Raw genomic sequence first — 218,941 nt, forward strand, 5'->3', positions numbered from 1 at the left:
ATAAAAGAAAGAAATAGAAAATGTGGATCCAGACTATTAAGGGGTTAATAGTCACATGCAACAAGGTTTATGTTGTTCATAATATGTTTTGTATGGTAAAATTGAGGACATAAAATGATTTGAAATAGAATATGAAATAGGCTACATATTCACAAAATTGTCAATTCGGCCTTGTTAACAACCGGCATATTGCCGAGCTTAAGCATTACATCGTGAACATCACGCTTGCTTAACGGTTTCGTGACAAAACCTCCTAACCAGCTGAGCAGAACCAAGCAAAACTAACAGAACTTTTTCTTTCTTTCTTTTCAAATCAGCTGCTGGCAGCTAAAAGTCGCAGTGCTAATACTAATTGATTTCTCTCATTATTGGACACGCTGAGAAAACTCCTTTGAGCAGAGAAATGGCTTTCTCTCCTGATACACAAAAATCCTCTCTTTCGCCTGCAACATACGCAGTGTATCTAGAGTACAGTAAATCAGGTGGACTCCAGCCTGCTGGATAATAATATATCTGCAACAGTGGAAACCCTAATTACATATTCCCACACAAATACAATGTGTGCACACAGAAACACATAAAAAGATGCTATATGTGTGTCTGTAATGTAACATACAGCCTGTTAGGAATAGCAGCGCCTCTGCTTTGGCCATATAGACAGTGTGGGGCTCGGTGAGGAATGCTCAGAGAGAGAGGGATAACTTAATCTTTCTCGCAGATAGATATTGCCATGGAAACAGCTGCGTGACTGCTTTCTGCAGCTTTGCATTCAGTACACACAGGCGCAGGGGTTGGGGGTGGTGTTGTTGAGGAATGAAGCAGAGGCAGAACAATAGCGCCCAGAAGTATTTTATGACTTGAGAGCGCTGACGCTCAAAGCGCACTTAGCATCGCATTTAAGAATTAAGAAGGGTGGAGTCGATTAAAAAGGGAAAATGGACATCAAGGTAGCTGCTGGGCCATTACGCCGCCTAACCTCCTCTTCCTATACTCGCTGTATCCATGCAGTGTGAGAGAAACATGCCAAACGGTTCGTGTGACATAGTGCAGTGATGCGGTCTGCTGGCATGCTTTGTGCTTTACACTTCCTGTAGATACTTTAAAATACCAGGCGAAACCATAAATAAATGAATAAATTAATTAGTTTGCCAGAGCGCGAAACCCGAGGCAGTGCGACTTGAGCAAATTGAGAGAGAGAGAGAGAGAGAGGAGCAGGCTATAGAGAAGAAAGCAGCGATGACGTAGAAAAGGGGCACACAGAGAATCCCTACCCTCCTCCTCTGATTTCCCCTCCATCTTATTTCTCTTCCTTCCCTTAGAGTGCTGGGCTGAGCTGTGCTGCGCTTGACTCAATCATTGGAGCGGAGCTCTGGACACATTTAGAATCCCTCTTCACTGCCCTGAGGCGACTGGGAGAGAATGCATTAAAAGACCATGGAAAGGCACACTATTCATTGTAAACACTGTTGGTACGGCACACTCTATGTGTCAGACGCTCCATGTGAAAGACGGGGCTTATCTAGAGAGCTTTTTCAGATGTAGTTCAGAATTCAGCTTGAAGCAACCACCGCTTTTCCAGCTACAATGCTTGTTCTCAATTATTGTCGCAAATTTGGTCAAAATCATGATCTTTCTATGCAAAAACAAATGCATCAGGTTGATCTTTGAACATATTCTAAACATTTTAATGTAAATGGTACAATGCATGAAAGAACAAATTTCAGATCGAACATGATATTAAAAGGCTTTAGTCCAGGACGACTGGACTAGCGCTGCATGGAGTTCCGGGAAATGACAAATGGGGCTGTGTGCATTGACGCCATGCAAAAGTCCTGACCTCACATGAGCCGTATAAGACCAAACATGACCCTTATTTTCTTTCTTTTCCATTTTGGTCTGGCGATTTCGTGAAAGTTATGAACTGTGTTATTTACAAGCCGCCTGTGTCCTGGCATTTGAAGTCATCCTCAGGAAACAATGTGTTCTGTTCGTGACTAATAGAATAAACCGCATACTGAACATGAGGACATATAAAATATTTGTAACAAAACGTTAAATAATTTAAAAAAAGTTTTGAATAATGTCTATATAGTAAACCAATATACATAACGCCCTTATCCCATCACCATTACATTTTATTGTTGTTTGTTATATTTTTAAGCATGCATTTACAATAGTCTCAAAATAGTTTTTTTTAAGTACGCTTTACACTTTCTTCTCATTCTGTGACATTATAACCTTTCTCAAAATGTGCAAAAATTTCAGACAGAAACAGTTCAATCAGAGGTTTCTTTTTATTAAAGTATTCCATTATGTTTGCACTTCTGTTGTTCTGTCGCTAAAGGAACACTGCGCGCTTTTTTAAACAATCTTAATCTCCAACTCCCTAGAGTTAATAAATTGAGTTTTACCATTTTTGAATCCATTCAACCAATCTCTGGGTCTGGCGATAGCACTTTAGCATAGCTTAAAGCACAGATCATTGAATCCAGTTAGACAGCGTTCAAAAATGACCAAAGAGTTTCAATGATACAGCAGCAAACTTCCTTGATTATTACGCCCTAGATGAGAGTATAGTTTTCCGCTGGTCTTATGATTACCGATCAAAAAACATTTAAATAAAAAAACATAAAACTTCTTGGACGTTTTATAAATGTGGAATTTTAATTAATGTGCTGCAGTAGTTTCTGTAATCAAAAATTCTATGTTAACACTTCAACCCTATAACATTCAATTTCATTTTTTAGCTCATGCAAACATATTGTGAGACTATTCAGCAAAATATATAGCTCAACGAGGGCATTTTATCGCAGAGCTCAATGCATTTTCTCATAGCCAACATTACAAGGAACTCACTGTCACATAATGTTGATAGATCTTGATGGGCTGTGTTCCGGCTCTAAACCTGCTGTTCTTGCATCCAGTGGGGGTCTAACAGTTGTTGACTCACTACTGTGTGAAGCCAGTGTGTCCATATCAATCATTCATCAAGCAGTACACCACTTGACAGGGGAAATTGCTCCAATGTGGACTCTGATTCAACATTCACGTGATGTTTAAAAGATGTATTTGGTGCATCCTGGATATGCATCCGTTTGTCGCAGGGTACTTTTTTAACTGTTGAGCATTCTTTTTGCAAGAGGTCATCCATTATTGATTGCAATCAGTCAAGAAATGTCATCCCACTTCACTGGAGATGAGTCCATTCACGAATCCGAGCCAAGGAGCAAGTGGTCCGTGAAATGCCTCCTCCATGTCTATTTTAAGGCCTATCAGCTGAAGTTAATTGGACAGCATGTATGTGTGTGTGTGTGTGTGTGTGTGTACACACTGACTCGATCTATATGCACACTAATGTACAAGGGTACAACTAGTATGACGACAGGCCTGCAGGCACCTCCAAGGGGGTTAATCATTGGCCATGCTCGATGTGTAATTACTATGTTATTGGGCATATTGTTAATTAGTGTGGAGTTAGAAATGTAAGAGTCTGTTTAAGACCTGCTGATCCTGCATCATAACATCACGTAAAAACTAAGGTAACAATGTTTTGGCCATTCAAGGAGAACATGACGCATCCAATTATTTGGCACGCCTTTAGTCTTTTAGGTGCTACGTAAACTGACGTATGGGTTACTGTTATCTTAAATGAATATTTCTGCTGGAAGTCACAGTTGGAGTGACTCTAAGGCTGCGGACTAACAAATGAACGCCTATAACATACATTGTGCGCCCACCTTGGTCAGACTTTGATAACTGCAGCGCCACACAAATCATTCTCAAAAACAATCCTGCTGTAGATTGCTTCTGAGAGTTTCTACATTAGACAGCTGTCATTTGTCTCTCTTTGCTCCAGGATGCAGGGATACGCATATTGCTGACTTCTAGAGGTGATCACAGAGCATCACTCTAATTGTGAACATAAATGATGAGGCCGTAAAGATCACTGTATTGCTCTGTATGGGCCTAATGGCATTGGTAAGGCAGATGGAACATAATGATTATAATTCTCATGAGACACACGTGTCGAAAGACAATGAGATCTGATAACAGAAAGAAAATTTCAGAGATAAAAATTACATTATCAAATCCATTTAAATTTATGCAATTTGTGTTTAGGATGAAGTTAATTAGTTCATGGAAAATCATTTACTCACCTTCTTGTCATTCCAAAATTATACTAAAAGTACATGCCAGAAAACAATGAGTGATTCAAAAGTTCATAAAAGCACAGTAAAAATGAATCCGTAAGAATCGGAGCTATACTTGCTTGATGCGTAAACCTGTTTGGTTCTAGCAGAAGGTCAAAGGTCATGAGAACAAACATCACTGGTTCTTATAGCATGTGTAAGATAAGCATGTTTGAGCTTCTGATTACCAAATTTGATGTGTTTTTTCTGTATGTGGGTAAGTTTTTTTTGTACTATAAAGGCCTGATTTCATTATTTATGTTATAGTGGTTAAGCGCTACTGTACATTCTCAGCAAAGTGTGGCGGATCATGCTAATCTTCTGCATCTAGCATCAGACTAACCTTTCAGTTCCATAAAGGTACTAAGTCAAAGCATCTCTGCGTGGAAGTGCAGTCTGGTTGTGTGTATATTTGCTCTCAGAACAAGGCTACAAATAGTTTCCCCAAGGGACTCATCTTAGGGGGTCACTTGAGGTCACTGCTACAAATCAAAATTACAGATGAAGAGATCTGTAAATGTGTTCTGCCATCTGAACTGGACTGGGAAGCTATAATTAGGACTGGAACAGGATATAAAGGGGCAACTTTCTGCACCATAAATTTAAATGGACTTTAAACGCTCAGTGGTTGCTATTTATGATAACGGTTGAGTTCAGATGATCTCCAGCTGAATTTACCGGACAAGCATGGCCACATCCTTAATAAAACATATAGTACAACACTGAATCAATCCAACAGAGCCAACACTTTCAACTGAGTCTGCACAGCCCTCGTTATCCAGACAGCACAGAGCACTAACGGACATATGGCATCAACCAACAAGATGCTTTTTTTCATAAAGTTTTGATAAACCAAAGAAATGCAGTATTCAACATGCTCTGCAGCATTTGCGGTATCCTATGAGGCTCAGTGTGGATATTACCACCTGAGTTTAATTTTTTATCTGCAAAATCATCTCTTGCATTACGACAGCATCACACGAGGACTCACCCAAGTTAAACAGATGGGCTATAAATAATCTCTGTACACTTTGTGCACAGTCATGCGATTACAATTGCAGTTGTATCCACAGCTGGAGGATATCGCATCATCTGCTGACCGAGGACCCTGGACATCACGGTGGACTGGGAATATGTCACAGAGTGGAAATGTGTTTTTGTTTGTGCATTACGAATCTATGGTCCAGACTTTCTATGAGGTCACACAAATGAGAGTGCAGGCCCTCCCGTATCTGCTGCTGCATCTGTCTGTAGTGTGAGCTTGGTTATATTTGGAGACATTGCTCAGTGATGACATGTTTTCACATTTCTCCGCAGGCGTTATGAAGCGGGGTGGGAGGTGGGGGCAGTGCAAGACAGGAATGGGAGGGCATGGACCCACAGAGACAGACAAAAGCTGGGCAGTGAGGAATTCTGTGGGCATGTGCATAGCAAAGCTAAGAATCACCATTATATGTGTGTGTGTGTGTGTGTGTGTGTGTGTGTGTGTGTATACTAAGTGATCAAACATATGCATTTTGCCAGGATGACAATATGTATCCATATATGTATTTCTATTAAAAGTGCAATGTTCTAGCACTCACCTGAATAACCTACCAAACTACCAAAATTACTGCTCTAAAAGCATCTAAGTGTGTGTTCACACTCATAGTTCGGTTAGTTTGGCTAATTAGGCCTGAACAAAATTATACATTTGGTCTTGGTCCACTCAGCGTTCACAATGGCATTTTTGACCGCAAACCAAAAAAGGCACAATGATACGCTCACAACCTGATTGAGTCACGTTGATTAACGTATTTGTGCAAACACCCCCAAAAAGGCGTATTGGTCTGTGTTGCATTCATGCTTCAGTTCTATTGGAAGTGGACCGAGATCCATGTTTTTGGGCGTCAGCGTTCATGTTTACTCAAATGCACTAACAGAGCAAATGTTCATTCTGTCCGAACCAAACGTGGCAAGTGTAGACACACCCTAAATATTTGCCAGCTAACAACATACTAGCAACCACTCAAAGCAAAGCAATTAGCCATATCTTGCCACATAGAGACTTGTATTCAAGCTATATCTTCCAGTATAAAAACTCACTTCTGGACATGTCTGACAGTTCGAAATGATTCAGTATCCTGTTGTGTGTCCTGGTTTTGGCAAATCCCATTACATGAGCTGGTCAATCAGGCTTACTAATCATGAAACATGAGTCAGGATCGGCACCTATAGGTTTAAATCATCTTCAGTGAGATGCTGTCATCGCCAATGGTGAGCATTGCCATGTCCAGGTCCCACTGATGGCAGGGATGGATGCATTGATGGAGCAGTGAATAAAGGAGGAGGGACAGACACTTGAGGCCTTCTCAATCCTTAATACCTGGTGACTGATGATTCATTAATTTGACAAGCAATGCAGAGCAGGGATGGATTACACAAAGAAGTCAGTGGCCGCCGTCCCCGCAAGCATACAGATGAGGAAAGCAGAAGAGAGTGACAGATAGGAAACACATGGGGAAGACAGAATTGTTTTTCGAACATATCTGAGCTTTTATAAGCCTATGGTGACCGAACAGACCACATGTTTAGTGACATTTAAGCATGGCATGATCGCGAGATAGGAAGGGGAGGGTTTATGAGGCGATGAGATCAAGCAAGACAGATAGAGATTACATGTTGTACTGTATCTGTGTTCAAAAGCCTGCCTACAGCCATTGTGTAGATGCACGTAACACACAAACATTGATTTATTTGAGAATGTTTTCATGCTTTTTGCGCTAGGTATGTACTATAGATTTTGTTAATAACATGTTCATATTTTACATTATATATGCTGAGTTGTAACTAATTGTATTGTATGTTACATTTTAAAATAATAGGGCTACATAATTAGGCTACAATTACTTTATTGTTGATTACATTTACTTGTTATTCACAAGGTCACATGAACCATATACCAGGTAAATCAAGTATCCACCTTTTCTTAAGGCTTCCGATTAATTTTTCCCCATAGGTAAATAAAGGGGATGATAACAAAAGTGCAGTAAACAGTAAAACTGTTTACACTACAAACCAGTGTGTTCATAATTAAGATAATACATTACGATATTATGCTAAGACACACCAATCAATATCAAGTAGTAAAATTAACTGTTTTTGCACAGCTTAAAAATAGCTGGAAGTAGTCTAAACTCACAGAATTTACAAATGGCATACATTGTGTTGCATTTTGATTGTTGTTCATTCAACACTAAACCCTACAATGTAATAAAACATTAAATTAAAACAAAAATTCAACATGCTGTTTAGCATCAGTAAGTGGTGTTCACTTTGAAACTGCCATGCAATGTGGTAAAACAAGCAATGCAATATTATTTTGTATCCATTTTGATTCCACGGTCACAATTTCAACTTCACACATGCTGCTTTTAAATGGCATTCAAACAAAAACGAACAATAACTAAATTATTTAATATATATATTTTAAACAATCTTCTTAGTCAACATGATTACTTGACTACACTGTCGCTGAAGTACTAGTCAGCTATTCTTACCTATCCATATTGTACAAACAGCAGCGAAGAACTATATGTGCACACTTCAGACTCTATCCTGCATTTCTGTCTTGTTGCAACCAGTCTTGATATGGCACATTCTCAGCTTTTAAGGTTAAGGTACCTTATCACATTCTTCCTAGGCAACGAAATGTTAAACTTCAAGTCATAAAAGCATTGTAGCATTGTTATTGTTGTTTCAGACAGCTTAGAAGCTCAATAGTGCTTTTAAAAATGCACTTCCTACTGATTACGATAAAAGCTAATCTGTGCAAGCTTCACAACAACAATGGAGTCCCAAACACTCAGCATGCTCTCCAGACAAAAATACACTGACAGGCTCTTCATCGTCCGACATGTAATTAAAACCAAAACAAAAGGATGGACGAAAGAGGTAATGTCAACACTGACAATGACAAAAGCTGCATGGACTGTCCTCCGATAAGACGCCCGTGCAGTCGGGCAGCTTGGGACACAGGGCCTCCGACCAGAGCAACAGGGGCAGGGACGTCCACCTTCACTAAAGAGCCTGCGAGACAAGTCTTGGCAATGTATAGACTCAGCATCCAGAGTCCTCTGAGAGTCCTCAACGCCAGCCCATTGAACACTCTGCTGCATTAATCTTACTGCCGCTTTGTCCTGGGGTGCCTGCGCCCCCCTGTAAGGTCAATTAAACTCCGCAAGATAAAGTACTTGCCATGATATTAGGATATAAATAGCCAGAGCAGGGGTGGGGGTAGAAACAGTTGTTTAGAGTTATGCTTATGCCACACAGAAATGTCAGGCGTGAATGTTGCCTCAACTACAGTAAGTCATATTTCTTCCGTCATACTAAAGGAAGTGGACGTAAGGGAGGATACAATATAGCAAGGGAATAAAAATACAGAAATACAGAATTGCTTTTTTATGGCAGAGTCACAGTTACTATTTAGTCAGTAGTCCCTAAACTAAAGTGTGAATAAATAAATATTTCTTTATTATTTATTTTATAACATTAAGTTTTGTTTGCAACTGTTGTATCAGTTGTTTTATATGTGTTTATTTTCAGTGAAGTATATTTCCATTATTCTTTCATAATAATATAAAAAAAGATAATTTTATGAAATGGATTTGGTTACATTAACTGGTTTTGTTAGAGTAAAGGTCAAAAGGAAGACTAAGGCAGGAGCACAGGAACACAAAAGTCCATAACAGTGACAGTTTGCTCCCTCCCAGAAAGGCACGTCTTTGTGCCAACAAAAGCAGTCCAACTAAGGAGGGAGGATGGAGGTTTAGGGGATGGGTGTGGGGCAGGTGAGAGGCAGACAAAGAAAAAGGGATATAGTTCATAGGGTCAGGGGCCAGCCAGGATAGCGGACTTGATGTGGACTTGATGTAGGAGGAACCATGGTGGGAATGGAGCAGACAACAACAGGGCACTAACTGAAAGAGATTGAGCCAATAGACAAGGAGCCCAGGATGGAGCCAAGAAGATGAAGAGCCAGGGCGAAACTGAGGATCCGAAGGGCCTATGAGGAACTGGAGGCTCAGGTGACCAATGCAGAGATGAGGGTCCAGAAGACCAGGGTGAAGCCAGTGCAACTGAGGATGAAGGTGAAGCTGAAGTAAGGAGGAGCTTGAAAGAGCAGGAGGGACGGAGTAACGAGGCAAAGCCAGTAGAGAGGAATCCAGAGGTGGTGGATGGTCAAAGACTGATCGAGGTGGAGCCAGAGGGACGAGGAGCAATGTGAAGCTAGTGGGATGACAGGCCATGACGAGGAGCTACGAGTCAATGGCTGAAGGCAGAGACAGGAAATCCTCATGCCTCAGCGATGTTAAAGACTGGTAGGGTTGAGAATAAGGGTGAGCCGAGGGTGACTTGCACCAGCAAAGATGGTGCAGAGGAACTGGCTGGCATAAGACAAGGCAGGCAAACACAGGAGAACAGGAGCTGGGCAGAACCATTGGAGACAAATGAGATTCAGGGCTAGATGGCCTCTAGTTTGTGAGTGGGACTGTAGAGGTCTTCTCGGCAGGAGGATGGAGAAATACAGTTTCTGTATTTCTCTCCAGCACCCACTAGCTCAAAGGAAGTCTAAGGCTACGCCCACGCCCTATCGGATCTTTTTTATCCTCATCTCAAAGACTATCTGTGTACACACAAAACCACCAAACATGTTTGTTCAGGTTTTTGTTGCTGTTATGTAGCAGTGTCTGACTAGGGGCGAGAGACGCGGGCTTAAAATATGTGGATTGGCTGATTACACGAAAACGTGAAGGCAGCATTTATCCACTCTGGGACTTGATTTAAAAAAAATATCGGTTTCACTCTCCCAAAACACAGGATCAGTCTGGAAGAAACACTTATACGATTAAAAATGTATGCATATACAGCTAAACACGTCTTCGTGTGGACAGGGCCTAAGGCAGGAGAACCAGAACACCAGCCCATAAGCATGACAAGCACCTTATTGTACAATTTTACTATAGCACAGACATGTGTATAATGTGCATAAAATGCATTTCAGGTATTATCATTGAATAAGCATGTAATTTTGGTCTATTCTTCACTGTATTACTTGCTGTCTGCATTAGGCTAGCTAGATGAGATCTACTTTAACCACAGATGCTCATTCTAATCCAATAAAACATTTTCCTGGACACTGTAAAATCTGTTTAGCAATATCAGTCCATTTGATTATTGAAAAGGTCCAAAGAGATGAAATCCATAACGGTCTCCGCTTACAGATGCACGCTAATTTCATACTGTACTGCATGATTTGAGTGACCACAGGAGGTTTCGCACTTTGCTATAATAACCAAATGGCAGTCACTCACTGACTGCATTGTCATTACTCAGCAACCTCGTTAAGTGATTATCATAACAAGACAAGACCATGGGGTCCTGGACGATGAATTTGAATGATTTTCTTCAGTGTGAAAACATAAGCTTATTATGTGGTTATATATTGCAAGCAGCATTGTAATAAGCGGTATTGTAAGATACAATAATGCATGTATGTGTAATATAATTCGTTTTGAGCCCTGTCAGGTTTCATGTTGAAAAAATGACCGGCAGGCTGTACAGCATGTGAGCTGAGCTTTTTTATAAAATGCACCAAGCCTGTTACTATATATGGTGCATATCACACAACATCATTGACTGCACATTCTGCTGTAAAAGGGGGTCATTATACTTTTTTATAATTAGGCAGTAAACCTCAGTTGAAGATACACTGTGGCTACTATTAGCGTCTGGCCATTAGAGGGCAAACCGATGATGATGCCATCCGAATGTAAATATTTACCTGTCATGTATGCTTGCCAGAGCAGTTTGCCCATGGGGTGTAGACATTGGCTGCCCATTCCAGTCGTGGAATGTTTTCCCATCAGGAACAGCTGTAGGAGACGCTGTCTAGGGACTGGAGGGACATCACATCCAGGGACTGTTGCATTTGGAGGACAGCTGCTGCTCCTTACTCGTGGAACTGCCTAAACTGAGATTATTCAACAGCACGCAAAAGTTTTGTCTCATATTTCCTATCTATTACTACATATTTTGGTAGCATGGAAATATAGTCATGATTTTTGCATGACTGCATAAATTATTCCTGAAAATGGTGAAGGTCACACATATTTGAATAAAGGACATGCAGGCTTAGATACACTGTTACAGTGATTCTAAACTGGTAGGTTACATACCTCACAGACAGCACCCTACAAAAAATCAATGCTATGATTAATTGCAACCATTTATTTAACTGACAGTCATACATTTTTTAAAAAGAAGGGAAATCTCTAATTCTCTGCATCATATTTTAAGGTCCAACCCTTTGCTTCAATAAACTCCTGTTTTGTTGCTTATTACTAGTTAGTAAGATAGTTGTAAGGTTTAGGTATTGAATGTAGAATATGGTCATGCAGAATACATGCTTTATTAATTGTAAAAAGCAGCTGATATGCATGGTATAATTGGCATGTTTAAAAGCAACTAGTCAATAGTAAGAAATGTTCCCTGTACCAAAGAGTTTCCTGGTATTTTGATTAGATCAAGTGATCTAATTCAAGGAGGTCAAACTACTGTAGGAAGACAACAAACTGTATGGGCTGTATCATCCCAGCCATCCTGAAAAAGGGAAAAAAAAATCATATTATGCAATCATTTAGACTAAGTCATGTTGTATATGATAAACAGTTTTAATATTATGTTAGGTCACCATGAGCAAAGTATAATCAGACTGAGAATCGCTGCTCTTTGCATACGTGTGTGTGTTAGGCTGTATTATTGGTCAGTGTTGCACTAAGCACTCTTGAAGGCTGATTATGCACTCTTCCGTAATGCAGCCTTCAATGGCCGCTAATTTGGGGGTAGAGAACCTCCCTAGGGCTTTCTGTTCTGCCTTGCTTGCTGTATAATGGCACATATAGATTCAGTTCAATATCTCAGCGGATAGACGGAACGCCGAAGCCGGGGCTGGTTCTGTTGGGTCAGGCCCCACACTTGAATCTTGAGTCTTTAGAGACAGAAGCGAACACATGGTGACAAATCCCTCCCCTGGCCGACAGCAGCAGCACTGAATGTTAAGTAAACACATTTGAATGCTCTAGGCTCTTTTCCCTGCGTGTGATGGAAGATGTAGACAAATTAAGCAATAAAGCTTTACATTTGGAAACGTTGTACAGGTAGACTCACTGTTAGACATATGGATCTATACTGTAAATGTAAGCAAAATGTAAATGCAGTATACAATAAATATAGCGAGTTCTGTGGGATTTTTAGAGAACAAAAATTCCAATGCAAGGATTTTGTGATTCAGACAATGTATGATTCCCTGATTGTGCCCTGACTACTGAATTACAGAGCTGATTGAGACACTCCCTGATTTTAGCTCCAACCCCAATTAAGCATGCCTTAACCAGCTATTTAAGGTCTTACGTATTACTAGAAACTTCCAGAAAGGTGTTTTGAAGCAGTTTGGGGTCTACTTTTTTGCATGACAGTAGGCCCCAGGACTGAAGAATATGTAAAATATAACATTTAGCCACGCACCTACAGAAATTAACAATGGTTTTACTTTAAATTAAACCAAAAATCCATGGTTACTATAATTAAATCATGACAACCGCAATTGAATCATGACTTTGCCACGCTAAACATAGTTTAACCCTTTGTATTTGTAGTAAAACTGTGATTTTACAAATGGTAAACAATACGCCAAAAACCTACCAGCATTAGTTCACACACTTCACTGCCATTCACAACTTTCCCGTGACCTTATGGGATTGTAAAGTGTCCACTGGATGCATACTTTGGAATCTGGCTGGAAGCTATAGGCCTTTTCATTGTAAATTCGGACATGTTACTCTCTTTTACATACTGTTCGCCTTCTATAGGGAAGTATGCATATCGGGATGCAGCCTTAGTCTTCTACACAGTGACTGGAGCAGCACATTTACCCACAAGTCCTTGCATGACCTGATGTGCCTGTGGCCCGAGGGCTCTGAACGCTCCCTGCTCTTAACAACTGATTTAGAATCGCCTTTGCGTTCCTGTCTCAACATGTTTCAGCACAGCTATGAACAACAACAGAGCAGTAAGTGCAAAGGTCATTAAATTGTCCATGTCAGGGGACGTCTTGTATGAGCTTAAACAAATGAACTGCAGCAGAAATATGAGGTAACCTCAGAAACACGACTTTTCTTCAGCCGCTCATCTAATTCAGTCTAGCAGAAAGTCTCTCTCTGAGGACACTTGGTTAGCAGCTGGCTAAAGTGCTTTCAGTTCTCACTGGGAACTGGTCGACATTTTTGCCAAGCGCAAGTTCCGTGACATGGCTGAAATGGAGCGTTAAGCTTATCTTGCTTGCTGCTTTAAAAATAAGATTAAATAACTTTCTATCGCGCTATTAATTTATTATCGTGTTGGTACGTCATGTAATTTGCTGAATGGTTATTGCTATGCCATTGTTTATATAATAATGGTAAATGGCTAAGACAAAATCGCATTTGACATTCTAATAATCAAGGTCTTGCATTTACATCATGCCTTTATTTTACACATTAGTTGTTTGCCACATATTTTCCATACTGAAAGTAAACACATTATTTATTTATTTTTTTGCTAGACATAATGTAAGTGCAGTAACATTAAAGTGCATATGTGTAAAGTGTTATTAAAGAGTATAATGTATTATGTATAATTATGCATGATGTATGTTGTAACACATTGTCTTTTGTCATAATTATAATAATTAAAGCATAAATTTAAAATGATAAATATTATAATGTATTACAATCATTTACAATGTTATAAGGTGCGTCATTAGGCATAATTAATGCATTAAAACTGATTTTATAATGCATTATACATAGAGGCTTCAAGTAAAGTGTTACGGATATACCTTATGGTTTGGACATATGTGTTACTTTCCATTTAACTAACTTGGGTGAAAAAAATTGACATGATCATTTATGAGGAGTCCGTCTTGGGGAGTTGTGCATACTGTCTGTCACTCTGCTATATCTCACACAAGCATATGGACACGTGCTTGATTGATTTCCCAGTAGAGGGTACTTTGAAGACCAGAGGTCAGAGTTGTGCCCTTGTCTAAGAACACAGACAGACGCATATAAACATATGTAAGAGCGAGTAAGTAATTCTTAGTACAGTAGCACATCATCTGATTGTGTACTTTCTTTAAACTTGAAATGAAAGAAATGAAATCAGGGTTATGTAACCTTAAAATCGAGTCATAATTATTGCAATTATTACATAAAACTTTAGTATGCATTTTGTTGCTGTTGATAAATAATAAAACCTCATATGGATCATGTCGCAATGGGCTTGTACTACAAACTACATTCACCATCATTAATTATAACCTCAAAATGCTAAAACACATACTATTAATAAAGCACCAATTTCTCAGCTAATACACATCCTTTGGTGTATATTTTGCTACAGTAGCTCTTAAAAGCTTATTGTCTTTGTCAGTTCACTGGTAATCCTTCCCTCCAGTGAGCTGTTAACCACAATTAACCGCTGTGACGGACCATTGAGTCAGTAAGTGCAACTTGAGAACCAGATCGGTTCAGTTCATTAAAAAAGAAATTTTGCTGACTGTCATGAGTCTTTGGACCATCCAAATGGAGCACCGTCATCGACCAAGCCGTGCCGTATTCCATATTTACTCATGCAGGTTGAAAAACAGATACTCTGGGTCTACTCTCTTCAGATAGAGGGCATCAGAAATCAGTAAATCATCTCCGCTTTCTCACACAGCGGACGCGAACTCACCAACCCCAACACCCACCCCCACGTCCCAGCATCCATCATGTTCAAAGATCCGAAGGTTACAACTGTACAGAATCCCAGCTTACAGAGAGGAACTAACTAGGCAATGAAGCATGCACAGCTCTTCCCGGGTAGCGAGCGATGTCTATCGGTCTAGTGATTCTGTCATATGTCTTACATCACCACTTTGGTTTCCAGAGAACAAGAGTTGAAAGTAAACGGGCATGCTAGATGTAAAAGAATGATGCATACGGAGTATAAAACCTGTGTTTCATATTGAGCGACTTTACCCTCTACCGCCTGAGCATGGTGCATTAATGAGTGCACAGTGTTTATAGCTGTTATGAACAATTTTTGTACTATTAGTAACACCAAATGGAATTACAAAAATAACTGAATTTTTTTAGGGCATTGTTTGGTGGTTGCTACAGTCAACAAAAAGCCCACTTCAAGCACATATGATATTCTAGTCACTAGTTTTACACGATCCTCTTTTAACAATTTTCTACCCAGTTTATCTGTCTAAAACCTTGTGATTTCAAGTTATTGAACAAGTTTAATACAAAGGGTTATGGGATTTTTCAAATCAAAGTCGTGCCCTAAATGCGCACCTTTCCACAACCAGACATTTTTCAAACAAGAGAAACGCATCACAGAACCAACATTAAGCCCTTTGTGTACACAACAGGCATTTCTCACTGCGCTTAACCCGGGGTTACCGTCATTCTAAACACAACGTTTTTAACCCAGGGTAAAGACAAGTTTTACATCTGTAATTTGATAGCGGTGTTAGCATTACATTTTACCTGGGGTTATAAAACCCTGCTCCGAGCAGGGTTAGCACTGCATTTGTGGTGCAGTTTGTTCAGTTTTGAAACAGAGGTGGTGTTTTCTTGATACTGCTGGACGCTTGGCAACAAACAGCCAATCAGAAATAGAGCAGCAAGGCTTGTGCCACGTCAGTAACAGAAAACGTGCATCATTTAAACAGCAGACGGTGAGAGAAAAGCAAGAAATAATAACATATTCACAAACATAAGTGAAAAAAAATATTCACATACTTTGCTCCTTGTTTTCTTTCTTTTGTCCTTTTGTCTTTGTTTTCTTGCCTTTTTGTACATGTCATGCCTAAAAGATGCCTAAAAATGCTAGGTGAGCTTTCTTCATTTCCACAGCTTTCTGTCTCCCATGGCATCTGCCGTTGCTAAGCAACCGTGACCCATGAAGACGCAGAAGTTTCAGCAAAGGATTTCTAGCACTAATCAACACAGTAGCTCTGCTACTAAATTTATTTAAAAAAATGAATACATTCATTCATGATCATCTGTTCCTCCATCTTGGCTGACTTACGCTGCAATATTTTTTTTTAAATAACCAGCACATGAAAAGCCATTTAAATAAGTTGCCTGCTGTTTGTCCAATCATTGACATTGCCTGCACAAATGTACAAATATAAACATTAACCTAGGGTTTAAGAATGTACAGTGTGAAACGTCTATTAGTGAATACCCAGGATTAATATTTAACCCCAGTTTTAGTATGAGCAGTGTGAAATGTGATTACAGATAACCCATGATTCCTTTTAGGCATGGTTTAGATTAACCCAGTGTAAACTATTACAAGTGTGAAAAACCCTAATATACCTTAAACGTACAAAAAGAGACAACCGAGCTGTAAACAGGTCAGATAAAAAGCTTGGTTGAACTATTTAGGCACGTGCATGAATATGCACCTCACTGTGTTGACAATCATATGGTGAGGCTTTAACGTCATAAATATGCAATTACAGCAGATATATAATGCATTGGAATTTCCAAGCGTAAGCACTGCACTCCTAGTCATCAGACTCGATGTAGTTCGGCATGATTTCTCTTTCCCCTTCAAGAGGCACTTCCCGGAAGCCTCATCCCACATTGCGCAAACACATCACTCCACCGTGGGGGTGGACAACCCCACCTGCCTCATCTCATCTCCAGATTACCAAAGACTCAGAGAGACAGCCCAACCTGAATGACAAGATTGATTTGTGTGAGTCGTTCCTCTGCCCTCAGCATTGGGAGGCCGTCAAGCCTGCCTATTGATAGCCGCCCCCTCACCGTTACTTCTCATTGCCATTATTGATCAGGCAGTATTTCAATGGCGCGTGACCTGGGACATCTGTTGCAGATTGCCTACTTGTCACTCAGTCTGCGGTGAGGTCATGCCCCCTCTCGCCACTCCGTGCATTAGATCGTCTGTATTATTATTCGCAAGAGAAGCACTCTGGGAGATTGTGTCGATGCATACAGAATCCTCCTGAGCGAGGCATCCGTGGCTGGCTGCTTCGGTGGGGGGCGGCATGGTGTAGAGGTGGGAAGACAGACGGGCAAGTGAGTAGGTGCCAACACGCCGAGTGACTGGCTTATGTCCACAGCATATTACTGTAGTGTAGGGTAAGAGACCGATGCAAGGTCCTGGCCTCTTGTCACTGAACGGATTTACTTAGAAGTGTGAATGTGGCGTACAAATGATAGCTTTGAGGCAGAGGAAGGACAGTATCTTTGGTTTCAGGCAGGACATGAATTCTGACTCGCATATCTTACTTTATGGATTAAAGAAACTCTTGTGGAAACAAAGTAAACTTTAGCATACTTAGAAACAGAACTTATTATGAAAGCAATACACTTCAGATGATTATGCTTACGTGCTTATTTTTCATTTAATGACTTTCCAAATGTTCTCTATAGTTCTAAGATCTGGACTGCAGGCAGGTCAATCCAGCACCTGGACTCTACTACTACAAAGCCATGCTGTTGTAATAGCTGCAATATGTGGTTTTGCATTGTCCTTCTAAAATACACAAGGCCTTCCCAGAAATAGACGTCGTCTGGAAGGAAGCGTATGCTGCTCTCAAACCTTTATATACCTTTCAGCATTCATGGAGGTCCAATGTACTGCGGAGTTTAGCTCCAACCCTGAAAAAACTCACCTACCTGTGATTTTCTAATGATCCCAAAGACACCGATTAGCATGCTCAGGTGTGTTTGATTAGGGTTAGAGCTAAACTCTGCAGGAAAATGGATCTCGAGGTCCAGATTTGAGGATCACTGCCATATGCACTTATGCACCCTCATACCACAGGACACAGTGTCCGTGATTTCCAACAAGAATGTCAAATTTGGATACATCTGACCATAGAACACTTTCCCATTTTGAAATAATCCACTTAAAATTAGCTTTGGCCAACAGGACATGACAGAGCTTCTGGACCATATTCACATATGGCTACCTTTTTGCACGATAGAGTTTAGTTGGCATCTGCAGGAGGCATGGTGGATTGTGTTTACCGACAGTGGTTTCTGGAAGTATTCCTGGGCCCATTTAGTAACGTAAATGACAAAATCTTGCAGATAAATGATGAGGTTTTGTGAGGTCCTTAAAACCAAGTGCATCCAACAAAGTTTTTGGCCTTGTCCCTTACGCGCATAGATTTATATGTATAGATGGTGAGATTTGCAAAGCCTTTGCAATTTGACATTGATGAATTGATGAAGTATTGCACAATTTTTGTATGTAGTCTTTCACAGATTGGAGAGCCTCTGCCCATCTTTACTTCTGGGACACTCTGCCTCTCTAAGACATCCCTTTTATAGCTAGTCATGTTAAAGACCTGATGTCAATTAACTTAATTAGTTGCTAGACATTCTCCCAGCTGAATCTCTTCAAAACTTCTTGCTTTTTCAGCCATTTGTTTCAGCCCTGCCATCTTTTGTGAGATCTTTAACAAATGTTTAAACATTTGTTATGCTCTCAGTGTTCTAAGCGAATAAAATTATTGGCTTGTGTCAAAAATAATAATGATACAATTTACAAACATCCAAACATCTCCAGAATTTGTGTTGTAAGGAGGCCCTAAAAATAAAAGCTGCTGGTAGTGTATATTGTAAAGGTAAATTATTTTGATTGCGTTAAGATATTGATGGCTATTCACTAATTACTTGTGTTTTGCTGTACTGGCCTTCACAAACCCAGAGAGGGCTTCTTCTCTGACCAGCTGGTTCTGCAATAGAGGAAAAGCTGAAATAGATTCAACACAATTGTGATGTGCTAACTGATCAAATTGGGCTGTAATCACTCTAATCAAAGCCTAATCACTGGTTTTTGCTGGAGTGGTTGCTCTGCTGAGAATAGCTTAATAGAGAGCAGCCATCTCTGTGTTTGTGGTGTTGCTTTGAAAGTCAATTTCACCCTAACATTAGTTTCACCATAACAAGACTAAACAAATGAGATTTAGCCTTGTTATACAATGTCAATTGAAGTGTTAATAACAACATGTTAAAGTTTTGTTTTTGCATGCACTGTAGGATTCTATTTGAACAAGGCTATCTTTCCTTGCATGGCCAGGTTTGGTAAATATTTTGTGAGCATATTTTAACATTTTTATCTCAGCCAAAGTCAGTAAAAGTCACAATGCAAATGAACTACAGTTTTTCCTCTAACTCCAATATAATATGGTCCAATTAGGAAAGACAATTATTGCAATACAATACACCTACAACACTCAATTTTAATTTGACCTTCCTTGACTTTTCACAATACAAAAGAATATTAGCAACCGACCTGGAACAACCATCACAAAGCATTAACTTATACAAGTAATGCAAGTTTAGCTTATACAATGCCCAGTCTGCCTAACCAGCCTTTAAACTGGCCCAGTGTAACTAATTTGAGTGCAGCATATGCGTTGAATTCAATTGAGCTGTAGGTCACGTGTGGTGCAATGCACCATGGGAGCGCTGGCGATGCGACAGCTTTAGCAGGTGAAGCTATTACCAGCACAGTTGGCCCCACTGCATACACCTGCCTCCCGCCCAGCAGGTGAAACTGGGAGGAGAAGCTGGACACTGTGGGAACAGGAAGGACATCAGTAGGGGACAACGTTTAGCATCTCAGGAGGAGCAGTAAAGCCGTCCCATTAAACTGCCAACACAGGATCTAACTGTTGATCGCCTCAATTGTGAAGCCTGCTGTAGGGACGCATGACTGCTTTGCACCATTGAGTAAATGGGTTTGTGTGTTTACTTTAGCTTTATAGCCTGCTTTAGTTGTGTATTTGCATCTCTTTATGTGCACATTAAGTAATTTTGATTATAGGCTTGTAGGGGTGGGATATGAGTAAGGTGGAAAAGTGTCAGGATGTTTAAAGTTTGGCACCCATGAGATATCTCCATGGCTGTTTTGTTTTGTTTTGTGTTTGGTTTCAGTGTGTGAATCTAGATTGCCATTACATTATAAGTACATGCTTTTAGCTCCTTTATATTGTGCTTCTAACTTTGGCTTTGATGTCATTTGGAAACCAAGTCTGCACAGCAGTGATTCATTTGGAGCCAGAGACTACGTAGTAGTGATTTGATTGGAGCTTGAGTCAGTACAGTACTGATTCATTTGGAGTCTAAATCTGTGCATTCATTCAGCTTTGGTCTGTGCAGTAGCGATTCTTTTGGAGCCAGAGTCTGCACTGTAGTGATTCGTATAGAGCTTGGTTCTCATGGAGTAGTGTTTCATTTGGAGTCTGAGTCTGCGCTGTAGTAATTCGTATAGAGCTTGGGTCTGCACAATTGTGATTCATTTGAAGCCTGAGTCTGCGCTGTAGTGATTCATATAGAGCTTGGGTCTGTGCAGTAGTGATTCATTTGAGCCTGAGTCTGCGCAGCAGTGATTCATTTGGAGCCTGAGTCTGCACTGTAGTGATTCATATAGAGCTTGGGTCTGTGCAGTAGTGATTCATTTGAAGCCTGAGTCTGCGCAGCAGTGATTCATTTGGAGCCTGAGTCTGCGCAGTAGTGATTCATTTGGAGCCTGAGTCTGCACTGTAGTGATTCATATAGAGCTTGGGTCTGTGCAGTAGTGATTCATTTGAAGCCTGAGTCTATGCAGTTGTATCAAAATCCCACCAAAAGTCCTGCACACCAAATTACAAGCTCCCAATCATGAAAGAACACCCCATTTGTATTACTTTGACTAATTAAAAGAAAAATCATAAGAAAAAAACACAGCAGCTACACTGCAATAGTTTGTCTTCACTTTTTTAAACTGGAACGAAGCAGGGATGTCTCATCCACGTCTCAACTTTAAGGACTCAAAGTATCTGCTGGTAAAGTCTTGATGCTAGAGAACACAGGACTCATTCAGATGTCTGGTGGAGTTCATGCCTCAGTGCATCAGAGCTGTTTTTGCTGCACAAGGGGGGATGTACAAAAGAAGACTTTAATGTTGTGGCTGATCAGTGTATATTCAAGAAGAATGAACTAAATTCATTGTTCAATATTTATTCACTATGTAATATTTTGTATTTTTTAATGTACATAATTTAATATATCGATTGTCAATCATTCGTAATAAAATGTTTTCTTTTTGTAAGAATAATGGCGAGTGACAATGTGACCACTGTCCATGCTGTATTACCTGGCCTCTGGGGAAGCAGTGTTTGCTACAATACATCCAACAGAGCATTCAAAACAAGTGGCTCTAATTCACTCTACAACAGCATGCCAGTCGGTTCAAGGAGGTAAAGACAGCTCAATCCGGTGCAGAAAGGAGGTGGATGAGGGGAATGAAAACAACATGGCTCGATTTGCATGTTTGGGGGGGATGGGTGGTATGGAGTCTTAAGAATTATGCTTATTATAAAATTAATAATAAAAAAAACCATCGCATAGCATCATGACATTATGTAAAATCTAAGTGAATCAAAATGGTGCTGAAGCAGAAGCGGAATAGAGAGAAAAAACAAGGCATGTTCTAGAGAGACAGCAAGCATGAGCCTGTTTGACTCGAGCTTTTGATAGTGTTGCCATGGTGACCAGGAGCAAATCTCCCAAGCGTCGTCATCGGCATGACTCTTCCCGTGGAAACGGTGGGATAAAAATAGACGTAGGACCAGAGAACAAAGGCCTATTTAAGAAGGAAGGAGAAAACGAAAGGAAATGGAAAAACAGGCACTGATGAAAAAGATGTCACACGTCTGACTGGTGCTGGAGCATGGATGTAAAGCAGACAGGCTGGACCAAGTTTTAAAATGGCGGTCCTTTGATTGACAGGAGAAGCTGAGCTGCGGGGGGCAGGAAATCCCGTTGTTAGCGCAGCCCATTTTGAAGCTGTCGGTACTGGCAGGGCCACCTCCTGTGTCTATACTGCTCCCACACAAATGCTCGCTCCGTGCGGAGAAGCTGTGTTTTCCTGTTCAGCGCTTCCGTACAATTCCATATTATGCTTACAGATGATGATGTAGTAGCAGTGAAAAATATTGATTGGGGTACTATGCAGAAAGCTAAAATAAGAGTGCAACCTTTTTTTTTTCCATAGAAACTCCGGGGGCCTTGCCCACCACTGGGGCGGCAAAAAGCACAATCCCAGGTCCTCTCTCCTCGTCAGAAGTTCGGTAATTACACATGTTTGTATTTACTTTAAATTACCATGATTTCCTTAAAGGTGTGTATATGTTTCGGTTTAAGGGTGGAACCGCGCATTCTTGTGTTCTGAAAGTGTTTGATTCCTATACAGCCTTGGATACGACATGCAGAAAATGAATACGAATTGACAATTCATTCCTGCAACTTCCTAATAACCAAAAGCCAGTTGGTAATTTTAACACATCATGTGCACAATTTACTATTTGTTCACTCACTTTAAGTAAATCATGAGCATCTTTTGGGCCTACCGATGTGGTTTCATTTTGTTTATTGAATGATTCATCTTTGGAAAAACAGACTACATCAGTGTTACATTCCTGTCATCATTTATTCATGACAGCAGTAATAGAGGTCTTTTCTCACCAGGCAAAAAAGAATGATGGGTGTATGAAATTGCAGACAGGAATTAGTGAAAAGTGCTCTTGAGTGTAGTTAAAACTAGGCAACGAAGTCGGGCAAATATTGATCACTATTTGCTTAAAACAAAAGGTGATCAATTAGTAAATCGTCAGAGAAAAGAATTGTTAACTTGTGGCACAATATGAGTTGTTTTTCCACAAGTTCCGTCCGGGGCTTCATATATTCCAGGAACAAAAATGGAAGTGAGAACGAGATAAATACAGCATTTATCTTCGAAGATTTTCAGTGAATAATATTACAATCTGCGTCAATAAAGTCTGTGTTTTATGCACAGGCCTTAGCTCACCTCTTGGCTAATGTGTAATAATTGGCTCATTTTCCTTTTAAGTCTGACCTGCTCTCGATTTTAAGGACAGCGAGGATGCTGATGTTGGGGAACTCCTGGGGAAGATTCCCAGGTCTCTCTGCGCCCGGCGTGGCAGCTGGCCTGACTGTCGGCATTCGGCTAATGGAATGCCTAAACCCATCTGGAACTCTCCTCTTCCTCCCTCCCACCCCGGTCCCCATGCCAGCTCAAGCTTCCATACACCCACCTGAGTCTCCCAGGATTGCCCATAACGTGGCGTTGCCCACCGAGGCCCCTGCATCGCGGGAGAGTCTGGCTAAATACGGAAACCGGGCTCTACACCTGAGGAACGACTAAATCGTTATAACTTTATTGTATTGAACAATAATCAGTTTAGTGCGTGGTATTTGTTACTTCTTATTAAATTAATAGCTCCGGTCCTAAACGCAAATCACATGGAGAGAAACAAGCCGATACTTATTTTAACTCTTTGCCTGCCATGGCCGATTTGAGATTTTTTTTCTGACTTTCCACACTATTACATACAGTACTGAACACCCGGATCAAAACACAGCAAGAAGAAGCCAAAACAAGCAATCGCGTATACATACAAATATAATGCATATAAATCAAAACTGCCTAAGGCCACAGCCACATGAAGCCTCGTCTCAAGAAATACCTGCATCCGCACGTATTCTACAAACCAACCCAAAATGATGTACTGCTTTAATTCTGCCACAGAGATGCACTAAAAACAGAGAAGAAGGCTTGGACTTGTCCCAAAACCCTTGAACATGAAACATTACATTTATTAATATGTGTTACTGTAGGTTAATAAAAAGACAATCATTCATGTTTTTTTTGTTGTTCTGTGACGTAGCGGTGTCTGATTAGGGTCAAGACGTTGGCTGATGACATAAAAAAAGCTCGTTGTTTTCAGATTTATCCACTCTGGGACACGGTTTCCATAAACATCAATTTATGCATATATAGCTAAACACCTCTCCGTGCGGTCAGGTCCTAACACAGTGCTTCCCAAACCTGTTCCTGCATTCTTTACTAACTCCTGATGAGTGGAATTAGGTGTGCTAGATAAGAGAGACATACAAAAACAGATTCAGGGTTACAGGATTAGTTTTGAGTCGATAAAACCAAACCAGTCCCTTTCAGTTTGTCGGTACCATAAAGCTCATCATTAACTTTCTGTCGACTCAGGCTTGATCCCTTCAGTAATGAGCCACAAGTGATTCACTGTTAAAGATTAAAAGATTGAAAAATATTAAGGATAATAACAATATTAAGAAGATTAAACTATCAATGAGAGAGGAAACCATCTGACCATATAAGTGTAAGTTAGATACTTTATAGAGTTGATAATACACTGTATGGAAGTATAACACTTAAATATCTAAATTTAAAATAAAACTTGCTTTTGTAATGGATTAAGGAGATAATAATTATATACATAATCTCTAAAAATCGGATGATTTTTTATCTTATTACGTAGCGCTCTTTAATTTAGAGTAAGAGAAGTCGGGGGAGTGGCTTTATTGCATCAGAGATGTGTCACTTTGCTTGAAGCTGATTGGCCAGATTTCAGTTTGAGCTCGCTAAACTAGAACATAACCTGCCCCCCGGAACGGGTTAGCTGTGGAAAAGCCACTAAAAACCTGGCTAACCAGCTAAACCGGCTTCATCGTACAGACCCCAGGGCAGGTTTAGGAACCAACACTACTGAATAAAACTTTGACCACAGAAGTGATAGAAGACTACTTAAGTGTTGACGGAAGCTGTCTCAGTTACTCATTATTCTCAATCTGATCTGGATAGGAAATACGACAATAAGTTTTGGTTTTTTTTGTGAAACAAATCCATATTCGGGTTTTGACAGATATAAAAAAAAAAAGCAAAAACGAGGATCTGTTCTGTCTTTTGCGTTCAAATGTTCATATATGATCAAACGTTTGTGACTGGTGACATTTAGTAAAAAGAAAAACTGGCAGAAAGGGTTAGCCACAAGGCCCTTGCCTTGTCAGATATATTTATCTTTCATTCACTCTGCATTTTAATGACAAAATAGTGGGAACAGTTTCGAATTACGGACTAGAACCCTAGTTATTGAATGCCTTTAGTAGTAAGATTAATTACCTGATGCTCTTTGCTCATAAACTGATAAAGCACTGTGATCCAATTAGAATGCTTAAGGACAGCTGTGCCTCGATTCATGTAAAATGCAGAAGAATTCATCCTCCCATGGGGGTCTGGGTAAGTGCTGGCCCTGTTTCTCTGTCTGATTTATGGTGGGCATCTCTCTGCACGCCAGACGCCTGGAGATATGATGATCGTCCTGATGTGGGTGCTCTACTTTCCCATCTCCCCCCTCAGCACGAACGGACCACAGCGCCTCCTTCTCCTTCTCCTTCTGTGTCTCTGTGTCTCTCTCTCTCTGGCGAGCTTCATCGTGCCTGAACATCGCCACCTGCTGGTCAGATTCCTGTCAGACAGCCGGCGTGTTTACTGTAAATCATGTGGGATTTGTCAGTGCTGTTATGAATCGAAGGCTAATCCCCTGAGCTGGTTCATAACAACTTCATTGTATTGTATTTGATTACTTATTAGTGCATTAAAAAATGCGTTGCTGTTTGTGATTTACTAGTAGTAGTAGTAGTAGTAGTAGTAGTGGCCTAGTAGTATTTTTTTGTTAATTGAAGATTTGGAAGATTTTTGCTAACTGTATCACATTGTTTTATGGTTTGTTATTAAATGCTAAATTTTCCTCTGTTGCACTTGAACAAGAACTTATCTATATGTCTATAAAAACAGGGCCCGCCAACTCTTAATGCAAAAGAATGTTTATATACACACACACACATATATATATATATATATATATATATATATATATATATATATATATATATATATATACATATATATATATATATATGTTTTTATAATTTTTTTACTTTTTTCGTAAATATAATGTACCTCTGGCTAGAGTTGTGTGATTCATTAGAACATTAGTAAATATAAAATATTTCAATTATTATCCTAAGCATCCATCCATTTTCCAGAGCACATGTCCAGTAAGGCCATCTAGCATCTTGAACAGGAAAACTCTTTCTTATGTAAATTTGTATGTATATATATATATATATATATATATATATATATATACACACACACACACACACACACACACACACACACCACATACCCATACCAACTCTTATTTACATGCTATGTTGTGTCTGTCTTTCTATACATGCTGTTTCATTATTCTGTGTCTTGCTGCTTGTCTACTCGGAGCTTCTGCATAATCAAATTCTTTATGTTTTGATAATTACGCTGCTTTTATATTTCATATTTTCACTGGTAAACAAGACCAAATTATTTTTGCAGAGCGCTCGCTACTAAGGCAGTATAGCGACACGTTCTGTAGTTTTTTGTAACAATTAGACCTCAAATAAGGTGAAATATACACATGAGTGGGCCCAATGGGTTAATCAGTGACACATCGGTGAGCAATTCCTCTATGTATAGCAACTGACAAACAACTAATTCAGCTGCAGTACTGCTCATCTCCTCCAGGGTGTCTCAAATATCCGTCCTCTGTAAGACAAGGCATCCATCACTCTGGATTTCCTCCCTGCTCTTCAGTTATTTATTCTAGCCCACATGGTCCTAAAGTCAGTAGGACAATCCGAACGCCCCTTTAACTTGGCTCAAGGGAAAGGCTGAAGCGTGGGGTGAGCCTGAGGGCCAATTTGGACTCTCCGTTATCTTTTAGCCAGCACTTCATACATGGGTGCCAGAAACAGGGGCCATCCGGCCTCAGTATGCTCGATAAGAGGTTATCTGCTTAACCATGCAGAAGGTGCAAGCACTAACAACTCACACAGACATACAGATGTCCACAGACTTGTCAATCCCATCCCAAAATCTTTTTTCACCCATCCTAATCTTCGTGGAAAAAAAAAAGAAAAAGATTTTTCCTAAATTACGCAGATATTGTACTTTCACGGGCATCTCTCATTTATTTTGACCTTTGTTGAATACCATAATGCTAATTTTCTTGCTGCGCACGATTATTCTGACTGCCTGGTGCATCTTCATTATGGATTTAGACCTTTTGTTAACGTTCTGGGTCAAATAACTGTTGGTTGTTCAAATACTGCCTGCTGATGTCTCATAAAAATGAAGTTAATCAATAAGGGAGCCCGATGACAGCCTGCTCAAAAATCAGCGACGTGTAAGATCAAATTAAAAAAAAAGATTTTTCTTAATTATGTATAATACTATATGTGGACATGTGACCTTCCAAAATATATGCAGACATATATATATATCATATAAATAAATATATATATATATATAATATAAAATAATAAAATGCAAAAAAATAATAATAATAATAATATATATATATATATATATATATATATATATATATATATATATATATATATATATATATATATATATATATATATATATATATTTTTTTTTTTTTTTTTTTCCATGAGACAAACACTCAAGTTGCAAGTTATAAAGTCAGATTTGGAAGTTGCAATTATGTTATTTATTATTTTATTTTATTTTATTTTCAGAAACAGGCTTTCATGGGCTACAGCAAAAACAAAAAAGTTCATAAAAAGGTTTCTGAAAATGGCAGCGCACTGCATTTCTCTGACACATAAGGTCTGAAGTATAGTGTAAAGTTACATGCTTTTTAACGTGAGCATGTATTGAATTTGAGCATTTTAGCTGTGCTGCTTTTCAAAAACATTAAATGAAATCCTGCAGGCAATCCTGATAACTTGATAACTGATAAATTGTTTTAAAAAACGAATCCTACACTGGCCTGCAGGAAAGGATTGCAGAAAATGAGCGGGTGAGAAGGGAATAATGTGGGTGGGTTGCTCCTGGTAGGTAGAGTGAATAAAAGGGTAATGGATATAACAAGAGCGGCCCTGTGGGGACATGAGGAAGTGGCTGAGGCAGTAGAAAAAGAGGGGAGACCTTTAAAGGCTGAAGGGATGGAGGCGAGACCTCGGGTGAGACATCCCTGAGGCCCCTAACCCCCGTCGCTCAGATCCTGCGCAATCCCAGAGGGATGATTATTTGACAAAGCAATCTGACCACCAGCTAAATAAGGCCTTTCTCAAATTTATGACAGAGCCGATGCCAAGTGCCAAAGGGGTTGAGCTTCCGGACTCGAGGAGGAGTGCAGAGGGAGAAAAAAAATAAATAGATGTGGGCGATGAAGTCCAAACATTCTCACCGAAGCCTCAGAGGTGTTACTGTAAGTATTTCCTGATGGCTATGCGCATTGTGTAAAGCGCATTCATGGCTCCTCGGCTGCCCCTGCACTGCAGACTATTGAGCTGTGCACAGCTAAGATATGATTTATTTTTTTTTTTAATATCTTCTGTAGCAAGACCTGCGATTACCGGCAACACCTTGCAATTCACTTACAGGTCGCGCTTTGGCATTGGAACGTGTTTATCGTGTTTGCAAAGGAGGAAACTTATAAATGCTTATATTCTTGGACTACCAAGCGAATAATGAGTGGATACGTACATATCCGAGTATGATAAATTACAGAAATGCCGGACTGTCACGTACACTCGCTTTGCACTAAATTAATTACAAATGTTTTTCATGCACCCGTATTTTAAAGCTACATTTGGATGTTTATCTTTTCCACATTTTTTGGATGGTTTTCTCAGCTTTAGCATCGAACATCAATAACCCAGCAGCACAACTTGTCTATATAATAATATTACAGATAGTACGTTTCCACATAATGAACCCTTTCTCCATTCGAAATGCCTCATTGGTTTTTAGTTAGCTATTGTACACGTAGTAACGAAAGCTGAATTTCATAAAACCATGAATATTTTGAAAAAGAAGTGTGTTTGATTGTGCCTCTTCAGGTCACAACCAAAGACTTTTAATCTGTAATATTGTGACTAAATTGTCTGACATCTAACAGGGTATGTACAGAATTGTTCATGGTATGATCTATAACATGCATTTTGAAAAAAAAGTTGGAACAGAAGGCCTGATCATTGAGTTATCACCAGACTGTAGGTGTCACTTTTTGTGTTTGTTCTCATTCCCCAAGTGCTTGTATATGACTCATCCCCATTCTGTGTTAATTGTGTCATTAGGTTCAGGTGTGTGTCGTTAATTATTAAGTTTGATTTTGTTCAGCGTTTGATCGTCTGGTATTGTTTATGTATATGTCTGGTTCTTGTACATCTGCGTTGGATACCCTTTTCGTGGATTGTTATATTCTATAAACTGTTACTATTTATCTTTGTGCCTTTGTTCCCGGACTGCACCGTGACAGAATACCGAATCTAAAAAGTAAGTTGCGTGTTGAGAGAGGGTGGAGAAAACCACAGATAGCGTGAGCGTCCACTCCACTCCATGTCTGAGGGTGAGCTGATTATACATCTGGGGCTTATGGACAAGGAAAAGGATTGAATAGACTGGGAAACCGAGAAGAGGGTTCCCAATCACAAACCCTCTTCACACCCGTTCCCGTCTCCTCCATCACCGGTTGCTGTCAGCCCCGCTGCTCACCCTCGGTCCACCATCTGTGTGCTGGATTCGCCGCGGGTCTGCCAGTCTCCATGGCCGTTGCGGCTGGTAGATCCTTCGTCTCTGCCTCCAGAGTCCTGCATCGGTGGCCGGAGACATCTGCTTCGCCTTGGCCCTCCGGATCCTTGGTATCGCCCTGGCTCATCGGCTCTCAACCTCGTGCTCCTGCTCCGTCGCTGTCGGTCGGCCCCCTGGAGCCATCAGCACTTCCTCCACCATGGGTCACCATCATGGCTGTGGCCTGGGCCCCTGCTGGCTCCTCCTGCTCCAAGTCCCTCCTTTCTCCACGGCTCATTCCTCCATCAGAACCACCATGGACTCGTTCAAATCACTACTACTTGAGTAAGTACTACATTTGAATTTGACCTTACTGCCCGACTGTTAAAACAGTACGTTCTATATAATATGAATGAGGTAGTAATAGAATTTGGATTTACTACATCCACTATGTTAATGTTGTCACGTGTTGTCATGTGAGTACGAAAATTTAGCAAAAAAAAAAAACTTAATGTGCCTAGTAATGATTAAACAACCTTCTACAGTCGATTGTGAAATCATCTCATCGATGTTTATACTTTTAATTCAGAAGTTTACTTTTTACTTTAAACAAGTGCAACTTAATCACAACAAACAACAATTTTCTCGGAGGTAACGTTTCTTACAAAAAACGCATCTCCAGTTTCAGCCAGTTTTTCGAATACGAGTTCCTCTCGAATACAACTCCTCTCCCGTGGCCTCATGGGATAGGAAAGTGCTCATTGTATGCGTACTGAAGATTTCGGCCGGAAGCAGTAGGTCACCCGAGTATTTCTCGCCTACTATTTTCCATACACTATGAATTGGGAGATACTACTCGCCTCGCATACTGTTTTCCACATGCTGTATAGTATGGAAGTATGTGATTTCGCACACAGCGTCTGTCAATCGTCCTCCCAGTCATCCGAGCACCACCTCCTGCCTGTTTGTATAATCTGCTTCCCGTTTTTCAATTGCGTCATTAGGTTCAGGTGTATCGTTAATTATCTTCAATTACCTTCTCCATATATGTTCAGTGAAAAAATTCTGTTCAGCGTTAGATCAATCTTTATTGTCTTTGCACATGTGTGGTTCTTTGTTGGATACACTTTCTGTGGTTTATTAAATTCTATAAACGGTTATTATTCATCTTCGTGGCTTCTCGCACCGCACCGTGACAGCAGGAGTAGTTTAAAGATCGCTTTCACTGACTTATTGACCACATTATCCTTCCTAAGCAATGTATTATTAGTCACACAAAGCGGATGGCTTCATTTTGCTTGAGGTGCCACCCTTCACAGCTTAAATGCAGAGGAAGGGGGTATTTGATTTTTTTTTTTGTGCTCGTCAAAAATTTGCCACAAATTTTTTTACATCTTCCAAGTTGCCCAAGGACATGCCTTGATAAAATTTCAATCCTCAGCCAATTTCACTCAAAAACACAATATGGATGCTTATCCTGTCTGATGTACTTTCTGTTTTTGGTTTTTTTCCTGACAAACAAAACAAAAAGATTTATGATTAACTTGCAAGCTAGGTCTGCCTGCAAGAAAGCTAAATGAGGTCAGGCTTGAAAACAAATCTCAACCGTAGCCTTTGTTTGGGTTTCATTAAAACTCTCTGCCACACTTGGAGAAACGCTATGAAAGATAAGAAACATGCAATGAAAGATTAAGCCTGCCCTCGAGTTTATATATTTTAGAAACAAATGTGTTCACGTGAGAGACCTGCTTGACAAAGCTGGGTGTGTTTCATTTAACTATCTTGTGCACTTTTTACTCACTATTCACACTCTCAGATTGAATCGTCTATAATGTCTAACAATATTCAACAGGGAATATATATGCATCACAGAAGAATTCTGTAATTTTTTTTAAGCGGAGTGGGTCAGTGAGTGAGTGACTGAAATGAAAAAATTAATTGCATAGGTGAAAATTGCATTTAATTATTTCATATAGCATTTTCAGTTTTCAAGAATGTTAGCTTGTAGATATTATAAATGAGGGTCAGAATTGTTGTATATGAAGCAATTTAAACTAAATAGTTTTTATAGCTTTGGGCAAAAAAAAACATTTAATCATTACAGTGCAAGGCATTTTAAAATTTGAAGTTTTAGGGCAGCCTTTGTGTAAAAAATGGAAGATATTACAGTATTTATACAATGTAGTGATTTATTAGACATCCTCGCTTAGATACAAAAACTTGGCTATGTGGCTGCTTTGAATGAGTTTCTTATCAATCTTTTTTATGATCTGTGGGTTTCTCTGAACCTTGTACCTTTTAAATAATTACCTTTCGAAACTCTCTTTACAGGGTCACACCTTTTGAATAAAGTTATGGCTATTGAACACATTCTTTTCATTGCATGGATTTTTCAAGCAATTTTCTAGTAAGCCTTGCGTACGGGATGAATACTGTTTTGGGGGAAGGGCCTCTGGCACTGCAGCTGCCATATCCCATGAGCACCACCGCCTCTGCAAAACAAAACGACGTGTCTTATGGTTTCACATCAAACACACTCAGAATAAACACATCCATTTTTTTTTTTACCACAGTGGATTACACAGAAGTTTTCCTCGTATTGATGTGAAGTGTTTTTCGTGCAGTCTCGCATCTATTCTCATCTCAGATCTCTGAGGGTTCACTGGTGGGCACACCAGGGGATAATGGATTTGATCATTAAGGAAAATGATTGCATATCATGCACAGTCGTTTTAAATATATGGGGAAGTGCAGTATTGTTCAATACAAGACACTTTGAAGGTTAACAATCCCTCTCTAATCTTGTTATGAATCCAAGCTCCTGATTTTCCCTCAATCACAGAGTAATTAATTTAGCTCATCTGAATGTTTTGTAACCGTATGGCTAATGTGTTTCCCTCTGCCTGTTGTGTTGATGTTTATTAGCTTTTATCAGTCAGTGGCGAACTCCATTCACCCAGCACATCCATCACAGAGGTTCACATCTGCAACGCTTACCCCCAATCCAATATAATTGTACCCTGTGGCTGTATATAGTTCCCTTCGGAGCGGCGGAGTTAATAATCAAACCAGATATATGGAACCTACTGTTTATTGTGGTCATTGAGTTGATCAGTTGACCTTTCACCTTGGCTTGTGATTGCCAGAAGAGAAATCTTAAAGAGCAGAAAATTGACCACCTGTAGAAAAATTAATGAGAGCAATCATAACGCTAAACATGCTAGCAGTAGGATTGGAAGTCCCACCTGTCAGTTAAAAGAGATAATTGCCCTAATGATATAATTTGTTCTCCATCTTGTTTATTGCCCAGTGTTGGGCACCAGTGCTTTAGTTGAATACCGAAGCTGTTAGTTTACAGCAGGGTTAATCGTCTCTAGCTCTGGAAGGCCACTGCACTGCGGAGTTTAGCTTAGGAATTCTCAATGCTGGCACTTTCGATGTCCACTTGCATGTAGAGTATAGGTGCTTTCATGTCATGTTTTAATTATTGTAATTACAAGGTTAGGACTTGCGTAGGAAATGCGTTCACATCCTTTAGAATTTGCAGCTACAAGCTGTAAACTGGGAGATAGAAGTTACAACCTATAACGTGTAACCGTTGTAGATTCATAGTGGGATTGATAGTGTTGCCATAGCAATGCATAATTCCCAGTCAGAGGATGTGAACAGCTCCGATTAAAATGTCACGTGTTGTCATCTCGTAATTAAGGTAATTACGCCTTGGCGTGAATGCAGCTTTTAGCTCATACCTTGATAAATTTCACCTGTCTGTAACTTTCCAGTAATTCTGGAGATCTATTAGCTTGGTCATGTGTTTAATTAGGGTTGGAGCTAAGCTCTCCAGGAAAGTGGACATCGAAGGCCAGAACTGAGAACCCCTGGTTTAGCTAAAGTAACTGCAGATGCTACATCCATTGCATTCAATATATTGTTTTCTTGCATCTTCAAAAACCTCTGTTCCAGTACTGCTTTTTGATTAATACATCTTTCTCGTTATTAGCAAAACAGAACCTACAATTGGAAAACAAACCTTTGGTTATGTATGTAACCTTGGTTCCTTTTGTGGGGAATGAGAGCATCGCTTGCTGATGCTATGGAAACCCTGCATATTCCTTTCTCAGCAGAGCAGCTTTTTTTATGGAGGCATAGGTAAACTTGTAGATTTGGAATATAATGAACAAAACCCTTTGTGGTGCTTTGTAAGGTTTCTTCAATGGGACCTTGGTGGTGGGTATCGCCATGCTTAATGGCAAAGGCGCTGGTGGAATTACTTGCATTTTAATAAAATAAAGTAAATAAACAAGATGTGCTTTCAGCCATCTTGTTTCTAAATTGAACTCAAAATCAACAAATACTTGACAGAAATATATCTACGGAAAGTGTCTACTTTTAAATTAAGTCTTATCCAAAACAAATACTGCTGAAGACTACAAATGCTGAGAAAAAAAAAAATCACAAACGTCAGGGCATGTCAAAACTTGTCAAAAACATATTTAATATTTTGTTTGCAAATTAAAAGTTTTGTGAAAATGCTCAAAAGTGCTGGCAAAGGTTGACAATGCTGGTGGGAATATGAGTTAAGTGTAGCTTAAGCTGGAGTAGTGCATGCAGAAAATGCTTAAAGGAATGCAAGCACTGAACCAACCAGTGAACTGGCTCCAGACTGCACTCTGCACCACTGACGCAAATAGTAAAGGGCATTCTTGCATTCAAGTACAGGGGGGTTTTGGATTAAAAATGGTCTTTTTAATCTCTCACCAACAAGAGACACGCTCTATCTTCCCAAACTGTTGTAAGAGCTGCTGGAAGCAGATGTTAGGAAGGCATATAAGCAAGCCGAAGGCCACATATGAGCCAAAACATCTAACCCAGAAGTGATGGAGAAGAAAAAGAGAATCAAAGGGGGAACTGGACTGCCTCTGCCTGGTCGAACCTCTATCAAGTTGGACATATGGTCTCAGCATCCATTCTCTGGGCCTCAGATAATGCTTCCAGAATCAACTTCTGGGATATGCATTTCCCTTAGTGCCAGAAACCTTTTTCTGCACCCAAAGAAGAGCGTTCCGTCCTAACCTCTACACTAGGCTTTATGTACTTGACTATCCTCATGTACCGCCCTGCTGACTACACTACATTTGTGAATGTCCACAAGCAACCAGCTCTAATTCAGAAAACAAGGCAAACATTTAAGTGAAGAGAAGATCACTCTTCCAGTCTTCTCAAACGTATATAGCACCTGTAGGCAATCACGAAAAATGCTGAACAAGTGTAAATACCAAGAGCACTTAGAGAAGGTATAAGATATTAAGTCCAGGCTGAAAAGAAATCTAAATTGTTCAGGTTTGCCCAAAATGCAAGTCTGAGGAACTTCCTATGTTTCAGAGTAAAGTTTAGCTCAAACCGGTTAAACCACCATTGTTCCTATGCTTTGGAAAACACTGGATCTAGAAGCCAGATTCCTTTTGTGAATGAGCCATTTCCTCTAAGGCTCTAAAAGGGAAGGATTTTCATAGCCTAGATACTAGTTTGTTAACTTGTCTCTCAAATATTGTGCTACAAACATCATTTACAGCTTTAACTTTTCATTGTTGCCAACTGACCATGGTATAAGCTAAATAACAGACTATAGATATTTGTGCATTAAATGTTTTTAATGTACTTCGCGTCAGGTGGTTCTTGGCCTCCATGTCATCCATTTATTTTTTTTTTTTAATGCTGTGCATTATTTTTCATGTATTTCACTGCTATGGCCTTTGGGTAGATCTGTAAAGATGGTCATTTTCAAATATGACTGTTGACATGAAATGTAGTAGTAATAAGTCCATTTTTGTAACATTTAAAAAGAAGCAGAATACTCACACTGGACCTTATCGGTGATGCATTGAGAGTAGAAAGTTCCTGTTTACTTGCTTCGCAGCAGCAGCAATAATCTTCAACAACAGCATAACCAGCAGCAATCCAGCAGTGTAGCAGATGCATGCCACCAAGACCAAATACATCAACGTTGTCATATCCATTATCGTGCTAAAATCTTCAGATTATGATAACATGATAACAACTAAGGTCATGTGTCCTGTAGAAGTAATGTTCATTGTTGGAGTGTGTTAATACCGTTAATGATTTATGCATAAATAATAATAATGGTTCAGCACATTTGTCATTGTGCCTCTAACATAAAAGCTCAATTAAACTTCTTTAAATCGATACTAGTCTACATTACAATGTAAATGCACCTCGAAGGTCAGGCAGCTTTTCCATTCAGATTCTGACAGCTGAACGGCTAAACAAAACACAGTGTGTGCCAAAGCAGATGCAGATGTGAGGTACATAAATGTTTTTTAAATAATTGACTAATATGTCCCTGGCAGGTGTAGTCATGTCTCCATACATTCCTTAGTCCAGTGTTTAAATAAAGACAGATGGCTACTGCTGTATATATTAGTGCTTTTGTAACCAAACCCACATTGCTTTTAAGTGATTATGGTCTGATTAAGTTTAAAATTTTGCACATGCATCCCATGAAATCGTAACGATTTTTCGATCACTGGATATCCAAACACTGACAGTAAACCAAACCTCTTACAGCAGTTAATGCAGTATTTTTATATTTTTGTAAACATGTAAAATGCTATTTCTCTTCTAATCTAATTATTTGCTGTTCTTGATAAAGTTGTGAATATTCCTGCGTTTCTCCATTCAAGCTCTCTACCGCAACTAGATGTTTCTCCATACCGCAACTAGACGCCACAGACTGAACCGACTTGCCTTAAAGGAAATTTGTTTCCAGCTTCCATAGTTTGACCTTAGATGGGTCTTACCATTATCTTCAAGTCACGCTAGACTTCTCCCACTGACACGGAGTTCAGAACAGTGGCTCTCATGTGAATAATAAGCTTTGTAAATTTGCGAGACCTGACACATCTAGAGTTTACGACACACTTTTTGTGTAGTTTGTGTAACTGAGTTTTGTCATATTTCTTCCTGAGTATTTTTACAAGGAGTTCTGTGGGGATGCATAAAGGTTTTTGCCTTTCCCAGCTACAGGATATGTGGGCCACGGTTCTGGAAGCAGCACAGCACTTCTGGGACTTCTCATTCGAAAGGATGTCTTGCTGCACACTGACCTGGCCTTTGTGCACGTCCTGGGCTTTGCTTTTTTATTTTTATTTTTATTTTTTCTTCTACAACCCTTGAAATGTTTTGTTCCTACTTTAAGTTCTCAAATATGAGAAAACATCAAAGCGTGTTATAGGAGCAGGGGCAATTCCCAAATCAGGAAGTCTTCGGTTTTTAAAGTTTCCAAGTCGTGTATGAATGCAAGCTTGAACCAGAAATGTACGTTAAAGCAGACCATTAAACAAGACGAACCTGTACACTAGCAGAGGCTATTCTTGAATAACAGCTTTCAGCACCTATACCTCAAAAGAAAATGCTTTTGGAAACGGCTAAAACAAAATGCTTGTAAAGGGTAAAGCACGCAAATGTCAATTTATATGAAACTCAAAAATTGAAGGATAGTTCCACGGTAGATCAATACTGTAATCTTACTCTGCTTTTTATGCAGCCAGATTTTGAAAACATGAAAACATTTCAGTTTTGAGTCTTCATCTGAATAATTAATGTCAATCTTTTTTTTTTTAAAGAGTATACCTTTTGATTAAGAGAGTGCCGCAGCTCAGCAATTTATCAGCAGTTAATTCGACAGTGACCGCTAAGTGTAGGGGTTTTTTTTTTTTTCTGCTAGAATCATGCAGCTACAGTCAAAACACAACTGCGTATCTTGCCTCAGAAGCTCTCTGCAGGGCTTCAGCATGGTGTTTAGTATTCTAGCTGCATAGGTACGCATGATTACATGATCATGTGGGCTGAGCTTCGGCTGGAGGATGGGAGTTGGGAAGAGAAAGAGCGCGAGGTAATGTTGAGTTGTGTGGGAGGGGTAAATAGGCCAGGCTAATCCACAACATTAAAACCAAGAGCAAGATTAGGGGTGCTGGAGAGAAGAAAGCAATAAATAACATTGGCAATCCAATGAGAACACCAATAATGGGACTTTTCTACCGCCTTTGTTAATTGAGAGATATGTAGGGCTATGCATTGGGCAGATTTAAAGGCTGCATGGAACTCTGTGCACAAAGAGTTTGCTGAGAAGGCACACTCCTTTTGTTGTGTGTTTGATGAGTCTATTACTGAGGTAAAGAGTACGGGTTTTATCAAAGGAAAAAGTATACACTTTTAATAAAGGTAATTATTTGGTTGTTATTTGCATCACATAAATGCAAAATGAAACCTATTTATTAACAATAAAAAAAAAAAAATTATATATATATATATATATATATATATGTATATGTATATGTATATATATATATATATATATATATATATATATATATATATATATGTATATGTATATATATATATGTATATGTATATGTGTGTGTATATATATATGTATATGTGTGTGTTTATTTATGTACAAATATAATGAATCAAACAATATACTTATTGTTCTCGTGTTGAAATGCAAAAAAATTCAAATAAATAAAATTATGCTATTGAGGTGTGTACAGTTAGAGTTCTATGTTACAGTGTTAAAGAAGCACTCCACTATTTTTAAAAATAGGCTCATTTATTAAAGTAAATTGTTTCAGATTCATTCAGCCAATCCTGGTCTGGCGGTAGCACTTTTAGTTGCAGCATATCATAGATTACTGAATCAAACAATTATCATCTAGCTAAAAAAAATGAGCAATGAGTTTCTAGATTTTTCCTGTTTAAAACTTCACGCTTCTGTGGTTACATCAAGTACTAAGACAGACGGAAAATGAAAAGTTGCACATTTCTAAGCCGTTATGGCTAGGATCTATACGTGTAATATTCAAGAAACTTTCCTGCCGTACCACAGTGCAGCAGGAGCAATGATATTACACAATATATCAATAATATCTTTGCAGCTAAAGGTGCTACTGCCAGACCAGGAGAGCGGCTGAATTGATTCAAAAATGGTAAAACTGAACTGTTTAAGGAGTTAGAAAATGGGACCATTTTCAAAAATAGTGGAGTGTTCATTTAAGGTGTAGGACTTTAGGGTCAACGGTGTAATTATGGATTGCATATATATCTTTTTTTAAATATAAGCACAATGTAAAACATGCGCTTGTGCACAATAATCTCTCTGTAGCAGATATCAAGTAGTTTAAGAAAATAGTCCTTTATATAGGAATACATGTCTGGTTTTCCATGAAAAACATCATTATTCCAAGATGAGAGTGTAGGGGTTTGATATTCACACATGGTATTGTCTTAATTTGATTTTATTTAGCATTTGGCATCGGTAGCATTTTGGTGATTTTCTGTTATTGTTATCTGGCAAGAATACTAGATTGTTTTTCCACATGGTCGAGCAATTTGGGTACAGCTTTTCTAGCGCATGAAATTGCCCACATGCAATCCAACCAATAAGAACAATGACAAATCCCTTTGTAACTGGAACATATTTCAGAAAAGTACATTTTAAACATTTTACTGTGGACAAGAACGTCATGTTGCAACTCAAATCACAATAAAATTCATATGATAGTAATAAGAATGTAACGACGCATTAATAAGAAAACTCATTGTTTTATATAGTTCGGGTATACAGAGCTTATGTGGACTGCTGTAGATATATATTACAGGAGAAACCACGTACAAGCCTGCTTTCCGAAACACACCACATGTTTGTGTAACATGCTAAGCGGAGAAAAGCAGACAAGCAAACTGCAGCAAAACCCAACGGAAAAAAGCCAAAACCTGGCTATCTTGAAGGGCTGCGGTGCGAAATGATTTGCATAAGCCTCCTCTTTCATCTGGCAAAGCAAAGGAAAAGTTTGCATGTTTATAATTTCAATGTGCAAATGCACATCACTCACTTTTCTTTCTCCTGTCTCCCCCTTGCTCAGAAACAATTGTTTCCCAGGAAATGAATGCAATTTTCTTGTATGGCGCACTGAGGCAAAAGGGAAGTCACGTTTTGACTCAGGGGACTCATTTCTATGAAATTGCAGGTAGTTCTTGTGGCCTTGCTCACTTAGATTAAACGAGGAGACCACAGCCATTTGTCAATGTTCTGTGGCATGGCTAGGGTGCGGCACCTGAGCAAGTCTGCTGAACCGCCTCATTAGAACCAGGTCTGGTGTCAGAGACGCCGCATGCATAAATGTGCGCGAGCACTCAGAAACAAATCTTCCGCAACATAGCCAGGTTCCCATTTACTATCAGATTCACATTTTGCTGCCAAGGCCAGCTTACCCACAGAAAGCCTGCGAAACTGTGATATTTTTTTTTTTTTTTTTTTTTTTTTACCATTGCTAACATATTAATTATTGTCAATTTTTTTTTTTTTTGTCAGTGTTTATTTAACATTATAACATTCCCGTGGTATGTCGTTCATCGCTTTATTACGCGCTTGCAATTGTGAAAAATTCGGAAAGCAGCATTCTTGCTCATGTGGCGTTGTTTAAATATTGTCACGGGCGGATGAAGCACAGCACAAACAGAGGCGTTTGAACCCGGAGGGCGTTTATTTAACAATATATAGGTGATAGGTGAATGGTGAGCCGGTGCACAACCGCTGTCAGTGGCGTTATCTTCTGGGTGCTCGGTGCTCTGGGTGCAGTCGGTGAGTACGGCAACGGTGATTCTTGGGGAATTAGCTCCGTGTCGCGGTTCAAGGACTGGCTTCTAGAAGATACAAAAGAGATAACAGTCAGAGACAGCATGTAGGAGTGTCGTAGCTCACTGGAGTGCGCGAGCCTGGCGTGGCTTATCTGGCCACCGCAAGCGAGCTCCAGGTGCGGCGAGTCCGGTGATTAGTGGCTTTCCCAGGTGATGGTGGTTTATTCCCAGGGCAACGCTGATGGTAGCTCGGGACGCCCGTCACACTCCCAAGCGCTGTCCTGGTCCTGGCGGAGAAAACAGATGAGATCAAGGGGATACTGGGGGTGGGCGGGGTGACCCTGACAGACCTGCAAAAGCTGACCACAGCGGGAGAGTCCGTCGGCGTTCCCGTTGGCGGTTCCAGCGCGGTGTTTCACATCAAAGTGGAAGTCCTGGAGCGCGGAACCAGCGGGTCACCCTGGCATTGGTGTCCTTGGCCGGGACATCCATTGAAGGGGTGCATGGTCGGTCAGCAGGGTGAACCGCCGGCCCAGAAGGTAGTAACGCAGCTCCAGGACTGCCCACCTGATGGCCAGGGCCTCCTTCTCCACCGCTGCGTAGTTCCTCTCGGCTGGGTTCAGCTTCCTGCTGATGAAGAGTACGGGATGCTCCTCACCTGCCTGGACCTGGGACAGGACAGCTCCCAGACCCACGTCGGAAGCATCCGTTTGCAGGAGGAAGGGGCAACCGAAGTCCGGGGCTCGCAGAACCGGGCTTGAAGTCAGGACTTCCTTGATCCGGGTGAAGGCCTCCTCCGCAGCGGGCTCCAGGGTATCCTCTCGGGCTGCCCCTTCCTGGTCAGGTCTGTCAGAGGGGCGGCTATAGAGGAGAAGTTGGGGATAAAACATCGGTAGTATCCGGCCAACCCCAGAAAGCGCGTACCTGGGACTTTGTGGTTGGACGAGAGGAGCCTCGGACGGCCGTGACCTTCTGTTCTTGGGGTTGGATTAGGCCCGGCCAACGCGGTATCCCAGGTACTTGGCCTCGTAGAGCGCCAGGTGACATTTCCTGGGGTTGGCGGTGAGTCCGCCCGTCGGAGATCCCGCAGCACCGCTCCGAGGCGCTCTAGGTGTTCTTCCCAGGTCTCAGAGTGAACCACCACATCATCCAGATAGGCGGCGGCATAGTGTTGGTGAGGCCGGAGTAGAATGTCCATGAGCCGTTGGGCGTGGCGGGTGCCCGTGTAGCCCGGGGAGGGTCCGTACTGCCAGTGGCCACCGGGGGTTGAGAAGGCCGTTTTGGGCTTTGCCGTCGGTTAGGGGACTTGCCAATAGCCTTTGGTGAGGTCCAGTGTTGAGATGTACCGGCCCTCCCCAGGCGATCTAGCAGTTCGTCCACACGGGGCATCGGGTAGCCATCGAACTCAGAGACCTGGTTGAGCCGCCGAAGTCGTTGCAGAAGCGGAGCGAGCCGTCAGGCCAGGGACCAGGACGATCGGGCTGGACCACGGGCTGGTAGATGGCTCAATTACCCCCAACTTCAGCATTTGTTGGATTTCCTCCTCTATAGCCCGCCGACGAGCCTCAGGGATACGGTAGGGCCGCTGTTTTACTATGATGCCGGGAGGAGTTTTGATGTCGTGCTGTAGGATGTGGGTCTGCCCGGCGATGGCGAGAACACATCCGAGAACTGACCGACCAGATGTTTGATGTCTGACTTCTGGGCGGAGACAGCATGACGTTCATGTCGACGACCGGGGCTTCCTGGGTGGTGAGGGCCGCTAGGTTCTCCCTGGTCCCCACCCATTTCTTCAGCAAATTGACATGGTAGATCTGCTCAGGTCGGCGTCGGTCGGGTTGCCTGACTTTATAGTTTACTGGGCCCAGCCGTTCCAGTACGGTGTACGGTCCCTGCCACGTGGCCAGAAACTTGCAGGCCTGGGTGGGGACCAGAACCATGACCGGTCGCCGACTTGGAATTCTCGCGGCTGGGCGGGCGGTTGTAGTGGCGCGTTGCTGAGCTCTCTGGGCCTCCGTCATGTGCTCCGTACCAGGGCATCACCCGTTCGATCCGGTCCGCATGGCCTGGGCGTGTTCGGCGGCCGACCTCTGGGTCGCCGGCTGCTGCTGCTGTTCCCAGGCCTCCCTGGCGACATCCAGCAGGCCTCGGGGCTGACGGCCAAACAGCAGTTCAAATGGTGTGAACCCAGTGGAGGCCTGGGGCACCTCTCGAATCCCGAAGAGGACGTATGGGAGAAGTAAGTCCCAGTCTCTGCGATCCTCGGCCGTCACCCGCCGAAGCATCCGTTTGAGGGTCTGATTGAATCTTTCGACCAGGCCGTCGGTCTGGGGATGGTAGACAGAGGTGCGCAGCTGATGAATCTTCAGCAGCCGGCAGAGGTCGGCCATCACACGGGACATGAACGGGGTGCCTTGGTCGGTCAGAATCTCGCTGGGGATGCCGACACGGGTGGAGAGGAGGAAGAGTTCTTGGGCGATGGCCTTGGCGGTAGCCCTTCGGAGAGGGATAGCTTCTGGATACCGGGTGGCGTAATCGACAATCACCAGAATATGTTCGTGGCCCCGGGCAGACTTTGGCAGCGGCCCTACCAGATCCATCCCGATGCGCTCGAAGGGCACCTCGATGATAGGAAGTGGTATAAGCGGACTGGGGGGAGGAGGCCGGGGCGACGTACGCTGGCATTCAGGGCAAGCCTGGCAAAAGTTTCAGACGTCTCCATCCAGCCCGGCCAGTGGAAACGGTCCCGGATCCTTTGGGTGGTGTTGGCGACCCCTAAGTGTCCCGCCAATGGATGGGCGTGGGCCAGTTCCAATATTGTGTCCACCTTTGACTTTGGGACCACCAACAGACGCTTTTCCTCCCCCCTTCGCTGGGCAACACAGTAGAGCAAACCGTTCTCCACGATGAAGTGCGGGAGAGGATGGGGGCTGGGCGGACTTCCTCTCCCTCGAGGAAGCGCACTTGATCCCAGCAGTGTTTTAGCCTATCGTCGTCCCGTTGAGCCCGACCCGAATGAGCCCCCTCCAGTAACCTGCTGAAACACATCAAAGAATACGTTAGCGTTAGGAGGGGACTCACCATCTCTCCCGCTGTCGGAGGTCATGAGTGCAGTCTGGCGGGCGGGCCCTCTCTTCTTCTCCGGCGGCTTTGGTGGGCTGTCGGCCCGGGCAGCGTTCTTGAGAGCCTCCGGGAAGCCCGGCCAGTCCCGCCCGAGGATCACCGGCACCGGTAGGTCTTGGACGAGGCCTACCTCCAGGTTCCAGCTTCCACCTGCTGTGGTTATTTTGACCCAGCGGGTCGAGACTTTCTTGGTGTCCCCATGGACACAGGTTATCGGCAGGCGTTTTTGGGCGTGGAACGGGAGGTAGCAGGCGGGACTGGACCAGGCTGACAACGCTGCCAGAGTCCAGGACGGCGTTAACTTGCGCCCGTTTAAGGCGATGGGGACGGCCGGCGCTTCGTGGGGCACCTCCTGGTGTAACCCACAGCCCGCTAGCCAGGCCTGGGTTCCCCGAGCTGGGGTGGTAGAAGCTTCCGTGGGCATGGGTTCGTCCTTTACTGCAGGGCCCGCCGCCCGCCTACTGGCCGCCAGGTGCCCTCCGCGCGCGCTGCTCCTGGGGTGCCCTCCGGGAAAAGGTGGCGCTTCGCCTCGGCTTCCCTCTTGAGTGCCGCTTCAGCCAGCTCGACCGCTTCCACTAACTCCGAGGACGTCCGGGGATTGCGCATGCCGACCGCCTGGCGGTAGGATCGGGGAAGAGCCCGCAAGAGCGGTCGATGACCACCTCTCGACGATCTGGCCGGGGGTCGGGTCCTGATCCAGTAGCCAATGTTGGGCTAGACGGGTGAGCTCGGCGACTTGAGCCCGGGCCGGTCGGCGTGGTTGGAACGCCCAGTCAAAGAACCCCTGGGCTGCGCAGATCGGAGATAGACCGACCCTTCCGAGGATCTCCCGTTTCAGGTCGTCATAGTTGGCAGCCAGGTCAGCCGGCATGGCATAGAAGCTGCGCTGCGCTTCTCCAGTTAGCAGCGGGGCCAGCGCGCGTGCCCACTCTTGGCGATCCCATCCTTCCGTGACGGCGACATTCTCGAACATCTGTAAAAAAATCTCTGGGTCGTCATAGCTGGTCATTTTTGGAAGGAGTTGCGCTGCTTGAATGCGGGGATCGGGCACGGCGGGGCGCGGTCGAGCGGCGGCACCCTGGGCAGCGAGCTCCTGCTCGAGCTGCCCTTGTCGGTTCGCCAGGTGTTCTACGATCTGCTGCTGTCGAAGGGACACCTCTGTGAGTTGCTGTAGCAGCTCCTCCATCTCCTGGCCGGGTCGCGAGCGCTTAGCTGGAGGGGGACAAAGAGAAGAAAAAAAAGATGAGTCGGGGTAGGTGCCCTTTAAACAAAATGGCGTCCGCGGCGTAATGTTTCGTTTTCTTCTTCTCTTTGTTTCAAGCGTGTTTGTGAGTGCTTCAACATGGCGCATTCTCCACCACTTGTCACGGGCGGATGAAGCACAGCACAAACAGAGGCGTTTGAACCCCGGAGGGCGCGTTTATTTAACAATATATAGGTGATAGGTGAATGGTGAGCCGGTGCACAACCGCTGTCAGTGGCGTTATCTTCTGGGTGCTCGGTGCTCTGGGTGCAGTCGGTGAGCACGGCAACGGTGATTCTTGGGAATTAGCTCCGTGTCGCGGTTCAAGGACTGGCTTCTAGAAGATACAAAAGAGATAACAGTCAGAGACAGCATGTAGGAGTGTCGTAGCTCACTGGAGTGCGAGCCTGGCGTGGCTTATCTGGCCACCGGCAAACGAGCTCCAGGTGCGGCGCGAGTCCGGTGATTAGTGGCTTTCCCAGGTGATGGTGGTTTATTCCCAGGGCAACGCTGATGGTAGCTCGGGACGCCCGTCACAATATAAAGCACTTCCGGTGTCTGTTTTGCTAATTTAAAAGTGCACTGCGCAAATTTTAGCGCCATCTAGCTGTGAGATTGTGTTCTCCCGCTCACGCCTGGCCTTAGAGAAGCTACGATGGCTGATATGCAGAGAAGAAATACGAATGAGATAAATTAAGGAATAATATTTACAGATAATATAAATATAAACCGATACGTTATTGCAAATAATATTGTCAGTGTTTTATTCGCAAGAACAACATTTGACAAAACGCGATCTGTGATACAAATAGCTCTTTCTAAGTTAATAGAAGCATAACTGTTCATTGTGTACGGTCTTTACACCTTTGAAAATATAATAATATATTATATTGCATTTTGAACAATCAATTTTCCTATATATTACACACCGCACCTTTAAATTAATTAGATAGCTAGGTATATCATATGCAGTGTCATTAGCTTGATTACTCAATATTAAAACACTTCCTTCTCAGTACATTTGTTTACTTTTTACTGTCCCAATTTAACCAGAAATGCAAACGGTCCAGTGCTTCTCGCAGTCAAATGGCAGTCATAAATTGCTCATCAAAAATAAAAAGGAAGCAATATTTTGACGTATTACCAATTTGTGCAGTGGAGGGGACTTTATTATTTCTGTTTTATTATGACAAACTTACATTCAATGTGAATCAAGAAAAAGTTATGAAATAAACATTTACAAATAAAAAGTGGGCATGGTTTGATCATACCATGAGTAACTGGAAAAAACAAAACATGTAGTTGTCATGTGCTCGTGGTATGCTCAAACCATGCCCATGATATTTAATAACTTCAACTGTAGACATGGTATCAGTGAATTGCAAAGGTGAAGCACATTCGCATTGCTAAGATCGGGCGCTTTCTTAGCGCTGTTTTTGCACCGCTGACATTCTCATTTTGTCATTGACAGGAAAATGTGCAGTACATGTTTGCATCTTCATCTCAGTGTCTCTCTCAGCACTGCAGATTGTGTTTGGATGTTCGTTAACATTATAATAAGGCGTTTCTGACTTTATTTTACTTCTGAGCAAAGAATGAAAACGACCTTTGCCATGAGTATATCAGAGAACACAATCATGTTCAGGTTCTTGTACATTACATGTTCATGAGCGCAAGAATGAGCAAATAAGTTGCTGGCTGCAGTTCACATAATGGCTACTAATAACAAGAATCCTCCGAATCCTATTAGCTAAGTCGTCTAACTCACATTTTCACCAAGTCATAAAATAATACGGTGCATTTAGGTAAGGCCTTACAAAAAGATGGTGTAACTTTCCTGGGATTTAAAATATAACGGCTACCAATTATGCATTTATTCAGCAGGCGCGATATATACAGTACTCGTACAGTATCTCAGTCGCTTGTGCAGACAGTCACTTCAAACATTTACTTCACAATCTTGATCCATTAAATCGGTGTTGTGTAGAGCTGTCGCATGTGTAGGTGTATTTGTGTGCGAGGATGCCCCTGAGAGATGCACGAGTGATGGAGCCTAAACACATTTGCCCGCAGGCTGACAGAAATGCAGTAAATGGTGTATGCATGTGAGCGAAGCACATTAAACAATTCCTGATTTTCTGGGTCAGCACAGGTAAAGATTATGTCAATGGGAAAGGCAATTCCTGAACAACAGATTGTAATTCTGACATTGATTTTTATATGTATTGACATGTGCAAACTGTCTAACTGACTGCCCTGGGTTCCTAAAGCGATACTCTGGGACACAACAATAGCATGATACTTCTAAAAGCATGCTTTCTTGTTTGTGCAAATCCTGAACGTGCTAACCCATAACACATTTTATACTTTATGGTTATGCAGTAGACTATATGCAAAGTGATTTATTTTCGACACGGCCACCGCACACGGTGTTGTCACCAGAGTATATGTTGGACATGTGTATGGATGTGTAGCTTGTCATTGATAAATGAAGGCTTTTAAAGACTCAAAATAAATGCTGGATCCGGTAAAAAGCTTTGTCTCTATCCTTGTCTAATCCTTTGTCTTCGCTAAACAAGAACATTCTCTATGCTGCTGCCAGTGCAAAAACCTCTGTACTTATTTGCAGACAGCATGGAACTTCTTATTTACCATTTGACAAAGTAATAGCTCAGTGAACCAACTAACGAACAAATACATCTCATTCAGTCGCCATCATGTCATTCCAAATCTCTGTGACTGACGGCCTTTTATGAAACACAAAATAAAGGATTTTGAAGAATCCCCAAGCTGCTCTTTTCCATGTCATAAAATCAGAGGCTTAGGCGTCATTTTAAAGCTTTCTTCTGCAAGTATCATTCACACGCTCATGTTGGTATTCGTGACTTATGAGGATGTTTTTTTATACTGTAAAAACTGCATGTGCTATTGCCTTACACTCAAATCTACCCCTTACAGGAAACCTTATGCAGTTTTAGATTTTCAAAAAAGCCTTTTGAATTATGGGGACATTGGCAGCGTCTTCATGAACCACCTTCAAATTTAAATACCTCTGTCATACCCAAATTTGTGTCCCCGTAAACCACAAAAACCAGCACACACACAGTTTTCATGTTTTATGGGGACATACTTGTACTTAACAAGCTATATTTTCAATCTCCCTACACATTTTAGGGAACTTTCTGCATTCATAAAATCAAAAAAAAACTTAATTCTGTATGATTTATAAGTTTGTCTCCTCAAGGGGGCCTTAAAAATGTCCCCACAAGGCCCCACAACATGATGAACAGACACCTCGCCGCCTCAAGAATACAGATATCGTTATAAAATGCATTTATGCCACCTCTAAATAAAAATAGTCTGTGCCACTTTTGCAGTAAAAATTTGATTTTACAGTCAGTTAATGTCTATTTTTGTATTTTAACATTTTATTACTATTCTTTAGAATGTGGAACAGATAGGATGTACAACATGAAAGACGTTTGGAATTACACGAGACATTGGTAAGTAAATGGTGTCAAAATTGTACATTTTGGGTGAGTTATTCCTTCAGGAAGCAGGGACAAAAGAACTCAATATAACTATGCAAATCCACAGCTGTCTCTGGTAGAATTTAATGGTTAAACGTGCCAAATTCCCTTTGGCTCTACTAAAAGCAAAAATCAGCCACTGTCTAAGTGACCAATGAGCTATTAGAGCTATAGTCTATTTTTCTTATGCTTTCCATTCCTGGCTTTCCCTTTTCCTTTCGTCCATCCATCCACTCCACTGTCGCCAAAGCTTACTGGTTCATGGACAAGGGCCTTATTGCCTCCATGGCCTGCTGTGAAAGCCTCAGGCTCAGGCGTTAATTTGATGAACATTCCTGGCCTTGCATGCCAGCTTTTTAATGATTTCTGGAAGGGGGGTCTTCACCCTGCAAGCCATTTCCTGTGACCCAGTGAAACCCAATTCATTTGACTCGACTGGTTAAAAACACACACACGGACTCTTCTCGGTGTGCATGAATCTTATTAGCAGGATTACTGTAATTGGACGAGCCACTGCGATGTGATTGTTCGCATGGCAGGTGGACACAATGTGTCACTATGTCCAAATGCTGCAGCTTGGCGCGTGGAAGTGGTGATTGTACAGTTTCACCACTCAACACACAGGCAGATGTAAGAGTGTGACAGACTGAGAGAGAGAGAGAGAGAGAGAGAGAGAGAGAGAGTAAATATGTAAAGGCCTTAGGCTAGAGGAAGAGAGATCACACTGTTACCAGTTCTCCACCACCCACACTGCAGACAGTAAGTCAGTTGTCTAAAGAAATCTCCACTGACTGCACTGATACATACATTAAGCCATCTTACTTTTACACATGCTGTCATAAACAACAACATATAACATATCCCAGATACAGCACATCCCAGGTAGTGGCATCATTATGTCACACTATGTAGCAAATTATACATGATGATACTAGATTTTGACATTTCTGAGGCAAATGTGAGTCAACGTGGGTGTCAAGGCATTACTATACAGTTATGGGTGTTTGTTAGGGAATTATTTTGCTGCTAAGGCATTCTGAGTGGGTTTTGGGGTGTTGGGTCAATGAAATGATGTCTGGATATATTCATTTATTCAAAAATATAAAAAAATGTAATTCATAGGTACAGTAGGTAGTAGTTTCCATAGGTACTTCAATACAAGATGTGTCTATAAAGTTAACATTTCTTAATTTAAAATCTTATAAATGTAACAAAGACTCCTTGTCATGTCTCAACAATTGACGGCACATTTATGTCTCTCTTTTTTATAATAAAATAATATACCACGCTGCATTTGCATGTGCAGTTTGCACAGCGAACATCACCTGGTGATGACTGACAGGACAGAAATTTTTAGTTTTGTGTGAAGTTATGAAAATAAAGTTAGAATAATGACATCGACATAGCTTGACAAAATCTGACCGCAGGTACTGAATCATCACCTTTTTCTCTGGCTCTCTTTAACTATCCCTCACGTCTTTCAAAATAAAAGTCTTGGATCAGAAAAACATAGAATTATGTTTGTTGTTGTTGTTTCTTTGTCTGCACACTCCACGACCCACCAGCGAAAAAAACACTGTATATTTTTATCCTGTCATTAGTGCAGGTGGACATAGATCTGATCACAATTCATCAATCTATTTTTTTCTCTTGTTATAAGCAAAGGGAGATTTTACGAGTGAAGAAAAGTCAACAAGTGAAATGATTTTATGACTAATTGGATATTGTTGATGCGTGCATCTAAACCATGGCTCTATGGTCACCTTTTCTACCATTTCCTGTACAGTATGGACAAACGGAATGCGATAACTAAAAAAATCATGCGGCGTTACTGTGTAGAGTTTAAAACTGCAGACTTTTCCCCCGGTGGGATTTAGATGACACGGTTTTCCATTTTATGAGAGCCATCAATCTAAGTCAATCTCCAGCCATTCAAGTCTATTAAATAAGGCGTAAAATAGGCTGGCTCAGTTTTGACCCAGTGTCAAATTGGCACCTGAAATTTACTTCGACTCAGCCAAAGGGAAAAGGAAGCAAGCGCTAAAATATTATTCATGTCAAGTTGCTTGCCAGGCGAGACAGAGAACGATAGGTGGGGAAGTCTGTTCAATACAAATCCATGGCATGGTGTTGCATCACGCACTTTGGGGAAGTTTAAACTCAGTCATCGTCTCTGACAGCGCCACGATGATATTACTGCAGCATCATATCTGGAGATTTATGTTTTTATGAAAACCTTCCAGTGGCAGAAATGAGTTGTTCCATCTTTATTTCCTCCATGGAGACAATTTGATAAAATACCTCTGCTTCCCCAAAATCTGGAAAAATGTTTCGCTCGTGAAAATGTAAAAACGCGCATTCATTTGAAAATGAATGGATGGACAGGATTTGCATGCACCTCTAAATACTGTTATCTCTGAGGTTTAATGTGTGTTTTGATTTAAGGAAAGGAGAAGCTTATTAGAGAATACGGTCATGAGATGAATAAATGTGCTGTCGTCATAATTTTAAAGTGATTTAGCTGAGCTAAGTTTCTTTTGTCTGTTCTGCTGAATTGTCAGTTCGATGCTTAATGTGACAAGGCGGGTTTATTGTGGAGGTGTAAAATTTATTGCGCAATGGAAAATATTTAAAAGAAATGCAATCATTTATAATTTTACTCTAAAATACTGTTTTGGAAAAGTCATGAAATAATATAACAATCTATGCACTTTCAGCTCCGTAAAAAAAACCCTTGAAAAGCCGACGCTGTCGTAATTGTATGTTTATTAATTTCATATTTCAGATGTTTCAATGTTTTTTTTTCACAGTGTATATGGGAGCAGAATGCAATGGAACTGTAAATGATGTTTCTGCATCAAAACATATCTTTTTCTAAGGCATAACAGTGGCTGCCAAATAGAAAAACAATAGAAATGATATGATTCTGTCTAAAGAAATGTTAAGTAAAATGTGTAAATATACATATAGGTACACATAAGAAGAAATGCCAATTTTGTGGCGTGAAAACAGAAACCGAAAAGTAATGAACTACTTCTGACAGAGAGTAATAAACTAAATAATAGCATTATATATAAAAGAGCAATAAGCAATGAATGACTTTTTTTAGTAACAAGCCAAATAACGATCATAGGTAAACAAGTAACAGCGTTCGTTGTTTAATAACCGTATTCAGTCCCCGTTAAATTCCCGGCTTGAATCTCATAAATCTGACTATGACAGGATGTTGTTAACAGTGCTGTCTTAAAGGTTTGTGTTCTCACTCGGCTCAGTGATAGTACACACATGTGCGAGTTAACATACCTCCCGTGGGTTCTGCACTTTAATTGCATCTCAGAATATCCTCAGTGAATACATTTATCATATTGAGCTATTGTGTAAAAAGGATCTCAGCTTTCCCCAGCACTGCCAGTGCATGATTAGTGGCTAACCCCAAGGCACGTGTCAACTCGCTGTCGAGCGTTTGGCATTAGGCTGAGCTGTCGATCAATGCAAAGCCTTCTTAAGCCAAAATGACAATTTTGTAGTAGTTTAGTGAGTTTCAGGGATCCATCTATTGACGGTGTACCACGGAAAAAATACCACCCACAGACAATGAGGTCTTCAGCAGTGAAAATGTCATTAAACAGAGCGACACTACCTCAGCAAACGGAGAACGCTCTCAAAACATAGCCTAACATTCTGCCTGGTTCTCTTTAAATATATTTGATCTCATGGCTCTAAACACACCCGGCCTAGCCTAAAACAAAATGCGTACTAACAAGTGCATATCACTGCAGTTTCTAAAACAAGCGCATACACTAGAGACACAATACGACTCATCAACGGTAGGTCACGGAGTACAGAGATGTTCTTGACATGCGACGAGCCCGGTTCAAATTTGACATCAGTTCAGCGGGCGAGTGAAGAAAATTAGCGATGTCTCCTCTGCATGCCTCTGATTGGTCATTCCATTCATAAGCGCAACAATATCTTTCGTGATTGGTTATAAAGCGAAGTGCTGTAATAACGCGTCTGTCTTTGGCTCTGCATCAGCCAACTAACACAGATTTGAATAGATCTGAATCGGCTGATGACGCACTGAATGTTTAAATCATGCAGGTACGATCGTGTTAAATATAGAAAATATTAATTGGATGAATTGGAAGTTGTACAGTACAAGTACGGCGTTGCACAAAAAGTGCACAGAGGTACCTATTTTATTTAGACCGGGCTGTTCAAAATGTATTTCTTTTAAGAGAACCTTGAGAATTTTGAGGAAAGAATTTTATTCAAGTGTTTAAAATCGACATTTTTAGCTTGAACATTTTACACGTAATCTAAAGAACCATTTAAAACGGTTACTTTTGAGTTTTTAAGATCTGACTCTTGTTTCGGAACATTTTAACAGTTTATTTAACATCTACAACATCAACATTTGCAAATGGATGAAATATAATGTTTCATATTGAATTGAAATTTAATCGAATGATCCATAGAGAATGATGTCACTGTACTACACAGTACACAAGAAATTTCTTCCCTAGCTGTTTAAGTAAAAAACGGACATAACCTTGTATGTATTTGACAGCGTAAATGCAATAAGATGTGAAAGATACTCATGTGATTTGCTGTGCTTCGGATGTGTACACTCAAAAAAAAAAAAAAAAATCACATCATTAGATCAGATCTTTTGGTCTTTGGGCTCTAATGCTCTTGTTCTCTTGGTGGAGTCAAGATGATGATGTGGACTTTCTCCGGGATGACCGAGGTCTCTTTATATGGTAATTTTTAAAAGACAAATTACTGTTAAAAGCTGTTTATTGATTATGTAAGCAACCTTTCAATAAAGAAAATGGAGTGTCTATTTACAATAAGTGCAAGCTTGTTGGCAAGGGCTATTTACACTAACTCCGCCCACCAACAGGTGATTGGGCTAATCAACACTACAAAAGATGATTATCTAACAATGGGCCCAATGGCATAGGTAGATTTAAATCCAACTTTTGCCTCCCTTTTCAAATCTCATACCACTTCAGAAAGATACTTCATTTTCAACTTTTCAATTATTTCCTTCATAAAAATAAGGAACATCTCAATAAGGTGGCGTCCATTTTATAATTTGAATTAAAATGATAATTTACACCCAATACACAATTAATGCATGATGTTTTATAATATACTACAATACTGAGGTGTGGATAATTGGCATTTTTTGCAACATACATTTGCCATTTCAATTATTGTGATGAGTATCTATCGGAAAGAAGGTTTGTTAACGGTAATGAAATTTAAGCAAGCATTTGACCTCTGATTTTACCAAATGTGTTATAGTTATTAATATTTGTAACAAGCCAAGATGATCCTTTTATATTAAGAGCATATGATTGTAAATAAATAGATTAAGGGTATTAATATATATACCAAAAAAATGTTATCACTATTTTATTTGTATTTACAAAACTGTAAATTAAATTTTGAATACATTTAACAAGACACCACAATGTGCATACGATCTGTTTACGTCTCGGTATGCGATGCAAACTAATTAGTATGGATATGGCGCATTGGACTCTTCTGAAAAAGTTTCAATCAAAGGTTTAGAAAGAAAGATAAGATCCATAGACACTGCCCTGTGCTATATAACATCTGGGAAATCAAACAGTTTCACAGTCTTACAGCTTTTTCTTGATCAATAGAAACAATCCCCACTTTAAGACCAAACAGCTTAGAGATTTCTAAGTCAATATTATCAGAAATCAACCTGCCATGGAGGCCGTAGGTCTAGCCAGCATGAAGAACTTCTTCATAACTTTACTAGTGTACTTGCCAATACTTTTGAGAAGGAGCTTTGAATCAGTGCAAAGTGGGGCACAGGTCTCCAGTTTTTATTTTATGAGCTGCACATCACCTTTTTTTTTAAAATGAGACAATCAAACATCAGAACCACAGAGGGTGCAGTGAGTTTTGATGGTGAAACCACCAAATACACAGCAAAAAAATAGAAGAGAGTGGTGGGGTGAGCAATAGCTCATTATCATTTAAAGAGACATGCACAGAAACAGGTCACTCTGAACAGACCATTGGGGAATTTCAGCATTTTTAGTATTCAGCAGACATTTTATGAAGACCCTAAAGAATCGTAACTTAAGCATATGATATCTGGCAACTTAAAGGCAAGCTCTCTTCGTTCAGGCAGTTGTTTAAAAAGATCTTGTTCAATTACAGGCCCACCCAATCAATCAATCAACCAATCAATCAACTGAGAACCTTCAGAGAGTTGTAATGACCGAACTGTGAACTGCTCTCTCTTTTGTCCATTTTTATGCACAAGAGATATATATCAGAAAAAAACAACAAGAATAATGTGTACATGTTCATATATTGCTGTGATTTTTAACAGCCGTCCTTTAATGACCTCTGCAAACTCAACAGACAAAGGAGAGAAATATTTGGAAAATGTATTCCCACTCTAAACTTTAACTAATTTATTGACTCAAAAAAAAACTTCACCATCCCATTCTCTCTTCCAGTCGACTTTATCAGCAGTACTATGTGTAAGGGAGCACAGTCTGCAAAATAAATCCCCTTTTTCTTTGTCTCTACATCCATTTAAATTCAGGCTGCCTATTCTTAACCCACTCTTAAAACAAAAGAAAAATGGAAACAAAAGAAAACTAAATAAAAACAAAATGGGGAAAAGTACTAAACATTTTCGCTATCTTTTATAGCTTTCAAAGCAAGTTTTTTCAATGATAAATCTCTGATCAATGAAGACTTTCTCCTCTGCGTTTTCAGAACTTTTTATAAGTGTACGTTTTTTGACTGAATCCATTAAGGGTTGTTACACACACTCTCCACTCTTCATTCCTGACTCCTCTGGTGCTCTTAAAAAACTTCTTAAAATTCGACATGAATTGACCACATTTTCAGGGACCAGGACTCTGAGGAACGTAAAGAATCAGAGACCTCTACAATATCTGACAGTTCATCAACCAATCATAAGCAAGTAAAAAAATTATAAATTTACTGTAATAATAATGTTACTGTAAACACTAACAACATCTTACACATTTTTTTAGGTTTTGCCAAATCTCATTCTTTCTAGGTTTGTTTGTTTTTACGAGACAACATGGTATGAACTCTAACGTGAATGCAATGGAAGTAATAATTATTTTCTTATGGTTCCTTATGGATCTTTTCTAATCAGCTGTTGTTCCTTAGCAGTGTGCGGGGAAGGCGTCTGATTAGTTACCTCATTCTCCATGTGGACTGCAAACCTAATTATATTGGTGATTTAGGGAGAGTTGAAGCCTGTGGAAATAATGCTAATTCTGCTCATCTGAATAAGCTCCCTCGCAGTATGTTTCAACCTAAAAGGAAAATATTTTGATTTCTTTGGGGTTATTCTGCGAGTGCTGAAGCCTTTTCAGAAATACATGACTGGACCAAGGGCACCTTGTGGGGATGTGTGCCAAAGCAGAAGTTCCTTCACATCAGGAGCATTTGAGTACAGTGTTTAAATGCAATATTGTTGTGAGCCAGCTTTCATGAGATGGGTAAAGATTAGGCCATCTGTGAAAAAAATTGTTGTATATTTTCTACATTCTACTAACACTAAGTTACTTCGCAACTTCATGTCAACTAGCAGTCATTAGAGTATGCTTAATATCTTCTAACATTTTGTTTTGATGGTCCACAACATACTACACTGACTATCAGAAACTTTGTATATGTCAACTTATTCTATCAACCATAACCTACCCTAACAGTCTACTCTGAGAGTTAGTAGACATGTAGTTACAAATTAATGACAACTAGTTGACAAGTAGTAGAAGTGGACTATTTTTATTATTTATTTTATAGGGATACCGTTTATTGTGAAGTCATAGCACACAGTTCCTAGTCAATTTTAAAACACAGTATAACTGCTACGTAAAAAAAAAATGAACAGCTACTAGCCAGCAATATACTATAAATTTAGTTGGTATCTGACAGGTAAATATTACACAGAGGTGCCCTGATCCTTCACTATAAGTGCGGTGATGCTCAATTTTGGATGAAATTCTCTTGATATTTAGGTTTAACTGTAGTGGGTTTTTTTACTGTAATGTTTTATTGGCTTTGGCAAGAAAATATCCTTTTTTTTCCTCCAGTTGGCCAAAAACTTCAATATAACATAGTCTAAATCAAATCTTACGAAAGAGAGAAAGAGAGAGAGAGAGAGAGAGAGAGATTTCATGTGGTGATGCATATGTTAAATAATCAAATTAAGCACCAAAGTAAATATATATGAGGAACAGAATCACAATATGTCTTAATGGCTTTAAACAGGTGCAGTTTTACCGAGGAAGGGAGGGAGGGAGCATGCAATTATTCTGCAAATGACATAAGCTTCAGTTTTTTACTGCGCTTCCCATTCCTAAACAAGATTTTAGGTTTAATACAGCAGCATAGTTTTATTCATATACATTGACTGGATTGGTAATCTTTATATCTACAATATATAGCATAACTAAAATGTCTTGCGCTTGTTCAAATAGCTAATGAAATGATCACTACTGATTCATTCACTGTGGCAGCTCTAGTGTTTCACATACAGTACATACGCACATTTTCCTCAAGCAGATGTACATGTAAAATGTATACCTTTGAATTCCAGTAAACCAAAACAAATGCATTGCTGACTCATTTTGCACTCAAGGACAAATATTTCTGTCTAATAAAATCTTCACATTTTTGAAATGACGCAACATAAAGTTTTTGTTTTAGCGAGTGGGAGTATTATAATCAATTTTATTCATGAGAAATGTATAAGAAAACGTATTATTCTTGCAGCAGATAACCTTGAATGAAAAATCGAAGACTACATCTTAGAATTCGTCAAGATTATTTCTATACAAAAGTCAAATGTGTCGATATTCAGAACTTAAATGTTCCAAAATATTTAGTCTAATACCGTAAAGGTAGTGGGCCTGCAATTTGTAGGCTACTTTTTGTGAAATATAAATCGTCAATCAGTGACGAGACTTGCCTCCACTTTGGACTTTTGGCACTTTTGTGTGTTTTAATCAAGGATTTTGTGAATGGAAAAGAGCTGCGTGAAGACCTTCGAAGGAACCCGGGCTTTTAACGTTTTGGAACGACGCCATGAGTTGTAAAAATGAATAGCTTAACTCGTACGTTAATTGGCGATTCCCCGCCAAGGGGTCACGGTAGCCTTCGTTTAAGCGCTTGGAAACGATCCGCGGCGATGTATTCGAACCCTCCTCCGAGCGGGAAATTTGTCGCCATCCAGCACCAATCTGCGAGTGAGGGAAGGAGGGGGCGGGAAGGTTCGTTTGAGGAGGGCAGGCTTTCCAACGTTACTAGCGCTCCCCCACTACCCTCATTTCAGCATCTGAAGCAAATACTTCAAAATTCACCCATTGGACATGAAAGAATTCACTGGAAAATAAGTGGAAAGACAGAGGGGGAAATCAGCTGCCAGAGCTCAGAAAGTGTCTGAAGTCCGTCGGAAGAAAAAAAAGGATTTATCTCTGGTGAGGTACATTTCATGTTATAATGACTGAATGATGCGTAAAATGCGTGTCATGTAGATGCAAAGACGGGGAAACGCCGCTAAAGACACGTCTTGGTAAAATCCCGCAGTGTTTTATTCACGAGTAAGTGTGTTTTGGAGAGGAACACGTCATTTGTTTTAAGGTTTAACAGGTCTCCTCTCGCCACAGCAGACTAGAGATACACTGAGGTGAACCTGACAAGGAGCGAGAGCTTATCACGGGCAAGACTGACGACTGTTACTTTCAGATGATACCACTTAAATATTTTTGCAGACATTCATTTTTTCCCCATTTATTAAGATCAGCTTTAGTCACGCTGTCGACCGGTAGCCGTTTTATTCACACTGTTGAAATACAACTGACGATGCGACACAAAGCTTTTGTTTTACTGAGGTAAAAGTCGACGTGCAACTACGAATCGCGCGTTTTGCAGTCTTCTGTTTTTATTAATGGAAAACGCGAGAGAAATTTGTTCACTCTTGTAGTAGCGCGTAACCTTGAATGAAAACTTACTACGTCTGTTCGAGATTATTACCATACGAAATTTCTGTCTGAGAAGGAACGCGCTCCTGTCTTCGTATTCGGAACTTAAATATTCCCGGATATTCTTGCGGGGGGAAAAAAACAGTGTTCGAAATAAATATATAATAAAAGAAAACCCAGCTTGGCGTTGGGAATTCGATCGATGGGATCCCAGTGTGTCAGAGATAACACTTGGGATTGCGCGTGCGTTTTCTGTAGTTTGTTCCGTCTGCTGGTTTTCGTATCGTGACAAATCATTCCAGTCAATAGATAGCCTATTATGGTCTTCATGGAGTTACTTTATTTATGAGCTCAACAGTAAAGCGCTTATGCAACCGGTTTCTAGCAAGTGAGCTTGCTTTCAAATGGGTGGAAGACGTCTGACTGTTTATTAAAAGAGAGCGAGGGAGAGAAAAGGGGGGTTTAGTGCGCAAACAAGCGCCTTGGGTATGTATGAATACACTTTTATCATGTAGCTACTGGAGGTCCTGCGTTTACACGGCGTTTACGAGAAATTGTTGCTGCTTGCATCAAAATGTTAAAGGAATATTCATACCAAAATACAAATTCTGTCATTATTTAATCATAATGGCCATACACCCATCACAGGACAAGTGGTTTGGAAAATGGATGGATGTTTTTCTTTCTGATGTCCATGCAGCATATTCCACATTATCTAACGTCATACCATAGGATTTTGCGAGGAACAGAATGGAAACGTAATTTTTTTTTAAACACTTGCTTGGCTGTGTTTCATTGTGGACGATTGTTAGACATGTTAAAAACAATTATTCGGCGTGTTTACTGCGGTGGATGTGTTCGGAGACGCCGTGTTTGACAAAACTGAGTTTGATTTTCATTTATTGGCCCTTTGGCTTTTAATAGGAAAGTGTAAAATGGACAGAGATTGGAAAAAGTTAAAGCTCAGGTCCACATCATTCAATGACATCTCAGTGCACGTGAAATAAATGAGAGTTTGGTGGGGAATTGAAAAAATGTATTTGTTTTTTTTCTCCACAAAACTGTAGGACTTGGAATACAGACTACATATAGACCTTTAAATTGGTGGTAATTAAATGTAGTTTTTGCATGATTGTTTTTTTGTGTGACAACTGTATTTTTCAGAATAAAGACAACAATATGGATTTGGAACTGGAAGTTTTTATTGGGAATCGTAATTTGACAACAACAGGATGTTGAAAAAAGAGAATGAAATTAAGCTAGACAGACACATGTTTATAGAAGAAAGACCTGTGTCTCTGCAAAATGATTATAATTTCACGTTACCGAGAGCAACAGATGTCCTGCATTTTATTTATTGTCGGCTAATTTCGAGATCAAAGGCTGCAATAAGAAAGCAACATCAGCACCGGTGACAGAATTTGGTCTTCACCATTTTCAACAGTACTAACTGTGTGTTGAGCTCCAGGATGTGATGCAGAACACTGACTTTCATTTGCAACAGTTTTCACATCTGCTTGCAGAGGAGAGATGCTCATCTCCGGCAGGCATTACCTGTGGAAATGTTTGCTCCAGCAGCACTGTGGCAATCGAGTCGACTTTGCCTTTGTTTAATTTCATTTACATAAACTACGCCTTTAGAAGAACGGAATACATCCTTAGACTTTCTTATATTAATAGTTTATGCAAAATTTTGAACAGTGGAAGAAATTAACTCCCATAGCTTTGCTTTTGGTGTAGATCCCAACCCTTGAGAGACGAGACTTACAGCTGTGAAATAGCCTGGAACAGATTGAAAACCACATTAAAGATGTGAAGAACATAGCCCAGATATCTTGGCAAGGCCATGGTAATGAGGGCAGTGGTAGATAAGAAACATGGCAGGTTAAGTGCTGAAAGCTGAAGGTCTGTGAGCTCCAGAAGACTCCTCCTCAAGGGAGCCATTTTCAGCTAGCCTGTGAGCTCGGCTCAGGCCAGAGTTACAATTATAGCTCCAAATGCAGTGCTCAAAGCAAGAAAATAAACCCACTTTCAGCACTTCAGCGAAACTGAGAGGAGTGGGCAACAGTTTATGTCTGCGCTCTCTCTCTCTCTCTCTCTCTCTCTCTCTCTCTCTCTCTCTCTCTCTCTCTCTCTCTCTCTAGCTTTGGTTCCACTAACTTCAAGGAAAGATTAATGCTGTACATTAGCATTTCACTTTAAAGGAACAGTGCCAAAGTGATTAAAGTTACTGCAAGGAATTATTAGTTTGTACCGTTGTTTGTCACAACCATCCATTATTTCTAACTTTTAAAACTGGCTTATGTCCCCAAGATATCAAAGCTGCTTGTCCTTTTTCAGGCAACTGAAATTTGCATGTTAAAATTGAATTAATTTTTATATATTTATTTATTCATAAGGTTGGAGGAAGGCGATGTTATTCTAGAATTTTATACCCTCTTCAACTCTCTGACATTTGACCACCTGTTTTAATCTAAATGAGCCATGACTCATCTACCGTGGAGTTGCAGGGTTTTGCTATTAACCTTGCCCTACCCTTTACACCTTGTTTTCAATATCACATAGGCAGAGCGAGGCATATAACAAGATGACTCCTTAACTGTGACTGTCTCTAAACAGACTTTTCACCGTTACTTCAACCTTTCAAGTGCTCGGAGCTCAGAGCCTCTTTTTATGGGGCGGCTATGCTGGAAAGAAGTGAAAATCCAGATTTACACGTCAAACTGGGATGGCTGAAGAAAAGCACTGCCTTTTTTCTAATGCAGAAAAATGTGTCTGAGCTCTCCAAATCCTTAGTATTTGGTATTCCTAGATGACTCAGCGGTTTTTACACCTCTGAAGTAGGATTATTTGACAATCCCCAATGAAATTTGCATGTGGTCAGCATGTAGGAGGAAAACACAAAGGAGAACGTGCCAGCTAGACAGTCAAAAGTATGCATTGTCTCATGTCAGACCTGGCCTGGTTGTGTCTGACTGAAATAAAAGCAAGGGTCAGAATGGTCATATGATGTGTTTTTTTGGGGTTTTTTTTTTCCAAATTTTAATCCAAACTATTAGCATACAGTAAAATAGTTTTGTTTTTTTTCGTGTGTGTGATTGTGTTAGAGATGCCAGCTTGAGCTTAAATCACTGTCCCTTCAGCCGCATAACCAGAAAGGAAAAGAAGAGCTGGGGTTCATCAGTTCTGACAGGAGGTAAACTAGGTGAGCCTTTTTAATGGCAAGAAGACTCTACCGGGGTCAGTCAAGAGCTTGTCACTCACTAGTACAAGCAGTGAGTAGACAGGGATATGTGAAAGGAGAAATGAGAGTTAGCCTAGAGCACTCATGACTCACCGATTCAGCTCATACACCTAAAGAGCTTTGGTAGCCAATGACAATCTTATTTAATACATCTGAGAAATTCAGAAAGACGACTTAACCACAAATATTTACATAAGAAAATTTAGTTCACCTGTGAATGATAAGAAGACAAATTTATTTGATTTCCAAAAGAAATACAATATGGTAATTCGTTCCCTGCCACTACATACGATTTACACTTCAGTGGCCAACACTTCTCATTTTCGAAAGGTAGCTGTCACGCATTTTAGCATGCACATAGCATTTATTAAGTAGCTTCAAGGGTACTTGGACTTCATTTGATTCTTAGTCAAAACTGGCTCAAATAAATATCGATAAGCTGTGTTTGATAAGACCGGTTTGAAGGGAACATGCTCTCATTAAGCAAGTCCGTTTTTTCTTTGTTCAATTTTTTATTGACAGCTGAACTTGGAAGTTGAAGAGACAAAAGGGAAAACCGAAGACTCGCAAAGTCAAAGATAAGGACGGAATTAATTTTAGGTCAAAAAAATCCAGGTCACAGCCTCGCATTCTCCCCATAGCTTAACTGCTTATCTTCTTCACAGACTTTTTGGTGGCTGCCTGCTCACAAGCATATAATGACCTGGACTCGTCCATAAAAATTCAACCCGTTAGCCATATTGGGCTTCAGGCACAGATTGGGACAATTACTCAAACCTTGGACATTTCTCTACTTTTTCATTTGTCTGGTCCTGTGGCTGCACTAGCCTCGTTAACTATGTGTTGACTGCACCACACTAATTTTCTCCTGCCTGCCAGAACCCAGTCAACTTTCTACTTTCCATCTCTTCCCTATTAATCATTTCCACACTCATTATTCCATGTAGAGTCAGTTGGGATTGGTGGTGAGGCAGATAACGTACAATAATGGTATTATGATTTCAGTTGGCATTAATCAGTATGATGGATGGAGTTTCAGATTGCATTAGCTATTGATCAAACCTGAGGCATCAAATGCGTTCGGTCAATGGGAGGGCGGCACGTTATCAAACTGAGGTATCCGGAAATGACATGATATCACTAAACTGTTGGCTAACATATGTGTTGTTTACATAATGCATGCAAGTGAGGGCTTTAAAGCTGTCACATCTGTTGGGCAAAAGTGCTTTGGTAGGTGAGATAATGTACAGTGACGCACATGGCACTTGACTGATGGTATTGATAAGTCACAAGTCCCAGAGTGCAGGCATCTTGCGTTTTGTTTACCCTTTAGGTGACAGTCATCTCTGAGGCAAAACGTTAGAGCAGCTTTCTTCCTCTGTGGCGTTTACACCTGACGGATTCCACAAAATGTTCCTCCTCCAGGAGGATTTACGAGAGGGAACACTCAAGTCTTGATAATCTAGGAGGAGAAAGTCAAGCTCCAGATTGACTAGGAATGTGCAAAACTATCTGTTTTCAAAATCGGCTAGACCAGAAGTAGTGACATTGTTTTGTCTGAGCCCACTTTTAGAAAATGTGATGTAATAAAATTATTTTGATACTTAAATTATGCATCAGTTTGTTCAGTTTTCAGTATTTTTACAGTAATATTATTTCAAACTTGTAAAGCATATTTATTCACAACTAATTGTAAAACTCCAGTAGATTCATTTAAAAGGGGCGTGTCTTTAGGTAGTCTGATTGAAATGGAAATATGCGACTGATTTTACTTACTTTTTGTGCCGTACTTCAGAGAGAAACTTTTTTTTTTTTGTACTGCAAATCAGATGTAGTAAAGTAGGTGTTTCGTTCAGAAATGAAACGTGGACGTGGTTACAGGAACGCTCCACTTTGTTTGGAAATGGGCTCAAATGAACTCCCCAGAGTTAATAAGTTAAGTTTTACCGCGTTTTTGAATCCATGTAGCGATCTCGGGTCTGCCGATAGCACTTTTTTAGCATAGCTTAGCATAGATCATTAAATCCAATTAGACCAGTAGCAGCACATTCAAAAAATAAAAGTGTATAGTTCCTAATCATACGGGCCTAGAAAATAGAAACTTTGTACACTGTCTTTGTACACATTTACCAAGTTTTAAATGGGAAATATATCAAAAAAACATTGGTCATTTTTGAACGTGATGCTACTGGTCTGATTGGATTCATTGATATATGCTAAGCTATGCTAAAAGTGTTATCGGCAGACCCAGAGATGGGCTGAATGAACTCAAAAGCAGTAAAACTCAACTTATTAACTCTGGAGGAGTTGGAGAATTTGCCTATTTTCCCAAAAAATTGAAGTGTTCCTTTAATGATGTCATAATCAGAGAACGCTAACAAAATAAATATAGTGAATTCTGATTTCACGCGGACCTTAAGGCTCCTCAGCGATCGGCCACTGTTATGATTGCTAACTAATCACTGCACAGGAACAGAATCAACACCCCCTCACTATTGCATGTGAGTGTTTTGAAAGCGTAATCGAAATATAATGGAATCATTTTCAGACAAAATGTTATGAAATCATTTACTTGTAGTTTGTGACGCAGCTGCAGTCAGATATAGTACCGTTTCATCATTCAACAAAGCAAAACACATCAGACATTCTTATACGCGAAAAGATCAAGGCAAATTTGATTTCTCATCGTCATGACACCTTGAAATCATCAATATTTTGTTGTTGTACTTTTTGATTCATTCTCGTGTATTTCATGCTCTAACTGATGTTAAAGCAGAGTGCCACTGCTACTTCTCTTGAAGTGAGGAGGGACGGCAATCTGTCACTACACTGTGATGAAATGGTATTTCCTTTTTGAATGTTGCAAAAAAAGACAATTTCATATAAAAAGTAACAGAGCGCAACATTTCATCCCCCAATTTATTGGATTCGAGGTGTTCCATTTATTAACTGAAAACAGGCTGGACTAATCAATTTTTGGGATTTAAGAACTAACAACGTTTCACAAAAGTGGGAATCAGTTTGAAATAGAGAAATTAGTATTTTTACCCAGGCTCTCAAATGCCCATCTAGTGCATGTGTTCATAGACTAACATCAGAGCTTTAGAGGCAAACGAATGCAATAATGTGCCCCGTAAGAATGGCCTTCTCACATTATTATTATAAAGCCAGCAGTGTAGATCTTTTATTTCATTATAATGGTATTCATTATATGCATCATTATATGTTTAATTGCTATGCAGAGAAAGCAGCACAATACTAATTCTCAAAAAATTCTAACTGTAGCAGTGGATCTCTGATGACCTTGTGACATCTATGCATTTGACCCCCGAGGACTGTGATTATCCCTCGGCTAGTCAGTGGTTGTCTGAAAAACTAGCTGCCCTTGAAGAAGCCCTGTGTGATAATGCTAGTTTAGGATTCCAAGAGCTAGATGGAACACCAAAAGAATAAAAACCTACTCCAGTCTCCAGATGTTTTTTAAAAAACCCTCTTACAGAGCACAGTCTTAACAATCACACCGTCAGCATACTAAAGCCCTTTCTAAGAAATTGCTGTAAAATGCATCCCCTTTAAAGCTCTGCTGCTAAAAAAATTGCACAAAAAAATAGGTTATGCCCTAGTGAGCCTCTTTAAACTGTCTGAACATTTCAGGTAGCTTTTCAGTATTTACATGCATTGGCAGCCATTTTAAAATGGATCATCAAGAACGCATTTCACTAGTTGTATATTGCTTAATTAAAAAAGCATCATAAAATGATGCATTTTTTTGGTATCGGATCGTTGGTTTTACAGAAAGCCTTTGGCAGCGTGCCATGGATATATAAATAAGACAGGATGCGCAGGTGTGACTAAAACATTTGTTGGGAGTCTCTGGACCGTGTGGATGAGTATATTTACCCAATCGGAGTGCCAAGAAGGGAGGGTCAACAGTTTGCACAAAAGACTTGGGCACCATTTTTCTGCAGAACATTAAGAATGAAATCCTGTTTTTCTCTCAGAAACTAATCCTTGTTGTTGCTGCCTAAGAGATATAGCTTACTTTACCGTGTCCTCCGCACATATATTAAGTTCATCTTCATTTATTTAAAGACACACTGTTGTTAAACCTTAGGATCCACTTCTGTGTATATGTCTCTTCTTTACCTCATTACCACTCTAGATGTTTCTGCAGAGTTGCGTTCAAGCCATCACTTCATTCGGAGTTGTCACATGGATGGAAGGGCTTCTCATTATCCATCTTATTGGAACCTCTTTTGTGTTCCACCAGCCTTGCCTGAGCACTGATATCTCTTGCCTTCGTTCCTTGGAGAGAGCTTTACTGGAGCGAGTGTATCATAAATGTGCTTTTTGACATTTGAGGCGAGAAGCCTTAAAACCCCATTCGCCCTCAATCCGTCCGCCTGTCATCCCTTGCATGCGACACACATGAAGCGGTGCTGATGCAGCAGGGTTGAAAGGTTGTTTAATGCAGACATGTTCAGAGGGGTGTAAATTTATCTTGACACTGTACAAGTTTGGGTTCGTTTTAAAATTAAAGCACTGCACTCTGGAGAACTTCTTTCCTCTTTACAGTGAAATTGCTTTTGCCCTTTTTGCCATCTCCATTTATTAAACTGTCTTTGTACCCTGGAAAAAGATTTGTTTTGTTTGTGTGTGTGTGTGTGTGTGTGTGTGTGTGTGTGTGTCAGCGCTTGTGTGAATGTATTAGTAAGAGCGAAGAATCTTGACATTCTGTCAACCGGAACAGTTCAGTTGTAAGAAGTGCAAGCAAACAAGTGACGATACTTGATGTTACAGTACAAGATTGTACTGCAGAGATATCGCAAGTAGTAATTTTGTATTATGGCAGAATAGAGCATGCTATGAGTTTGCTATGTTTCATTTCGTTTTATGCAGTTTGTTCTGTATTCCCTTTATATTTATACAAAAATATATAGATTTCAAATGTCTCTTTTTTAACTGTACATCAGGTTTGTTTAAGCATCATTGTCTAAATAGCTACATAGAAGGCGAGATGCTATTCAAAGCTAACAAGCATAGTTGCCAACTTCTGGTAACAGCTTGACCGTTTATATCAGAGGTAATTAAACAAACAAAATCATCAGATAATATCCTTTTGGGTGTATAACGCCAAGGCATGAAGTCACTTCATAATTTGTAATGATCAATTTTTGCAAAATTTTAATGGTGTGCCATAATTAATCAGTTTTCATGAGCTACTGTGCATGTGATTTTTTTTTCTTTTTTGGCTAATGGCTCCTTGCCAGTGCACTCCATGCTCTCAGGAAGCATTGCTTAAACCTCAACATGATGTATGAAGCGACGGTTTTATTAAGTTTTGAGGCGTACCTAATGATACGCCAGAAGAGAGGATAATCAGCGTTGAGAGACATTAATGTTAAACAGTGTTGTGGTAAGACACTCTTTCTTGTGGTGTTGTCAGAAGTACTGATAATTCTATTCCATGTTTGTACTAAGATTTTAAAAATGCAACAGTTCTGAGTTGATTGAGTTGATCAGGTCGGCTCGGTTGCACTAATAGGTGGTTGCTTTCAAATGCTCCTCTGTGCAGAACAGAAAGGGTTTCTATATACAAAGCTTTTTTTGAAGCGTTCAGAATTGTAGCCAATCACAAACATGAATGATGAGCATGTGAACACAATGGCAAATCATAGGCTTTTACGTCCACTCAATATCCACTATATGTCAGAGTTTGTTCATAGTGAGCTCTTTTTTTAGTAATACTTTAAGTAAATATTTACTGAAAGTAAGTAATTTCGCAACTATATGTCAAAGTCATTAAAGTATTAGCAGACTGTCTGCTTAATACCTTCTAACACTTTATTTGGATGGGTCCACAACATACTACACACTGGCTATCAGAAATTTTGCAAGTATATATGAACCTACCCTAACAGTCTACTCTGAGATTTAGCAGACAGGTAGCTACAAATGAATGAGAATTAGCTGACATGTCAAATAGTAGAATGTCTAAAGTTCAAAAGAAGGTGTTATATACACACACACACACACATACAGTGGATATAGGAAGTCTTCACACCTCTGTTATAAAGCCAGGCTTCTGTGATGTTTGAAAATGAGACCAAGATAAATATTTTGTCTACCTTTAATGCAAACTGTGCAACTCAATTAAATACATTCTGAAATCTGTTGTGGGTCTTTTTGGGGATGAGTCCATCAGCATTACACATCTTTATATCAATATTTGCCCACTCTTCTTTGCAAAAACACTTAAAATCTGTCCGATTGCGAGGACATCTCCCCACAGATTTACAATCAGATTCAGGTCTGGGCTCTGGCTGAGCCATTCCAAAACTTGAATTTTCTTTTGCTTTCCCTTTGTTGATTTGGATGTATGTTTTGGCTCGTTGTCATGCTAAAAGAATTTCCTTTTCACCTTTAGCTTTATAGCAGATGCCTGAAGGTTTTATGCCAGTATTAACTGGTATTTAGAACTGTTCATAATTGCCTCCTCCTTGACTAGGACTCAGCCGAAGAAAAACAAGCCCAAAGCATCATGCTCCCACCACCAAGCTTCATTGTGGATATGGTGTTCTTTGAGTGATGAGCAGCGTTGTTTTTGCACCAAACATACCTTTTGAATTTATAACCAAAGAGTTCGACCTTGGTCATTAGACCATAACACATTTTCCCACATGCTTTTGGGAGACTTAAATTGTTTTGGCTAAATTTAACTGGGCTGGATGTTTTTCTTGTCACCCTACCCTATAGCCCAGACATATGACGAGAACGTTGCTGTAGGCCTCCCTAACCAGAGGGACATCCAGTGTATGGTAATATGACTGTTGCTCCATATTTCCTGCGCTTGATGATGACCGTGTTTCATAGTATATCTAATGCCTTGGACATTCTTTTGTACACCTATACCTTCTAACAATATGATCCCTCTGATGCTTTGGAAACTCTTGGCAGACCATGGCTTTTACTGACTAACAGCCGAGCTTCATTTGGGTTCAATAAGAGCCACATGATGCTAGGTCTATGCTGACATCTATTTAGCTCGAGTTAGAATGTGATTACCTAATTCTAAACACAGCCATATCTCCAGTTATAAGAGGCTTATGCAATATTTTAGTTTCTTATTTTTACTCCACCTTTCCTAAAATATTTCAGTTTGTTTTCAGTCGTACAGATTATAGTTGACATTAAAGGTAAAAAAAAAAATCTTGATCTAGCTTCTTTACATCACAAAAACCTGCCATTTTAACAGGTATTATGTATTATTCACTTAATAGCATTGATAGTTAACTCATTTTATTTGTTTAACATGTGTGTAATAATAAAAATTAAATAAATACTTAAACATTTTGCTATGATACCAAAATTGGTACAAAACCGGTACTGTTAAAATACGGTACTGTTATGACCGGTAAAATTTTAGTGCCATGACAGGGCAAAAGTAGACTTTTTTTTTCATCCATTCATTTATTCTCCAAATGGCTTGTCCTATATAGAGTCACAGGATGCTGGAGTAGTTCATATATAAAGACTGTATCAGTGTCTCTTGTTTGCTGAAAAAGGAGAGCTACATGTGTAAGCACTATACAAATTCTGCCGTAAAAAGCAGTGGCACATAATCAGAAGGTAGACCTGAGTTCATGTTGTCGTTTCAGACATGAATGGACTTCTGTGGTGACAAATATTATTCCTAAACACTAGCAAAACGCACACAACAAGGCCTGGATTTCCCAGTGTTATTCCCAGCCATCCTGATAAAGAGTGTGCTCAGAGTAAACAGCATTAGCATCAGCCGGCAGCGCTGCTCCTGTATAGAGATGGAGTGATGAAGTGTGAGCCATTCTGAACTAACGCACAGAAAACACAATTTATAATGAGATTCCTTCCCTCCCCTTTTGTCTGCAGTGATCAGTAGAGATGCCTTGTTTGTGTTCAGCTCCAGTAGGCACTTCTTATGTTTTTCAGTCTGGAGACCAAAAACAAACCACATAAAGTGTTGTTGTTGTTTTTTTTTTGTTTTTCTTTGTTTTTCAAATAACAAAAGATAGCAAACCGAACTTGAGGTGTATTGGTTTCAGTACAAGTTCATATCTTTCTTTTTGTTGACCCTTAGTCTATAAATGCTTCCCAAAACACCACAATACTGCATATCGCACATCTACAATACGTACAATTCGCAAAAAGAAACTGTGCTTTTCAGAAATACGTTCTGATGATGCCATGTCTAAGCTACAGCTAAAAGAGGATGGGAGACCCCAAAGCTTGATTAGTGTTACATTTCATGTGTATGGAGGTTTGTTTCCCACAAATCAATATAGCTTTGAGCCGTTTTAGACTCATCTCCAGATTAATATTAACAGTTATCCATAGCAACAGTGATTTTATGTTGCTTTCACGGTACTATATAGTCATTTTTGTAGCTTGACGATACGAATCGCCAAACACATTTACAAGAGCATCTTTTTTTCTGCACACAATGCAGAATCCACGTGATCGGTTTGAAAGTAAATGAGCAAAATATTCATTTTTGGCAGAGCCTTTATTTATTCTGCCGAGCCTGCGATAATTGGTGGTCTACATCCAGTTATCTCCATTCAACCCAGCATCATTTATTGACAAAGCAATCACTTGTCTCCGATGAGGATTTGCTACCTAGACAACCACCACTAGATATGCAGGCACCCATAAAGGCCTATTGATAATTGTCATTATTAGAACCTTCAGAGAGCTCTCGTGTGCTTTCAGTGGACCGCAGCCGGTACAACACCAGCTCTGGTGCATGTTGTGTGTGTGGGGGTGATAAATGTGTGGTAACCGAGCATATAACTAGATAAGAGTGCTTCGCGACAAGCACAGGTGGCGGTGGTGTAGCGTAGCATTTTATCTTCAGAACAGAGCAGTAATGCATTAGGACAGGTTTCACCCACTAGGCGTGCTGGCACCGCACTTGCAGCTGGTCTCAGTTGTAATGACGAACGCTATCATCGTTATCATCTATGTGTGACCAGTCATAGCAGCATGCTCTCGTGATCCTAATTGCCACATACTTTAGCATAATTAGTGGTGCTTGCCGAGGCAGGCATCACTGTTAATATTGCTCACAGTAATGGTAATTAATTTGAATAGACCCCTTACGTTAAATGCGAAACTTCGGCGCTAAAGTTTAATACTGTAAAATTACATATCAAAGCACTTTCTAGGCTAGTGCTAATGCTTTTTTAAAATGATTGCATTTAGTCCCTGACACGTGGTTAAATGCGTAAAAAAGACTCTTGATTAAGATTTTGGTGGAGCGCCTGAATATTATATACTGTATTAGATTACCGTGTAGTAACTGGGTTCTAATTGATGATCACATTATAGGTGAGATCAGACTGGAAAGGCTGGATTATTTTATCAAAGAATATTGATATATAAATAAAGGATATTGAGCTTCTTTTAATAATAGACACTTCAAACTTTCTTTAGATATAGGCTACTGTATTTCTCATATCATTTTTGTTCATTTTAATGACTCGTTTCAGGAAGATATTGGCCGAGACTGAGAATGCAGAGCACAAAACAAACATTTGTATTCATGCTGTCTGCATTATTATTATTTTTCTATATCAATGTGAAAATCAGTGCTGTCAAGTTTAATATAGGTTCTAAAAATCTAAACAATTTAGATAACATGGTATCTCAAATTATTCAGGTATTCCAAATAAAAATGACAAAACTCAATGAAGAACTAACCATTTCATAAATTTCATTACTTACTCTTACCTTTGCTCACTTTCTTTCCTATTCCTATTGAAAGTGCCACGCCACTTTGACATGATGAAGGTGGGGCCTTGTGTAATTTATATGGAAGGATAAATATATATGCAGTACTATAACTGTTTTTGTTTTGTTATTCTATCCGTATACATACTTATGTGTATATAATTGCACATTTCAGGAGATTTAAAACCAAACTGTGCTATAATGAACATTTCGATAAATTACGTACACAAGTATGTACAAAAGTAGCTTTCCTCCTTAGCCAAAAATTCAGAAAGTCAAACAACAGATTGAATATCTTGACAATATCTAGACCGTATTTAAAGCCGAATGCTATCTATATAGCTGCTCTGTATGTGTCAGTCTTTTCAGTAATGATTAATGGATCCCTTATTTCAGCGAAATGAAAAAAAGAACCTATAATCCCAATTGTTTACCGCACTGATTATTTTTTCCAGTGTTGGAAAATAACAAATTATGAAGAAAAAGAGAAATGTTGGAGACAGGAAAAAAAACGAAAACAAATATACGCTCCTGCGTTTCTCGCAACTCTAGACCTCAACTCTATTTCCTGGCCTCCTGGTCACGCATACTCTGTTTTGACATATGATGTCTGATGTACTCCAAATGATTAATGGGCAACAGCGGTGGTGGTTGATGTTCATTTATCAATCAGTATGCCAACAAACCCTCCCCATCATTGGTATGACACTACATTCTCCCTCCTCCACGCTACTTCTGGCTGTCAATGCGGTTTTCAGCCAGAGGAGAGGCAGGTACTGCTTTGAAGTGCTTCATATTGCCTCAAGAACATCGACAGTCCACCCTGAAACCTGCTTCAGCTCCCGACATGCAAATGAGTTCTTAAGGGAACCGAGGTCGCCTGCAGGCTCATTATTTGTTGTCAGCTGCCTGCACCTGTTTGGCCCGTGTATGCGTGTGGCTCTTGTCTTATTGTTATCCGGTTATCAGTTCTTTCCTCTTTAGATGCAATGCCAGAGATGACAGCGCTGCGTGTGCTGCCCGATCCCGGGACCTGTCGGTGTGAATAGGAGAAGGGGGCATTTAAGAGGACGCCGCCACCATGCTGCTGCTCTGACAGAGGTGTTGTCTGTGCCAAAATGGTGACTTAGCACTAATGCCAGCTTGAATTACAGTAGCAGGTGTTTTTTTGCTGTGTTTGTACAGTGTCTAAAATGATAGAAGGTTACCTTTACAAACTGAGGTTGGTTTTGGGTTTATCTGACCTTGATCGGATGTGTCGCTTAGGGAGATTTCTTGAGGCGATCAAAATCTGCCGGACTGAATGAGACAATACAGGGATTTCAAGATGGAAAAGGCTGGGCTGTTTTTAATCAATTTGTCACTCTGTCCCAAAAAATGCAGTGCAGGTACACATTGGTACATAGTATTGTATGTTGTGTAACTACACATACGTGACACTGAAGGGTATGTGTGATGACAAGCGTATTAGTAACATTGGTAACAACACTGAAAGTATAAATATGTAACAGGAATAAAAGGCTTTGCATTATAAATTGTGGTTGGTGTCCAGCATGTTACATCATATATTAATTGGACAGCCACTGATGAATTACTCTTTAAGTTACATTCATGCACCAGTTTCACCAGATCCAACACCTCCCGCTTTACTTATCCCTAAAGCTACCCGTTTCCATCCATGGATAACATTTTTCCAGTTATTCTAATACATACCGTTGTTACTAATACAAAACGTAGGTACATATGTCGAGTTACGCAACAGTACTTATGTACTTAGATCTGTAGATGCTATGTGCATACACTGTGGTTACATGTTACATACACATGTAGTTACTATGTAGGTACACAGGTATTATGGACATTGGGACCAGAAAAAAGCTTGCAAGGTATGACCTAAGACATAGCAAAAGGAGATTACTTGAAAATCCTACTTTGAGACTCAATGAGACTGTTAACCAGCTAAAGCAAGTACAGCATTTATAGATTGTTTTATGCGCTCTTGTTGCATAATAAGCGACCGCACGCATTTAACAACACTATAGTGACCAGTTTGACCTCGGCTGAAATGCAGCTGGCCACATGACAGCATTTTTAACGCCGGCTTCAAATATTAACACCTCTATAATTATCCGCTAGGAAAATCCTAGAAATGATCGCTGTTAATAACCTGAAATACGCTGTTTAATAACCCAATTTCCTTCCAGCTTATGTGTACAAGATATTAAGAGCAAAAATAAAACAACACCATAAATCTTTCGTTGGTGATGGCCAGCAAATGCTTACTGCAATCTACAGAGTCATTAGTACATACACTCTTATTAGTACATTATCTCTAAATGTGTTGTTATTATGTGAACTCCTTGTAACTGTTCTAACATCCATTACATCTGTGCAGATTCCACCTCTGTGATGCTTCATCATTGACATTTAGGGCTGTTAAGAGTGAAAGATTCGATGTAATGACCGGCGTATAAAGCTAGACCTTGTTAACTATGAATGTGGAGGAAGACATGACATTAAGGATTGCAATATAGTCTCTCATTACCATCCATGGAAATGTCATTTCTGGCTCTTGAAAAGGCAGGCATCCTACAGCTTTTATTACTCGCATAAAATGTAATGGAGGCTCATTAATAATAACATAAAATAAATGAATAAATAAATGAGTAAATTAATTTCATAATTCATATATATATATATTAATTTTAATTTTTTTATTATGTTTAATTAGTGAACTCAAAAACTAAAGTATTATTCAAGTAACCTTTTTCTATCTAAAAGTTTTATCTCAAGTGCACCTCAGCATGTCACTTAAATATCTTTACAAGAAAAGATGCATGAAAAATGTTACGTTCAGAAATGATATGAAATGAATATAATCTTTCAGTCTCGTCTTGTTTTGTTTAGGCTATTTCATCAATGCAATACCGAATGGCTACCTCAGTGCTTCAAGTTTCTTCAACGTTAAAAAACGTTCACAGGGAACCTTTTGGGATCAAATTAAGCTGCAAGGTTTTGCTTATCGGGTTCATGAAACACTCACAGACAAACAAACAAAACTACTGAACATTTCAGACATTCACCCCGTTTTGTAAACCAGTTTTAAGATTTTTAAATTACGGTGAATTCGTTTTTATTTTTTGAAACAATGTAATAATAGGGCGCTGACACTAACACAGCATTGTTGATTATGTTATTAAAACAGCAGCCTTCAGAATTTCCCATTTAGATGAACTGCTTTTAAATTATTCAGTATCCACCATGCTAGCAATGCTCCTGAGGCCATGTGTATTTAATGGTCTTCAATTAGCCAGGCACACACCAGACTAGTGTGTGTGTGTGTGATCTGAGTCTTTGGAGGACAGTGACAGACAGGCAAACTAACAGCACAGAATTACTGACACAGCTTGGCATGTACTTTAAGTTGGTCAAGGTCTTTTGACCTTTCGCTGATGCTTTGACAGTTCTCAGCAGCTACACATAACTTTCTTTTGACTGCTTGTTTTTCCCAGATTTGTGAGTAGCTGCATCAGCCAGTCTTCGGCACAGAATGTTTTTTACTGATTTTGTCAGTAGTGTCATGAAGCGTGGCAGCTATGGAATTGTGGATTTCTTTAGAAGAGACCCATGATGACAGGAAGTAAGTTTGCAGTTTACTGATTTACTTTCACTTATGGTTTTTTTTTGTTGTTTTTTCTGATGAATTGTTTAGAAAAATGCCTTGAATTTCATGGCCTGATACTCCTGTGAAAATATTGTGAATTGTACGTGTAGGTTATTTTTCAGATGTTTCCAAAAATGTAGATATAGGTATGTTTTCCTAATGAGCATAGACTGACTCTATCGAACACAGATAAATGACTTGTGAAAGGCAATCTGATTTGAACGCCTCGAATCTGTGAATAATTTAATAATAATAAAAAAAAGCGCTGGCACAATGGTTTAATTGATTCAAAATTTCAAAAAGCTCAGATGTGATCTTACTTATTTACTTATTTGTTGTTTGAGTAACCGTGGAGATGAAATTATTACAATTAATAGGCCTTACTAGGCTTATTAAACTGTTATCACAATAAATACAGTTGCAGAAAAACATTTCATAAAAATGTTCAGAAGCACTCAGTTTTCTTCAGAAATTGCATATATTTATATGTGTGTGTATATGTATATGTGTATATATATGTATATATACATATATATGTATAAATATGTATATATACAAATGTTATCAAAATATATACTGCATGTGTGTATTTAGATGCAAAAATATTACAATTACTCTATGCATTCAAATGCATACATCACCTGAAACGAGGTGTGTAGCAATCAGGGACAAAGCGGGTAAATGTGAAAATGTGAAACTTTTGTCATAACTCTTCTCGAAGGTAGCAAATCTTTAATTTTTAATGAGTGGCACAGGGTGTTATCTACAACCCACTGCACTGTAGAGAAAGGTCTGGTTCAGAGCTACGTGCTCTTCTACGCAATTCAAAATCTTCCTAATCAAACACACCTGATTCATTTCGTCAGTTCTTTAGTAGGAGACCTGTTTGAGACCAGAAATGTTTGGGTCAGGAGACATTGATAATGTGCGTGCCGATATACCAGCAGTGCGTGGGGTGGAAATAATGGAATAGACAGAGTATTAGCGACGATTTCTGCGTACCTGTGCTGTAGATGAAATATAACGTGTAAAGGTGCTACAGCTTTGAGAAACGAAAGCCAGATCAATAGGGAGATGAAGGACTTATTTGCCATGCTGCCCTTGTGCTTCTACTGTTCTACTGTGTATGTCTGGCAGCAGACTATAAAATCAAGGGTAGCACTGCTGCAAAGCCTACAAGCACCTTGGAACTTAATGTATTTTCACCTTTTAATTTAAGATAAGCCACAGCAGCGGGCCGGCGTGGGATGCCGGCGTGGGCAATATCTCATTTCGCCCTCGTTGTTGATCGTGGATCAGTCAAAGGTGCTGAGACTTCAATTCAGCTCTTTCTTTTTCTCGAATCAAAGTATGCAAGGTTGCGTATATGCTTGTGTGAGAGAGTTTTTATTAATCCTTTGAAATGTATTCAGCATATACACAGAACTTGCCACTAGGAACATAGCAATAATGGCTTTGCAAATACTAGCAGAAAAAAAAAATATAGCCTACTCTGAATGCAATTGCCTACTGCAGATTACTTTTGTTAAAGAAATTACTTTGTGTTTGTTGAGTTCAAGTGCTGCTTTGCAAAGGGATTGCATTTCTGTTTTGGCTCTTTGCAATTAGATTGAAGTCCACTCCTAATTCTCTGTGCACTAGAGGAACTCTAATGCAGCTTGCATATAAATGTTCGTATTAATCTCCCTCTCAATATTTTACAAGTGAAAACGCTTTCAAGCCTCCTATCAGAGGCATGTTTGCCCCTAGCAGCTGTAGATACAGATACATATCCATAACAATTTTGCAGAAGTTAACAGAGAAAATGTGACTGCAGGCTGCCATTTGGCAGGCTATCAGAGCAAAGAATCTCCAGACAGTTTAATCAAATTCTTGCAGCACTGCTCTGCACAGTAGGTTCCAGCAAACACTTGTCACAAACAGGTTGCATTCTCATACATTGACAAGTCTAGGATGTATCCGATACAGTTTCATACATTCTCACGCCGGACAGTTCTTACCAAATATATTGTTAGACATAGAAATGGCACGCAATACATTGCTTTTCAAACAAACTAATAAACACATGTTGGTGATTAGCTATAGCGTCCTGTATTTGAATGCAGTGAGGTTACCAGGTCAGGTTTTAAAAATAATGTTGTTTTTTAGCGTTGAATTAAGGGTATTAAGGGTATGGGTGTTACATTATAGATTATGTATATAATCCTATTTGTCACTGAATGAGCGGTCTGAGGCGTGCGGATCCATGTGCAGGCTTTTATTAAACAAAGGCATGGTCATAACAGGCAGGCGTCAAACAGGGCTAACAGATATATAGGAGGCGAGGCAATAACGAAATCCAGAGACAGGCAGAAGGTCAGGTCAGGCGACAAGCGATCAGAGAATCAGAGAACAGACAGGGTCAAAACCAGAAACTATAATCCACGAGCGATCTAACTATGAGACAGGCGAAACAATGCAACCTGCAGGTGAGTGGCTTGCTGCAGTCTTTATAGTCCAGGAACAGGAAGTTAACGCAGAGGAGTGGATGCAGATCACCCAGAGGTCAGGGCTCCCTCTGCTGGCTTGGTGACATAGCCCCCCTCCTAGGAGCGACTCCTGGCGCTCCACAAAACAAAACATAACTGTGAGCTTGGGAGGGGTTCGGGAGGGAGTCAGCAAACTGAGACCAGGGAGGAAGAGGCGGTGGGAGAGCCAGGGTGAAGGCGGGAGGAGTCCGGAGGCGGGAGGCGATCCAGAACCAAGCCATGATGGTCAGTGGTGGAGCCGGCGGAGGAGGAGCCATGGAGAGGTAGCGGTCATCAACCCCATGGAGCCGACCGGCGGCGGCGGAGCAGGTGGTCGAGGAGACTGAGCGGAGAGCGAAGAGCCAGGGTGACACAGCGGCGCTGGAGGTCTAAGCAATACCGCGAGGCTTCGCGACTGATGCGGAGGCGGGAATGAGAAGGACGCGGCGGAGCCAGGCGACAGAGGACTGATGTGGGCCGGGGAAGGAGGAGCCTGACAGAGCCGGAGGAATGGAGGGACGAGGCGAAGCTGGAGAGTGGAATCCTGAGGCGACGGATGGTCGGCGACCGACCAAGGCGTAGCCGGAGAGATGATGGAGCCTGGTGAAGCTGGTGGAATGACAGAGCACGGTAGAGAGGAGGAGCTAGGAGCCTAAGGAAGCCGGCGGGTCTACAAGCCGGGGTGGAGTCTGGGACTCAGAGGCGGGGCGGTGAAGCGAGGGATCCTTCACCCACGGCGGCGATGGAGACTGGCAGACCCGTGGCAAGCTCCAGGTGGAGGTGGAGGATGAGTGCAGGGGCTGCTGGGATCCATTGTTGACGTGTAGCAAGGGTGGGAGGGTGGGATAACTTGAGGCTTTGCACGAGGCGCGGGCACTGGAGGCTTTGCACGCAGGCGCGGGCACTGGAGGCTTTGCAGGCGCGGGCACTGGAGGCTTTTGCAGGCGCGGGCACTGGAGGCTTTGCACGAGGCGCGGGCACTGGAGGCTTTACCGCAGCGCGCGGGCACTGGAGGCTTTGCTGCGGGCGCGAGCACTGGAGGCTTTACGCGGCGCAGGCACTGGAGGCTTTGCAGGCGCGGGCACTGGAGGCTTTGCACAAAGCGCGGGCACTGGAGGCTTTGCTGGGCAGGCGGCAGCCATCTTGGGAAGCGGCGCTGGGCAGGCGGCAGCCATCTTGGGAAGCGGCGCTGGGCAGCGGCAGCCATCTTGGGAAGCGGCGCTGGGCAGGCGGCAGCCATCTTGGGAAGCGGCTCTGGGCAGGCGGCATCCATCTTGGGAAGCGGCTCTGGGCAGGCGGCATCCATCTTGGGAAGCGGCTCTGGGCGGCGGCATCCATCTTGGGAAGCGGCTCTGGGCAGGCGGCATCCATCTTGGGAAGCGGCTCTGGGCAGGCGGCATCCATCTTGAGAAGCGGCTCTGGGCAGGCGGCATCCATCTTGGGAAGCGGCTCTGGGCAGGCGGCATCCATCTTGGGAAGCGGCTCTGGGCAGGCGGCATCCATCTTGGGAAGCGGCTCTGGGCAGGCGGCATCCATCTTGGGAAGCGGCTCTGGGCAGGCGCGACCATCTTGAGGAAGCGACTCTGGGCAGGCGGCGACCATCTTGGGAAGCGGCTCTGGGCAGGCGGCGACCATCTTGGGAAGCGGCTCTGGGCAGGCGGCGACCATCTTGGGAAGCGGCTCTGGGCAGGCGGCGACCATCTTGGGAAGCGGCTCTGGGCAGGCGGCGACCATCTTGGGAAGCGGCTCTGGGCAGGCGGCGACCATCTTGGGAAGCGGCTCTGGGCAGGCGGCGACCATCTTGGGAAGCGGCTCTGGGCAGGCGGCGACCATCTTGGGAAGCGGCTCTGGGCAGGCGGCGACCATCTTGGGAAGCGGCTCTGGGCAGGCGGCGACCATCTTGGGAAGCGGCTCTGGGCAGGCGGCGACCATCTTGGGAAGCGGCTCTGGGCAGCGGCGACCATCTTGGGAAGCGGCTCTGGGCAGCGGCGACCATCTTGGGAAGCGGCTCTGGGCAGGCGGCGACCATCTTGAAGCGGCTCTGGGCAGGCGGCGACCATCTTGGGCAGCGGCTCGGGGAAGGCGGCCATCTTGGGCAGCGGCTCGGGGAAGGCGGCCATCTTGGGCAGCGGCTCGGGAAGGCGGCCATCTTGGGCAGCGGCTCGGGAAAGCGGCCATCTTGGGCAGCGGCTCGGGGAAGGCGGCCATCTTGGGCAGCGGCTCTGGGAAAGCGGCCATCTTGGGCAGCGGCTCTGGGCAGCGGCGGCCATCTTGAGCAGCGGCTCGGGGAAAGCGGCCATCTTGGGCAGCGGCTCGGGAAAGCGGCCATCTTGGGCAGCGGCTCGGGGAAGGCGGCCATCTTGGGCAGCGGCTCGGGGAAGGCAGCCATCTTGGGAATAAATGCAGTGTCTTCTTCCTCCATAATACCCAACGTGAGAGCTGACCCCACAGTCACTAAACCAAACTCAATAAAGTGTGCAAGTGATTCACGTGGACCCTCTTGAACAAGTTGTGTTTTGAGTGGCTGATTTATTCCCTCGTGAAAAATTCAATTAGCAAACAGTCCGGTAAATCAGAGAAGTAAGCCAGGTCCAGAAATTCCTGAGTATAATCCTCAAGTGATCGGGTGCCCTGCTTGAGGTTAGCAAAGACATTGCAAGGTGCATACCTGGCCATGGTTGGAGTGAAAAGCCGCTGGATCCTGGTGTGAGGTTGCATTCTGTCACGAATGAGCGGTCTGAGGCGTGCGGATCCATGTGCAGGCTTTTATTAAACAAAGGCATGGTCATAACAGGCAGGCGTCAAACAGGGCTAACAGATATATAGGAGGCGAGGCAATAACGAAATCCAGAGACAGGCAGAAGGTCAGGTCAGGCGGCAAGCGATCAGAGAATCAGAGAACAGACAGGGTCAAAACCAGAAACTATAATCCACGAGGCGATCTAACTATGAGACAGCGAAACAATGCAACCTGCAGGTGAGTGGCTTGCTGCAGTCTTTATAGTCCAGGAACAGGAAGTTAACGCAGAGAGGAGTGGATGCAGATCACCCAGAGGTCAGGGCTCCTCTGCTGGCTTGGTGACACTATTATTAAATAATCATTTAACTTCAAAGTGGCCTCCTATGATATAAATAACTCAGAATGTTTCAGGAATGTTTTAGCAATTCAAATACTATTTCTGAATTTGAATGAAGGTACCAAACAAGCATATTTTTACCTAGAAAAGACATGTTTGACAGACAGAAAAAAAACAATATATTGTATTGTTTTGAATATAAGATGAAGGCCAAATTTCGTCTTGACCTGAGTATTTCTGAAATAAATAAATAAAACCTCATCACCCCTGTGTGCAAATCTTTCCTACCTAGTATCAGTTCTGTAATTTATTGGTAATGTAATCATTTACCAACATAACGATGACATTGCATGCTTGTACTATCCTGTAAGCTTTATTTTGAGATCGTACATACTACAAAAACAAGTGCACTTCAATCTTTAGGAATGTCAATTTTTGTGGTAGATCTATAGCAGGGATGGACAACTTTGCCATATGAATCAATGACAATGAATGAATGACTAAAAAGGGGCGGAGCTACATAAGGTCTTTATTAAAGTGATGTACAGCCTCATTAGCGTATGGAGTTGTAGTGAACGCAACAAGCACAGTATAGCAGCTGACAAGACACGAAAGTTAATTATTCAGAGGGGAAAGAGACTTTATTTCATACCAAGTTGTGAAATTTACATTTGATTAATGACACTGGCATATAATCTGACAAATCTTATCCGACTGCAGATACCAAATCAGGATAGCTCGTTTTTCTCTGAAACGTCTGACAGAAGTTTGACTTTGTCTTTCTTACGTCTTTTAAAATTAAAGTCTCGCATCAGAAAGAAAAAACTAAAACAACAATGTTTTTTGTTGTTTCTTTGACTGCACACTCAACCCACTTATCATGTATTCAGATCAATATAGTATTAGAAATGCCACACTGTATAAATTGGTACTTAATTTGTATTTTTATCTATTAAATTAACTTTATTCTATGGAACAGGAATTCAGATCTCTTACCTGCTGTATCCTCATTTATAGACCTTTAATTACCCATAATGTCAACAAGCAATGGCAACAATAGTTCGCTGTATCAATGTGATCAAGACTGTTTAACAAAGACTGTAAGTTCCTCACCCGATGAAGTTGAGCAGCGCCACCTCCTGGACTGGTGATATTAAACAATGGGCGGCAGTGACATATGTTGACATGTTTTCAATTATCTTGTTTTGTTTGAGGGTGTAGATGGCGAGGAGCTTATAAATTATAAAAGCACGAAAGCATACAGTTATCTGCGCAGTAATAAAATTAGATGAATTCTTTGCCATAAACGTCAGCATTACTGAAAGCGGAGGTAGAGCCGAATAGGGCTATAAATAAATCCAGTCACATTGTGTGCATTGTGTTACAAAAAATGGAGTAGTGGAAACAGCTGGATTCTCCTGCTGGAATTCAAAAGGTCTTTGGCATTTACGTTCTGCTCTTATTGTTGGCTTGTGTTCATGACACTCTTGATCGAGAAACTTCTTGAGCTTTCTCTAGCTGTTGTGACAGCCTTCAAGAGCACAAAATATCCCAGAACTTCCTCAATCGCTCACGCCGAGGAAACCCTAAATTTGCTTACAACGTGCCCACATGTAATGTATCCATCTGCAAATCAACAGAAAAACAGAGGGAATTGGAGGTAAAGATGCGGAGGGTATAAAAACTGCTCACTAAAAATATCAGTACTTGTACCGAGTCTGTAAGAATTAGTTTTTTCCTGCACACATTTATTTTGATGTTTCAAATCAACAGATCAAACGTCTACTTCAGTTGCAGGCATGTTGACTTTCAGAAACGGCGCAAGCTACAGAGCTTGTATTCTTACGAAGTTCTCCACTTTGCTAATTTGCTCGTACTCACCCTCCTTTCCCTTTTCTTTCTCCAGGCGTTCAGAAATCAGAGTGATATGGCTGGCGTTCTTCGCAAGCTCGGAACATGCATCCCCTGCGTGTGGATCTTCCTCATGCTTTTCGACCCCAGCTTGCAAACCGGGTAGGATGACTCATCAACCCTCCCCATCTAGTCAAACTCTCTACCTTTCTCTTTTCCCCATGTTGCAGGCTCTAGGGATGCATTGCAGCTAATACATTCATTAATAAGGTTGTATTACCGTGCAGGGGGTTTTACGATCAGCAAAATGCCATTGGAGCCAACCGTAGCTGGCTGTAAATCGCTTTCGCACAAACTGCCATGAATTGGATTTTCGGTGGTGGAGCGGGCTTGGTTACAAGTGTGACTCAATAAACATGGAAAGAAACTCACGCTGGAGGAACCTGAGGGATTCCGAGACGCGTTTAGCCTAGATTGCGTTGCAGTGATGCCAGTTGGTTTTCACTGCTCATTAGCCCACTCGTACACGTCAGAGTTGTGAATGTACATACAGATGGAGATTTTGGGGAAAAAGGGATTATGAGTTTGAAATCAAGTGCCAGAGCTAGTGGTCTTCAAAAAAAAAACCTAAACACAGCATTAAATCATAAAATAGGATGCCTCTCATGACACGTGTCTTCCTGAACCACTCCAAGTGTGTCTCAAGCTTCTATTCATAAAGGCCCCAAGCAAAATCAAAGAGAAAACTTGTGTGACGTCATTTCGAAGAAAATCTGGGCAAAGTCATTGGATCTGAGTCCATTTACAGTTGGCAGTTTCAACCACAATATCCTTCCCCCCTTGGTCAAGATGATTGTGAAAAGGGATTTTAATGATTAAAAAGATCATCACTGTTTTGGCTTTCTAGCATTAAGTTAGGGCAGGTGATTTAAGAGAGGCTGGCAATAAAAAAAGCATAAGATCCCACCCTCCCTGCAAATCACTTTCCATAAGACACACCTCCTCCGAAACCCAGGAATGTGCATAGGCAGACCAGAGGCAAACTAGCAACACTATAAGAGATGGTGATGGTTGAATGCAACCGTTAGATTACCTCATTCACTGGTGAAAAAACATTATAATAAAGCTCATTATATTACAATAATATCGGCTTCCATCCTTGCTCAGTGTACAGTATCGAAAATGGTCTCATAAAAATATGTACCTCTATGCACATTTTTACGTGCCTTACTGCGCATTTCACCACAATTTCAAAGAGAAATGTCCAAGAAGTGTTGCTAAAACGGGTTCAAGCCCACATTTTATGACCCTAATATATGTATGTATTGCTGTGTTTTTATTACGTTAAATATCCAGGGACTGCCAATTAAAGTTAATGCTCTATCATGTTGGAAATATGCCTTGCACCACATCCAGCCATAAACCTGCCTGATAGCATTACTTGAATGCAATACAGATATAAAAATGTATACGTTGATGCAACCGTGCCATTTCGACTTCCTTTTACACAGATTTGAACTGTTTTGTTGAACTGTAGTCACATAGGATTTAAACCAGAGCTCCTCGCCTCTCAAGAACATCTCTGTACTTTGTGAGCTACGAACAAACCAGCAGTCTATGAAAACATATAGATATGAAGCTGGATATGTTTGATAAGAAATCTCCCAGCATATTGTTTTGAAGTCACATGATATTCTTAAGTTACTCTGCGAAAATTAGGCTTTATTAATCAAAACTGAAAAGGATTAAAAGGTGTCAGAGCTTCACTGCCTTCTAGTGTACATTTATGCCATGAGACCATAACAGAATGATAACGTATTATGTTTGCGTGAACAGGGTGTGAAGAGGTATGCAAATACCTACATTGACAGATCTGGCTATCGTTGCCCTCGGACCAAGGGATGTGATTGAACAAACAGTTTATAGCCTATATCTTCCACAGGCAATATAATACATATAAATGCGTTTAGAGAACTTTACTTTGTTGTTGCTATCAGGATGTGAAGTGATTTTCAACCTGCATAAAAAAATGGTTTTAAAACAAATTGCCTCCTCTGCTTGTAATATTAGGTTACTATATCAGAATTTTTACACATTAGAGAGCTAGATAATTGGTTGTAGTAGTCGATTATTTCACTTAATTGTTTTGTCACCAGTTGCAGTTCAGGCTGTTGTAACTTGCTATAAAATTATGCATCTGTGTTTTATAGTAAAGTTGTGATGGTATCATGATAACATGCTTGTCTCTAATTTTACATCTAAGACATATAATATCTGGTACTCTAAATAACGGATGTAGAGTCAAATTTTTAAATAAATTTAGCCTACGCAATTTAAATAAGTAATATTATTCAGTACTTATTCGGTAGATTTTAATTACATAGTTGACAATATATGTGGGTTATTTCATATATGGCTGAAGATACTTTCTTTCTTTACTTCAACGCCTGTTTAGTGATGTTTGCTAACGTGGTACACCAGTAACAACATGAACACCCTGGAGAGCTACTTTATAGTTCTAATTTCAGTCATAATATTGTACTTATGATATAACATTGTGACACTGTTTTTTCTGTATAATACATAAGCCGCTTCAAAAAGTAAAACACTCTATAAATAAGAGTTGCAAACATATCCACATTACTTTGTTCAGATGCTTTCTTCTATCACAGTTGTCATTGTTTGTTGTGCTTTTGTTATCTTATTAAGAGGATAGCGCAATGGCACATATTAAAATATTATTAGCATATTATCGTTATTAGCATATGGGTACGCAGCCATGAGGTGTTGGAATATATGCAAACATTATAACATTGTTCAGCCATTTGAAACTTATTTTTTTTTCCTCCTCAAACTAATGCAATGAGCATATTAGGACTTAACAGCGGCCTAAATCCAAAGCCATCATACACCATTATCTTTTGGTAAGTGTTTAATATAGAATCATTATATTGCAGATTTCTAGCTGCTTAGGAAGATATATTTGGCCTGTTTCTTGATACAGCGTCTGCGTGTGTGTTGCCAGGCATGCTCAGCAGGCATCTATTCATCTGGATCCTCACCATCTTTGTCAGAGTAATTAGTCAAAGAAGAACATTGATTGGAATCTACCAATTCCATCTGGCAGTAACATAAGCAAAAAGAGAGACACATGCACAAGAGAGATAGAGAGAGATAATAAGAGAGGGAAGAAAGAAACATCTGAGATGAAAGAGGAAGGATAGCAGTCATTAATTTCTGTGCGCCCCCCCCACACACGATATCCAGTGGGGGTCACTGAATGTGAGGTCCAGAAATTCATTTTCCGTTATGTCAGCAGATAGAAAATGTACCGAACTTGATTCAGTGTGACATCACAGCATCAGTCTCCTGGGAAATCTGTCACCCCCACCATCACCACCATTAAAAATAACACCACCTTTTTACAGAAGATAAGCTAGGCAAGTTTTACTGCTCACTTTGGAAATGATGATGGAATCGGCATTAATGCTGTCAAGTGTTTTTATTTAATTTTTTGTATTTTATTTTACTTTTATTCATTTAAAGGGTTAGTTCACCCAAAAATGAAAATTAGCCCTTGTTTTACTCTCCCTTGGAGGCATCCTAAATATATAAGGCTTTCTTCTTTTTCAGATGAATCATATCAGATGTTTAGAAAAAAGGTTCCCCTCTATTCCAAGCTCTCGTTGCGGTCAGCGGGTGTTTCTGTTCAACTGTCCACAAGTTGTCAAGTAAAGTGTGTGCATCCATACCAAAAAGCGCATTTTCATAAGTAAAATATCCATATTTCAAATGTAATAAACACTCTTCTCTCATTACTGGTATCTCATTAACGGTTTTTGATGTAAAATTCCTGCAGCTCAGGAAAAAGCAATGCATGAAAACTAATTCCTTCTCAGATTTTTGTCCTAATAAAGACCTTGTAACTGCATCTTCTAAATAAGATCTCAAACAGTCCTCAAAGTCAAATATATTAATATAAAAATGGACAGGGATGATGCAGATTTTGCCATAGACTTAATGGCCGACACCAATACTAATTATTATTAGATCACCCCTACATTTGCTTTTGAATGAGCAGAAACAAAACAATGCAAAATCAAATGACTGAAAATTCGAAATATCCCTGGCATTTAGTTGGGTTGCAAGGTGCAGGTTTTTCTTTACAAAGGAAGCTTTGTTGCTTCTCACAGTCTGATTGTTTTATTATCAATGGCACGAGGTGCACCTAGGGGAAAAAATTACATTCAGGTGAACTGAAAGCGTTGCTATGCTTGAAAAAGCATTTCACACACATTTTAAAGTTTTAATTAATTTGGGTTGGTAATTATAAAATCCTACGAGCAGAAGCTGACTGTGGACCATACACAACACATCCTACCGCTCAGTGTAATACAGAATTGTCCTGTTATTAGGATATCAAAGAAACGTTCTGTGTTAAAGCCATTCGGAACACAGTTTGTCTAATATTCCGCATATGACCACATAGAACATAAGAATGATTCCAAACTTAAACCTCATTATTGAGCAACAAAAGAAATTTGCATTTTAATTGCATTTATAGGCTTACATTTTTTATTAACATTTTATTGCAACCATGTTGTTAATTATTACATGGTTGCAATAACATTTACATTTTTACATTTATGTATTTATGTTTTTTTAAATCTCAAATAGTTTTCTTTTTCTGCAGTTGGTAACCTAATTTATTGAAAAATATCGTCTTACTGAAAATAATTCTGTGTCTGCTTGTAGGTAATCCAACTTCAGTGGTGGTTGATGCAATGATGGATCTCTAATTTTAATATAAATACCAAGATAATTCCAATATAAAGACCAAATTATACCAAGCTGTTCCATCATTGTTGATCTTGAGCAATAGTGCTATTCACAGATGTATGACCCCCCTGAGCACCCTCTGCAGTACAGTTCTCTAGGACATTTCAAGTTGTTTCATCAAGAATTGTGTCTGCTTGTAGGTCTGTCCTAGAAACAGGCTCATTATTTGGTTGTAAATAATTGATATATATTAAAAAAACCAAACAGAATAAACAAGACTATTAAATGGACAAACCAGGGCCTTGTTACAGCATGTTTCATGGTGCTATCTACTTTGTTGTTTGTTGAATACATTTTCGGAGTGTGAAAGAGACTTAAATAGTGCTGTTTATTCAGCTGACCCATTTCCCTTACAGTCAGAGAGGGTCCTTTGGTTTTGATAAGCTTTTATTGTGATCCATAGTCCTTTGTTGCTTAGCCTCTTCCCAAGTAAATTTAATTTCAGCCCTCCCAGGCATGTACAAATAAAACCCTTTTTTTTCCCCCAAATGCAGAAAAGTATCCCAGAAATGATGCATAGCGAGCCACCGGAGCAAGGTTGAATGTTAGCATTAAATTTGGTCTTCTATCAGGAAAAAAAAAGAAAGTCCAACGTGTCTTAGCACAGATTAAATGTGCTTAGCATTATTTAGGCGTGTTTCTGAAAATTGGATCATGCAATTCCACGTATTAATAAGCATCAAGAATGGCACGAGCTCTCTTCCAGCAACCCACTGTCTCCATCATCAAACTCACTCTGCCATACCAGAGGCACTGTTGGAGACAACATAATAATAACACAGGGCTCTTCATCTTGTGTCCTTGCTCCCCCAAGCTTCAAAGATACTTGCCTGTAAAGCTTTTAAAGATTCACTGAGCTACAAATATTTTGTTAAACAAGTCTAAATGACTACTGACACTGACTGCCAGGTCCTTATATTAGTCTATTGTGGATGGCAGATCAAACTAGCTCAAACCCTCAATGCATACTAACAAGGCGACCTCAATCACATGAATGGCAAGAGCGTAGCTCTTTGACGTTGACCTCATCGCATGATTCCGGCTTCAAGTAGCTGCTCTCCTCTTTCCCTCCCACCCATGCCGCAGTGAGGAGCAATCCACGCGAATGACTCGTATCCGAGGATATTTCGCGTGCCTTCTCGAAAATGCAGCGAGCCCGGGAGAGCCATGACCAAGTTTAGGCATAATCCCTTTAGACTTCAGAGCAGCAGAGTGCTTATACCTCGCGAGTATCTCTCCGAATCAGCACAGCTGTCGCTCCACGAGTCCTGCAGGCTCGCTGATGCCCAACGATACTATCACACGACTCCAAATCGGCTTTGCGACAAAGCACAGGCCAGAGACTTCGCTAATGGATAAAGTTGTCACAGACAAATCTCTCATATTAGCTAATGTCGCTCCACGCATCACGGCCATTGCTCGCTGCGCACTGCGTGCACCGATAGGCAGGGCTTGATTAAACTATTATTCACAACAATCCATCTTTTACATGAGCCGCCCGTGCTTAGCATCTGCAGAGTCACGCACACACACAAACAAACACCCCAACCCCCGCGTGGTGCAATCTGGAGTTAACGATTGCGGATAGCTCAAACCTCTTTTGTTGTCTGTTTTGTTTGGAATCAGTATCAACGCAACTGTCCGAAGTGACGTGAAATCAATAGCCGACAAGGAAAGGAGAGCGCCACTCCTGCACTCCTTCCATATGGATGGCTTGAAACTTCTGGCCGCTCTCCCTCCGGCTCATTGCGCATGCATTATTCACAAGCTTTGAAGGATAGGGTGGGACTCAGAGATGTGACCTAGCCGACAAATAACATGCTGTCAATGGCTGGCATGACTGTGTCAAGGTTAATGTGTTTCAGGGTTGCGGGGAAAGGCTAGTTGAGGAGCAGCAGTCCATTTAGTCATTCTCGGCGTGCATCACTTACGAAGAGTTTCAACGCTCGCAAACCTCCAGCAGGGTAATTTATCAGTTGCATCGCTACAGTGAACATTGCGCTACGTAAAGCTATTGTGCTTCATCTCAGTGCAGGTTCGTTTTGTCTTTGTCTATTACAAGTGGCGCGTTCAGTACGCTTTCAGTGTTGTGATACTCATGCTAATTAACTAGTTTATTCTTTCCCATCTCACTGTTGCATTTCTGCACTTGTTGATAAACTGAGTAATAGCGTTGTCAACATCAGAAACGTTAAGTGGCTGATGGTCTCAGCTGGCTTCGTGGGAATCTGATTACACTCCCCGTTGGCCCAGCAGAGGGTTTTTCTGAAGGGCTGCAGGCCAAACGGAGGAAATCAATGTCACCATCCCACCGCGTGGAGCAAACGGCATCTCATTTCAGCCGCAACATGAGCTTTTATTTTGAGGAAGGATATCATACGTCGCATGTTCGGGTTCACGCAAGAAGAGAAAGGACAGAAAGGGATACATGTTTCAACATAAATCCTACTCTGTCAGTGGCTCAGAATATATTTAAAGACCTTTCAAGTGCTCTTTAATACATTTTGAGTAGCAAGCTTTGTTTTTTAGGGACATTATTAAAATGTCCTCGATTTGTGGTGCGTTTTCTCCAGGGTGCTCTGCAGGACTTTATAAATGTGCAGCGGAGCTCGGGAAGGCCTGTCAAGATTGGGACATCAGGCGTGGATGTTTTAATCCTCCCCGCTGATTTGCTTCTTAATTGCTCTGAGGAAAAATCACAGGTTTAGTACGGCAGTGCTGTTTTGAGCGAATTTCCATTTTTGTTGCATCTGGCTTTCGTTTGATCGCTGACATAAACTTTCATGTATTTTTGAGGAGTTTTTTTTTTTTCTGGTTTTGTTTATTTTTGCATCTTGAAATCCACAAGCGGTCTTAGTGGACTGAGGAGAGAACTTCAAATAGTGCATTTTGGAGTGTGCCTTAGTATAAAAATAGCAAGAAAATAACAGATTTCTAAGGCTTCAAAATGATCAACATGATCAAAACCTGTTCTATACAATCTACTGCACGCCTTCTGTCATCTAATCGCTAATTTTAATGTACAAACATCCATTTTTAAAATATAGCTTGCATTTTTGGCAAGTAAAGGCTTCTAGAATAATTCTGAAAAACATTCACCTTACGGTCATGGTACACAAGTCTGTGTTTCATGATGTATGCTGATGTGAAAATTTGAGTATTAAATATGATACAACCAGCTTTTGAGAATGTGCATCACTCATAAATCTTTTAAAAAAATCAATTTTTAAATAAATTGCTTGCATAATGTTGATGCTATATGCTGAAGGCCAAGTTCATTTTCAGAGCACTTCAACATATCATAATAGTGTTGCTTCTTCATGTTTTCTTAATTTCAGTCATTTATTTTTAATGTATTGATATACTTTATGCTATTATGACCATGACCTGTTGCACAGACTTCAATTATTGATTTACTGCTGGCAAGATATTACCAAAACTAAAGTTAGCTCTTTAGCTAACGCTTAACATTAATCAATAGCCAATGCAGCATAGGTTACATCTACCTTACACTTCATAAATAAAATAAATGCACAATAGGTTTAGGAATGTGCTTTTAGAAAGAAAACAAAGAAAACGAGTTCACGTTGATAGTAAAATGCTACAGTACCTACCAGTATCCATTAGACATATTATTGCCTTTTGTTTTTAGACTTTTGTCCTTGCCATTTTGATTATTTTGTTATCCAGTTGATGGAACTGTGGAGCTAATAAAAAGATTTTATGTAATAATCTAAAATGCCACCATTTATCAAACCAGTATAAATCTCATGATATTATTTCGCTTGGTCTAAAATCAATCACATTAATTTCCATATGTAACACAAACCTGAGTAAACAAGCGATACATGACAAACCTTAAGACCAAGATAACAGGAAAGGGAATAAAATTTGATACTCCAATAAAATATTACACTGCATTTGTGACCTGTCTGCGGCTGGACGGAAAATCAATGAGCTCTCAGAGTATCTTGGGCTATCTAATGAAAGCTACAAACTGTCTGTAAAAGAATACAGCTGAAATAGGAGGAGGCTGGGACACACAAAGTATAAAATAATCATTTAGACTACAAGCACCGTTATGGTCTTTCTGAGTTTATGTATTTTGAGGATTTATAATTCGTTGGTGGCCTACAGAATACGGAAGTTTTTAATGAACGGTTTTGAAAAAATAGTAACCTTAAGAAAAATAAGTGTCATTTCAGAGCAACTTCTTCTAACTTACTTCAGAGATTATCCTAAAACAAAAGAGGACTAAATGTAGAGACTAAAGAGGGCCTTGAATGCATTTGGCTTCCATAAGTGCTTGTCCTTGTTTCATTAAACGTTTTGCATTTATAGATGTGGTGCGCTGAGCTAACTATCGCTGACAGAATGTAAAAGTGGAAAATGAAAAATTTACTTAACAAGAGCTTAACAAGAATGACTTAATATATTTCTAAACACCCCGTGCCAATGGATGAACGAAGTGCCACCCATAGGGGTATTCACTCTGACAGCAGTTTGTAAGAAAAAGAAAAAACGCTTTCAGCAAATGAACTACCAATGGTAATGGAGACATAGAAGGTATTCAGTATACAGATGGTTCTTCTCCATGAAGCCATTTTTATATATATATATATATATATATATATAGAGAGAGAGAGAGAGAGAGAGAGAGAGAGAGAGAGAGATAGATAGATAGATAGATTTATTGCAGTAAGAAATCAAATTTGTTTTCAAAATCTCTCTTTTTTTCCATTAGTACATTCCATTTCTTACCATTGATCCAATGTTTAATAGCTATGTCTGTAGTTGTAGCATTATGATGGTCAGCATTTGGATTGCTTACTACGTCTATAATCCACAATACAACTGCTTACGGCAAACTCCAGTGATGAAATTGCTGTCGGTGTATGCGCGCACCTTTAAATGGGAGAGATCCGGCCAGTGTGGCATTTTCTTAAAGGTTTCCAAAAGGTTTTCGTCTGTTGCTCTTTACTGAAAGTTTAGAAGCCACGGATATGAAGATGCTCTATGAAAAAAGGAAGGTCACTGGATGGACGAGTACATGCTAATGGCATTTTTGCCAAAATGTGAATTACTTTATAACGGGGATGTGCTCTAGTTAGCGCTAGTCATTGATTAGGAAGTAATAAGTTTGAAAATGGACATAAAATGCCATACAAGTATCATTAATGCGCTGTGTGAAGTGTATAAAGTGTCTGAAGCCAAACTGCTGTTGTTAAAGCGTTCAGTGTAATTACTCTTCTTCCCCATCTGGAGTCTACATACAGTGCGTACAGTGACTGCATGATCATGTTTGGAGACCGATAACACACCAGAAATTTTCTCAAATACCCCGCGGTGGTGCACAGGCTTCCCCAGTGTCTGCGCACGACCACAGTACAGATCATTGAGTAGAATTACTGGACTGAAATGAGCCTGACACAGATATCTAAAGAGCAAGTGGCTTATGGCTATAAAATTATGACTCGGCAGTTTAAAATAACAATGATTCTTTAGTGTTTAATATGGTAGCACTTTATTTCAGTAGTCCACTTGGGACAGTCTGACATTAAGCAACTTTGCAACTACATGTCAACTAGCAGCCATTAGAGAATTAGTAGACTGTCTGCTAATATCATTATTATGACGTGTTATTATACTTATTTTTACAATATACAACATACTGTTTATCAGAGACTTTGAAAGTATATGTCAACTTATTCTAGTAATGCTAAACCTACAGTCTACAGTCTACCAGTCAATGTAGTTGCCAGTTCGCCATTTCAATCTTCGGCCGATATGTAATGCGCATTTTGCCAGTAGAGCAAAGAGTAGAGTTTTGTAGTCAGCAGGTAAATGCCACCACGTTGACGATTTCACATTGAGCAGGATTTACTACACAGAGCAGTTGTTCACTGAAAAGCTTCATTAACAGCGCGGTTTCGCGCAGCTTCTCAGCCCCTAGCGGAAAAGAATGATTTGGCATTTTCATTGAGACCAACCTGAAAAGACAAGAACGTAAGTGCGTTGCAGTCATTTTAAAAACAACATATTTTAATTATTCACAGTCGACTCTTTCTTTTGAATTTTCTAGCAAATCTTGCCTTGTCACACCTTTTGAAGTGTAATGAAAAATTAATTGAAAATGGTGTAAACAATACTATTAATATCTGTTCAACTTGAGAAGATGGTTGTATTCAGACACAAATCCTTCCGTTACAAACCCCCCCTCCATTCTCCGAGCCGTGTGTGCGAACACATTATACAATATTCAGGAGTTCATTTCAATGCTGTCTATTTGCCGCACTCCACTCTATTGAAATATTACGCGTATGTATACATACGGTATACTGGCAGCTCTGTGAAATGAATCACATTTGCTACTATCTGGACCTCCTCAATATTTTTCTTTCTCATTTACTCTACGAGAAAGAGGCAGAGGGTGAAGAGAGACGAATAAGGGATACGATTAAAAAAAAAAGAAGTCGAGAGATTGAGAGAGCTTCAAGCATACCAATACAGAGAACTTGATAGGGGAGGTTTGGGATGGGGGTGGAGGAAGGGTGTTACGAGGAAAAGTCAATTTTTTATTTGCAGGGATGATGTGGTGGTAATGAAGAGGGATGAAGCAGCTGCCGCCAGGGCCCATGATCCTCCAGCGCTCCAGCCTGACATCTGAGAGAGAAAGCTCACACACCTCACATAACACCAGATGGGGACACGTATGTCTTGCGTTTGGCTGCACACAGATGATGCATGTTTCCTGTCCAGTCTGACTGACCGTGTCACCTCAAATCAAGCGACATTTGGCACATCTACTAATCGGGTTTGTTTGCCTTCTTGGCAGCATTTGTGTCCCAAAATGTTTAGCGGTCCCCGCTTAAGAGGCACTGTCTTGAAGAAGAATCTCCTGTGGCCTGTTTACAAATGGCCATTTCATGCATTGTCTCTGATCTGATTAGTTACAGTGGTTTCATTTACACGTGAAAACATAAATGTGTCTCCACAAAACTGATATTGATTCAAACGTTAACTCCTGTGCTATATGCTAATTTAACCGAGCTCACATCAATGAAACACTCTTTAAAACATTTAGGAGAAAATGCATGTATTGACCAGGTGTAAACAGACCCTTAGAGAGCTGGAGGGCTCAGTGTCTGTATCCAGTGAATTACCTAGAAACCACTTAGCAGTGCCTTTGGAACCATTCAGAACCCCTTAGCAACCATATTGGTAACGTCTCGGTTACGTATGTAACCCTCGTTCCCTGAAGAGGAACGGAGACGTCACGTCGGATGACCGACGAATTGGGATCTCGCGAGAGACCAATCTACTTCAGTGTATCTAAACAAGCCAATTGAAGATTGGCATGCGCTAATCGCATCCAGCTGCCGCTGATCACAGCGCGTGTATAAATAAGCAGCGGGTGCAGCGCATATTCAGGTTTTCGCTGAGGAGCCGAGCTAGTGACCCGGCCCCTTCAGCAGAGGTGCAGCACCGTGGCGACGGGCGTGGCGTCTCCGTTCCTTCTTCAGGGAGCGAGGGTTACATACGTAACCGAGGCGTTCCCCTTTCAGTCGGTCACTCCGAGTCACGCCGGATGACCGACAATTGGGATCCCTACCAAAACGCCATGGACGCTGCCTCTTCCAGTGTCCTGTGGGAGCCCACAAGCCCCCTCAGTCTATCGGCGTAGGCCGGGGCTCAACCACAAGAAGCCAGCTACTTTTGTAACACTACCCATTCGTAAGACTGGAACACTGGGAAGCGTCCACGTTCTAGTGAACAGGGACGTGCGGAAGTCCAGCCTTCCCGTAGGAGGTCTCGGAGCGAATACGCATATGGACAGTATTTCAGTTTGCATATGGAAAATTGGAGGTGATTGAACCCTCTTAGACGGGCAGAAGGTCTGCCGGGAAACACGGGCTCTAAGGCTATGCCGTGGAAATACACACATAAAGTCCTCTTGGGGTACTTTACATGGCTCCCAGCCCTCACCGGTTCTCACGGATTCATCGAGAGGGCCTGGCGCCAGATGCTCCGCAACATCTGGCTGCCGAGGGGAATGGAGGAGCTCGACAGGGTCTACTGTATGGGCGCTCTGGAGCGGTTAACAAGCCGACCGAAACCGGGCCTCTCAGTGCTTCTACCAGTTTGAGGTGAGAACACAGGAGGATACCGGTTCCACACGTAGGCTATAGAATCTAGCAATCATGTTGGGGGTCGCCCAGCCCGCAGCTCTACAATCTGTCAGCGAGGTGCCACGAGCCACCGCCCAGGACGATGCAACACTTGCTGAGTGTGCCCGCAACCTGAAGGGGGCAGGGCATACCCTGTGCTTAGTACGCTAGGGTAATGGCGTCCACTATCCAGTGAGCCATCCTCTGCTTGGAGGCGGCACTCCCCTTCTGCCGGCCTCTGTGACAAACGAGAGCTGGACTGAGGTCCTGAAGCTTTGTGTCCGGTCAACGTAGCATCGGAGTGCTCGGACGGGACAAGCAACGTCAGGGCTGGGTCTGCCTCCTCCAGGGCAGCGCTTGAAGGTTCACCACCTGGTCTCTGAAGGGGGTAGTGGGAACCTTGGGCACGTAGCCGGGCCGTGGCCTCAGTGGTACCTGGGAATCCGCGAGCCCAAACTGTAGGCACGAATCGTCGACCGAAAAAGCCTGCAGGTTCCCTACCCTCTTGATGGAGGCCAATGCGAGCAGGAGCAATGTCTTCATAGATAAAAGAACTTTAGCACAACTGCTGGCAAGGGTTCAACGGAGCCTACTGCAGTGCTGTCAGCACTACAGACAGGTCCCAAGAGGGTACTGTTGGGAGCCGTGGAGGATTCAACCTCCTGGCTTCCCTCAGGAACCTGATAATCCGGCCATGCTTACCCACAAACCTCCCATCTATGAGGTCATGATTTGCAGCGATTGCAGCCATGTAGACTTTAAGGGTGGAGGGAGACAGCCTTCGCTCCAACCCTTGCTGCAAGAAGATAAGCACGACTGATAGGGCAATTCCGGGGTCTTCACCTGAGAAGAACACCACTCGACGAACAGGCTCTACTTCAAGGCATAGGCCTGTCTCGTGGGACTGCACTCTAGCCGAAGAAATGGTGTCGACTACCTCTTGAGGTAGGTCACCTAGAGCCTCCGCATCCCATCCAGGGACCAGACATGGAGTTTCCAGAGGTCTGGACGCGGGTGCCAAAGGAGTGCCCCATCTCTGAGTCAGAAGATCCTTCCTCAGAGGATCGGCCAAGGAGGGGCTGTCGCGAGGAGCACAAGTTCTGGGAACCAAGTCTTCACCAGTAGGGTGCTACTAGCAAGACCTGCTCCTAGTCCTCCTGACCTTGCACAGTGTCTGTGCAAGAAGGCTCACTGGGGAAATACATACTTGCAAAGGCCCCGCAGCCAGCTGTGTGCCAGTGGGCAATGGGAAGTCTCTGGAGAGGCAAACAGGTCTACCTGAGTGGCTCGAAACGTTCCCAATCAGCTGAACCGCCGGGGATGGAGTCTCCATTCTCCGGGTAGTGCAGCTCGCGACAGCTCGTCGGCTGCCTGGTTGCACACTCCTGGAATGTGAATGGCGAGAAGCGACCTCAGAACTTCCGACTCCATAGGAGGAGGAGGTGGTGGGCTAGTTGCGACATACGACGGGAGCGTAGACCACCTTGTTGGTTGATGTACGCAACGGTCAGTATGTTGTCTGTGCGGACTAGTACATGCTGGCCTCGAAGGCAGTTCTCGAGACTGCCTAGGGCGAGATGTACTGCCAGCAACTTTAGGCAGTTGATGTGCCATTGCAGTTGAGGGCCCGTCCAAACCCCTGACACTGCATGCCCGTTGTCACGTGGCCCCTCAGCCGGTGGTGGAGGCATCCGTGAAACCACAGCATACCTGGAGACCTTCTCCAGGGGCACCGCCCGGCCCGAAGGAACGAGAGGTCTGACCCACGGGTGAAGGTTTGGCGGCAGGCGGTGTTATTTGAACCCGGTGAGTGCCACTTTGCCACGCCCACCTCGGGACTCGATCGTGTAGCCAATGTTGAAGCGGTCTCATATGGATTAGTCCCAGCGGCATCACTGTGGCGCGGCTGCCATATGCCCCAGGAGCCTCTGAAAATATTTCAGTGGGACCGCCATCCTGCTCTTGAACATATTGAAGCAGTTCAACACCGGTGCACGCTCCTCTGTGAGGTGTGCCATCTGATCGATCGAATCCAGCTCCATCCCAAGAAAAGAGATCCTCTGCGTTGGACAGAGTTTGCTCTTCTCCTGGTTGACCTGAAACCCCAACTGGCTGAGGTGCTGTAGCACCAGATCCCTGTGTTCGCACAACTGAGCCGGGACTGAGCCAGTCATCCAGTTGGTTGAGAATGCGAACGCCTTACTCTCTCAGTGGAGCAAGGGCTGCTTCGCGACTTGCATGAAGGCGCGTGGCGACAGGGAGAGCCGAAGGGTAGGACTTGTACTGATATGCTCGACCTTCGAGCGCCAACCTCAGGAATGGCCTGTGGCATGGAAGAATCGACACATGAAATCACGTGTCCTTCAGGTCGATCGCTGCAACCAATCCTGGGGACGGACGCACTGAATAGGCGTTTCTGTGTCAACATCCTGAACGGAGTGCTCGATTCAGGACTCACAGATCCAAGATTGGTCATAACCCACCGCCTTTCTTGGGCACTATGAAGTATGGGCTGTAAGCCCCGACCTCATATCGGCTGGAGGAAGCGGCTTTATCGTGCCTTCACTAGAAGGACAGCAATCTCCGCCCACAAGACAGGGGCACACGCATTGTTCACTGACATATAGCGGATCCCACTGAACTTGGGGGCGCGGATGAACTGAATCATATAGCCGAAGTCGAAGGGTTCGCAGGAGCCACCGGGATAGCCTGGGAAGATTCAACCAGGCATCCAGAGACCGAACTAGCGGCTCGAGCGGAACCACCGACGTGCAGGCGATGGGGCAGCGAGGGGGAGTGCAGGGACCCGGCTCGGGCGTCTCGTGGCCGGTCCGAAGCGGGGTCTGAGTGTGTGCAACTCTTACCTGCATCCCCGCAGAAGTGAGGCGGGTAGGCTGTTGGTTCGTCCTCCCAGTCTTCCCACTGCTGCATATTAGCCCAAGGAGGCGTGAGTGGCGCGGAACTGGCCCGCTCAACTCCTCGCTCTCCTGGGGACCCAGAGACAGAGGAAACCGCCCTTGTCGAGGTTTTAGGTAGCGGCAACATTCTCTGCCCGGCAGAGCAGCTCCCTCCATCCCTGGATCTGAGGGCCTCTTGCACCTGCGCTTTCCTCCAGGTTTGGCAGGAGCCTGGACAGGCTGGGTGGCTGCCCTGCTGCCAGCTCCACGGTGCTGCCTAGATGGGGGCTGCTGCGTTGACTGCACGGGAGCGGTGGCGGCAGCAGGGGCACCCTCGGCGACGAGCTGGCTGAGGTGGGCCGTCGGCGGCTGGGTGAAGGCAGCAGCTGCACGCCGAGGCAGGATGTTTCTTACCTCAGTCTGCTTCTGGGCAGCGGAGAACTGCTGGGCAAAGTTCTCCACTGCGTCGCCGAAGTGGCGGTCTGGGACATGGGGGCATTCAAGGCGTGTCTTGTCTACCTCGCGCATGTCGACCAGACACAGCCACAGATGGCGTTTCTGGACCACCGTAGTGGCCATCGCACAACCCAGAGACGCGTTGTGACCTTCGTGTCGCTCGTGGCGCGAGGTCCATCACGATACAGAGTTCTTTCAGAACTTCCGGTCATGACCACCCCTGTGCAGATCCTTCAGTGCCTTGGCCTGATGAACCTGCAACAACGCCAAAGCGTGTACTGCAGACGCAGCTTGTCCACAGGCCGCACAAGGCACTGCCGTTCAGAGCCGACGAGTACCTGCAGGCCCGGAGGGGAGCACAGGATCACCGCACTAAGCGGAAACGGCATTGGGACACAGCTGCATCCCAACTGACCGCTCCACTGGGGCGATCACCGTAACTCCTGGCTGTGCCACTGTCAAGGGTGGTGAAGGAGGAGGAGCCACTGGGGCAGTTTCTGGCAGTGAAAGGTGCTTTCCACATCCCAGTAAGCTCCTCATGCACTTCCGGGAAGAAAGGTACCAGGGTGGGGCCCTGAGAACCAGCGCAAGCCACCCTTAAATACCAATCGTCCAGCCTCGAGGCCCGGGAAGCAGTGGAGGTTTCCACTTGATCCCGATCACCTCGACGGCCTGGGCAAGCATAGCCACCATTTCTAGATCTGTATCCAGTACATTCAACGCCTGGTAGGCGCAGAGCAACCGGATCTTCACTTCCAGAAATGTCTGGCTCACCTTCCGATGCAGCGATTGACTTCTGATCATCAGGGGAGCCCAAGAGGGTACAGCTGATACCCCACGTGAGGTCCAGACTGCCCCTTTTGCAGCTCCACTGGTTGCAGAGTTTAAGCTTTGTGTCACAACGAAATGGAGCCCACCTGTCTGCAGCCAGAATGAGAACCAAGTCGAGCAAACACAAGCTCCGCCTCCTTTTTCAAGGCGACAGAGCCCGCCCATCACTCCGAGATGACCATCTCCCCGCGAGAAATGATTCATCCACAACCGCCACCTCAGCGTGCTAAGCCCAGGCACACGAGAGGCAACGATTGTGACCATCACCTAACACCAGGTAACAACCGCATCCAGAAACACACGGGTGTCACGTAGTCTGAAGCAAGACCCACGCTGTCTTCCAAGACGCGTCGAGTTTGCCAGGCGTAACGTCGTCTTTAAAAAGAGCGCACCCGCGAATGCTCTTTAGTGCTGCGGCAGCAGGGGATAGCCGTTTTGCACACAAACAGGGGGTAGTGCAGCCTGATTGTGGCAATCCACTCGACGCAGGAAAGCGACCTCCGCTGAAACGCCGTACTCCAACACTCGTAGATCGTCTTTGGAGCGGAACAGTCACGCTTCGGCTCCAAGCGAAAAGCTGAATATGCGCTGCACCCGCTGCTTATTTATACACGCGCTGTGATCAGCGGCAGCTGGATGCGATAGCGCATGCCAATCTTCAATTGGCTTGTTTAGATACACTCGAAGTAGATTGGTCTCTCGGCGAGATCCCAATTAAATCGGTCATCCGGCGTGACTCGGAGTGACCGACTGAAAAGGAACGGTAATTAATTAATAAGCATTCAGATCCATTCACATTTTCTCAAAAAATATAAAAAATCTATCAATAAATAAAAACAGACAGACAAATACAAAAATACAGTACATTCGAAAAAATATATTTGTATTATTTGAATTGATATTAAAGGGTTACTCAAGTCCATTAAAAATAATGTGCAATAGTTTTGTTGTCTAGATAATTGAGTAAAGTTATTTAAATGACTATTGAAATAATTTATCTAAATAAAATCGTATTTTATTTATTTTTGTTACTTCATTTTTATTTATTTATTTGTATCTAGCTAAGGCCATCTGCACACAGGTGACTGCATATAATAAGCTCATATATGGGAAAGACAGTACCTCCCTTTAGTTTCCTCCGGATTACATTTTTTAAATTTGAATATATTCATTAAAAGGTAGACACTCTTTCAGATATGAGAAAGATTATAGCTACCTTGTTTGCATATGGACTATACAGTCAGATATTGTTAGTTTTCAATTTTAATTCGTACATTTAAAAGTAGACACTTCAAGCTTTATATTGATACATTTCTGATGTTTATATATATTTTTCTAGATTTAGCTATTTTAAAGCTTATGGTCTCCTCTATCCATTGATACCAAAATTTTGAAATTCAGATCACTGTGACTCAATTTGCAGAAGTCGAACCACTGATGACAGACTCGCTATTTTTGTTAATGTCTTTTATACTCTTCTGGGCTTTGACTGTGTTTGACAGTCACAAGCCTCATGGTTTTTATCTAGAATATCTTGAATTGTGTTCTGAAGATGACCAGAGCTTTCATGCATTAGGAACGTCATGGTGGTAGAAAGTGATTTAATGAGGAAATTTTCATTTTGGGGTGGAGTATCTATGTAATAGTTGAGAAAAAACGATATACTTGAGCTCCATGTCTAACTAACCACTAGGTCGCAGTGCCGATGGAAACTCAGTCACTGTATTTTTCCTGTAAGAGCAGCCAATTGTAAATTTTATGTCTGGCTTCCAGTCTATCCACTTTCAGCTGTTTTTAGCTTTACAAAACAGCTCATATTGAAATCAGTGTGTCTTATCTTATTTCATTGTATTATCTTAAGTATGAACAAACTGGTTTGTAGTGCAAACCTCTTAACTCCACTTTGTTATTCTTTGCGCTATTTTCCTTTAGCGGCTAATGAATTAGAATTCTCGCAAATTCACCGAAAACTGCTTACTTAAAAGGTGGATATAGTTAAAAGTACTTGTTTGAGGTCGACAATGAAGGCTAGAGCCCTAGAATGCATTCGAAGGGAAACTTCTCCAAGGTTTTTCGTAAGGACTGTATTGTAAAGATGCGTGGGCAATGAAACTCTGTAGCTTGTATCATGTTTCTTCAGCTGTATTTTTTTAGTTCGGCAATCGCTTCATACTTCGCTTTCACCCTACCGTGCACTCATTCTCATCCTCCTCTGCTTGTTTTAATGGGCTGTAAATTACCTTTAAAGTTTCGCCTTCGCGGGGTTACGTAAACCTGCTGGAGAGGCCGGGACACGAACGCGAAGGAGCCTCATGAATCCCACTAATAAACCTCTAGTTTGAGTTCACTGAATGGCCGTCTTCACAGGATGAGCGTCTCTGGCAAGTAACAGCCATTCATTAGCTTCAATTCAGTAATACAAAAAATTGCAGACGCACCATGAAGAGCCATGATGTTCAGCCCGTCTCCCCAGTTAATCAGGCATTAGCTCATTTTATCTCCTCAACACAGACAACAGAAAGTACGGCCGTAGACAGTTTCCATTGTTCTTTCACTTACCCTGTGAGCTGCTGAATAGAGCAGCCATGTTTCTGTAAACGGAAAGAGGCTGCATGATCTACAGCTGATTAATATCAATGAGCCCGTATTCAAAGGAGCAGCAATGAAAATGACACGAGACAGGATGCAGTTTCCACATAGAGACGGTGCTCTCGAGTGTCACTGCAATTTGTCATCTGGGCGGCTTTCTTGAAATGAATAAATTATCAGAACCCCTTCACCACAACACAATGGGAAGATCATCAGCTTTCAAAATGTCACGTCATTGACAGGTCTGGTTGATCCCTCACCGGCCGTCACACACACACACACACACACACACACATATATATACACTCGGATCGGTCACATGGTTTGCCGTTAAGCTGTGGGAGAAATACAAAGAGCACCTTATCAGTCAGTCATTGCGATGCTTTAGGGCTAAGCCTCTCCACACTCAGGTGAGACAGAGTTTTCCTGCAAGGAGGTATAAAGCCAAAGAAAATAAATTAACATTGGACGGAGACTGGTCTGCCTTTGCTGTCGGCTGAAGGCAGCCGTTCCGCCATGTTTACCTCTCCGTGCTGCTGCATTTTCAGCTCCACAATAAAGTCGACAGCCTCTTGAGATGATTCAGTACAAAATATGCCAGAGTACTCTGATGGAAAAATACAGCGCACAAACACTCTCTTAAACGCACTCTGGCACTACGGAAAGGCTTGTTTTTGCAGCTTCTGTTATTTGCTGCAACACTAAAAGGGATTTTGCTCGTGTTGCTTTGTGATGATCTCTGTAATGGGCTCTTGTGACCGTTTTCAAAAGTTCAAAGAGGAGGATCATTCATTCCAACCTCTTTAACCTCCTCGGTCCGGAGATGGGCAACTTTACAAATGAAAAACGTTTTGTTTATTTAATTGTTACATATTAAATAGCAAAGTGCGTTAATTCTGCTTTTCTGTGCGGGGAAATTAAATAACACTCAGTGTCTGGCATACTGGATTATGCACATGAATTATGAGAGTATTTTTTATTTTTTTTATCTGCAAGATAAAAGCCAGTACAGCACATTTGCTGACTACTGCGTGTAAAAATGTGAACTAATAGGTCTATGAAATAAAATATGAATAAGATAATGATGAATAAAACATGCTCATTCGTACATTCATTTTATTTTGTTATATTCATTTGTTTAGTTTGCATTTAAAGCGACATTACATGAGTAAAACTATTATTTCCTGGAGCAGCTTGTTAATTTTGTCATAGTTATGTGTAGATAGTATGATTATAACACAATGTAAAAAATTATTTACTTAAAGATTTATGGTTGTTTGACATTTATTTGGTACTAATTATTATTGCACTACTTATTTTCACACAGCATCAGTATTTGTTAAATATTTAGGTCAGGTCAATTACAGAATTTCTAGCTTGAATTATTCTAGAAGTTCTAGAAGTTTCTGGAACATTCTTCTGTTTTCTGGGACATTCCAGAGCATTGTGGGATTAGTGAAAAAAAGACAAAAAACTCTTCTGAAGTTTTGGGTGACTAACTTTTAGTAGCTATATTCAACGTCTTCATAAAAAAATAAGTAAAAAAAAAACAACTTTATTTTGATGGTCCCTTATTAACATTCTGTAGACAAGTCAAAGCTTTTATGCAATACCAAGCTAGCAGATAATAGTGTACTCATACTCTAATGAAAGTTAGTTGACATGTAGGTGCAGAGTTACTTATTATAAACAGAATGTTCATAAGGGACCATCAAAATAGTGTTACCATAAAAAAAAAAAAATTTGGTTCATTATAAATTAAATGCTGTTTTTTCCCACGACTGTAACATTCTGTTATAGTAAGTGTGCAAATACATTTCAGCTAAAAATATGGGTTATGTGTTAAAGGTGTTAAGCATCATGCTTTCCACAAATGACTAATCAGTGTTGTGCAGACTGATAAGAATATCTAAAGCGAGTTTGACCAGCAACCTGGTCATGCTTTTGCTGCCACAAGATGCCACAAATGCACGTATTTTGACAATAGTCTTGTTTTGCATGCTATTTTAAGGCCTTTAAAGGTCAGCATGTAATTGGTGCAAGGTCGCTTCCAGCACAGCCCTTGATTGAAGACAGCACTCATTATCTCGTCAACTTTCTGTCTATCACGCCCTCCGTCGTGCCACTGCATTGTTCATCAGGGAATCACAGCCCCAGCAAGACATAATTATTCTGCATATTTCAGGTAATTAAAGAACCAGGGATTGGCTGCATATTCAAGACTGCATTTGCAACTTTTGGGATATAATGCAGCCAAATCCCAGAGCTGGGATTTCCGCGAAGCCATATTCAATTGTATGACAGGTTTCACTAATCCACTTGGAGTTCCATTAGTTCTATCACTCCTCTACTCTGTCGTTCTCTCCGTTTTGTTTAAATTTTTTTTGTCACATTAACTTATTTTCCTATCAAAATAAAGAAAAAAACATGCCACAAAAACTAAGTGTTACATGTAAAAATCTTTTGAAAACATTTACTGCACCTTCCCAGTTGCTGATATTAACCTAATGTGAAAAGTATTGATTATAGAATTATATTTACATCTATTCTCAGCAGCAGGGAGCACGATCACGTCCATGTTTGTCGAGCTCACAAATGCAATTAACATATTGCAACTTGATTTCTGCACTCTCACAAATGCTTTTATCATAAGTAGCACAATGCAAATGAGTAATTAACTGTATACTGTAGACAGTGTCCTTGGGTATAATAGGAGTGTTGCTGACAGTGCTGAACTCGTCACCGATAAACTTTGGCTGAACTGAGGAGATTGACAACTCCAGTCCTGAGGTCCTCTTTTATTCCCAGTTGAAATAACAGAGGATTTTCATGCCATTATGAAGAGAACAATGTGAAGGTACTGTTTAGTCACTAAAACATAAACAGAAATGTCTGACTGTACAGGAGTCCTTACGTATCAGAAATTATTTGTCAAATATCTAAATGGGCTACTGGACAAAATAAGTTTAAGGTGGACCAGGCCTTATTCCAATAGTCAAAAAAAGGGTTTGGGGATTGTGTCAGTTGAGTTAAGAAAAATCAGGAGTTTGGATCTGCGGTAGAAAGAGCTAGGAACGATATGAGTTGTGGTCATTTGTGGTATTTTTTTAATCGTTAGATGAAGAACCTGTCCTGGACTTATCCCTAATGACTGCATCTCCTACCCTTCACAACGCAACACATGTTCAAAGAAGCAAAGATCAAAGATGTGGACCAGATCAGTCTCTCTTCTTCCCTATCCATCCTTCTATTTATGACTCCAGACTCTTATTGCTTAGTGGCCTTCTTTTTTTGTGGCCTATTTGCTTTTTTTTTACTATCTTTAAGTGACCTGAAACTCTGTTTTCTTCTCCACAGGGCTGTAACAGGTCACAGAGAACCCATTCCCGATGACAGCAAAGACAACATCACCATCTTTACCCGAATCTTGGATCGCTTGCTGGACGGTTACGACAACAGATTGCGTCCCGGACTAGGAGGTATGATAAATGCGTGTGCAGATTTCCTTCCTCATTGTCTCCAGCATCCACATGTCGGCCTTACCGTTGGCTTGTAGATGGAGCGTGTTTTTCCTCAGGCTGTCTTTCATATTTACACTTCTTAGCTCAAGTCTCACACCTCTGAGATCCATGACAGATTGTGTTTTGGAACAGTGAAATTACTCATCTTCTCTCAGCACTGTAATGTTTATCAATAGCGAAATCTGTCACAGAACAGTGCTCTCCGAGATCGCTTACGATTTCTAAGCTTAAGGAGCCTGTGTTGAAGAAGGCTGAGAGAAATAAGGAAGGGTCTTGACCGCTGCTGTAATGGTGCACCAACAGATTGTTCATCATGAAGAAGCTGATCGGATTCCCTGGTCATCCTGGATTTATAGCTCATTAAATGCTGAGCATCGATGCACTATAATCTACGTCCCAGTGACATTTATAGAAATGTCCCACATATGTCCATTAGACCACCTCCCTCTGCGTATATCTTCTCTCCTCCACAGAGGTCTCACGGAGTGAATCCTAGTGACCTCTAAAAGTACAGATCCTAAATTGTGAGCCCAGCTGCGGGCAGTCAAAAATCAAGATGTATGCTTTTGATAAATGGGCTAAGTCACATTGGCGCACTGAGAGCTGCGGGCTGATACTGTGGAGCTGGACGGCTTCCATCGCCTCTGCTGCCTGAGTCCCGTTGTCTCCACAATCCTGGCTCCAGTCCAGTCACCCCTCTCAAGCTCCATCAAACCTTTCCATTTCCACCCTGCTTTACATAGTTGCTGATGTGTATTACAGCACTCATCACATCAAAGTTGCTAACTAAAACATGATGACTTACTTCAGATGGTTGAAGACCTAGAGTAAGCAACACACAGGACATTTTTTAAGTGCCCATATTAAAAATTCACAGTTTTATTTTCTGGTTCTGCTGGATTGAAAATGAGAAGGAAATTAAAGCAATGTAAATTATGTTTTCTCATAATATACATTGCTATGGTATCTTTTTTTCACCCTATTCTTGAAACGTTCTGTTTCAGGTCCTGTCTGTTTAAAGCACAAAGCTTAATTAAAAAGCTCAGTCTGCTCTGATTGGTCATCACTCTGAGTCTGTAGTAATTGGTCGACCGCTCAGACTTTGTGTCAAAAACGTAATGCTGCTTACCATTAGTTTTCATCCCCCAAGGCATTGTGAGCAGCTGTAAAAAGCGGTGCTCTATTGGAACTCCATACAATGGTTTTTCTCTCAAAGTGAAAAAATCAGTATGTCATCGACATTGCTAAATCGTTTCCCCAACTGTTATTGAGGTTGTGCAACAGCAGCCAGAATTATACAAATGTGTAGCATGGTGAAATAGACACAGAAATACAGGACTTACGAAAGATTAATGCAGAACAAACAATATATTTTATTTATTTAGCAATGTCACTAATAACTTGGTCCTTTGTTCACTTAATTTTACCACAGATTCGTTTAAATTATATTTAGAAAGATTGAAATTTAAAGATCCGAAAATAATGTCACAACACACAAGTGTGAGTTACTAATTTTATTTTATGGCCACTATTGCTTCATTTGATATGTACAGAATATTTAACCTTTTTTTTTTTTACCTAAATCACAGCAGCCTCTTTCTGTGAAGGATGTGGGCTGTCAAACATACACAACTGATAGCCAATCACAGCAGTTACAATTTGCCACACCTATTCTGATGAGGGGAGTCAATAATAGACAGAAAATAACCTATTACTTCTAAATGATGTTTATTGATAATAAAATTAGAGAACAGTACAAAAACAGAGGCAGTCCTCGGCCCCTTTAATGGAATTTAAACCATAGTATCAAGACTTTGCTGAAGTCTAATTTGAGAGACTTAAGTCCCCTATCTTTCTTTTAACCAACTCCAAAAAATCTGCAAATCTGCTGTCGGCACTCTTAAAATCAGTAATTTTGTGATCTTTTTTAATGCTTTCTGAAACTAGGAGCTGCAGTGAGCCAAGTGGAATTATTTGACTCTAAATCCTCATTAACAACTTTAAAGTTCATTACGTAAAGTATTATCCTTCCCTCTAGTCAGCGGTGAACCCAGTCCTAGACAACAGTGTGTGTCCTGCCCCTCACACATCTGTGGCAGATGATCGCTCAATTCCTCACGCACACAATCTCTGTTCTAGTGAATTCTCTAAACAATGCTACCCAAACGCACCACCACAAAGTGAAATATACATCTACTAAAAAATAGATGCTTTTTAAATGTGCTCAGTAAGGTTAGTCGCTGCAATTGTAGCAGACATTCTGATATTAAAATGAATATAATGGCAACAATAAAAACACCTAGATACGTTATTAAAAGTCATAGATTACCCGCACTAAAACTCAGTTCATGCTGCTGTTAACACTTTCTCTGACAAGTGAACGCAATAAGACCAGTTTTCCGGTTGGCCAGATGATAATCGACATTACGGATTTATAGCTTTAAAATGCAATTAATATTTATTTTATACAGTAGTCATTTCTGCTCTTCTCTGTCTTTTTGTCCAATCAGAAAGTGTGACTGAGGTGAGGACAAACATCTACGTGACAAGCTTCGGGCCAGTATCGGACACCGATATGGTATGTGTATTTTTACTATTGCTTAAAGTTTTTAAACATGGGGATTCTTTTCAGTCCCACTTCATATCAGGTGTCCTTAACTAATATGTACTTACATTTAAATTACTTATTTGGTGCAATGCACTTATTGGGTACATGCATGTTTTTGCATTGTGCTTATATTTGTAAAAATACCTATATGTAGTTGCATCTGTAATTCATTTCTGTAATTACTTTTATAATTACACTGTTGACCCATCCATTACGCTGACCCTTAAACCTACCCATACCAACAAACCTGTCTCTAAACTTACCCGTATCCCACTTCAATAGCAGCAAAATACAATATAAACATAATAAATACATTGTACTTATTTTTTGATGTAAGTACCTAGTTGTTAAGATCACCTAATATAAAGTGTTTTTCTTTCAATTTTCAGTGTATATTTATTTAAATGTTCATATTCGCTTATATTTGTCTGTTCCTCAGATTTAATGGTTTTTTTATATAATGCATTACGCTTCAGCCAGGTATGGTTACACGTAATTGGTGGCAAATTACCGCATGAGAACACTGAGATGTTTTCATTCCTGTTGAACTTAGAAAGACTTGTTTGTCATATGTGCCACAGAGGAAGACGTAGTACCATCCTTTATTTCCCTTTGTCCCAGTGAATGCGTGAAGCCATCTTCCTTTATAGGCTCATTTAAGAGAGAAGATAATTGGTTGTGAGAGTGCATGGAGAAATGCATGCGTCTTAATCATACACACAATTGGCTCTGGTATGCGAGATGAATCACCAGAGCCATGCGGCAGCACTTTGTATTTTGTCTGAGACATAATTTTCTAATAGTGAGAAGAAAACATCACAATCTGTCAAATTATACAGAGCATGAAATGATACTCAAATTACACCGCAATAATCATCAAGGTTAATTTTAACATAATCAACCTATGATGTTTATGCAAAAATACTGCATTTCCAAATATGTCTTATGAATTGCTCCACTTCAAAAAGTTGAACTGCTATTACAAAAGTCCAATTAGTGGGAAATTACACAATATCTGTTACACAGAGGACTGTGGGAAAGTTCATCACAGCATATAAAAGTTTCTGGACCACAACTACAGTTTCAAGTCGTTTGCCACACAAAAATATAAATGTCACATTGCCCTACAAAGGACCTACATACAGTACGTTTCTAAAAGTGTTACCGACCCATAATGTAGCTGCGAAGCACCCAGAAGACTCTACAAATCGCAAGCTTGCTATAATTGGCTTCTGTTGCGATAAGGAAAGACTCATTATCTTTCATCTATGCCTTGAAGTGTGCATATCACATTCTGCATGAGAGCCCTAGTATGTTTTCATGACTTATCTTCAACCTACTCTGCAATGGTGTCAAGACCGAATTAGAAGACAGCGACAAAGCCAAATCAGTCAGTTTAAGGTTGGACAGTAAATTCGTTCGTTAAACCCAGACAGCAGGTTCTGAATTGTTTGGGCCCTGCATCGTCATGCTACAGTATGACAGGAGATGTGGCGTAACGAGCACCGCTGAAGAAATGCTTTCGGAAGGTGATGCACTGTGACCGTCTCGCCTGCTACCTGGAGGATAAAGAAGACCAGGACTTTTGCGCTCCAGCTAATGGGATCAAAAATCTAGCATTGACACATACCAGCTCCTGTCACCTGACAGAACTTGGGTTCTTTACCACTGTCACCTTTGGCTTATGTAGTTGGGGTTTAAAGTTACCCAGGCTCACACCTAACTATGTATCTGCAGACCTCAACAAATGTACCCATACATCTTCATTTGGAATAAACACTAGAGTCAGCGGTACTCCAACAACTTCTATGTACTGTATTTTCACACAAGAGTTTTGTTTAGAAAAGCCTGTTTTTTGCACATTTCCTAATATTGTGTTATGACTTAAATAATTGCTAAGAGATTTGAAAACCAATATTTTTTTTAATGTTATCAACACATATACAGCTATGGGTTATCCCACATGATACATTGTTGCTTTAGAGAGATAAAGCATTCCAACGTGAATCCGGTTAAACTGCAGTTACACAAAACAAGTTAAAATAGTATGGTTGCATAAGTGAATACATTGTTTTTACATTTACATTTAGTCATTTTGCAGACGCTTTTATCCAAAGCGACTACTTACAATTGAGAGTACAATTGAGAGTTTTTAATCACTTTTATGTACATTAATATAAACTGTAGGTTTAGGGTTGGGTTTGGTGTAGGGTATGTTATTTTCCAACACAATATTAACCGTTTAGCAACTCTCCCTGGACGTTTGAATTCTAAACCACTGCAAAAAGTACTTGAAGCAATTTAGTAAACACATGCCACAGTCACATACTGAATCCATGTTTTAGCTCAACTCACTTGTATTTTCAATGAGCCTAGGTTAATTTAAAAACACTTAACATTCAGCATTTTTTGACGTCATTGACACTATCGAGTGTGAATAAAACTGAATTGAGCTGTACAATGGCCCTATTGTCTTCTGTAGAGCTGCTTTATAGCTGAAACTGAAGTCGTTTCATAATTGATGAACTTTGAAACACTGACACTGCTATTGAACTGAATTGAGCTGAATAACGACATGATTGGCTTGTTAGAGCTGCTTAAGAGCAGAATTTGAATTTGTCTCATGAAGTTTGCATTACTGCTTTGAAATAAAGATGACTTGACTTGACACCACTATCTTCTGCTACAGAACTGCTGCCACCACATCGACTCCCTTGACAGAATAAGTGCCCTTAATGGACTTCCCCAAAAAGGCAGTTCTACACAACCTCTATCTCCCCATAATTTGGGGATCCTCTTTTTAGAATTAGAGACAGCTAGTGCCCTCTCGTCTTCAGCAAGGTCAGTATAGCATATCATTAGTAGTTGTGTTGTATTGAGGGTAGAGTTTATGTGAAGATTGGTAACATAGACCTTGTTTGGTGGAAATGTGAAATTCTTTCATGCATACAGAGAATGAGTAAACATTCATCTCAGACTGTTGTTATGCCATCACAAGAGTTATTTTCATTGTGCTGAAAATAACCGTCCATAATAAGTGATCTGCTGTCTCTATGTGACGTCTCATCAACCCCCCATGATTCCAAGTCATTGGGTTTGCATATGGGAACATCAGTGCTGAGTCTAACAACATCACGAGTCTAAAATGAAAGATTCAAAGAAACCGATGGAATATGCAGGCTTTGCAACAAGATTCTGTGGGGAGAGTGATCAGTCAGGTAGCAGAGGATAGTAGATGCATCAAAAAAAAAAAAACTTAAAAGTATAAAGTCAAAGCTTTTGGCTGCTCTGTGACTGTGGTCACGGTCACTGCTGTTTGTGGTGGCCTGACGATGTCACATTATACCTTAACGAAGGCTAATCTCAAGGATAGACACGGTGCTTTGAAAGCTGTAAGAGTTATGTTACTAATGTCTTACCTCGTGCAGTATCGACCATTCATTTACCTTCTAATCCATACTGAACGCAAAACTGGCAAGAACTGCCCGAAAAGGCGAGCTCTGGTCCAATTGGACTGATTCTGTTCATTCTCCCGGAGTTAGAGTGTACAAGCTTTCATCAGTCAACCAGGAAAAAAAGTTACAAAAGTTACAAAAGTGTCAGTTCCAAACAACCAGGTCATTACTTTCACTGGAAGAGTGCCCTCTCAAAGAGCTTGCCAGATCATTATCCTCTTGGTAGAGTGTTCTAGCAGCTATTGGTGTACTTGCCCTGCATTAGTGTCTAGGTTGTAGACACTAGTATATCCATGTGCTGTATTAAAGGACACATGTCCAGTTTGTAGTGTTAGTTTTTTCATCACAGGCCTCGGGAGTAAGCTGAGAGGAATGAACCCATGCTGTCTGCACCTGAGGTCAAAGTACAGGTGGTACCTATAGTCAGCTTCAGCTTCCTATTCAGCTTGCCATCTTTTTATATTCCCGCACTTACTCAGCCTGAAAAGTGGGCCTGTATTTTTGGTCTTTCCATATTGTACATGTCAGGTATAGTTGTAACTTTCTCATTACTTGAAGATCTCTGGGGAAACACTTCCCTGTGATATTTAAAAAATGCACTGCATCAGCATCATCAGCATCTTCTAATGCACAATATGTAGTTCCTTTGACATTGGCATTATTACGAAAATCACATTTGGGCTTTTTTTTTTTTTTTTTACCCTGAGCCTGCATTTTTGGAAACGTCTCAGCCTTTTTGGAGTTCATCTTTTGTCCTTCCTGAAGGGATTGTCAGTGACTTACTTCATTGTGAGCCTTGAAGAATTTTTTCCTAATTCTTTGCAAGATTAAGCTGGATAGTCTCCGTATATCAGATCAAAAGCACTGTAGAATAATCTCTAAAGCTATGCATGAGATACTAGTACAGGTACAGGGTAGAACTAGCCTGCATCAAACAGCATCAAATCTAGCATGATTATATTCGCACTCTATTCTGGTTGTTTTGGTCATGTTCCTTATTTTAATTTTAAAGTAGTTCAAGCCGTGGTCCCCAGTTTGCATACTGAGAGCCGTTTCAACAGCTTGTGCAAATGTCAGATTTGCTTCAGATAACATTATCTGTTGTCAGGCTTTGTAGCAAATCTCTCTTATGATCCTGTTCATGCTTATCCAGATTTGTCGCAGACTCATTGTTCACATCACTTTGTAGGGATTTGGCACCAGAGTGGGTCGCAGGATTTGCACTCTTGTTTTGACTTCTCCTGCTTGGATGTGCTTCTTGCGTTACCTCAAGCTATTATTACATATAACCAAGATTACATTTCATCTCTTGGCAGCGCCCAGTTTATTTTTGTTTGTACGGGTGGTCTTAGACTTTATTCCATCTTGTGGATGCATGCTGCTTTTGTATTTTGTTTAGCCTCATCTATTTGTTCTTTGTCTAATAATAACAACAATAATGATTATTATAATTATTATTATTATCACTGTGTTTAAATCTTGTTCATACTTTCAACAAAAAGGAAAAACAGAAATCAAACTATTTACTTGCCAGTGCTTTAAGGCTAAATTAACAGATTTGATTAAAAACCGCGAATGGATGGCTAATGTTTATAATTGAAAGCAGATTAATTACTGTTAATACAGTATTGTGTGTGTGTGTGTGTGTGTGTGTGTGTGTGTGTGTGTGTGTGTGTAACAACATGAATATGACAGCAATGATATGATTTCATCAGCATGACTAGGTAGTCCAGTCTTGAAACAAGAAGCATTTCTAAATAAATATTGTCAAGTTTTAAAATAATTTCAAATTAATACATTATAAATGTATTTAAATAAATTTAAATAAAGGAAACAAGCAATAGAATAAAGTAAAAACAATAAAACAAAGATTCATGAAATGTGTGTTTTAAATTTTCCAGTTATTTAACAGCAATAATTAGATTAAAACAGTGGCTCCAATTAAACTGCAACGTTTAATGCCTACATCGCCTAAATATTTTAATGCATATCCTTGGAAAGGACATTTTTATTAAGAAGCATATTTGCCAGAAGACTGCAGAAGATTGATATTTTTTACATTTTATTGCTATTATTATTTTCTCGGTATTGATTTGGTAATGCATCCCTAGTCGATGATAGGAATCCTCATCTGATGTGCCGCTTTTTTTACTCCTATTTGTCAAAAGTGCTATTGATCTCATCGTCTGAAACTAATAAGAAAAAAATAATGTTGCAGACATCTTGAAGTTGTGTTCTTGGAATCAAAGAGCTTGACGCATTTGATGCATTCGTTACATCCTGACAAGCCTCAGCGTTAGTTGTCAGTTTATTACCTACTCTGCTCCCATTCCCATTTCACAAGCATTACTGTGGTGTAATGACCGCATAAAAGGACTCTTCTTTCCCCTAATCATCCTCATCAAAAGGTACAAAAATAGCACAGTGTCAAAATTCTTCTAAATATACTACGCCATTGAGCGGATGCGTGGTCTTAAAAGTTCCCAGGGCAAAAACAGCATCTATGCTTCCTACAGGCCTAACATTAGTCCCATTAAATCACCCCGGCCTTGACCGAGTGCCTGAGCTGTCAGTCACGACATTACACTATTATGGAAGAAATGAGGGAAAGACATTAAGCGAAACAAGGTCAAGAAATAGCTTATGAGACCGGTAAAGAGCAGAGCACTTATGTGACGGCCTCGTCTGCAGATTACGACAGACATTTCTTTCACTTAGTAACAGAAGCGTTTTCCTCTTTACGAGGCTATCCGTGCAGTCATTATCTCTAGGTTATTTCTGCAGTTTTAAGTATAGCAGATGTCGTCGTCTTTTTCGCTCGAACCATTTTTCCTTTCACCTCCATCCTAGATCTTCTTCTCCATCATCCTTCATCCAGCCTTCAGATCTCTCCTACTGAGTCTTTTAGCTTCTATTTTTGTTTCTGCCTAATGCTTCTTTTTCCACCTGTCTTGTGAAAGATTGCACTGCTCTGTCACATTTGTTTGCTTGTCCACGCTGTCATTGCCCATTCCTCCCTTTCTCTATCTTGGGCTTCATCTGACAAGTCGTCTGTTTTGAAATTTAGGCCAGGCTAATCCGCCCCAGGTGATGTGTCGAGCCTTGTGCAAACTGAGGATGACATGGTTAGTCGGGGGCTTGTCCTGTAGCGTGAAAAGTCCTCGTCTCATTTCAAGTGGTATCTGCCACATACTAGCTAACTAAATCAGCTCCTACATTACATTTTTCAGGTAAAAGTAGGTCTTTATGCATATATATTTAAACTAATTTAAAGTGATAGTTCACCCAAAAATGATCAAGTTACTGAAATGTAGTAGGGACCTTTGTAAAATAGTCCATGTGACATCAGTGGTTTAACTATAATTTTATGAAGCTACAAACATTTTTTTTTGTGCACAAAGACTTTATTAAACAATTTTTTTTCACTTAGAAACCATTTTGGAGAGTATCACAAGGTACATAATGTGATTAATGACAGAATGTATTTTTTTTAGGAGAACTGTTCCTTTAAGACATTTACATAATTGAACAATATAACCATTACAGCTGATGCAGTTATGTTAATTGAAAAGATTTACTTCCACTTACGTTAAAATACTCTATTTAAAGGGCGTGATGTTTCTCATCTTCAGTAATATCGTAATTGTCGTTTTTATAAAGTGAATTCTGAAATTACTGAGCACACTTTAAAAAAAAAAAATAAAATAAAATAAAACTAACTTCCTGACAACCCAGAAGCACTCGATGCATAATAAAGCCTATAATAAGTGTTTTTTTTTTGTTTTGTTTTAGTTTATCTGTTTAAATATTGTTGTGTGAGCAGATGTTTATTTCATATAGCAGTTCAACAAAAAGTAATTTAATATTAAGGTTCCATTTTAGACACAATATTGTTTTCACTTTTTTGTTGATTTAAAATAGTTCCAAACGATGCAAGAATATTTCCCAGAGATCCCGGAGCAACACTGTATGGTGATTTGTTCCTGAAAGAATCAGATTTTAAACGAATCAGTCATTTATTAAATTTATTCATAAAGAAAGCCACTTAATTTTCAAATGGATCAGAATTGTTGGAACGAATCACTCATCACTCATCACTTGCTGCTACCTATTGGCAGTTTTAGTGTCATACAAATACACATTTAGTAAAATGTTGTTTAATTAACATAACTGATAAACAATCTCCCAAAATAGTTAATTTCTGTCAATATCACTCAACACAACTCTCTTTACAATTTATGTTTGGCAACGATTGCACACTGTAACCAATCACAAACTTAACTGTCAGTATGGGGCCATTTCTAATAAAACCACTTTTCTTTTTGGCTGATGTGATAAGGACCTGTCCACATGAATGTGGTTATTTTCAAAAACCAGTTTTTTTTCTATGCGGTTTGGCCAACTCTGTTTATAAAAATATGTGTGTGCATGTGGACACGGCCTTGACATTATGCTGGCTACTGATTAAAGTTAAGGGCAAAGAAGTCGTCCTCCAGTGACTGCAAACTCACCGTTCTGAGTGAAACATGAAATGCCCACCTTTCCCGTTCAGTTTACAAAGATTGCATCAAGGTCTTTCCATGTTGCTGAAAAAAAAAACTCAAACACATCAACAAGGCTGCAAATGTGGTTTCATATCGAGCACCTCTCATTGTGTGACATTTCTTAATCTGTGCTCGTTCTTGTTGCTACCCAGTAAATATGTGCCACATATTGGTTACACTTATTAGTTGCTTATTACTAGAATATTAGCCATTTATTAGTGCTAATTAAGCATATATTAATGCCTTATTCTACATGACATTATTCTACATCACTATTCCTACCCAATACTTAACGTTTACAACTGCCTTACTATTAACAAGTCGCAAATTAAGAATTTATTGAGGGAAAAGTCATAGTTAATAGTTAACAAGTGTTATCTATTCTAAAGCGTTACCCGTATCTCTACCTGTGTTTCTGCGAAACTCCAAAAACGTAAGAATGATTGCAGTTTTCTGTTGTTGCGCAAATTATGATTTATAGTGTGAGAGTAAAGAAAGCCTGGTTTTCGCTCATTTCCTTGGAGAATATTATGACTTGAAAACAGTTTTAACATGCTGCGAGATTTGAAAACAGATACTTTTGAATGATAGCTTCGCATATACAGCTTCATATGTTCGGCTTTTCTAATGCAGTAGATTTGCTCAGAAGCACACGGGATACAGTGTACTGGTTCGACAAAATAACTTTGTAGAAGGAAGTTTAAATATCACGGTTGCATCGATGTGTTTTTATATCACTTTTGCATTTCTTAACACTATCGGGTGGGTTTAAGGTATGTTATTTTCCAATGCAACGAAACATTAACTATTAATGACATTCCTCTGACATTTGAATTTTGAACCACAATCGAAACAACATAACGTGCAAATTAGGTACATGCTGTAATATCAGTCTCGCAGAAACATTGTAACACACACATATTATCACTGAGACCGGCCCGTACATATAAAGTGCTTTACCTTCGATTATAAATACGTTTTTGGTTAATTATGTATCCAGCAGCACTTCTCTATTGGTTGATAACCTCAACCTACTGAAGATTTGGAAAGGGGTTTTAGTTAAATGGGTTAAAACTATTTTTTACTGAGCCTTGTGTTTGCTACAGCTCCTTTCATAAGATCAGCAGCACAGTGACCCCATCCGTCAGACTCCAAAAGAAGCACAAAAACTAAAAGTCATTATTTAGGGAAAATATTTAAACATTAACACAATGCCGAGTCTTTTATTAATGTGTTGTTCTGCTGAGGTTTCTGTGTGTGGGCTGCCCGTATCAGTCACGGCGTGCCCTTGCTCAAGGGGAAGCAATAACCAAATTAGGACTCCGAGAAAGCTCAGGTAGAAGTTAAGTGAGATGTACAGTTGTGTTTACAAGGTTTCAAAAACCGTGCTTGTTATATAAATATCCCAATGAAACGCTGAGCATATCATTTCAAAGCAACTATAATTTTACTACTAGTGTTTAGTTTTTTTCCCAATATATTGTCAGTGCTAAAGCTGCTGTGTTAAAAGCTTATTGGGCAGTGTCTACAAGAGAACAATTTGCATCCTTAATGGGTGGCACCCATGAGCGCTGGTATTGTGTTTCCATAGCTACAAGTCGTTATGCCGGTTTGCACAAATCCATGCTGTGTAATTGCAAAGCAAGAATCTCAGTTTCCCAAGTCCCAGCCTAGATGTTCTCTCTCAGATTAGTTTATTACCATTACCCAATGTCGGATCTCTAATGAGCTTTCATACGGATGGGTGTGATAACGTTTTTGTTTGATTGCAATCAGGACTTTGAATTATGAGGGCTTCGTGATTTAATAACACGCTCTGACTTTGCAGTGTTGAATGTTCATGAATGAATATAACTTTGTCATTTTCCCTTCGTTTAGGGAAACACAATCGCACAGAACTTTTTTGACCTTGAAAATATGTGCAACGTAACCACCGAAGCACTGGACTTAGGATTCAATCAGACATGTCACGTGATCAATAACGATTTTAAGTGGGGAGAATTTGACAGTTCACTGAAGCTCGTTAAAAGCTGAGGTAATAGGTCTTACTGAGATAGCAAAATGAATTTAACTGGCACCAGTTTGTTCGGATCTGTTTGCGTTAACTTGAATACTAAATTACTTTTAAACATTACTATGATAATGATGATGATCATATGGCAGGCGTTTTGTCGCCTTTTTGGGTTCACAGTCATGTTTGTGTTCCTAAGAGTGCTGTACTCTCAAATATTTAAAATTTATACTGCAGTACTCGTTTCAACCACTAACTTTAATAACATCATTTTTCAATCCTAATCGATATCAACACATTTTTTTTCTCTCCACTGGACAACAGTAATGTCACTATGAATCCCTGCTTTCTTCTCCTGCTTTTGAGCTAATGCTTTCTTGTGGTTTTTCCACTGGAACGCAGTGTAGCCAAATGTGTTTTGCCCAGCAGTCAAATGCTGAAAACCCACAGCGGCAATGGCTGTAGTGGATGAATGACAGCCAATCATGTACTGACCGGTCAGATTGCCAGCAGAGAAGAAAGGGCTTTGAAAAGATGCTTTAGAAGGTTAGGTGGAGAAAAACAGAGAAGAAGAAAGACAAAATCACACAATACAGTAAGTGAGAAACAGAGATGACATTGTATAGGGACCAGACAAAGGAAAATAACAGACAAGCTTATTTGTCCCCATTACTCAGTGGCCCATTTCTCTTTGTCTCCTCTGAATAGAGAGATTTCAGATCTCTCATTGCTTTCAGTGTGCAAATTCTCTTTATTATAGGAGGTGATTGTAACCAGCACCAGGGCTTGGTTGTCTGCAAAACGTGCAGGTAATTCTTCTGAAATAATCAGCAATCAAGCTGATGAGACAGCCTGTTTGAATTTCCCTTTTCTCTGTGTGGTTGCTTTCATTATCATATCTGTTCAATAATCAGAGTGATGCATGAATGTGAAGAACACACAAAAGGCTTTTAAGACAGGAAACAGGTGGAGGGTTTGAAAACGGTCGTATTGTGCATGATTTTATGACATTGTTAAAGTGTCTTTGCTTTTTGGTAGATATCACCTACTTCTCTCTCTTAAAAAGGTGTATTATGTGCTTAGCAATAAGTCAAATGATATATATATATATATATATATATATATATATATATATATATATATATATATATATATATATATATATATATATATATATATATAGTATATTGTAGCAAATCAGTTCATTAAGGGAAATGTATATAACTAATTACAATTGATTATGATTAATTGTAATTATTTATATCAGCTGCCAGGTAATCACATTGCCATCAACGTTTATATATAAACATTTTATAAACATGAATAAAGCATAATATAAAAACAAAAGACACTTACACAAGAACAATACCAACATACACAATGACCTGTGTGTTCATTCAAAGAAAGGATTTCCTGCAAAATCCTTTGTCGAGGACATTATGTGTCTTTCCAAAACAGGAATGGAGTTCTGCACACATTCCTTTAGGCCATAAATGAGTGTTATCATTTGGTTGCCGGGGGAACCAGAGGCCTGTTCTGGCTTTGGAGATGCATTTCGAGAGGAAGGATACACAGACTCATAGTTATAGTTGCACTTTCATTAGCTTCTTGATTTGGTAAAGGGGCATTAGAGATTATATATATATATATTTCTACATGCTCAAAATTGTATATGCATATAGTTCTGAGGCAAATCATTTGAAATGACTTAAGCTTGTTTAATACGTCCTTGATCACAGAGCGTTTCATAGATTAATATACATTCTTGTGATTGACTATACACTGTTCTGTTTGACTCGGGTGGTCGGTTATAGTCTTGGAGCTTTACATCTGCCTGGGATTCAAAGAAATGTTGCAGCCACTTTGATGAAATGCTTTTCACCAGAGCTGCTGGCGTAAGAGCTGCTCCAATCTCATGTAGCAGCAGGGAATTAGAAGACACAGATTGTATTTCAGACCACTCTTTTGTGACATGACCATCTATAAGTAATCCACTGCAGGAGACCCAATGCACCAAACCAGCTCCTTATGAAAAACGAAACCGGTAAAAATGATACATTCTGAGGTACAAGTTAAAGGAAAGCTTATAATGTAATCTCATTCAAAGCTATGCATTTAAATTGTATAATGTTTTATAGATGCTTTAAAGATCTGACCTCTATCTGTTTTATAAAGTTCCGAATGCGTATAAAAATGTCACTATGGTTTTTCAGAATTACAGCAATGCAACCCTTAAATCCTAGATTTCACACCCTTTGATTTCTCTTCACTTTTTCCCTCACAAATAAAATCTCCATTTGATTGCTTAAGTGGATTAAAGAGGTTGGCTGAATTGAAGTGAATTAAACAGATCATTAGATTGATCGCTTCGTTGGACGCTGTTCCACTCAGAAAACAGTACAAAACTCTCAGCTGTCTGCCTGTTGTCTCTGGGCGGTCTCCAAGCAACAGCATGTCTGCTGCTTGCCTTTTGAGCATCTAAGCGCATTTTAGGCGAACAATTTTTTTTTTTTCTTCCAGCACAATTTGCGCAGTAGCTTGCGTCCCGTTAGTTGGCACCACGCTTGCTCATGTCAGACATTCTTGTAGAGCCTGTGCCCTGCAGATAAGCGCTGCGATGTGGATGACTTCACGGTTTGCACAAACTGGCTAGCAGCTCAGTGGCTGGGATCATCCTCTTCTGCTGCTTAGACAAAGATATTCAAAGTAGCTTCAATTAGGAGCCAAACGAAGGTGGCCTGCCCACAATCTTATGGTCTCATGTATACCAGCACTGCATATCTACAGCAAATGCGGCTTGAAAAGAACCGGTATGCCATTCTGTGAGCTTTTCCAATCATCAAAATGATAAAAACAGTATCCACTGAGTATTAAATGGACCTCCTGATTGGTTAAATAGTAAGTTATTAACCAATTAGTGTTCAGTAATGTAAAAAAAATAAAACCTCAGTGTGGATTCATCAGCGATTCATTCACAGCAAGAACTTTCAATCTCATAAGATGCGAGTTACGGTCTTTAAAAATAAGCTTTTCAGTGACCTTAACACACAAACTCTGACCCGCCATGGTGTTCATCTAGGCGAAGTGAGTTGAGTTAGTTTATATTCCATAAAAAAAAGTCCTGAAATGGAATAAAACATTAGAAGCGAACTGCAGCATAAATATTCAGAAATCTTATAAATCTTTCTCAAACATCACCATCTGAGGGTTTATTTTGTTTTTCTGTTAGAAAGTGGGTATTTTTTCCCATCATCCCTCTGAAGAGGAGCTCAAGTGGTTACATTGTCCTCTCGGCCCGCAGTGCTGCAGTAGGGATAAAAACTAAACCCCCATTTTCACTTCTCACTTAGGTTTAGGGTGCTTTTTTCCCCTCCGTTTGAAGTGGCTTAGCATTAACAACACCTTTCATTTGGGGTTGACAAATCCCCACACTCCATCTCACAGCTCATTAGCTCAACATGTTATGCCACAAGCCAGCGGCCAGGGTTTTTGAGTCCGTCAGGCGCTTGTTGCTGGAGTGTCTTCAGTAGCACTGGGTCTAGGTAGAACCCACTTCTCCTGGGGCTTTTCTTCTTTTCATTTATTCTTCTACTGCTGAAATGTAGGTCAAAGCCCAGTGCCCCAGTAGGGCAAGTGTAAGGAAAGCCCATAACGCTCTTTCTTCATCTCTTCTGTGACCTTGCATGGATCAACCAGACCTCTGCACAGGAGTTTTGGTCTTTAAATTAATCATAGTTTGACAATACGCTTCTCTTGGTTTTTCTTTGAAGAACGGCTCTTGTGTGAATTAGAGGAGCATGTTAGCTTGCTCATTCCTAATTGTGTATTATGCAATTAATCCTTTAGAGACAGCGCGTAAATGCGGGAAAAAAGTGATCAGGGCTTATCCATTGTTGATAATGATAATGCCACATCTTACTTTCAAGTTGGAAACTCTCACAAAACGCTGAAGTGTATTAAACAAGCATCGACGTTCTCGCTTATTTTTTGTTCTTTCACTTTTTCTTCTCCGTCTCTTCAGACTTCTCCTGCCATAATTAACACATTCCATGTGCTATAATTAATACAGATGACTTAAAAGGGATAAAGTAAATTCTTAAGAGTGTGGAAAGGGCTGTGGGAACAGCAGAAACAGAACGAGGAGAACTGTAATTAAACGGCAGAAGAAAGCCCACTGAAACAGGGTTTTAAAATTTCACAATTAGTGGAATGGCTGAAAACTTCATTGCAAGTCATGTTTTTGGTAAGTTGTATGCTGTTCGTTGTTTGTGTTCTCAGGGTTGTTGTTCTCCGCTGGGGAGACTTTGGCAATGAAAGAGTACAAATATTGGAAATGAGTGTTTCAGGTTCCAAGTACAAGTCAAACTAAGCATAACATCACAGGCATGCGGATGCTTTCCTCAGAAAATTATTTCTCCTCGTCACTCGGTTTGTAAAATTAGTAGCAGTAACGCGCTTACAATAGAAGAAAATTTGTCAAATGACAGCAGAAATATGAACCTTAAATTGCTTGTATTAATTCCTTTCAAAAGGATCTGTGACATCACAATGGAAATTCATTTTCCTACTGTAGTGCCTCCAGTGCAAGACATCGACAAAGAGTTATACATCATCACAGCATAGGCCCTGTCCACAGTCGTTTGATGTCTGAAATTTGCCTACGCTGGTTGCTCGTGGTGATATAAACTCGCATAAGCATGCACAAGCCTGATTGAACAAGATCAACACATTTTCAAGGACAACACAGCATTTACCCACAAAGGCGAGTGAGACTCTCTCATCCTTATCCTTACAGTATTTGTCTTTTTTTTTTTTATTGCTGAGGCTGACAATGCGTGCCATAGATGACGTCCGCAGAGCCGATCTGAGCTTTCTTTTATTTATGGAGTCAACGAAGTCAAGTTACAGGCAATACCATCTAAAGATGTACAGTTTATACTAGCGGGGTTTCTCCTCCAAAGCTGTGCTCTGTGTGAAGCAAGCATTTGTATGAAACTAAGAGACACTGTAAAGAGGATATTCTCCTACAAGTACATATCAAACTAACGAAGGAACAATTTCTTTGTTTGTGTGAACAAATTGATAGTAATCATATTTGTCGAGCAATAAACAGTGCAGTCAGGGATGAACTGGGAGTAAACAACCGCTCAGTAGTCAGGACCTTAACAAACTACTGCCTGACATACTATCTACTTCATAAATATCCAAAATAGCTTTTTTTAAAAAACATTTCAAAGGCAGTGTGATTAAATGAAACGATAAACAATGAATCCCTTTCCCCTCGGCCCCCATAAAAGCTGTGATTATATGATCTCTCTTAATGTTGACTGAAAATAGCAACTGCATCGTGGGTAATTTCAGGCTATGCATCCTTCCCTTCCCAGTCATTAAAACTTTAAAGTTTACATTAAGTAATAACTTTCAGTACATGTATTAAACATTATTCTTTCCTCTAGTTAGAGGCAGGGCGTACAGAAGTCTAACCACCAATGAGATTTTCTTTTGATTAATTATGTCTTCAAGCAATTCAAAGCATATTTCACACTAAAGTGTTTATAGTTTGCCAAAAGTCAGAACCGTTCTGCAGATTTGGGCCAATCAGAATTGACAGAAAATTATGCAATTTATGATATGATAGCTTCAGGCTATTTTTTCATCCAGTCAGATGATATCAAACCTACTCGATATTTTGAGGTGATTTCAGAACGTGTCGTTTTCATTTTTCATGTGTCTTCCAGATTTATGTATTTATTGATGCCCTGTTTTTCATATATATATATATATATATATATATATATATATATATATATATATATATATATATATATATATATAGAAAAAATGACACACACACAAAATGAAAAAAAGACTCCTGATTCGGAAGAAAAAAAAACACAATTTAAATTATATAATAATTCTTATTATATTCATACATCCATTTTCAAACCGCTTATCACATGTCAACTTGTGGGAATTACTTGACCATTATTATAATTACCGTTTTGATTTCATCAAAAACAAAGCCCAAAAAATGCAGACAATGTGATTATCATGTAATTGTTCACGAACGACCCATCACTAGTGGGAGCTACTAGGCTCTGGAATACCGGGCATGTTAAGACATGTACTTCAGCTTCCCAATTACACTTCTGCTAACAGAGTCTGACAGATGTGCGATTTCTATGTATCTGGAGTAGTACTGCATTACAATCAGGTAATTAAAGCTGAGCGCTGTGACAGTCTCGCAGGCAGTTCACTTCTCATTAGAGACCTTTGCATGGTGCCAGACAGTTAGTCTGACAGTGTTTGCACTCTGTAACTTTAGTCTTCATATCACTACTGATTCCCAGCCACTGTACATACTGTGCGCTCACCCTAATGGGCCTTGTAATTCTTTGCAAGAGTTCTTGCCATGTGCTTTTTTGAAAATGGCAAGTTAGCTGGAGCACATTTTTCAGCTGAATAAAATCAATGTGGTTGGTAGAGCCCATTTTGGTTTCATGACGGATTGAATTTCTGAATGCATTACTATGTTACCTTTTTCACCATCAGTCAAGGCTCGAAAAATATTCTAATACGCCATGCATGTATCAATAATTATTATTTTTATTTTTTTTGTAGACCTAATGTGATGATCCCCTTGCAAATATAATAAAAGTCATGTACATTTTCATAATAAAAACAGTTTATACTGTGTGAGAAAACGAACCATGTTATAAAGTCAACATAATTCTTCTAAAACAAAACAAAAATGCATATTTATTTAAACTTAAAAGATAGTGCCTACTTAAAAAATTAACTTCAATAAATGTTTTTGAAAATGTGAAATCTAGGATGTTAGCTAACATCGGCAACATCTGCAATTTTCATAAGCGATGCTGTCATCGAAAATGTCCCAGGAACCCTTGAAATGCAATTAACCCTCTGGGGTCTGAGGTAATTTTGGGGCCCTTGGGATGTTTTGACATACCCTGATATTTGTGCTTATTTCAGCTACTTATAACACGTTATTAACGGACCCGTTTTTTTATTTCTTAACAATAATATGTGACTAAGATAGATGTACATGTTTGTATTTTTTTATTTAAAAAATGTAGCTAAAATAAAGCCATAAAAATTACTGAATAGTTCCGAATAAGACTTTTATATCATACAGTTTTATATTATATTAAATGTCACCGTGTCTTAAAATTAGGTACAATGAAGTGCCTGTCATATTGAAAATGTTTCGCTTGATTTTAAACATTTTAATCAGGTATTAGTTGAGGAAAAAACAAAGCAATAAATGTGTTTATGCAACAATAGAACATAAACTAATGCGAAAAATAAATATTACTTATTCATTACAAAGATCCGCTCCGTGACTGGGTCAGCTTCAGGCAATTTCATCTGTTATTCTTTTCAGTTGTCTTTTTTTTCTGTTATCTGGTTTAATACTGATAACTTTATCACAGAATATTTGTTTTCAACATGACTTACTGCAATTAAAAAGTAGACACTTCATAGCTTTATAGCTTTATAGACATGAATAGCAAGAATTTCTGCTGCCTACTATTTAAATGCGAGTTTTGAGCATGTTTGGTGTTATGTTTACAAGGCGTAAAAAGACAGTCCTATAATGATTAATTATGTCCCAACTAAATGCAAAAAATGCCTCGTTTGTAAACGCTTGCTTTTTTGTAACAATAAGCTTTGTACAAATTGACCCTTTTCAGAAGGCGCTGCAATAATGTTAATAATTCTTTTTAGCAACATTATATGACCCCTTTAAAAAAATTAAGTGGATAGTGGTTAGTCATTAGCTATATATAATCATTAGCTAAATCTAATCAGCAATCTTTGGTCGCATTAATCTATTATTTGTCCTAGAGAATATTCGTAAATTTAGATTTTTAGATAACTTTAATGCTTAGAGTGCTGCCTTTATATTTTCAACTAAATTTCTTAACAGCTAATAGTAGTATTTTAATAGGAGTATTTGTTATTAAGAAATGATCTTAGTTTGAGCTAGATTGTTACACCAAATGTGGCGACTAGGGACTGTCTTTATAAATGAGTCAGTAGCAAGGACTTTTATTTTGGAAGGGACCAAAACTAAGTTGTAATCAACAACATTATCTTTGCTTTCTTTTAACCGAAATAACAACAAAAAAACAACACCCATCGAAAAATCACCCGTGACAGATGAAAGGATAGTATGACACAGGAATCAATTTCTTCAGCGGATATTCGAACGAATGTTTTATTGCGAATATGAGATGGAGCTGAAAAACGAACGTCGTATCAGATGCAGTTAATCACACTTGCACCGTCCGTCTCTCTTATAATAATCTGCATAATGCAATAAGCTTCTAACTTCAGTAAAGCAACTCTCCATCCCTCTCCATTCTAGTTCTAAAGTGACATTTTGAATTAGTAACAGAGGCTTGGGCTCATCTGTTAAACTGTCAACTTGAGATTTGAATCTGTGGTGGAAAGAAGTAGTTCCACACACTTGCGCCTCAAACTGTTGCTCTATATCAGCACAGCTGTGATTACAGAATATACACATCGGGTCATGTGCACTAACATCTAGTGCTTTATCTCTATCGCACGTATCTGTCCTTGGTCTGACCAAAACAACAGCTCTGTGCAAAGCTCTCTGAAAAAGCTTCAAGCAAATGACCCTTATTGGGTCGTAATGCGGGAACGTCCATGCTTGTCTGATCGCATTTCGATCACACTTCCGTTCTTCACCAACACCTTGTCACAATCATCCTCATTAACGGTAAACTTCTGTTTCTTGTCCCATTCCAATCTGCCTTGAAGCAATGGTGCTGTATTTATTTGTCACTTTATGAAACCATGTTAGTGCTGACACATGAGTTAACGTCTACATGCAGGGAACATCGGTATTATAGGTACTGGCTATGAACAAATATTATTACAAAATATATGCAAATTGGTTGACCTTGAGCAAAAGTGGCCATCTATCAAAGTGTCATTTTTGAGGGATTCATAGCAGAGGCAATTAGCATTTTTTAAAGTGTACAATATGTGCATTTGTTTTGGGGTTTTTTTAGTTCATGATTTGAACTAAAAGAGAGAAAGAATGTTTTTTATGGATAGATCTGTAAGTAGTTTTATGCAGATTACTTACCAGGCTTACAAGGAATTTTTTCCCTGAATAATAGCTTTCTTACACACACACACACACACACACACACACACACACAGACACATTACACTGCACTGCATTACACTTCACTACACTACACACTACTTAATGATTCCACTCAGTTGGCATGTACTAAAGGGGTCATCATTTGACATTCACAATCCAATACATCTCAAAATGCTTTTATTATGTGAAATTAATGTACGCACAATCAGTTATTTCTTAAGGACAGGATGACACATCTGAATTAAGTCATACAGTTTCCACCCCTACAGTTTTTCAGCATGCGGTATTGTTTTGTTGTCGTTGGTGTCGTTTTTTTAACCTCACAAAAATCTAAACCCTGACCCAATATATGTTTTATGCATTTCTAGGCTACAAACACTTCTGCTTTAAGCAGTAGTCAAATATTATACATTTGTTAAAATTTAAGGACTTAAGATGTCTTAAATATGTTTAATTATATGAACTATTTGAAGAGTTTTTTAATTTGAGGACGGAAAGACAGAAGATGATTAAGCTAGGCTTACTCTCCCGAGTTAAAGGGACTCTGAGCAAAGTATGTGTGAGTGTAGCGGAGTGAAGCAACAGTCATTTCCCTTCCTTCCTCAAAGCATTTTGTAATCAGTCCGCTCCAGCTCCACTCCCTGTTTTGCTGATAAGCAGCGTTACGTTCCAAGGCCTTGTCGAATATGTGTCCCAGCCTGTCCTAGTGACGAAAAACAATCTGTGATACATGATGCATTTTGAGATTGCGTGAGTTTATTCTGCCATTAAATGGTGTTGGTTTTATTTCCTCGGCTTTTGTAAGCATTGAATTTGATTGTAAAAACCCTACTTGAACTCATTCCTGCGCTTTCTGATGTAGATGTCATTTGGTGTCAGCTTTCACTTCTGATGGTGCACAGACGATTTCTCGGGAACTGAAGTACCCGCAGAATTTTAATCTGAAACAACTTCAGATTGAAGTCTGGCGCTTACTAAATAAATGATGTACACCGGCATGCACATGACAAGCATACACGCTTTAATGCTGAAAACTCAACCCGTCATTCACTGAGCTCCAGCCACTATGATTCCTGCCATCGAGGCAAAACCTTCTGCTGAAGGCTGGAAGGCATTTGTAATGAGTGGTTTTATCTGACTTGTTTTCCCCCTTTGTGCAAGAGCTTCTTGACATTTCTGATTGACTGAGCAACATAGATTTCCGTCTGTTGCTTCCCAAATATCTTTCCAGCAAATTGGACCTTGTGAAGCGTGACAAAAAGCTTATAGTTCTCGGTTGTAATGCAGAACATAAAACAAAAAAAGAGACATGTCCTGTAATTGTTTGCTGTCACATACTCAGTTACAAGATTCGGTTACAGATCCCGCTCAGTGATTAATGCGGTGTTCCAAAGGTTTCAGCATTCATTTTTAACTCCCAAAGAACTTTTCGCCACTATTTTTGTCCATTGCATTGGATGACTTATTAATTGTAAGCAGATAAGATTTCTTTTGATGTTTGTTCCCATAGAGAACCTGCAGAGGATTGCCTCATCAATAATGGAAGTCTTAAAACATGAGCGATACTCATCACCAGAGAAGACGCTGTGGATTTGAGATGATTCCCATTCCCAGCTCAGCGGAGGTTCACCGAGGACAGTGTCCCCTGTTCCATGTTAGCAATATGGTCAGAGAGATAACTCTTGGAAAAAGCTTGTTTTATCCCTCCAGCGACAGCTGTGAAAACGCAATCATTCGAGTTTGAACTTTTGAAGGAGCCTTAAGGAGCTCACACCAACAAGGCTGCATCTCTCCTTAAAGTGAGATGAATTATTGAAGTGCACAACTGAGAAAAGCATCTCGACCAATCAAGGCCAAGCGAACAGGAAAATGTGTTAAATGTGAAGTCTAAGGAAAAAAGTCTGTGTCTTTTTCCCGTTCTCAAGTCATTTGCCGAGACTGGAGAAAAGCTTCACATGCCAGCGCAGGCTTGCTCACTAAGAGGACATTAGTTCAGAGGAACAGAGAAATCTAGGGGTGAAGTGAAGTTTAAAAAGGGCTGTCAGAAAGTCTTGACTAATTCTTTTTTTTTTCTCCTCCAGGAATACACAATTGATGTGTTCTTCCGGCAAAGTTGGCGGGATGAGAGACTGAAGTTTGATGGGCCTATGCAGGTTCTTCCGCTTAACAACTTGCTCGCCAGCAAGATCTGGACTCCGGATACTTTCTTCCACAATGGCAAGAAGTCAGTTGCCCACAACATGACTACACCAAATAAACTCCTGCGGCTGGTAGACAACGGAACGCTTCTCTACACAATGAGGTATGACTCTATGATAACCTTGATGCATTTCGAGAAAGTTTTGCACAGTTTTTTCTTCCAGTCTACTACGCAAACAAGGGATCTAGTTTTGTCAAACCACTCACCTTCAGACTACGCAACAAAATGGTAAAACTTGTGTGTTATACAAGTATTCTCCTATCTGGCTTCTTGAATCTATCCTTTGGGGTGAGCTTGTCAAACTGAAAACAAATTTCTCCAGCCCTTTCAGATGAACTGGCAGAGGCAGACTAATGCCTTCTTATCGATGGCGGACTCCGGGATGAACGGGACGATTGGGAGCTGGCTCAGCCTGTGACCCAAACACCCCAAGTGCTTGATGAATGAGTCAGGGAATTGAATTGTGACTAGCCTGGCCAGGGGCAGTCCAGAGCAATGTGTTCAGCTGCCATAGACAGAGTAGGCCAATTCCACCAGCCATTTTGACACAGCACCTGGGCTGCTCATGCGCAGTCACTATGAGAGATTGGTCATCTGTATCTCCGAGCTAGGATGGGTTTTATCTTTTCAAATCTTCAGCCTCATCCCGAATGTAATAAATGGCCATCAACCTACAGGAAAAAGGTACTACATCATCATATTACTTCTAATTTGTCTGACCGCCATAACCTTGAGGTTTCCCATAACATAAAAAGGAAAAGCGTTTTTTTTCTGGAAAGTATGAGGAATGGAGATTCTTGAAGCGCTGCAGAAATGGTTTTGAGAAACTGCTATATGCTTGAAAAGATTCCAAGATCTACTGTATGCTAGTTGTTGATCTGTGTCCTACGAAACTGCGTGCAATTGATTAAAACAAGTTCTTGCTGACTCTGCTCTGTTCGGAGTTTAACGGTAACACGCCTCATGTATTAAACATACATGAATTTCACATTTGCAATGTGTACATGGTTTAAAAATATTCATGAAATCCTTTTACCCTGAGGTAAGAGACCGCACTTGCCGGGGAGCCAATAACGTGGCGCAGTAACACTTGGTAATTCATCATAAGGAATAGTCTGGATACATTGCATTTTAACCATGCATGATACAGTACTGTGTTGAAAACACCACTTTTAAAGATTATTTTCTCGTCACAACTTAATACACTGTTTTCTATTAGCACTTTTCCCTCTCGCGTAAGGTGTTAAATCTCAGCAAACATGAATTTAGTCACTTATTTACCCTATCTCGAGTCTGTCAGCTCAAGCATTTGAATTACACTATACGTAAGCTTTAATCGGAACTGCAAATCTAAGCAGTTTCCAATTCATAATAGTGCTTGTCCACAGGGATTATGGCGATAATGAAGGTGGCGCATGAAATAGACCCTGTGTGGTGGCGGGCTAGATATAAAAGGGCGATGCTTCTCCGTTCTCTTCTAGGCCCTGTCTCATATGAATTCATTTAATATGGCTTCAGTGCTCCCCAGGCTAAGAATAACATTTGAATTTGGATGCTTTAATGAAGGCTTGTCACTCTCATTGTGTTTGCCCGCGGGGATAGCGTGTTGCAGAAAAGTTGTTAGCTAGAGCTCCCAGGGACAAGAATGCTGATGTTTCCGGACCATTATGAGCAAGGACATAATTGCATTGTATAAGTGTATGGTTTATTTGGTGATGTCTGTCACGCTTTTTCAGAAATTCACAGAGGCTAATTCACACTAAAAAAAAGTATTTGGTTTGATCTTAAGGGATCGTAATTGTCTCGAATTATCTTTTGCAAGTGAACGTAGCATGTAAATGTCCCAGCCAATTATTGGCCACTTTCTGTAGTTGCTTTTTTCAGCATTCAGTATGTTATCTCCCAAACTTTTATGCGATTTGGCTTGTGAATTAGCCTCTGAAAATGAATGAGAGACATCGCAAAAATAAAGCATACACATTTACATTAATTCTTTTGGCTAACACTTTTATTTAAAGCAATTTACATTGCATTCAAGGTTTATACATTTCGTTATTTCCTGCGTGTCCATGCTATGGCAGGCTCTTTTTGTTTGGGCTACAGGAAGTTGTATGAAAAAATATGGCATATTTTCTCCTTATCATAACATCTCATTACGTACCATGTGCAGCACTTGCTAATTTTGTAGTTTGAAAACTGAAAGTTTTTTTGATGCGGCTTTTAAATTGTCCTATCTTGTCATGTTTAGTGTAGCACACTGTAGCTTTTTTATTTGTGCTGAGTTATGAGAAAAGAAAGAGAAGCTAAATTATTAATCAGGTTTTATTGCTTTCTTACTGCAGCAAGTCCGTTTTGGGCTCTTTGTCGTTGTAGTCTTTTCAAGTGAAGTCAGTGTCAACCCTTTTCTTTTTTTACACAGTCTACAATGTGTTTTCATGCATAAAAAAAAAAAAGAGTCGGTCCAGGGTCATGCTGTAGAAAATGGAAAAGAGAATCTCAGTGACTAAAATAAGAGTCATTATTTAATTATTTTAAAAACTATATATGTAATTAATCATGATTATTCATGATTACTTTCAGAATAAATAATTCTAAAAATATAATAAATACTAATTATAAACACAAAATACTACATAGCAAAAAAATTATTTATATATATATATATATATATATATATATATATATATATATATACACACACACATTTGTGAATAAATAATTATACAAATGTAATAAACATAGTAAATGTTAAAATAATTGAATAAACACAAAATACTACATAACAAAAAATATACAAAATATATATATATATATATATATATATATATATATATATATATATATATATATATATATATATATACGTGTGTGTGTGTGTGTGTGTGTGTGTGTGTGTGTGTGTGTGTGTGTGTGTGTGTGTGTGAAATAGTTTTACATTTTCCGAATCAATTTTAAGTTGTTCTTTTTAATGTAGTGATTTCTTCTGCTGTTCTAGTGTTGCTAAGGTATTATGCATGTTTTTGCGGGTTTTTTTATGTGACATGCACATGTTTTGTATTCTGTTATTTTGTGAGCATGCTTTGTCTGAAAACAATGGCAGCAGTTATATGCACATATTTCAGATGGCCAAGGTGAAAAGGACCGTGAAATCAAAATGACAGTAGTGAAATCATCAGATACCTGGTATTAAAGCATGCCACAATAAACGCTAACGCTGTCATAATGAACTGGGTCTAGGGCAAAGCTGTATGAATGATTTCTAAACATTCAGTGCTGATCTGTATTCAGTAAGTTAAATGTTGCAGAGCTGACTATAAATATATAAGCACAGGAAGCAGACCACGCACAAAGTAATGTGATAACCTGATCAATATTCGCTGTATAAAGTTTCAAAGTGTTTGCACTTTGTGAAGTTTATAAAGAGCGAGTAAAGTTTTCATTTGCAAAAACAGATAACTCACTCAAATATATTGAAATATTCCCTTTAATAGTGTTGCTATGGTAAGACAATTCAGTTTAAAATACAATGGCAGCAGATTTTTTGGTTACACTATATTTCGTGTCTCTGTACTGTAACTACATGTACCTACTGTATACTTAGGGTTAGAATTAGGGTTTGGCTTAGGGTTAATTGCATGAAATTATGCATAATTATTTGTTAATATATAACAATTTTCCTTACTCTTTAAAGAGATTGTAATGTAGAACATTCACAGTTGTAAATTAATCAGAAAAATGTAACAGAAGTCAATGTAATTATAATCGACATTGGCTACAGTATCAGTGTCTATACAAAAAACTATTTTGCATGCAAAACGAATAATGCCACCTGCTAAGTGATGCCAATGATAATAAAGTCATTTATGCAGTAAAAGTTTTAACAGCATAGTGGCAGCGGACATCTGAGAAAAACGAAACGGTTATCCCCCAGCATGGAATTATAGAATTTATCTTCTTTAAATTGCTAATGCGATGATTAATAGAAAATGTAGCCTAAGATTTTTTTTCTTCAAATTATTCTCACCTCTAAAGGTTAATTGCCCGGTATTTTTTTTTTTATAAGGAATAATTTGCAGTGAACGTAACACACATAAAGGTATGTTTTAACTGAGAGAAATCAGCATGTTTTGCGCTAGATGATGCAGGTTTTCGCGCTGAAATACCAAACGCTACGTTTTCGATTTACTCCGGCGGCTTCTACGTGCGGAATAAACAAATCTCACCTCTGCGGAAAAAAAATCTCTGCTCCACTTTAAATCAAGCGCTTTTCCTCTGGCTTTGGAAAGCGTGTATTACTACTGTGACTGTTCCAGTGTCCTGGAGGGATAATGGAATGTTGCATGTCTGTTTGCTTTAGAGTTAGAAACACGGAATGCCAGCAGTGCTCTTTAATCTTTTAATTCCATAAATGAGTTGTTAATTGAAACATGGGGGTTTTGCAGCTGTTTTGGCCCAGAGCATTCTGTTTAAGTGATCATAAACTACTGTGGAGCATGGTGAATGAGAATCAAATAGATATTAAACTGTTAAATTTGTACTAAAACTGCATAACCTTCCTTTCCCACCCAGTGAGCTCCGTGGCCTCCAAAGCGCTGGAATCCTGTTAACACGTCGCAGTCCGGTGCTGTCTTCGTGTTAAAGGGATAGTTCACCTAACGATAATTATCTAATGATTTACTCACCATCAAGCCATCCCAAGATCTCTATGATGTTCACATATTAAGACAAACGCGAAAATATACAGGAAATCTAAATGTATAACAGGCTATATATAGGAAGTGAGTCTATCATACGTGTAACATCAAACTGTTTTATTTCAAAAGCAGTTGTAATGGATGGAGATAATGACGGAGTCCCTTAGGCATAACAGCCTATCAAAAAGATTTGTACTCGTTTTCATTTAATTGCGGTACGTGCAGCTGTAGGCTCTTCACTTGGACAGGAAATAGGAAACGCGTGGCAAGAAAATCAATATGCCAGGACACGCACAAAAAAAAAGAACAAGCGGTTTGATTGTTGTTTTGTTTTCTGAGACAGACAGCGTGCTACAATCTCATTAAATCTGGGGCCAGCATCGCTCTTGTGATGATGCGCCGACCTCCAACACGCCATCGAACGCAGTTACTTCTCCTGGAATGGCAGTGCAAGGTTAAACATTGACTGAAAGACGTCTTGAGGTTGCTCGTTCGTCGTCTGCCCTGTCCGTTCCGAACCTGCGGCAGCAATATTGAATAAAAAGGGAATAAGCCGTCCCGCTCAGCTCTTTTTATGAACACAGCTTGAACGGGTGAATAAAACTGTCAAGATACGGCCAGGTCAAAATAAAAAATGGTATATTTGTCTGCGAAAAAAACTAATTGAAACCTGGTTTGTAGAACACCGTGACGCTATAGTTATGACAATAAAGCAGTGTAATAATAAAGCCCGTATTTATTACTTTAATGCGAAATCTGGATAGAAGAGCTCATTTTTACAGTGAATATAATACACTGGTGACTACTTACACAAAAGGAACATTTCAATTCATGTTCACTTTATTAAAACATACAACTATGTTAAAACTGCAGTCGTATTACAAAATGTCTTAACTTCTTAGAACAAGTGGCAAGTCCATTCGTTGGCATTTACACTCCAAGAACTGGTTACACAGATGTATTCAGGCATACAGTATTGGATTTAGTTTTTTTCCATCCGCGTTGCTGTGGTTATCACCATCATTTATCACATTTTTGCAATTAATCCCGCCTTTTAATTACGGATTTCGATCCCAAAACATTGCAGCGCATCGAAATAGCTTTTCATACAATTAACTGGAGTTTCTAGCGTTTTATTGGCCTCGATCCAGCATGTCCTGAACGCAGTTTCAAGCCGAGTCAATAAACCGTCTAGAGAACTCAAACCAACCTTTATCCGTTTGACACAATTTCTAATTATATGGTCAGACTTTTAATTAATATGGATTAAATTAAATGGATTTTCTTTTCGCAAGGCAATGATGTCACCTCAGAGCACTTTGATGATAGCGGATTATTTATAGACTAATACATTTTGACACAACCGGTTCCATATGCATGAATTTTATTATAATGTAAATTTGTTAGGAAGCTCACCTGGTGCAGAAAGACCTCGAAATGTTGTGGCACAGTTGCATCAGCCAATGCATTTTCTTGCCTCAGTTGCTTTTGTTGAAACTATCGGTAGGTTTGGGGAAGGATTTAGTGTAGGTTGTGCATTCTAAAGCATTAACCTTTGAGCACCACTCACTGGACATTTAAAATAGTAACGCAGCAAAATAAGCTAAATCGAACTTGAGCGGATGACCCTTTTTCACCTTTATTCGTATATCGCTTTTCGCAAAACAGCCGTATCAAAGTAATGTCCATATTGCAGATATGTACAGTACTGAGACGCTGTTCGTGAGAAAAAAAGCATTTTATCTCCGCTGTGTCTTTAACAAAGTGAAGGGATGATAAGGAGGGGGACCAAATACACAAACATACCGCAGCACTGCAGCAAACGCTTTCCTAAAGGCAAATCTGTCCAATGTATCAGCGCCATCGGCATTTACCAGACTTGTGGGCCCGTACGATCTGCATGAGAGGGCTTAATCCATTACAGGTGCGAGCTAAAGTGACAAGGTGAGAAAATACAGGTGGCGGTCCTCCCATCCGCTTTTCTAGCCGGCGATACGTTATCTACTGCGTCCTATCTGCTGTCACCCCCAGCTCCGTTCAAAATTGGACGAGTGACGATTAATTTAAGCTCATGTTTGAATAGTCGGGGCGGTGAAGGGAGACAGTGGTGAGCGTTTGACGAAGGCAGAAGACCATGCTGAAAATGAATGAGGGGAGGGATTCATCGCCGAGCGGAGGGAGGTTGATGTCAGATCGCTTCTTAAGAGAGCTTAAGAGTACTCCCAGTAGCAAACGGCAGAATTAATGAACTTGTAGCTTGCTAATTTTTGACCCTGGACAACAAAAATAGTCATGAGCGCCAATTTTTGAAATTGAGATGAATGCATCTTCTGAAGGCTGAATAAATAAGCTTTCCATTGATGTGTGGTTTGTTAGGATAGGACTTTTGGATATTTGACAGCTATTGCAAAATCTGGAATCTGAGGGTGCAACAAACTAAATCGAAATAGTAAGAAAATCACTTTTGAAGTTCTAAAATTACGTTTTTAGCAAAGCATGTTACTAATCAAAAATGGTGCATTATTTTTACAGTAGGAAATTTACTAAATATCTTTATGGAACATGAGCTTTAATCTTAATGACTTGGTATAAAAGAAAATCAATACTTTTGACCCATACCATGTTTTTTAGCTGTTGCTACAAATATGCCACAGCAACTTAAGACTGGTGTTGCGGTCCAGGGTCACATTTATTAAAAATTTCAGCTGAAGTATTTATGTTATTTATTATTTTTGACCCCAGAAGCAGGTTTAATCATTTCTTTACTCTATCTCTAAACCCATACTATTTTTGTGTATGCAATGAAACATTAACTTATTGTAAAAATAAAAAAAATTGGCTATATTCCAAGCCTCCTGAAATCTTGCATTGCGGTAGAATTCCTGATCAGCCTCCCAATGCAAAATAAAATTGCCGTGCTTAATGTTGTCGGTACCAAAACAAAACAAAAAGATGCTAATTAAAACAAACAATTTTTATTAATAAAGTCAAACAAAAATAAAATGTACAGAAATAAATGCCATTCTGTACTTATTTATACTTATCTATACTTACAATTGTGTTTCACCCAAATTTAATTTGTCTTTTAATTAATAAAATTTAAACACATTTTATTTTTTGGTAAACAAAGGTAATTTTTACTATTAAAATTAAAAGATGTAATAAACGGTGTGTAATTATTTCTTAAAAAAATAACGTTTTATATGTTTTTTTAAACAGTAGTGCTAGTAGAAGCCTATCACATGGATTATTCTAAATAATAGTAAAATATTTCTGGAACAATGTCTAAACGCGTCAAGAACCGGGCAGAACCAGGCTTTAATTGACTGAGCTACATCTGGGAGAATAAATAATACTAATAATGTATGTAAATGTATATGACTTGACACATTTATGGTCTTGTCTGGCGCTCGAACAAAAGGAAAAAAAAAGATTTCAACTTAAGAGTTAAACTGAATCTAATTTTGGGGGCTGCCACCGTTACACCGGGTACTTGGTACCATTGGTACTAAACAAAACCTGATACCGTGAATTTCTAAATTTTTTTTGTACCTACTTTTTTTTGTACCTGGTCTTTTGACAACACTAGTCATGATACGCTGAAAGGGTTTATTTTGCTGTACTGACTGTAGGCTACATTATCCAGTTTATTACGCAGCTACTCACCGAATTATTATGTAGACGTGAAATACTGATCTGAGTATTTGCCACTTTACCTGTTTTTAGATTCTGCCTAGAAAAAAATGGCATGATACAAACACTGACAATATTATCATAATATTAATAAGTCATTTGAGGTCATAAGTTAATAACTTTGTTGCAAAATGATGGCAGCAGAGGTGCAAGATGGCAGCAGATGTCTTTCTATGAAACATGAGTCCATGATTCAAGAGGCATAAAAGTAATGCATGTTCAGTTTACCAGACAAGCCTTGTGATGCACAGCTGCTCAATAGCATGACTGATCAGTCAAGTAATCCAGAAAGTCATGTAATAATCATGGATAATCTTCTCTCCCAGAGAGGGTCTCCTCGGTAGAAATCACATTCCTAGATAGCACACCCAGATAGGACAGAAAGAGCACTTTAGCTTTGGTGATTAAAGAGGAAGGGGCTTTAGTTACTTCTCCTTCTCATTCTCTTTCAGCAGGATGTTGCACAGTGTAAAATTCGTCCATGATTTGAGAAAAATTAATTGCGCCTACTTTACTATAACACATGCTCACTGCATCACATGATATTATAGTGGATTAGAGCAGAATCGCCACTGGTGACAAATAGCAATGACCAATTATCCAGATAGATGGATAGATAGGTTTGTCAACCCTTTTTAGATCCGCCTTTTTGCCCTTGTATTTATTGCAGTAGTCATATAAACTACATTTGCTGGTGTTTCACTATTTATAGAATTGGCATGCTTGAGGATAAGCTTATCAGTAAGTTTCTGGCATGCTAAATGACAAGAAATAATGGGCAGAAGAGTGGAGAATGAAATCTGGAAATAACACAAGCCAGACTTGAATGCAGAGTTAACATTCTGGAGGACATGCGTTAATCGCTTTGCTTATTGTGCCGATTGTTTTTGGTCAGCCCATTTAATCCGTTTCTTCAGTTTCTTTTGTACTCTGCTTGTGTAGAGTATATTTGTGCCCTCACAGTCAATGTCATCAGGGAGACATTTAAGACACACTCTTCCGTATGATCCTGCCCAGAATGAAAGAGAAGATTCTACTTTTCTCCCTGTGGTTGAGTTAACACTCCCTGACCTCACAGTGACATTCACATCTTGCCTGGGAATCCAGCCACGGCAGTTTGTTAGCTTGGGATTAGCCGGCGGATGAGTTCACAGAAAGAAGCCTGCCTCTCCTTCACAGCTTCAGTCCCACCGCTGGCTCCAACCCAACACTCAATACCGAGCTGCTCAGGTTAGGATTTAATTGCATGTTCAGAGCTATAACAGGCGCTCTCTTTGGAGAGTGTTGGCTGACTGCCATCGGAGAGCCAATACTGACGTCTGACCCCTGCATTGGGAGGAAAGTCACTGGGGCAGCGTACTGTGTGTTCAGATTGGGAGCAAAAAGAGCATGAATGGATGTCCCATTACGCTTTAGGTGACTAACAGTTTTACTCTCGGGGTCTCTTGTGTTTCTGGGGTGTTGGGCTGAATAGAGGGCATACCGTGTGCTCGCTCTGTCAGTGTTGTTAGCAAAACCTATTATTTTGTCACCTGTGCCTGACACCATGAAGGGTTACCATTGCCATCAACCACTGGCTTCAAAAAATACCCAACAACATTATTTTGGTGGTTTAATGTTGTTCAAACCACACTGAAAAAAAACACATTAACGGCGCACAACGAAAAATCTATTAGATATCCTGTTCATATTTAAGCAGTCTTCAGCAGTCTTGGTCCAACCCAATGTTTTTGCTTCATACCATGATAGATCTACAGCGCGTAAGCCTTTGAAGAATTTATGCCACCATGATTGTCTCAGGCATCCTTGCTTTCACTTCCCACGGAGTGGTGTCCTTGACATGATAGGTGAAGAATATGGCCTGCAGAGTGATGTTGATATCAGCCAAAGGGCGAGTATTAGTACTTCTGTTTATTTCTTTGTTGCTGTTATGGTCACGATATGAGACCCAGAGAATCTGCTGAAGACGTTGTTGAAAGACATTTAGATTTTTGTTGATGCTTTCCAACAGTTTTCAGGTTTCAAATGGCCATGAAAATGACGGGAAAATGTAAAAGTCTGTTTTTTCCAGGGCGGATTGGCCATCCACCTTTACAATGCTACGAAGATACGTAAACTGATCAACTTCGTCAATAGCCTGAAGGTCAATGTCTACTGGAGTATTTGTGCAGACACAGCCTATACAAAGGATATTGTTCCTAGATGCATTAATCCGGAGTTCAGCTTTTCCCACTTCTCTACCAAACTACACAATATCTGAACAATCTAAATCCATAAGTCATTCTCCATCTTTTCTCTGCAGGCCATGGTCGCCATGGGTAAGTGTACATTCCATGATGATGTTCATAAGAAGAAAAATCGAAATCTGTCATGAAACTCTAGATGGTGCAGGCTGTTATGTTCCAACTCAGCCTGAAATAATGAAGTTGCAATTCACTTTACAAACCCTCCACCTTCCCCAGCTCCACCTGTATAGATCTACTATGAGGTGATTTCATATATGTTAAATGCTACCTGGTCTCATGTACCTTGGTGCACTTTTTAGCGAAATACTAATAATTATATATCAGCAGTTTCTCAAAAATAAACACTAAAGGCAGGTAAACTCTGACACCTTTAGTTTTTATTAATAAAGTGTCATTTTTTCACAATTACTTGAATATCATGTGACTTCAAAACAATATTAATGTGCTGGGAGATCAAAAAAATATATATCGTTTTGAATGTTAGCATCACACATACCCAGCTTCATATCTACGTGTTTTTAAAGATGGTAGGTTTGTTGAAGTACAGAAATGCACTTGAAATGCAATCTGTGTAAAAGGAAGTTGAAATGGCACAGTTGCATGAACAAATGCAAATGTTAGGGTTTTAGGATGTGGCGTAGGGCATATTTCTTATAACTTTTAGCATCAGTCCCCAGATAAAAAATGTGCCAGGGTTCATGTATTGAGCCTGTGTTTGGCAAAACGTGCAGTTAGGCACATAAAAACACACAGTGCACAGATGTGCGTAGACCAGGTTGATTAAAGTTATTTCATATGTTATATGTGCAGCGGCAGTACTTCCTACATTCTTTCAGCGTCACCTCTGTGGATGTATTGATAGTTTTCACATGACGTCACACTCTTATAGGAACGCCCACTTGGCAGGCATAATGCTATGCCGTTGTATTTTTTTTTTCTTAAAAAGCATCAGAGCAGATCCTGACAACTATACAAACATATTCACGTAGTTGTAAGTTAGACATTTAGCAACTATCAAGACAAATGCGTGCTTTCAGCGAGCACTAAAATAGACACAAGCCCTGCAGCCGACCCTGCAAGTCAGCACTTTTTAGCAAAATGCTTTTCTTTCACCCCTCTCTAGAAGTGCAGACACTTAATTGATCTTTAAAGTGCTATTTTACAGACAGAGACTTTATGACAGCCCAATTATACAGCATTCTGGCAGCGTCAGTGCGATCGAGAACTAATAGCTATGCAACCATCAGTAACACTTACTTGCATTAATAAATCGTTAACAAACATTACGTAACACTAAACCCATCAGTAGCTGATGCACGTTCATGTATAAGTACGATAATATATTCATTTGTCATTTTAAACTAATTAAATGTGCAACGACAAATAATCAGTTAAGCATTTTTAGACGTAATGGCGTTAATGTTATTAATTAAACTCTTACCTTGCCTATTTTTATTCCCGGTGTCCATCTCACGAGACAAAACCTCAACCACATTTTAATGAGCTTTCTAGGTATTAGGCATACAAATTCTATTCATGTACTAGATATAAAAGAGGAAAACCTCTAATGCTGCTTTCAAAGGCCATCACACTCTAGCTAGTCTGCTTTTGAATTGAAATAAAAAAGGGCTCAGGGCATCATTTTAATGATGTTTGTACGCTGTAAACCGAACAGCGGGGGCATTTAAATCACATCCCATTATTGCAATTAACAATGCCACAGCTGTTTAGATTGATGTTCTAAACATATATTAAATCTCTGCAGCGTGCCTGATATCATGACTAAACCATAAAGCCATCCAAATTAGATTGTTGCAGCACATGGGGACCCAAGTCAAAGCCAATGTTTAGAGTATCAAAATACTCGGTACTACAGCATCGTTTGTTACAGTATGCACAATATTGAGTGTAAGTATGAAACAGAGCGCATTTCATGGAAATTGTATATGCCACGGTTCTTACTTATTAGCTCAAACATATTTATTGTCACATACTGCATTGTGTTTTACATACTGCATCCAGAACATACTGTAGAGTGAAGTGTTCCAATCCACTGCTTGCTGCAGAAAACCTATCGGAGATGCCTCAGTGCGTTTCTTTCCATAACACCGGCAAAAGCTAATCTGTATCGAGTCTCTCCTGTGTCGACCTGTTCTTTCATTGACGTTCCCGGGAGTGTTTTTGTAAGGTATGGTGTGCTAATGAGGTCTCTGAGTGAGGGGGAGAGCAGAATGGGGAGTCATTATGACGTGGGAGATAAGAGGCAGCGTGGGATTGTACTGTTTCGTCTCACGGGGGTGAATGAATGACTGACATTCATTCAGACAAGAGGTTCTTACATGCCTAATCAACCCTCAATGAACGTGTCAGGCTATTAGATATTCAAAAGATTATGAAAAAAAAACGGCAGAGGGCAAATAACGTTGTCTGTGTTCTTAGCGACCTGTGAGAGATCCAGGGAAGCAGATTTTGCGATGATGGCTCCATCCTTTTAGACCAACTGCATGGAACAATAACAGGAACAGGGTTCAAAACTTTCAAACATTTAATTTACTACGTCTTTAAAAACAAATATGCAGTTCATAAACCCACAGTATTGTTGAATAGATATCGGTATGGTTAATGAAACTTATATTCCCACTCTTTTCAAACACTGTAAAAAATACAAAATATTATTATAGCAAATTTGGGGGGAAAAACATAATATTTAGATATGTATTTTATTATTATTAATTCCTCTTTACCTTTTAAATATTTTTAATACTTTATATTGGCAGTTTGAAAACAAAGTAAATATACATGCTGCTGGTTTTAGGACTGCTGGGTGAAGTGCATCAGTGAATGCCGCAGTTTTGCTTTTTGCTCTGAATCACCAACAGATACAGTATCCTGAATTGCCAGACTGGAATTGTGTGTCCGATAAGGGAGAAGTGCAGTGGTGGGGGTCTCCAGGACAGGTTTGAAAAGCAGTTCCCTACACCAGTGATTCTCTTTTCCAGTCTGTCTTATCTAACATGTCTGATTCAGATAATCAGCATGTTGAGAGAGAGCTCCAACTGACTGACAGTGGCCTCATGCAGTGTGTTCACTGCTTCTTGAGCATGGGATAATATACATAGCAAATGGTCAAACGTAGTGAGCAGGTTTGACTAATTTTTAATGAATGCAAACCTCAGTGTTTAAGTATTGCTTGTTTCTAATTTCACTGTAACAGTTTGGATGTGACCCCTTTTTAAACATGTTTAAGGCAAGGTTCAAAAAGATACGGTTGATTGAGTCATGGATGAACTTGACTGGTGTATGGAAACCTCTGGTGTGATTTTAACAGATCTTGAGCTAAAAAGTCAACCCCATGACATTTTATACACTTCTAAAAATGTTGCAACAGAGATAAAAAATGTAAATACTTGAATTGTGTTTCCATATCTGTTGGCACAATTTTGGAAGTGCCTTTTTTCTGGTCTAAAGATGTGGGTGCCAATACTTTTGTCCATATAGCATGCATACTTATACATATATATATATAATTTATCTATTTACTTATTACTTATTTTTTGCATCAGTTGATTGACAAAACACTTAATATTGCTTTGGCATTTCCGTTCAGAATGAAGTACTGTGTACATTTATGCACACATTATTGCAAAGAAATGGTGAATAACACATTCAATTAAATATGACATTTTAAAGCACGAGGACTACAATTGCATTTTCGTTCTAGTTTCCTTTACAGCTGTGTATCCAGGGTGGTTGCGGTCGTTGCTTAATAGCACCAAACATGTACGATTTTTTTTTTATTTCATTTTTCCTGATTTCCTTATTTATTTTCCCCATCATGAATCAGGAATAAGTAAAAAAAAAAACTTTTGGGTTAGTTCAAAGCTTGGATTGTAAATGACTGACTCATGGATTCATTCGTTGTACATTTCCTTTTAAAAGCATGCCATACACTCTGAACTTTGTGGGGAGCTGCTGAAAGGAAGATTGGCTCCGCATGCCATTTTCTTTTTTTTTTATCATTTTATTTTTAATTTTTTAAATAGACCCCCACTGTAAAAACCATTCATATGGTTTGAGTGGACTAAAAATAAACCTCTTGGCCAGGTTTCTAAGCAACAGGCTTCTGACACAGATAAACACAATGCTCACAACAGCCCTGAACCCCGATGGCCTTGATCTGTTCCTCCACACGTCTGCCACCGCGTGTGCCACCTCCTCAGCCGAGCGCTCGCATGAGATAATGAACATTTTCTGAACGTAAAGGGAAATTAATTGTTTGGTGTGTGGCAGCCTAATACAAAAGCATTCCCACCAGTCACTTCTAATAATGGTAATTACTAAGATCGCTTTGTGCTAATTACCATGCAAGTATTGTAACTACAGAGGGCTTGTTTGTGAGGCCAACCCTCAGCCTTCACTTCAGGAACCAGAGTTTGAAATGTCGCAAGTTGCACTGATGATTTTTTTAACTTTAAAAAGTTTTAGGTATATTTTATTACTTTTTTATAATTGCTTTCTAAAAAGTTCTATTTGACTTGCAGGTGCTTTTTCAAATAGTGCTTTTTAATCTCTCTCTCTCTATATATAAATTCTCAGGTTATGTATTGTATGTATTGTGTTGATTAACAATTTATGGTGAGATGTAAATCATCAATTTTTAGATTTTTTTTTTCAAGTCGCAGCCTGCAGATGAACCATAAAACCTTTTCACAAGGTCTCTGTAATTTATATTGTCATATCACCGTTCATTATAATATTGATGCAAAAAACACTGCCTCACTGGATTTTATTTTTCTGTTTACCAAAAGTGTGTTCCACAGTCCAGAACAGATTGTTGTCAGGAAAGAGAGGACAAGACATGTTTTACAAACAGTTTTAACTCAGGTGTGCATTCTCCAAATTACAGCGAAATATGTGTTAAGTGTTCTGACCATTCTTTTTAACGCTGAGCACATTCAGATTCTTTTCATTTACATTTTTCTTTAAAGTGCAATACAGAAGCAATCTTTCCACAATAATAAATACATTAAATTAAATTAAATAACAGCATCAAATGATAAAACTTTTCTTCAGCATTCTGAAATTTCATTAGGGTGATTGAAAATGTTGAAATGTTGGAGGAACGTGCATGACTCAAGCATGCTGTGCACTGCAATGGTTGTAGTGATAGCATTTAAGTCTTTCTCAAGTTCAAGTAGAAACCAGCTTATTTGAATCAGAGTCCTGGCTGAGTCCAAGTAGTCCTAAAAATATTCAAATATTACAACACTGCTTGTTTATCAAAGATTAGTCTAATACTTATAATTGTATTGTCAAATTTTAAGATTAAAGGTTTGGCTGTGTGAGGTAAAATAAAATAAAATAAAATGAAATAAAATGTAATTTAATTTAATTTAATTTAATTTAATTTAATTTAATTTTTAAAGCAGTTTTGAAGTGATCTTCGTAACAAAAAAAAAAATCTCTCTAAATTCAACCACTGGAACATGAATTTTGAATATTGCTTGAATGTAAAAAAAAAAAAATAATAATAATAATTAATTGCATCTGTATGTTGAATAGAACGGTGCGTCATTTGGATAAAAAGATTGAAACTCTATGTCAAACACTGCTGTATTACCATCACATATTACCAATGACTTGCTCTGACTATATTATAAACCTCAGACAGGACAATGAATCTGCTGTTTTCAGCATATGTAAAGAGGCATCACATAATCACAGATTTTTAACAGTGTTGAAGATTAAAGTCAAGTTTGTAGGAGAGCTGAGATGAAAGGAGGCTAAAGCGCTCTCTAAACAGGGTTTAGTGATGCTTATGGTTTGCAGTCATTATGTAATGACTGTATCCTTGTCATTCCATGCAAAACTACTTTGAAATCCCACAGGGTTTGGAGAAGGGCATATATTTTGTGGTTGTCAAGAGAAGTGACATGACCAAATCCAAGCTAAACTCCTGATTAGCATAATGTAGCGCCCAGATGTCAGGTTCTTAAAAGTCACTTTGGCTCTAATGTGACATCTTGTATTCTGACAAACTGTGGCGATCAGGTTCATAAACTCTGTGTGTGTTCTCATTCGGTGAGTTCTACCTGTTGAGGTGTTGAAGCAGAACTTTTCTTCTGTATCGAATGAGTCAGACGTCGGTGTAATCACGCCGCGAAAGACAGGCAGGCTGGAAATAACGCTTGCCAAGGCGATGCTCGCATTCAACCTTGAGCGCATGATGAGGTATAAAGAAACTCTGTTTTCATTTTCTGGTGTAAGCTATTTGGTGTCATCTGTCAGCTCTGGTAGTCCATCGCTCAGCACTCAAGCATACAGCTTTATTTGTTTGCCATTTCATTTTTTGCTGCCCTTCCTTTAAGGACCCATGGGATGGTCAGTGCTTGTCTCTGAAAGCAGCCAGTCAAAACTGACCTGTATAATTACACTTACTAGACACTTACTGGTTTGAAATGATTTTTAATGTCAAATAGAACTTTAATAGCATTTTCACATTACCTTCAACAGCCCTATATTGAAATATTTGACACTTTTTACATGCTGTTTTGAATGACGGTATGTAATGGACTCTTATCATCCTGAATGTTTGGAAATTGATACTGATTTTTTTTTCATTCGTCTATAATCCATTCATTTAAATGAATGAGGTAACCAGTACCTTATTAATACTGTATACTGCAATCATTTTATTTATTTAAAATGAAAAATTAAAGAATCTGGAAATTCTGATATACTGTGTTGAAAAGAAAAAAATATATAATGGTAACACTTTATTTCAGGGTCTCTTAACTAGTTGCTTATTAGCATGCATAATAATAGAATTGTAGCCATTTATTAATGCTAATTAAGCACATATTGATGCCTTATTCTACATGAGCTCATTCTACATCCCTAATCATACTCAATACCTAAACTTAACAACTAACTTACTATTAATAAGCAACAAATTACCAATTTATTGTTTGAAAAGTCATAACTAATAGCAAATAAGTGTTCCCTATTCGAAAGCGTTAATAATAGTAATACTAACAATTTCCATATTCCATTTCGAAATGACTATTTAGTCAGTATTTGCCATATTCTACTGCAAGACTTACATTAAGAGGCTAAACATATCCAAAACCAAAACACTATTTTCAGTCCACTTGACACAGGTTATTCTTTTCTCTTTATTTGGAATACTTCTACTTTGTGTCATAGTCTCCGAAATTTAATGATGCTTGCTCTCCGTCTGGCTTTTGTTTTTCCCATACGACTATTCTGTGAACGCAGACCGGTTGGCGAGAGCAAGCATCAAAGTCCTCCATCCGGAAACTGTCATCATTAAGTAAAGCAGAACCGGTGCATTGGGAATCTCGCCTCAGCTTCTGCAAACCTTCATTGATCAACTTCCGCGTCCGGGGATATGATGATAAGTGTAATGGGCGACTCTCCGCTGTCCTGACGGAAGATTTGTCACACTTCAAAAACACTTTTCACTGCTCATCAACAGTGTAAAGCTCCCAGGCTAGAGGCCAGGCTAGAGGTCATTGTTGATGTTCTTTTTATGAAGAGCATACCTGGACAACAGTAAACCTCGTGTGACTGCGAAAAAATTGATAGACAGACACTGTGGAAGACTCAGAGGCAGAGAGAAAAGCATGGAGCTCCTCATCGAGTGATTTGGAGCAAAGGTGTAGGTGATGTGATTTCAGTGCCGCTAGTGGCACCAAAATGGAATTACAAAAATAATATAATCATCCTCAATGAAATAAAATGTATTTTCCCTCGCATGGCTTTGGTTTGCTTTCGCCAGACGTCCGACTCACAGCATTGGCTGAACAAAAATGATGCTGGCTGGGAAAACAACAATAACGTTAGGTCACCAACAACCTTTAATGTTTTTCACACAAATGACGATTACAGAGATAGTTAAGGAACACAACATAGTTCACTTCACAAAAATGTGTTACGACCTCAAACTGTAGTGCATTGTTTATGCATCACCTAAACTATATTTGATTTTTCCAATGTGTTAAAAATTTATTGGTAGCTCATCTGTTACAGTGTTTTATTTGCATAGAAAGGAATGAACTAAAAACGTAACTCATGTCACTCAAAAAAAGAGTTAAAAGGAAAAACGTTAAAATTGCATGGTTGCACAGTTTTGTGCAGATTTGGAGCAGTGGTCCGTGCAGCAGTGATTCGTTTGGAGCCTAAGTCTAAGCAGTAGTGATTCATCTGAAGTTAAGTAGTGATTCATTTGAAGCCAGAATCTGTTCAGTAGTGAAGTGGAGCTGCAATATCGAAGTGCTGTCCAAACTCCTACAGGCCCAATCGCAAACTCACAATCATGACTCCACACCATTAAAAAGTTGATGATCTCCATACACTTCCATAGTGTGGATTAAATATAGAGATATATATTAGTGGTGTCGACTGCTCACCTTAAAGAATAAAGAAATTCAGAAAAAGAAAAAGTTTGCAACAGCTTAGTTTGAGTAAATTGGCGTTTTTTATTACCTTTAAACTCTTAAAGGTGCCAAGGATCTTGCAGAAGAAAAGTTCATGAAGAACAAGACAGAAAAAGTGTTAATGCCATGACTGGGCAAATCTGTCAGTGCTACAAACTGTGGTACTCAGCGCATGGTCTGCTGCGTCTTTTGGGAGCTTAGCTTAGCTGAAATATCACCATCAGCTTCTCGTTTTTTTGTTTTTTTTTTGTCTGTTCCTGTACAGCTCACTGCGTCAAACCATATTATGCTGGTGGATTTCAGATATGATAGATCTTGCAAATGTAAAACAGTTTTGTCTGCTCATTTATCACGAACCCAAGCAGCACCAAAGCACAAGGAATAAGCAAGCCTTTAGATCATCTCTTTAAATGAGGAAAAAGCTCCATCACTCTCCATTTTTGTTCCACTGTTTCACGGTGAAAATGACCTGTATAAGAATATCTCACCCCCGGCGAGCCAGGCTTGACATTTGACATGGACCTCAAGGTAGAAGCTGCATTTAATTCAATTGGAATAAAAATGAGATAGACTTCAGAGATAGATAGGCTTTATCATTTGACTTAAAACAGAAAAAAGGAACATAAATTATAGAAAGATAATCAAATAATAATAAAAAATTACACTACAAACGTCCATACGTTAGACATCTTATGAATCCTGACAGAGCCCGCCTGCACTTTTACACAGTTCACCAGCTTTTGGCCTTTTTCAGACAGCTCACTTCTCCAGCCCTGGGGTGCAGTTAGCTAGAGGTGTAGGATGGACAGATGGTTTCACTCGTCCTTACAGGCTTTAGGGACCTCTCACCTTGCCCAGATCAACTCACAGGAATGTAGCTAGAGGAGAGACAGCTGCGTTCTAGCTGCAGTGCGACTTTTACAACCAGCATCCTCTTTGACTCAGAGCTAAAACTGATGAGAGTTTTCAATTCTTATGGTTTTAGGATTAAACTGAGAGGCACAACTTTGATAGGGGATAAAAAGAGCTGTGAGTGCCCGGCGCTAGTAAAAATTTGGTTTGGCTGATTTACTGGTCTTTTGGAGGGCAACCTTTCGTAGGAAATGCAAAACAATAGATTTATGCGAGCCATAAGAGAGTGCCTAAAACCCTTCTAAACCCTGTTAAAATCCTCTACTGAGGGCAGACTGGCAAAGTCAGGTGTAGAAAGTACTCCAAAAATATGTGAAGTGAAAGAAACTGCAATTCAGTTAAAGGTAAGGACATTCAGACATACAAAGGTTTGGCTAAAGGAAGAAAACAAAATGCAGTCACACGGGTCAAAACCCTGGAAGGGATCATCCACGCTTTAGACGCTCACGCCATCCGATGTGTATTCATGTTAACACAAATGTAGATTTATAGAAAACCATATCTCTGCCTGTAACACTTTATAAAAACGTCCAGTTGTAAGGCATTTATCAGTGATTAGTTAATGACGAACTAATCATTTACAAAATATGACTATATGTTCACAAATGATTAAGTAATATGCTAACAATGCACAAATCTGCTATCTTTAAAAATAGCATATCATGAAATAATCATATCCTTGGTAAATGGTTAATGAGTTACTAGTTCATATATTATAATATATTAATATTAATTAATATTAATTAGCATATTACCCAATAAGCATTTATGAGTGTATAGTCATGTTTTGTAAACGATTAGTTCATCATTAACTAATCACTTGCATTAATGAATGAAGTCAAATCAATTAGTCAATGATTAAATTACTTATTAATAAAAACATTCACTTGTTTCCTTCTTATACAGATCAGCCATTTAGAACAAATCGGTTGAATTAATAACTCAGTAAAAAAACTGACTTGCTGCCATCTACTGTGCATTTAGTTTCATATAAAAAATAAATAACTTTAAAAAAATGTTATTAATCTCATAACATTATGTAATTGTTATCACACTGTAAATGCATTCATGTCACCTCTGAGCTGCATTAATGTCGCCACATCTGCAGTGTAGAGATTATTTTATTGATGCAGGTTTATTTTGATTAGTGACTTTGAATTAGAAAGAATTTGATGAATGAATTTGACATTAGACATATTTAATAAGTTTAGCGAAATTGCTCTTCCGAAGGCAAAAACCTGCTTTGTCAATAGATTTTTTGGTTTCCCCCAACAAAACATGTGTAATCAAATAATGCAAAGTACGGTTTTAGAGCTCCTCAATTCAGGCAGCTGTACCAAACGGTATAATGAACCCAGCTTATATGTCTGTACGCCCAGGGTAGAGACTTTTGAAAGCAAATCCCTGCCGTAGGCTGTGTCAGATCTGCCTCTGGAACAGGTAATGTGCCGAGGATCGTTGGGTAAATATGTTACTGAGGAGATGAGAGGCGCAGAAGCCTGGAGAGCCTGAGACATGGCGCAAAGCTGGGGGAAAAACCCAGGGGGACCTGCCTACCCAGGAGGGCCGTGACGTTCACTGACCGTGAAACTGACAAATGGCCAGCAAAAGAAGCCGCAGCGGTTTGCATGCACGCTGACAAGCCAGCTGAGCTACGTGACCATAGGCACACATGTGCACGCTGAACTAAAGCTGCAACGCCAGCTTCCTGTCACACTCTGCAGTGATACGGTATACAAACGCTAGAGGTTCGAGGGCGTAAAAAATAGAAACGAACGGTGAGATTTCCTTGCGCACATTCTCGCTCGTGGGCTGCCATGTTTGAAGCCTGCAATGCTTCTAATGTAGTGACCTTTGCTGTTTTACACACTCATCCCCTCTGGCACTCAGTAGATTACATACAGCAATGCACAGACACATGCTCTTCTTACTGTCCTCTTCTGGAAAAATATGTCACATCCTTTTGAGAGCTGTAGATTGTCCGACATGACGGGCACAAATTCTGCCTCCGGTTTCACAGCCACGGCCTTGGAGAAAGTCAAGGAGGAACGAAGCGAATTCAGACGATGCTACATCAATCTGCGGAGAGAGGAACAGAATGAATTGCACTACCACCTATGATTCTCCACAGACGTGAACAAGAAGCACCTCGCAGCCATTAAACTGTCTGAGAGATGACTTTGACTCACCTTAATGGATCAGGCCTTGATACTCGCTAATTAAAAGCTTCAGGGTTCTATTTATAGGTCAATTTATCCGACGCCATACAAGCTGTCTGCTTGTGACTCAGCTAATTTCAAGCAATGGCACACGATTTGTACAGCACAAGCACAGGACATTTCCTAATAGACTCCGAAGGCTTCTACACAGTTAAAAAAAATCTCTTTCGAGCAGTTATTCTTTATTCTTTCATCTTACTGTGAGATTAACATTCGCGCTCTGTTCGATTTTTCTTCCCTGTCTTCTGTCTTAAGTGTGAATTACGACTAGAGATTCTTCAATGGATTGAATGAAATTGATAATTGAGCGTTTGATGCAGCAGTTCTTTATTATTATCTTCTGTTTTGTCGTCAGGATAACGTCGATAATTTCTTAATGCGTGTTTGTGGTCTTAGTGAGAACCATTTATCAGTTAGCATTTTTTCAAAGAAAAAAAAAATCTTTGTAATGCTTTGTAATTAAATTATAATGCAATAACTTCTTAAAGTCTCAGAGACTTTCCTGTTCGGCTGACATTATCTAGGCCACAGGATTTAGCCATTAGCTGATCAGCTATTTATAGTCAAATACTGTAGCTGCTCTACAGACATCGTTAGGCTTGTTAAACTACTGTTTAGATAATGCAACTATTCTAAAATATCATCAGTAGTTATTTTGCCGCCGTTATTAAAGATTATAGCAGTAGGAATTAATCACTTAAAGGCATAGTCCCTTCTAAAATCCAATCATTTTCTCACTCTTGAATAGTTTGAGCACAGAAGAAGATATTTTGCAAAACGGCCATTGGCTTCCATAGGAGGCAGAAAAAAATGCCACCCAAAATAATTGGGTAAATTATCTTTTTAAGTCAATGAGGTACTGTTTTAGTACCAACATTTTCAAAAGATGCATGAGTATGTTTAGTGTTAGTGGCCTCATTTTCGTGCGTTATTTTATTATATTATATATATATACGCACACATGACTTTCTAGACTTGGAGTTCTGCTTAGAACATGATTGTCTAGCAGAGTCATAACCTTGTGGGCTGAATGCAGACATATGGTGCAGTAGCTCCTCGGGCGACCCGCGTTTCAGTCCCAGCTCCACGGAGAGCCAACATGGACACGGCATGGACAAGAGACTCAATGAAATTCAAGACGATTTTAAGCACAGTGAAACCTATTGCACATATGCAAATGAACTATGTTATATAAGTATGTCCAATTTTATTTGCATACGCAGACTATAATTATGTAAGGCGATACATTATATAGCAAATCTGCCTGATTGCCTGTATCTTTGCAAACCGTAAACCACTGTATATTATCCCCCAGCTGTAATCTGCCTTTTGCAAAGATATCACAAAACATTAATATCGTGATGTTCTGTAAAGCTGCTTAGAAACAATGCGCGACGCGGGAAATAAATACATTTGTATTTCGCATGCATGCAGACTCGCCCACTTTTCACCGTTCAGTCAGTTCTCAAATCATTCCTTGCTGCATATTTTTTTTTACTTTTAAATGCATCAGACTGCAAAAGTTGCAAACATTCTCTCTCTCTCTCTCTCTGTTCTTCTCTACATAGATTAACCATCCATGCTGAGTGTCCTATGCATCTGGAGGATTTTCCTATGGATGCCCATGCCTGCCCGCTCAAGTTCGGAAGCTGTAAGTAATTCTCTGTCGCCGTCGTTTCGTTTTTCTATATTGCGTAATTGACAGCTGCTCAGATCCTCTGGAGTATTTTATGTACATGCTGCCTTGTGCGCATGTACGCCGCGCTCGGTCATGAGCTTGACATTGAAATCCGTGGAACATACTGAACAGGATTAGGCGGGTGCAGGTTGAGCATCCGACCGCCTGTGACTTACAGACAGACTCTTAAAGATAGTCCAGATCGGAAAATTCTCAGCAGCTTATCTTCAAGACACAGCTCGGAGAACCCAATAACACAGTGTCTTTCTCCACAACTCAGAATGGCACATAATGTCACACCTGACGCTTATTACCCATCTGCGTTTGCTCCTTATAATAAACAACATCTATCCAAGTCAGCATTGTTGTTAGAATGAGCCATAAAAACCCAAAGGCAGACTAAAAAATACGGCCCTTGATTTTCCGGTCCTAAAACAAACAAACAAACAAACGTGTTTCGTAATTCCCCTCCTGCGCAGGACCTTAGATTAATATCCCAGCCAATGACACCAAAGGTCACCATGACGCGGCAGTCACACCTTTATGAATAAAACATCCCACTGGGCAATAAAACAAAAGTCCTCTGCTCATACATTTTCAGCAGCGCCTTTCCCCCCGCAATGCCTCTTTCTGACAGGCGCAGAACGGTGACCCCTCATTGGATCCGTGATTCATGCAGCAGAAAAACAGCACAGAATCGTCTCTTTAGCCAGACGTCGTACAGTGGGCTGCATAATTAGCGGCTTTGTTAACAACAGTCGATTATAAGCGCCGTTCCCTCAATCCCCCAATCAACCCGCTCATTTGCTTTTATGTTCGCTAAACGTAAAAGCGAAAGCGCCTTATATTGCAGTTCAAACGTTGCCTGTTCGTTTGTCTCTTTAAATATCTGTCACGTTTCCCACTTCTGTTTAAAGATCTGAGAATTTTTTTGCATTGCTGGAGAAATTTTACGATGAATATTTATAACGGCTTGTTTATTTTCTTTTAAAGCAAGCTGAGCACATCTTCAGCTATAATAAATATATATATATATTTTTTTTTTTGCGTTTTTGTCACATACGCTGTGATTTTCGGTGCCGATTAATTAAATCTGATAACTGTCAAAATCCCACGACTTATATACTACAGCGCTAGATATATAATTATTATGCATCGCTACAGAATACTCGATTGTAATTGATTAGTCGTGCTTCTTATACAACTCCTATTAGAAATGAACCTAAACACACATTATGAGTCTTCCTGTTGAATTCATGAAATGAACACACTCATAAAAGTCATTTGTTCATTAATAAGAGACAGTTTAGATTTATTATGAACTCCTTTCACTTTTTTCTGGTGTTCTGTCCGCGCTGGTAAAAGAACGCAGACGTTCAAGGACCATTAACACGAGCGGCATAAAAAATCATCTTGATTCTCGACTGTACCCTATTTTTCTTCTTCTTATTTCTTTTCCATTATTTGGTCTGGTAAACAGGTAAAGGGTCATTTCACACCAGCACACCGAGTGTCCAGTTTTTATACGTGTGCCAGCCTGATGATTTATAATTGATGCTAATGCATAATAGCCGTTTTACAATGAGTGCAGTAATATGCAAAACTGCCAACTTTCGACTGAGACCTACAAACTATTATTGGACTGTTAATCAAATTATAGCAAGGTCATTCGCGTAAAAACAGTGTTAGAAAGCGATACTCGCTGAAACATTTCCTTCTCCAATCCAATTTGAATGCTTCTAATTCATTCTCTCGTGTTCTTTTCTTTTTCTCATTCCCATCCCCTTATTAATTGAGTTTTAGCACAGGCACTAAATTTAAGACTTTTCTTGTGACGCGCTGAAAGCCTTTGACGCCGTTGACCTTTTCAGCCTTTAGCCATTCCTTGCTGGCCAGACTAAATAAGAACCGATGCCAGTCGTACATTTTAAATATTTATTTAAACATGGAATAATGCGCTTCATTATCAATTACTATTCATAATGGATGAAGTGGCATTGAACTTGACGTGTTTAGCGTTTGATTAATGACCTTCCAACAGAATAAAACAATAACGTTTCTCTGTGGCCATCAAAATTTAATTAGCAAACCTCAGCCTGCTGTGTGAATTATGTTTCCAGCTTTAAGCCTGCCAGCTTTTCTCCGAGTCGTGTGGGCGCACATGTGTCTGTCTGTGTACGCGCGTTGTTTGTACAGCGCACAGACCCCGAGATAATTGTTTTTCATGCTCTTTTGCAAAGTTCGTCCTCGTGTATTCAAACACAATAAGTCTTGTGTTACGTTTCACTGCTAAAAACATAAGATCCAAAGAAGCTGCTAATAGGAGGGAGCAGCTGACCCGTGGTTAGTCGGCTTTTATTAAAGTCGCCTTCCAGTTGCCCTCACTGAGATGCATTTATTCATTTTACTGCCCCCTACTTTATCTCCAGCCCTGTTTTGTTCCGAAGCATGAATTTTCAGTCGCTGTTTTTCCATCCCAGCAACTATATCATTCATGGATTCTTTTAGTAAAATGTCTTTGCACTCGATGTATAAATTATACAAATGAGGAAAGAAACACCAACCGAGGAGAAATACAAATATCGTATTTTGTACAATACTTTTTCCAAAACAAGTACATTATGTTAGTTACATACATACATATATATATATATATACTGTAACACGTGTCCACTTAATCAATAACACATAACAATTAATAAATAACTACTCTCCCTAAAATACACCAGTGATGGGTCATTTGTGAACTACTTATTGATCGCGTCTGTCACTCAGGAGGCAATCGTGTCTTCTCATTAATTATCTTTGAACGCAGCATATTGATTTCCTAATTCGTAATATGATCCAGATGGTGTAGGCGGACGTGTTCCATCACTATCATTGACCTTAGTCAGGTCAGACACCATATAGAATTTCACACAGATTAAAATGCAGTCTGTATTCATGTGTGAAAACTTATCCCAGAGTGCTAATTAATGCTTTCGCTAACAAGCAAGCACTAACATGTAGTCAAGGGGGTCGTTATTCACACATGAACAACACACATATGACTTATGTCATAGTTAAGGTTAGTTCTTGCCTTAACTTATCATTAGTATGTACAGCATTAAAGTCATTTTAATGCAGTCCATGATAAATGGTTGCTAGAACTATTGTTTTAAATACTGCATTAAGAATGCAAAATAAATCTAAATGTAAGGTTGCAAAGGGCAAATCTAATCCGTACTGCTAGCCAGTCAGCCTAGAAGTATTGTTTTATGTGCACTACCGTCATACAAGTAGATACAAAAAAAATACCCATGCAGTAAATGGTAAAAGTGAACAGCATCATAATAGTTTATAGAAGTTTGGTCAGAATAAATCAGCGCTGCTGTGCTTTGTCTTTCTAAGATGCCTACACCAACAACGAGGTTGTCTACATCTGGACAGCAGATGATGAGAAATCTGTGTCTGTGGCTCCTGATGGATCTAGACTCAACCAGTATGACCTGTTGGGCCACGTCATCGGCAAAGAGACCATCAGCTCCAGCACCGGTAGGTACTTTTGACTTCTGATTATATAGTGACGTTCTAATCTAGGCAGATGGTAGTGAACGAAGAAGTGAAAAGCATTATTTACTACTATTCCGCAATCTGGAAAATGCATGTAAATCGCATTATCTTTATTGTGAATGTCAATGAGCAGTGCATAATCAGTTACCGAAACCAAGATTTTCAGAGCTGTTTGTATGACGTGCTGGACCAAGAAACAAGCATTCAGACTGAGAGTTTCAATAATGATGCAGTTATGTGATGAATTGATATATTGATTGCAGTCACAGCACACGTATCACAGTACATATAATAGTAATTGTCATTACCCGGCTTATTTTCCATTTTATACACCACCAAATCCTGTGTATTCACACTGAATGCTGCAGTCTGCCTTTTAAAAGGTATCCTTGAAATACATGAAACATCTGCCTTCCTTTGTTTATCAGTATTTCAGGCGTAGTTACAGATTCATGCTGGATAATGAAAACCTCTCTTGCTCTTTAACACAGTTTATTTATATGCATGAGTCTGTAATACTCTTCTGTACATAACCTTCCCTTTATGAAATCTCTCTTTTGCAGCTGACAACCTGAATTAATTAATTTTGCTTGCTTCCCACATGCTTTTCTCCTTTCTTCCAGCTTCGACATGCGCTTACAAATTCCATTTTGTCTGTTTGTAAAGTAATTTATCTAACCTGCTTTGCAAGCACCTAGCTTATCGATTGCTTTCTGTCACAGTTATTGGGGTCATACAGCCTCTGTGAAGCAGGAAGGAGTGCACAAGAAAAGTGTGTGCGCTCAATAAGACGATGTGCACATGTCAAAATGAGAGATGAAATTGACCTCAAGTCCACATTATTTGTGGTGCACTTCTACAGCCAGTGAAAGAGAAATTGGTCGTAAATGAGTATGCTTTAATTCAAAGGTATTATAAAGTTCATAGAAGTCCAGAATCCAAATTTCCCTTCCAGCAAACGTCTGGGTTTCGCTTTATATTAGGTAGACTTAACTGCTAGGCACTTACGTCGATAATAATGTACTTTTGGAGTTCATATTGTTTTCTTATAACTTTTTTGCCGCTGCTGGGGTAAAGATTGGGTAAGGTTTAGGTTTAAGGGTGGGTTTAGGTGTAAGGAATGTGTCAACATTGTAATTATAAGTTTAATTACAGTTGTAATTACATGCAGGGTTTTTTTTAGTACTGTATAAATACAATGTAATAACATGTACGAACACAATAAGTGGATTGTAACTAATTAATTCAAATTTAAGTACATAGTAGTTAAGACCATCTTATATAAAGCTAGACCAAAGTCTGAATCGTCAGCTAAATCTTCATGTGTGCCCATTTCTAGAAATATGTGATTGCAATATTTGTTGCATGACTGAACCTTTGTTAAAATCGACAGGGAATAATATAAAATACTTTTACACGAGAGCAAGAACTATATAATGTAACTAACAGAATGAAATGCGCATGATTTGTGTTTTTTACACAAACGTAGCTCTCGCAGGGGTTAATTAACATTTAATCAACATTTCAACCCCAGAAGGACCGTTCAATACAACATTAAAAAATAGCAAAAGTGAAAAATAAAAGTCTGAATTTTAGTCAGATAAAACTGACTAAATGAGGTGTAAAGTACATTATCATCCAAAGGCAAAACCTATAAATAAAACAAAAATATTAAAATAATAATGAATATCGGTTGACTGACAGCAACGGTGGATTATTAAAGTAAGAAGTAATGAATTTTAAATAGACCAAACATTTCTTCTAACACTACTGCTTTCTTCAGGATCAGACAAATACTAATAGTAGTAGATAGATAGATAGATAGATAGATAGATAGATAGATAGACAGACCTTGTTCCATCAGATGCAGCTTATGTGATCTTGGTTGTGTAAAGCTTTTAAAAATAGAGCAACGATTTATGAGCATATTTGAGCCGTCTATTTAATTTAGTGTTTAATTCTATATATATAGATATGCATTTGATCATGCTTCCTCGTTCATACGTAAAATTCCTTAATAAGGATTTTCTTTCTCCTGAGCAATTCAAGCTTGAAATTCCACCTAATTGCAATTCCCACAGAATGCATTCTTGCATTCAGAAACAGCTGGATGGAGTGCAGCAGAGTGAAACAGAACGTGTGGTTCTCAAGAGTTTTCAAGGGGACGTTCCATAGGCGTATTTTTCATCCCCTTGCCCTAAACTACAGCCATTGTTAGGCTTTTAAAATGTTCGCAAGTCTTTTTTCCTCATGAGTTGAATAAATAAATAAGATCTAAACTTGTGATTGCTATCCCCGTGGGGACATTTGGTCCCCATAATGTAAGGAATACCAGGACCCCTACACACAAATTGGTGTGTCACTGTTAAGCTCTGGTTGTTTGTCAGAGCCGGAGAAAGGGTTTGTATCATCATGCTTCCAGATGAGACACCTATTTTACTGTCCCCCCTCAGCTGAAATGGAATAGACAAATGTTCCAGTGTTTGTTTTTAAAGCACCAGAAGCATCTGTTTATTTTTCATTTTGTCATTTTAATTGTCCTCTGCTCTGCCTCCCGGTGCAGGGAGAGAATGCTAACTCAGTCGAAAATTGCTTTTCCCACAGAGATTAAAATTTCAACCTCAGGTCTTGTTCAAGGAATATTTTACACACCCAAAAATGAAAAGAATACAGCTTAGAGAATGCCAGCGGTTTTCTTTTCCAGAACGAGGACTGATAATGAACAAATACAGTTCATGTCACTATATATGCTATATTATAAATCTTCTGAAGTCACACTATATCTGGGGTCTCACTGTTCACTTTCGCACATTGCCAAATTTGGTTCTGAAGTGAGTGAATGCAACAACTTGAATAGGTTTGTTTTCGCTTTGGTACTATTTTCACAAGCAAAGTTTTTCTTCTGCCATTCTTTTTATGTTTCGATTCCACGCATGTGATTTTAAACAATGATTATGCGGGGGGAATTAATTAGATGATTGCAACACCAAGCATTTAGTATAATAACCACAACACAACAGTAGGATCTTCTTTCAATACTACATTTGTAGCAAGCGGTGCAAAGATACATATCAGCTTTGTCGCTAAATTTAAAAAAGATAGTAGAGGCTACATTATAGGCTACATTATATTACTGTCACATTATAAACTGCACTTGGTGGTTTTAGCGTGGTTTTAAAAGGTTTAATAGAGATTTAATAATAATTACGTTTAGGTATTGGATAGGATTATGGATGTAGAATATGGCCATGCAGAATATGTGCTTTAACTAACAATATATTATTAATAGGCATGCTAATAAGCAACTAGCTGATTTGAATTGGTTCTTATTCTAAACTGCAATTGACATGGCCACGGGGTTCGTGCCGAAACAGAATTTTGCTGGTCTCCTGATTCTGTGATAGACCGGCCACTGAATAATAAGGTTTCCTTTCTTTGTGGTTTTTATGGAAATGTACAAAATTTTAGCAGCGCTAAAGCAGCGCAAATTGGCCATCTGACCTCCGATTTTAAAGACATAATTGCAGCCCCTCGTTGCTCTGTCAGACCTTCAGAGAGAACAAAATGGTAGGGCTTTCAGATTGAGCAATTGTCTGTCGCTTCCTTCCCACTGTTAAGGTTAGAACATCCAATCTAGCCCAGCCATGCTGGGAAGACACTCGAATCCTCCGCAGCCGGCGCTGTGATCTACAAGAAGCAATCAGTTAAACCTCCTCTCCAACACAAGACCCCCACCTCCTGTATCTCAGTTGCTCTTCCTGCGTGATCATCCATAAATAAAATTCTGAATATTTTAGTCTATGTGTTGTCTCATCAATAATTCATCCTTCTTATGGTCTCTCTTCTCGTTTCTCATATAGGAGAATATGTGGTGATGACGACGTATTTCCATTTGAAAAGGAAAATTGGCTATTTCGTGATCCAGACGTATCTCCCCTGCATAATGACCGTCATTCTGTCCCAGGTCTCCTTCTGGTTGAACCGGGAGTCCGTTCCAGCACGCACCGTCTTCGGTGAGCTTTCCTTTCCGTCTGTTTGCAAATGCACAGATGTGCCGTGCGAGTAATCCGCCAAATAATACGTCCGGCGCAGAGCCGCTGTTTACATTACGAGGCGACATCAAAACACGCCGCGCCTCATATTTGCAGAGGCGCTTTCGTTTTTATCTGCCATTATGAAACAACGGGAAGCATTCGCCAAACAAGAACACAGGGGATTAGTCGAGAAGTTCGTATTCTGTGCGAAAGTTTTCAAAGACCTGAACCTGGATAGTGATGGATTCTGTTTTGAAATGGTGTAATTACCACAGCCACCGCGCAAGCGCCTAATTAATTACAGATTAGATGGACCTAAACCTGGAGTCAAATGGACAGGACAGAAAAGAAAAAGATAAACACAAGAGCATTGCAGCTGTATCTCCTTCAGCAGCCTATTCGCACAGGATCTTTAAGCCAGCTGAAGTTAAGAGATTATAGCTTATTGAGCTCGCATCAACTTTGGCATGGTGTCTGACTTCATCTGCGCTTTGCTTTTTATCGAGGGCCAGAGCATCAGGTGCAAAGCCGGGCTCATTCTGCCGGCGTTACTGTGGAGGATGTTACTGATGAGAAAGTTTCTTCAATCAGCTACAGAATAAATGAATTTCTGACACTTCTCACAAACCCTTCTTGATAGAGTGCAGCAGAATTTCATGCACCACTGTCCCGAATATTATGCAGAACCGCTGCAAAAGATATGGTATTTCAAATCACATTATTTTACAGATTGCAATCTGAATGTGATTCAAAGGCGTTTTAGGGTTGTTTTATTCCCGATTCACTTAAGTTGGGCAAACTGCACGATCAACTTTTCAATAGGAAGAACGGATGACATGTCGACCTTGTTTACAAACTATGTCTTACAATAGAAATGTGAGAACTCGTGCAAAAAATAAAGTACGATTACGTGAAGGTCGGACTTTTCTCCAGCACAATTTGCTTCTGGTCTTGGGCGTTTGGTTTGTTTGACTCAAACATGGCTGTTTCAGAAATAAGGTTGAGTTGGGTCTATATGCAGTAGACACATTTATTAAAACAAACACAACAAAAATGTTATTAGCATGCATATTACTAGAATATTAGCCAATAATTAGTGATAGTTAAGTATGTATCAATGCCTTATTCTAAATGACCCTATTCTACACTGAGCCTACCCAATACCTAAACTTAACAACTACCTTATTAACTATTAATGAGCAGCAAATTACAGTATAGTTTGCTGAGGGAAAGTCTTAGATAATAGTTACCTTTTTTAAAGTGTTACCTGAAGAACATAGGAATTGCTGGAGTTTAAATCCACAATATATTATGGGATGAAAAAAAGAACAGGTGAAAGTGATAAGGCAACTATAGAAACACACTAAGGACTAATGAAGCGAGGAATTCAAAAGAACTACATATAAAAAATTCTACTGGCTCTAGTTATGGATCAATATTGATTGCAGATGTAAATGTGAAATTACAGAAGTATATCATAAGGTACTATTATGTGTAAAGAAGGGGTAAAGCAGCTGCTGTTTATTAGTGCTCGTTTCTCTTAAGATGTCAGTTTAGAAGGCAGCTGCTTATGCAAGCGGTGTAAAGCAAGTCGTTGATACAAACACAGTGTGCTGTAGTGAGCCTGGATCTTTTTTCATCTTCACTTAACACTACTGTAGTTACTGTAGCACAACCCCCAAAGATGAGATGATTGACTGAAACATGGCAGTTAACTCTTCTTTCTCGAGGCACCACATCATCCGTGCAGCGGCCGTGCCAGCGATCCTCCGATTTCTCTTCTTAAGGAAACCAGATCCTAAGAGCCCCCGCTTACGTTTGCATTTGTGTGCTGAGAACCATCGCCCTTCAAAGTGGCACATGATGTTTTAGGATGCATGTTTATTAGGAACAAAGATTCATTTTGAACTGCTTGCAAGGAGTTCAACACAAGGAGAGGTCAAACAATTCCAAACACGGATAATGAAACAAAAGAAATACTTAAAGACTAAAGTAATTAAAAGATAAACAACTAATCAGTAGAATAAAAGCTAGAATGATTCAAAATAAAGCTAAAGCAAAGGACAAGAGTAGCACACTGAAGGAGACTTGGAAAAGAACTCGAAGTAAAAACTAAACAGTGCAACAAAACAGCAATAGCAAGAATGCTGTGAGAAGACAAAAACACGGCTGGAGAAGTGTGTATGTGGCACAAAACAAACCAGTGAAGACAGAAGCCAAGTTTCCATCCAAAGCTGCAAATTGGAGTAACTCGTTATTTGCGAACAAGCATCATTTTCATTCACTGAGCCAAAGAGAACAAAACCCTCTCTTCCCTGATAAACCGGCACTAAATATATAGAGAGAAAAGCAGGAGTAGGCACTAAATATAATAGTTTTCATATATAATAAATGTTTTGCACCTCAGAGCAGACGAAAAACACAATAAAGCCAGTCGTTGCTTTCGTAGGTTCTGTAAGACAGTTCTGGGATGCAGTTCTACAGAAATACTTTGAAGACGGCCTTCATTACAGAATGACCATAACATCATTTCAGATGCTGCGCTACAAGAGCACACAAGGAGCAATTAAGAACAATTAGTTAAGCAAGGACTAGAAAATGACCGAGCGAGAGGATGTGGCGAAGGGAAACGAGGAGAAGGACAAGAGGAGCAAGATGAAGCCGTGTGCTCACACGCAGAAACATTAAATAAACAAGGACGAAACACACAGAGCCCTTTCAGTTACAACCCTGTCATCTTCTAGCTTTCTTCTAGTTGCCTGTTCCTAATGCCTGCACCTAAAGTTAGTATTTCCCTTCGGTGAATATTGAATAATGCTGCTTTGGTTCTTGTACTGCCACCGTTACCATTGAATGCGTTTTATCGTTTGCCTTTCATCTTCTTTGTTCTTCATAAAGCTTCCTTCGCTTTATTCATTGTTGTCTTTTATCTTGCGCTAACTCCATAATTTCCAAGCTAAAACTAATACATGCAGTGCAGTTTGCTCAGGTGTATAGTCATATTTCATCCTCACCATCTTATTCTTTGCGGCCCACCTTCACCATTATCCTTTGCACACCCACAAGCTTCATGACAGACTCCTTAGAATCGGTGTTCAGCCCACACAGGCTTAGATATTCACTCATATTTTAATACTGAGTGGTTTTCTTAAGCATGCATCACTATTTGTACTATTTTTTATAATCTATTCTATTGAAATAATATATTTATTTAAAAAAAGAACATACAACCAATTTGAATGCATTCATGTAGATATTAACTCTTAAATGCATCAATATTTCACCAATTGTTAATACATGTTAGGGTCTTTAGTGACCCTTTAGTGGAGTTAACATAAGTTCAACTTTTTGGATACAAACATTCTTCATAATATCTGCTTTTATATTTAAATGAAATAAGAAAAAGAAAAAAATAATTGAAATAGTAATCCTGATCTGACTATCTGGCAGATTTTGAATAATGTGTTCTGATATACGACTACATTTATTTATTAGTTATGTGGGTAACACTTTGTTAACAAGTAGCTAGTTCAAGTTATAAATATATTATATCCTCCAAAATAAGCAGCTACAGGTTGAAATTGTGACTACTCCTCTTACCATAGGACCATAGCAAGAACATAGAATAATAATAAAAACGATAATTCACTTAAAAGTGATTGAGATGTCTCTGACTCCACAAGACCTACTTTTAGTTTCATATATATATATATATTGAGGTTCTCTTAACAAGTACAATTTACAACCTTATGAAGGCATTGACAGCATTTACAGTATAATGTGTTAAGCACAAAACTGCATATTCCAGATTACAGTGTCTGGTAAAATATCACTAGTGCCTCACACAAATGTATGACTCTTATTAAATGACTTAGTAATTGCTGAGTGGTTAAGGCGTTTTTTTTTACTTTAAAATAATGGTCCGGATCACTAGTAGTTTCTGCAGGCTGACAGAGTAACACTTTTTCACTTTAAAGCTAAATTGCTACTAAGGAACTACTAATGTTAACCTAATGTTAACCTGACATAAAACAAAGTTGAGTATTAAGTTAAGTATTAGAGTAGTACTACCCATTACTTCTTGCATAGCTACTTGTTAACAACGGACTGTTATTGTAATGTAGTGTTACTGTTGTAATGTAATGTAGATAATCTATAACCAGGCCAAACAGAATGGAGCAATTCAGAATGGAACAATGTTTTCAGAATAGAAAATTACATTGAGTTGTATTAAAGCATTTGACTGTTAAGGTAATCAAGAAGAAACAGCTAAGATACAAGCAGAAAAAGCTGTTAATTTCCTTGTGTCAAAAGAATAAAAAGCTGTGAGTGCTCTGAATGCTGCAGTAATTAGTATCCTATCATACATCTTTTCATAAAGACAAGTGGGAGGTTGTATCCGACTGATTTCCCATTACCCAAGTTGAGCCTATAAACGTGACTAATCAGCAATCACGCTCTGGGTAAGAATCGCATCATTAACTGGTCGCCGCACTTCTATGAAGAAGCCCCACCAGGCATGCTCTCCACCTCCATAAAGAAATGCCACTCCATCTTTTGCGACACGTTAACTTCTAGTCTTCTTCTGCTATTAACATTCGCTCCTGCTTATCTTGTCCAGAGGAGAGGTGTTGAAAAGTGTTCAACAGCAACCCCAGGTGTCTCCCACAAGGCGAATGTGCCAAGACTAATCAGCGATCTGGAAGCCTGCTGGTTTTTGGAGTGCAAACACAAGACCATAAGGAGCTATTTAAATGTCCCACCCTGTTTTTTTGTAGCGAACTTTCATGAAGTTGTCTTAGTTGTGCGCAATCATAAAAAAAAATATTCAATGATTCAAAACGTCACAAAATATGTTCCTTTAACAAGGGATATTTAGAGGCTAAACTTTATATACCTTTATATACCCAACACTTACAATGGTGGTCATAAATAGTCGTTTGATCAATTTTGAGGTTTCTAGGGCCAACCGTGTACAGTAGCATCACCATCACTGTTATTATACATATTATGGCTAACATTATAGATATCATCCATGGTGTGAAAGGGCCTAAAGCTATTGCGGTTATGTCCAAATACAATGCGAAAAATCGAATCAGTTCATGTCAAATTTCGAAAAACAGTGCCACCTACAAGTAAATATATTTTGCGTATAACTTTAAAATAATGATCTCATTAGATTCCATGTGTCATGCTGAGTTTATGGTACTAGTATAGGGACTGAACAAACCATTTGCTGTTTTGAAATTTGTCATAAATCATAATAGCTTTTAAACCATTTAACATACCAGCACAAAATTCGTTAGGGATCATCGATGGCATGTTCTGAAAGTACCTGAGAAATTGGAGCACTAAGGTTTCATGATTTCATATATATATATATATATATATATATATATATATATATATATATATATATATATATATATATTCTGTTGAGTAATATATTTAATGAACAACGCTCTTTGAGGTTCTCAGCTTTGTTTGTGCTGAAAAGTACTTTAGTTATGCTGGTAGGCTCCAATCGAGAGGTACTAATGAGGTGTAGAGCAGACCCTTATTGATATTCCACAAGGCTCGCACACCTATGTCTGCAGACGTGATGAAACAGCATGGAATCAGGCTGCTGGCTGGACATTGAAGTAATGGAGCAGCCAGGCTGGTAGGCAGCCAGTGCTAAATGTGGTGTTTTCCAAGGTGCCTGGAGGATGTACTGTTCAGGTCTTCAAAGCCAGCTCCCCCGAGCACTAAACCTCAGCAGCTTTAGCACACCAATCTGCCATCTGACTACTGCCCATAGATTTGGCAGTAATCATAAATGGCTGTCTTCTGTTGTAAAATATTTTGCCACAGGAGTTAGTTCTTGTTGAGATGTTACACACTCTTCCACCAAGGCACTTGCAAATTCTTGAAAATGTCTGCGGGGGACACATGGTTATACATGGCTTGCTACTGCACGAATGAACACCTGTCCTTTCTGTTGTCTCCCTGTAGCATTATCTTGGGCTTATATTGCAGTTTATTTCTCTTGCTACATCTGCAGTCCTCATGCCTCCTGCAGCAGGAGGATGGTATGTTAAAGTAGGTGCAGAGAACCTGGGCAACTTTCTTCTGGCATTTTTTAAGTCAATAAAAAGGCATATTTACTGTCTTCAGTTTTTATAACTGTGACCAGAACTCTGCTGCTGATGGAGTGATTTTCAGGATTGTTTTTAATTGGAATTGCAAATTGTATTTCCAATTGCACTTTCAACATGTGGATGCATAAATTGTGATGTAATCCAAATGCAGTTGCAAATCCTGCATTACCGTTTACGTTTTCACGTTTACGAAGGCGCAGTGACTGCCACATTTCAAATGAAAAAGCAAAGTCCATTTGCACGTCCATTTTCCATGTCTTACGAGTTATGAGCCTGACATTTAAATAGCAAAATTAATTGCCACATTTGCTTTTTCTTTTTCTCTGCATCGTGCGTGTAACCTGCCAAATCTCAAATGGAATTGCAATACATTTTTCTGCCTTTTTTTTAGACCACATGTAGCTAGCTAACAGTGGGAGCAACGGTATCCACAGTAGATCAATATTCACCATATACAATATATACACGTGTATATATATGCATTTTCAAAATATATGTGTATTTATGTATACATAATAGATATACACAGTTCACACACATATTATGTATTATTTTGGGTGTAATTAGTTGTGTCACGCCATCACTTCCACCTTCCACCGAACTCACCACCTGGACACAATCTCAATCACCTGAGTATTAATCACCAACACCTGCAACCACTCGTCTGCCACCCTTTATAACCCACGCTCACCACTTCATCTATGGCTGTTCTCAAGGTTACAAACCCAGAACTCTGGTTGTCTTCTCGTCCGCCTGCCCTGTCTGCTTGCCAGGAGTAGCTTGTCCTGTGATTCCAATCCTGAGAAAGGAAAGAACTGTTGCTTACCTGATTGATATTTGAGTTTTCTCTTATGTTCGTATCTGAGGCTTAACGCCGATATCCACCTAATTTCATTAAACGCCTTATATTGGATCTTACTTTGTTTGCTTCCTTCACGAGAGCGTGACAAGTTGTTTGACTGCTGTTTAAATTTTAAAAAGTGCGATTTTAAAGCAAATTAAGTTTTAAGTTTTGACCCCAGCTTCTTGCTAATTAACATTTTATCAACTGTAAATGATCAAATTCCACATGCGATTGCAAAAGGAATTTATTTTGATTAATTGCAATTATTTATATCAGCCACCAGTAGTAACTGTAACAGAATTTCATTGCCATCAACTTAAATTAACCAACATTCATTCTAAATTTATAACAAAATGGTTGCACTCGGTGAGCTAGACAACTCAGAATACACAACTCGGAAATTGAAATTCTGATATGATGAACAAGGCAAATGAAAGAGCTTGAAGGACACCAAACCAACAAGAAACTCCTCCAGCGGCTGTGGTGTAATAATAAGCGCGGGTACATTTACATCCTAACAGCATTTTTGGCAGCTGTGGTCTACTAAAAGAGTCAAAGGCATCAGAGCTAAAGTGGAGAGGACAAAGAAATGGTTCTTTACGAAGTCTATTCATCTACAGACATCTTCCCATTATTTTGTCCGACTCTTATCACTAGGACAGTCACACATCGCTTCTCTTGTTGCCCTTCGACTATAAATTACAACCAAAAACAACACAATATTGTATCTTATCAGAATTCCATTTTCTAAACTGTTTATTGTGAGTTGTGTTGCAGTAAAAAGCGCTGGTAACTCACTGAGTGCAACCATTTGGTGTCATTTGGCTGAATTTAATGTGCACATAAAATACCCCCATAGTCCGGAATCGGTTGTCCATCGGTTGTCCATTTTTTTAAATAACATACACCTTTCATGGGTTTCTATTACATATTTCAGTAAGAGACATAATTTACATTATATTAAGCTATAAATGTCTTAACACCCCGGCATCCCTTTAAATGTGCAATACTTGCATCGTCTCATTGGTGAGGGTTCAGATGCAGACTCAAATGAAAGTCTTGATGGTTTTGGATTTGCGCTCACATTCCTCTGGGTTTGAAGAGTGATGAATTGCAAAGATGTCCTGCCTCTGATGATTAGGAGTTCCTTTAATTGATTTTTGCTTGAATGGAAAGTCAAAGCAGCAAGGCCTAGAGCTACACTTTTAGTTGCCCTTTTGGTTGAATATAATAAATAACAAAATAGCTGGGTGTCTAATTGGTTCAAATGCTACACTTTCTTTTTTTGATTTCAACAAATTTACAGGTAAACTCTAATATTTTAAACCTGTGATTAATCATGATTAACGCCACTTAATTTTTTGAATCGACTGATAGTATATATTATATTAGATCATATATATATTAGATCATTTACTTTTAGGAAGCAATATTTACAAAACAAGGTTCCAGTAAAATGACCTTGGAATTGGCCATTGTTCAAATTATCCCCTGAAGAAGGCATCTCATTCATCCGACTAAAAAGCCAAGCCTGCGTCAGTATGCCTAGGCTGATGCATCATCTCACAAACATCGCTTTGAGACTGATATTTAATCAATCTCTGGATGGCTGCCAGTTTCTCAGATCTCCTCTGACGGGTCTAACCTGACATCTCACACAGATAATCCTGTTTTGTCATTTTCTTCACAGCTCCACAGTGTAATGTGTAATTTATGGTTTCGACACACACTGCACATAATAGGCAACTGTCTCTGCTGAGACAATAGCAACTTGTGTGACATTCTTTCTAATGTTCCCATTGCTTTTCACTCCATTTCCAGATGGAGATAATGCCTAATGAAAAGTTTAATGAGAATCTTCTTTGCCATTCGACTTTTTGACACTCTACAGATTCTCATCAGCCATAGATTTCAATTTAATTGTCAGCCACTGACATTTATGGGAGCAAACGGCGCTCAGTATTCATTTGAATAGCAGCCTCTTTTCAACAGCACACCATATATTGCACATTATATAGCTATGTTTTATTTATGTAGCACTCTTATGTAGTTTTATTTGCACTGAAGTCAGAATGCCCCCCTGGTATTCATATACCAGTGTGTTCTAAATGCATTCTCTTCTAAGCCAGTGGGCAGTATCAGACAGTGGGACGATTGCATATATTGCATCTAGTGCATTTGTTTTTTTGTTTTGTTTTTTTAATTTTGCAGAAGTCAATGGCCATAGCACAATCTAATCTTGCGGATCACTATATGATCCTAGTTGATGATAGTTTTTTTAGTTAAATTTAAGTGCACCAGATGCCATGGCCAAAAACCGGCCAATTTATGCAGAAAGGTGCATGTATAAAAAGTGTAAGTGTAATTGCATTTACTGCCCTCAGCAGTCTATTACCAAATGACAAATCATTACGAAAGATATCACAAATTTAAAATTATATGCACATTATGGCATCTACTAAGATTGCATATGCACAAAATTGTAACATTTTTATACATAAAATTAAAAATACATTATTATTTACATAAGTTCACATGACAGTGTTTATACATTATACATGTCTTGCAAAGGCTTTCAAACGCTTCCTTTGAAACAATTTTAACTGATAAAAAGGTTTTTTGCATACTAACACACAAACATTAAATGATTATCCATATACAAACCAACTACACACAGATGTGACTAATTTGAAACACTACTATATTGTGTCTTTTGCTTGTTCAGTCTGCAGTGGAAATTTTGTGTGTGTGTGAAACATAAAAAACTGCAATGGTGTTTCTTATTTATCATATCTGACAAATGAATTAGACCGCATACCCGGTTAAAGTCACCACTCCTCACTGATATATGTTGCAAACGAAGGCATTATTGTGGTTTTAGAGAAACACGTTTCCAGTGTTTACTCCCCTTTCCTTTAAAAGCTTCCATCACTTATAAGGATGCTTCTCTTTAGCCTATGACACCTTGCGCATTGGCATGAATCCCAGTGCTGAGAGCTTTCATTTGGAGGTGAAATCAACTAAAACGCTTCACAAAGTGGTATATTTTATAAAAGCACCTGTCCTTGAAACTCTCACAAATGTTCATTTAACTTTGCAATCACAGTTGATTAGATGTTTCAAGACCACAGACCAGAATTTTTTCGAGCTCTCCTCAAGCTATGGCAGAAACCAGGGATAGAGCTATCGTCTCACAGCTTGAATGTTCTGGTCCAAGACCTTTTTGTTTTGAGCTTGCATATTGTCATGGTTTTATTTACTTGATGTTTAATTTTAAGGTGGTAATTTTAAATTTCTGGTTTGATACATTGACTAAACCAACAACAACAGCAACCGACATTGCAAAAAAAATGACTCCACGTTTTCTAACACTTAACTATGCATGTTTTTAGGTGTCACAACTGTCCTGACCATGACGACACTGAGCATTAGTGCCCGGAACTCACTTCCCAAGGTGGCCTACGCAACAGCTATGGACTGGTTTATGGCAGTGTGCTACGCTTTCGTCTTCTCTGCTCTCATTGAGTTTGCTACTGTCAACTACTTCACAAAGCGCAGCTGGGCCTGGGATGGTCAGAAGGAGGCCCAGGAGATGCGGGTAAGATCTGGTTTGATACATTACAAGTAGACTGTAACAATGCTGTGTACAATTGCGCACAGTACACATGATTGCTTATATCCTATAAGACCATGTCGGATGTGTTATCAAAATCTGACAGAAGTTGCTTTTTAGTTCCTTTTGTGTTCCTCGTTGTGATCAATCACCGTTTCATTTTCCAGTATTGATTTTTTTACAAAGTTACTCCCCACAATAAGCAATAAATATTCAGCATATAAATCCTAAACTAATGTGGGCTTTCTTGTTAGCAAGCTTGTCACTGTTGTGGTTGTTCCTGTTCAATAAGTTTGAGGCTGCCAGCCGTCTCTCTCTCGCTCTCCCCACTGCTTTTGCTTGCTCTTGATTATTGCCACCCTCTGTCCTGGCCCTGATAACCTCTGAAAAATGAAGTGCTCAGAGCTAATGGATGGGAATTGCCACAGAAAGCTCGGCGAGGTGCCGTATCGCTCACAGTATGAGGAGATATTGTACCTGTAAACCGGTAATATGCATTCCTGTTTCGTTCTGTTGTTCTTCTTCGAAACTACTTCTTCATTAAACGTTCAATAGAATGGAAATATAGTGTTTCTGAGGAAAGCAGTAAAATGCAAATCTGAAAGCAAATGTAGACTTAAACCTGAGGATGAAGTTGCTTTTATGAAGCGTAATGAAGCGTAAAAGGTCATGATTTCTATTTAGATAAAAGTTCAATGTAATTAACATACTATTGTGTAACATGTACTATAGTCTAATAGACAGGGATGCACACAAGTGGTGACCAAAATAAAAAATGCAGCAGATAAATAAGTTAATTTGCGTATCATTTGAGAGCTGTTAATGCGCTATCCACTGTTTTAGATTGACTAGTTATAATTCTGTGTAAGGTTTCCATTAGAACTGAGGCTACTGTGTTTTACTCAGAGCAAAATGCAAAACTGTGACATTTCATTCACTGACGTGTTTTACTTGGTAGTGCTAAAAGAGCAGTGCATGCATTACACTTATTAATAGCAGCCTGCCGAAATAAAAGCGTGATAATTTTAGGCTTGAAAAAATATAAGCAGCAGTACGAATCAGACAAAGAGCCTGGACATTGTGTTGGTTTCATACTGATAACTTTCTCACAGAATTGTTTTCAACAAGACTAACTTTATTTAAGAGTAGACATATCAAGCTTTCCATAGCTTTATCTCTTATGTCTGTTAGTCACGTTTTTGCTGAGTTACAGTTCATTTTATTTATTGGCACGTTTAATAAGATGAACTGGGGGGGTTCATAATAAAATCCTTCATTTAAAAACTGTTTACTTGTGTTCTCTTTGATTAATATTTACATTTGTTTGATGATGCCAAAAAAAGTGTAAAACCAAAAAGTGGGCCAATGCTTTTTCACACCACTGTATTAAATAAATTATTGAAATAAAATAACATTTGTTTGTTAGTTTTTTTGAAAATAGTATTGTTACAAAGTATTTATTATTATTTTATTATTATTATTTTATTTAAATTTAAATGACTAAATAATGTAATAACGCTATTATTACAATTATTAATTTAAATTTTTTTATAGTACTATTTATAGGTGCTGTATGTAGGAATGACACCGAGTGGTTCAACTAGGGCCAATAGATTCTTTCACAATATTGTGTGGCCTCATACTTCATAAAGCATCTGAAGCTATTAATAATTGGTTATGTGCAACAGGCTTCACTACACTTCAGCAATGATGGGTAGGCCCTTGGCCCTTTGTGCCACTGGTACACCCAAAGGAAAGCTACCGGCTGCTTTGAGACAGTTTCAAATTGCTGGACCTTTGAGATAGAAGAGAACCGAATGGCTATTTATAGCACAAAAGGGAAGCACACAGATGAAAGATAAATTGAAAACAGGTTCACTGAGGTCTTTGACCGAAGAAAAAGCCAAAAGCTGATTTGTTATTGTTAAAAAGAAAGAAAGGAAAGAGGAGCAGCACAAGGAACAGAGACAATCAGGGAGAATGAGAAGACGTTTGTGAGAAAAGGAAAAGAGAATGATTAGAGGAACAAGAAATGGGTTGGAATTGAACACTGATGAGAAATTGAACTGTTGAGATCTCATCTCATTTGCTTTACGTTAAGGTTTGGCAGGGTCACATGGTCACTGCGCCGCAAGTGGTGGAGAACGTGAGAGGTGCCTAACTGCAGACGTTATCTAACAGAACTCGCTCTGCACTGGATTCTGGTTACTGTACTCATTCCTGACTGTAATTCAGATCGAATTGACCTCGGTGCTCTCTGAGGTTCGCTTGTCTTTGGAGCACAGATTGGCATTAGAGACCTGGGTTAGTGTGATTTACCTTAGTGGGGAGAAGGTCCTTCACCGGGGCATTTGCTCTTTTAAAGTCTCACCACTGTAGATGGTCACTTTCAGTTGTTGCTGATAAGAGCATTTGTAACATCTGATCACATGATATGGTACCACTTTATTTGGATAGTCCACTTTAGACATTCTACTAACAGTAAGTAACGTTGCAGCTACATGTCAGCTAGCCGTCATTAGAGTGTTAGTAGTCTGTCTGCTTAATATCTTCCAACAATCTTTTGTTTTTTCTACTAACCCTAAATTATTGCAACTTTTAGTTGCAAAATGAGTTGACATGTAGATACAAAGTTACTTATAGTTAGTATATTGTCTGAAGGACTATCAAAAAACGTGCAACCCATGATACGACTACTATAGCAAACATAATAAAAAGGAACAAGTGCTAATAACACTTTAGTATTGATGGAGATAATTTTATTATAGTATAATCTGCTGATATTTAGTTCTTTGTTTAGTTATTGTTGTTAATTAAACCAGTTGTTATAGGTGTAAAATGGTCACTGAAATGTGGAGCACAATGGTAATTATAATGCGTTGTCACAAAAAATGTTCCAAAATGAGGGGGATGATATGTGGGTTTAGATGATTTTTAAATTATTTTTCATTTTATTAATTGATCTTAGACGGCTGTCGAGTGATAAGCCAAGAATCCTTGTGCCATGGGCAATGCTAATATGAATGTTGCAGCTTTCCTAATGCTTAACCTAATTTCGGAGTATATTTGTACGAGTATATGTGCGCAGGGAACTATGCAGAACAACTGTGTAGCTGCTAACACAGAGGCCCATAATGGCAAAAAATGTCTCAGGGTTACGTATGTTAGATGCGTCATAATACTTTTGCTATTAAATCACCTTGAGTGTGTGCTAGTGTCTGAATCATATGTAAAAACACAGGTTTCTGTGCAATGTGTCTCCCTGCATCGGCCAGTCAGATTGGTATGTTTTTTATGTGCTATAAATCATACAAGTAGTAAATAGCGCCCAAGTGATTGTCCTTAGAAAACGATCAGTGATCTCATGAGTGCCTCATTTGGAGTTTCTGAAGAATCTTCTTAACTCAGTCTCATGCTTTGTTAAGATTTGTCAACACACACAAGGATGCAATCAGAATCAAAATGAATGGAAACTCATTTCCCAATTTATTTTCAAGACCGAAAAGGTTTGTAAAATTACCCTATGTCAGCATTTAGCCATTTGTTTCTGTTATTTCTCCCCAAGTAATTTGAAGAGAAACATCCGTAACAAAACTGGTACTTCAGTTAATCAGAAACATATTCTCCTGGGCAAATACACTCCAATCATATTCCAATTAGACTATTTGAAAGTTTCAGTTTTTCAATTTTATGATTAGCTTTATAAATCAAAAGGGAATTCTTAGGTGGAACAGCATAATATATTAGACAAGACAGTGTTTATTTCCATTTCTGACCAAACCCTCGAGATTTAAAATTAAAATAAAATGCTTCAGTGCGCTGCAGTGATATTCCAGTCAGTGACCGTCAAACTCCTAAAAAATGAAGATGACAGAAATAGGTATTAAATAGCAAATTAAATATTTAACCTAGCTCAGTAAATATTACATTATTTCAAGATATGGCTTCCTTGAGGTCTGCTGATGTGGAAGTTCTCCACGTACAACTGACCATTGCATATCACCGTTTCAGTATATAAAAAATGTATAATTACTCACTTACTGCTTATGGGTTATATTGTTAGATGTTACAGATATCGTCAGAATTATTTCCAGCTGCTCCATTGCCTTGCAGATGGGGTCTCCACATGAGGAGTTTAGCAGATACACGCTGAAATTGAGGATATTACTTTGCGCAGCAGGAATCCGGAGTCATTCTCCTTTAATCTGAGTATGTCCTCAGGAAAAAAACAGATACCGTCAGAACAGAAAAGAATATATATATATCGGATTTAGATCATTTATGAAGCGCATGGTTCCGTCCATCCACCCATGCGTTCTCCAAACCGTCTGTCCTCTGTAGGGGATGCTGGAGCATATCCCAGGGACTTTGTGAGGCCTGTAGTTTAATGATATAAAAAGGCTGTTAACGTAATGCTCACCAGAGTCACTTTTGCATTAGGTTATGGAAATGCAGCAGCCATTATCATTTGTCTGATGAAGCAGGAATTCTTTGTTGGAGAAGGGAGCCACAGAAGAATCCAGGTTTTACAGCTGGCATTTTCTGGTGCCTAAAGAGGACCACGGCTTGTGGCCAGTCCTGAATAATGTTCACATAGTCTCGAAATATTGATGCTGAAACTGGTTCATAACTGTCTGGTCTGTTTAATTTTTAGAGCAGTAATTCCCGACCATGTTCCTTCAATACATGCAACATATATTTCAAAACCAAATGGACTGTATGAACACAAATGTTCATATTACTACGATTACTAATTATAAATGCATTTACATAAATTAATTACAGGTGTAAGTTGTATATGTAAGTATAATGTAAAAACATATATGCACAATAAGTGCATTGTAACAAATGTTTAATATAAATGTAAGTACGTAGTAGTTAAGGACACCTGATATAAAGTGGGATCCATTTGTTTATACCAAACATCCACATGATTTACTACCAGGGTTTTTATCGAAGTTTCACTGTTCTCTTCAGCATTTATTATTGTAAAAGATTATAATTTTAATACATTGATTAGCAGCATGTAACATAGTATTTCATGTGATTTTTTTTTTTTTTTTTACAAAAGTACAGCTTGTGGTTTCTTTATCTATGCTCAGTTAATTGCATTTTTTATTATTTATGTATTTATAATTTAGTTTTCACTTCTCAGAACACAACTGAAATGATCAAAATCATCGAGTCAAATCATATAAGTGATTTGTAATCATTCTGAACAAATGTTGACGGTTTCTCTGATAAAAAATCTAGGTCATGGTGGATTGCATAAATCATTAATAAAAGCAAAATAGTCCCACCAGTTGTCATAATCTGTCCAGCAATTTTTCTATGTTTTGAACTGATTAACTGCTCTCAAGAGGATCTTGTTTGTAATTTGTTAACGGACCAGCAGTAAATGTGAATCAGTATATTTTTGCACACTGTGGAAATTGATATATGGCGTATGGAAAAAGTGCAGATGTGCATTTTCCGTAGCTGTCATCAAAACTGTTGCCATAGTTTACATCAGGGAATACTGACAGAGTGCAATGTTGACGACATAAACATCTTGTTTGTGAACGATGACGCAAGGATTTGTCATTCTGATGGCACTGATGAGTTCACTGATCAACGACTTACTTTCGAGAGATGACCTAAAGATTTTGAGCAAGTTACAGGCTTTTTACAGGTAATCCATTGATGATTTTCAAATGTTAAAGTTGATTCTAGAGATGTACCAAAAAAAACCTGCTTGCTTCGGTAATTCCGTTTATACCCCTGCATTGTGTTATGTTTTTAATCTCAGCTATCACCTAAACTGCATAAGTGATTCGCTTGTATCATCTTGTTCTTTTTTCTGCATGTACTTTCTTTGCTGTTTCATGCGGCAGAGTGCATGCTTTTCTTTGAAAAGCTTCAAGGCATGTTTACAATTCAGAGAATCATCTCTTTCTCTCCCTCTCTGTACTTTGTACTTGTTCAGCAGTTGTAGCGTTGATCACGTACTAATTCTCTTCTAAGTATTTTCTCTGTGAACTCCGGGAGCTTATCTCGCCAATACTCGATGCAAATGAGACCTAAGCTAAAAGTAACGGTTGTATCAGCGCGGGTCGTGATAGGCTTGTAGTTTGGGATTCTTTACTAATGCTGGCGTAAGCCTAGACTGTGATTTAGAGACTCGGGTGCTGGTGTAGTAGCAGGGATCGATGGCCTGTGATTGGGAAGCAGCGTGCAGCGGTCCCTACTGTGAGATCCCCAGCACAGATATTGGCATCAGAAAACAGGGCCAACGGTCTGGCATCTCCCAGTGCAGAACTCCAAGCTGAGCGTTTTCTTCTTGTGTTGGTGCTCCTTTGCTCTTCTCGCACCACAATGCCTTGCGGTTTCTGCATTAATTGCTTTGTTTTTCTTTACCGGCTTGTCAGTCCTGATAAAAGCTTGTGACACTTTGTGCGACGAAGATGAATAGTTACTCCATGGGGTGGTCAATGCACAAGCACATTTAGTAAACAGGGCTGGCAATAGCGGTACACGAGGGGATTGAGTCCAGTAAGTGAATTTCGAAAGGGAAGGGGAGGCATTCAGATTCAAACCGATTCTGATTCCTTGGGTTAATCGATTTAGCGAGGTGCATGTAAGAGAGATTCATTAATATTGTTTTACATGCTACATTAACTTTGTAATTAAACTGAAAGGGTCAGATCGCCCCAATATGAATATTCTATCATTAATTACTCACCCTCGTATCGTTCCAAAGCTGGAAGACCTTCGTTCATCTTCTGAACCCTCTGATGAAATCGGAGACCCATTTGACCCTCCATAGAGAGCTACACAACTGAAATGATCCAGGTCCAAAAATGTAATAAATACATCGATAAGCAGTCCATGCGACATCAGTGGCTCAATTCCAGTTTTACGGCGATACAAGAATTGTTTTTTATTATTTTTTTGCACAAAGAAACCAAAAATAATTTAGTCAACCATTCTTTTGCCACGAGCTAGGTCTTTTGTCATTTTGGAAAGTATCACAACTCGATCATTTCTGTTGTGTTGCTCTCTATGGAGGGCCAGATAGCTCTCAGGTTTCATCCAAAATAAATTATGTTGTGTTCTGAAAACAAACAAAGGTCTTACAAGGTTGGTACAATGTGAGGGTGAGAAATTAATGACAGAATTTTCATTTTGGAGTCTTAGGGACTTAGAGCACAAAAGCAATCATAAGTCACGAGGGTATATTTGTAGCAAAAGCCAACAACACATTATATGGAACAAAATTATGCTTTTTTTTCAAAAGTAAAAACTCACATAAATTTGCTATTGCAAATATATCAAAACTTGGTTAGAAATAAGCATTGCCAAGAACCTAATCTGGACAACTTTAAAGGTGATTTTCTCAATATTTATAGTTTTTTGCACTTGTATCTCAACCTAATATTAATAGTCCTATCCTAACAAACCATTTATCAATGGAAAGCTTATTTCATCAGCTCAATTTTTAGTATATTATTGTTATTATTATTTTTAATGAGCCATATGGTTTTGTGATCTTGGGTCATATACAGAACTTTTGGCTTAGTGAACACCCAGAATGCATTCACCACTTTCAAAGAAATCTTCAAAAAAAGATCGGTGAAGCGCCACTTTAATGTAGTTTATTCTTATAACTGTCAAACCAGCAGATTTTGGTAGCCCACTTCATCAAAATCACTCATTTCCTGTAAAGCTGCCTCTGCATATTAAATCATAGATGATCACAGAGGATTACTCCTGTTATCCGTTGTATCTAACCAGCTTATTTCCTGAACAGTTGGTCAGAGGCCTAACTAAAAGCGAATATGTTTGCACATAGTTACTACATAATGAGTAAGGATCATAACATCTGATTGCGTTATATCAAATTCAAATGTGCCGCAAAATCCTCAGTGTGTGACCTAATGACACATTTAGATATTCATATATTCTACTATTTATAAATGAAGTGAAAAACCAGGTATGAATCAGCTAATCGTGTGATGCTTATTTTATGATATTTTTCCCATTATCATCCAACCTTAAGTGTCCGAGAAAGAGTGATCTTTTTCTAAATTTCTCCATTTGTGTGCAACTGAAGAAAGACACGGAGATTCGAATTGGCATGAGTGTTAGTTAAAAACGTTTATGTGAGCGAGTTATTTATTAGGAAGACTTTTGAAGTACAAAATAACAGCAGCATCATATGCATGTAATGAAGCATTGCAGATCATTGTGGTTAGACTACAGTAGATAGCTTCTGTGCTTCTTACTGTGTTAGGCTGCTAAAAGCGGTTCTGTTTGTTTGCTGGCATACAGTGTTTCCTGCTGTGCCATTCCTCCTATGATCGTGACTCAAGAATGAAGCCTGGGTAGATTTTCCTACAGAGACCTGGAAGCTACAACTAGACCACCTCTGTGTGTGTGTGTCTAAGTTTATAAAACATTTTTGTTTTAAAAAAAATAGCAGAACGTTTTGGGTCCCACTTTATATTACATGGCCTTAACTACTATGTAATTACATTTAAATTAATAATTTAGTACAATGCACTTATTTGTACATGTTTTTACATTGTACTTTTTTACAATACCTATATGTAATAAAATTTTTGTACTTACATTTATAAATTTTGACCAATCCATTACACCTTAACTCACCCTTAAACCTACCCATACCACCAAACCTGTCCTTAACCTTACCCGTATCCACCTCAATGGCAGCAAAAGTGTTTTGCAATACAATATGAACAAAATAAATACATTGTACTTATTTTTGGTGCAAGTACAAAGTAGTTTAATATACCTAATATAAAGTGTGACCAAATTTTGTGTATGGGGTAGGTTTATGGTAAAGGGACCGAAAATACAGTCTGTGCATTATAAAAACCATTAAGCCATATGGGAAGTTCACATAAAACATAAAACCCAACATGAATGCGTTCTTGTTTGTGTGAGTACATGGTATTCCCTACATTCTGGCATCAAAATGTCCCCATAAGCACAAGGATTGTAATACAAGGACATTTTATGATCCCCTTGAGGAAAACCTGTAAATCATACAAAACTGTAGAACTGTATGCTTCCAGGGATTATTTTACAGCTCCTTTAGCTGTGACTTTTATTCACAATACAGCCTTGAGTATGTTATTGCTTTTATAAAACAGTTACCATACAATACAAATATCACAATCAAAAAATGTATGTATTGGGCTTTTTTAAATGCATTCATTAAATGCTATCCTTCTGCTAGTTCCTGGCAAGAGAATGTTTCAGTGTTAACACCATATGATATTTTATGATATATATGATACTCTAAGCATGAGTAGATGTCTGATCTCCAATATAAGAAGTCATTTTTTGATGAGGGATCAGAGTAAAGGAGTAAAACTATACAGATATCGTATACAATACATCAAAACTAACACCAGGTTACTAACCAGCACCTGGTTAAAGTGTGGTGTGGATGCTTTACGAACACAATGCATAATATCGTAATTGAAAGAGACAACTGTTTAGTGAATTTGCCCTTCACGCTACAAAATGTTCTCTATAGCCCCCGGCCACCTTCTGTCACGGTGCAATGTAAACCTTTGACTGTTTTGCATGAAACAAGCCTTCACAATGGCTTTAAGAACCTCTTTGTTCTAATTTATGTATTAATATATACCGTTGATGCAGATTGCTTGAAGCTATTTTCCTTTGTTTTTTTTTTACAAAATCCCTGATCTTTTGTTTCGGGGTTAAGGAAGTCCCTGAGATGTTTCCCACAAGAGCTTTGGACAATTAATCAGAGCACTTGTCAAAAGCAAACTGCAAAAGCCTATTTATCAGCCTTAACAGTCATAACAGTTTCCAGATAGTTTCCAGATATATATATATATATATATATATATATATATATATATATATATATATAGACAAGCACATCATAATTGTTGCTGAAATGCACTAAAATGATAAAAATCTGCTGCATCTACCAAATTTAATATGGGAATTGCAATGTGTTGAATACATTTAGCAATTTTTTTTGGACGTGTTTGTACCAGTGCACCTGATTCTATAATTATTTAAGCAAAATAAATGCTAAAACTATGCAAATTGAATTATATAATACACTTTTGTGGATGCTATAGTCTGGCTTAATATAGTGCTACATCTGTTTATACATTACTGTGGATGGATTTGATTGGCAAAATGACCTTAGACGTGTCATCATCAACACACTGAATAATAAGTTGGATTTACCTAAGTATCTTTCTAGTCCCACTTTGTGTTAAGTGGCCCTAATACCTGTGTACTTACATAGTAACTACATGTAACTACACTACTTATCATGTTACTAAGTTATGGGACAGCCTGTAATTACAGTTTATAATTATGTAGTAAATAGGCAGCTACTGTTACACATATGTAACAGACAGAGTCTGTTACACAGTTACTTACACTTCAATACAATCTTGATACACTTTAAAGTAGCTTATGACTGTGTAATATTTTGTCAATGTAATTAGAAAGGTATTACATGTATTTAGGCTGTGTACTAATGGGTTAAATCAAACTAAGGTGCCGCTACATAAGTTGTACAGTATAGATACACATTAAGTACACTTAAGTACAATCTTGATGCATTTTATTTTAAGTAGCTTATACTAATGTAATATTCTGTAATTATAATGTAACAGTAGCAGCCTATTACATCTACATAATTACAAACTGTAAGTAAAAACTGTTCCATAACTGAATTACATGGTAAGTACATTTTGTTTTATGCAGTACAAGAGCTACTACTAAGTACTTACTAGGTAATTACTCCGTATTATCACCACTTTAAAATAGTGTTAACAGACAGGGCTACACTTTATATTAAGTAGACAATACCTATGGATTAACTATTTAATTACACAGCAACATCAGTCGGAAAGTCAGACTTTATATTAAATCAACAGTTCCTGAAGAGTTACACCGCTGTTACATTGTTACAGTGCTGGATCAAATTGTTCCAGTTACTCTTATGCATGCTGTTGTTACAAATTGTATTATATTTATGTCCTTTTACACATTTGTACTTACACATACCATTCTGAATTACAGAAATATAATTGTAGATACTATGTTACACTGTGGCTACATACCACATCTAGTTACTATGTAAGTACACAGGCATTAGGGCCATTGTTCTTTTTTTCGAGAAAACTGATTATTTATTTAAGTAGATAAAAGAAAAATGCAGAGAAAACAGGGTTGTCTGTTATTACGGTGAATGATTTTCTCCTTTTGACTCTTTTGCAGAGGCGAGAGTCGGCTTCCTTCTCCAAGAAGACCAACAACACTTTCAACATTGTGGGAACCACCTACAGCATGAGCGTCGCCAAAGATCCCGGACTGACAACCGTCTCCAAGAGCGCTACATCCACCTCCACCCCATCCCAGCCGGTCCGAGAGATCCGGCTGCCCAAGATGGATGGTGAATACGTGCCGGAGGGCGGAAGAAAGTCATACAATCGCGTCAGCAAAGTGGACAAGATCTCGCGCATCATCTTTCCAGTGCTCTTCTTCATCTTCAACCTGGCTTACTGGGCCACGTACGTCAACAGAAAGCCGACCATCGACCGGTCCAGCCCGCAGAAATGAACATGGATACCGAAAACAAAAAAATAAACTGCCAGTCCAGTCTTAATCAGCAACATGATGCTACTGCTACTGTGTTCATTTTCATTTTTTTAAGCAACCATGTAGATACACAACTCTAGTTAGTAGTTTGTTTGTGCCATTTCATGTGTTGCATGAGTAAAGTATGACAGCATTGCTGGTCTCGTACGGATGGCCATTATTTACTCACTGAACCCCTCCCCGCTCCACGCACTGCGTAACATCAGAAGAAAAACATCAGTCACCGTTGGCTTTCGGGCGCCATTGGCGAGAACCTGTAGCCTTTCAGCAGCCAGTAGCGATGTCCATAGGCGCATCATTACTAACTGTCTGTTCTCTTGGCAAACCCAGTGTATTAAATCAGTAGTGTCATCTAGATATGTGTTTACATCCCCAGTGCATTTTTTCTTCCAGTGACTCTTATTGTTTAAGCAGCCTGAGCAGGCTCCAAGATAAAGAAACTGTGTGCCTTTTTAATCACTCGCCGTAGAGATGAATAGTTTGGCACATGCTGACATTGTCTTCAAGCTTACGCCTGCCTAAAGAAAACGTCAGTGTTGATTGAACTCTCACAGGACGGTATTAAACTCAGAGCAGTCCTGCATGCGAGTTGATTTAGTGCTGACGGCCGACTGTAAGGCACTGGGCCACACAACCATTCTTTGTTTGCGGCCAGCATGATCCTCATCTGAGGATCTGAAATGCTATGAAGCTGTGAAGAATATACAAACGGGATTTTAGATTTGGGCCAGTGCCACACAGGAGGAACGTGCATTTCCATTACCTCACGCTGAAGTGTTGGTGGTTTTGGTAGATCATTACTCTGGTGGTTTTTGTTGTTTGTGAATGCACTATTTTTATTAATATCGATATTTTGGCAATTGCAAGCCAATTTCATAGCGTCCACTATATTTCATGCAAAAGGTAGTAGTAGTTTTTACGCCATGTTAATTTAAGCATATATTTAAGATAATATGAGAACATGCACTTAACATGGATGTGCGCATATTTATGTGCTGTTATCACTGTCGTTCCCTTATGATTTTATTGCTTCCTCATAGTGCGTTCAATTTTATTTGTCTCGTTTTGGAAAAACAATCTTTTTGCATTCACTTAGAAAGTGCCAGGTTTACATGTGAATTTAAATATAGAGACATTTTTGTAGATAAACTAAAAAGTTGCGTAAAGTATGTACTTATGTGACAGCAAGCTATATTAAGCAAAAAAACATTACCTTTGCCATTTCATTCAATTCACTTCATGAACAGAAGACAATAGCATTTTTTTAACAATCACTAGGACCTAATTCTCAATACTTGGGTAACTTTTTCTATACTCCAAAATGCAGTGCCAAGTACCGAAACGTGCGTCTCAATCCATAACTCTTGCAAAGGTTGTCATGCAACCAACATGCTTTGTTATTCGATACAAACGAAAAAAAAATAGGTAGCACTCACACACAATTTCTTTACAGAACTAAAATAATAGCTCTCTACTATGTAGGATTTACTGCACTATGTGTTACAATGTCCATGTTTACAGTTTTCATTGTTCTGTTTTGTGCCAAAGCAATGAAAAAAAACCCCACAAACTGCTTTTGTGTTCAGAAAAGTGACCTAGGTGGAAAATTTGGTCCTAGCGATTGTACATATCTATATTTTTAAAAACGTAACTGTTGATTAGTATCTTCAGACACAAGACATTCAGTTTAACTTAATCGGTGGATATATTAGTGAATAAATAGAATTCATGTTTATTTGAATATTCTAAATAAGAATAAGATTGTTTTTCTCGTACATTAGGATCTCATACATTAAGAATAAATGAATGCATGACAATCTATTCATTAGTTACATCGCCACATATGCTGTTGTGTTATCTTTCTGAAGGAGGATTTATGTTTTTGTATCTCATGGCCCTTCAAATAGCCATATACAGTATCTGGAGTGCATATCCGTAGGCTCCTAACATCTCATCTGAGCTATAGTAGGGCTAGATCAACTGACGTTGGTATTGATTGTTGACACAAATAGAACAAATCATAAATAAAACCACATGTAAGAAGTATATTTATATAGGAATTTAAATCTATTTATGCTATTTACATATCCAATAGCATACACAATATATGTTTTTTACAGTACACCGTATAACCCACAGTATAAAAACAACATTGGGTATAGCTAACCTAATGGCACACGCACATCTCTAAGACGTCTTAACAAGTTCTTCATTTGGAAACCATCTAACATCTGCTAAACATCTTTTACAAATATTCAAATCAGTTGTATATAAGATGCATACAGTTGCTTTGAGGGACAAGTGTAAATGTCTAGAGATGTATCGCAGATGAACAAACTAAAAAAAAATAGATCTTCCAGGTGAAAATGTGCACATTAAATAAACGTCTCCATGATGTATTCCATGTGTGCTACCAGGGTAGTGGCATGATAGTTTATTCAAATGTAAGAACAAGTAAAGTTGTCATTTTTTTTAGATGTTGTCAGCCCACTTGGAATATGATACTTGGGAAACGTAGTCGTGTTAATTACATAATCATTACTACTGTAAACTTTGTCAGCATACAGTCTAAAATGTGCAAGATCTGGCTTTTGACATGCAAATGAAGAATAAAACCAGTGATATTTTAATGCTGGGTGCCAGTAAAATGTACTGTAGTACATCATGCTAATTGGCTAACTTTCCAAACGTTGCTGATTTACTGCGTAAACTATTGCTTTAAAGCTTGATTAGGTCCCCCGGTGTGTTTTTCAGGTCTAAAATTTCTGGATTGCATTGAACGGTTAGCATCTTGGCTACTAACACTAGCCTTATGCTAGCTTTGCTAGACGTACCACCTTGTGTGCAGTTTTCTAAATGTTTAATGTACAGTCTGCCAGGCTCTCTGTATATACTGTATTAAAAGGGAAAAAAAATGAATCCAGCAATTTTCTGCATGTCCCAAAGCATCTGACTCAACCTTGCGGTTTAGCGGAGCTGGTAGATGTAATCTTTTTTGAGTTCCTGGTTTCTTTACACAATTGTCTGGGTTTGATATGCGACTTGTTCTTTACAAAATGCCTTATTCTTGTTATGGTATGAGAAACTGCAGTAGGAAAGCTCAAGGACATCTTAGGTACACAATTCAGGCTTCTGTTATTGTAATAGTATAAGATGAACATTATGTAAGACGTTTTTTAGGGATTTCTTTGGACGACATCAACCTTGTTCCTCTTGGTGGTTCGTCGCGTCATGCTTGTTGTACTCGTTCTGCACATGCTAGATATTTTATGTCGTATTACACTGTGATTCAATACCAAAAGGTTGACAGAACAAGGACATAGGCGGCATACAGTAGGCCGTGTCATAGGGAATGACTGAAATCCCACTAAATCTTGTTAGAGCGACACTTTCTGACTTGTAATTTTAGTCACCTTCAATGCAGAAAACTGCTTTCTCTGACACACCGATTCGATGTCCTCTGTATCAGTGCATTTTTGAGATAAACAGTCTTCTGCTGTCTCAAGATGTGCATCATGGATAAATGTTTGCAATAAAACCATACAGTAACTCTCAGTGCAGAAAGGAAAGTCAAAATTTGTCTAAAGTAAAGAGCTGTGCTGGAGAACAAGTGAATTGATGAAGCTGCCTGCCTCAAAACAAAATGCTATGTTTACGACTATGTGACTGCCTCGGCCATGCAACTTGATTCTAGCCAAATTATAAGTTGTGCCAAATGACCTTTAAAGAAAGGTGTAGGGGGTAATGATTTGCCCGTGGGTAATGAATAATGGTGGATGTATTTATATACATATATTAACATACATATGTACATATGTGTGTCGTTTACTTCGATATTGAGTTTGTTGCACAAAAATATCAAGGGAGCAATCGTGATGGGTTCATTTAAGAAACAACGTCATGCATTTTTTCTTTCTTTCTTTTCTTTTGGCTGTAAAGAAAGCTTGTTGTTCGGCCACATCTTAATGAAACGGTTCAAAACTATACACAGATATGTGAACATAAACACTTTGTAGTCGTGCAAGTGTGATGCATGTCATTGCAGTGCAATCCATAATACAATGCTAGTATCTGTCGTATTCTCAACATTGCCACAAGAGGCACTAGATTGTGGGCGTTAATGTAAACTTTTTGCAAAGTTTTTTTAAATAGCTAACTGAATAATATCCTGTTCAGTTTAAGGCATTAAACCAAGGAGTGTTAGGTTTGTTTTCATCAAATGTAACACAAGAATACATTTACAACAGGACACCTGTAACACACTAGTTGAGCATTTGCATCTGCGTTTACAGACTTATGTAAAATATGATTCTAAGATTTTTTTGTGCACTTTGCTGCCGTTATGACCCTCCTGCTCATGTATTCGGTCAGCCTAGCCAAAACATTCTGCAGGTTATTCTGTTGGTTGGTTCTGGGTTTGAGACCAAACAATATGGATTGCATATATACTGCAAAGAAAGAATTACGTTTTACTTTATCAAGGTCCTAATGAATTTGACTCTGTAACATGCATGTTGCAATAGATTTCAAGTGGTACTGTTGTCAAACACAAATGAAGCCCAGTGAAAACTGGGTAATTGCATATAATTGTAAGGTTATGTACATGGCTTAAGATTTATGTAAGGTATCTAAAATGTATGGACTTTAATATGCAGTGTCTTAATGTATGGCCAACTAGTATCGAATAATTGAAGCTAATTTTGTTAAATCTAAAAGGTTTGTTTGGTTATTTGACCCACGGCCCTCCCTGCCACTGTGTAGCTCTAAGACTGTCGGAAATGTTATTTCTGTTCAATCTTGACTTTGAGGTGTTTTGCTCTTATTTTTGTTGTGAAGGTTTGTTTGTGGAGCTAATAACAGTATTCTAGTGTTGTTTTCTATCTTTATGTGTCCTGGTTTGCTGTTCTTTACGTTGAATAAATATTCAGTCCTTTCATTTCCTTGTCATTGCTGCTGTCCTGTCACATTAGCTATGAGATGTATGTGTGTGTGTGTGTGTGTGTGTGTGTTCCTATGACCTTGGCCCTCTCCTTTGCATGGTTTCCATCTGGACACTCCACAAATATCACACAAACATTAACATTTTCTTTGTGACACTCACAGTGTGAGCAAATAGAATACTGAATGGACCTCACAACCCTAATTCAAGCTGCACATATTTACAGTCTCGTACAGCTGCTCTGTCTTTAAAAGTGAAGTATAATTATTCCCACACACACACACAAATAAAACTGTATCTGTCTATCTACACATAAAAAAGACAAACTAAAGGTTTAGTGTTTAACGTTAGTGCTTTAACATATGTTTTTACAGATAACATCTTACATAAAAAAGAAACAGATGCTGAAGTTAAACATTGAGGTCCTTAAAGAACGTACAATGATTATTTTGATTACATCAGACAATTTGTCAGATGTTTTTATCTTGCCATACATCAAGTACAGCAGCACAAGTTTAAAAAAAGTCAGCAACACATTTTTAATAATCTGTCAAAAGTCTTATGGAGAACTATAGAAATGTGAACGTATTTAAAAGAACATTTTATCCATTAGTTCACAGATTATCGTAGGCTTCGCTGAGAGTGAAAATGTTTGTACATTGTCATTGTGCCATGAACAATGGTTATGGCGTTTTAAACTCCTGCAACCCATCAAATTCTCATTTTCAAGCAGCAGAACTCTCAGTGCATGATCTTATGACACATTCAGAGATCCTTATTTTACCACATTTATGGGGAAAATGAAACAGGAGCAGATCTATTTTCCCTTTTGTCATGGTAAAGTAGGCAAGGATACAAATGTCATCAGAGACAATAACCATCAAACTCAAGATGCAAGCAAAGGGAAATGCATATATGGGAAAAGCAACAACCGAACAAGAAACTGATGTAGAACATAATCAGTATCCATGGAAACTAAATAGGATATCATCAAAAACCAAGGCAAACAGTAAGTAAACAGAGGAAACAAAAGACAAGAAAGAGACTTCAGGTCCATGGCAGAGCTCGGGGATGGAAACCTAAGGCAGAACCAATAATCTGGACAAAACCAGTGGAAATGAGCCAGGAAACACCTCAGGTTTATGTATGTACGTATCCCCATTGAAATGTTTTGAAAATGCCACTAAGAGAGCGGTTTCTGAACCGCATGTGGAATCAGCCCAATAGAGAAGCGAGACATCATGAGCAAGGTGACATGAACAACCAGGAAGCATAAAGGAAAATCCAGCGAATGCATGTTAGCTTCTGATAAAGCGAATGCTTACAGGGAGAATAACAAGGAGATGTTCTCATTTTAACCTCGAAACAATCCATTCAGGAACTCAAGCTCAGCCAAAACTCTTTGTGAACAAGAATATTCACTATGCTATATGAACAAGACCCTCTCCGGTGTGTGTTTGGCAAGTACACCAAGTTGAGAGAACTTGGGACCCTGGGGTAGATGTCAGGTCAGGGTAAAAGAAAACAAATTTGTGAGGAGAGGACCAGACTGCCACAGCACAAATGCCCTGGAGTGCTAAAGGACTTGTAGGCCAAAGAGATCCTTATAGTCTGCTTTGTTGCCGGAACAACCTCTCTAGAACCCCTGCCAGGTGACGTGACTGACATGAAGGCTGCAATCTGCGATCCTGTGGTTTGCATGACCATCCTGCCTCTCGGCTGGCCAGTCGATGTTTAACTTGGCTACAGCGCATGTCACAACATCCACAAACTCATCATGGTGGCAAATCCACAGCCTCCTCAGTATAGACACTCATTACATCAACCTACTTCAATGACAATAGATGCACCTGGCTCTCTTTCTAGGGGGAAGAAACCACATTTCATACTTTTGTGTGGAAGAAGCTCGCGATCATGACAGTCAGCCCCCTTGAGACTTGACCGTTCATGCTCCAATCTCAAACAAACAAAATACAAATTGTTTGTATCCCATCCCTAAAGATAGCGTGGGCGTGGAGGAACGCGCAATTTGATACATTGTTTGCTCGCCACATAGTTGGATTCACACTTAGACATGTTCTCACTTCTCAAGCAGAGTTTTTGCTGACTAACTGAGGGCTTTTGCAGACAAACACACATAGATGCGCTCACTGAAGAGCAGAAGCTAATGTGTGCTTGCCGGAGTGCAGCTTGATGCTTCATGGTTGCTCAGTTCGCCCCGTTCATGATGTTTTGCTTCTCTATTGGACGGATTCCACACATGCTTTTGAATGCAATCTCACAGGGTGTTTCCAAAGCTTTTTTTGATGCAGCTCAAGTTCCTGAAGAGGAACTAAGTGGAACCAGAGGAGACTAAGCAGCTTGGAGGCCAGGCAGAATCAGTAAAGACAAAGTTGCCCCAAAGCCAGGCAGAACAGGCAGAGACAATGGAACTAAGAGGCTGGGGAGGACCAGTAGGAGAGGGAGGGCTGAATCTGAGAGTTCATTAAGGTGAATGTGACTTGTAAAGCAGGAAGGATTTGGGTTTGGTGGTATGGGTAGGTTAAGGTGTAATGAACGGGTCAACGGTGTAATTATAAATATAAGTACAAAATGTATTACAAAGGGGAAGTGTGAAAGGGAATACACAATGCAACAAAAAAGCGGCAGGAATCTTGGAGAAACCTTGACAGCTTTGTCCCATCTCACACAGGTAAGGTAAGATAAAGTAAGAAAGTTAACAAAGACAGACATTTATACACAAACCATAAAAATATAACTGTTTGCACCTTACAATGCATTGTGATTGCAAACTGTTATTTATAAAGCAGTCTTGCAGTTTTGCTTTATATACAATTTTATGTTTTAACGTGACAAAAAGTGATTTAAGTATGCTCCAGTGTTGTTTTATAGCATTATAAATGTCTATTTACAAAATGTTAGACAGTTAATAAATGGCATTAAGTGCCTCAGTGATGCTCAGTCTGTGATTGTGTTTGGGGAAGTCGCTGGTATCGAGATCAAAAAAGCATTGAGAGACTATAAATGTGTGCATAAATAATCTCCTGAGGGGAAAAAGTAAGGAATAAGTAAATTGTTTGCAAAAAACAATTTATAATAAGAAGCAAGTAGAGTTAAATACAAGCACGTTTGCAGTTAATATGCTTGAATACACCACATCTCATGTGGGTTAACATGAATCATGACAAAAGATATGACAAAATATGATTTATTTTGATGTTGGTGACTATCTACACTCAGCTGCAGAGGTTGAACCCACTTTTGGCTTTTTCAATATTATTATTAATATTACTAGAGCTAGAGGCTCTGCCATTTTTCCTCCTAAATCCTTATCCTTCTCAGTATTCACATATCAGTAACCCCCACTACTAGAGTCTTTGAGGTCCCCAAAGTTAAACTCTTTGCTCTACATTTTCTCTTCCACTCAATGAAAGTACCTGGACTAATGCCATTCACCCTGCCCCATTCAAACCCTCGTCCCTGCCACTGGCAGTGCACTAGCTCACTATTGGCCTCGCCTTCATGAAATATGTATTATTTTGATGTTCTATTCTTTTTGAGTACCACAAGCTGGCAGCTTGTGGAAAATGTAGGGGGCAGCGTGTATATGGAGATTGTATCCATGATTTACAGTACTTCAGACTCGCCAGCTTCTCAACCCCCACAACGCCAAGTTCAAAGAGACACAGACTAACATGAAAGCCATGACCAGTCAAGCTCTTCCAAGCGATAGGGATTGTGGTTAATCAATATTACACACACAAACAGAAGTTGAACATCTTTGTCTGATTTAACTGTCGATACTGGTGAATTCAGGGAGACGTCAAGTGAGATACGCTAATGTGTATTTTTTTAATGTGACTGATGTTAGAATTAGGGCTGTTAATGTGGTAATTTAGTACAATTAATAAAAAAAAAATAAAAATCATACAAACGTAACACATTTAATCATGTACTGGATGTGTATATATGCTACTTTAATTGAGAGATATATATATATATATATATATATATATATATATATATATATATATATATATATATATATATATATATATATATATATATATAAATAAATAGCTCATACCTTTTAATGAAATGTTATGAATTAAATTTATGATAATACATCGTGATATTTTTGCATATTTTATCGAAAATAGAAATTGGAAAAATATATGCAAATACTTTTACTTTTTATTTAAAAACTTTATTGAAAAGTGTATCCACCACATTTGAGTTATTTGTTCGACACATTTTTTTTTAGAAATATTTTTTTACTCAAGTACATTTTTTAGCGTGTAACAAAATAAATACATAAATAATATACACATTATATATATATATATATATATATATATATATATATATATATATATATATATATATGCATATATATATATATATATATATATATGTATATATATATATATATATATATATATATATATATATATATATATATATATATATATACATATATATATGCATATATATATATGCATTGTACACTACATTGTTTTTTCCAAACACGCCAGGCTCTCCTCTGTCACCACTGAACGAGCACAGTCACCCGAATACTAATCACCCTCATTTATTCACAATTAATCAGCGCACCTGTCCCTGATCTTCACCGTAATCAAGTCCTGCACAAAAGCACACACCCCAGACCCAGCCATCCTCAGTTACTCACTATTATTTTATTTACTGCAGCGTGAGTGGCTGGCTTTATCTTAAGACCGAGGCAAAGAATGAAAGCTTGTCTTACACATCCAGATAAAACAGCAGGAACAGTGCTATATCTATACGCGCTCTAATACCTATCTCACCGATGGAGCTCACAGAGAGGAGGAAATATGGAAGAAGACGGATGCACTGACAGTCCTAATATTCACACAAGTGTTCTTGAAACTTCATCAAGTAGTGATGCTAGTCACCACACGAGCATTTTGATAGAGATCCGGTAATCATTCACACACACAAACACACATACTTGCACTCCCCTTGCCCTGAAGGAGGGTGTCAGATGAATTGGATTAATAGGCGAGAAAGAAAAAGACCGATTAAGGTTATAGAGTTTGATCGAATCTGATGTAATAAAATCTACTCCAAACTCAATGACTGCAGCCGGCTGGGTGGGGAATGTGAACACGGCGCCACGAAACACACACACAAACCTGCTTTCAAATGAAATATAAAGCTCTTAACTGCATCCAGCAGTCTCTGGGAAATAGATGTTTTTTGATTTAGATTTGTTTTTCCTATTGCTCTAAAATCAATTTCGGTACAGGCCGTAGAAAAATCTCAGTGATTTCTTTATTTCTTGGCTCAGGCCCACAGTGTAGGCATAAATATCTGCTGAAACCTCTCGAACACTGCCGTGATCATTTATTGTTCTACCGTGCTATTCGTCTTTAGCCACATAAGGGCTCGACTTAGGAAAGATATAGGTAATGGAATACTATGGATAGGATTGCAACAAGAAACCATTTCCTTGATGTAGAAAAGGGGCGTGGCTATTTCTTCCGGTCTCACTTCCGGGTCTCATCCGGGTCCAGCTATTTGTATCTGTATAAAACTTTGATTTGCTGCTTGACATTGAAAATAAATTGCTCCTTCTTATCATGTTGTTTTAAAGTATTATTTTATGTATGAACACACTGGTTTGTAGTGCAAACAGTTTTACCGTTTATTAGCGTCTAATGAACCGGAAGCCTCATCCATGGACTTAATTAAAAAGGAGGATAGGATTGCAGAGGGATTACAAAACTAGATACTGGAAATGGAACAGAATAGAAAATACACTTCAAAATAAGAGCCCTAAAACACAAAACAGTAAAACATTTTATGTTGTAGCCTGCTTTTAACGTGGCATTAAGTGAAAGAGCTATATTTCTAAATATATATTTTTATGCATGTTTTTGTATTCTTTATTAATGAGTTTAGTGTTAGATTAGGGAGACATGAAATATTTATATATGTATATATGTGTGTGTGTGTGTGTGTGTGTGTGTGTATATATATATATATATATATATATATATATATATATATATATATATATATATATATATATATATATATATATATTATTATATTTTTATTTATCTTTTTGCTATTTTTTTTATTTTAATATGCTATTTTATGTCCTGTTTTTGACCCTCCCTTTTGATAAATGTGTCTCATTCAAAATTCGCAAATGAATGCTATATAACGCTAATATTGAGTAACAGATGATTAACAGGTGAATGCTAATAACAATAATGTCAATAACAGTAACACATTTGTTGTACTGAAATGTATCACTAGTACACATCAAATTATCTGTATCAGACAAAACAATAGTGACACATGGTAAAAACATTGTTACGCACATTTGTGTGCTGCAAAACTACTGTCGGATCCAATATAGTCTGCAGTGCATCATCTTTTATTTTCAGCCTGTTTGAAAAGTCTGCATTAAACGGTATCTTGTTTAGAAGTGAATCTGCAGTGAAATTGAACAAAACAAACAGAACAGCATTTATCCAAACATTTTATTTTAACTTTTTTTGTATTGTTTCCTAATGTCACATAATGCCTACCAGTGAGGTTCACACTTTGGTCCTTTCAGGGTTAAATCAGTATGGCCTCTGGTTGGATATCAATACGTTATATTGTTCATCAGCTGGAAAACCATTCTAAAAGTTAATCTAACACTCTGTGTTGTTCTCATAGAATAAGAATGATTATCATTATAGTGAACTTCAGGGCCAGCCTAAGCCTTTATGGGCCCCTAATCAGAATTTATTTGGGGGGCCCCTCATTGCCGCCCATGTGACTGGTTATTGTCAAAGCTTATTTATTCACACAAATATAACACACCTATGACCAGGTTGCCTTGTTGCTTAGATCATACTACTGTGTGCTTGGTATGTTTTTACTCTTATGTGATTTTTGAAGGGCAGTCAGGTGTTAATTTGCACTTAACATTCAAAGTCTTAACGTATTAAATGGCGTACATAATGTAGTGTACTGAAAAGTAGCCAAATTAACCAGCAGACAGTGCATTTACGGAACATAAATATTAATCAAAGTTGTAATATTATTACAAGTTATGTTTTTTAACAACTCTTAATCTATATCTAGCTAATTGAGGCGTAATGATATTGGAATATAATAGCAAAGACCCAAAAGTTAGACTAAGGTAAATAATGTTAAGCTGTTATCAGTTTATGAAACAGAAGCTTATTATTTTTATGACAAAATGATATACCCAGTAAAACTTTAATCAGGTAAAATGTTAGATTATATTAAAATGTATTTGCTGATGTTTTGATGTTCAAACATGAACTTCGCTAAAACAAAAAGATACCCCACCTAGGCTCTGCTAAGTTTAATGAAAATAACGAATAGTTAGCTAACGTTGAATTTGTTCCCCCTCCACCCCTAAACGCGATCGATTTTAACCCTTTAACTCACTACGCTTTGACTGACACTGAGCCACAGAAATAATAAAATTATATGTACAGATTATTTAATTACTCAATATTGGGCTTTTATATAATTACCCGTCGACCCATCAACATATTATATCACAAGATAAATAAATAGGATACAATGTCATTTCATGTAGGCTACTCTTGGGGGCCCGCTGCTGGCCACTGGGCCCCAAGCAGCCGTTTAGTTTGTTTATGCCTTGGGCCGGCTCTGGTGAACGTCCTTGGTGTAAACAGGCTGTGAGCGTGCTCTATTTTGCCTTGAGTAGCCCCTTTGCTTCACCTGTTGCTTGTATTATGAGCTCGCTTGCTGAGCATCTGCATTTGAAATAACACACTTGAGTGCACAAAATACACATAAACGACACCATACACATTCTCACTTAACCCACTTGATTTTGAGTAATTAGTGATTTGGGGACTGAAGAGCTGGAATAAAGTCTGTATCTTGACACCTCGATGTGGAGATCAGGAAAAACAGCAGGCCCAGAAATGGAGGTTGTGATTTTATAGGAAGGAAACATTTACTTTCAGGTCAAACATCCTTCCTCTTGGCTGGGCAGTCAATGTTTCACTCAGCCACAGCGGGGGGAGCAACCTCCACCATCTCCTCATGAGCAAGAGATAAGTGGCGAGTCCTCAATCTCTCGAGTCCTCAATGCTGAGCACATCCACCTCCTCAGTAGCGATCCCCACAATCTCAGCCTCGGTGCCTCAGCAACAGCAGGCCCTGAACCTCGAGGACCGCAAGCCTGAGCGCCTTTTTGTCGAACGGCTTATAACTGAATTAAACTCACTTCAAATTGATGAATGTTACACTCTTATTGATCTCAACGGAACTTAATCTCAACTGAGCTAATGACACTATTATTTCAAGCAGAAGGAACTGGATGTATATTCAGAAAGACATCAGTCCACAATTCTGACTTGGTTGATTTTCTTTTCCTTTCTCTACGCTGTTTGGTGTTTGCGGTGTCTATACTGTCCTCAATTGTTTTACACTAGGGCCTCGTGCTATCCGTCGGCCCAGCGGGTACAAGGTTTGTGCTCACTTACGAGACACCATGCGATCGAGGTGTCAACCGTAATGGGTGTAGAGGACTGTTTCTTGGCTGCAGGTGAAGTGGTTGGACACTCAGGGGTCTTATCCGTTTTCAGGATGAATAATGCAATAGGTGGGGGTTTGGACAGCGTAGATAAAGTGTAATTGGAATAAACTGGAAGTGTAATTGATGGAGAGTTTGTTCCAGTTTCTCCCACTTTCCTGCCCCCCAAAAAGGTAACTCTATCTAATTTAGTAATTTTAAAACAAGCTTTTTCATGGTATGGTAGGTTAGTGTCACCAATAAAGAAGATACCAATCAGTAATGAGTCGCCTTTAATGAAACACACAGTTTATTTCAGGAGATTCGTCTATATGATCATCCCAGATGATGCAGACTTAGATCTGACACTCAACTTTTAAGATTGATTATTTCAGTTATCCTATTTTTGTCACTACTGGTAAGATTAAGTGTTTCCGATGCAGGAACATCGAATTCGAAATTGCCCAAATAAAAATGTTGAAGGAGAGGAAGAGAATAAGTACGTGTAAGGTAGCATAGATGTGGAGGCTGCTGTAGCAGTGATGGGAGAAGGCCTCGCTGAGGCTAAGGTTGGTGAAAACCCTCCAGAGGAGGCTGAGCCAGAACCTCGGGATTTACCCGCACTTACTGTTTCTACTGACTCCCTGTCAGTCTCTAGTTGCCGTTAATGAAGACTGTGAGGAGGCACAGTTAACAATGGAGTTTAGTTTTAAGCAAGTCACTAGATGCAAAAATAAGCAAAACTGATGAGTTACAAGATAATTTAATGCAGGATACAGAAAATGACAGCGATTCCTCTGAATGCAGTGTGAGCTTCTCACAAAGTGAACATGCTCCTCGTAGTTATGAACTTGACGACATACAAATGTTCCTCAGATCAACAAAACACAAGAGAGGAGTACAAGTACAAGAATACTTCCCTGTGGAGAGAGCTAAAAGTTTGATGGCTAGAGACTGCTTTACCAACAAAGACGCTTACAAATAAAAAAAAATAATGGGAAACATCAGCAATGCCCTAAATAATGTTGCTGTTTGACTTGAAAATTAGATTTTTTTTTTTTCTTTGGCTTTGTGAGATGAATCTTTTCTTTTTTTCTCTTTTTTTGACAGTGAAGTGCATCTTGTCTCTATCAATGTTAATGGTGCAAAGAGTTTTAGAAAGAGGGAAGAATTTTTGAAGAAATTGAACAGAAAAATATAGATAGAAACACATAGTAGTTCAGATAATGTTGTTGATTCAGTTAAATATCTGTTTTAAGTCACAGTTTTAATCTGTGGGGGAGTTTCTATTTTGTTTAGTAAGAATTTTACACCAATTTGTAGATGAAATTATTTACGCTCCGACTGCACCTGTGGAAAGATTGTTGTTTGTAGATATACACCTTTCAACTTTACAAAATGTTTGTAGGGAAGAATTTTTGGTTTTGGGGAATAGTAATAAATGTGCTGAACTTGAAATCGATAGAAATCATGTGGACATCATGTAGAAAGTTATTTCTATGTGATATTTGAAGAGCTCTAAATGATAATGGGTTTTTTTTTTATGTTTTTAAGCACCGGGTAAACATGTTTAACAAATGTTATATCACACCATTACGATTTTCTGAGTTGTAAAGTTATTATAAATTCAATGAAACCTAAAAGTACATAGTGGCAATTTAACACATCTTTTTTAAATAATGCGTTATTCATTGAATCACTTAAGGCCTTTTGGGAGGCTTTCAGAAAGACAAAGTCAGTCGATTTTTGATAATATTTTTTTTTCTTAGGGATATTATACAGGTTTTGATTGGCATAGATTTGCATGTATACCCCCCAGAAAAAAAAAGTTTTTGTTGATTTCTTTTGGGATAAACTTCATTGGATCCCGCAGAGTATATTGAATTTACCTAAAGAAGAAAGTGTCTTGGTTTAATTCAGAGCAGGATTGCATCTTTCCAGTTTTTTACAGAGTATAATGCAAACTGGAGGGCTATCAGTTGCATTATTCTACAGACTGTTGGAAATTTTGCTCTGTATCTTTTTAAAGTGTGGACATTTCTTCTACCTTTACCAGGATTCGGCGAGGTGGTACAAAAGTCAGGAGTTTTAGTTTTGGGTCAGTTATCGTCTGTAGCTGGACCTCATTTTATGGACACAAAAGACTGAGACTAAGACTTGTCCGTTAGATTTCTCATTTTTTAAGAAAATTGAGAGAGGCTTTCTCAAGTAAGAGGTTTTTTCAGGGAGTAATATTCCTGATAGTGAAGACCCCTTCCCCTGTTTGGCAATTTTTTGAAGAAAGTTCAGATATGTCGTATTAAAAAAAGAAAGATCTATTATTGTTGATTTCTTATTTAGGAGATTTGAATAAAATGTGTTCTCATCCTTAATGAGAAAATGCTTGACAAAAGGATTTATGCCCCACGGCGTTCAGTTAATTCTTTTATATCTGTTCTGGATTCTAAGAATGACCCTGGTTGTCCTTTCTGTTTTCAAAAAGAAACTGTTTTAGGCTTAAACCGTTATTTTTGTTGGTTAAAGAGATGTGTGAAAAACTTTAATGAGAGTTTTTGTGTTTGTATGCACAGAAAAAAATAGTTTTATTCTTGGGCAAGCACAATTGGCAATTTATATGAGCAGTAAAATGGAGCAAGGGTTTTAGTTTTTAGTTCTTTACTTAAAGAATATTGACTGATTTTAGGTTTTATAATGCAATAATTGATCCTTCCACTTTTAAAATGAAAAGGTGCTTGTCTTGTTGCTTTGTTTAAAAAAAAAAAAAAAAAAAAAAATGCTTAATTTTGAATGGATTTTCTTAGTTGGGGGGCTTTTTCAGGCAGTTGGTTCATTCTGGGCTCTGCCCCTAAGTGTTACGTTATAGTCATAGTCACCTAAAGACTGAGACCTATTATTGCTGGGTTAGAGCCGGGTTAGCCGCTGCATCCTAACATGCCACCATCTTGGATTTCTTAGAGACGGACATTTTACAGCGAGACATAAAACAGAAAGAGAACGGCGAACTGAATTATTTGGTTAGGTGTTTTTCCAATGAATGTTGTCCTATCTGTTGCTGCCTCACTCTTCAGTTGCTCTCTCTCAGACCCTGTTATTGCCTGCTATCACACTGGCTGAGACTCAGAAGCATGGAATCTGTTATTGTCTATTTCTTCACAGGTCTCAGAACATGGATGTATCTATTAATGTCTCTTTTCACACGGGCCAGAGGCTCAGAACGTTGTATCTGGTATTTTCTCCGAAGCGGGAGGCTTCTATCTCTTTCCAGTTAAAACGGCACCTTTAAAGTGTTTTTACTGTAATATTGAAAGTATTATTTTACTATTGTTTTTGTTTATATCATAATTACACAGGTATATAACTAATAATAAGAAATGAAATACATAATATTTTGTACATTTTATTTATTTATAATCATTTATAATATTTTTATTTCCTTAACGAGACTTATTTCGCTGTGACTTCCTTAAAAGTTTTTTTTTTGTCTTTTGGTTTTTTGCTAATATTTCTGAAAGCGGCATAATGGTGATGCCTACCTTGTGAAACAGCTTTTGCATCAGTCTATGATGCCTCAAAATGCTTTTGCCTTTGTAGGCAGATCTTTGTAGGCGGTTTTGAAACTGAGCCATAAAAGCACAAACAGGGAGGAAGTAAAGCAATCTCATTGGGCCCATGGGTCACCACACAGCGCTGATGACAGCACACTGTCAGCTTGTGCCCTTGACTCTGCGAAGGACATGTCGTTTGGAAATTACAGCCCAAGTGAGAAGGAAACGTACTGACTGAACCCTCCTGCCTGCACATCCCATCACCTTTACATTTAGAAAAATGCTTTTATTATGGTGCAACTAAACGTTAATTATTTAAATCATCGCAGGGCATGGGACTCCTGTGTAAGCCCAGCGCAGTGGCAGGCCAAAATTGGTGAAAAATAAATAATGATCAAAGAAGATTATATTGCATATGCTGCTGCTTTCTCCTATGTGCACGTTATCTAAATTAGTGACACGGGCATTTGGGGATTCATTTAGTTAACTACAACTGCTTTTCCACTATTGGGCCAAATATTGCTGCATTCAAGGGCCAGCCGTTTCTACTGTTACTTCCAGAGAGCGATCGGGCCTCCTCAAGGTCAACTGCCAAGGGCTTTTTCCAAAGCCAAATACCTTGATCCAAAGTGGGCCTACTGGGGCTTGAGTTGTCTCACAGGTAGTGTCTCAGCTCATTTGTGTTTATCACATGTGACCCTGGACCACAAAACTAGTCTTGAGTCGCTGGGGTATATTTGTAGCAACAGCCAGAAATACACTGTATTGGTCAAAAATGATTTTTTCTTTTATGCCAAAAATCATTAGGATATTAAGTAAAGATCACGTTCCATGAAGATATTTTCTACACTTCCTAACATAAATATATTCAAATGTAATTTTTCAGTAGTGATATGCATTGCTAAGGACCTCAACCGGACAACTTTAAAGGTGATTTTCTCAGTATTTATTTGTTTGTTTTTTTATTTTTTTGCACCCTCAGATTCCAGATTTTCAAATAGTATCTCAACCAAATATAGCCTTATCCTAACAAACCATGCATCAATGGAAAGCTTATTTATTAAGCTTTCAAATTATGCATAAATCTCAATTTCGAAAAATGGACACTTATGACACTTTTGACACGGATCGTCCAGACTCTGTCATAAACCAACAACAACAATCCCGCTCACCTGAGTTCTAAGCGCCTGCACCTGGCACTCATTCAATCGTCCAATCAAGACCACAGTAAAAGATCACACACCCCACTTTCAGTATTCATTCTATCTCGTACCTACGAAGGGGACTCTCTATCATTGCTCTGCTACAGCATTTGAGAACTTCCTGTTTACTTACCTCCTGTGTTCCTCCTAGTTCTCCAAGTGTCTGCTGTGTTCCTTCCATCTGCTCACTGTGTGTCAAAATAAACAGAAGACTTTTATCTTACCTGTTATCTGACACTCTCCTGTCTATATATATATATATATATATATATATATATATATATATATATATATATATATATATATAGTATATCTATGTCCATGACCACACATTTCCATGACCCCACACTGAGAATCTGTGATCCTCAATTAAAACCTGATCCATGTCTAATCAAAACTCAAGAAATCTCTGTGGAACTCTTATTGGGGACTTCTAAAAATCTTCCTCCTACCACCTTGAAAAGGTGCTGGTCCAGCTGTTGAGGGCTACTGTACAGCTGTTCAGTTTGTCTCCTCGCCAGCACTGGTTTTAATTTGACCATTTTTTTTTCTTTATTCCAGAGTCTATACAAAGAAAATCCTCACAGACAGTGTATTCCAATTTGTCTATAATTAATTCACAAATGAGATGCCTTGTTTATTGCTGCATCTGACTATTAAGAGCTTTATTTTACATTACTTTTTCATATCACAAAATCTGATTGATCAGGAAACTAGGACAAAAGATGGGGATTTTAAATCTTTTTTCTAAACTTGTTCCTCAGAACTGCACTTTTTTTAGCTGGTATAAAGTTCTCCAGGGGAAAACTGGTAACTAGTATTAAAAACAATTTTTATGGCTTGACCATTTAATCAGATGCATATGGCAGTTTTGAGTTACAAATGTTTTTTATATATCGACCTCAACAGTCAAGTATATTTTTTGACAAATTTGCAAACTTCCTATGAGGAATATATAAGCTCTGATGCATCACAATATTTATTTTCTGTCTTTGTCCTAATTAATGCTATAGTTTAACTACGATTTGAGAATTCACTCATCCAACAGTTAAATGGAGTCTCGTCTGATGGTTATGCCAGAGACTAGTTCTGTTTATTGTAATTCAAATATTTATGCTTGTTAAGCGTATTTCTGCATTATTTAAATTTAACTACTGCATTTGATCACCCACTAACCTTGGCCGTTCCATTAAAATGCAATCATTAGATTCCCATGGCTGCTGATGCAGAGAACCGTGGCTTTCACCTTTATCTTTACAGGTAATGTTTCAGGCCAGCTCTATTACAAATGCAGTCTCTGTCAAGCCAAAGTATTTACGGTCCTTCCATTTGAGTTCTAGGTAAGATGGAAAGGTGCTCAGCAAGCATCTTTAAGCTATAATCAAGCCTTGTTTATTTTGGCATCTACTGGGGGCAGTTCGTGCTGTTTCCTTTTACCTTTTGGCTTTGGTCTGACTTGATCTTTTGTGGTCTTCATACTATTCGTCTATATGTGACCCCTCGCATAATTCGGTCTATGGTGGTCACCAGGTATGTACTAATAGCTACAAAGTTCGGCTATAAGCCTTTACATGACTTAATGGAGCCTTCACAAAACAATGGGTTTTTCTTCCATGTATGGTCATGCTAACTCCTTTCTATTTTGGGGCAGAGGTTTTTTTTTGTTTCTTCCGGTAGATATATAGAGTTCTCTAAAGTGTGTGCAGGAGTCTAGACAAAGGATATGTATCTGTGTATATACACCCTAATACTTCCTCTATAATTTTTTTTACACTGTTACGTGATTGGCTGACGTTATAGTGAGGGTAGGTTTAGGGGTAGGGTTAGGTCAGGAGGATGACTTTGATCGCATGATTGAGAAACACCCAACACCTAGAAACTGAAAACGCCTAGAAATTGAGAAACAGCCACTTTTGCTCTGCAGCTTTGACCGTCAGTCTCCAGCGTGAATCAGCATAGTGTTTTAATATTTCAGTGAATGTGAGCTATGCTCTGATTTTAACACAGTCAATAAAAACTGGATTGAAGGTAGCCGGTATTCATGGATGGAGCAAGAATAATGCAAGTTTCTAGAATACATGCATACAGTTCAGCTGAATGGTAAAAATCGTCCCCTTTAACAGTGCAGTTAAAATGAAATGTACCAAGATGACCTCAACACTAAAAACAACATTGAAATTAGAGCGCATGGATTTTTACGTGCATCTGCTTGATATATCAATGACAACCTGTCAAGCAGATACATTTTGGATGCGTGCGTGCTTCGGATGCGTAAGCACATGGGCAAAGAAATGAGTCTATGTTTGACTGAACAATTTATTCATATCCAAAACAAGACATTTCATGCTGTGTTTCATTCATACTCAAAGACCAGAAAGTCCAAAAACGGCTGGATGGAAGTATATGTTATAATATCTTATAACGTGCAGACAATTCCTAAAATGGACAAAGACATAGCTGTAGCTAAAAAGAACTGATTTTTCAGGTAATTTCCAACTAATAAATATATGAATAATGCAGTGCTAATTGACATAACATTTATTATAGTAAAGAAACTATTTTGCCTTATTATGTGTTTGTATAAACTAATCCTAAAGATGTCATTAGGAAAATAAAGAAAAACGTTCTAGAATAGAATTGATTGGTTAGTGTCCAGCACTGTATTTCGTTTTTTTATTAAAGAATTGCTTTATTAAAAGACATAAGAATTTTAAGCTAATCCATTTTTTTCCCTCCATTTTTTTTCTGAAATGATGGCTACACCCCTATACGTATTGTACATAAAACACTGCACAAGTCTTCTTGTGCTTGAATGGTTTAATGTTATATCTGAGCACAAAGGTATCGAATGTTTTATTTCATAACAATAAGAATGTCTGAACATATTATTCCAAAATTGGAATAGTGTTTGGATTCCCCAAGCCTAGGTATGGGTTAACGTTTCCTTAATGATAGCTTTTTTGTCTCCTACTGAAAATGTGCCTGGAGTCATTATAACAAACGACACTTTCGATATGATTTTAAACCATCCCAATCAGGAAGACTCATGGGCTGTTTTCTCTGCTGATAGTACGTTTGATTAATAGCATCAAACATGACATTTTATGAGACTGACGTAATGTTTTGCTCAAAAATCACTATAACATCAGTCATGTTTGAAACGGCTAAATTCTGTCGTTCCGTGTTGCTTCTTATCACAGTATGACAGAAAAAATACAATAAATGTTAATACTGTGATACAATTCATGTCAAGTAACATTGCATTTGAATTGTGTGTTTATCATCTTTCGTGTTTCATCGGTCAAAGTGTCTCTATCTGCGTGTTATTCAGCTGAAGTGATTTAGCCGTAAGGGATTTCCTGGGTCTCACTTCTGAAACGTTACTGTATGGGTGTTATGATTGGCGCTGCTCTATAATGCTCACATAGTCTCATATTGGATAAAAATAGAATACTACTTTGTACCTAGTAACACAGCGACTTGAGTAGTTTTTCATCAAACTACTTATTTGCTCATACTTGTACAAAAGTGCATTATTCCTTAAGTAGCAATACTTTAAGTACAATTTCTTAGTACTCTTTCATCATCCAACCCTTATCATTCTCATCCAGTTATTGTGGCCTATTGTGATCATCAACCTACCGTGAGCTTCCATCACTGCTCTTAGTGGTTGTTAGGGTTTCAGCATCAGTCATCAAGTTTGCGAATCAGATCCAATATATGACTCGAAAGCAATCACAAAGACTGAACATAAAACATAAAATCGTTTTCAAGGATGTGGCTCTTCTCCTGCCTTCATCCTTGGCAGCACTTACCGGAATCTACGAACACAGATTCAAGCTAAACGAATTGTTTTTTGGGTGTTTTGTAAGAAATCAGCTTATGGTTACAATTCCCATATGTGAGGGAGCTATTTTGAACCTGAAACATTCTAATGTGAAGAGATTAGAAGGGTTAAAAGGGTTAGACGTTAACACGACTCAAACTACCCAAGAACAACCCCACTACCCAAGACTAAAAAACGAATGTGACCCAGCAGTTCAGTCTCCCCAGTGTTTCGGTATACGGTATAAATTATTCATTAATTAACAAATATAATTAGTTAGCAAATCACCAAGCAGATTTAGCGATTATTTATCATACAAAAACATAGAGAACCAGAAAGGCCAAACATTGCAAGAGGGCCAAAACAAAAATTTACCATAGCTTGATCTGACTTTGTGCATTGATTTCAGTCGTTTACAATAAAAAATTGTGGTAATACTTTAGAATAGGTAACACCTGTTAACTATTAACTATGACTTTTCCCTCAATAAATTCTTAATGTGCTGCTTATTTAGTTGTTAAGTTTAGGTACTATAGTATAAGTGCTGGTCGTCCAGCCAGAGGAGAACTGGCCCCCAATTGATTCTGGTTTCTCTCAAGGTTTTTTTTTCTCCGTTCTGTCACGGATGTGGTTTTGGTTGCTTGCTGCTGTCGCCTCTGGCTTGCTTGTCGATTTGATTACAGAGAAAGTCTCCGCATTTAATAAAAATTAAGTGTGTAATCCTGTCGTTACACATTACTATCACTCTGTTTCACTGTATGGTACACTCATATGTGTATATATATGTATATAAAAATCTCCATTTTACCCAAAATGTCACTTACGCCCTTCTGGTTCTCACCCATCATCATGTTCAATTATAGTAATTTATAAGAGTCTTTCTGGGTGTTCAGCAAAAAAAAAAGCATATTTCATTTCCATTATAGGCTAATAATAGTAGTAGTGAACTGTAACACAGTTGCTACTGTAGTAGTACTTTGTACTTGTCCTTTCACTCAAATAATAAAAAATAATATTAATATTAATAGGCCTTCTTATTACTTTACTGGAGTAATATTTTATTGGCGTATCTGTACTGTTACTCAAGTACTATTAATAGTTATTTTCCTTGAACCATAACTATTAGATAATTAATATTATTTCTTCAGTAGGTATGACAGAATACATCATTAACTAGCTAACTGTTACTTAACACAAAATTGTATTAAATAACAATTAATCAACACACCTTCCTCAGTAGAGTTAGTGAGTTGAGTGTTAATGAATAATGACCAGTTAGTTCTTCCTTTGTAGTTATGCAGTAAGTAAGAAACTTTATTCTAAAGTGTTGAAAAGGCATTTACAGCTCAGGGATGTGTAAAGTAGCACTGATTGCATTCGTGCATTAAATTATTTATCCGTTAAACCTGCGACAGTTGAGTGCATTAAGTGTTCAACATTCCACTCTTTATTATTTTTAGTTGATTAAGTGCATCGTCATGCACTTTTTCTTTTTGGGATGTTGTTGTGTGAACACACTACTCACACAAATTTACAACAAAACCGGTACTATATTGATAAAGTATCTGATTCTACAAAACATTCAAAAATCTACCCTGAATGATATCTAAAAAGCAAAAGCAGCAAATAAAGATGAACAAAAAATGTAGTCACTTATTAAAATAGGTCACTCACACAGTAACATCAAATCTAAAGTCACAATCAACAGTATCCCCTACTGAGACCTAACATTCAAGTAGCTATATAAATAAAAATATAAGCTTCTAAATCTTTGAGGCACTGGCCTGGTTCACTTTAATTGCAAGTGTCTTTTTTTACCTTTTTGGCTTTATTTATTGCTACGTGCTGTGAGTGCATTGTGACTTTCAACAAACAGACAGCAGATGTATTTACAGGTCATGTAATAGCTCTGTGTTGATGGTGACATTATTTTAGCAGAAGGTTCTGTCCCACAGAGGGAAGCTTCACGTTGTTGGCTGTTATTTCATTACCCTCGCTATTGGACGTCCTGACCAGAGTGGCATTCAGTAATGGAATTTATTTTCCTGGGAATGCATATCTTCTGGGGGTAGACAGTACAGGCTATCTCTCGGAATGAGAACGTACGAGCACTGAATTGATATTGCTTACGCATCAAGTGTATGTTAATATAAAACCCCTACATGTGCTCCACTACACATCCAGCAGCAAAACATCAACTCTAAATGGGCTATACCGCTCTACGCCAGCAATAACCTAGTTGGCTTGTCAATCAACACTGAGTGCTTGCTGCCGTTTTTGCTGGCCCAGCATAGAACCTAAAGCGTTATGAAAGATTTGTGAAGCAATGATGTGCATATATACTCAAAGCAAGCATTAAAGTGAAAAAGAAGGTCATGAAACGGCTAATAAAACTGAAGCAGACGATGAAAGACAGGAGGAGGCACACATGCCAAGATTTTCACAAATACCATATTTGGTTTCCAGAACATTTTGGTCCACAAGTTTACGTTAAAGAGAACTAGCAATCATCTTAATTTTTCTGCAGTTTGGACCAAATGAATTTTGGACAGAGAAGAAAAGGACACCACGTGTGTTTTTCGGGAGAGAAAGAGTCGATGAAAAATGAAAAGATATGACAATGTAGATCTTAATGTTTGCCGCAGCCTTTGTCTGTTATCGCTACAAGCTCATGTTCACAGCATGCGCTGCATTGGTTGCTAAGAAACTGTATAGCAATGCCATCTTGCTTCTGTTTTACGTGTTGCGTATAATGGCTCCAGTGATGGTGTCAAGTCGTCGACATCTAACTCTACAAACTTCTCTCCCATTGTGGCTTTTGGCTCTGGCACTCCTGATGTGTTCATTCATGCTTCCCCGGCTGTCAGCACACTGAGCAGCAGGTACCGTGGAGATTCACAGGTCATGTGCACTGGAATTGAGACTTGTTTACTTGCATTTTTTGGTTGGCATGAAACAACCCCTCTAAAAAAATGTTGTTGTTCCTCTAAGCTAATCTGCCCATTGTGCCAAAGTAAACAGCCTTTGTTTAATTTTCTGCATGAGATGAGAATTATTTGTTCCAAGAGAGTACAGATATTATTCACAATGGCCCGTCTTTCAACATCTGCGTAAAGACTGTGAATGTGCTCCTCACTACTCATGGGTGAAATTTGATGTGCTAGGAAACACCCCATTATGCTGCGGCGCCGGCATTTGCATGTCCCTGCTGAACAACAGGATCCAATAAGCATGTTTGCTAACAGCTCTCTTTTGCTAACTTCAAACTGAACTGACACATGAAATGGGGACAGCCAAACTTGTAGGAAGCAGGTTCTAAGGGGAAAATGCATATTTAATTTCATGCCTCTGATATCATTGCCAAATGCGATGCCCCGTGTTTGTGAAAACTGGAAGAACTGGTGGACAGTATAAGTGCACCTCCATCTTACAGGAATTCATTTGCACAGAATCACTTTTACCGTCTACATATAATAGCCCTCCCAGAAGAGTTAAATGATTGATGTTCTGATTATTAGCAGCAGAACGGTCGTGAAAATCCGTGTGGCGAACAGAAAAAATCAGCCAAATCATGCAGTATTTTTACTTTCAACAGATTTTTTTTTCATGCATCCTTTCAATGTAATCCATGTGCCCCATCTTCATTCTAGTAGCCGAATGTGATTGATGGAGAGGGATGTGTGAGCATAGCATGAAAGGTTACACCACACACTGACATTTCCTCTATCATGTTGAGTTGTAAAAGGCGAGTCTTTCCTTGGCACTAACGAGAACCTCAGTGTGAGATCGCTCTAGCTGCAGACTTTCCTGGCATTCCTTGTCTTGCGCTCACCACCTGAATTCTCCGCTGACTATGACACTACCTATCAATACATAGTGGCACCAATTAAGAACTACTTCCAGCGAAGTTCAAGAAATATTGCTTTTTTTTTGCTATATTGAAAGTGTGGGCTGCAGTTTACTGTCCCACCTTTCTTTACCTTCTCACATCGCATGCTGAATAAATATCTAAACTGAATGAATTTAGAATTAAATGTAGTGTCTTTACTAGCAAAATAAATTGGGGACAAATCATTTATCAAATAAACAATATGTATGTTTATGATGTAAGGTATATAAGCTGTCGCTTATACCTAAAGAGTCCATTTTAGTGCCTTAAAGGTACATATATTAGTACTTAAAGTGTACATATTCGAACCTAAAAGGTACAAAAGTGTACCTTTTTAAAAGTTACCACCCTAGTGACAGCTTTCGTACCTTTATTTCTGAAAGTCAAGGGCATACAACAAGCCATAAGAAATACAGGATACTAAATTACAAAAACATTCCAAGAAAAAAAAAGAACCCAAAGACATCAAACAATATGCTTCAAAGGCCAGGAAGAACAGATGGGTCCTGAATTGAGCTCCATCTTGCACATAACCTGGGAACAATAAACAACAATTTGATTGGCTGATCTCAGGGACCTTTGAGATTGAGAAACACTAGTATAAACAGCTGCCATTCCATGTAAAGCTTAAAAAATTGGCTGATACCCAAATATAGGTATTGCAATCATTTAAAACAACGTTCCATAAATGCATTTATTCATTTTTCAAGTTACTCAAATTACACAATATGTTTACATTTTCCAGCGAGTTTGAGATGGAAGAAACCACTCTTTGATATGCTAATCAAATTGCTCCCAGATTGTTAAAGCTCTGAATGAATTTGTTCAAATGATCCAATCAATCAGTCTCTCTTACCTCCATTTTGCAACAGTTTTATGAAATCTGGACCTGCTTTAAGTGGCCGTCATATCTGCAAACATTTAGATATGATTCTCTGTATGATCCTCGGGCTGACCTGATTAAACCGACGTATTGTTCGACTAAGATTGTGTAAAAACCACACATTGACCCAGTGATGAAAGTCAAAGGCATGAGTGATGGAGTAATGTGTGCAAAGGTCACTTCACTTGTAATGATTTATTTTTTTCAGCAGTTTCAAGTAATTGCTAAATTAAATCATTAAATTTAATTAGAGTTTCTAATCAAGAACTATTCACAAATATTGGTTACATATTCATTTAGATATCTGATTGTTCTGGACATCCCATGATTTTTAAGTATTCATTCACCCAATACTTTTAGTCGACCGTATACTACAGTTTGTTTCTGTAATTACATTTATAATTACACTGTTTGTCCACCCTTAAACCTAGACATAACATCAAACGTGTCCCTAAACAGCAGTTTGACCTCATTTTACTTATTTTTTTGATGTAAGTACATAGAAGTTAGTCTATGTGTGACCAAAAAGTCATTTAAAGTTTTATTCCATAAGGAGCTAGTGTTAACTAACACCAAATTCAAAAGAGGATGCAATGGTGAGGTCAAGTGCAGCCGAACAGCGTCTCTGGTGTCATCTTGACTCTCCAGCTAATTAATAGCAATTATTAAATTGTTACAATTGTTATAATGTAATCTATCAACATTTGACAGTTTTTCAAGCAGATTTTTGTTGTAGTTTCTGCTTCTGAACCCCCCCCCCCCAAACTCTCACTTGGTTTTTCGTTGCAATTTTTCCCTGCCAGCTAAACCTCGGGGTACCATTTTATTTCTTTCAAAGAGAGACTGCACTTTTCCGCTAATGTACATACGTGGTCTAGAATGCATCTAGAGTGTTGAGCAAAGGCTGTACAAGTCAAGTAGCTCGTCTCTGCTGCTTAGTCTCTCTATTTTGCCCAGTTACATCACTGGCATTCAGCGCAGACAAGGTGTCAGCGTTCTCATTGCAAATTGCATGCTCATGTTCATCATATTTCTTGAGGCGGTGAAGAGTGCTCTTTGCGGAGGTGAATTTTCACACCACTCTCCGGAAGCAAACGTCATGGTGTGTCACCAGCTGTCACCTAATAGTTCCTGTCATTGGTGATTGATTCCACTGCACCTGCTGAGATGACAGTTTCATTTTTATTGAACTGTCTCTAGAAGGATCCTCAGAGAGACAGAAAGTTTTGACCACTTAGCTTATTTGACTTCTCCATTTCAATAAATGTTCTAAACTTTATTCCCTGTTGTATTTTTATTAATTTAATATGTTTCGCCACTTTTAGTACTTAAAGGAACCAGGCTAGTGGCAGATGTCTTCATCCTGGCATATAGTACTGACTGGTACCGAAAACTGTCCCAAAACACAGCTTGATCGTTCGGTTTGCACATACAGAAGAAAAAATGCATTCATACAATAGAAAGTGTGATTAAATACAATGAGCCTAAAAATCTTGGTCACTGAGGTCATATCTTTATGCTTAGACAGGATCCCTAAGTATCACTTTTTAACGCTCAGGGCCTTTAGCATCGATTCTCATCATGCTGGATGCTTAATTTTTTTTCAGTTGCTTGCCTTATGCATCAGATCAAGACAAGCAATCGTGCATGGTACATTTTCAAACTGATGTTTGCTGCGTTTAATAATAGACACAACGCAGGAAATGTACATTTAAGTTTGTACACAAACAAGGCAAAGCAAGACACATAGATTTATATAATTCAAAGGGCTTTACATAATGGAAAGTAAAAATTTATCACAACAACAAAAACCAACCTCGTCTCATAAAAATATGTAACTCTGTGCACCTTTATTGCAACACTGTTTTTACGTGCCTTACTGTGCATTTCGCCGCAGTTTTTTAAAAAAAATTTCCAATGAGTGGTTAAATTTTTGAAACCAGGCATGTTTTCATTACATTGATATAAGTATATACTGTAGAGATTCGGAATTTAAATATCCGTGGACTGTTGCGCTATCATGTTGGATATATGCCCTGCACCAAATCCAACGCTGAACCTATTCGATAGTGTTAAAACTGATATAAAAAGGCGTTTGTTGATGCAACTTCCTTTTACACAGATTTAAACAGTTTTGTCCAACTGCCGTTACACATTGAACCAGAACTCCTTGTTTCTTAAGTACATCTCTGTACAAACTTGCCATCTATGAAAACACATAAGCTGGATATGTATGATGCTAATATTCAAAAGCATCAGTTTTCAAATATCCCAGCATGTTAATGTTGTTTTGAAGTCATAACATGATTTAACATGAAGGTAATTTTATGCCATGAGATCAGGCAGCTAAAAACAAGGAATTTAAAATGGTTTTTAAAATGATTTAAAATGAATTAAAACAGTTAAGAATTGAAAATACAGTTCAGTGAGTTCAGACGTACCATTCAGATGAGTTTTGAGTCTAGATTTAAATGTCTAGTCAGAATCCTGGCAGCTGTCTAATGGTCTTCTTGGGAAGACTGGTGAGAAGACAATTACAATAATCCACCCTGCTGGTAAAAAAAAAGGCATGAACAAGTTTCTCCAAGTCTTGATTGGAAACGAAACATCTAACTTTTGCAGTGTTTTTGAGATGATAGTATGGTGATTTAGTCATGACTAATCAACCTGACATCTGACTCTGAATCACACAAAGATTCTTGACTTGATGACCCCTTCCCAAATGCAATGACTTCAGTTTTCTCCTTGTTCAACTGTTGAACATGTTCAACTGTTAATTTCATCAATGCAGAGAGACATACACACGCAAACAAATGTTTGTTAATAATATGATGAACCCATGTACTGCATAAGAGATACTGGAGCAACGAGAATGACTTTTTAATATGATGGGCAGCTTGTTCCTTTTTTGCGAACTCCATGAACCTCTGCAGTATATTAGGGAGTTTTACCAGCTACTACTCAACTCTGGAAACAGGCACTGTGGACCCTTCAATGGCAGCATTCCCTGTGGAGCTATCCGGTTGGATTCTACTGCGGTAAACTGAGGATGAGTATCCAAGCTGAAAGGTGTGAGGAAGAGGGGGAGATCGGTGTTGGCTAACATTAGAGGCAGAAGAGACCATCGTTTAATACCTCTCCCTTGCGGTCACGCTGGCTATATATATAATATTAAATATTAAGTTCCTAAATGAATAAGACAGAGCATGTCTTCTTCCTTTTATGGAAACATGGCTCAAAGAACAACACCTTTATTCCAGTCTATAGACTGATTTTCGTCAAACAATCTCCTGAACAGAGATTGCACTGTGATGGGCAAATCACTTAATGGAGAATTATGTCTTTGTGTTGTTAGGGAAGCATTATACGCACCTGACATTGAACTTATATCCGTAACACCAGAGCCCTATTACTTACAAGAGAGTTCCACACGAATGCGTTATGCTGGTGCATATTCACCCGAAGCTAATGCATGGCGATCCAAACTAACGCTGCACAAAAGCAATAAAAGTGATGGAAACAGTGCCCCTGTGTATTTGTACAACAAATGAAATGTTTGGACCTTTGTTGTGGATCTGTAAAGGGAGCTTATGTCTTATAACATTGTATACCTGGTTTAATTTGATTAATTGCTCTTGGAGAAAACTAAGATTAAAAGGAAATTAAAATGAATGTTAAGTTCCGGTGCGGTTGGATTAATCTATTAACTGTCTCCAGGACTTATTTAGTTGTACAGATTGGGATTTATTTAGCAGTTTTAATATTTATGAGTCGGAAAATGTCAGTGTTTTTTTTAAATCAGAGTATATGCTGATAAAGGCACGCTTTTAAAACTTTTCTAGGATGTTAGGAAAAGGAAAAGCCCTGACCCAGATGGTATTGGAAGCTATATTGTTAAGCTTTTTCTTGGTTGTAATTACACCTTCTTAAGATTCCAAATATTTTAATGAGTATAAGCCCGTAGCACTTACCTCTCTGATTATGAAATCATTGGAGAGTATTGCCAAAGATGTGCTGTTAAACATAAAGCAGGAAAATCTAGATTCTCTTCAGTGTGCCTGCAGGACTGCCAGGGTTGTTGATGATGCAACGAGTGCTCTATTAAATACGATTTTAGCACATCTTGAAGGTGCAAAGACTTTTGTGTGGTTAGTTCTTATTGATTTTTCATCAGCTTTTAACCGTATGCAGCCTCATATCTCGGCAGAAAGGCTAGAGGGTGTACATAACATTGATCCGGGGTCTGATACGTTGGCTGATGGATTTTTTACTGAAAGGTCTCAACATATGAAGGTGGTTTTATCTGATGCATTCATTACTTTTCTACCAGCTCACCACAACGATGTGTTCTTTTATTTGTGCTTTATAGTAAGTGTCAAACACAGCTAGATGCATCATATCATTAAGTTTGTGGGTGATTCAGTGATCGTTTCTCTCTTGACCACAGTTCTGTAATGGCAGATTTTATCGAGCACCGCAATCTGTCCTTTTTTTGACATAAATTATCAAGAGATGGTAATACATTTCAGGAAGAATCCTACACTCATCTCCTCTGTAGTAATTAAAGATCAAGCTGTTAAGGTTGTACATCAGTATAAGTACCTTGGGACTGTAATTTATGAAAATTGACTTTGAGGCCCAGAATGTCGCTTTAAATCCAACCAGCAAACATGGACTACACTAGCTAATATATGGCTTAATGTCATCTGCATTGTTTTTTATTAACAAAATATATTATGCATATGGACAGTATGTGGTCATTGGGGCCATTGCTTAGTAATTTTCGAAATGTTAATTTCTTAAACACATTGTTTTACCATACATGCTAGCCAGTACTTTAGATTAATAGAGACACTCAATGGGAACATTTTGAGAGTTAGCCTAATTTTTGAATACATGGATTGATTTCCAGTATTGGGACCACATTTTTTACCATGCCACATGCAGATGAAATGTTTGAAACTTTACTTCCATTGGATTTATTGCCCTGCTACAGAATGTAGTGTCCATGAATTAAGAATTGGCTGTATTTTTATTATTATTATTATTATTAAAAGGATAATTTGTTTAAAAGGTGAGAATTGCACTAGTTTGTTCCAATGGTTTTAATACTCCTACAGCGGTTAATATTGAATACACCTGTCAGGATTATGGTGTGTGTGTGTGTGTGTGTGTGTATTCACCAATAAATGCCTGCATTGGTTTCCAAATTTCCAAATAACTATCCCTTTATTTCATTTTTTGGCTGAACTATTGTTTTAATAATCACATTTTCATACACTCAGGAGATCCACACATCACAGAAGGAAGACCAGGGGCTCAGATCCGCTGTTCATCTTCCCAGCTACAAAGTGCATATTTGAGAGTTTTCATACATGTATTTTGGCAGCCCATCCATCTTCTTTGTGCAGCTTTTGCAAACCCACTGCAATAAAGGAAGCTGCTGGAGGTTCAGTCAAAGGCGAACCTAATGTAACCTCTCATCTTGCATTGTGCTTGAATTGAAAGCCCAAAATATTCTCCCTAAGCAGTTAGTATTTCAATTGAAGATAGCTTTAAGGAGAAAGCTTGAGCTGTCACAGCATTTAGGGGGAAAAAAATAGTGGCAATCAGAAGCATACAAATTACTCTAGCTGGTGGTAATACGCCAGAAGGTGAATAGCTGTAGGGCAGGTATTGTGTATCTTTTGAAAAGAAAAAAGCATGGCTGTGTCTGATGGCTGAACGTCTGATTAAAGTCTCCTCCTTGATTCCTTATACATTAAGATCTGTCAGCACAGGTCACAATTTCCAATTTCCCCACAATTTATTGTCTCTTCCGATTACTGCCTCCGTCGCCTTGCTGTCATTGCACTTTAGAAACTGATAGAGATGAGAAAGGCATGTTTTTAAAATCACTGCTAAAAGAGAAACATACATGTGCTTATGGACCGTGAGTGAACTGTGGGTACTGTAGATCAAATTTGCCATTTTGAACATTCAAGCATAGTATCTGCTGCAAAAAATATAACTCACGTCACTGTGAAAAAATATTTTTTTATATGTAAATATACTATTATGCCTATACTAACAGGCTGTCCCTGATTATCCAGCGGCCCACAGGGAAATCTCAGCTGATATGAGTTAACTTAAAGCCTGTTTCAATGCTGGAGACCCAAGTATAACAAAAGAAAAAGCTGATTTAATAGCATATGCTAAAGGATAATAATAATAAAAAAAAAAAACATAAGATTTGTCAAAATGTGCAACCCAAAACTTGGGCACAACCTTCAGTGACATCTCTTATCATTTAAATACAGGACATTCAAAAAGAGATGACTTTTTGAAAGACCTGGTAGATCCTGAGTTAGATGTGTTCCTAAATCGACATATTTTGTTCAACCCTGTAAGAACATTTTGACCCAAAAATTTAGTCTTGACCATATTTCTACACCTAAGCCTAACCTTAACCATGAGTAATCCATAAAATGAAAGGAAATGACAGATAAATGATAGTGATGTACGAGCACCAAACACTATTTATTATAGTTTACACTTTACATTTACTATCTTTAAAACATTAAATACATTTAGTTTGTATTTGAAATGCATTAAATGAACTAATTCTTTCGCTTAAATTTAAACATTAAACATTTAACTAGTAAGTAGATTAGGCTAGATAATTTACAAACGGTAAAAATGATTTCTGATGCTTTACTTAATATTTTTGAATCCTTTTTGCACCACTTTTTAAGTTTTATTACCAGTAATTGCAATTTTCCTACGCAGGATAGTGGCCCTGCAATTTTTACAGGGCCCCAGGAATTTGGTTGGAAACCACTGGGCTAGACAGTTTAATTTTATATTTAACTTGTTTAAATTACATGTTTCAAAATGTATTTCGAAACGCTTGCTGCACGTAACCCATTGCCATGTTTAGGTTATTGTTTTGATACTTATGGAAGCAGTTGTGAAGCAAACCCATATTTCCTCTACAGTTGTTGAATAACCGCTCGTGTTTATTGTAGAGACGTTGAATTTAGTCTCAGTGGTGTCCTGTGCACTGATGAAATCTACTAATTTGATTAGGCAATGAAGACAGTGATGCCATCTGGACCTGTCTTTCCTATGCCAAGCGACTCTAAAAATAGACCTGTCAGTCGCTATTTCAAATGACACAATGCGGAACCAGCAATGAGAAAAGCATTTGCTGACAAGACTTAGAATGAGTCTGGCACCTGTTTTAAACAGATCCACCAGACCTGCATCAGCTGTGGTGATACATACTATTATCAGCTTGCCCTTCTCTGCTCCATAACCCTTTCTTTTTGAATGCAATTGTTCCCGAAACCTGTTCCCCAGCAGTGCACATGTCTGCCTAATCAAACACAACTGATCAGCTCATTAGTATAGACCAGTGGCTCCCAAATCTGTTTCCACCCCACCTCCTCCATCCCTCTAATTCAGATCATCAGCTCATTAGGAAAGAGCTCTATACTGAGCTTTGTTCTGATCGGCAGGGTCCCTGCAAAGGATTCACTATTCCCTGAGCACCATTTTAACACAATTCAGTTGACGGTTCGCAAAGACACGCCCTCCTTAGTTACCGTTGCCGACAAACAATCTCTTACACACATGTTCTCACACAGTGAAAAATACATCACAGAGTAAAGAGAAAACCTGACTGACAGAGAAGACGGATCGTGTTACTTCTGATAATAAACAAGGACTCTCAGCTTTTAAATTATGTCATTTGTGAATAAATTCAAACTATAAATTCTGGCTCTTTTTTTGTTAACAATTGTTTATTGGCAGTCAGTTCAGGATAGGACAAAACATAGCGCAACTCCTCCAAATCCTGGCTCTTTAACGTGTCGTGACAGATCAGCGTACCGTCTCAGTTCAAACAAGCAAAGCAACCATCTTTTCATATTTGCATAAAGCGCAAAATGAAAATAAATTAACATCAGAAATTATTTTATTTCAATCCCAGAACACACCATATTAAGTTTAAGTCCACCGAAGATAATCTACTCTTCTGTCTGATTTGTGATTGAAGCAGAAGGGATACGGCGGCAGCTTCTGGGTATACGAGTATTTACATATTTTCAGAGCCAACAATATAACAACCTATGAAATTGGTTTTAAAAAGCATGCGGTGTTGTGGTTTCATTACTTCGGAGTGTCGCAGTGACTGTATTTTTGCAGTAAAGGACCTGTTATAGTTTAATGAGTGAGAAGATGACATGAAGCGACGCTTGGAGAGCTGCACTGAAAGCAGATGAGTGCACATCAGCATAGATAGATACTGATTGGTGAGAAGTACACAGGATTTTGTCCACAGAATGATAAGAGCGCATGTTTTAATAAGTCATTTTATTATTTAACACTGTGTATTTAACTTCAGCACTGAAGTAGATGCATACAGTGAAGGACACGACAGCTTTTCTGGTACACTAATCAAGTACTTTAAATGAATTCCTCAGCTTATTAACGTTAATGTGGCAGCCAGGAACAGCACAGCACAACATTTTCATTTTTACTTATATGGAAAAAGTTTCAATTCTGCTGATCATTTTTTACCCAGTTTTAACATGGATTTAAAATCAAGCTCTTTGCTTTCGTCAAGCAGCAC

General features: G+C 39.2%; 2 protein-coding genes across 3 annotated transcripts; one reads left to right on the forward strand and one right to left on the reverse strand.

Annotated features, from left to right (window-relative positions):
• Positions 1-44,100: 44,100 nt before the first annotated feature.
• On the reverse strand, positions 44,101-45,081 carry LOC122326033. Its single transcript, XM_043220706.1, has 2 exons — positions 45,017-45,081; positions 44,101-44,759 (listed from the first exon to the last, which is right to left on the reverse strand). Exon 2 carries the CDS (start codon positions 44,731-44,733, stop codon positions 44,101-44,103), a length of 633 nt encoding a protein of 210 aa, XP_043076641.1. The 5' UTR covers positions 44,734-44,759; positions 45,017-45,081.
• Positions 45,082-57,624: 12,543 nt separating this feature from the next.
• gabra3 (gamma-aminobutyric acid type A receptor subunit alpha3) lies at positions 57,625-188,419 on the forward strand. 2 transcript variants are annotated; one of them, XM_043222088.1, is made up of 11 exons: positions 57,625-57,841; positions 68,346-68,407; positions 82,512-82,618; positions 105,594-105,715; positions 108,268-108,335; positions 129,620-129,840; positions 153,530-153,612; positions 157,030-157,173; positions 161,052-161,204; positions 171,602-171,807; positions 183,103-188,419. In XM_043222088.1, the coding sequence occupies exons 2-11, from the start codon at positions 68,405-68,407 to the stop codon at positions 183,442-183,444; spliced, it is 1,449 nt and encodes a 482-aa protein (XP_043078023.1). In that variant the 5' UTR covers positions 57,625-57,841; positions 68,346-68,404; the 3' UTR covers positions 183,445-188,419. The 2 variants fall into 2 exon arrangements, with proteins under 2 accessions (XP_043078023.1, XP_043078025.1); XM_043222090.1 differs by lacking the exon at positions 68,346-68,407 and having other exon boundaries at positions 57,626-57,841.
• The last annotated feature ends 30,522 nt before the right edge of the window (positions 188,420-218,941 follow it).

Source organism: Puntigrus tetrazona, chromosome 21, assembly GCF_018831695.1.
Source record: "Puntigrus tetrazona isolate hp1 chromosome 21, ASM1883169v1, whole genome shotgun sequence".
Taxonomy (NCBI): domain Eukaryota; kingdom Metazoa; phylum Chordata; class Actinopteri; order Cypriniformes; family Cyprinidae; genus Puntigrus; species Puntigrus tetrazona.

What these genes read in the sequence shown, in the direction of transcription:
- LOC122326033 (XM_043220706.1), bottom strand. Translation starts at nt 44,733, where the DNA reads ATGGAGGAGCTGCTACAGCAACTCACAGAGGTGTCCCTTCGACAGCAG.
- gabra3 (XM_043222088.1), top strand. An exon ending in GACCCCAGCTTGCAAACCGG is followed by an intron (nt 82,619 to 105,593) that starts GTAGGATGACTC and finishes TCTTCTCCACAG; the next exon opens with GGCTGTAACAGGTCACAGAG. An exon ending in CAGTATCGGACACCGATATG is followed by an intron (nt 108,336 to 129,619) that starts GTATGTGTATTT and finishes TTTCTCCTCCAG; the next exon opens with GAATACACAATTGATGTGTT.